The sequence below is a fragment of the Oreochromis aureus genome, linkage group 22 (assembly GCF_013358895.1).
Source record: "Oreochromis aureus strain Israel breed Guangdong linkage group 22, ZZ_aureus, whole genome shotgun sequence".
NCBI classification, from domain to species: domain Eukaryota; kingdom Metazoa; phylum Chordata; class Actinopteri; order Cichliformes; family Cichlidae; genus Oreochromis; species Oreochromis aureus.
The window spans coordinates 18729309-18977405 of record NC_052962.1 but is presented as its reverse complement, the minus strand read 5'-3'; the positions used below and the strand labels follow the sequence as shown (position 1 = coordinate 18977405).

The 248097-nt window shown below is 40.6% G+C and overlaps 6 protein-coding genes and 2 long non-coding RNA genes across 20 annotated transcripts; 4 read left to right on the top strand and 4 right to left on the bottom strand.

The window, feature by feature from the left end:
- Window positions 1-17543: 17543 nt before the first annotated feature.
- triqk (triple QxxK/R motif containing) lies at window positions 17544-43349 on the top strand. Its single transcript, XM_031729388.2, has 4 exons — window positions 17544-17700; window positions 23016-23090; window positions 34070-34155; window positions 41333-43349. Exons 2-4 carry the CDS (start codon window positions 23030-23032, stop codon window positions 41438-41440), a joined length of 255 nt encoding a protein of 84 aa, XP_031585248.1. The 5' UTR covers window positions 17544-17700; window positions 23016-23029; the 3' UTR covers window positions 41441-43349.
- Window positions 43350-127382: 84033 nt separating this feature from the next.
- On the bottom strand, window positions 127383-128822 carry LOC120435837. 2 transcript variants are annotated; one of them, XR_005609960.1, is made up of 3 exons: window positions 128733-128822; window positions 127828-127953; window positions 127383-127735 (listed from the first exon to the last, which is right to left on the bottom strand). It is a non-coding gene; the product is annotated as an uncharacterized LOC120435837 (long non-coding RNA). The 2 variants fall into 2 exon arrangements; XR_005609959.1 differs by having other exon boundaries at window positions 128713-128787.
- Window positions 128823-128875: 53 nt separating this feature from the next.
- runx1t1 (RUNX1 partner transcriptional co-repressor 1) lies at window positions 128876-185896 on the top strand. 5 transcript variants are annotated; one of them, XM_039605969.1, is made up of 11 exons: window positions 128876-129416; window positions 163149-163286; window positions 164839-165080; window positions 167955-168044; window positions 171942-172123; window positions 175388-175650; window positions 176232-176320; window positions 176618-176813; window positions 177697-177765; window positions 180501-180733; window positions 181546-185896. In XM_039605969.1, the coding sequence occupies exons 1-11, from the start codon at window positions 129389-129391 to the stop codon at window positions 181864-181866; spliced, it is 1851 nt and encodes a 616-aa protein (XP_039461903.1). In that variant the 5' UTR covers window positions 128876-129388; the 3' UTR covers window positions 181867-185896. The 5 variants fall into 5 exon arrangements, with proteins under 5 accessions (XP_039461903.1, XP_031585320.2, XP_039461902.1 ...); XM_031729460.2 differs by having other exon boundaries at window positions 128877-129416; window positions 180543-180733; XM_039605968.1 differs by having other exon boundaries at window positions 128877-129416; window positions 176232-176329.
- Window positions 185897-190444: 4548 nt separating this feature from the next.
- Window positions 190445-213219, bottom strand: LOC116311946. Of its 6 annotated transcripts, XR_005609823.1 has the most exons (7): window positions 213021-213219; window positions 212761-212887; window positions 212598-212670; window positions 212196-212414; window positions 211889-211953; window positions 211622-211804; window positions 210849-211454 (listed from the first exon to the last, which is right to left on the bottom strand). It is a non-coding gene; the product is annotated as an uncharacterized LOC116311946 (long non-coding RNA). The 6 variants fall into 6 exon arrangements; XR_005609821.1 differs by lacking the exon at window positions 210849-211454 and adding an exon at window positions 190445-190577 and having other exon boundaries at window positions 211889-212414; XR_005609822.1 differs by lacking the exon at window positions 210849-211454 and adding an exon at window positions 207798-207851 and having other exon boundaries at window positions 211889-212414.
- Window positions 213220-216075: 2856 nt separating this feature from the next.
- On the bottom strand, window positions 216076-220313 carry otud6b (OTU deubiquitinase 6B). The gene is made up of 8 exons (XM_031729387.2): window positions 220042-220313; window positions 218773-218921; window positions 218440-218541; window positions 217999-218199; window positions 217384-217504; window positions 217231-217292; window positions 217016-217122; window positions 216076-216708 (listed from the first exon to the last, which is right to left on the bottom strand). Exons 1-8 carry the CDS (start codon window positions 220109-220111, stop codon window positions 216624-216626), a joined length of 897 nt encoding a protein of 298 aa, XP_031585247.1. The 5' UTR covers window positions 220112-220313; the 3' UTR covers window positions 216076-216623.
- Window positions 220314-221230: 917 nt separating this feature from the next.
- On the top strand, window positions 221231-229145 carry rab5aa (RAB5A, member RAS oncogene family, a). Of its 2 annotated transcripts, none has more exons than XM_031729386.2 (6): window positions 221231-221412; window positions 224605-224822; window positions 225048-225199; window positions 225315-225437; window positions 225928-226021; window positions 226476-229145. In XM_031729386.2, the coding sequence occupies exons 2-6, from the start codon at window positions 224657-224659 to the stop codon at window positions 226589-226591; spliced, it is 651 nt and encodes a 216-aa protein (XP_031585246.1). In that variant the 5' UTR covers window positions 221231-221412; window positions 224605-224656; the 3' UTR covers window positions 226592-229145. The 2 variants fall into 2 exon arrangements, with proteins under 2 accessions (XP_031585246.1, XP_031585245.1); XM_031729385.2 differs by having other exon boundaries at window positions 221232-221412; window positions 224602-224822.
- A 137-nt stretch (window positions 229146-229282) lies between these two features.
- Window positions 229283-242563, top strand: kat2b (K(lysine) acetyltransferase 2B). Its single transcript, XM_031729383.2, has 18 exons — window positions 229283-229986; window positions 230838-230964; window positions 231059-231204; window positions 231296-231382; window positions 231484-231665; window positions 231757-231948; window positions 232116-232219; window positions 232344-232469; window positions 233308-233441; window positions 234379-234587; window positions 234680-234806; window positions 234906-235016; window positions 235129-235272; window positions 235377-235491; window positions 240401-240431; window positions 240637-240700; window positions 240792-240876; window positions 241103-242563. The coding sequence occupies exons 1-18, from the start codon at window positions 229786-229788 to the stop codon at window positions 241294-241296; spliced, it is 2379 nt and encodes a 792-aa protein (XP_031585243.1). The 5' UTR covers window positions 229283-229785; the 3' UTR covers window positions 241297-242563.
- An 85-nt stretch (window positions 242564-242648) lies between these two features.
- On the bottom strand, window positions 242649-247100 carry sgo1 (shugoshin 1). 2 transcript variants are annotated; one of them, XM_031729381.2, is made up of 10 exons: window positions 246940-247100; window positions 246606-246760; window positions 245847-246055; window positions 245652-245695; window positions 245497-245558; window positions 244403-245272; window positions 244143-244274; window positions 243797-243967; window positions 243385-243568; window positions 242649-243293 (listed from the first exon to the last, which is right to left on the bottom strand). In XM_031729381.2, exons 2-10 carry the CDS (start codon window positions 246748-246750, stop codon window positions 243134-243136), a joined length of 1977 nt encoding a protein of 658 aa, XP_031585241.1. In that variant the 5' UTR covers window positions 246751-246760; window positions 246940-247100; the 3' UTR covers window positions 242649-243133. The 2 variants fall into 2 exon arrangements, with proteins under 2 accessions (XP_031585241.1, XP_031585242.1); XM_031729382.2 differs by having other exon boundaries at window positions 243385-243499.
- Between the last annotated feature and the right edge of the window lie 997 nt (window positions 247101-248097).

The window sequence follows — 248097 nt, the reverse complement described above, 5'->3', positions numbered from 1 at the left end:
CATTTTTGAGGCAATCTTCAGCAACACAGCCTGTTTATTGATAAGGTATTTGCTCAGCAGTGAGTTTTTTTTTTTACAACAATACCACTGTCTTTTGTTTCTTTTACATATTATGTGTATTTTCAAGAGCTAGTTGCAAATCAGCAGGGGAGAAAAAATGCATTACTGGAAATTTAAAGTTTAACCAAATGGCTGTGAAGAAATTTGCCCAAACTGATGCCACAAACAGCACGAACTTGAAAATAGGAACTTGGACAGATGCTACATTTAAAAATCTTTGGTATTTATTTTTCAGGGAGCATTGACATAAAAGCATGAGATGAACTGCACCATCTTAAGACATATACACACGCACACACTGCATAATAACTGCAATGGCAAGTGATAGGATGACAAAGCAAATCCAGGACACAGATGGAAACTTTACCGATTCAACAATGAGACCATTGATAACCTCGCTAGCTGTCCATCAGGAAAAAAGGTCCCCTTCTTACAAGCACTCTTTTAGGTAAATATTGCATCAAAAAGCTGCACCCATCATAAATCAAACATCCCAGGAGTCATCATATTTTATACACAACTGCTCCCCCCCCTCCCCCCTGTCTCCCAGTGATGCATTAAAGACACGGGCCTCTCTGAGGGGAAACCTGTGATCTCAAAGAAATATTTATTTTCTCATGCTGCGAAGCAGTTCATCTGAGATGCTTCAGAAAATTGCTTCTATTCCCCCTCAGTGAAAAAGTCTAAAAGACTGCGTACTCTTTGCTGCACTTGAAAATTTATCCCCACTGGACTCTTTGGCCACTCCTAAATCCCTTAGTTACTTACATTGTTTGTGTTGTCGTTAATATTTTATAAAGATGTTTCAATATTTATTCATCTTTTTCTCCGCACAGATAACCGTCTCACTAGCTCCCTTGTATCATACATTTTAATGCACTGAGTGATCACGTCCCACAAGCGGTGTGCGCGAGTTTTTCTACCCCTCCTTCTTTAGTACATGCATCTATTAATAAAACATAATAGATGCCTCTGCCAAGAATCATTCTCTTTCAATAAATGTAGTGTAAAACGGGCTGGCAAAAATGCTCTTATCTTTTTAAATGAAAATGACATGCATCTTCTGATATTGTGATCAAGCCACCAAAAGCACTGAAATTTCATATGTTTAAAAAGAAAAATCATAAAGTACTTTTTTTGTTGTTGTTTTGAATAACTGATGAGTGCCTGATGGAAGTAAGTGTTTTGGGGGGAAAGCCCATTGCATTTGAATTTGAAAGTCACAATTTTGTGGAAAAAAATGATAATGATTTTACATAATGGCCATCTTTAAACATGAATAAAAAATGTGCTTGGACTAAGAATGCATCAAGAAGTGTTTTTGGCAAGACATATCTAAAGCATCAAAATTAGATATGATGAATTAAGAAAAGGCCCCTCTAGTCTTCATAGGTTTATTACATATTGCATATTATTAAGTTTTACGTTGCAAACTGAGAAATAGTTGGAAACGTTCTTCACAGATTTTGGTCCACAGTGACATGATAGCATCACACAGTTGCTGCAGATTTGTTGGAGGCACATCCAGGAGTCGAAGCTCCCATTCCACCACACCCAAAGGTTGGGTGCTCTATTGGACTGAGAACTGGGGACCTTAGCGGCCATTTGAGTACAGTGAACTCACTGTCACCTTCAAGAAACCAGCTTGAGATGATTTGGCTTTTGTGTGCCTGAAGCAGCCATCGGAAGATGTTAGGCTATGTCCATAAAGGCATGGACACGGTCAGCAACAATTCCCAGGTATGCCCTCATGTTTAAATAAAATGTGCCAAGAACATATCCCCCTCACGATTACACCACCAGCAGCTTGAACTGTTGAAACAAGAGAGGATGGATCCCCGCTTTCATGCTGTTCGCACTAAATTCTGACCTTACCATCCGAATGTTGCACCAGAAGACTCGAGACTCATCAGACCAAGTAATGCTTTTCCAGTCTTCTATTATCCAGTATTGATGAGTATATTTAACGTTCAGTGTGTTTTGTATTTAAAGATACTGTTCTGCATCCTTTGGTTGTAACCAGTGATTATACCTGTTACTCTTCACTTCCCATCAGCTAGAAGCAGTCTGGCCATTCTCCCCTGGCCAGACTGTCGCTTATGGGATATTTTCTCTTTTTGGGGCCATTCTCCTTAAACCCTAGAGATGGTTGTGTTTGAAAGTAAATGAGTAGTTTGTGAAACTACTGTCTGGTTCCAACAACCAAAACACATTCAAAGGCACTTAAGTGATGCTTCATCTCCATTGTGATGCTCGTCTTGACCGTATCTACTTTAAGTTCCCGCCATGTGACTGATATATTTGCAAGCAGTGAAACACATGTACCTAAAAAAAGTACACATTGCAACATTTTATCTGTACAATTGTTTTTTTTTTTTTTGCAAATGATGCTGATGAGATTGCTGAAAAAAGACACTAAAGTAATGAATGGAAATGCTATCAGGAAATAATCTTATTCGATTCAATCCAGGACTTTAAAACATGATAAAAGTTCCTCTTTGTTTTCTAAATTTGATTTGAGTTGTTTGTGGTTGGAGGTTAGCCAGGTGATGTAGGTACCCTGGGTGAGGAAGCTTGTCCAGATGCCAACCAGAGGAGACAAACAGGGAAAACAATTACTTGCACATTTTCACAACATGGAATCGTCTCAGTCTCTGTCTGTTTGCCACCATTGCTCTCTCTCTCCTTCTTTTCCTATTTGCCTATCCTAACATCAAAGTATTAAAGATGATAGATTTCTGTAAAACACACCTGGCGTTTCCCTATTACTACAATGCAACACAAGATAAAACAACACAAAACACCTGCACCGGAGCTTTGCTGTCTCTTCAATATTTAACATCTTGCCTTCTTACATGGCTTGTTGGAGTGAAATCTTTTATACATGCTCAAAAACTCATGCCACAACGCTTCACACAGGTTTACATCCATATATAATGAATCTGCAAGTCATGGGATGAATTAGTAAACCTCTTTACTCTGGAAAACTGAGGATACATCTTCGAGGTTCCCAAAGAAACAGTCTCAAATGCATTTGTTCTTGGCCTACTAAAGTGAACAGTGTAAGTTTAAATAATGGAATTCGGACAAATTTTAAATGAGATCTTAATAGGTAAGGAGGTCCGTACTAAATGAATGGTTGTCACCCTTCCCTAAGAACCCTTTTGATCGCCATGCTTATTAAATCTTTTTAAAAAATCCGGATCATAATGACAGGCTTATTGTTAAGAATTAATCCTTTTAATGCCTAAGCACTAATCATGCAGGAAACTTTTGACACAAATGGTCACTCTCTTGACACAATTGTTACCGGAGGAGTGAAAAGGAGCTGATTGTAAATTATCTGCAGCTACTTAAATCCAAATCGCCACGTCTATTTGCGCAGCGCCACCAACTTCTATTTCCACGGCTGTTAGACCATGAAATCTACCCTGACCTCCTCCACTCAGGAAGAAAAAAAACTTCAGGAAACTGAAGTGCGAACATTCAAGGTAAGGCCAGTTAGACAGTCTCAAGGAAGGACAGACCCTCAGGGGCTCCAGTTTCACTGTGCTGCTTCCTCCAAATAATCAGCTGGAGAGAGATTTTTTTGTGCTTGAGATGGGTTTTTGAACTGGTTGGGCAACTTCATATTCTTTTCAGATAAGTGAGCTTGGTATTTATTTATTTGTGTATTGCTATTTTTTATGTTATTAACCTTTCTTAACAAAAGATTTCCCCTTGATATTCAAAGCGTGCCGACAAATCTGGCACTGCATGTAACACAGAAGAGCAGAAAGAGACACAGAAAGGACCAGAAAAGAAAAACAGAAGAGTCACAGTCAGGATGTGTGTACCCCTTTATCACACAAACAAACAAATGATACACACAACTAAATGACAATCCATAAAACTCAAAATAATATTTTTGCATTGTCATTGACTGTTTTGTGTTTTCTGGTGTCATTTTTAATTAAAAGACGATTAGCGCATGGGCCTATTTGGATGTTGAATTTTGAGGGTATGTTAATTTGCAGCAATAAAACAAACTTTAATAAGAAATAGTCCACAATGTTTTTACTCTACGTGAGTCCATAATTAACCAAAGTTCAAACCAATCAAACTGAGACCCAGAGGAAAAAGAGGACATTAATATTTCAATTTTTCTCTTATTAATTTAATCACATTTCATATGCTGATTTGAATTGGCCACGCTCCACCACTCAGAGTTGACTCTAATCCCAATCTAATTACTAATTATACGGTTGGAGGTTGATTGGACCAATCCTCCCAGCCAAGGCCAATTTGACTCCCTCTGATGTCGAGCACCTTTCATGTGCGATGTCTCTCAGGTTTTGAGGACACAGTGGCGGTGCATTTATGTGTGTGCGCACATGTCTCTGTTTTAATCAAATCATTATTCAGCACCCTCAGTCATTAATGTTTTCCCATTGTTTCTGGCTGAGAAAAAATGCAAACAACAAAGTAAAAGATGTGACTCCTGGTTGCTCTTATTAAATAATCTGAAAACTGGTTTGTTCTGGTTTTACAGTGAGCCGTGCACAATCCACTAATAAATAAAATAATTTCCCCTCAAAACGAACTGTTGGTATATTTTTGATCCTCCTAGATAAAGACAGTAATCTTATCGGCACAGCGGTTATACACGTAATTGCGGGCATTTTGCTAGGGGAAAACTTGATAGCGAAGGACAACGACACTCCTATTAAGAACGATCAAGAAGACAAAAGCTTGAAGGAGGATGCTACAAGTCAGTCTGCTGCAGCTCTGGAAACCTTATTTTACAAAGTAAATGACTGTGGTTGTGAACTGTGTGTGTTAGTTAGCAGCTAAATTAATTGATGATAAGCCTAATTTAAAGTTAATTGACAGTATATGATAATGTGTGATAATATTTTCTCATGAGGACAAAATTATATCTCGGCCAGTGTTCCAGGGCATGGACTGCCATAGCACTGTGATCACCAGTGAAAAAAGACTGAGGACTTTTCCAGATCCAGAGTTTAGACTTTCCTGCAACATGTAAAAGCATCAGGCTGCAGCACAGATGGAAGTCTACTGGGTCTTCACATCACTGATGAATCCAACAACGTATGCGATTCAGGGTGTATATATTAATAATTCACCATCTGTGTGTGTGTGTGTGTGTGTGTAGGTGTGTGTGTTCAAGTGTTCAGGTATGCGCACAATATTTCATCCAAGATGTTTGGTACTGCTTGTGATTCTGTTGCTAATATTCATTTAAACTTGATTTGAACTTGAGATTGTCTTGTTGCTAATTCGAGCAGCGTGTTCACCAGTGAAACTTTCTCTAGTGGCTAATCGCACTTTTTTCCAAACTGTTGAACCTGTATATTAATAGGGACAGTATGATTCACTGTGGAACGCTTAAACACTGCTCTACAATGTCAGCTGGAGCTATGCTGGAAAATTAACTTCTATCGAAAGCTAAATACTAAGAAATGTTGACTCGGACATCTGAGGGCTGCGCTACAGAGCAGGTTTAACACAGCCTTGCTTTTTTCATGTTAGCTGGCTTTACAAAACCTAAAACCCCAGTCAGTTAACAGATACCCAGATTTTATGCTTCACACTCTGAGCATGTTCATGTTAAAAATTGTGTTCTGACATGTTATTTGATGCTTCTGTGAAAAGTGGACCAACTGAGCACTCTCTAGTCCAGTCAGACATGCTAACAAGGGGAAAGGTCATAAAAATCTCTAAAGATAATTTAAAAAGTAACAACAGCGAAATGCAACACTGGTTCTGAAAATAATGCTGCAGAAAAACGTCACCATCACAAGTGCACAGAATGGTAAAATGAATATATGAGCTTCAGTTAATTTGAGTTAAAATAATTGTATTGATTGGTATTCTTAGTCCAGTGATGCTGGATATTCTTAGTCATAAAAAGCATAAATAGACAGATACGTTTTCTAATCATGTATTTTCTTCACAAAATAAGTGAATCCAAATTTCACCGACAATAGAAAGCAGAGATTCTGCTGTTGTTAATGACATTCTGCATCAACAGATCAAGGTCTAAGAAAGGAAAGAAAAATGTTCATCTAAAATGTAAAGCCACATTATCCTGATGTAATTTTATTCATTCTTCAGGACTGACAAAATATGTTTGGGGTTTTTCTTTTTTACTTTTAATTTAAAAATATTACAATTAAAACCAGGCATGTTTTGTGCCCTGTTGTCTTTTCTCTTTCTGACCACACAAGCTAAGAACACTACAGCATGAACACAGAGTGTTTTGTGTCAGCTTGCAACCGTTACATTGTGGAGCAGGCGTACGGATACACTACTCAGTAGATACACTACTGTAAGCAGTGCTCACGGCAAAATAGGGAGGTGGACCTTGTGTATATATCCTGCTAGAAAAGAAATGTGAATTGTAAATGTTAGCAGCAGAGCAGGGAACATAAAATGTTTTCCCAACAAAATTCTGTCCAAAACATTTCTGTTAAAAAATATTGATTTATAAGAAAAACACTAAAACTTTACTTTTTGGTCAGTAATTTTTTCCAGTATAAATGAGTATTTAATTTGCTATTGATATAATTAGGATAAAATCAGACATCTAAGAAAGCATAAAATAAATACACACAACAGGAATATATGCTAACTATCAACAGATATTAGAATTCAAATGAGAAATTAAAGACATATGTAAAGGTTATGAGCAGGCAGACAACTAATAAAATGCAATAGTCCGAATAGATCCAGATTTCTACAAGTACAAAATCCATTGTTAAATTTTAATTTCTGGTGTATTATTCACAGTCTCACAGAGTAAATAATAAAACCAAAATAAATGATACAAATTCCTTGTTTTAAACTTTGAAGGTGTAGCTCGAGCTGTTGCATCACTAAAGAAAACACAGTTCTGACACAGTCCAGGGATTTCTCACGAAAACTCGTAATAATGGTGCAATTATTGGGGAAAAACAAATTAATCTTCTCCGTGTTTCACTCCTATTTCCTCATTTTCTACTTTTTAACCTTCATTTCAAATAAGGTCTGATTTTTTCTCAGCGCAGGATCAAAAGGGCACCTAAAATAAAGAGCCCTCAACCCCCACCAACACCACCCAAATTCCAAAAATAATGAAGAGAAAATAGTGGAAAATAATGTTGCTTCTGCACCAGGAGGTGACTTTTGTTGACATAACCTCTAATAAAGGTTTTATATCACCGTTGGAGTATATAGGGCTCCGTGTGTGGCTGTTACTGCTGGTGGCTCATAGCACTGAGTGTATTTGAAAATGTCATCTCAATTAGTTGTTGAGCCTCGAGTCGTGAGAGCTCTGACAGGGCAGTAATGAATGGCATCACACTGGGACTAAAACAACACCACAGCAACTGAGAGGAGCGACTAGAATATTCTATTGCTCCTTAACAACTTTTTACTATATTGATTGTGCGCAGGACAGAAAGATAACTGTGTGGGCGGATGCTGTGTATGCCATAGATAAATAAAGGAGAGCAGCTGTTGCTGTAGTAAAAATGTATGTTGCATCATCTTCATCAATTTTTTGCCCCGTCCTTCTGCCCAACACCAGTCGTCAAGCTTCGGCACTTTTGCTATTTTAAATTTCTACCAATGTTGTCACTGTTAGCGGCCTCACAGGCAACATTTGCCATCGCATTTCTAAGAAGCTCTGATATCTGCAATCAGACAAAGACTTCAAATTATGCTCATTCCCACTCAATGATGGTATAGATTCAAGGCTGCTGTAATAGAGGCTTTGCATGCACACAATTAGGGTCTAGTATAATTAAACTGTCTTTTATCTATCACAGTCATTACATATACCACATCTGAAGACAGAATGTGGACATTAGGCAAGTCACATTAAAATGTAATTGACTGGTAAATAAAGTAAACAAATAAACTATCTGCACAGCTGTGCAGCTCTAGTCATAGAAAAGCAAGAAAAAGGCTGTTGCCATGGTCTTGACTCCAGACGCAGCAGCATTCAGTTTCGATGCTTGTTTTGAAGTCGGTGGTTTACCATTAAAGCGTGTTTCTTCTGAGATTTCAAGTTCTTAAAGCAATGATTGCTACTTCGCCTGACTTAAATTTTTTCAGTCTGCCAGTAAGATGAGTGTTTGAGCCCATCGGTTAATTTAACCCTGCGCATCGCCTTGACCTGACTTCATCCCCTGCTGCTGTAACTCGCGGTGACGTCGATGTGTGAAGTATAGAAGCTGCCAGAGGAAACTGTCAGCAGTGACTTTTGACAGCCTGCGTGATGGAGGCTTCCAACAGAGCTGTGGTCTTGTTAATGACTACACCACACAATGGGCCTGATTTAAATGCACCAATCAACCCTTATCTAAATATCAAACCTGATTATTAAGTAGCTCGATATCAGTAACACTGATTGAAGACATTTTATTATTAATTTTTTTCCAGTAGCTTTAGTTTAAGGAGACACTGTGTTTCAAAGTGTCAACTTTTTTCATTGCCTTCTTGGTTGGAAGTTTGGTTCATTGCCTTTGTTGGATATTAAATGTAAACGGTTTATTTTTGTGGTTGCGAATGAGCTCAAGTGGAGACGGCTGTTTTATATTTGTTAAAATATTTACTTTGACAAATTAGGAGACATGTGAGAACTTGAAATTAAAAATAAACAATTTAGATGTACTGAAAAAAGTTACCGACAAAGGTGGAATATGGTCACATTTTCAGCTAGAATATTTTATGCTTCTCCAGTACTGTGCAAAGTTTTTGAGCCACCTCTTAAGTGTATATATTTTTACCTATACTGTGACCTATGAGTTACTTGAGTATATAAAAAGGTTTAAAGGACCAGTGAAACTAAGAAAAAAAACATGTTTTAATTGCATCTTTAGGCACTTTGTGGCTAGCAGAATGTCACAAAACATGTTATTTGTTTGCGTTAGTTTAGCTGAATCTAAGAAAGCGTCAAAGATAACACATTTAACTTTGACTGTGGGTTATGACTAGGATTAGGTTTTATCCGATACCGGTGCCAAACCGGTACTTTTGAAAAGGTGCCGGTGCTTAAATGGTGCTCGAACCGGTGCTTAAAGAATGGAGAACACAAACTTTGTCCAAAAACCTCTCATGTTTTTATTTTTAGCAGTCTCTTTTCTTCTGCAAAATGATAACCAAGTTAGCCTTTTCTGTTGATACAACATGCCTCCTTTGGTTGGAACCGGTGCTTAAACAATGGAAAACACAAACTTTGTCCTAAAACCTCTCATGTTTAGCTGTTTTTTTTGTAAAAAGATAACAATGTTAGCCTTTTCTGCTCTATCAAACAAGAAGACAGCCGCATGTAACTACGACGGTGTTTGCTAGTTCACCTTACATGCATTAATTTAATAACGTGGTTAGCCTACTCAATGTAAATGACACACGAACAACAATAAGCTACTCGCCCAGAGAAGAACGGCTGCTGCTGCCATCATCATCCGTCATCATTTCTGCTACACTGTCAGGGCTAGGGGTCAGGACTCTCCTCTTCGGGTTCTTGGGGGATGTTGCTAACTCCGGGTCCGATAACAAGCAACCCACCCGCAGTAGATGTGCTGCTCGGTGTGAGGTCTTGCAGCAAGCTATGAAATATGGCGCATTTCTCGGCTTTTAAAAAAAACGCTATGCGTCGCCAGGTGTTTCATCAGATTCGAGGTGTTACCTCCTTTGCACAGTATCACCTTAAAGCACTTGTTGCAGGCTGCTGAGTTTCCATCTTTTGCTGTGAAGTACAGCCAGACTTTTGACCGCTTTGCCTTGGGCATTTTTAATCTGTAGCTCTGCTCTAAAAGAACGTACGTACCTGGGCCCGCCTACTATCCTTGGAAAGGTAAAATGATTGGCTAGAATCCAAAGTGTATGACATCTCAAGAAAAAAAAAGCACCGAAATGTGAGCTGCTTTTCGGTCTGGTTACTACTGTTTATGTCAGAACCAATGCCGATACCGGTACCCATCCCTAGTTATGACACAAAAAATAAAAATATGTATTTTGATCCATCATGCAAAACCATCTGCAAGTGCTTGATTTGCAACATGTTTGATTAGCAACAATTTTTCAGCATGACCATGAACTCAAACACACTGCCGGTGCAGTAAAAGTGTCAGGCAAGTATCAGTCATCAGTCACGGACTGGCCTCCCCAGAGCCTGGACCTCAACATTATTGAAGATGTGTGGGATCATATTGACAGAGAACAGAACAAAAGGCGACATCTAAAGAAGAGCTTTGAATGCCCTTCATGAAGCCTGGAGAGCTCCTGAAGATTACTCTTTCCTAAGAGAGTTCAGGGTGTTTTGAAGAATAAAGGTGGTCATACCAAATATTGACTTTCAAGCTCATTTGAATTATGAAATTTATGTATGGTTGCACATTTTACTACGTTGCAGCACCTATTTCCCATTTTCCTAGAAAACTATAAAGACATGAAGGGCAGCTCAAGACTTATGAACAGAAATGTATATATTGAAAAATGAATGACGTTAAACCTAACCCCAACCTGTTGTTCTCCAGGACGCTATCACTATTTTGACCAAACACACCATGTGTCAATGAATTCTTTGAAACAACATCAACTAGAGAACATTTACATTAAAATGATTGACTTGCAACCGGATGCCTTTCTCAGATACCATATTTATTTACCCTTCACCGTGAGATATTGCAGGCTTTGTGCAGCCCATATAAAAGCATTGCTGTCTGTATATTACCCATTCCTCCTGTGGTTGTGCTTTGCTCCATCATACAACACTGGCCCCAGCAAAACTGATCTGACATCTCCAAATTGCATGGCGATGAAACCATATCACAGTGTTCAGATTTCAATTCTACTCCTTGGGGAAATATTGTTTCAAGCCATTACTCTTCATCAAGGGGACGTCATACCCACTCTATGGAGCTATTGTCCTCCATGGCCCGTGTTTTCAGCTGTGCCCCTGAGAGAATGGCATACGTGATGTACAAGCCGCTGAACTCCTGTCATGTAGTCACAAAGGACCACAGTGCAATGATCAAAATCCTTAAATGGCGCTTGCATAGAAATTTCATCATTATTTTTGAGAGTGAGATGCATCAAACCCAAATCGCTTGATGAGACGATCATATGCTGAAATGGTGCAGCTTACAAAGTATTTATTAAATAGCAGAGTGTTATGAATCACTCGGATACTGTGATCTTCCCCACTGTCTTTGTTAAATATGCTCAGTTGCAGTGCGACTGGCACAGCACCAATGATCCATGCCTGTTCCACATTCATCTTTGCTGCTCACTCTGTGTACAGAACGCTGCAAATTACAGCCCTGGTGGATTCACGCTGCTCTAATCCTCAGCAAAACTGCGAGGGGTTATGAGGGGAACCCTGCCAGTTACCTTGGGGGGCGAATGATCTCTCTGACCTACCCCTACTAACCCCAGTGGCCGTACCGCAATGGGAAAAGATCTATCTCTCCTTATTATTACTCGCACCTCCCACCAGTGGCACAGAAGATGAATCATACCTGTCAATCCTTATCCCTGGTGCAGGGAGGCCATGTTTGTTTATATTGATCGGCAGCATATGTGGCACAGCTGTTGCTGGAGGAGGCTGATGCTGGCAGAGGTTTGTTCACGCTTTCCCTTGGCAACAGTACAGTTGGCAGGCAAGAGAGCAAACAGTGCGCACTCGACTAATCAATACAAACAATGAAGCAGCAAATCAAGAATAATGTTGGAGCAGACAGAACTGAGGGAGCGAATATAGCTTTTAATTATTTGGTGCTCAGAAATTATTTTGTGTTGGGATCCGTTAAGATTTATTTTCCTAATGCGTAATGCCTTTGTGTTATTCTCCCTCTAGCATCGCCATTAAAGATAGGCCCTGGGGGCCAGTTCAAAAAGTTCACCGTGCCGTTCTCAGCTGAATCCTACTGATACACAACTACTACTAAAATTAAGTCATGCAGTTTGTTGATAATACAAGCTCAACACCGACACACCAGTAAATTACCGCAGGTCAAGCTGCGATCCTGGCAACTATGATATAAGTGAGGGCGGACGGCACTAATTTTTGAAGCACACAGGCTCCACCCCTGCAATTCTTTAGCCCAATCTAACTTGAAAACTGCAAAACGAAAAGAAATGAAAAGATATTTTGAGCTCCAAGATGTATCCTGTCTTCTTTTTCATGAAATAGCAAAATCCACTATTTTGCTTAAAGTGTCGCCGAGTTCACATGCTCTGGCATCAACCTTGTCCCTCTCTGCATGTAGGATTTTAACAATGCATGCATTTCAACATTACGTGTATTTGTACAGATGTTGCACATTGCAAGTTGGACCTGGCTTATGTTTATGTGCTTCCATTCTGAACAAACACTCCAGAATATATATAATATGACAATTGTGATGTTACTGAAAACATTTAAGCTTTATCATAATGGGATTTTATCCCTGTGTAGATTTGTATATATATAATAGTAAGCATGCAAGAAATAGTGGCGCACAAATCGTGGTTAATTGTCAGTGCAGAGGACATTCAGAATCATATGAATGTGTGAAATTGTAAGTGCAAGTGTAGGCAAATTACTCAAGGTGCAGCATCTGGCAATGATTAGTGACCATTAATTGGTGTTAACTGGTGCTACTAGTGTTTATAGAGTTGAAGGATAATTAGCTGGAGGTCAACTCACGGATGAAATTAACATGTCAGAACTCTGCAGCTGTCTTATGACAACTAGGCAAGGTAGTATTAGAGTCTACCACATTTTATTGAGAGGGCAGTGTAGGATTGTGAGGATGGCTGAGTTAGTGTTTTTCTTTTCCTTTTTTGCAGTTATTTTCTTAAGCGAATCATTTACTCTGTGTTTCTGGATGTGTGTGTTTTTGGATCGAATTGTTAAAAAAAAAAAAAAAAAAAAAACGAAAGAAAAAAACCAGCAAAGTATTTATGCATCTTTGCTGGTGGTGGAGCCAAAGTGACAAAAATTATGTACCTCAAGAATAGCTCTCAGCAGGACCTTGACTTGACTTGCCAGAGTAAACAGTGAAAAGAAACAAGCCGAGTCAGCCAGTCTGCAGTGTGACCACTGGGAGACCTCGCAGAGATCCAACTGCAGCACCTGTACAAACACCAGAGCTAAAACTCAGTGCAGGCAGTTACCACACACGCACAAGCATTGTATATTACACAACGCTCTCCAATCTGCATTTGTTGTGAATATTTGATGCCTCATCTGTACCCTAAAGAGCATTTGTTTACCATAACATTCACTACATCACATGCGTCGCCCTTGACAACCACTTGATTTGAAAATAAAAAATTGAATTTAAATTGTTGAATTCATGAATAAAGGTAATTGTCAATGTCAAAGTGATTTACTGAAATCCAGATACTACACTGGTACATAGAAATCATGGAGAAACCACCAAAGAGCACCTGCCAGACCAACCATCAGATCCATGCAGAACTACCCTCCCTCTTTCTAAGCTGAAGAAGAAACTCCTTTCATGAAAAAGGAGGTCACATTTTTGCTTTGTATAATGAAAAGCTAATCTCCCTTATACTAATGACCAATCTAAATTTCATAACTATCTTGCGTAATATAGTACATAGTGGATTTAGCCTGCTGTTTGATTCATTTATTTGTTAAGAAATGTTTAAACAATGGCCTATGATGAACTTGCGACCCCTCCATGTTTCATTCAGCCTCTGGCCCAGTGACAGGATAGGGTCAGGTTCTGGGAGAAAATGAACTGGTAATTGGATTAACATTGACTTTAGACTGTACTAAAACGTCTGATAACTGGAAGGAGAGTGTTCTTAGCATATATAGTTAGCGTAATTTCTTCTGTACCTCATCCAGTTCCTTATGGAAATCTTACTGATGATCCTTGAGTTTAATTTGGCAAAGATATTTTGCTGAATGCCCTTCCTGGTTGCAAAAGGAAAACAATGGCTCGTAGAGCAACGTGGCTGGGTTATCTAGTTAGCATAATAAACGCTACCTAAAGGAGCTAGCTATGAGCTATGTGTCATAAATGTTAATTTTATATTGATTGTCGCTGACACAGTTTAAAATGAGAATTCATTTGCGTGCATGTGTGCCCAGTCGTGACATACCCAGACCCTCCCCACACAAGTGGATAACTCCCAGTCATCAGACTCCGATACCGGATAATGACTGGAGCAAAACGGAGCTAAATCCACCGCACGATAACTTATCTTTCTAGGTCTGTTAGGTTTTTTTTTTCTTATACCAGGCCTTGCATTTCATAAACCCAAAATTCATTTTGCTCTGTATCTGTGCTGATACAGTTTTCCCATCAATGAGAGGGAACTCTGTGGCTGAGAGATAGAGAGGGGAGAGAATTCACCGCACACTGCAGACATTGCGGGAAACCTGAGATAAGAATATTAAACAGGGGAAAGAATTGTGTCTTCTCCAAACCAATAACATGACTGAAGATGGAAATGAAAGGCGAACACTAAACTTCAATCTATAAGAATTCATGCGACATATTTTAGAGCGCACCGTGTGTTTCTGAATATTTCTGGATTGAATTATTAAAACACTGTTTTGTGGAAATGCTGTTTCAGTTCAGTTTTGCATCCTCTTTAGTTAATCTGATAAAACAAAACCCTGAGCACTACATTGGTCTCATGTTGCAGTGAAAATATGACCAAATTCTGACAGCACGACTGTAGCTGCTGCCACCACCCACATCTATAAACTAGGAAAGCTCATTACAGCATTAAATGTTGCCAAATGCATTTTTTAAACATCTGAGAGACACTGATAAATAACAGGAATTGTTGGTGTGTCTGCAGATTCACAAGGAATTAATTTCTTAATCTCACATGCCTCAGAAATTATAGTGTACAGTGTGAAAGAGATTGTGGCTAATATTCAAAGAATCTGTCTCACACGGTGTGACATTTTTATTATTATACAGTGTGTAGGGGCCCTAAGCCCTTTTTGATAAGAGGTCTAATATCTCCAATTAACAGCATTTTACAGGTGGATTATTGTCCATGCCAATACGAATGCCTTTTTGTTGATGGTTAACCATTAAATTTGCTTTAAAACATTTAAAGTAAGACCTGAAAATACAGACAGACCACTCTACTGTTTACGACTGACAGTCAGAAATTAATCAGTCCCCCTGATGATGACTGCAAATTGCCTAAGATTATGTTGACACGTCTTCATTGCTGCATGTAAAGGAGGCGATGGCAGCAGATCTGCCATTTAGCCTGCCAGTAGCCCCAGGGGATTCTTCTTCTCTTGCATTCTTTTTAATGTCTGGCAATTAAAGGCCGTATAACTGCCGGAGAGGAGGAGAGATGAAGAGGGAGGAATCGAGGGAGGGGTGTAAAAGAGTGAGGTTCAAAGAGAGACAGGCAGCGAGAGGCAGAAAAGAGAAAAGAGAAACAGAGGCAGGCGCGCACATAAATAGATCTAAGTGCAAACAAACAAACTACAAAGCAGATGATCATATAAGGAAAACGGCCCAGGCTTAACTCTATTTCATGCCGCCTCTGCAGCGCGGTCACTTTGCAGCCATTTGTACAGCTGAAACTCAATTTCACTTAACAAGTCTTCAATCACTGGTGAAATATTTCACCTCTCTGTAACAGATCCTGAGGGAAATCCTCTCATCTCCTTTCAAGAGTTATCCATACATTTCCGTGTACAGGCCACACACTGAAGCTGTTCATCAGGCAAATCCATCCTGCCTAGTTTTCATTCTCAGTAGCAGTAGATGCTAATGCTTTCCATATCTATCAGTGTGACAGGCACAGCACGTTGGTTTGTTTCACTCAACGGGAGAAATTAATCACACACATTTAGAATAACAAGAGAACATTTGAGCTCTGCATTAACTGCACTCATGCTGCTTTTGATGGCCATATTAAGACAATAGTTTCAGGCTTCTTATTGAGGCTATTTGTTAACAGGTCTAACATAGCCGATTTTTGGCAAATATGCATGACTTTATGTATTTACAGCATATGGTCTGAAATCAAAGTACTCGCCTTAGATAGTTCACATAACTTCAGTTTTATTTTTAGAAAAGCATTTTCCATGAACATACATGGAAATATCCTGTTTCCTCTGCAATATTTCTCCTCATAAAAAAAATACCAGCACTGACAAATGCCATTCAAACGGTTGTTTCTCCATCAAGGGGCAGTGTTTAAGTGCTCCCTATGAATGGCAGCTTCATGTGAAGTAAAGCGTAATACAGACACATTATAGACAGATTACATCTATTAGTTACTGCTGTGCTGCATGCAAATGGCATGCCCATGGGAGAGCAGAAAATCATTTTAAACTTCAATAAGTTACAAGCGGTGGCAAGTCTACCCATAATCTGCACTAAGCCGCAGGCAGCAATGAGGCTGAATGCAATTAGGGGGAAATAAAATTCTACACAGTAAACAAGGAAAAAACTGTTAAAAACAAAGACTGATGAAAGAGAAATGAACATGGTGGAGTAAGATTGCCTCATCTTTGATGAGGTTGGCTGTTGCTTCCTTTAATTGTGACGGCACAGAGCTATTGTTTCCCACAATGATCACAATGGCATTAGTAATATTCTGCCAAGGCAAGAATAACTTAAGGCCAACAAATTAAATTAACATGACTATTTAATTAACACAGCACAAGTCTTTGTTACTTTAAATAACATTTAACTGTTTGGGAGAATCAAGGGTGAACGCATCCTTGCATGTGATGTGCAGACAGGTCTGTGTGATCATCTTATTTTGCAGTGATGGAAGATTTTGAACCCTGGCTCCCATTTCTCACTGTACGGCCTATCAAAACTGATTGGAGCACTATCAATGACCTTTTTGGCATCAAAGTCAAAGAAACAATATTGTGAAGTCATCCGGATTCCTTCTATATAATAATCTGAGTACTTTACACTTAGTGGTTCCATAGTGTAGTGGTTTACACACTTGTCTAACAAACCAAAGCTCCCCAGCTCTGCCCCATAAGGAGACATAAATCTCTTTGGAAGTATCATAAAAATCTGCTCCTTCTTCATTTAATGTACAACATTAAAAATCGTTTGCGGTCATATTTGTACATTTTTACTCATGTTTTAATTAGCAAATAGTAGTTTTTGCTATCTGATATTATTGACAGTTTAGTCCGTAATATGTAGCACTGTTATAAAGTCATATGCTTGGTATGTAAACCACTGGCAAATGCCTGATGGACTATTTTTGTGTTTTATGCATAGCACTAACATCTAAAACTGCTTTTTTCTGAAACACTGAAGAAATAAATACCATTTTGTTGACCCTGGTTAAAAAGTTTTGAGGAAAAAAGGATCTGCTTAGGAGTGTCCGACTATCAACCCGTCACATGCTACTCCAGTGTTTTTGTCTTAGCGTCCCACCCGGCGCCCCGCTATTGGTCAAAACGAATGATACTCTTGTTTCATTGGATGAAAAGGCTGCCTATCACCGACGTTGCCGAGCAAAACAGGAACTGTCCGCGGAAGAAGTGATGTGTTGGCATTTCGGGGAAATTTAGATCCAAGTCCAATAAATAAAAGGGGTGAAATCGGTCGTCCTGCGGGTTCACGTAAAGCAGCCGTGCATATCATAAACTTCTTCTCGACGACGCGCTCACACAGTGTAAGTATCGCCGTCAGTGCAATGAATGAACACTGCTTCTTGCACATCTCTACTTACTGCGGTGTTTTGGAGTCTTTACACACACATTAAAAAGCTTTCAGAAACATTAAATGGGTGTTCTGTTAATAGTCAAGACTTACTGGTGATTTTGACGATGCTGAGAAGTAGAAGGATGTAATAAATGTCAACAAGCATCAAGCATTGTTGCGCAAACTGCATATCATAAATCTGCCTTTTTACGTTTGACCTTATTTTTGTTTACGCTGTTGATGTCAGTGAGGGGAGAATAAACTGAAGAAACAAAGTTGGCCTATCAGTTCTAGCAAACATAAAAACATTACATTAAGTATTAATTATGGCTCATATCAGCGTGCAGAATAAATAACCATGGTTTTGCTTTGTCTGAATGGATACTGGTGGTAAAGACTTTCAGTGATACAGCTTAGAAAATAGCTGCTAATCTGTTAAAATATTTAACTTTGAAGTGCTGAATTTTTATCAACATTTATTTATATGTTTTTGTGAGGCACTGGGGCCCTATTAACATGACCCTTTGCTAACACTACATGTGCATTCACGTGCATTTAGGATGGTCACATTTTCCAGATTGGGAAGTTGTTCTTCTGACTTTGCTGTGTTCATGTGCTTGGGAGTCAGACTGTGGCACCAGCATGAATGGTACAAAGAAAAGATGTTATTTTCAGGTTTACTGAGAATACATAATTTTTCAGACTAATCTGGGTCACTTGGAGCAATGTGAGGTTGATATGCAGTGCTATACTCAGGTATGCCTTGATAGTATGAGGTTTTTCTTTTGCCTTCAGAGCTGCCTAAATCATCTGAAGCATACATTCAACAAGGTACTGAAAACATTCCTCAGAGGTTTTGTTATATTCCTGTTCCACCACATTGCAAAGGCACTTTTTTGAATTGAGATAATTTGAGCACAGTGAACTCATTATCATATTCAAGGAACCAGTTTGAGATGATGTGAGCTTTGTGACATGGTGTGTTATTCTGCTGGAAGCAGCCATCAGAAGACTGGTGCACTGTAGTCATAAAGGGATGGAGAGCAGCAACAACTTAGGAAAGTTTGTGGTGTTTAATCGAGGCTCAGTTGGTATTAAGGTGCCCAAAGTGTGGCAAGAAAATATCCTCCACAGCATTTCACCACCACTATCAAAGCCTGAGCAAATTGTAGCCTCACTTTCTTAGCTGACAGGAGGGGCACCTGGTGTGGTTTTCTGCTGCTGTTGCCCTTCTGCTTTCACTACAAGTTGTGTGTCTGGAGACGCTCTTCTGCATCTATTGCTTGCAATAAGTGGCTATTTGAATTACGTTGCCTTCCTGTCAGTTTGCTGGAGCCTAGCCATTCTCCTGTCACCAGAGAGCTGGATATTTCCTTTTTCAGACCTTTATCTGTAAACCCTACAGAAACCCTTTTTCTTCACATTGGCTGTATGTTTGCACGTGGAAACAATTTCTTCAGATTGACATCACCATATAATTACTCAATAAATCCTACAGCACATTGACATTAATGATTTTCTGGCTCTTTCAAAAATTCCTTCACCTGCTAAAGCCTACGGTTGTGAATCATCTTTGCATCTATTCTTAAATGCTAAATTTACAGACAGGCTGGTATACTTATTTAAACATTATGAGGGCAATATGAGCAAGATAAAAATACAAATCTTTTGTACAGATACTTAATACAATCGTTTGTTTCTTTTGGTTCAGCTCATATGTACTCATTTGTAAGTACTTTCATGGCAAGTAAAACCTTGACTTGTAGGTTTTACTCCACTGGGGTTGAAGACTGTCTTTCAGGGAGACGGCTGTTGCAAAATGCTTTCGTTTTAAAAAATAAATAAATTTTAAAAAATCCAGATTTACTTCAGGTTTCTAGTGAAGTGAGATTACGGTTAACACTGTTAATGACAGGAATGTATTATTTGCCTTGTCATCTATGACTATAAGGTGAAAAAATGGACAGGGATGTATTATAGTATCAACTCCAACAATGCACCTGTCACTAGCTGCAGCATGCTGCTTTGCTATGTTCCACTGATGCGGATGCAAAATATACTCAAATGTATCTGTTCAAACGTTGATGACTCCAATTTAGCTATATTATTGTGATGCTAATGAATAATACTGCATAGCAGTAGTTCTGAGAGCCTCCAACTGTTAACATTTTATTTTCATTTGGACAGGTTCCTCTCTTCCTTTTGTCTTTCTCTGACTTGCTTTTATTTGCTGACTCTGGTTTCCAGCTGGAGAACAATAGCTGTGCATACATCCTTGTTCTATGTTGCCACTAAGAGTGTTTGAAATGTAGCTGAAAACAGTGTTTTTAATGTAAGGTAAAATTCTGGTTTCCCAAGGCAGCTGCAGTCTCCCCTGAGAAGGTATCAGTCAGCACAGGCAGCCAGCCACGCTCCTTGAACATGCTAATTCAGTCTCTCTCCTCTATTCCCCAGCTGCAGCTCTAGATTCTCCACCACTCTTGTTCCTCTTGGATACACATAGATACTTTTTCCTATTCACCTAACTCCTTCCCCTTATGTGCACACCTGCATACAAATTTTTCTTTTTACCACACTTGAACATTTTCTTTCTTTTTTTTTTTATTATAATCATTTATTGTTAGACTAGCAGGATTTGGTAGCTGGTATTATGTGTCTAATGTGGGTAGTTGTAAATCTTTTCACCTCAAATCTTTTGCCCAGAGAACAGGACGGACATTTCTGTATCATCAGCAACCACACGTACGTGTCCCTAGACTCACTCTTACTTTTCCCACTATTTTAAACAAAGGGCTACAATATTGATTGATGCAGTGTGTTGTGAGAGAGTCTGTCTGGAATTTAGAGCAGGAGAAACAAGCGTTTTGGATTGATGCAACAAACAGGCAGTCTTAAGTTTTGTAAAGAAAAGCATTATGTGGGTTTAGATACTGGTGATGCATAGTTCTTATTCTGTGTATAAGGAAAAAGTTGTCACACATGCTTCATATTCATTTCTCTTATTTAGATGATCTCTTGGCCATAACGCATTTTTTTTAAATCAACAGTCACGGCAGGATAAAACCCCAGTAACACATCTAATGGCATCTGCAATCTTCCACCTTTATATAGGCAGTCAAATTAATAAAAAAAAATTGTCATGTCTCAGATTGTAGTTCTTGTCACTTGAATGTGTACCATTTAAAGTTACATGCCAGTGGTGTACTTTTTGTAATTGACACACATTTGTATTCATTTGATAATTTATTTATTATTTATTTGTGTTACACATAATAAAATCCTTCAAGTATTGTTTTGTTTTTATAATAGGTACACAGAAAAATAACCTTGCTGTCTCCAAATACCATATAATACTTCATATACTTAAACTAACTTCTATAATCACCTAAATTGGATTTAAAATTAATTAATCAAAATCAAGACTTTCAGGTTTAAACATTATGGGACAACCAAACATAATTATAAAGAGAATCCTTTGCAGTAAGTGTGGTACCCATGAGGGTCACCTGTCTTGAGAAGCTTTGCGAGGCAAGCCTTTACCCCAGCTGCTATTAGTTTCTGCTTCTTTGTGGGTCTTTCTGCCTTTAGTTTTGTCTTTATTAAGTACCTTAATCTGCTTCACAGGCTAAGCCTACTCAATTCAAGTCAGGTAACTTACTCTGCCGTTTAAAGCTCTGTTTCTTTTGTGATGCGTTTGAAGTCATTCTCCAGCTGGACTGTAAAATGCTATCCCACCAGGTCTGGAGTATTGAGGAAGGCAAGAAATCTCATATCATCCACTTTGAGTGTTTTCCTTTGGCCTCTGTGGATCTCAGATATCATGACTTCCATCAACGTTTCCTCATCCACGCCATTTTTCTTTCTGTTTTCAAGCTTATCTGGACTTTCTTCCTCCTGAGTTGTACCAATGGTCTTACATTCATTTACATTCATGAATGAGTCCCTTGATTGCAGACGCTGACAATGATACACTCCCCTCCATGAGAGTGCTCTTGACTTGGTTAGATGTTGTGAAGTGGTTCTTTTTCCACCAAAGAAAGAATCTCATATCATCATGTCTGGCCCTTTAGTGTTGCTGTGTTGTTGTGTTGATTTGCCTTGTCCTAAAGTTTCTAGTACCGCTGACACATTTGGTTTTCTGATCAATATTTTTGGACGTCATATTGAGACCTACAGCTACAGAATGCCTATTCAACACTTTCATTTGTCATGAAATAACATAACACACCTGACCATGAAACTGCTTATTGATTTGATTTTTTCATTTCACTGAAAAATAAAAGGGCTATGTTAAAAATGGCTGATTATACCTAAATGGTTAATGGGGATTTTTTTTGATTGGCAGCTGTGCTTCACTCACATCTTGTTTGCTTTATTTTAGTCCACTGAGGTGACGTACAGAACCGAAAGAGTCGCACGATAGTTCGGGAATTCTCTAGTGATGGCAGTGATATTTAGCCTTTTGTTCAGCACGCCACTTCCTGTATGAACGCCTCTTTACACAGGTGAAACGGAAAACGACTTACTTATTATGACTTGATATGTTTATAGGGATATCTTTTACTGTGTAATCTGCAAGTGCAATTATACTGACTACAACAGCCAACTGTCTAATCATTATCTGACATGTTACTGTTACCAGTGCCCTTGTTCTATTATATTTCTTAAACTTGAAGAAGGTTCATTTATTGAAACAATAACCAAATAGAAGAGAGAACCATATCAAATCAAACTGTGCAGCACTTTTTTTTCTTATTCATAAGTCTTCATCCTTTGACCAGTACTTCTATGCTACCACTGCTGTGCAGTGCTTTTATGTTCATATTTATTCCATACCCCAAGTGTAGTCACTCACTTGTACATCCTAAGGATACTATTTATATTATTCATAGCTCTTTGTCTTTATTTCTTACCTCTGAGCTGTCAGTGTAATCAAAGAGAACTCATGTTGTGAAGGAAAATGGTGCTAGGCTAAATGAGATGGGTAGGAAGTGCACATACTGAGAGCGTAACACACATGGTAGGTGGTGAGAATTAATTTAATTACGTGTAGCAGATGTATGTGAAAGATAAACCATCTGCCTGATCAAAACTGACTACTTTGTGCGCTATATGTGATTGTGTATTAACTTGAATCCTTCCTGCAGATTTCATAAATTATCCCCAGCTACAGAAGAAGGAGCGGAGCTGCAGTATAGTTGCATTTAATTAAACTAAACAATCGTGAGTAATGTGGAGACTTAACTGTGAAATTGTCTCAATGTTTTTATTCTCATTTTCTGTCAGGTTGAGGAAGGAGGATGGGGAAGAAAGATGCCAGTGCAACCAAATTACCGGTTGATCAATACAGAAAGCAGATTGGTGAGTCCTCTGTCCTGCTGCTCGGCAACAGCAAATCAATCAAATGTAATTAAATGAAATAACACACAAGGTGTATTTGGGAAAATAAAATCAGAAAAACTGGTCCATAAAAATCAAAAGGTTTATGTTCGAAGTTCGTCTCATCTCTTATTTCAAGGTAGTGTTCTCAGGCATTCGGGTTTTTTTTGGTTTTTTTTTCAACATTCATCAGATTGTGTGCTGTGAATTGGTCCCCTAGTGAGATAGTCAAACGGGCTTATATAGTAACAAAGAAATTTTAGAGGAACCAATCTTAAACAGCTTAAAGTCCATAAGTTTTAGGCTTGAACCCACGGGCATCAACACAACCTGCAACTTTGTCTGCTTCCTGAAAATTAAAATCTAGCCCGTTTGAGAAATGCATTCAACATTCCACTGATCACTGAAAACTATCCATAGTTGTACAAGAAGAGGACCTTGAGTGGTTTTTGAATTTTGTGGACCTGTTCTGAGAACTTTTAGTTATTGCTAGTTGACCTGACACGTTTGAACTGTGTGGAAATCATACACAGTGCAAAACATAGATCTAGCATCTAGGTCTAAAAAGAGAAGCCAATGCAACACTGCTTTATACATGTGCACTTTCTAATAGGGGCCAAAAATACTTCTAATCCAATAGAAATCTATTGGAAAACTGCTCTCAGACCTGATCTCATAAACATTTTACAGGTGATTTTATGCAGTTGTAATTGACAAGTTGTTAACGAGTACGAGAGTGTTTTGTAGCCCAATCCACCCTTTGGTCATCACATTTGTTTTTAAAATGCCAAGACTATGGCAGCTAAAAAGCTCAGTGATGTTATGGTCGCTGTATCTATCTTCATACTGTCTATGGTGAAAACTCATCCAACGAACTGTTTTTCTCCATTTCATGTCATAAATTCTCAGGGTATTTACTATAACAGCGTATATAACATATGGCTGATAGTTTCAGCAAAATTCTACCAATATAATAACTAATAATTAAAACAACAAGGTTACTGGTAATTATTTTATGATCCTTTTTTGGTAGTTTGTAATTATGTACTTGTGGTTGAATTCCATTTGAGACATAATCCTCACTGATTGGTTGATTGTGCCAGTGTAGGAATGCACAGTAATTAATGCCGCATTATAAAAAATCAAGCTGACATTCCACATTTAAGAAATCACATATGATGATGATAATAATAATAATGATAATAATAATATGTTACTGGGAAGTATTTGGTGGCCGTTCTCACATTTGTCAGTGTAGGATTGTGCATCATCTCTTTGCACAGCGTTGGAAGTGTTTCTGGTTTGCACTAGAGTAAAAAGAAAATTCAACTAAATTCACAGCCATTATGCAAACTGTGCAAATAATTACACTTGGTCATGAAAAAGCAGCATCTCAGGTGACAGTGAATACGTTGCTTAAAAACCTCCCTCTGTACCATCTTGTCAGAAGCTGTTTTGTCAGGTTTATTGGCTCTCTAAGCATGTAGTATTTACTTCCCCCTTCATTCCCCTTCCTTCACAAAGGGCCAACTAAAGCAATATGATTGGAATCAATCAAAGGCTCAGCCAACTTTAGCGTGCCAGCTGTGGTTTCTTAAAGATCAGTGCACCTATCATATCTTTTTGTTTTTGTTTTTCTCGTGTAGAGCAAAGCCAAAAGGTCGCCAGTGGCAGAGCTGGATAATTGTGGGCAGCTGACAGACTCGGATACAAAGGGAAGCTCTGTTGGCTTTGCAGGCTTAAAGGTTTTACTTTAAATCCCGGGACTCCCATTTTGTTAACATGAAATGTGACACAGTAGTCTTATAAGACACAAAAGTCATGCAAATCCTTAGGGAAAGAAATTTTATCAGCAAATTAACTTTTCATGAAAGATCTGGTTTTGGCCTTGATTCATTGACAACTAATGACTGATGATTCGTCCTTTTACAAGGTAGTAGAGTGATGGCACAGTGCAGTTACTAAACTAACATGATGTCTGAGATTTATTTGGATCTCCATGAATGTGGGAATCTAAAAATCTTATGCTACAGCACATTCAAGGAAAGAATTTAACTTGGGGACTTGAATCCCAGTCCAAGAGATGTGGCAACAACATCTGGCTACACAAATGTGCATGTCCTTTTCTTGCGTTCTTTTGTTTAGTTAGTAGTTAAATACGACTACTTCATTAGATACACATTGATAGTACCAGGTTGGACCCCTTTTGTCTTCAGATTTTGGCATGATTGTATCACACAATTACTGCGGATCTGTTACACAGTTGCTGTAGAGCTGCACATCCAAGATGGAAATCTGGGGTTCCCCCAGAACTCAAAGGTGCTCTGTTGGCTTGAGATCTGGTGACTACGGAGGCTGTTTGAGTACCATTTTGTCATCTCCTGAGCTTTGTCACATTGAGTGTTATACTGCTGGATGTAGCCATCAGAAGATAGGGGCCCTGTGGTCACAAAGGGATAAATGTGGTAAGCAACAGTCGGTAGGCTGTGCTGTTTAAATTCTCCTCAATTGGTGCTAAAGTGACCAAAAAGCCTAAACCAGGGGTCGGCAACCTGCGGCTCCGGAGCCGCATGTGGCTCTTTAGTCCTTTTAGTGCGGCTCCGCGTAGTTTGGGAAAATAAATTAGTTTTCTTTTTAAGTAATTAGCTGAAGTGTATTTTATTTATGTTAGTTCTTTTTTAACTTGTAGTTCTAAATTTGAAGATTATTGTGATATTGAAATATAAATATAAAATTATATTCTATTATTTTTTTGATCGCTCAAAATAAGCGTCACACTTGCGGAAGCCGGTATACCCGCCGAAACGCCGTGCATTTATCGAGACTTTCAACCCCAGGTAGGCCAATTATGGATCTTCGGATCCACATTATGTCAGCAACTGTTCTCCACCGTGAACTATGTTAAAAACAAACACCGCTCACGCCTCCCAGACGACAGCTTACAGTCCTGCGTAAAGATGAAAGTGACTTCATACAGCCCCGATTTCCAGACGCTGTGCGCAGAGGTTCAGGAGCAGAAGTCCCATTGTAAACATACCACGGCAGACCTGACGATGTTTCCATGAACATGCTTTTCAGCATCTCTTTATTGACCACTTTTCACACACGGTTGCTGTACGCATACAGCCGGCCATCACAACAGCATAGACAGCACAGACGTTTAGGCGGCGAGGTGTAATTGCGGGTGCCGGTCAGGCGCGTCCGACTCCTCACACATTAACCAGGTAAAATACATATTTAGGCAGAATTTTGCAAATATCTATTTTTCATTTTTCAGCAGCATAGTGCTTTTTTTCCAATTATTTTTTTTAAACGTCAGGTCAAGGCTCCAAAAGCGCAAAGGCGATATAAGGGTGACAGTTTTTGTTTGCTACATGGATCATTTTAGTTCAGCTGGGTGTCTTTCCTTTTGTTATATTTCTTTAAGAGTTCAAAATGTGTTAATTACATAAATAAAATATAATTTTCTCTGTAGCACTTCATGGATTTCATAAGCAACACACCTTAGTTGTTCACACAAAGCATAAAGGTAAAGAACAACATATACAGTGTTATCTTCATTATAGATGTCAAAAAGTATTTGCGGCTCCCAGTGTTTTCTTTTGCGTGGAAATCGCGTCCAAGTGGCTCTTTGGGTGTTAAAGGTTGCTGACCCCTGGCCTAAACCATTGATAGAAGCCAGGATAAATCTCTTTTCATGTTGTTTATACCAAATTTTGATCCTACCATTCAAAGTGGCAGCAGAAGTTGAGACTCTCAGACCAGGCAATGTTTTTCCAGTTTTTGTTGTTGTCCAATGTTTGTGAGCCTGTGTGAATAGTACTTTCCTGTTCTAAGCTGGGAGGATGCTGGAGCCCATCCCAGCCGTCTTAGGGCGAGACGCAGGTTACACCCTGGACAGATCGTCAGTCTGTCGCAGGGCTAACGCATAGACACAGACAACCATTCGCACCCGCATTCACACTTATGGGCAATTTAGAGTTTCCAGTGAACCTATCCCCACTAACTGCATGTCTTTGGACTGTGGGAGGAAGTCGGAGTCGGCGATGCTATATATTTATTTAAAAAGCTGTAAACTATAGTGACTTTACTGTGACAATAATGGCATTGTTCTAAACCCCTTCATTCCAGCTTTAAGTACATGTTATTTTTTTTCGCCTGTGGTGATTCACATCCTCACATTTTTCCACGTTTTGTATTTTCTGGTGTTAATTTTGTGTTAACAGGACTCGTGGTGCTCTCATGAGTTTTAAAGCAAAATGTTTGGTTGGTTCATATTTCCATTTCTAAAGTTATGTCACGTTCATCCTTCTTTCTTTTTGTTATTATTGTTAAAGAAAAAAGGATGGCACTGCAAGTCCAATTGTGTTTTTTTTAATTTTATTTTATTTTCCTCAGGCATGTGAAAGCTTTTTACACCACCAGCTTATAAAGGAGAGGGATTGCTGTTGTATATGTTTTCATACTGGGACAGAAGAATAGATTTATTTAGCCTGAAGATATCCCTTAACTGTCTGCCATTATGCAAAACCTGATAGGTTCAACAAATGAGAGACAGACATAACATAACAAGCTCATCTCCCACCGTCACATCCTCTCCCATGAGTCCAGTTTTTTTTTTTTCTCTCCTTTCCCCCATTTAGTGTTTTCTTTCTGAGCACATCTTATCACTTCAGAAATATGTAACACACTTTGGTCCCATCTCTCCCGCCGCCTTCCTCCAACCCCTCAATTTCTACCATTTTCCTTCTGTTTGAAAAGGACGGCCATCAGGCAATTTCACTGAACCACTGTTTAACAGCAAAGGTGAAAAACAGAGAGTGGGGGGAAAAGATGGAGAAAAATGAAGTCTTCAAATGTAGCATGGGGCTTGTTCTTCTCAGAGCTGGAATGGGCCACACATGGTAATTTGAAATCGTAATAGGTGGCTTATTCATGGCACATCGGTGGTAGTCCAGGCTGGTTGTTGAGCTGTACCATCATCTCTGCTGGAGTGCTTTTGTCATGGCAGATGGCCATCAAATGGCTACTGTTGACACTCTCTTTTTTAATAACATTATTAAACCTGTTGTAATTGAATCCCCTTAGGATAGATAAAGCTGTAGCATTCTTACATGTAAGTACAAGTGTTCAGTCACACCGATCCCCACTGCTTGTTGAAAACTAGGGGAAAATTGGCCACATAGATAAAGACACCCACAATTTTAAATACAAAATGTCAAGCTGGAAGCCAATAGCTTTACAAGTTACCATTTTACATGCAAATAAAAGATAACACCCATGATATATTGCTTCTTACAGGTGAAATACTTCACTCCTATCTGTAGATAGGACAGCGCAGTAGATCGGCAAGGTGTACCAGTTATCTCTTGGCGTTATATCATGGATAATCTCCCTTTATTATTTATTATTTCGCTTCCTTTCTCTTCCAGTAACCGAAAAAGGGCTCAGTATATCCCAAGAGTCTGGCATCAGTTCTCAGGTTCTACCACTCATCCTGGCAGATGTCAGCGATCCGCACCATGTGGTCACTGACTATATGGCTGCAATGCCAGATAGACGTGGAAGCAAAGCAAAGCATGAAAACTGTCAAACACGCTGTCGGTGTGTTTCCCGAATTGTCCCAGGGCACTCAGAAACTACTAGACAGGGCTGTCTGTCCAAATTACTCTGCCTGTGTTGGATGCAGTATGTAGGATGGTTAGTCCCCATAAACACAAACAGGCACCCACAGAAATCTTCAGGTATTTTAGTTTATTTATTTTTTCCTCTGAACATACTTATGTCCCTGTTTGTGATCATTTTGGCTTAGCGACAGCTGTGTGCTGTAGGCAGTAAATGATTTTACATGTATTGGCTTTAAAGCAACCTGGTTATATCATCTATCAGTTTAAATAATGAATTGGTGGTTATTCAGAGCTACCCTTGTTTTGGGTCATATAGCTATAATCCATTAAATTCATGCTCACATTCACACCAATGGCCAGTTTCAGAATTGAAAGTTGGACTGTGAGATGAAGCAGGATATGCTGAGACCTGAACACCCACACAAGCACAGGGAGAAGACGCAAAATCCTCAGAAAAAGAACCCAGCCAGTGCATTCAAACTCAGGACCTTTATGTTGTGAAGCAGCAACATTAACCACTGTACCACTGTGCTCAGTTTCCTGTTCTCAGCTGACAAGAGTGACTATTGCAGTCTGCTGCTATAGCCCATCTGCTTCGAGGTTTGGCATGTTGTCCAGTCAGAGATTCTCTTCTGCAAATCATTGTTTTAGTGAGTGGTAATTTAAATTAATGTTGCCCTCCTATCAGCTTAAAGCACTCTTTCCATTCTCCTCTCACCTCTGGCATCTACAGGGCATTTTCACCCAGAGAGCTGCTGCTCACTGGATATTTTCTCTTTTTCGGACCATTCTTTGTAATCCTTAGGGATGGTTGACTAGGAAAATCCCAGTAGATCAGCAGTTTCTGAAACACTCTGACCCGCCCATCTGGCACTAATGACCATGCCAAAGTCACTTACATCACCTTTCTTCCCCATTCTGATGCCCAGTTTGAACTTCAGCAGGTTATCTTGACCATGTCTACACGTCTAAACTTGTTGCCATGTTATTGACTGATGAGTAATTTGTGTTAACAAGTGGTTGAACAGGTGTACCTAGTCGTGCTTGCAATTAAACTGAATATTACTGCAGGTTCAGGTTTTTCTGTAGTCATCCTGATGCCTGTTTACTAAATGAGTACAGTGGTCCTATAAGTCCATATGTGTGCTCTGAACCATATTTTTATACTTTAAGTCTATTTTTTCCTTCGTGTTGGCTTTCTTGCTGTGCTCTGTCTGACACAGGCAGAAGTTTGGAGCTGCTGCCGCTTTGCTAATGTGCTTCTCGCTCATGGTTTATATGAAGACATGGCATTAGATGAACTGTGGGATTTTTGCAGAGTGGGGTATACTGGGTTGATAATGCAGATCGTTGCAATGGTATTGCACTTGATTTTTAATACTTTCTGACACTGGAATAAATTTACCAAGATATGATGGAGAATAATATATAATTTGTTTTTGTGTTTTGTTTTTATATATAGGAGGATGCATGACTCGAATAAAAGCAGCCGAACTATACTAATTCATGATAGGCTTTCATTTCTCAGTTGCGCAAAAGTAGGAAATAATTTATTCACAAAATGATCCCCATGTTTTTCATTCTATTCCATTTTTAAATAACAAAGAAAGAGGAAAGGGGAAGTTGAACAGAGCAAGAGACTTTTTTTTATAAAGGTTACATAGATAGTTAGTTAAATAGGCTTAGAATGTTCCCCATCACCCCAACACCCATATACAATATTTAACTAAGTACATACTCCATTTATTTAACTATATGAAAGATTAAGGTGGTCTCACCAGTTGTGAACAATTCACTCATGAACTTGCAACCAGAAATCTAAAAGTAGACATGGTTGTCTAAGGGTTTGTTGCATATAAAAGGAGATGAATTTAATCTACTCATTAGAGGCTTGACGTAAATGAACATCCTGCCGTTGCTCACCTGTTACAAATGTGGCTGTGCAGTTTCGATTTGGTTACTACTTTCATTGTGATAGTGGGGAAAAATGATCTCTTTGCTAAGAGAAAGTGTCAGCAATCAAATTGCTATTCTAAGCAAAGAGGGGTATTATTAGCATCACATCATGACTGGAGTGAAGGTTTCAAATGGCTCTCAAATGCTTTGCGAAAACTCAGTCAACCCTATTCCGAACATTACCGCGGAGACTGAAAGAAAAACCATATGATCACAAGGATCAGGGCATCAAGCTTTGTTAGAAACAGCTGCATTTTCTAAATAAAGAACACGTTATTTCAGTCTGTAGCAGGAAGACTGTCTCGTCAGAGGATAGGTAGTGTCTCCAAACCGCTTCACAGAAAATGAGAGCAAACACTTGGCATGGCTTAAGACATCAAAATGTTTGTGTGGACAACTGAAGAATTTAATGATGACTTAAACTTTAAGATTCACAGCAGTAACAGAAAGGTGTAAGAAGATAGAGAATGCCACTGCAGTGTGTCAACACAGTGTAATGGCGGATAGCTTGAACTAAACACCTGCACCAAAACAAGTAGCAACCCACTGTTCAGAGACGCGTAACATCCTTTGAGCTACATCCTTGTGATGATACTCGAAGACCAAGGAGTGCTGAATATCGCAGTAAACTATTTGGGACATTGTGTCTCCATTTTTGATAACATGTCTCATCTTTATGCAAACTTCTGGAGTCCAGCTTGAGTGCTGTTGTCATTAATGCAAACAGGAGATTACTGAATAAGATATTCATGAAATTAATTTACATTTTTATCACAACTAAAAATTTCACCAAAATTGTTACGATCATTTTGCCAGCTGTAACACAGGATGTTAGAACTGGATCTGTATTTGTTTTCTAAAATGAATGCAAAATAGAAGCATTTAGGAGGCTCAGGCTGTTGGATTCCATTGTATGCATTAGAAACTTAAAAAAAATAGTAAAGTTTCTCATCGTCACTCACCACTCTTCTATCTTCATTTTAATGGCCAATTTGTATGACACAAATCACATACCTCCCCTCTCTTTCCCTTGAGTGCACAATCACATGTGACTAATTTTAGCTAATACCCCCTACCTGTCTCATTATGCTAAACAGAATAATGGCTCAAGATAAAAACTAATTTCACAGCCGTCTTCATCAGACTCCATTTATAGGTAACCCGATGACAAACAAGCAAGAAGAATCTGAACTTTCCATTAAGCGGTGGGGGGAGAAGGCCACTTTCACTTTTCCTCTCTGTCTCTTCAGCGATGACTTCAGTGAAAGGCACGATCAGGGAAGCCATCCCAGCAGGTGCCCTAGGCCGTTTTACAGGGGTTAATGTTCCTCTGAGACGTGTCATTGTTGTTGCTGTACAGGAGAACAGTGATGGCTTTTCAGGGTGGCAGGCTGAGGCAGGGAGGGATGGGAGGATTGCTTGTAGCTCAATGCAGGTAGATAATTGGTGACAGAAAATGTCTCCGGCGCTGGTGAAGCAGTGGAAACGGTGATGACAAATAGGAGTACTCATAAGCCCAGTGCAATATCATCAGGCACGCGCGTGTAGATTGTGCAGGCTCCAAACCCACACAAACAAACCACAAGAGAAAGCTACCGTGTAGCTACAGGAGGTACAGCAGGGTAACACAGTAGCATTAGAATACCATATACACACACTGAGGTAATTCTCTAGCATATACACTACTCTGCATATTACCCTGCTTGGTGTAAGTATTCTGATTTGGCCTCAGTTAAGTACTAATTCTTACCAGATGGTTATGTCTTCAACCAATGTATACATCTACCATTGAAATTTAAACCCCATCCTTGCTCACATCACGCCATTTACAGTGTGAAAATCTTTGCAACGGTTATGTGAATAGTGAGCAACCTGAGGTGCCCTCCAATCAAATTTTCCCCTCTCCACTTTCTGACAAGTGGAGGAGACATTCAGTGCCCCCCGTAATGAATTCCCACTAGCTCGCTGTTTGCTCCTGGCAACACGCTCCCCATTTCTATTAGCCCTCCACAGAGTCAGTGGGAGGTGAACGAAGAGTTCAGGACCAGGAGGAATGGAGGGGGGGATAAAAGAGAGAGCGGAGAGATGGGAAGTGAATATCAGATCTTGGAAAAAAGATGCAGGGGGAGCAAGATTATTGAAAAGCAGGTGAAATGCTTAACATGAGGCTAATGGTCATTTCCTCTTTTCCTCTGTGCCTGGGCAGTGAGAGTGAAACCTTATTGAGTGGAATTCAGCTCTACACACACACGCACACCTACACCTGTTTTCCCACTAGCTCATTTCTGCTTTTCCCTCTCAAACCCTCTCCAAAATACATCTTCCAGTCTCTTTCCCTATTCCCCTCTTCCATTGTAAACAAGGATTAATTGGAAGAGGAAAAACCACCAGGCTGAGCTGGTCTCAGTCTATACTATGTAACATCCCTGTTTTTCCTAATGACGTACAATCGAGTTTAAATCATGAAAACTTCATAGTTAACTTCAAGCACCACACTCATCTTACCATTAATCAAATCTAGATTTAACCATAAGTTTGAAGAAAGAATAGTTCTCAAAAAAAAAGGAAATTACACATCTTGAGCACACACACACGCGCGCGCACACACACACACACACACACACACACACACACACACACACACACACACACACACACACACACACACACACACACACACACACACACACACACACACACACACACACACACACTGTTCAGCAAGCTGTTGCCTTTCCACCCTATTGTTAGCAAAGTTCCTTTTCCTGCAGTGGGTTGTTTCTAATTAGACCAAGACAACCAGCTGTCATATGCACACACACACTTTTTGCCGGGTGACCAGTTTGCCCACAGGACTCACCCTGAGAATTTAGCCTACTGGAAGTCAAGTAAGCACAGGTGAACCGTGCGGAGCTCAGGTCAAGAAAAGATTCATTGTGTTTTGTAGACTGCGTGAGGCGTGTGTATAGGTTTATTTGAGAAATTTCAGTGGTGCACAATTTATTTCTCACTTTCTCACCACCCATTTTTGAGCACATGACTACATAGACAGAAACTCACATTTAACTGTTATATTTCCATTCAGCAACCTCCCTATTTTGTAGAATAAAGACCAGAGTACAACCAGCATTTATAAATATAAAAACCTGAAGCTCTGGGCAACCATTTGGTCACTACAAATACATAATGGCGAGTTCAGTCACCTTAAGCCCGATTCCTCACAATATTCCCAGAGTACTATATTTCTACACAAAAACCTTCTGGTCTCTTTGGTTGTTTGGCAACGGTAAATGAAACCTATCACTCATTATCAGTCAATCTTGGTTGTTTATTTGTGTACTTCATTTAATTTCTTTTTGTCTATTTCATGTGTTTTAGGTAAGCAAGACTACAAAAAGACAAAGTCGGTTTTGAAAGCAACACGGCTGAAAGCTGAAGCGAAGAAGAATTCCTCTGGATTCAGGGTGAGACTTGGTTTCTGTTTAGGACTACTGCAGCCTTTAACTATATGTATTCTATGATTTGTATATGTATATCCACACTTAAATGTCTGTCCTGGTGCAATTGTGGTTCTGCTTATCTATGTAGAAGATCTGCTAGCCAACTTTTCCCATCCTCCTTTTTGTCTTAAGTTTTTATATTTATATTTTATATTCCAGACTCTTCACACTTTCTTATTGAAAGACATTACTCTAGGTCTTCAGGGAATGTAATAATCCATAGTAGATCTTCACATAATTATGTGCTGTGGGCCACAGTCTATTCTTTTAAGATCCCTACACGTGCTAAAGAAGATATGCTAGTGTCCTTCATAGATTGTGTGTAAAATAGTGCTTTTCTTTACCAAAAAGAGGACATAACTGCAGCTTTTCAACCCTTGGAGATGTAAAATTCAAAGGTGGTCTTATCCTTTCAATGGAAAAGGAGGGGCAATGGGAAGGTGGGTGAAAAGTGGAAAATACAATATGCAGATTAGACAATGAAATGGATAGAGCAGGTAATGCTAAAGTAAAAGGAGGTCGAGAGATTTGGAGCCGATGACGGGCAAGGCTGAGACATATAGAGAGGAGGGAACAGGAAGAAAAGAGGAAGACCTGAAAGAAGATTTTTGGATATGAGTGACCCTGCAGAGGGGACGCTAGCATCAGGGCGAGATGGAGGCAGATGATCTGCTGTGGTGCCCCCTAAAGGGAGCAGCCAAAAGAAGAAGACGATTGAAATCACAGATTCCATGAGAGGAACTTTTATAACTTTATTTTTTAGTGAAACTCACTTGAAAGACATCATTACAGTAACATTCAGTATTAGTTCTTGAGTACTTATTGTCCTTTGTTGACACTGACAAGTTCTGCTTACAGGACATTAAAAGCCAAAATGTTTCTTCCTGATTAAGCTTCAGTTGCTACGAAGTGAGCAGAGATGAACAAATCACAATGAGGATTAAACACTGGGTGAAATGGTCAGGTTTTAAAATATGCATCTCTTAGACATGCAGGGCCTCATTAAACACGTCCTTAATCCAATTAGATTAGTCCATATCTTGAAATATTGATATTGGTCATGAATAATTCATGTTTTTCATGCCCAAGATGAGTGGAATTTTCAGAGGTTGGATTAAAAATACCTCTGGGACGAGGATATTAAACTGTCTTAGACCTCTTGGCCCCGAGTTCGATTGAAATTCAGCCCAAATGTAATGGATATTTGGTCACGCTTGCTTTCCCATCAAGTCCTTTTAGCGTGATATGAAGTTGAAGAAGTGATTTTTACACAGCTCTCTGATGACAGTAGAAAGCCTCCCTCACTCCCTCTCTCTTTGAACCTTTGGTTGACAGCAAAGATTTGGCTGGAATTTTTAGGGCTGGTTTGGATGTTGGGGCATGTTGTCCTCTTCTCTTCTCTTCTCTTCTCTTCTCTTCTCTTCTCTTCTCTTCTCCATATTCCTGGTTGAGATGCTGCTCTCAGATGCAGCTGGCACCTCAGAAGGGCCAACAGACATGCGGGCACAGAGAATCTGACAGCTGCCAGGGCAGGCTGTCTCGGGGCTGTCCTGGTAACGGGGCAGTCTGGATGAGTTGGCAGAGAGAAAGGATGGAGACACTATGGAGGAGAAAGTGAGAGAAGGAGAACTTCTGTTCCCACTGTAGTGCTCAGTTGTCTGGGTTACTTAAAAAAAAAAAAGAAAAGCAACCCAAAAACCAGCCACCTGCTGTATCCATGCAGGTCCTTATACACAGGTTGAGTCACAGTGTGTTTACGGAAGTAACGACTTGTTGCCAGAACACAAGTCTTTGGCTCTTCCAAAGAGTGGATGGTATGTGGTAATGACAGCAGAGAGGGAGAAACTGGCAGGAAGTGCGGTCTGCAGCCTCTCCTCAGGTTGCCTAGAGAAGAAGCAGCGCCTTCAAAGTAGCTCCAGCACATTATCTTGCAGCAGAGGAAACGAGCCTGCTGCCTTGTCTAATTGGCACACTAGCCTTCTGTTCAGTTCTGCACTGTTTTCCCTCAGTCTTATTTAGCCGCTGAGCCTAGGAAGTTGGGGTAGAGTGGGTGGGGTGGGGTTTCTTATGGAATTGGCAGAGGATGGAGACGACAGATAATGACGGGTATCTTCCATCTGTCATTTGTGAATGTGTGCTGTGTGGCGAGCGAGATCCTATAGATCCACAAGTATTAGTTTTTTGGAAATTTTTGCCTCTTTGTGACAGGAGCAGGTGGGTAAGGACGCAGGTGAGGATTTGAACCATGGATACAGCTTCATATCTAGAGTTGTTTTAGAGTGTTTTTGAAATCACATCCTATTTTTCTATACAGTATTTGGCAGCAAATTTCTTATGTTCATACAACTATAACTCACATCAAGAAGCTCCAACTTTTGTTTTAAAGGGGCAGATTCGAGTAACTGAAGCAGTAATTACTGAAATGCCCGAAGTCAGTGCTGTTAGAGAAAAGCTCAAGGTTGTGTTGGGAGCTTTGTGGCCTTTTGTTCTATTTAATGGTGCTGCTGTTTATTTCTAACATGACAGTGACACATTCAAGCTTTTAAACTTTAAACTTCTTCCCATTTCAGCATGAGGATGTAATAGCAGAGATGTTGTAATTAATTTACTCTTTGGCCAAATTAAAGTGAAATTTAATCATAGTTGCCATATCTGCCTTTTTTTTTTTTTTTTTTTAAAGCAAATAAGCACCAAGTATAAAAACTCATTATTTTTCTGCATCGCTGAATTGAATGCATGTGATGTAGTCTGCTGCAACATCACTGCACGGCTTTGTTCAGTCATGTTAGCAACTTGTGGCTCAACATTTTACATAAATAAAACATATTCCCTCTGCTGAACATCTGCATCACACTCAGAGCACAGCGTCAGAAAAGGGATGGGTGAAAGTGTGCCGCTTGCAGCCCTTTTTTAAACCACAGCTCTGAACTAGATCCAGAGCAGCTTACGTGTGCAACACCGTGAGTTACCATGGCAATCTGGAAGAGAGAGCTACCTTTGTGACCTTTAAAACTGGCTTTAGGCTCAGCATCCTTCACTAACCTTAACTCTGTAGCTTTCCACCCCTCTGGACCCTTGGACGCTGTGGTAAGCAGTTTTTTTTTTTTTTATTTTGTTTTGTTTTTCCTCCAATAGATGACATGATTAAATTCAGCAAAATTATCAATAGATTTGAAGCTTTGCAAAAGAGTGAATGTGGTCTGAAGGCAGAAGAATCTATTCTGTCGGTGATGGAGAATTGCTCAACAAAGGAAACGAATATACCTACAAAAATTAACTAGAAATTTCAATTTAATCGGTCAGAAAATGTAATACTTTAATGGCTGATTGTTTGTTGCTGTGACTGGTATGGATGAGACCTGCTTACTAACTGTGCTCCAAATGCACCGACGGTTGTGTGGGTCTCACAAGCTGCCACCCACATACAGCCACAGACACACCGACTCTAACCTGCTTAGCACATGGGAACATACAGACAGACATACACACACGTATACGCGCACAAACAAACCCAGGAGGAGAATAAAAGTCGGACCAGATGAGGGGATGTCTGCTGAGCTATGGCTTGTCGCCAGGGTGACGGGGACTAGGCTCCCAGCATGCCGAGTGTGCTGCAGCTGCCGCCAGTGCTGAGAGAACCACACGATGAAGATGATGATGTGTTTGGGCCCCATCCAGAGGTCTCCATCAAAATGTGGGCAGAGAGGCTGTGTGTTAGTGTCTGAGTGTGTGTGTGTGTGTGTATGTGGAGGGGGGCACATAAATGTATTTGTGAGACAAGGCAAGAGTCAACGCAGTGGGCTACTCTTCTCGAAAACAATGATCTCAATCAAGTGCAGGTGCTTTCTACAACTCGAGTGTTTTCACCGAAACCCCTCCAGCTTGTTTTCATAGACAAGTCACTGTAACCAGCTGTTCTCTTTATCTCTGAAACCTGATGCAAAGAAGGGGGAGAAACCTGAATTGTAATTTTTTCAGCAATTCAATAAAATGCGTACCTATGTCAGAAACACAATGTTTTCTTTGTGATATTCTCGACAGAATTACAAACGCTTCTCTTTGTTGTGTTTCTTTTTCTTTTTTTCAAAGCTGCCACAGAACACACGAAAAAGCAGAAAACAATCAAGCCTCGGTGATTTGATAACAGTTCTCTTTTCTCCGAGGCCTAAGCAAAATAGAAAAGTAAATCAAGCGGTGGAAGCCTGGCGGTTAATATATGAAACTAAAGTGCATGAAATTTAAAAGTTTTCCAATTAAGCTAGGACTTTAAGCTGTTTGGAGGCTGCTGGGATGTAGATAAATGTGGGCTGAGGCTAATGAAGACCAATGCTGCTGATGACTAGGCACTACAACATGTACACAGATAGCTGTGGATGCTGTGACGCCTTTTAATTGTCACCCCCATCGCCTTCGTCAGAGAGGAATTATTATTAGCCCCCCACCACCCCTCATTTGTGCCGAGCTTTATCTCTCACTTGTTTTCTATTTCATTTTCACTCCCTCTTTTTATTATTTATTTATTTTTCTATCATTTTCTCTCTGCAGTTTGGCTCAATGGCTGATTTCGTAGTCTGCCGTGTGTACGTGCGGTATAAGGGAATCACTGAACTGATGTTTTATCAGATTGTCATATAGTTTTGTTGTTTCATTTTTCAAGTATCTTTTAGGGTGACTAGGCTTATCTTATTTTCTTTTTTAGTGCTTTTTGCCAGTTTCTAACCTTGTGTCAGCCTCTTTCATGATCCGGTGGATTTTGTTCAATTTAGTTTTTCCCTGAAGTCTTTTTATAAATCTATAAATGGAAAACTAAATTTATTAACATTTGCAAAGATTTAAGATTTTTTTTGTAACACTTGCCACGTCATCTTTGTTTTTGTGGCCCAGTTTGCAATTTAAAACTCATTTCCACGCTCAAATCAAATATTTCTTTTTGAATAACCTCCAATCAGACTGTACTCTGTGCTCTTTTAAAGCTCTCCAAGCTCTCCAGTGTTGATTAGAAAGTTTGCTGCTAATGAGTTCTCTTGATAAAGAATAACTGGCATTGTTCAATACTCTGAGTGCCCCTAATGAAACTCCAGCTGATGAAGATTGTAATCGTGTGAGCACCACATAATGAACAAGCGCTCCTAATTCCCATTTTCAAGTTGAATACCACTCCTTTGGAAAGCCTCAATTTGTTTGACAATTAACCAATAGAAAATCTAAAAAAAAAAAAAAAAAAATAGGCCATTTTGTAGAAGAAAGTTTAACTTATCAGTAAAAATGGAGGGAGGGAAAAAAAGTGAAAGTGGAGGCTGACTGCAAATAGATTTATTTATTAATTTATTTTTTTAATACTGCAGCTGCTCAGTACCTGGCTTCTGAAATGTGATGCTGCAATGTGGGTGTTTTTTTTTTTTTTTTCATAGATGTTGCTTCAGTTTTACCTACCAGCACCTAATTATTACATATTGTGCCTGGTGCTGTTTGCACCTCCGTGTGTTTGTGTGTGTGTGTGTGTGTGTGTGTGTGTGTGAGTGAGTGTGTGAGAGAGAGAGAGCATGGCAAAATGTGATCCTGGTGATCCTTGGTGGAAGTAGGACAGTAAGTAATTTCATTTGAGTTTATTTAACAGAAACAAATGTTGTGCTCATGAGTATATCCCATTAGTATGTTATTGGGTCTTTCATCAATTGATGCAATCTTGTAAATTTACAGTTAGTCAAAATTCATAGGAGTGGGTGGCACCATGTTGCCCAGTTATCTTGAATACAGTGGCTGAGATGGATGGACACTGCAGTTCTGCCTAATCATGTTTTATGTATGTGGCTAGAAACTGGCCACAAGCATAGTACACTTTACATGTTACTTTAAAAATCACATATAGGCTTTTTTTTTTTTCTTTTTAAACTGTATATGACCATTCAACTCTTTCTCATTATCTCTTTCTCTCCTCCCTCATTTCCAACTCCTCTCCTGAATTGAAGTCAGGTCTTTAATCCATGCAAAAGTGATTAAACGTGTATTTAGTCCTGATATTGACAGTTACTTACTGTCAGCAGATTAGACATGAGGCCCTCCAATCACAGGACAGCTGACGAGCTGTCAACGACAACAACAACTGATTACGAGCTAATAGTTTGATTAGTTGAGGTAAACGGTGGCCTGACAGTCTGCGCTCACTACAGATGAACGGCAGACAGAGTTTGTCCTAAATTTTTTTTTTTTTTTTTTTTTTTTCCATATTGTCCAGCCCTAATCACCAGTCCCATCAGTCCCCTAAACCAAATTTTGCTTTAAGTTGTGATCATATATAAAATAGTTACGTATTATTTTACAAATTATTATTTATTCTTAAGTTTTTCTTGCTTGATTACTTAAGTACTGGAGTAGACTGTACATTGTAATAAAAATACATAGTGGATTAGATTTTTTTTTTTTTTTTTTTTTATATATATAAAGTAAGTAGTGTTTCACATTAGTGGTATTACCTAATTAAGAGAAGTGATTTCTATTGGTACAGTTCTTTTACGATTTCAAATGTTTTTATAGAAATATTTTAGCATATTTTCTGAAGGGCTAGAGTGTACACGCCGTGTATAACAATATAAAATTCAAATTAAAAAATAAAAGAAAAAACTGTTTGACACTGTAAATGTGAAGCTGTGGAGGATTTTCAACTGCTTCCAGTTTACGTTTCTGGTTTAAATATGAAAACAGATACAAATTCATATATTATTATGACATCCACAGATGACGATAATAGCTTTGTTTGCTCCTCCGTAGCGATTTTTCCCCCCCAGTTTAATATCTGAAATTAAAGTGTAATTGCTATAGTTAGATTTGCCCTTTTATGCACACCAGTAGAACTGCGAGTGAGAGTTTAAATATTTATTTTGTGGTTTTCAAAACAAGCAAAGAAAACAACAAATCTTTATTCACATGCGGTGAATTTAGATGAAAAGAAAGGCATTAGAGACTTGGCAAATACAGACGTAACACAAATAAATAAGCACAACAATTACGAAACACTGCAATGACATTCAAACAAAGCAGACACTCATGAGTGTAAAGACAGACTCGGGATTTGGGCAGAAAAATAAAAAACAGCTCACAAGAACATTTTGAATATATTTTTAAACTTTTGCTTTCTCCTCAGGATGCGTTCCTGGTCATCGCAGCAATCCTGTTCTTCGTGCTCTGCGTGTACGCCTTCTTCTACCTTAACCTGAGCACCGAGATTAACCTGGACGTGGACGTGGATTAATAGGTGGAGAGTGGACCAAATACTTGGTTTCTCTGCTTTATGCACATGGGCCATTTAGTTAACGCAAACTACCGTTTAGTTTTGTAGTTTTTTGGGGCTTTTGTTCAGGTTTTTTCCCCACATTTTGTTGGTGACGTGCAGACTGTGAACACACTATGAAAAGACAAATTCCTGTATATCACACAATCAAGTTTCAGGGGTTTTTTTTAAGATAAAGGTTTTGGAATTGATCAAACACAGAAATATTTTTCTTGATCTTTCTTTGTGCAATGAATTTTTTCCATTAATTTTTTCAACCTTTTTTTTTTTATGTGGTGAATTTAAGCCAACTAAAGAAAAGTATTTGAGTGACCTGCTTGACATCTACCTTCTGTAAAGAAAGTTAGCATCCTTATACGCAACTGATCCGAGCCACAGTGGAGACTAAGCTTCGTTAGTCATATTCAGCAGAGTCACGTCCCACTGTTTTCACCGCTAATAGAAAAATGTAAATCTCCCGCTGAAGCTCTCGTCACATCGAGACAAACACTCGCCTCACATTCCAGTGCACAAACCTCTCCTCCTGGATATCTGGAGATCACAAAGTGTGAGATTAGAATCCACAAAGCCCTTGTCCTGATTGAACATGGAGGCAGACATCCTCAGGGTAAGCACGCAAATATGATTGGGTTCATCAGATTGAATGTAAATTGTGGCGATAATTGATGGCTGACGTGATACGAGTCTGCTTCTTTTTTCCTTATAAAAAAACAACAACACTATTTTCATTCCATCTCGTGTGCATTGTATTCTGTAAAATGTGATATGTCTGTATAGAAAGGAATATGAAGGACTGTCAATGCTTCTTTTTTTCTACTGCTTCACTCTTTGTGCCTGAGGCCTGCACGCTGCAATCATTTCAGTTCAAGTGCTTCCACTGTTTGAGAGATCATTTGTTAGCAGAAGCACAGAGTCAGTAGTTTTTTATTATCTTCATAGAAGTTTTATGGAATTTTTTTTGGTTTAAAATTGTATTTTTCTGATTTTACTTTTTTTTTTTTTTTTGCACAGAAAGAGCAATACTGTCATCTATAAGGTTTTTATAGAAAATGAAGTTTTGCGTAATGCATAAAAGACCAATACCAAATACATATCAGTGCTTTAAGTTTATTCCAGCATGTTTTTATTTCAGAAACCCTCTGGGGAGGGACGAGTCATGTCTGCTGCTGATATGATTCCTGAAATGTGAGATAGATATTGAGCTTTCAGTTTTTGCCTTTTCTCCCATGACCTTCTGACCTCTAGTAAAAGACCACATGTCAAAGAAACCATTATGATGAGCATGCACCCGCGCCCTCACTCGGAGGCTTTTATCTCGCCTTGATACGTCCGAGCTCCCTCCCCCAACACCATGAGCTGCTCACATGTGTAACAATAGATAGCCTGGTCTAATAGACCTTCATACATGACACCTGTTATCTGAAAGGTCACCATTACCAACTACAAGAGCCTTGACATCAGCACAATAGAAAGGATCTCGCTGCCCAACCTGTGTATTCAGACCTGTGTTTGGATCTTTTTTCATAACAGTGTGGTGGTTTGTTCTGTTGTCGAGTACGTCTGTTAAATAAACATCTTACAGTGTGCTTTTTTTAAATGAATCAATCGTGTAATTCTGTGTGACATGAATTTTCTTTCTGTTTTTGAGTTTCTCGTATGTAATTTTAGGGTGTAATATATGTCTATCGACGATATCTGTGATATATTAACCACAATCTTTAAAAAACAAATGATGAATATCATGTGGAAATACAAGAGAAGAATAATAACATAGCATGAATGATCACTATCCTTTGTTATCTTATTGTATGCATTTGTACATTTACGGTTACAGACTATTTCATAAATAAAATTTCACATTTCTACCTACCATCAATATCACCTCCTGCCTACGCAACAAAAAGCGGTGGTATATAAGGTTAAGTACAGACCACCCCAGAGGCTTTTATTGCTGTAAGACGGTGACTGTAATTGCATTTATTAATTTAAATAAGAGAAAGGTTTCCATTTAAACACAATCAAAATAACAGCTGATCATATGCATTAGAACCATTGATGTTTTATACTTCTTATCTCCAGAGGTTTATATTCAGCTGTTAAATGTATGTGTAGTCATTACTTTGAGTCTTAAAAGTTAATGAATAAAAAAATCCTAGTGTCGATTTACTTTTATGGGGTAAAAGCTGCCATTATTTCTTTTTAGATTGGTTTAATTCCCAGCTATAAACAACAGTGTTCTCTCCGTAATGGGTTATTAAATTGTATTGACTATGTGTGGAGTGCTCGTCTTGTCATGTCAAGGCTATTTGCATGCCACTGGCTTGAACCGCGGAGGCAGTGAGAGATGCTACAGTATAATGGCGAGAGAACAGCGGCAAAAGGACATGACTATGACCTCCGTGTCATGTGACATGCCACTCCTAATCGAGGGTGTTCACTGAGTTGTGCTTGCACAGGAAATTAATCAGGCATTAGCGCTTTATGAGCATTTAACATGACCTTTCCAGCTTTCCACGGGAGTTGAAACCACTGAAATTTTTACCTACCATCCTGTGACAAATGAGCTAGACGCTTCGTGCCCAAACTCTGCTCATTAGTCATGTACGGTATGTCACCAAGAGTAATTATACTTAGCCTGAAACTCACATTTGCACCAACACACAGTCACACATGCATACTTGCACATGTAATTTGCTGCGCTTTCCCACACTTGAGGCAATACAAACCTTATCATACATGCATGGCTGTTTACTGAGACATGAATCATAATTATGACTGCTGGTGAACCAGACACCCCACATTCGCAGCACGCTAGATTTGGCGTGCACGGTATTTGCTTTTGACATAAACAAACACGTGCATTTTGTCACATTTTCTGACGTCATGTGAACATAAATGCACCTTGACCTCCATGTATTTTCTGTTTAGTCTCTAAGATACCTTTGTTTTAATGCGTTTTGTGTGTGTGTGGATATGGTCATACAGAGAGCTTCTGCAGCTGCCTTTCCCCACAGTTTGTGTATGTGTGTGTAACATTTTCAGTATTCAGCACCCTGCCTGTGGCCATGCTCCAGTGGAGCGCTCAGTTTCTCTGACGGACCAGTGAGAAGTGAGAAGGGTCAGTCCCACCAGAAGCTCATTTAGTCCCTATCTCTTTCACACACAGACACACGGTCTCTCTACAAGTCACTCTGACAGAGAGGCTCATCACTCTCACTCTCTCTCTCACACATGCGTTTGCGCACAAACACACACACTGCTGCGCTCCCATTAGGGAGATGTAGTGAGAAGACAGGACTGATGATGCATGTCACAAAGTACTACTGCTAATCTTTCCCTTCTTTCTCTCTTCCCACTTTTCCCCTTTCCCTCCCCCCATCATTGTTTTGCTTTAATACTTCACATGTCCCTCTGCTTCTGCACTTTTGCTAAAAAGACAAATATTTGTAGGTCATGCAATGACAGAAACTTTACTGTGTGCATCCAAGGTCACTGTGACAGAATATATAAAAGTGTATACAGTGAATCTTTTCATTTTTGACTCATTTAGTAGCTTTCCTGCATTAGTCCTTGAGGAATGGTGTGATGCAATACATATTATATGTAAGTTTGTTATTCAGAGATATACATTGTTCTTCATGCAAGTATTTGTCCTATAAACCATCATCCTACATCGCTAACACCCAGCCGAAATGCAGGTGTCTGCCTCAGCTCAGACTTTAATGTAAAAACAAACATGCCCATGCTGAACTTGACAGTAATACTTTTGGTGTTTAATTCTCAGTCGACCTCAATTGTCTGCGTGTCTGATATGAATGCATTAGCAGGATTGTGCTGTGCGGTGGATTAGAACCTCCCCCGTGCTTTGTGAGGTGTGTGGTAATGCCAGACTTAGTGGATTCTGCTGCAAATCACATCCTCCCATCGTCCTCTTAATCCCTGATTCGCTGCCTAATGACACAGAGACTGAAGAACTCAGCGGGAGATCAGAGAAAGGCAGGGAGGGCAGGGAGAAAGTGAAAAGTTGCAAAGGCTCAAAAGTAGTTTGATGTCTGAGTGAGGCTGTGCACAGAGCACTGTGGTTGATTCTCACTGACTGATATGTGCGTGTACAAGTTTTGGCTTTTGGAGCGCATGTGTTTACAACTGCTCCATCTATAATCAGTGTGGCATAAGCAGATAGGACAGGTGCTCAACAGGTGTGCTCTCTGATACCAATCCCTCTCCATTTGCTTGTCGGTCCCTCCATGTTTGCACGCACTCATTGTGTTGTTCGTAGAGGAACACCTGGGCTCTGCTGCACCTGGGCTCGTTGCCCAGTCCTCTGTCTGACAGCACACACACACACACACACACACACTGGAACACAGCCAGTTCCTGTTACTGGCTTAAGCAGGAAGCAGCAGCTGACATCCTATCCTTCAGTTCCTAAGAGACTCAACACCCTGAGTAAACCATCCAACTCGGACCCACTTGAGACTGATTTACCTGAGAATCAGGCCTCTTGTACACACCAGTTAAAATGGGAAAGGAGCACACTGAGGACTCTGTTAGCACATTAAGCTAATAACTAGTGGGTACTTCTACTGAATTCTCTACAGCTGATTGCTTTGGGCATCTATTTGTTTTGCATTTCAAGTGTCGTTTATCTTTCCAACAAAAGCTGCAGTATGCATCACAGCTGCCTGAGCTTTCAGTGAATAAAAATTCACAGCCAAGTGCCACTTTTTGCTGTGGTTTGTCTGTTCAGATCACATGCATATATATATTTTTAATGAGCAAAGAACATGAGCTACCTGTTACTTAAAATCTGTTGTTTTCATTTTTTTTTTTTTTATCTTTTAGCCAGAGCAAAGTTACTATGTTTCGCACATTTGTGCAGTTGGCTATGCACTAGTGAGCGTTGAATTACCCGAGGGAATAATATCTACATGTTGTCTTTTGGATCGCTGTGTTGTTTACTGGAATAAGTAAGGCGATCTCAGCTCCCTCCTTCGCTCTCTGTGAATCACTGTTCCAGAAAGTAGACAGCAGTGATGGGCGCCTTTAAGGAGTAAAGTGGCTAACTTGATTGTTTCTGCACTACGAGGCTCTCCAGTCACTTCCTAGTTTACAAAACATTCAGCAATTTATTTGTTTTACTGATAGACTGATAGACAAAGAAAATGAAGTCTAGATCACCTAAATGCACTAGAAAAATTCACAGAACTAAGACGAGCACACATTAGCAGCATAACCAGCATGATTACTGTTAGCATTTTAATAGGCAGAAGCATCATCACCATGTTTTGGCAGTTGAAACAAGTGAACATGATCAATGCTCCAATAAAAAAGTGGCTATCAATCTTTCTGTTAGCTTCCCAAGCAAATCTAAACAGATATCATATTACACAGGGGTAAAAGGTCAGATCACAGGATCAGGGACCATATGCCCATTAGCTGTGTGTACCTTGCTGTCTTTATCTAATGGTGTTTTCTGTTTTCTGAGTGCTTGGGAAAGTCCACCTGCTCAAAACCTGCTTTTCATGGTACGTCTGTAGTCTCGTGAGTTACTTAGGGAATATTCACGTTTTTAAGCAACAAGCACTGAAAAGAGCGGTTTCAAGGTAGTGAAAGGATCCCCATTCTCTTTCAAAGGTTATGGCTGTGCCTTGTCTTTGATTTAGAAGGCACAGAGTCACAGGTCTCCTAACCCTGGGGCAAAAGGCAAGAAGGCACTCACACTCGTATTCCTTCTTTCCCGGTTTTCCCCTCTTTTCTCACTTTGTCCCACAAATGCATACACTGCTTTCTCTATTTGCCCACCACTGACCAGGCTCTCTATTTCTTGTCCCCTTGAGCCAGGGGGTCGTAGGAGGTTAGGGGAGATATCATTCAGTCATAGAAAACTTAGAGGAACAAAGACCACCATTCAGCAACAACTTTTATGTTGTTTCATTTTTTTTTAATCCCTGCATGTCAGCTCAGCTAGATGTTTTATACTAGAAAATTCTTTCCCTAAGAGTAGCTGCACAAAGGCCAGGGTTAAGTATGTTGTCATGAAAACCAAATGCTGTGTATAAAACAGTGTATAAAAAAACTGGGGTCTTTGTTCTGCCTCCATGAGTTGAATATTTACTCACTTCTATTTTCTTTTAAATAAGTTAGATTGATTATGTAGATGTTGGAGTTAAATCATGTTTTTACCATAGTAGATCTTGGCTTTGGGGATTAAAGCAGTGAGTTAATCCTAATTAAAATACATGCACTACTGGAGGATCACAAGATTTCCAAAGAAATTTCCTTTCCTTTTGGAATATCTTCTAGTGACTTTAGTGGTCTTCACCTTCCCCCACTGACCTGAACATTTGTGGATTTAACTAAAATGACGAATTGATGGCTTCCCTGGCAATTTAATAGAAACATTAAAAATAATTTCTTTACTTTACCTCTTTAAGCCATCATCAGGTAAAACTTTGTGCTTTATTGTCATGTAATTCATGTGTAACGCTGATTAGATAATGTTAGCACGCCATCACACTAAGCAGGTATAGACATGATAGAAATGACAGTGGATGTTACCAATGCAGAACTGCACAATGGGCCAGCAGGGCCCGGTATAGTGATCGATGAGAAAATGCCTAGAACTCTTGATTTATGAAATCAGTAAACATTGGACTAATTCATGGTCTCAAATACTAGTTTCATGTCTTATTCAATAAAGTATGATGTTCAGATTGTAAAATATGTTCCCCAAGATACAGCTTGCTAACCAGCGAGTGTTTGCTGATCATCTTCACCCTCTTCAAAGATTTCCAAAACTTACATGGGGTCAGACAAAACATGCAAAAGGATTCAATCTACAATGAAAACAAAAAAGGTTCCATGGACATGTTTTAAATTGACTTTTTAAAAAATGGCATGCCCTGCAGAGGAAAGGCCTGTTGATATGACACGATAAACTCGGGCCCATAGTTTGGTTACATCATACAAAACTGCTTTTATCATGAAGATTTGTCTTGAAGTCCTTGTGTATAAAAAGCTTAAAGTTATCACAGAATCAGCATCACCTGACAGGTAGCTGTCTGGGCTGTCTGCACACTTAGTGGCAGGTTGAGTGACATGGCAGTTTACACAGGCGTCCATGCTCCAAAGTGGGAAAAACTTTATCTGATATTTGCATTTGACTTCTAAATATCCTGTTGTAAAACACACACACTGTGGGTGAATGAGAGAGAAGGAGAGGCTGCAAACTAACAGGCCTTGGGGCTAAAGTGGCATTTACACAGACACTCCTCATATCAATACTTTACTGAAGGACAATTTTTACACCACAGAGGCATTCTGTCATAAGTTTAATACACATCAGAGGGACCTGTGAGGGTCTATGTGGATGACACCTATCTGTACCGGACCTGTTTTTAATGATGAGATTAGAGAGTGCACACCTGTGGCCCTCTCATTTTTAACACAACACTATGGCAGGCTGTTGAGCTGATTCTGTGTTTGTCTCCACTCTGTCAGTCTTCTTGTTTCAAGCCTGCACCCTGTGCAGTACTGGCCAAAGCCTTGAGCAACCCCCCTTTCTTTGTATTTTACTAGCAAAACGGGAAATAGGTACAGCATTTTATAGAAATATGTGCAAACATACATGAAAGTAGAGTATATGATGCAAAAATACAAAAGGAAATTGAAAGATTGTTTTTCGGATGTTGTTGGCTGCCCATCTCTCTCGAGATCATCCCTCAATGCTTCACTGTCTCTGAGGAGGCCAATCCAGGACTGAGAGTGTGTGGTTTTATATCCAGGTATCCTCTCATTGCATTGGCAGTGTGTTTGTCATGATGAAAAGTGAAGCTGTTGGCATTCTAATGCTTTCTAGAAAATATTGCATTGTGTGAAATCTGATGACACTTTTCTGTGTTGATAATTTCATGAAATTTGACAAGATCCCCAACACCACTGGCTGCTGTGCATCTCTGGCCCTTTAGTTAATCTTACAGGATCTCTAAGGGCCTGTCAGGTCCTTGCTGGATTTTTTTCCTACTCCTTAAGGACACAGCTTTCAGATTAGGTTCATCTGCTGTTGATTTGGTATTTTAGGCCTCACACTTGTCCACCACTTTTCCAGTTTCCGTAATGTTTTTAGGGAAACACTGTGCATCATGCTGAGATATGCCAGAATTTCAGCTAACAGTTGTTTGGGAATCACCAATCTTGTTCCTGTGTTATCTTTAGCATTTTTAGTACATTAAACTAAATAAAAGGGGGAAATGATATGTTTTGTAGCAGGTTGTTATTAATAAGGCACCTCAAGATCCAAATCAAAAATGGTTCTTCTATAAGTTCTCTGTTATGTGTCGCCACAATGCAGGTTCATCCCTTTAATTAGGCCCCTTTTTGATTAAATTATTTAATGAAACAAATAATGAATCTGAAAATGGTCAGGTACAAGGACTGGACTGAGTGAAAGGTGAGTTGAGTCTTTTGCACAGCAGTGTATTGCTTCAGTTTTTCTCTCTCCATAGATTTGTTGATCAAAATTGCACATGTAATATCATATACTCCATGTTTAGTTGTTTCCCTTTCATCAAGTACAATTTCACAAACTGCATGCCTTCTTACTCAGTTTAGTTTGCTTCCAGAAACTTTGTGTCATATTTGTATCAAGAACAAGGCAACTGGATTCCGTAACAAGCTGACAAAAGAACAATGTTGCCAGTAAGAGGCAAAAAACACAATGTGCTGTAAATATTGGTTCTTTCCAATAATTACTTGTTTCTTAAAGCCTCAGAGGAAAGTCTATACAGTTCACTGCAAATTATATTTGGCAGACATAACCCATAGTTTTGTGACAGCCAGTGATTTGTCGTATATGAAAATCCTCTGGGAGAAGACACTAAACTACCTTGAACAAAATAATAAATGTAAAAAGTCTTTTTTTGTTCATGCCAAATCCCTAAACAAGAAAATCAATTCCAGATGGCAAACAATAAACAGTGAATTTCAATAAGAGAAAAATGTGGTTTTGACAGCTCCCTAATAGAAAAAGAGATTTTTGTTTGACTATTATTGTTGGTTATTCTTAATATTGCATTAGGTGATACTGAACAAGATCAAGAAGAAGGGCAATCACAAAAGGGAATGACTCTTCAAATTTTAAAGAAATAAAAAGATGTACACAGTTTCTTGTCTCTTGTGTGCAGGTGGTTTATTTCAAAAGAGAACCTGATAGTGCTTAACCTTCTCATGACATGCTTCTTTAAATCAAAGAGCATTTTGCAGTCATGAATATATATGCAATTTTCCACTAATCTCTTGTTTTCACTTAAAAGTACAAAGTAAATAACTTACCACAGACTTCAACGAAATAACCGTGTATTGGCATTCTTTTTCAAATTAATGCGATAAAAGTTTTCATTGTGGGTTTGCAGGCTGGAGCTGAGAATTCATGTTTCCCTTCAGCCACCAAAAGGTTAGTTTCATTTTCACCTTCATGCTTTCCTTTTAAAAATAAACCAAGCTGCTCGGACTTTGATAAATAACCGTGCTCAAGGTAACACCGACCAGTGTTTTCTTAATCTTTAATGTGAAATGCAGCCCAAACTAAACTTGTACTAGCTATATTCTGTGACTCATCTTTCTTACCTTCACTTCATCATTTTACCACCTTGACCCAAGAGAGAAAAACGAGGGAAGAGGTCGCTGCAAATCATTTACAGTTTTCAAATAGTTGTAGTACTGGTAGCTACTCCTCTGTGTGTGCACATATATGTTTCTGCCTAATGTGACTTAATAATCAAGACTCTTATGGTGCTTTTCTTTCTGGATGTCTGTTGCTACCCCTTTCCTGTCCCTCTAACCCTAATGTGCACAGAAAGCATAAACTACAGTTTACTGCCTTTAAAAAAAATTCAATTTAACCTACCCCCACACTTTTTATGTCTGATACTAAAACTGCCCTAACATACACAAAGATACGCCGAACCTCCAACCACACACACCTAACCCTGACCCAACCTCTCCTCCTTCAACAGCAGATAGTGTAACATGGGGGGTGAGCCAGACGGATCCCAGACCTCGACACAAGACAGTACCAGGGTGAATCAGGGAGCATCCTCGGCATACTTGCCCCCTGACTCACCCACAAGCCTGGGGTGAGTGCATACAGCTCTCCCATCTCCCACGCACCATGTCCCTCCTCACTCACTCATCCGCCTCACCTTTGAGAACCTCAAATTTTATTTGGCTTTCATTTTGACTCTTTTTTGTCAGTTTATAACTACAATCTCTGTGTTTAACAGTTTTAATAAGCAGATTTGATACGACTTTTATTTGTTTTAGTGGCAATAAAATCTCTTCTTTTTTAAAATGTTGTCTATTAAACATATTTTGCTGTTGCAGTGTCATGATAATGAGACAGGAAGCTCCAAACACCTACAAATACCTGAAAAAACTGAGGAATAGTGTATTGACCATGCACTGCTGATTTGCAGGTTTTGCAGGCTTACTTAAACACAATATAAGTTATTTGCAGCTATTTTTAACTGTGATTTTTAAATGAAAATGAAAAATACGAATCTAAAGGTTAATATAGTGAGCATAATTATAGCAGATAATTAATGCACGTCTTAGTGACTGCCATTTTTCATCATCCATACAGCTTTTGCGCCTTGTACTTCCAAAAACTGAAAAAAGACAAGCTGCACATCAAAAAGCTATTTTTGCTTTTCCCTTACAGACACAATGCTCTTAAAACATATTTCTTATTTCTTTGCATATTTGTCACATTTCATGTTTCAGATCATCAAACAAATTCTAGTATTAGACAAAGATAACCTGACTAAACACATTTATCAAAGGAAAAAGTTTTCTAAACATACTGAGTGAAAAAGTAAATCCTCTCTGAACCTAATAACTGGTTGTGCCACCCTTGGCAGCAAGAACTGCAATCTAGTGTTTGTGATGACTGGTAATTAGTCTTTCACATGGCTGTGAAGGAATCTTGGCCCTGGATCAGTCGTCACTCTTCTAGTAATTTTGGTAGGCTGGCCACTCATGGGAAGATTCACCACTGATCCAAGTATTCTCCATTTGTGGATAATGGCTCATGCTGTGGTTCACTGGAGTCCAAAAGTCTTAGAAATAGCTTTGTAACCCTTTCCAGACTGACACATGTCAGTGACTTTGTTTCACAGCTGTTGGTGTCTTTGTCAGATGGGTTCTATTTAGGTGGTTTCTTGATTCACCAGATTAGATAGTAATCAGGCCTGGGTGTGGCTCGTGAAACTAAAGCCAGCTTTCCAAAAATTCAGAGTACACGATATTAAGGAGGACAATTACTTTTTCCACTGAGTCAGGTAGATTTGAATATGAAATAATCAATTGAAAAAATGCATTCTGTATTCTCTAATATTAAAATTCATTTGATGATCTCAAACATGAAAATGAGACAAATATGCAAAAATAAATCAGTCAGGAAAATAGTTTTTCCTGTACCCAGGCAATGCAAATCTGATCAACACTGGATATCAATTAGCTTTACCCTTTTTCTGGCTGAATAATGGAAACTGACTAACTTAGCAAGTGATAAAGGAAAAGCAAGCAAATAGTTGGCTGGCTGACTCAGTGAATTCAACCAATCATTACTGAAATCTGAACATTTTCATTGTTATTTATATCTCAGTCTAATACTCTCTATATAAGACAGTCCTGGTTATACAATTCATAATAGTTTCCATTTTTATCCATAAAGCACACTGTGGTAATGATGGCCACTTATACTTGCTTTTTTTTTTCCTGTGCCATGACCTGTTACAGAAATGCAGAAAGTGCAAGAAACAAATAAATTAAGCTGGCTTGTTCATGTTAACTCAGACTTTAGAGGAAGATGTTGCTATGATAACAAAATCTGAGAATCACTCACAGATAAATGGGTTTCCTGCGGTGCTCCAATAGTTTCTTGGCAGAGCTATGATCCAATTCATCCTCCACCCATCGGTATTGTGTTGTGAAAACATCAGCTGAATATGAAAGTATTCTCTGCATTTGTTGCCTCTACTATTTTACCTACCATGGTTTAACATTAACTATAGCGCCTTTGTTAAAAAATACAAGTGCAAACGAGGGAAAGCAAAATATAAAGGATGAATATAAAGTAGTTCTTCCCATGTGCAGTTGAGTACAATTTTCAGCTGGGGCTGTGTACTGCACTCTGTTGCAAATGTTCTGAGGCGCAAGTGATGGTCTATTCATCTCATTTAACGTTGTTACTCTGAAAGGCTGAATTGCAGTTGTGAAAGTAATGGATTATGGCGTATTCACACATGTTGCACAGACACAAAAAGCACTTAAAAGGACCCCTGGAACTGCTGCTGGAGGAACAGGCAAAATGATTTCACCCACTGTTCCCATTTTGCTGTGACCCTCATTTAAGAATCTGACACCCAAAGTACTTCTTCTTACAAATCAGTTTAATCTGCAGCCGCAGTAACATGGATTCAGTGGGAACACACAGGCCCAGCCGTCAATAGCCACATTATTGGTTGTAATAACTGTACTTACTTATACATTGTTGCCACCCAAAAATGATCAATTCTTAGGCGTAGTATGGAAAGAGCATCTTCAAATAAAGTAAAACTTTCTTTCCTGTGCTGAAATAATGTTACACTGCACAACAGCTGCAACATGTGGGCTAGAGATACGATAGAAGTGGACTGGAATTTACAGCTGACTGTGGACCGGGAGGCATGAGTGCAATTCTTAACATGCTGTATATTTAGAGTTGCACTTGTTTGGGTTAATTAAGGCAAAATCTTAGTGTAGGCTGGAATAATCATTTTTTATCAATTAAAACATGACGCTCTGTTTTCCTGGATGCCAGTTACCAATTTCCCTTCCATGAAAAGGATCCAATGTAATTCATAATCACTGTTTCACATGTAACAAATGTAATCAAATATGTATTTCACTTAAGTTTAACATTCACAAACTAACTCTCTGTAATTGGTTTTCGTTTGCTATGTGAAGCATATTGGTTTATACAAAGGAAACAAGCCAAATCAGGCAATACATATGCAGTCATCATACACTAAATGATCGTTCACTGTCCCCTCATGTCTGAGAGAGTCAGCCAAATGAGCCAGAGTACTTGTTAAACATATGTTTCAGGCAGAGAGGGAGGTGAGTTCAAGCGCCGCTCTAACTCTGCGGAGGTGTCTCAGGTCTTTTATGGATGCGCATGCTGGCTGTTCTATGAGGGCAGGAGTGGCGCTGTGTTTGCTGTGTCCCATATGTGTTGATGTGTATCTGCAGACAAGCACACACCATCTTGTTTTTTTGTTTTTTTTACAGGGCTCTTTATATAAGCACGAGTGATGACGTTTAAACACTTTTCTGTCTTCTTAGTGTGTGTGTGTGTGTGTGTGTGTGTGTGTATGTGTGTGAGCACGTGTGGTTCTGCACACATTGCCAAATATAATTATGACTTCCCAGGGCTACTTCCCACTGTCTGGGCTGGCTCTCCCAGCAGGGGTAGATTGGGAGAAAATAAGGGCTTATTCACTGGACTATAAAAAGAGCTGTAAACAATCCCACATTGTAGCTACTGGGAAAAAAACAGACAGCTGGCAGCATGAAGGAGACGCTCGGCTGCACTGGCTGGCTGACTGGCTGAGGTCGGTTACTTAACTGACTATCTGGTTAGTAAGGTTGTTGACTTACATTTTGGCACTCCACAACTCTCTGCTTGTTTCTGGCTGTCTCCACCAGGAATAAGAGTGCGGTCTGATCAGGCCATCGTAACCTCAAACCCACCAGTTCACCGCAGTGACAGCTTTTCCCAGCATGCCAGTGCTCTGACATACTGAAGTGACTGATAATCTCAGAGTGAGGCTCATTTCTAGTTGTTTTTGTTCTTCACAGACTTATAAGGTTGCTGCACAACACTGTTTGCAGCATTTGTTTGAATAATTCATTCAGTATACACAAGTTTACTCCTGTGATTAGTCCTTAAGGAGTTGATATTGTTTGTTGATGAGTGCAAGACATTGTTAAAGAAACAATAAGCTAAAGAAGTACTTATGAAACTGTATTTGACACTTAGACATGGAAGATAAGTTCATGCATACTGTAAGCAAGTAAGTCAACAATACAGTCTATTTACGTCTGCTGCAGGTGAGTAACCAAGGAGACTCATCTGAGTGGAGAGTCTGTCAAATAGGAAGTGCAAAGTGTGCAAAAGCTTGGTACTAAGATTTTACCATGGGCATATATGGTGATTACAAATATGAAAGGAGAGTTAAATGAGATAGTGAAAGGAAGTGGATAGCTGCAAGACAGATCAATTATCTGAAAGAAAGAAAAGAAGAAATTACATAATTTAATTCAAGTTCTTCTCTCTGACTCTACTGTAACGGCCATTTTGGCTAACTACATACTGCTATATTTACTGTATTTTACAAAAACTTATTTCAAAAACAGCATTGACTGTGACAACATTAGAATTGGGATATTTCCATATTTTGATTTAATAATGATTTTGTAAAGGCAACCATATCCAGTGACAGTTTTACAGAGTCCAGCTACTGTCAACAACAAAAGCTAGATAGATACCGAACTGAATGTTTATTTCATTTAAAAGGGCCAAAGCACATTAATCAACATGAGAACTTTTCATCTGTGGTCCCTCACAGGTTGATGGCATTTATAGACAATAATGGAAAACCAAAGATGCAGTGACATCTACACTTAGGGAAGAAACAATTTAAACAGCATTTAAACAAAATGAAAATGTGAAGCTCTCCTAGTTTATTAAACCTGGTTGCTTACAGTCCTTGTAACCATTCTCAATAATATTCATCTTGACATTTATTTTAGTTCTTGTTAGTTTTGTTTTGTGTTGTTTTGTTTTGATTTGTTAGTTTGGAGATATTTTTTTTAATTTACATTCCATACAACAGAAGTTGAGCCCATCTAAAATCGACAAAAAAAGGGAAGTACAGGGCTTGTTTGGAATAAACTCAATCCATTTATCCATTTCTATTCACTGCTGACACTCACCAACACTACCAAAAACAACCAATTAATGAAAAGTACTAATTCCTCAAATATACTTTTAAAAAAAAGGCTATATACTGTACATGCATGTGCCTGTATTTACTAGGCACAAACACGCACACACAAGGCACCCAAACAATAATAAGCAGCTCATTAAAACAGCCTGGGTTTTTTATTTCATTTTTTTGTTTTTTTTCCAAGTCTTCTCAGCTTTGGGGACATTATTCTGAGATACACACCTCTATCTGGGAGCAGGGGGATATCATTTACCGCTGCACAGCTCTGAGGAGCCACTTATGCGTGAAAGGCAGATGTGTTTGTGCTGTAAACAAGAGAGGGGAGTCGGAGAGTGCTGAAGAGCCATGCCAAGAGATCTTCCCTGGCTGCCAGGGGGCTGTAATGCTAGACTTCATGAAAAAATATGTCCAGTAACAATACCCGGCATGAAATCACAACAATACATGCATTTTTTGAGGTTTTTTGGCCAGTATTTTCCAGCAGCACAGGGGCGTTTGCAGTCAGAGACACTGAAACTGTAAGACATCGGCACGTTTCCTCTTGGAAAAAGCATGAAATCATTATCTGAGTATGTTCCACACTTTGTCTAGTCACAAATGATTTGAAAGAGGCAAACAGATGTTTTTATTTATTATTTTATTTATTTAATGTTGGATAAATATCATTCAGTTTTCTGAAGGAACTCAACATCCACGCAAAGTATTCACACCCTTGCACACAAAACAAATAATTTCAATCATAAATCATTTTAAAGGATCCGTGTTCCTGTGAGATCCTGTGAGATCACTGCAGAGATATTTCTGTCTGACACATGACCTTTGTCCTCTTCCTCATTGTATGGTTTTTTGGTGATATGCTGTTTATCAGACTCTCTAAATAGTGTAGACCTAGTTATTGCTTTCCACACTTCGAAATGTAGTTAATTACTACGCTTCTGTAGCTATTTCCCTCTGGCTTGGCCTATATTATTCCTAGTATTTCCACATCCATCTTTTTCCTTTTGGATAATTCGTTAAGCACTTTGCTTCTTCAGCATTACAGAGACAGCATGCATCTGGTGAGTCAGTCTATCCCTTTTTTTCCTGACATCTTTATTTTTTTTTCTTTAGAAATGAGTATCAGCTACACTACCCAATAATTTTCTTTAATGCAGAATATCCCCGCAGTTACTTCTGTAGTTGCTACTTGAAAGGATTTCAGTATAAGCGTAGGCTCTGTAGTGTTTTTGCTGGACAGCGCTGAAGCACCTGATGGCTGCGAAGAGGAGACAAAGTGCTGCTTACAAAGTGGGCGAATCACCTGAGAGTAACTCCACAAGGAACATGAACCATAATTATTGCCTGCTCTTTGTTTCACACACTCATAGAGAGAAAAGTCAGTCTCCGAAATATTTCAGATAAGGAGTGGACTCAATGGACCAATTATTCAGGAGCAAGAAAGCAGCTGTGCTTCATGAGATCTTCAGGCTCATACTTAGAAAAAATATACCAGAACCAAAGAATTTCCGAGTGAACTTAAGTTTGGAAGTCAATTTAGCGAAGTAGGAAGGAAGGAATCAGATGTTGTAGTTTTATTGTAGCTGTCAGATTAAAAGTGAACCTTAAATAGTACTTTTAAATACCAATCATGAAGCTAAAACAACCAAAGAAGCTCAAGTGTATCTATAGTAAATTACCTGGTTGTTGTCATGACATAACCCAGGGATTTAATTTGAAATACATGAGTGCCAAAACTTTTTTAGAATATATATGTATGTGTATATGTATATGTGTGTATTTATACACACACACAGTCGTGTTTTCATGTCTTTGTGGGGACCTAATGCTTTCCTTAGCCACTTCCCCTAACCCTAACCATCAGAAATGAATGCCTAACCCGAACCCTTAGTCTAACCCTTGTACCCCTGACGCTAAAACCAAATTTTGAGTCTCAAACTCGTGGGAGTGGGGATTTTGTCCTCAGAAGGGCTGTTGGTCCCCACAAGTTTAGTAAACTTCCAATGTTTGGTCCCCACAAAGATATGTAAACGTGGTACACACACACACACACACCTGTTTCTCAGTCTAGACTGAAACTTAAATCTTCTGTGCACAGTCTTTATATTTTCTACATCTGTCAAGTCAGATAATTGTTTTGTGTAACAGTCAGCACGGTTTTCATCTGCTTGTTCTAAGAGGATGTGCAGTCGTGTTCACTGTGAACACCTAACTGCCAGTGTGAGATATATGCCTTCCTCAAATGACAAATATGTTATCACATTTCATATCTGTGTTTAGATTTGCATCATATTTGAAATAATATCCACGCTCTGAAGAAAATTCTATGAATGGAAGTTGCCGCAGATTTGATTAGGCCTTTGAAATCATCATAAAATATTTGGATTAAGCAGGGTGCTTATGCATTAGGTCCAATGCCAATTTCTTGGCAGGGTTTCAATTTTGCTTTCTTTATTAATAAAGCAATCATTTCCCTTTTTGTAATGAAGTGTTTGAAATACCCATAAATTTTAATTAAAAAGTGCTGCTCAGTAGCCATGAACGTCACAGCGTGGTTCTGACAGGTAGTTGTTGTCATTATGGATAATTTGGTTTGATATCTGACCCCACAAATCTGCTCGGCAATATTGTGTGCTTGCGTTTGTCCTAATTGCTCTAACTTGGCACAAAAGCCCCTGTAATTAATGAAAAGCTCAAATTTACTTTTTTAGAGTCTCTTTAATCCTTGTTGGATGTAACTCCATTGTTTTCTTCACTTTTCTAATTGAATACCCCACTGGTCTTTCTAAAGGAGGCTCGTATTCTATAATAGAGATGGATAACTTGGCTCAGTAGGTGCAAACTTAATTGATGGTATCATCATAATGTTCCGATGCGTTCTCTGTGATTCTGATACTGTTTGTTTACGTGTACGCTGTGTGTGTTTGTGTGTGTGCTTTTTTGTGGGGCACTGCATGATCATGAGGTGTGTGTTTGTGTGAGGGGGGAATGTATAAATGGCTGGCAACATGCATTAAGAGAGAAGCGTGGTGTGAATAGTGATTGTGTGTGTGTATGTACACAAGAATGTGTGTGTGGGAGTAAGCACAGTGCGTGCATGTAGTGTTAATGAGGCTGCATGCTTGCTTGTGTTTGTATGTGTGTGTCTGTATACGTGTATACGTGTGTGTACACACATCTCATCTGCATGGCGCCATGCCCCATCGCTTCCATTGGGGTGTGTGAGAACAAAGACTTTCCATTTCCAGCGCTGCTGTGCCTGCAGGGAAAAGCCTGATCATAATTAGCTGAATGATGAGTCTCCGCCATGCACCACACAGCAGGCCTGTGGCTGCCTCTCTGCAGCACCCCTCTCTCTCTTTCTCGCTCTTCGTTCCATTTTCTCTACTTCTTCCTCTTCTGCTATTTCTGGAAATTTTCTTTCTATTCATTATCTTTCACATGCGCCGCACGCTGCTTATCATCCATCTTCTGCTCTGCTCCCTCCGTCCGACTCTGACTCCCCCTCTCTCACTTTGCCTTTATCATTCTTTCACTTCATTTAACTCAAAGGAATTAAATGAAGATATTCACTCTGTTTTTCTCTCTTTTCCACTCTCTGCTACTCTGACACAATCACTTTTTAAAAAATTTTATCTCCCGTTCCCTCTTTAGTTGTGAAAAGTGGGAATGGCAAACAACTGAATTCAAATGGTTTCAGATTAAAACAAGTATCAGTCACCATATAGCATCGGCTAATAATATGTGCTGCACGTAATAAAGAGAGTAGTATTATGAAGAGGCATGTGTGAGTAAAGTTAATGTCGAGAATTTGTAAAATCTAATCTCTAAGTTACATTTTATGTCATTTTATTTTAGCCCAGTAATATTTTAGATATTCATTTTGGTTATACTTTATAATAACTATATGCTTTCAGGCATTACTGAGGTATTAGGGAATACGTCACACATCATTTATAAAGCACTGCGGCTACATTAGTATACATTAGTATTTGACTTATAAACAGAGTTGTAAATGCTTTGTTCTCAATTAATAAGTTTTCATACTTAATAAATGAGACTTTAACCATTTCTGAATAAAGTATTACATCATTATTTAGGAGCTGTTAATGGTTCATCTAAGTAAATTGTTTCTAAAATATATAGATATATAGATTTGTATGTAGTATAATGACTTATGCATATTAGGTATGCACTAATTATCAGTTGTGTATTATTATAGTGATTACTCTTGGTTTTATAAATAGTTGTTCCATCCATCCATTTTTTTCTGAGAATCCAGTTCAGGGTTGCAGGGCGTGGGGTTGGTTGCAGGGTGTGGGCTGGCTGGTGCCTGTCACAGGTCACACGTCTGTCACAGTGGTTAAGACAGGAAACTCACAATCACATCCACATCTATGGGTGATTTAGAATCACCAGTTAACCTAACCCCACTAACTACATGTCTTTGGACTGTGGAAGGAAGCTGGAGTACCGGGAGGGAACTCAGGACCTTCTTGCTGTGAGGCAACGGCACTAACCAATGTGCTGCCCTAAACACTTGTTAATTATTGTGACCACATCTAAAATGTGGACAAGTTGTGCCTTACAAAGCATTTATAATTGAAACTGGAAGGCTGGCAGTACCTCAAGACTCAAAAATTAAAGTCTCCTCTATCCATACAGCAGAAAAAGGAAACAGACAAAGCACAACGTGACACAAACATACAAATATTTATTGCAAGACGCAAACACAACCTATGTGAGGTTTACAGAATACAGGAATGTAAGTAGGACCAGAGTCTCGAGGCATTGATGAGAGAAAGAGACGCAGTGAGAACGCAATTTTAATATTCTGATATTTCGCTGAAATATCGAAATCAATTAAAATAACACGAACAAGGTTATCACAAAACAATAGCTATTGTTTCACAGGGATTCACAAACAGTTGTTAACACCATAAACAGCATTTGCAATGTCTTTAGTTCATTCTTTAAGTTTAACCTTCCTCTGGTGTGTTTAAAAGTTCTCAAGAATTAAATTAATGACTTGCAGACTTGCTTTTTAATAGTGCTCCTCCAGCACAATGAAAACTCAGAGCTGCTCTTGGTGGTGATCGGGTTCAGGGTGTGCTCCTTCGTCACGGAGAATCCCAAAACAAACGGCACTTCCATGGAATCTGAAAAACTTCTGCCTATAATAAACTCGAGTCTTTCATACTGCTTGATAGAGTTCTTCATTTTCTATATTTTTATTTTCAACATTTTAATACACATTATCTTTCAACCACAGGAAAAGCAAGCCCCTATCATGTCATGTGAAAAAAAAAACCCTTACCCCACAACTTAAGATAAAGACACGTTCAAACCTCTTCTCCAAACTTTCAAAGATCTTATCAGTTCACTCAGTCTGGCTATAATACCCAACATTGTAATTTGACTGTTCCTGGCATGTGTGATCCGAGGGACGTGGTTCTTCTGCTCACCTCCTCAGTGACTGTCACTATGTTTGTTGACTGTATCATGACTTAGGGGTCAGCTGGGTTTCATTATGCTCAGGATTATCAATGACATCTGTTCTGAGCCACACAGCTCTGCCCTTCCTTCATGACAGAGAGAACTGAAAAGCAATATGTCTGTTAGCAAACAGATGAAAGAGGATACTGTAAATAATCAGAGTTGCCTTTGGATCAAGTAGAAATCGTTGCATCTGGTGAGCATCTGTGCAAGGTGTTGACGTTTGATAGAACACCCCGCTACGTCTTTATTAGGACGCAGTTTAAACTGTTCACATTTAGTCAGGAAACTGCTTTGTGTGTCAGCATGTGCGATCTTGATTAAACATAAGCATTAGTAAGCACTGAGTAAGCAGGATTTTATGAACGCACTCTAACTCTGTGATTTTATATATATATATGTATATATGTGTGTGTGGGTCTGCTGATGGACCACCAGAACAGTATCCTGTGAGGTGGCTCCTGGGCAGCTCAGTCATCCAGTGTGCCACCGCAACTCTCACACAAACAGACACACTTCCACTCTCTCTCCTCCTCTCATTTCCTCTCACTCTCTCTCTTTCGCGCTCTCTCTCTCTCTCTCCACACCACAACAGGCCAGGCAGATGGCAGCCCCTCAGCCCACCGTGCCAGGAAAAGCATGTGAATTAAAGGTTATACCCAGCAGGTCTGAAGAGCTGCCAGCATCATCGCGGTGCGGCAGAGGGGGGGGGCCCAGCCCACCTGCCTTCCAGGCTCTGGGACATCTGGCTGGGGTTTTGTGGAATGATGAGCGTGCTGCCGCCAACCCCTGCTACTGCCACCACGGCCGGCACCGTGCCGAAAGGAGAAGCCGGCGTCTGTTCAGTTTTTCTGCTCTCAAATGAAACAAATGAGCGGGTGTTCGTCTGTCTGGTGGACTGCGCGGCTTTGCCCGTGTGCATTTGTGTGCTATTTCGAAGCGAGAGGACTGGGTAGTGGTGATGCCTTGTATTTATATCACTGAATGTGGTGGTTGGTGTGAGCCACACTTGCTGTAGGCAAAGTAAGTTAACTCTCATCGGAGCACGATTTTTCAAAATGTCGCTTTGTAGTTTTATTTAAAATTTCAATAATTTCTATTTTTAAAAAAACTTCCTGTATTAGTTTTCTGGACAAAAGTTTCCATTTTAAATGTGCATAACCTCGCAAATCCATACTTCACAAATGTTGGCTGAGACTGTGAAGTTCATAAAGCCGTTGCCAGGTCAGGCAGTCTGTAGACGTTGACCGAAACAGACATGTCACTGTTGAAGGCTTAACAATACAGCCTGTCTCAAATCTGTCCCTAATTCCTTCCCAATATGTTTCCCCTTGTTTGCTTTAGCTGGGAGCGGAGTGAAACACTAGGACCTCGAGTAGCTTCACAGATGTTGCGGCGTATTTCTAGACGTGCCAGCGTATAGAAGCTTTATCAGCCAGTGAGACACATTACATTCACCTCAGGGAGTCTCTGACAATGATGATTAGAGGTAGTTTGATTGGAATAGGCTTTAATTTTTGAGGTTACAGAACATTCTCCTTAGCTTTTCTTTTTTCTTTTTTAATAAAGTCGGTGTTAATTGGACCAGCTGTTCTCTGCAAATTGGTTTACAATGAAAATAGTTGTGCAATACAGTTTTATCCCTTTTTAAAAGTATTTACAACAATACTCATCTCAGCAACACAGCCACCCTATACTGTATGGTAAAGAAGCCATGATATTATAGCTAGAAACTCAGTGATCCAACAATCCCCTGAGACTAAGCACTTGGCAAAAGTAAGGAGAGAAAAAACACAGTCTCCCTTTTAACAGGAAGAAACCTCAAGCCAAATCAGGCTCTGAGAGGGTGGCTGTTTGCCACGACCGGTTGGAGCTGTGGTTTGCTTTCACAGCTTTGACAAACTGTTTCTTACTAAGCGTCGGGTCCTTAATGGGATAGTTAAATTCCAAGTTGTTCCAGCTTGTATTCACAACTTGTATTCACAGTGTTAGCCATTACTCTTATCTGTAATGATAATATTTTACTAATCAAAATCTTTGCAGAGACCTGGAAACATCTGTACGAGCAGACTCGAACAAGAAAAACACAAGCGGTGAGAAAATGAGTCTTTATTTGAAACCTTTTTTTAAAAAAATGCAGATAAGAAAAAGAAACTACCAAAGTTTACCCACATTTATAACCAAACTTGGAAATACTTTTAACAGTTTTCCTGGTTCCTGCGTGCCTTTTCACTAGAAGCAAAAAAGTTACAAAACAGGGCCTAGTATTTCTGGCTACACAGCTGAATTGAATTGCTCAGACACTCGTCTCTTGTGTGCACGTCTGCTAACATGGAAGCTTACGACTGGTTGATCATCACTGCATCACTGATTTGCTGAACATGGCATAGATTTTCAGAAATGTCAGATATGACTCTATTTTGGTGCACTTTCTTTCAGTTATAACAATAAATTCTTTATTTTTGGTGCTTCTGTGACTGTTCATTTTACCATAGCCAAAAACTACATGAATGAATGAATGAATGAATACATCACATCAGAATCGCTTAGTCTGATATTCCTCTGTGAGTTGCGGTGATGTTATATGGTCCCTGGAAGCAACGCACGTGACTTTTGTGTGACCTCTCCACTCCAGAGGTCAAAACCATCAGCGGTGTCAGAGGAAAACCAGACACCCAGCGAAGGTGTTAATGACTCCCTTAGCCGCAAACTCAGCACAGTGTGTGCATGCTGGGTGTCTGCACTGACTCTGGAGGACAACCCTCAACAGAGAGGGTTTCTTATGAGGTGGCAGTGTGTGTGTGTGTGTGTGTGTGTTTTCCTCGGTGTTAATGTGTTAACGCGCTTATCTGATTTAATAAAAACTTGCACCGCCACGGCCGCGCTCATTTTCATGCTAAAACTTTTTTCTGACACACACATATATATACACACACACAACTCTGAGCAGTGTGTAGTGCAGCTCCTAATGTCTGGGCCTCTAGGCACAGCACCGGACTCCCTTCCTCCCTGCCAGCTGCCAGCTCCTGACCCCCTGATACATCCTCCTCCACATGGCCCACACAGCTGGTGCAGAGCCTACACAATGTAGGCTGCTCCCTTGCTTTCCCACATACACACAAGCATGCGCGTGGGCAGAAACAAACACATATGTTGGTATATTCAGATAGACACAAACACACGTTCAAACGCACAAAAATGCACTCACAGATTGAAAGAAACAACATTTAAACATGATTTTTTCTCAACCCCAAATCCACTAGCTTTCTCTCCCACCCACCCACACACACACACACACACACACACACACAGACAAAGATATATGCGCTTTTTACGATTTACCAAGCACATCTTAAACCACTTACTGTCTCCCTCTCTATTTTGCGTTTGCCAAGTAAAGGTGTAGAGGGTAGAGAGCGGTGCGCTGGACGCCACGCTATTGTTCCATCAGCTCTGTTTAAATACTCACACAACTCTCCTGTGTATGTCCCCCTGTCTTCTACTCAGTTCTGTCTGTCGTGTTATAAGGTGTAGGGTTTTCCATGAGAGAATGACAAATAGTTGGCCTCGAAGCTGATGGGAAAAACATTGGAGGGTGATTTGAGGCAGATGATTGATTTTAAAGAGAGGCTCGGTTTTGGAAAGTGCTTTGAGTGTATTATGCTGTCAGTGGCTTTTTGAGGTTTGTTCATCACTACTGCAGAATTCAAGTAGAGTGACAACATAAAGAAGAACAAAAAGATGTGGGAAAATTCAACATTATACGTTATATGGACAAAACACATTCTGCCTACAGGACCATTGAAACCCGGGCTGTGAAGCTCCCGCCGCACAGTTTTTGTGTTGATGTTAATGCCAGAGGAGCTTTGGAGCTCTGCAGTTATTGAGCCAGCAGAGCGATGACAGCTTTTACCCACCGTGCACCTCAGCACTCGAAGACTGTAACTTTACGTGGCCTGAAAATTCATGGCTGAGTTGCTGTGGTTCCTAAATGCTTCCACTTTGCAATAATCCCATAAACAGCTGATTTTGGACTATCGTGGAGGGAAGATATTTCACAAGCTGACTTCTTACAACTGTGCCATCCTGTTACAGTAAGATGATTGAATACAGTGAGCTTATTAGAACAATCTATTATTTCAAAAATGTCTGTAAAGGGTGGACTGCATGCCTAGTTGTTTGATTTTAAACTTCTTTGGCAATGAGACTGAAAACACCTGAATTCAAAGATTAAATGGTGTGTCCCATTTAATGTGTGCCTTTATTTAAAGACACATTTTACTGTTGTCATTTTGTTATTTGCAGCATCAGTCATCAGTCTGTGGCCAGTTTAAAGCAAATGCTTTAGGTCTGAATTTCATTCTCAGAAGGGCTATTTTTCTTCGTGCAAATACACACACACCTACACACACACACACACACACACACATGCAATCCATTCCTGCCTCTTCTCTTGACACTATACAGAGTGGAAATTGGACTATCTGTTGGCTTCATCAGCGGTACTTGTCTCTTTGTCTCACTTGGTCTCCAGGCTGAGCACTGAACAGGTACAATTTTGGATGAAACTTGAATGATAACAGCTAAAAAAGAAACTTATTCCAGTAAGAAACTGCTGTAGTGCCACTTCACTGAGGCTTTTTTTATCATACTGTGTCCTTCCCTCAAACCAGCTGTGGCACAGTACCTTCTCTATTATAGAGCAGGTAGGATTCAGATTTCTAAACAAAGGACATTTGCTGGTCTTGACCTCATTTTATTTGAGTTGAGGGAAATGCTGCTACTCTTTCTCACTTTAAGCATAAAACTAAATATGTGTCTGTGTTTCGAAGCAATTTTTATGTTTCATTTAAAAAAAAATTCATTCACAGAAATGTTATTTGTGCACTGCAGCACAGTCTAGTCTGTTCTTTTCAGTCGGGGCTAAAAGTAAGGGATGTTTGCTTATGGAACAGGGCGGCCTCAGGGCAGGTTATCACAGTCCTGACTTGCAGCACGCCTGGTGGGCGTCAAAATGGTACCAGCAGGCTGAGCTGATGAAAACCAGACAGTCTGGACCTGAAAAGTACAGCGCTAGTGGAATGAAGGGATGGAGAGAAAAGATATACAATGCAGTGCATCACAGAAAGGAGTGTTGGAATAGATAAGACCAATGGGTTTGGTAAAAGGAAATATGAGAAGCTGTGTGATAAGCACGTGGTGACTCGGAGTGAGGTAGACGAGTTGAATGGTGTTGGGAAGCAAGGCACAGTAGATCTAACAGGAAAAGAGTGTATATTTCACGGATTACCTCCGAGCTTTTAAAACGTCATAACAATTTACACACAAATTAAACAGAAAGAGTCATCAAACTTTTTTTTATTTCTTACTTATTTGAACTCCAAATGAAGAAAAGCAGCTTGAGCTTTAAAAAAAAATGCATGCAAATTCAGTACAATCATTTTCCTGTTTCCCTCATCACAATCAAGTATCAGCAAGAAGTGCGAGACATGCAGCTATGCTTAATTGTCCAATTTGTTGCTGCAGTATGCTGCTATTTGCGCAAACACTCTTAGCTAATGACTGGCTATGTTTACATCTCGATTCATTTGAGTGAAGCAATGTTTTCTGGGGAAAAAAATAAATCTTGCGATTAGACTTTGGAGCCACAGCATCCTTCTCTACTAGTTTCAGTGAATAGATTTCATGCACAATGAGCCGTAATGTTTATAAAGTTTAGAAAATTCTGACAGGTAAATTAAATACAGCAGAACTCCTCCCTAAGAAGTCTTTCAGCAGTGTATGCAAATATGAACAAAAATGCACATGGTTATCGTTGGTCCTGAAACAAGGGTGTGCTTCATCTGTGAGCAAAGGGGGAAGCAGCTGCAGTGTGATAAAATGCAGGTGTATTTGGGCGGCTGCTGGCTATCAGGCAGAGAGGTGGTGCAGACACACAGCACTGACAGGAAGGCAGGGACGACAAAGTGCTGTTGATAAGGAATGGAGACAGAGGATCATATGAGGGGTGTCTGGATTCAAGCCTGCTTGACTCTGTAAATACACTCTTGAAACACATGCAGATATACTGTATATACACATGGAGGTGTTTCCATCACTTCAAAGGACGTTGAACTGATTTACATTCATATCCTGGAGACCAAACACTTACCTAAATCTAACTTTAAACCAACCATGAACTTAGACTGCACCACAAAATTCAATTATTTCTTCTCTACAGGCTTGCTTTTTGTGTAAAACACTCATGAAAATATATTTTGTCCCCACAACATTACATTGTTTTTAAAAAATGCATGTCTTCTTTTCTTACAGACACGGTGCATTCAGAAAGCTTCACTTGTTCCACAATTTTTCAGCCTGTTACAGCCTTAATCCAAAATGTGTTTAATCCTTTTTTCACCTTGGAATTCTCCACATAATTCCTTATAATGACAAAATGAAAAAAAGTTTGCTTGAAATTTTTTTAAATTTATTATTAAATATATATATATATATATATATATATATATATATATATATATATATATATATATATATATATATATATATATATATATATATATATATATCAAGCTACCAGGCCTCTATATATATATATATATATATATATATATATATATATATATATATATATATATATATATATATATATATATATATATATATATATATATATATATATGAAGAGACTTTGTATGTGATATATATATATATATATATATATATATATATATATATATATATATATATATATATCACATACAAAGTCTTCACAGCCTTTGTTCAATACTTGGTTGAAGCACCTTTTGCAGCCTCAAGTATTTTTTTTTGAGTTTGACACTGCAAGCAACCTTTGCCCCACTCCAGAGCACACTGCAGCAGGTTATCATCAAGGATGTCTCTGTACAGACATACATTCATCTTTTCCTAAATTCTGACTAGTCTCCCAGTTCCTGCTACTGAAAAACATTCCCACAGCCTGATGCCATCACCACCATGCTTCACTGTAGGAACGGCACTGTCCAGGTGCATTCCTTCAGATATGACGCTTGGCATTCAGGCGGATGTCTTCAGTCATTGTTTCATTAGAGTATTTTGTTTCTCAAGGTCTAAGAGTCCGTCAGATGCCTTTTGGCAAACTCCATGTGGGCCCTCATTTGACTTTAACTTTGAGGAGTTTTCCATCTGGCCACTCTACCATACAGGCCTGATTGGCAGAGAGCTGCAGAAAATGTTGTCCTTCTGAAAGGTTCGGGTTCTTGGTCACCTCTCTTAGTAAAGCCCTTATGAATGATGGAACCCACTGTTCTCACTGGCACCTTCAATACTGCAGAAATGTTTCTATACCTTTCCCCAACTCGGTGTGTTGTTACAATCATTTCTTGGAGTATTACAAACAATTCCTTGGACTTCATGGCTTGGTTTGTGCTCAGATATGCACTGTCAGCTATGAAAACCTTTATAGACAGGTGTGTGCCTTTCTAAATCATGCCCAATCAACCAAATTTACCACAGGTGGACTCCAATCAAGTTGTAGAAACATCTGACAGATGATCAGCGGAAGCAGGATGCACCTGAGCTCAATTTTGAGTGCCTTGAGTTTGCGAACTTATGTACATCTTACATATTTTTGCTTTTTTATTAAATAAATTTGCATGAATTTCAAGCAAACTTTTTTCACTCTGTCATTATGGAGTGTGTAGAATTTTGAGGTGAAAAATCTGTTTAATCTATTTTGGAATAAGGCTGTAACATGGAACAAGTGAAGCACTGTGAATACTTTCCGGATGTACTGTAAATGGTCATCCACACAAAAAAAGGGCCACATTAAAAAAAAAACATAGTGGTAACATAACAAAGTCTTCAGTCTGGGTGTTTTAGATCTTTACCAGATGAATTATGTCTTGTAATGTGACACAAAATGAACTAATAACTCAGGTGTCTTTCTACTTAATACATTATATGGTATGTCCATCAGAGAGCGAAAGAAGTGCAAGAAAATAAAAGTAACCTGAGAGTGGAGGTACTACCAGGAAAAATGGTTTTCAGTGGGTGGTCAGACTGTCATGGCTAGAATGTAAAATCAAATATACTGGAAGTAGCAGAGCTTTTGTGTCTGTACATATAGCATCTAAATACTGTTTATTCTTTGACTCTCAGATTAGGTGTGTGCAACAGTCAGTATTACCCTCATAGCTACTAAGGTGGGAAACTCGAGCTTTCAGCTGCAGTTTGTTACAAATCACAGAGAGTTGTGTGATGTAGAGTTGAACTTGAAATCCACACAACCGCAGCAGAATACGAGTTTGTTTAAACTGTTGATAATATTTGCAGATATATTACATATTAATGGTTTTCGTATATATTTACATTTCAGGTTTTCACTGTGAAGTACAATTGCAGTTAACAAAATTACTTTTGTTCAAATCAGCAAGCTCCCACAGAAAAAAGCACCCATGAACGTGTGAGCAGTTATCTATAATAAATATATAGAATTTCCTGGCTGAAAAGCAATGGTTTCCTTATTCAGTGCATAACAGTGGCACTGAATACGACTGGCAGGAAATATTTTTCCCACTTTAATTCACTTTCACAAACCACTAAAGTGCATATCACATATTTTTTTCTTTTTTTTTTAACATTTTGTATCGCCTGCCGGGCCATAATACAAACTGATGCAACAGATGGCTGTTAAATGAGTTTCCTACATTAATGAAGCATCCTATTGTTAAAGTTGTGTACATGCACAGAATTTCTCTGATGTGAAGCAAACACACCCACGTGAGCTTTCATTCCTTTACTACTTATTCTGGCTATACATGGGGAGCATTCCAGTCGTATCGTGGCCTATGCGAGCTGTGAAGCAACCCAGCTCGCCTGCTCTCCATCACGTCTCTGTCACAAGTGCAGTCGGCAGCTCCCAGCTCCTAATTTGCTGCCTGGAGTTGGCGAGTTGAGGTCTGGCTAGTGTTAAACCACTGAATGATAAGATCCAGGTCCTCTCCTCTTTAAGTCCTTGTTTTTCCATATGAACCAATGCTCCCATGTTTGAAACATGGGGATGACTGTTTGCTGACATATATAGACATCTATTTACATACACATTAAGCAGGGAAAACGTGTCTGAGCAAGCATACGTGTACATACAAACACCGACACAGGAGCACACATTCTCTCCATTGCCCCAATGCTTCCTCAAAGCAAAACAGAAGACGTTTGACTTGTCTGCAGCTTAACGCCTGCTGTTGCCTCATTTGACAATTCCTCGTTGTGCAACAGATGATTTATATATTGTGACAGAGAGAACACACTTGGTACGGCTCACGGCTGTGGGTTGCTAGGGGTTACCTAGATCAGACAGACGCTTCTCCAAAAAAGATCAAGTTGGTTTGCATTGTAACTACTTTTCAGCCAACCTGTGATAGCAATGCAGCATCCAAGGCCATATCTGCATCTCTAGATTTACGTGTTCTGCTCTAGCGTTGCATTAAAATCTTTTCAGCGTGGACCTTTCACAGTTCCGCTGTGTTTTGATTTGTGTAAATTAAATTCAATTTGATCAGACAAATCAAAGATTCATCTTAGAGTCTGACGATTTGCACATCCCCTAAGACTGTTGTAACCTTTCTGGCCTCTGCTGATAGATACTGTAACCTCATACAATGATTTTAAATTGCACTAACATATTGATTTACTGCTCACAAGGGGAAAAAGCTCGGGCTAAAGCCAATCAGCTGTGCATTTGCTAATCAGTACCCAGAGGGGGAAAAAAAAAATCATGTTAGAAAAGTGAGATGGAGATGTGGAGAAAGTTGCCTGCGGCAGCACCGCCACTCGCTCACCATCTACTGACTGCATAATGCTAGGCTATAGATCTGTTTTTGCTGGCTCTGACTGACAGCTTACCAACGTTGTCAGCAACCTTGCAGGAGCTCACCACTCCTACATCTTTCACAGACCTATCAATGACCTTCAATTTCACACGCCAGACAAAACTATCAACTCAAAACTTCCTTTTATTAGGTGCCAGTCTCAGAGTGTTTCCCCTTGCAAAAGGATAATGCAGAAAGCATAACAGGTCAGGCTAGTCACTCGCTCCCATGACTCATTCTCTGCAGAGAGGCCCATCTTTCAACCCTTGCGTTGTTTCTGATGAAGTAGTCAAATCCTGTTAAGCGTGGGATCTTGCCTAGCTTGGCCGAGTCTCCCTGACCTCGAGAATTCATGACTGCCACATGTAAAACTTACTCCAAATCCACACAGAGCCATCATTTGTGCCATATTCTCTTCACGCTAGAGCATAGAAGAGAAAAAATAATAAACATATAGTGTTTTGCTCTTGATTTTGCTTTGGTTTTTGAATGATGAAGAAACAGTTGCATAAAAAGAAATCTTAGTTAAAAGGATTAAAGTCTATCTTATCGCTGAATGAGAAGTCCAGGTCCTCAGAGGAGTTTCTTCACCGATGGATGTCAAAGCAGATGAATGAAGGTCATCATTGTGCATCTAGAAAATATAGAGCTCAGAAAGTCTGTCTCAAAATGCATAAAAATGACTCCATCACTGTCCGCTTGCATGTCGTTTTGTCCACATACTTTGTCTAATCATATCTGTCACTTTTCCTCATCACTGTTCAGATCCACCTATTGTGCTTTTTATAAACCGGATACCTCTTTCACTCTCTTTGTCTGCCCTCTACCTGACTTTTCTCCCATCTTCTTCTCCTCTCCTCTCCTCTCCTCTCCTCTCCTCTCCTCTCCTCTCCTCTCTTCCCGATCCAAATAAGTCCGTCCTCCTCAATAAGTGTCCAGAGGTCTCCAATGAGGGAACACTCCCATTGTCTGTTTCATCTCCAAGCATGTCTCAGCTTGCTTGAAATCACATGAATGGCCTTAAAATTGCTCCAAAATAAAAGCAGCTACAAAAGTACAGATTGTAGTAATATCAACGATTCAAACAGGGCTCACACATCCAAGGCTGCCAGAGAATTTATTTTAGTAATGAGATGGAGAGATGCCCTGCGCATATCACAGCTTGGGCTTTGATTTATGCCGCTGAATGAGGTGATGCCGTAATTTGTGCACGAGGGGAAAACACACACAGCCATTTAGTGATGGGATCCAGCACTGTTCAGTGGCACTCTCCCAGCCCATCTGGCTTCATTTACAATCCAGTTGGAGTCACACACGAACATTATACTTGGCTGTCTTCGTTTTTATTGGTCAGCCTTGATTTATGACCATCAAAGTCCAACATAATTGGCTGACACTAGATGTCTTTTATAAGTCTTGTTCAAGGGGCAAAGCTTTGGCGGCAAAAAAAAAAATGCTGGAAAATGAGTGAAAACAGAAGGAATGCATGACGTGATGCCTTGAGAAGGAGCAGCAGAGTCTCTGCAGCCGAGGTTCCACTTGTGTATTTTTATAACAGGCGCCTCCTTGCCCAGCTATGTATGGCTGTGCCAAGCACTTGTGTACACAGCAATGGCCAAGTCATGTAACTTGTAGATGAAAAACATCTTTGTAGGATAGGTTCAGTAAGTAGGGAAAACACAGAATATATGTACAGGAAATATGAACACTGGGAAAAAACATATTACCTAATGTCTAATTTATTAGTTTAACAGCAATTTGAAATCACCTTATAACCTCTTGTTTATGTAAGGCAACATAAGTTATGACACCACAGATAGTATTAATATTGTAGATAGATAGATAGATAGATAGATAGATAGATAGATAGATAGATAGATAGATAGATAGATAGATAGATAGATAGATATTGATTGATTGATTGATTGATTGATTGATTGATTGATTGATTGATTGATTGATTGATTGATTGATTGATTGATTGATTGATTGATTGATTGATTGATTGATTGATTGATTGATTGATTGATTGGTGTTTAAAAAAGAGGATGACTTCAAACCGTGAAGAAATGCCCCAAATGGGTTATTTGCTAGGCAATATGATGATGTCATAATATGTACAGGAATGAACCTTCAGAGGCCAAAGATGTACCTGTGTGATAAGTTTGGCTGATCAGCTCATGATAGTCCAAGAGGAGTTCAAAGAAAGAAACAAACACACAAACAGAACTTTTGTGTATTATGATAAGATTGTAAGAAGTATTTCATTTCCGGTGGATATTTGATTTCATGGCACAAATTACCACTAGACTTTAGTCTCAGTCATGGTATTTTACCACAGGACCAGTGCAGGTCTGTCGCACATTATTCAAAGAATGGATAAAGCAACTATTAGCTGTGTTTCACCTATGATCCTGTAGTACTGATGGCAAATGCTCAAAACTGAAAGATAGCGCTCCAGCTATAGCACTTCTAAGGAAATTAATATAATCGTACAGTATAACATACCTACTACCACTGAAAATATAAAGTGTTTACCATTGCATGCAGTATCCATATATCTGTGATGTAATCTTAGGCCTCTAAACTAAAAACAAAATAACACTTGGTCTATTAATATGTGGATGTTCAGGATTTTGCCCCACATTTTTACTTTCAGTTTTACTCTTACTTGTTTACTTCATCGTTGTTGAGACATGACTGTGCATGGATACTAGAGTGCAGTCCACAGTTAAACCCAAATATCTACAACACAACTCAAAGCTTCTTACAGAGACCCACAAGGATTCATCACAGAGACTGATTGCTTGTAGCATAAATCAGCTGTGAAGTGACCCTACAATAGTTGACGGTTATATTGAGTGTGACCAATGCCCGTCACATTCAAAAGAATTAAAGGTGGCTTTCAGTGCATGCTTAACTTGTGATTGCAGTTTTATGGGATGGCACATTCTTCTGGTAAACTCGCCGAGGGAGGAAGTGAGATGTTGTGTTTCTGAACTTGTTTTTCAAAGTCTTTCTGTTTTTCTAGTGACATGATGCAAAGTCAAGACTATCCACATGGGTGTTCCTTCTGCAAATCACAACTAAATGAAAAGCTGCATTATGTCTCTTTCAGGAGTAGCAGAAGAGATTAAATGACAGAAGGAAAAAAAATATACAGAAAAAAAGTAATAAGACAGCAGAATGAGAGCAGGCGAGTTCAGCCAAGCAGAGATTTTGTTTTCTTTCTTTTGCCTCCGTCTTTTTTTAGTTTTTGGAAGGCAGCCTAAAAATGTGCCTGTCGCAGATGTTTGGACAGAAGGTGTTTGCATGCTGTTCGTTTATACGCTGCCATACGGGACACAGTATGACCACCACAATAACCAGTAAGTAACACTCTCCATGTGCACAATTCCTCGCCAACTTCTACCTTCTGTTTTTGGAGGAATCACATACCCCCATGGATTGAGATGTACCTTGAAGCTCCTGACTTGCCCCATAACCACAGTTAATGATGCTGCACCCAGTAAATGATTTTTTGTGTTATCTTGGCTTCGGGAAGGAAAACAAACTGTTTCATTGAGATTTCACTGAATCGCTTCGTGTGAATATGCGCACAGGTGTAAACTTCAGTGCGAGCACAGATTGCTGTAGATTGGGGCTTGTCAGAACTCCCACTCATGTAAACTTCTTCTTCATGACGTGGTAGCTTTGCTCAGCTATGCTCTACTGCAGAAAGCTATCCGGGCCATCTGTCATTCTGCCCGTGAAGGTGAACAGACTGTGTGCCTGAACCAGTTCCAAGTTTCTCATGCTACCACTCCCACTACATATTGCAGGGGTACAGTATCACTGTCACCAGCTTTGTGCTGCATATTCATCAGTTTCAGCACTTTGTCAAAGTTCTAGCGTCAACACCGCTGACTTCCTCTCAAAAAGACACCCCAAAATACAATCCTGTTATAAAAGGAAGAAAACTGAAGGATCCCGATATGCTTTGTGAAAATGTGTTGATTAATGATGCAGACAAGTATCAGAAATTTACAATGTGGGGAAACTACTTAATGAGAGTAGCAGCGTGTAAAGTGACAACTGTGCCGTACAAATCAGCTCGTATGTGTCCAGCTATCAGAACCATTTGTCTTGTGTTTGTTTAAATCATCTCCGCCATCACATGCGAGGAGAAAAAAAAACTTCACTTCATTAATGCAGCTCACTGGTACGATGGAGATGAGGCAGACTGATGCAGCTCCAACCATATGCTGTTCATTTTTTATCCTTGAGCCACAGCTTCCTGCTTTTTTTTTTTTTTTTAGCAGAGAGGGGAAGAGAGCTGGTTTAGTCATAAATGTGTTATTAAATCTATACAGTCGCCAACAAATTCTGCATGTGGGTCCCACAATTCCCTGGACACATAGCCTCATTTTGAGGCTGAGAAAACACACAAGTCTGCTAGCAAACATTTAAAAAGTAATTTTTCTTTGCTTGCCACCAGTTATTTGCTCTCACTGCTCTGCCCGACCGCTTTCAACGAGCTGAAACGTTAGCGATTTGCACAGCTCTCAAGTCTTACCCTGGCATTACTGAGTTGTGGATTCCTGGCTCAGTTGTTACTCTAACGGTTAGAAATACGAAGACGTGAGATGGTTAAAGCAGCTGCTTCTGCTAGCACAAAAGTTCAGAGTACTGCTCCATTGCACGTGTCCTACTTCATCTATTCATCCTGAAATATGGCTACATCTCTAAATCTTGTACAAACATAGAGAGTGGATATGAGCTACAGTAACAACCAGCCGGCTGGAGTTTCATATTCACAGAAAAACCCAAGATCATAGCACAGATCATCTCATCTTACTGTCTAAAAATTGCATTATGATATTATTGTTCTTTTAAAAAACTGTTCCTTTAACTTTAACTTGGATTTAAGTAATGGGAGATGAAATTTACTGGGAGTCTTTGGACATTTGCCAAGAGATACAAATTTGCTGTACAGCACAAGATGCACTACTTCCTAAAAATGAAAAATCTACTGTATAATTCATATTACCAATATTTTTATCATCTACAAATACTGTTAGGACATATTCCCATTGAATGAAAAAGTAAATTAAAGAAGTAAATTAAACTTTTTTCTCTCGTCTTAATCAGATGGGTAATTTTTCTCATTTGTTGGTTGGCTTTCAAATCACTCAAGGCCAACTTGCAACACAAAATTTGGAACAACATTAAAAGGGATTTAAAACCCAGGAATAATATGAATATTAGCTGGTTGAAACAGATGAGTTTTGATTTGTGTCAAAGAGCCGATTGGATGAAGGTGAAGTGGTAATAAGTTCCAAAGATGAGATAAAGCACAACTAAAGGCTCTGGCCTCCGTGGTGTTACATCTGAAGAGAGGGGCTGTCAGGAGAGCAGCTGAAGCTGAGCAGGGATGAAGGAGGTCTGAAAGATAGATATGGAGGTACCAAATCATTGAGGGCTTTGGACGTGAGAAGTAAAATCTTGTATTGGATATGGGGTGATGATTCTTGCTGCAGAGTTCGGTGCTATTTGCTACAGAAAAGGCTTGCCTACCCATCCTGCACGACCTCAAAGAAACAACAACCAGATCTGGTTTTTAAAAAATAAGCACTGACTCGGAGAAAACGGAAATCTTCAAGATTTTTTCAGTTTCTTCCATTCATGTATGAAAAACAAACAAACAAACAAACAAAGCTTTGTTTTAACAGATATTGAAAGATGGCTTTAAGGTAACTTTACTGGATGATTTAATATCACTGCAGTTTTTCTTTCTTTGCAGTCTTACTGAGCTCAGCATTTAAAGAGAAAAACCTATTATATGTAACTGAATAGACTCTGCCCTTGAACAACCACTGTGTCAGAATAGCATAATTCATAATAACGTAGGTCTCTGAATATGCATGGCTCTGTTTTTGGTAGGAGCAAATAGGAGAGACAGTGACTAACACCCTTTGTCGAAGGAGCGAAAACCTCTCACAAAAACTTGTTTTCTGAATCGAATGAAACACTTTGACTGAAAGAGTTAGCAAGTCAACATTAGGTAAGAGGCGATTTTTCAGCCGTTTAAGCAATTTCAATGTGAATCTATTTTATTAAGTATTCTGGGATTAAACATAAAAGCATCATAAAGTAACATTTAGGTTTGAGCTCTGTGAATAATAACAGATGTATATGACCACTGGGCTACAACACCAGTGTCATCATTTACCCGCTTTTCCATAGGAGGAGAAGAAAAACAACCATCAGGACTGGACACATTGCTTATTTGTTTACCCCCACATATTTCATTGACATGCAAATGTGTCTCTCTACCCCCACTCGTCACAAAAAAAAGAAGAGAGAGAGGAAAATCAGTTATTAAAATTCAGGTAATGTATTCCTGTTTCTGAATTCTATTTGAGAAACGTTATTAATTTCATATATCAAGTTTGGAGCGGCCATCTGTTCGCTGCGCACCGCTGCACCTCCTTCCATCTGCCCCTGAGTTCCCCACGCGCCGTTCTGCCGCCGCCAGCTCCAAGTTTTTATGCACTCTGGCTTTTTGATTTGTCACTTATCGCCACCAAGGCCCATGTGACCACCTGAGTGCACTCGCTCCAGGATGGCAGCGGCCTGGCGGGGGCATTCAAAAGGATCAGCGATGGTGACTGCTGAGGTTTAATAAGTGACTTTGCTGAGCCACAGCCATGGCTGCTACCTCCTGATGCTGCTAAAGCCAACTATGGCTTTTCTATTCTCCTTCTATTTATTCTCTGGACCCACAGCCCCATACCCTCCTCTCTGCCTGCTATGTTTTTTGGAGTTTTAATCACGCTTCTTCTCCTTTTCTTCTCTTCTTTGTTTAACTCTCTCTCTCCTCCTCAGTGTTCTCTCCTCCAGCTACAACACCCCTTTCCTCCCTCCCTCCCTCCTTTCTGTAAGTGGAGGAAGCAGATTGTGCAGTCGGCACAGTGCGACGTGTCCCTGCCACAGTTAATTTAGCATCTGTGCCTTCATGAATATGAATACATTTACACGTCCAGGATATAATTAGGTGGTGGAGTGTGGAGAGGGTTCATGACACTCCAGGTGGGGAGAGAGAGAGCAAAGGAGAGAGAGGGAAAGAAACAGAAACGAGAAGTTAAAAAAAATAAATAAAGAGGAGCAGGTAAGGCTACAAAAATCTCCCAGGCAGTGTGACCTCTGTTGCCCAGCTAAGCACTCACATCAATCACACAGAAATGGCTACAACTGATGACTGAGGCAGTTTACATGCCTGGCACAGAAAGGTAGATGCAGATGCAGATGCAGGCTGTGGGGCCAGTTGTGATATAAGCTGATGATTACCATCAGTCTCCACGTCTTTGTGTCACCACACTCGTATGTTTATGTGTACCTTCAGAAGCCTAATGACATATTTTAGGGTTTAGGTGCAGCAATCAGACTTAATGTTAGCACTACTGTGACATGTAAATACCCACGAGGACTCAGGGATGCTCCTTTGGTTTTTGAAGATGATATAGTCCTTTCTTTGTCCGACTGTGGCAGTCGGAATGCACTGGCATGGGCCACATTGTTAAATGGTTGTAATGAAGTCTGAAGCCAAAGGCAATTTGTTCTCACTGGACTGAAAAAGAAATTATCAGAGTGTAAAATAGCTCCATCAAGTGCATGCTGGTAGGGTTATATTGTTGTTTTCCTAGGCTGTTATGGTAAAGAAAATGCTGAGGCTGAATGTATAAAACTTTGGATTTTGCAGTGCTCAAAGGTGTTCACACGTTTTGAGCAATGACCAAGAGGAAGAAAGAAAGAATTTGCAGGGGGACAAGTCAGGGCTTGGAGGAGGGCTCTGGCTACCACTCGATAAAGCAGTGTACAAAGAGGAGAAAACAGTAGAGATGGAATTGTTGTATGTTTCTGAAATTGCCATATAATTTTTCGATTCATTTCTAAATATTGGGAAATAACTGCAGACTGCACAGGTGCTTACTCTCGAATCTCAGCAACCACCAATGGAAGCGCAGGATAATGGTAACTGACATATAGTGGGATGGGAAATAACACTGCTTGTTACTTTTCTTAAAAGTAATTTGGAAAATGACCTAATTATTCGCTGGAGAAAGCAATTTGTTAAACTACTTTTTACATTACTTCTGCGTTACTTTGCAAAATGACCTGAAACCCACCATATGTCACTCAGGGTTCTTTGCTAGCTTTGTGTTAGCATGCTACATGAGGAGATGCTCGCAAAGAGCTGATGTTGTGTTAGCAGCATGATGCAGCAGTTTCTGTCCTGCAGGGACTTTAACATTGTGCTCGTGTTGTTTAGTGCAATAAAAATAAAATAGTCACTGAAGGTGCAAAATGATCAAGAATCAATGTCAGAATTGAGCCAAGTTGAAAAACCACTGAACTGCTGTTGGTCATCGGTCGGGGTTTCGATGTTAGCTGACGGTGCAAAAGTGAGTAAAAATCCATTTCAGACTTCAACACTGATTCAGTGAAATTTCATAATTGAGATTCCATTGAAGTTCAGTTCATTTTTACTCATCATTCCAACATTATTTCAATATACATCATGGGTGCAAAACTGATGAGGCTGACAGTACAACTTAGATTTAACAGTTTGAATCAATTTTTAAATAATCTGGAAAATCAGCTAGCTGTAGCGCGAGTGTGCAGGAAGAAAAAAGTGTGTTTGATGTTGTTTTCCACTTTTGATTGACCCGTCATGTATAAGTGAAGATCCTGAAGAATCCAAGCAAAGATATGATTGGAATTGTAATGCGATTACTGAGTTTATACGAGTAACACGTTACTTCGGAACATATTATACCAACACAGCAAGGCGGTTACCTAGACAACCAAAGCCTAGAATGGAAATTAGCAATATACTGTAATCTACAAAGCAATAAGGGGAACTCTTTCTATATGGAAGAGTCTTAAGAAGACAACTGAGCAGACCTCTGAGATAAGATTTTCTTATACTTTATCCTGAAGAATTTCTCTAAAAACAAAAGCGAAGCGAGAATGAATTTTGGATGATTCACACATATGCATTCATAAATGCAAAGTTTATGTAAATCTGAACATGTGCATTTGCTGTAATTATATATTGTCGAAATATTTTTATATTAAGTTTACTCACATGTGGCATGTGTATACATTTGCATGAGTTTATAATGCAGATTGCTCTCATTTTATGTGTCGCTTTGTTTGTCTCAGTAAAATGAAGCTCAGCTTGGCATGCGAGTCCATAAGTCATTCACACTGCGTAATGGTTTATTTGCCAAAGCGCTGTGCTATTTAGGCATCAGGGAGGCACAGTCTCCAAAATGTTTAATGTTGTGTAGTTTAGCCATATGCCACTGTTTTACAGCAAGCATCGCCTGTGTCATTACACTCCGGTGCATTGGGCGCTTTCCATAATGGATCCATAACGAGAAGTTGCTGCAAATGAATAGCCAAACATCTTTGGGGATGTTTGTTTAACACAGGTGTTACCCTCATGCACTTAGAAATGATTTTGAGATTCTGCTAGCCTGTCAGGCAGCGGCTGGCGTTGGCGTGTGTGGAAAAGAGACTGCTTTTTTTTCACCCTGCTGTTCTTTTGTGGAGTCAGTAAGCAAGGATAGCAACTTGTGGCTTTAGAAGTCAAATTTTGCATTCATCCGTTGTCTCTGTTCCAAGCTGACTGACATGACAATCAGTTCTTCTAACCAGCTTTCAAATGAGGGGATGTTTGAATTGATAAAAGAGTCTCCTCATCCATAAAACACTACATCGCTCCATTATCAGAGATGTCCTTCAAAGCAAGAAAACAACATTGTCTTTAAGGTTAGAAGTTTGTGATAGAGGCTGCACACTGTGCCACTCTGTTCCTCGCCAAATGCTCGCTAGGAGACCATGCAAGGTAATTGATTTTGGATGCAGTCATGCAGTGGTAGTCCCACCAACTGTAGATAAGAAAGAATTTCAAATCAAAATTATGTCTGCACTATGCATATGAATCAGATCAGACCTAATAAAATAAAGGTATTAGCAGCGAGGGAGGGAGAGAAGTAATTAAAGCAGCTCACCAGGCACGTCTTTCGTTTCGCTCTGGAGGTCTCGGTACCTCGGGGTAAGTTAGAGAACTTGAAGCTTTTAGCAGGAGGCACAGAGGTCATCTGACTTTGACTTCATGCCAACTTTTCAACAAGGGTTCATACTGTGGTTCACTGGTGTGCAACCTATATTATGTTTTATTAAATATGTTATTCCCCTTCACATCAAATGCTGTGGTACAAAATGTATAAAAAGACTTTCATCTCGGGAGTAAATAGAATAAGTGAAAAACAGTTCTACCAAAAAAAATGCTGCCTGTCATTTCTCTATATTTCACTTCCAAGCAGTCAGACTTGTAATTTTTTAAAGCGGTCTTGAGCAATAGTTCTCCATTCTTTCAGAGGGTCTGTCAAATCTACTCTTTGGACATTGGCTGCTTTTTCACTCATTTTCAGCCCAGTCCTTGTACCTGACCACTTTCAGAGGAATCCTTTTTGGTTCGTGTGTTTGTTAAGGCTCTTAATAAACACATTTAGTGTCTAGACATAGGAGATAACTGAATAAGGAACCATGTGGGACATTATTACTAGCAGTCTGTCACAAAAACACGGACTTTGTCCCCATTTCTTTAGTTACATGTGCAGTATGTCCTTAAAAATGTTGAGGAAACTGGAAACATGGATGATGCAAGAAGACATGACAAGCTTAAAAACATCTATAGTAGATGGACAGTATTTGAAAGTCATGTCCTTAAGAAGCAAAAAAAATAAAAAATCCAGCAAAGACCTGACACCATCTGATTTTGATCCACCACGCAGTACCATCTGGAAAGTGTCTGGTTGGCAGCTTCATTTTTCAGCATGATAATGAGCATGACAATGATCCCAAACATGGTGCCAATGCAGAAAAAACACACAGTAGAAAACTATCCATCATGGATTGGCATCTTCAGAGCCCAGAGCTCAACACTGTTGAAGCAGTGTGGGATCATCTTGACAGAGAACAGAACAAAAAGTTACCCAACACCCAAACAACAGCTTTGAATGTCCTTCAAGAGGCCTGGAGAACTATTCCTAAGGCTACTTAAACAAATTACAAGAAAGTTGCCTAAAAGAGTTCAGGCTGTGTTGAAGAATAAAAGTGGTCACACCAAACATTGATTTCAAGCTCATTAGAATTGTACAAACTCTGTTTTCACCTTAGACGCTGTATTTCCACTTCAATAAACTCCTGCACATATTTTCCAAACAAAGAAACAAGTAGAAGCTCAAGACCTTTTCACAGCACTGTACATATCATATCTAGAATATTGCATGCAATGCACACTCAAGGTTTTTATGCATTTAATAAAAAAAAGAAAAAAGAAAAAAAAACCACCTGGGCCTCAGCTGTATAAATTTATTTCATGCATGTTGAATAGACTTGAAATGAATGTAGACGGGAGTAATTAGACTCTTTGTAAAATGTTGACTCTAACAGACACAAGAACACAAACATTTCCCACAGCATGATATGCCACAAATTGACAAGCAACAGTGGCTGAAATGCCTGTGTCATTTTTCACAGTTCACACTCACTGTCACACACATTGTTCTCAGCAATCTTTTGTGCACACTACATTACCAGAGCTACTTAATCCATTTGGAACCAACTCAGGCCTGATCTCAGTTACCAGAAAGCAAGCGAAGTAATGAAGAAAACTAACAGACATATTGTTAAATGGATGCTGGGGGGAAAAACATGCTGTGTTTCTTCATTTACATAAGAAGGATTTTGTCCATCCTCTACAGAAACACCAGGGTTCAAACTATAACAGCAACCTTTGACCTAGAAGAAGTTAAAAGTTCAAGCGCTCTTGATAAAAACAGTAGCTACTTGATCTATGCTTCTTTAAGTCTGTGCCACCAGCCACCTCTTTGTAAAACACACTCCGCACACCCTGCACTCTCTCTTCCTTTACTCTCTCCTATCAGAAGTTTAATTGAACAGCCCTTTGGCTGCATGGGTTGGAGTAAATCTATCTGTCTCTGCTATGAGTTGTGGGTTCTCTGGGGGGGAAAGGATTAACCCCGGCAAAAACTCTGTACCCTCACACACCTAAGGGCTTCCCTTTGAGTTTGTCCCTGGATGCTCTTTCAATATCTTCCTTGATCTGTACCTCTCTGGGGTGCTTTCTCGTTCTCATTTTATGTAGGTGTGTGTGGGGGGGATTGTCCTTTCTTCCCACCGATGTATCAGTTTCTTGTAGTTTCTGCTATCCAGCTTTCAGTTTAAGTTTTTGGTTCCTCCTTTTCTAGAAAGGGGCACACACACAGAGACATAAGATTTAATTTAGTTACTGAAACAGGTGCAGTTGAAACATAGCTTAAGACTCAGTCCTTCCAGCTGGAGGAACTAGTAGGGCAGCCAGAGTCGCAGAAATGGCAACATACCTATTTTTTAAAAACTTTTATTTAAACAGGAAGCAAAACTCTTTAAGATTTAGGATCACTTTGGGGAGAGTCAGGAGACCAAGACAAGCAGCATTAACATAGCATGTTTTTTATGGCAGGAGAAACTGGAGCTCGCAGTGAAAAACTGCACAGCACACGTACGATAAAACTAAGGATCCTTTTCCTGTGAAGAAGCAGTGCTAAGCGTCCACTGCATCCATCCAGTGATTTTCATCTGCTTTTCTTCTGCTATCCCAGCTGCCATGTTGAGAGGTGTGGTACACCTTGGTTCTGTGACAGAATCCTGCTCAGCTTACATGCACAACTTCCCGACTTCCAACCTCCTAACAGAAAAATAACTTGAAAATATTACAACAAAGAAAGATCAGCAGCATGCCAAGATGTTAGGGAATTCTTGTATTTGCATAGGTATGCACATATGTCTGTGGATGCAAAAGGCTGCAAGTTCAATTCATTTTATTTACATTCAGCTCAGGGTTTTTTCTCACTTTCTTTTCTCTCACTCATTAAATTGCAACATTATATTATGAGTGAGGAAAAAGGAAAAGTATATATACACACACAAAAACATGCACATCTTATTCTATGTGACTCTCCTTTTATCCCTGCTGGATTTTATCTGCTGGCTCCAGAATCAGTCCAATCCAATTTATTCTGTCCTTCACCCTCACAGAGTCATTTACGCCTACTCTAATTTCCGTATCATTTAATTCTCCTCCCTATCTTCATCTCTCCAATCTTCATCTCTCTCCATTTTCTCATGACACCACATTTGGAGATAAAAACAACTCTGCTAACAACCCCCAAAAAACAACCAAAGACTCAATGAAGACTGCGTGGTTTATAGCTTTCAAGACAAGTGACCACTAAGAGGCACATGGGTGTCACAAGAGGTTTTACTGCTGATTTGATACTAAAAACTTCTTATTTACCTTAATTCACTTGAAAGCTATCAATTTAGCAATCAGCTAGCATGCTTGAGCATATGGAATCTATTTGCAGTTAAGTATAGCTCGAAGAGGGATTTTCACTTCTTTCCTTTCATAATTCTGCACAGCAGCTATCACGAAGGCACATTTGGGAAATCAGTTATTTTGTTTCATCTCTGTGACTCTAGGTAATTTAATTATCTCATTATTTATCATGACTACAACTTAAATAAATCTCAAAGAAAGCAAGTTTCTACTACTAATTCTTTTTTTATAGAGGAAAAATTGTTCCTATAGATTCATTATTTGCCTTTTATCCAAATATAATACACACAGTTTCCATCTGTATTTCACTTGTACTGCTGTAATAACTAATACAATAAATTGTCTTCTTTTAGTGTCTCAAGATGCCGCTGATTGTGCCTTCACAATGTTTAATGGTATATGACTGTAAGCTTATTGTTTTATAAAGTACAAGTTTTTAAATGCTCCTAGTCTTGCCAGATCTTTGAAACTGGCATGCAAACTCTCAGTTTGGTACAAGTACAGCTGGTCCAAGAACATTCAGATGACCTCCAAAAGTTGCGCCTTTGTCCTGAGAGAAAATGATGTGCCAAGTCCCCTGTCTGCATGCCCTGCAAGCAAACGCAGACCTGGCAGCGATGCCAGTCCAGATATGGGTAGGAGTTCTGCAAGCCATCTGGGAAAGCTCCAGGAGGATCCTGGGAGGGCCTGGCACTCATGAATGGGTTCTGGGACCTGAAAGTGCACCATAACCATAAACACAACTGCTTGAAGAATAATGGAGCACAGACACACGCCTTCAAGTTCACTTGTTTTACTTAAGCAATGTTAAGATTTATTTTTCTTATTCAAAATATAGAAAACTCTCAAATAAAGCTTAAAAATACTAATAGAGTGAAATATTTTTTTATATTAAAAGAAATCTGAGGCTGATTCACTTTGAAAATACATCACTGAACAAAACTTACACCCCTGATCTACTTTGGCTTCCCAGTGCACTGTGGTTGGTTTTGCTTCATAGATTTTTTTCCCCCCACAAAGCCTTGCCTCAATAGATTGATCACATGAAAATGATTCAAGGGATGAAAGAGAATTTTCAAGATGCCAAACTAATTTTTTTTTCTCTTAATGGTCAATTTACGCAGTACTTACGACTTTATACCGCTTTGAAGTCTTTGAAATTTTAATGATGACCTTGATTCTGGTGTGGATCAAATGCTTTAACGAGTGTAGAGTGCACATCAATGCTTCACGCCCTGCACATAAACCAACGTTGGTTGTCCAACAATGTCTCCAAGGACTCCAGAGTGTGGTGAATATACTAATTAATCAGTGAAGATGTAAACATTCTTTTAGAAGTCATGTTTTAAGCAAAGCAGGCGTTTGTGTTTGTTTCGCCTCGATGGTTGCAGCTCATTCGGTTTATCTGACCTCTGGATTCAAAGGAGGCACTTTTCATTTTTAAAAAGGACTCTGTAGAAATTGAGAGCACACCTTTACTTTCCCAAGTGTACATGCATGACAGTCCCCTAGATGTTTTCGCTCATAGTTACAGTCTGTTTATCTGTTCCATTAAGATGCCAAAGTTAAACTATTGGTGCATTAAATCTTAGGTTTACTCTTTCATCTCCTTCTCTCCCTCAAAGGGTATATTGATCATGGAGCTCTGTGGTCAATGTTACAACCACCCCACACCACCCCGCCCCCTCCCACTTCTTTGCTTAATGTAGTCAATAATCGTAATGGTGTGATCAGTGCGGCCCCCGTGAAATGGCTCCGCAGCTGTGACTGCTTCATTTGACTAGTGGGAGAGCTGGAGGAGGGGAAGAGGAGAAGATCGGAGATTCAGAAGAGGGCAAAAGGCAGCAAAATTAGATTACGGATGGCTGGATGGCTGGATGGCTGGATGGATGGATGGATGGATGGATGGATGGCCGGATGGATGGATGGATGGATGGATGGATGGCCGGATGGATGGATGGATGGATGGATGGATGGATGGATGGATGGATGGCCGGATGGATGGATGGATGGATGGATGGCCGGATGGATGGATGGATGGATGGATGGATGGATGGATGGCCGGATGGATGGATGGATGGATGGATGGATGGATGGCCGGATGGATGGATGGATGGCCGGATGGATGGATGGATGGATGGATGGATGGATGGATGGATGGATGGATGGCGGATGGATGGATGGATGGATGGATGGATGGATGGATGCTGAAGTGAATGAATATTTGCACATGTGGAAGCTTTTTAATTTTGAAAAGTGTGAAGTAATAGAAAAGTTGCCGGTTTACAGCATAACAGATGGGAGGATTGATGGAGTGATGGGAGCGTGGAGGCAATAAGGAAAGAAGGGTGGGGTGGGGGGGGGGGGGATGGAGGACTCTTAAAGTATAGCAGCATTCAAGGCATCCCAGTGGAAGGAGATTAATGGCGTGTGGCTCACTGTTGTGTGGCACATTGTGCTGAGTGCCCCCTCGTAAAGCACACCCCACACATCTGGCACTGTTGTGGCATGGGGCTCCCATCCCCACTGTGTCGCCCTTTCTCTGGAGAAACTGAGTTCCTCATAGTACTGGTATACTGCATGTTTATGCTGCCATTGGAAAACTCGATACTGGAAGAAAATTGGTTATATAGCCTCTCAGTTTTCAGTGTTTTATCTTCCTTTTATAATATTTCCATGTGAAGAGGACCCTCTTTGTGAGGTTTTTCAGCGGATGTACCTTTGTCAATTAAAGCACTTAGTAACCAACCATTTGGGAATGGCATTTCAGGTTACCCTTATAAAGACAGTAATACAATTATCTTGTTAGTCACTGATAGGATTACTCTCATACTGAATACAAATGAATACAATAACATGATTGGGTACAGCTGTATCTTCAATCATCAGAAAGGATTCTATCTCGTATTTTTATACTCCTTATTTACTTTATCACAGACACCTAGTATTTTATTTTCTTTCAGAGTTGAATGGACAACATACCACAACTAAATCACACCTTTACAGAGTGGCAAGATTACATCACAAGTCTACCTTAGTTACAATGCTGTTAGAGGTTCAAGATCACAGGTGGTAAATGTTTAAAAAGCCATTGCATGATGTCTCCTGCTTCAAGAACTATTCAGGAAGGTAGTTTCTGAGAGGATGAAGTCACTTCTCAAGTTCAGACACACAATTCTGTTTATAGTTGCTCACAAGCTCAACGTGTTGACTCTGAACAAAGGTTGTGTGACAAAATGTATAACGTCTGGTTTAACGTCTGATAAATATGCCCACTTTAAATCTATGTCTAGCTCAGGAGAAGAATTTTTAAGATATGATGGATTCATAGAACCTTTTTTTGCGTTCAGAAGAAGAAATGAAGCATAGTGTTTAGACATATCCTCAGATCACATCAGCTGATCTTAGGGTCAGTCTGGATCAGCTAGCATGTCAGCTGAGATGCTTCCACACATCCAGCTTGTAAATCTTACTGGGGGCACTAGTGAAACTGCTTTGATGTCGCTAAAATTCCTATGCACATGCAAGCTGCTTTGCAACCTATCTCACACCCAGCCCTTAAATTACTCTCATATATTCATTGTTGTCACTGATGCTTGATTTTGTTTTGTCTTACGACTGCTCTCCTCAGCTCTAGCTTTCCAGCTATTTTCTCATGGAAGACTGCAGAGATTTCAGAACAGCTCTTTGCTACAAAATATGAATTAATGGAGATGAGAATAGCAATTTTCTTTTGACTATGGTGGTCTTGACTAAAATACAACTGAGACAAGCTAAAAGAGAAACACTAAATGCAGCAGTAAATTATTACTTTAAACCAGTTGGTAGTAAGACACTATCTCAGTCAGAATAACTGGAGAATAGAGAGGCAAAAAGCCTAGTGGGGTGACACATTTAACAATATGTTCCTGAGCGAGCACACTGGCCATGACTTCAAAAGAGTTCTCTGCAGCAGGTAAAGTTCTGTGAAACAAGTATATTTTTTGCAATTAAAAAAAAATGTGTAAAGTCACAATAAAAATGACTGAAGTTACTTCTTGATGATTTGCAGTTTGCACACTGAAGGCAAATATACATTTATGTATAAGTATTTGTAGGTACAATCATTACACAATATTTCATTATTTTGACTTTATCGTCATCAAAAGTGTGAAACAGCACAATTTGAACAAAATATATTTGCAAATGTTAATTAGTTGTTCTGTATTTTATTTGTATAGCATAATATCACATAAAGAGGTTCAAAGGTCCTCAAAAACATAAAAACATATTATTAAACATTCATCTGAAAAATTGAATTCAATTGAATTAAGAGACTTTCTATTTTCTTTCATTAACTTATAAAAAGTTTGAAGTCATCTATATGTTAATTTCAATTAAACACAGTATCATCTGTCTCTACAGAAACATATAGCTGTATATCACCTGCGTATCTATTTTGAATGAATGTTATGCTGTTTGATAAGGTTGTCAAAGGGCAGCAGGTATAATAAGAAAAGTAACAGGCCCAGAAAACCACCTTGTGGAACACCACAAGAGATGTCATGGACCACATTTTGCCATGATAAGTAGTTTCACAAGGTGAAAATATTAACCTCCATTCTATTTCTGAAAATTATTTTCTCTATTAACATTTTAGTTTTTTAAGTTTTCTTTTTTATTGTAAATGCATAGCTGTTGCTGTTGGTACTGTTTCACCAGTATCCGACTAAGCCAAGTGATACTTAACGATCTGAACTCTCTACAGTAGCCAAATGGCAACTTGTCATTTGAGATTTGAGTTAAATTCTGTACAAGAGGTGCTGAAATGAGTGTGATTGGTGGTGAGAGGTGAGCAAAGGGTTGCCTGTATACACACGTATCAGTGTTTGCATGTGTGAGATGGGTTTGAGGTTTTACAATACTAAAACACTTTGGATACTGAGCACAGAATGTGTGTGCCCTCGTGGCCATGTGTGCGTAACCTATCTGAGAGTTGGAGGCAATCAGTCTCTGGTGAATTCCTGTCGGCGCTGGAGAGCTGGAGCATTTGACGGATCGGCCTCCCCCACACTCAGGACGCTGCGTTCCTACACAGATGGCGTAATTAACGGGAGGCGAGCCAGGGAGGGAAATTTATCTTTGATCAGCACCTTCGCGCCAGATTGTCATCTATGTTAATATGATGATAGCATCAGTGCGCACGCGCGTACACACACTCACGCACACACAGAGGTAGAGATGGATGGTGAGAGAGTAGAGGCTAGGCAGCAGTCAGCCCTGAGGATATAGGGTTATGTGTGCAGTCACACATACACCCACACATGCGCGTGCACACACACACACATACACACACACAAATACAGTCTTCTTCTAGTCCTTTGTTCACAGCATGAGGCTGCGCTACCCTGCTGTGAGGAGAGCTGTGGTGATCTTTGGAGGGTGCCTCAGACAGAATCAAACGTACACACATACCACACTTCAGACATAAAATTATAAATGTGACTTCAACTTTCAAGAGAATTTCATTTGAAAATGCAACTTCAGAGCATCAACAAATCATGGCAAAAAAATAACTCGATCCACTGCAAAAACAGAAATAATATCCATCAATTTTAAAAACGTTGCCTTGATATTAAGAATTTGAAAGTGGCGACCAGCTGAAGATTGGATCACACCAACACAGACACATAGAATCACGAGGTGAGGTGATACCAGCAATGTTGTCATGACTGGTAAACATTAAGGTGAAAGCAACACCTTAGTATTTCCACTCTGCGTTTCTACGTGTGTGTGAGAGTGTGTGTGCCTGTTACCATTTGAAAAGAGCTGTCACAGAAGAGCTTTGCCATGAGCGTGCTTTTGCCCCAGTGAGATATTAGGACTAATGGCGTGTAGGTGTAATGGCATGTGCTGTAACATCTGGGCTATCGGCAGAGAGAAAAGGGAGAGAGAAACACGTGAAAAAGCTGGAGAGATGTGCGATATACAAGTTCCCCGGGGACTTTAAGTGCTGTGGAGGTATAGGAGGAGGATGAAGCAAGACAAGGAGAAAATTAGAAAGGTAATTGTGAGGTCAAAGCAGGAGAGGACAAGTTTAATAAGAAGAAAGGAAATTAATGAAAACTGGTATAAAAGGAAAAGGAGAATAGTCAGATGAGATGAGAGAGATGAGAACCAAGGACATGGAAACAGAGATGTAACAAGAAGAGACAGGAAGAGAGGAAGCGATGGAGTTTGGAAGTAGCAGTAAACGAATAAAGGGACATGAGTATAAAAGAATATTGCTGGTGAGAGTTAAAACATTTCTAAATCAACCAACCAGCAGGGAGACAGACAGCAAGGTAGGGAAACAGTAAGACAAAAAAGACCGACATTAGGGAGAACAAAGGCTGTGTTCCTCCGCCTCGCTCTGCTGCTCCCCAGTCCATCTGCTGCTTCTGCACACAGCCTCCGATCTGTTTCACACTCATTTTCAGCTATCTCGCTCCCCTCCATCCTTCCCTTCCTCCGTCTTACACCTGATCTCTCCTTCTCTTGCTATACACACATTACAGTTTGCTCATTTTCATCTCAAGCTTGTGCCATCTCTCTTGCCTTTTCCTTCATAGTTATGTGTCTCTTCTTTTTCACGCCCGTGTGTTATTTATTTTAGAGTTTCTCACATCAAACGGCCATTACCTGTAGAAGACGAAGGCAATCATGAGTCATCCGCGGAGGAAGTCAGTTTGTAGTGTTTCCAATGCTGCTAACCAAATATTTCACAACATGATGAAAAAACAGCAGATGAGCTTGTGAAATGCATTGATTTATAGTTTTAGGGCTTATCAAAAAGATGATCTTTGTTTACAAAAGCACAGAGACACAACTTGCTTTTTTGTCAATATTCTTGGTTGAGTCTAAACATATATAACTTGGGTGTTTTTTTTCATGTAGAATTTTTATATCTTAGTTTAATAGTTATATGTGATCAAACCATCACTCAGTCCTGATAAAGCTGATAAGCTGAACTGTGCAGTCAGTAAACAATTCAGACGGTTTTAAAAATGATAGAATTTTTTCAGAAAATCTGGGCATACTTGAGAGGTTAAGCCAAATTTCCGGGGATTTAAATAGAACTTCTTAAAATCTTGAATTTCCAGATGAATTTCACAAGTAAGTTATCACGTTTCATATTAACAAGACAGCACAGAAGTTGAAAAGTTCCCATCTAACCTAACTTTTCACTATAAACTCTAAAGCATCAAGACATTTTTTTCTACTGTATAGTTTTATGTCCCCATTAGATGTATTTTTTCAACCTTGTAGACCCTTTAAGAAGACTTTTCTCTCTTTAATTGCTATGTCGTTCCAATCTTTTTGTGTGTGTGCGTAGTGAATGTGAAGTTATTCCAATTATATCTCAAAGATAAAAAAAAATATGTCGCACTGAGAAATGTCATAATTGCTTCTTTTTAAAGCTTCGCTAGGCATTCGGATGGGAAAAAAGACAATAAATCACTGGTCAAAGAGAAAGAAGAAGAGAAAAAGAAAAAATCCAGCTAACTGTAACAGGAGCAAATGCACATCAGTACCTTAAAATCCTTCTGATAAACACTTTAAACCATTTGCTTGTCGGGATACATTTGTTAGGTAATTTTCTGATGTGTTCAGAAAAGCCTTAAGTAAGATAAAGATTACATGTAAAAGTTAAACCAATAGAATAATCCCTGATTGATGTTTTAATCACAAACATGCCTCCTACAAAAAAAAAATGTATATAACAATATTTTGACAGGAAATGGTTTTTATTGAACTCCTGCATTTCAGGACTGCTGTATCACCAAACATCACAGTTTTCCAGTGCAACATCTGTTCTCCTAGTATAATATTGCAGTGACTACATTGGAGAGAATGAATGCCAAGTACTCACCTAACACCTTACCAAGCACCCTTAGCAGGTGTAAATCTGTGCTCTTGATTTATAAAGCGCGTTCTTGGATTTGTAATACACTTGTACAGTCCTGCTAGATTTGCAGCTCATCCCCACAGATTTTCTAAATCATGTGCACAGGTCTGAGGTGGCTTCAGGAAACAAGGAGTCTCCTGCTAGACTAAATGGAAAAAGCTGTATTGGGGGTGAAAATCACAAGAAATAGAATATTCAACAATGAAAGCTTTAACACAACTATTGCAAAACACAAGGATGCATTAAAACTATTCTTTAAACAGAGTCAGTGTAACGTACTTGGCAACTGAAATGCTCCATATCATGTTGTCTTGAGATACATACACATACATTCAGGAGCACCGAAATCTTGATTCAAATCATGACTCTTTTTGTCAGATAAATGTAGCTTATCAACTTGAGATGGTGTTTGCTAACAAACCTTTAGTCACACAGCTGATAGCATCATCCTTTGTAAGGAGCCCCAGCTTCACTTACATCAGTGCAAATGTTTGCATGGTTTGCATTGCAATATGGAGAGATCATAAAAAGCTGTGCACAATTCAGACTCAAATGTGCGTCCATTTTCATCTTTGTATATATTTGCATGCTTTTGCATCATTTTATTTAACTCCACTTATATTTATATGAAACCATTTTACAACAGTTATTTGTTATCACTTTACATTTTAAGTTAGAGATATTACAACATTACATAGCAAAACCCAGTGATTCCCTCTGAGCAGGCACTTTAGCATTTAGTTATTGGTCACTCTCCAAACAGGGCTGCCCCAGCCTATAATACAGTGTATAATAATGGAAGATTTGCTTTCATGAGCTAAGCTCTGGGAATGTTTGGACCTCCCATTAAGACTCAACAGGAGCTTGGCACCAACTCTGCACAGGTGCAGACTGAGAGGGAGAGGGGGAGAGAGAGAGAGAAAGAGGGAGAGTGAAAGGGGGAGCGACAATTGGGTCCTGTGAACAACATTCAACATCTGTGTCAATGGCTGTTGCACAAATTTTCACCAATAAAACAGAGAGCAAGGGGAAAGAAGAGAGTCAAACAGAGAGAGAGGGGGATAAGGAGTAAAGCGGGGATTCAACATCTGTCAGTGTCTGTTATACTTTCCACTAAATTGAGAGAGAAACAGAGAGAAAAGGAGGCAGGAGCTTAAAATAGCAGAGGGAGAAAGTTGGTGGCTGGCCAAGTCTGGATGAAGCATTCCACTTCCAGCTGTTGTAGTATTTGTGTATCAGAGAGAGCGCAGGAGGGGAGGCAGAGAGGACGGGGAAATAAGATGCTATTGAAGGTGGAGAATTAGAGAGTGATGAAGAAAGAGCAGAGATAAAGTAATCACACAAGAGGTAGCAAGGACACTGTGGTCCTATAGGTTAGATGTACTGGTAGGAATAAGCAAGGAAACTACACGTTACATACAGTCATCTCACTCCACCCGTGTATGTGCCTAGAATATTATGCATTCTTTCATTTTTAGAGTGATGTCCTTTCCAGATCTATGGATTCACACCTATAAGCGTTTAGCTATTTAGCTACTGTGATCAGAATTTGTTACTTAAATTGAACAAGCCAAAGCCTTCCAAGCTGAAACCTAAATCAAAGTCTAGTTTGACCCTCCAGGCAACAAAAGAGTTTCAGCAGCTTTGCCTTTGTTGGATTCCAGTCTGATCTGCTCTTTATGAATGCACCTGACCAAAACTTCCAGAAACCTAATACTGTGCACTGCAGCTCAGAAAAGATAATGAGCTTTCACGCAAACATGTGCAAGAAAAGAAATGTAGGCGTGTAAGTGTGTGACAGGCAGAAGGCGTAAAAGGTGTTTGTGAATAGATGAACGTCTAAAAGCATTCAGAGTGCTCGGTAAGAGCAGCGCTATATAAATGCCAGTCCAGTGATTATATAGTCTCATGGTTTATTTACAACTCTAGACTAATGCAAGACAACAAGCAACAGATTGGTGTTGACTATTGATTCAATAATGAAAAATAAAATGGTGAACTCAGCATGTGCATTGTGTATGCACATCTCTCCATAAATAACATCATCATTAAATGTTTAGTCAGGCTATAGTGTAAACAGTAAGCATCAATGCCTGTCTTTTAGACTCAATAGAAGAAAATCTTTGAACTCTACATTAATTCCATGACTTTACATTTAATTAGTACTTACTGAAAACTTCAGCCCCGAGAATATAAAGTGATTCATCTAAGCAAATTGTTATTAGTTATTTTTATTGTATCAATCAACACACAATCTGTATAAATACACATGATTCTACCTTTTTTTTACATCACATCCTTTATCATTTCCTTTAACACCTACGACTGGATATTTCCCTTATACAGGCGTTATCTGTGACTGATGTATTTGTAGATGTATGTATGGAATTTTCTTTTCAGCTGTAGGTGTGGAGGTGGAGATGGGGTGGTGTTGCTTATGCTGAAATCAACAGGCTTTTGAAATTTGCCAAATTGACAAGCCTGACTGTGGACCGAACAGGTGGGAAGTAGTGCACTCTTAATGTGATTGCATGCGTCAGAATCAAAACCAAGCCTTTTACATGAAGAGGCAATTTATTTGAGATGTTGCATTTTGCAGTCAAAAGGCTCAAACGAAGCAATTTTCAAGCTGCGTTGAGGGTGTGGGAAGGGGGGTGCGAGGGTGAGTGGGTAGCCACTGCAAAGAACAAATTCCCCCCATAAAATGCAAAAAGGCATAACCAACAATTTGCACGTTTTTATTGAAGTTGCAACTTTTTAACTGGGCCACACCAACAAGTCAGAAAATACCAGAAATAATGTCTGTTTGGAGTTCTCAGTTTTTTGTTTGTTTGTTTGTTTCCCCAGACCTGAAGTTGCTGTTGCTGCTCGGAGTCCAAACTTATTTTCCACACTCAGCCGTGATGTTGTCATTTGGTCTCAGCTCAGTCTGAACAATTTTCTTAGCTTGGAGCGCCATGCATCCACAATAAAGATTGCTTCCTGGCTGTTACCCATGCATAGCAAATGCTGCCGCAATGCTGTGGATCGCACCCAATGCATAGAAAGTAGATATGAATATTTTTTTTAGCATGTTTTGAAATCTGTCAATACCGATAATGATGCCAGCCTTTTGTAGTCAGAGAAAAGTGTGTTTGTGCCTTTTTCAGGGAAACATAGAAAACATTTCATTTCCACCCAGAGCAGACCGATATTTGTCTGTGTAGTTTGTGTTTTTGCTTATATTTAAAGAACAATAAAACTGTAAAGATGAAAGAATTTTTTTTAACCAATTCCAATACGGCGGGGAAAAAAGTTTTATTTCCAATAACTCTTAAGAAAAAATTCAAGCAAATAAATGGATGAATAGAGAGAAATTGATTGAGCAGTTGTTGATGGGCCAAATAAAGGATTTTTGCACTGTGTTGATGGTGGAGGACGATAAAAGTTTCTGTGTTGTTTAAAAAGCCAAAAGAAAAAAAATTGGCCTCATAACAACCACAAGTTCTACAAGTGTAGGAAAATGGATGGGCTGATAGTCCAGAGCCATACAGCTACATTGTATTACTTTGGGGGCATTTATGCAAGCACACAGACAGACCCGAACATGTCTCAAGTCTCATGTCTTACTACTACTGCCTTCTTTTAAAATACATCTTCATTTGTTTTCATTTTTTCTCTGTATCAGTGTTTTATTAGGATTTATTTTCCATTTAAGATGCACATGGAGCAAATGGTAAATGAGCCCCGCCTCACACTTCATCAGTTTAATACACGGCTTCTCTCAGTAAGCGCCTCGCTTTAAATGGAAAGAATTGGCTGAGTTCATTTTATTTAAAAAAAGAAAATCTTATGTGTTATTTTACTGTTTTTTTCTTTTGCCAAATGTACATCCATAATATGTTACTTTGCCATTTCATGCACATGCTGATCTGTGCATGCATGTTCTTTTCTAGTACACACTTCCTCCGGTCTTCTACTCAGGCTATTAACCTGTCTGCTTTCTGCAGAATATCTATAATTTGGCCGTCAGCAGCTAAAATTCTACCTGCTGGCACGTGGAGAAAGAAAGGTCCCGAGCATTCATTCTGGACACCGAAAGGACTGACTGCTAACACAGAGACTAATGTGAATGTGACGTCCTGGGTACTGGAGATTTGACACTGGGCTTAGCACACTGAGTGGATAATTGTATATGTGATGAGAGGGGTGGGTGAAATGGAAGGGTCGGTGTTTTTGCTTAACAGCACGAATGATGTAATCGTAGGCCAATAAAACAGCGACCAGTTGTGTTACTGTAAATGGGTACAGTCAGCCATTTTAATCTACACTATACACATTTTGCACCTTAATTAAGTTTGAATATCTAAACGAAGGCAAAGTTATTGATAAAATAGATGTATGAGAAATTATATTTTCTAATAGTAGAGCTGTTCTTTCTAGTCTAAGGAAATTAAGAGCCGTATAAATATTCACTTTACCTGCAGGTGGCACGAGTACTAAAATTACAGCAGCCATCACTGTCTTTGCCTATAGAGGAAGCATCGACATGGGCACATGTGCATATTACTTTCTTTTCTTAAGGCTTGACACGACCAAAGAGATCCCCCACCATTAGGTGCTTTGAATGTAATAAAAGTATTAATTATGAGCGACTTACAGACACAAAGAAGGGCAGAAACCTAAAGGAATACAGTACTTTAACATTACAGAAAAATGCTGTGACGCCCCAGCGTTTCTGCAGCATATCATTTTAAAAAGTTTGCTTTTGGTACAGCTCAAACAATGATATATAATCACCCGTCCATTCGTTCCATAAAGCTTATCAACGTCTAAGTCACAGGGGTAGCAGTCCAAGCAGAGCTGCCCAGGCCTCCCTCTCACCAGCCACTGCCTCCAGCTCTTCCAGGGAGAATACTGAGGCTTTCCCAAACTAGCCAACAGACATGATCATGTACTGGGTTTGCCTAGACTTCTCTCAAAACACCTCACCTTCAAGGTGTCCATAAGCATTCTCATCGAATGTTTAAATCACCTGAAATCATCAGCCTTCTGCAATTTAACCTAACAGCTTTAGGTCTAAATCTACAGTAGTGATGACCCCAACCCTTATTCTAACCCTTGGCAATCACCTTGTTTCATCTGTGTTTTCATTCAGTTCCCCTCGTGTTGTGGCAATCAGGGAACAAACAAAAATCATCAGTCTGACTGACGTGCATCAAAAATATATTCACAGTTCTTCCAAATAATCTTGTCCAAAGGGTTACCGCTGCAGCAGCTCTACTTTGAGTTCCTCCCAAATAACTAAGCTCTTCACTCTATCGCCAAGGATAAACCGACACCCTTCAGAGGGAGCTCATATTTGAATTATCTTATTCTATCACTACCGACACTATCATTCCTGCCCTGATCTACCAGCCAGTCTCCATATGTCCAATACTCACAAACAAAACTGAGAGGTACTTCAGCTCCTCCACTCATCCCCTCATCTCATAAACATGAGATATTTATGCAAAGTAATAGTCAGTTCGTTGCTAAGTTTGTGCTAAGCTGGACACCTGCTGGCTTTAACCACAAAAAGCTAGAATGATAAGATTTATGTCACACTTGTTAGTTTATTCATGAGGTCTAAAAGCACAAAGAGAAGAAACATAGCTCACGTGTTTTGAGCCAAAAAAAAGTACATTTGGAAAAATAGGGTGTACATTTTGTTTTGTGATAGGAAAAAGGTTGGAATTCTTTTTCTGACTGCCAACACTTGGAAATACAGTTTTAATGCTTAAAAATCACATATTCTGACAGCATAGGTTTAGGACTTTGCAGTGCAGGACCTCTAAGAATGAGATTACATGTTACCTGACTTTCCCGAGCTTTTCAAGTTTGTCTGATTTTGTGCATATGTGAGTTTATTGTTTATTGATATGTTTGAATCTGCGTTCATCATTCTCTACTCTGAAGTAGTGTGGCCATTTTAACTTTTCAGTCCATTTTTATATATTTACCAAGCTGAAATTTTCCCCAGCACCTTAAACAGCAGCAGGGAGTCTATTGTGCTTTTGCCTTTGAATGGCAGAAAGAAGTTGCACAAGTACATGCGCCGAAGGAAAAGAAACGCAAGAAAAACATAATCTAGGCGAAACCTTAAATTGCTGAGGTTAGTGTGCATCCTGTCAATATGTGTAGGACTGCGTGGTTTTTGTGATTATTGTGTTTCTATGTCTCCAAGATTATGTCAAAAAAAAAAAGAAAAAGAAAAACAGTACACAAACCCATTTTGAAAAGGATGAACGTTTCCCTCCTTCCTTTCAGGCTAATATGAACCATACACTCACCCACCACAGCTCGCCAAGAACAAAATGGTAATGGTGGAACATTGAGGGGGTGCTCTTGATTATTTATTTGTGTTTCAACAGGGGTAACCGGAGCTCCGTCACCACTATGAGGCTATGAGTCATAAAAGCCTGTTTATTTAGAAACCAGAACTTGCTGCTCGACAGCGCGTTACATCTGGTGGCAATTATATCATTCAGCTCTCCGATCCAAGCGCTGAATTTAAGTCATATGTGGGAGAATGTGTAGCACTGTATGTGTGTGTTCATGGGTTATACATGACTCACGACACGGTTTTACTTGTGATACAAAAGCTAAACACATTTTGACTCGGTAGTTGCAAAGTCAAAAACTTCGTATTTTAGGTGTTTCTGCCCCTGAAACATGACTCTTTGAGGACGTCTTGTCTGAGTGAAGAATATTTCCAGTGGGTTTTGTCACCAAACTAACAAAGCCGAGCTGGTTTTCAGGGAAAAGAAATGCTGAACTTTCTATTGTGACTCCTTTTTTTATGGGGGCTCCAGTTCAACAGCTGCTTCCCACCTTCACTAAAACACCATTTTGGCTCTGAGAGGGAAAACATCTTGTTTCATTTTAGCCGCACTGTTGTTGGGAGGACTTGGAGCACTCGCGCTCTCATCTTCTCTCCGCTCATTCAGCCTCCTCCCCTCTCTCGCCTTTTCCTCACCTCAGGTCCTGTCAAACCTCTCGCTGGGGGAGAAATGGAAGGTGTGTGGCTTCTCGACGCCGTGTGTGCTTTTATGCGTGCTCGTGAACGCCTGTGCATCCGCACACCTTGGAGTGCGTTCGTGTCTATTCGGTCAAGTGTGTGCATGCGTCTCAGTGTGACTCAGTATGTGCCGTGTTTAAACCCACTGTCTCCAAAGCCTTACAAGACTCCCCATGTATAATTGGTGACCTATTACTTTCTGCCCATTGCATTTGACAGTTATGAATTGGAGACTGCCATGCAGACATGCTGATTAATGACAACCACAACTGGTATCTTTTAATTGCCAAAGATGAGGAGTCAGGCACTGCAGTGAGAAAAAGAGTCAGAATCACAAGCAAATGCATACTTTTTGCACACATCTATGGCTGAAGGGGTGTGTCTGAGTCTCATCTCTGAGTCTTTACACACAGGTCATTTATCCCTTCAATTGACCAACGGTAGTGTACGATTGAGGCAGCTGTTTGCATCCATGTGTCTGTGGGCTTTTTTTTATGTATGTGAACCTAGAGGTTTAGGTCTGAAGGGGGGTGGCAGTAGTAATGTGTCTGATTTAGCACACATCTGGTCAAATGCACTCTGCATCAGAGGGGAGACTTATATTAGCACACAGCGCACACACTGGAACAGATCTCCACACCACCAATTAACCTGGTGTTTCTCAGAGCCTCTGGGCCCGACTTTGCTCCTGCCAAGACAGACGTGGGTGGCTTCTCGACCTAAATCAACCTACACTAATTGCTGGTCTACGTTCCCCTGTGTCTTTACCTTGCTGCCTATCAGCATCCTATCCACATGCCTGATTTGACAAGTAGCTCCCACATATTCCTCTTCTTTAACTCAAATGTTTCGGTGTTTCATTCTGTATTGTCAGCATGCTGCAGAACTGGCTGCATGCTTATCTAGGATCTCTTGCAGCCGTGTAGTATTTGAGTGAGGTGAAGTCATATGTTGCTGTGTGGATGGCAAGATTAGGACCCAATATGGAGTAATCGGAAGCGACACTGGGCTTAAAATACAGCTTTATTGCTAGACTCACAGGGATCAAAAATACAAAAGGACTTTAACTGGGTAGATACTAAGAATTTGCTAACTAGGAAACTAAATGTGGAGACGCTTAAGTACACAAGCTGAACTAAATCAGGGGAAACAAAACAGAGGGAAGCAAAGCACGTTAACAGGTGACAGACTCACAAATACGAAAACATAGACATAAAAACAGAAAGGTAAACAAACACAGAGACAGGACAGATGCAGGGACATTACTCGGGAGACAGAGAGGGATGACAAACAGGATGACAACTGCATATTACAAAATAAGATGAACCAAAACATAAACAGACTACTGTATGAACAAAGAATATATTAATTGCCAAACTTAAACATAAAAAATCCTTAAAACTAAAAGGAATCCCAAACTCACTAAAAACTTAAAATACTGGGTCAGAGACCAGGACCATGACAAGTAATGGATGGATTCATGCCTCCTTTCAACTTGCAGTTGCTGAACTTTTCCTCTTCCTTTTCTTCTTCTTCTTCTTTATTTTTTACTGTATGCCTTTAGCGTATAGTAATTTCTGCCAGGGGTTCATGGTAAGGTTGCTAAAACTATTCATCATATTAAGAGCGACAAAAAGCCTCTTTTTTAAGTAGCACATTGATTGAGTGGTGGAGCTGTTCACTTAGATTTAGAGCGCAGGTTTGGAGAAGAATAAGCTTTAGGATTTATGGGTAGGTGAGTCTCCACTCACAGTTTTCTGCCTCTTTTACAGCTACTTTGGCGAGCTAACTTATTCTTGTCATAGATGTCTGTGATCACTTACAGTCACTCCATCCACCGCTTGCAACTAGGAATGGTTTTGTCATCAATAAGCATGTTGCCAGGAACCTCGGGACCTAGAATAGAGGTGGAGCCAGCTGAATTTATATGTAGCTGAGCTACTCCTAGATACCAGAACCTTAAAAGGAAATGTGGATTAAGTAACTGTGCTGTGTCATTTCCACAAAAGCAGCCATCTGTCTTCTTTTAGCATTTCTCTCCATGCTGACAGAGGTCGTGAGTTTATGTTGTGTAAGCATGAAGTTAACAGTGATTCTGTCGAACTTAGTGCAATGACATGAATATGACAAGAGCACATGCAACATTGAGCTTTTTTATTGTTTTTTTATTGTCCACAGAAAGCCCTTCGTGCCTTTTCACCAATAGTATGATATATTTCATATAAGAACCATAAAAGGAAGGCCAAAAGATGAATGATAAAATTATACAGTATCATTTACCTGCTGGGAGCATAATTATTCACATGTGTGTGATAGGAACAGTCTCCCTGCCATTGGTATTTAACCCCAACCCTCGGTTGAAGTTGCACTTTAAACAGCTGTAGGAGGGTGAAAGAAGGAATACTGGCAGGTGGGAGTGTGGGCACCAAAGCAGAGGGAGCGAACTGTGTGAGCTGCAAATCCATCAACAATATTTCACTGAGGCTGGCAGCACTAATAGACGCATCTAATTAAAATTTTATTAAGTGTATGATTTGTGGCTCAGCTCAGGGACAAAGACAAGGGGTACTGTGATAGTCATACCAGGCAGTTAAACGTGGTTTGCAGTTCTGAGAGAAAGTGTAAAGTGGCAAAAGACGCTATGTTTTCTGTATTGCTGGTGCTGCAATGAAGGAGTCACTGCAAATAATGACTTGAACAATTTAGGGCCAGATTTATCCAACTGTAAAAATGCACCAGTTAGAGGTGAAATTTCTGCAACTGAACTAAAAAATGCAAATTTTATGGACACAGCATGCAGCAAGCTCATTTCAGTGACGGCCAACACAATTGACCAAGAGCAGCCCAAATTAACGGGTCAAAACCTGATGAAATAACACAGAGTCAGCCACGCATATCTCTCCAGACACATGATGGTAATTCAGATCATGTGAGTCAATGTTCTAATATGAAGGCAAAGTCTATTGATGGAGACTGTGTGACCATGTAAGAAGCTGTTCTCTAGATAAATCAGAGAGCTTAGATGGAGTGCTGGATTCATAGAGAGTAAAACAGATTTATTACAAACTATTCTACTGTAGAAACCTGAGATCTGTGTATAAGAGCTTATCTGTAGGATGCATAGAAGAATAGAAAATACTTTATACTGTCATTTACTGATCCTGACCAAGTAGGTTGTAGTTGAAGTTACTGCATCTGTGCCACATGCATGTTGTTGCGTTTTGACAGACATTTCAAATGTTTAAAGAGATGCAGGTATTTTTGTGCCCTCTGCAGATTTCCTTATGGACACTTTTTTTGTGAAGAAGAGTGTCTGAATTGTCTTGCTGATGCTCCTTATTAAGTTCACCACTCTTTGCTCTGTTTCATCAAAATACAGTCGTGGATCAGGGCTCAGCTGAAAACATTTACAGCGACACGACAAATCCAAAACCTCGACACTTCACTCACAGTATGGTGCTAGTACATTGAATCATAGGCAGTGAATAAAAGATGGACATAGCCACTGTGATTCAGATTCAAATATCTTTATTGTCATTTAGTCAACACATCATTGGTGAATGAAATTACGTGCACAGAGAAAAACAAGAAAATCACCCAGCGGTTCAAGAACGTTTGAAGCCTCGACCTTTGAAACCAGAGATGAGCAGTAGGTGGGTCTGACAGGGACACTGAGGATAATGCATATGTAGTATCAGCTCATCAGTCAGAAGGTAGGCCTCTCCTAAAGTATATCCTTCTTTATGTCTCTGATGTCAACCATAATTTATGATTTATGATCATCACATTATATTATTGTATTAAGTAGATCCCGACTAGAGTTGCCACTATAGCTCACCATTTACCGTGTGGCATTCCCAACCACTTGCTCCCTGCTTTCCTGTCTAATCTCTACACTGTGCTTTACAGTCAGACTAGATTCTAACAATCAGATGAGTCACCACCAGCTGGATAACAATCCAGCACTTCCAGATTGGTTTCGAACTCAGATGCGACATCCGTCTTTTAAATACAGTCTATGTGATGGATATAGTAAAATTGCCTGGAGTCTTTCATGTATGAAGAAAATATCTCTCACCCTGTGTGTGTGTGAGTGTGCGTGTGTGCGTGTGTGTGTGTGTGTGTGTGTGTGTGTGTGTGTGTACTCCCACATGGATAACATTGCCATTCTGGGCTTTTTCTGCCTCATAGACTCACAGCTGCTTTCTCCCATTTGAGGAGATTTGCCAGGTCTAATACATAATACAATCCATTTTGATGTTAATTCACAGTCCAGAAAGCCACACAAATAAGAAGGCAGATGACATCACAGGTGCATACATAATCACACAGCTATATCTCACATGAACGCAATCAGATTCACTTGTTTATGTAAAATTATTTGCAGAAACACAACCGTGCCATCATCTGTATGACAAGGGTGATGATAATATGGTAATACTCATAGTCACATTACAAAGAGTATAATATGGGGACATATATGGTTTATGATTAGAAAACTTTATAAAGCAGTCCCCTTGTCCACATCATTGCCTAATGTATTGCCATTAGCGGCGTATAATGAAACTGACCAGCATGGAGCGAGGTTATCCTCCATCAAACCACCTTGAGGCTGTCACAGTCCCAGAAACCCTTCTAAGTCAAGGGGACTGTGAACAGCTCGCATCAGGGGGGTCATGGATGGATGTATATTGACTCCAGAGGATGACTGGAAGGCAGAGAAAGACAGACGGGCTTTGATATGGACTCTGAACTGGTCCCTTGTCATCTACTAGATGGAGGCCAGAGAGAAATACAGGAGGGGGGTAAAACAGAAGGAGAAGGGAAGGGGAAAGAAGGCCTGGGGAGTTTTTTTAAGTGAATATAGTTGTATTATGATGAAAGAAAGGAGGAAAAAAAGAAGGGAAATGAAAGCACCAGATTTTTCTTTTCTTTCTTTTTTTAAACACATTCGAAGTTATGAGATATTGCTAAATGTTTATACCCGACTTGCATTTTTTCAAGCCTGAAAAACAATATATAAAAATTAGCAAATCATATTGTTATATTTAGGCACTTTGTTGCTAGTAGCATGTCCCCAAAAATTTCCCAGTTCTTTAACTGAATCTACAAAAACAGCAAAAATAATGCAGTTTCACAGGCATAAAATGGTGTTTTTGTGCCAACATGGTGATTCTCAAATGGCTGTTAGTATGGTGTGCAGTGTCTCCTTAAACTGAGGAAACTGGACATGTGAAGGACAAAAGAAAAAGTGGCAAGCTGAAAAAAAATATCTACAGTTGAGGAACAGTACCTGAAAGTCATGTCCTCAGGAAATAGAAAAAACATCCAGCAAAGACCACACACTGGACCTTCAGGTGAGCCACCTACTGTTTGCTGAAGCCTCATCAGAAATGGCCTCACTGGCAGGGAAGCTGTCAAGAAGCCATTCTTAAGGAAAGGAAACAGGGCGAAAAGGCTGAGGTATGGCTGAGGTATTACATAATAACTTTTCTGAAAAGCAGTGGCAGCAGGTCTTATCAAGCAGTTCATCCAAATTTGAATTTATTTGGTTCAAATAAGGTCAGAAGAGAGTTAAAACAGTCAGTAATGTTGTAATGTAAAACACAGCGAAGGCGCTGTCATCACTGAACTACTAACACAGAAAAGTACCATCAAATGTTGAGTCACCATGCAATACCATCTGGAAAGTGTCTGATTGGCAAAGGCTTCATTTTTTTTTTAAGCATAACAATGATCCCAAACACACTGCCAATGCCGTAAAAGCAAACCTGGATAAAAAAGCACATACTATTACGCTCAGTCATGGATTGGCCTCATCAGAGTCCGGACCTCAACCTTATTGAAGCAGTGTGGGATTTATTACTCTTTATATTTGCATGTTTCAATAATTCAGTAGTTGCAATTATTTTTCCATCTAGATATATAGAAATAAGTGTTGGCTCAAGACTTTGAGCCAACAGATAATTTGCAGTCGTGTAAGGAACACCTTCGACTTTATGTTTAAACAAACCATTTTCACTTCGTCAGTAGTGTTTGTGTGTGTGTGTGTGTGTGTGTGTGTGTGTGTGTGTGTGTGTGTGTGTGTGTGTGTGTGTGTGTGTGTGTGTGTGTGTGATGGAGAGATCTATCACTGGTGTTCTGACATCTGTTTTGGGTGAGAGAGCTAAATGGGCCTTAGATGCGATCTGTGACCAACTGTCTGTCCCAAAGCACAGACAGCTTGACTCTGTGACCAGTAAGTCAGCTCCACTGAAAATATGTCATCTAGACTAGCCTGTGCATGTGTGTTTGTGTATCTTTGAGCGTGCTCTTTGTATTCTTTTATATACCCTTAGGACTCAAATCTGTCCATGTCACAATGGGTTAATGAGAGCCTTTGTTCCTATCTAGGGAAACGAGAGCGAGAAACTAAACAATTAACAAAAAATGCAAAGCTAACGATAGCGTGCCCCTATTTGACTTTACATAATATGAAATAAAGATGTTAATGGTAACAACAATAAATGTATATAAAGCAAAGAAAAGGCTTAAAATGAGAGAGTATTCCTTAAATGCTTCCTTTTCTCTTGCCCCCTCTCTCATTTTCTCTCCTGTGCACTCATTTTCAGTGCGAGCAGTGGTGGTGGGAGAAAATGTGAGATCCAGATGTTAAACCCTCAGTGCAGATGTTCTCACTTGGATGCCAAGAAATGCTGATCCGCGTTGCCGTGCACGTGCACACACAGTGGCATCAAAGCGAACCTAAAGATTTAACATAGACCCATATTTTTATGAAGAAAATCAGATATACACTCGTGCAGACAGGAGTGTTTGTGAAATTAAACCCAAACAGAAAACAAATAAATAAATAAATAAAATGAAAAGCGCATGTCAGATCAATGTAAAACTCCAAAGCAGACCAGCATAGAAAGAAAGAGGCCTAAAGGCACAGCGCTCCCTGTACATCAATGATTTTGGTACAATAACTCCCTGCTCTGTTTTATTCACTTAACAGTCACTAAGCTCTCAGTACTTACCAGAATGAAACACACATGCGTGCGCACAAACAAGCCTTAATGGTTTTCAAAATAGCTCCAAATATTAATGTTTCCTCTGTTCACTACTTACATGCCTTGTAGCCCATTATTGTAAAAACAAGCTGCATTTGAAGGACCTTGACTATTCTTGTCCAAGGACTTGATGCTAATGAAATGAGAGGAGAATGCCAGCATTGACCTGCTTGCATTAAGACCATTAGAGAGAAATAAAATATGGGAACAACCCGGCAGAGGAATCCAATTTCCAATTAAAAAAGAAATTATAGTATTAGTGCTTCAGAGATTACAAAATACTATGTTTGGGGTTTTTTTACATTTAACTTTTTCCTTCATCAAAATTATTCAGGAAATGTTACAGACTTTTTTACAATTGATGGTGTTGTTTTTTCTGTCTACGTTCATGTAAACCAAACAAAAAAAGAGGACATCTTTCTCTCCCTCTCTCTGTGTTTCTTTCCCTCTAATGTGTATAGCACATCCATTTATATGTGGATTCAGAAAACAACATATTGACATCATGTTCGTGTGTGTGTGCGGCATGAACACTGTTTGCTCATTATTTGTCCTTGTGTCCTCCTGGCCAATCGGTATTGATCGGACCATATTAAGTATGGAGAAGGCTGCTTATGGCGGCAGCCTGACTGAGTGTCAAGGGAGGCACATGGATGGAGGGGGGAGGACTGGTGTGGGGATGCATGTGAATATTGGTGAAAATGTTAGAGGGTCAGCTTAGCGTGTGAAGATGCCGAGTGGAAGAAATTAAACTGTACATGTGTTAGAAGGTTTGGACATTGGACTTTCTGTGTGTGTCTGTTACAGACATTCATCAGACCGTGTACCCTCCTGTGCAAAGAAACACACCTGAAGGAGCTCCAATGCAAGATTTAAGAAAACCCACTTTACTAGCAATATAATGCAATACATCCAGATACCTAAAGAACAGAATAGGTCGATTGCCGATGATTAACAGAAAGAACAAATATCATAATTTTTCATATTCTAACACTTTTAGTGAGGCAGGGTGAAGGTCAAACATTGCATTATGTGGTAGAGGGTGTGGTGGTGGCAGGAACCAAACAAGCAGTGGCTGAATTACATATGACTCATAAATCAAGCAAACTGTCCTTTATATTGCTCTAAACATTAGTTTACCTCAAAACTATCCAGTTTCACAGGCAACAAAAATAAATGACTTCTGGGGCTCTCAGGAAGAAAAAAATGTGTTGATATTTCATACAATAAAATAAATGCATGTCTAAAAAAACTTTTAACTAGAAACAAAATGAACAAGAAGGAATGCTTCAGAGCAAAAATATAACTATGCCTAAATAACTGATGTGCAATCAAATATGTGCTTTTTTATTTCCAAAAGGACAACCTCGGCGTAGAAATTCAACTTATTTTCTCTCAAGATATGTTAAAACACTAATAGTGAAATACAATATCCACAAATGTAAACTGGAAACATATTTTATTTCAACACTGCTGTAATTATGGACATTATTGACTTGCAGAAACTAATATTTTATTCTTGTGATCGAGTAATTTGCAGCACTGTTTTGGGTAATGAGCAGCTAATGCTAAAACTATTGTCAAGTGTCTTCACTATATTTTTGTCATGGTGGGTTTTTTTAATGTTTTTAGTCAGCAACACTATTTCCAAGACAAATTTCCCCTTAGGTTAAAGGTTACTTTAGATTAATGCATTTAAGATTTATTTTATTCATTTAAAAAAAATTTATATATAAGATATTTTTCTGTTATTTTTCTGGTACCACAGCTACCAGAATATTGCAATTATTAACATTCAACTTTTGTTCTTTAAACTTTCATTGAACTTATAATAATTTTTATTCTTACCGTTGTTTTGTTTTGTCTTTGTTTCTGAAGTACTAGCAGTCAGGCTATAGTTGGTGCACAAAAACACCATCCATGATAAATTTCTCTCGGGTTAAGTTGCTCCTTTTAGCATTTGGCTACATGCTAAAAGCAAATAAATGCGGATTGCTGTATAGTGTGAGAGGGAGGTCTGATGCATGGTTGAAGGTGAAAATTAGTCTTGAAGCACTGTTGTCAACATTGCTATTTGTACACTTGAACATGAGCTTGTCTTTGAAGAAAATGAGTCTCAGTATAAAGCAATTTATTTTTCTTGCTGCGGAGAATCTCTTTTAACTTGAAAACCTAAGCGCAAGATCTCTTTTGAATTGTTTATGTCTAAGAAAAAGCTGAATCTATTTATTGCATCTATTGAATCCATTTATCTCTCTCATTGTGGTTGGATTGCTACAGATAACAGCCCAGTATTCGTTCTGTTGGTTCAGGATTTGGAGTGCTGCCTGTTGGCTTGCATCAGTGCCCTCCTGTTTGTTTTCTCCACAAGAGTAGATGAGTCAACTGATTGGCAGTCAGACTACACGCTAGACGATAGTGCTAAACCTTGGCTGGGGTTGGCTGTTCAATTATTCACAGAAAGAGCAAAAGAAAGAAAGAAAGAAAGAAAGAAAGAAAGAAAGAAAGAAAGAAAGAAAGAAAGAAAGAAAGACAGAAAGACAGAAAGAAAGGAGGAGTGTGTGTTTCATGTGCATGAGTAAAAGGAAATAAATGAATGACAGAGCCAGGAAAATAGAATAAAAGAAGATGAACAGGTGAAAATTCAAATGCTTAAAATCAGCTAATATTACCAGTCGAAAGTGTCCACTTCTTTTTATCACCCACCTTCAGTGGTGCAAGCTCTGCCTAATGCCTTAATCATGCTGCTAGCCACTGTCACCCACCACACTGTAGAGACACACATACAATAAAGCAGCGCTAGCTCTGCCAACACTACACACAAATGCACCAACACACACTCCAAGCACTCCAGCATATGGGTCAGATCTAATCGCAATAATTTCATTTCCCCCCTCATCAGCTCCAAGCCAGATAGACTAAGTCCCATTTGTAACCACTGCAGCGCTACTGGAAGGAAATATGACAGATAAGAGGACTCTTGTAATAAGCCGGCTGCGTGGATCTGATAAATGAAGAGAGCTTTTGCCAGTTAGCTGGAGAAATATATTGTAGAATGGTGAAAACCCGAGTGTGGTAGCTTGAGGATTCATAAAAATAAATGAAGAAACAAATTAACTTTGTTGATTAGCGGCAAGACGGAGGAAGCCGCTTGGAAACAGCTCAGCGCCACTTGGGATATCTGATATCACGGAGAAAGCAAAAACATAGATGTTTAAGATACAGTAAATCCTCGTAGGCATCTTTTCAACAACAGTCGCTCCTCGTTAACACATGCACAAATACACACTTTCTGTCAAAAAAAAAAATCAACCTTTTCAGCTGTTCCTAGTTAAAACAGATGTGCAAGTCTAATTCTGATGAGAAATTTTAATATTTGTTTCAAGCTCGGGCCTCCATCACGCACATATGGTTTTCAGGGGTAGAGGTGGAGTCGCTCAAGCGGAATTTGAAACATAAATAGAACAAAGGATTGTGGGAGGTGGTTAATTTCAGCTGTTTCCATGGCAGGTAAGCTCCGTCGGCAAGGCTCTGATGTTTATTTGTGTGCTAATGTTTCTCTTCACAGCATGTAAAATTATGTTTGACATGCTTTGCACAGTTCAAAAATATGCATGAAAAAGGGGGGTTTAAAAAAGAATCGGCACTAAAGGAAAGTCGCACTTTGAGAAAATTGCAGTATCACACAAAGATTTTAATGGCTGGATTGTTTAAACGGGAGGAATTAGGGTGAAATGTGGAGCAGATTGAATGTTATTTGTGCAATACTGTTCAACATCTGATCCGTTTCTGTCGTGACTGAGAATTTCAAACCTTTTCTGAAAGGCATATTCCAGTGAAATTAGGTCAAAAGCAAAGTGAAGGAGGTTATCCACGAGCCGGAGAAATGCTTCAGTGCATCTAAGAAAATCACCCATGCGAGACCCAGCACATAAACAGCCACCTTGTCAATCACCTTGTCAATCAGTCGGACACTAGGTCATCAACTCGGTAGGCCAGTTCTGCATTCACCCCGCGACCCAGTCATCCATCTTTGTATTGTTCTCTCATCTTCCCTTCCAACCTTCCTTTATCCTCTCACCACAACTAAGCTCCACAGACCTGTAATGATCCACTGTCTCCTTCACTTACTAATGCTTGGTCGAGTCAAGCCAAGACCTCTTCCCTCCACCTCCTACTTATTTCAAGATTTGTTGTTTATCAAGGATTTTTTTGTTGTTGTTTTTATCTTTGCTTTTGTGAAATTAGTTTGTCTTCTGAAATTACAATAAGTTTTAGCTTTATTTGAGTTTGAGATTCTTAAGATTTTCTTTCATTAACTACTGATGTCTGTCAAACTTGCCGATTCAACGGTACATTGTCTTACACGTTAAGGTGCAAAATTCTCACTACTACAAATGAATAAAACCCTACCAAGCATCACCCGAACAGCAGATGTGTTCCAGGTTTTATACAATAAAGTACACATTTTTACTATTTAAGGCGCCTTCCCCTCGCTGCATATTGATTCATCATCAAAAAGGAAAAAGGAGAAATTGTTTCTGTCTCTTTTCAGCTCTTTTTCAGAAAAAAAAATTAGTGTGCTTGTGAGGCCACTGAATTGGTATAATTACATGGGTTTAAATGCAAATTTACAATGTGCTTATTAATTCTATTCTGCTCATTTCAAATGACTGACTGCACTTAATTAAATCAGATTGATTAGACCTTTTCTAGACTTTCCTTTTACAACCACATAATTATGACAAATAGAGCCACTTGACACCAAATCTACAGCAGAGGAGTGAGCTTTCTTTTCTCTGCCATTCAGCGTCTTTCAAGTCCTGCGTGGGGATCTATGGGCGGGTCACAAGACGGTTGAAATGGGCCCGCCACGTAATCCTGAGGGAATAGTGTTTATTTATACAGCGATTTAAGGCCACTGACCTGTTGTTCACATTTTACCAAACCATTCATGAAAACATTACATCACCCATTACCTCTTCCCACACACCACATTTCAAACACCCCCATTTCAGCCTCAGTTCTCTGGACAGACTTTTCCACTTTATTAGTTCCTCATCAGCACACCCACATGACCCGAAGAAACGGGAGACCACACTAGTCAAAATATATTAGTTATATGATGCTTAATCTTCCTATGAGCTCCTAAATTGAAACCAGGCTGTCAAAATAATACAGACGATGGCAGAAATACGTATTTCCTTTAATTTGATACACTTTCCCAGTCTATGCAGCTACAGTGGCTCCTTTGGCTCTGTCTTTAATGACACAGGCTGTCTGGACTGGTTGCATTTTGTTCCACTCGCGCTTCCTGAAGTCTAATGAGCACACAAGATTAGTTGTTTTTCACAGTGTCACAAATCTAGGTGTGAGACAGCAATAAGAAAATGGCCAAACTTGCAGTCGCTCTGTAAATATCGTTCTTTGTCTAAGAACATGCAAGAACTGGAAGAAAGGTGATTATGTGCATAAACTTTCTAGTATTCTTTTGTCAATGCGTTTACTCAGCTTGAATATTAATAATTACAAAAAAACAGTGCTAATGGTGCGTTGAGCACAAGGGGAAAAAGGATTAATAATTAAGAGTGGGGGGAAAAAAACAATATGCAAAAAACATATTCAAAGAAATGTAATATTTAAAAAGCAGCACCCCAGGACCTGGCGAGTTAATGGCTGAAAGAGCTCCTGCTCCTCAAGTGTTTTTCTGAGCTTTGATTGCAATTTGGAGAAAGAATTATCTCATCGGGGTGCGTGGGTGGAGGGAGGTCGGATCTGACTGTGAAGTGCTTGTCATTACCAAGATCTCTCCCCTTCTATTTTCACTTGTTCCCTTTGTCTAACTCTTTCCCCTTCTCCCCTTTGTCTCGGTCGTCGAGGTTGCTCTGCAACTGTAGCTTGGCAGAGTCAAAATATTAGCGAGTTTTACAGCACAAGACACAGAATATTTATATAGCATTGTATGATCCATGCAAAGAAGACATATTTAGATAAATGTGCAAATTTACTAAACATATTTGGAAAAACAAAACTTCAAAACTCAGACTGTAAACCTGACGGTCTATAGCTGTTGGATTCAAATTTATAATCAGTGCATCGACACATCTGCGAGTCCATTTGCAGATGCACGCTGAAGCTACTTCTCTCATCACTCATGCACCCCATCAAGACAGGTTCATTTTCCACATTCCTTCTCCCTCCCTCTTCTCCATTGATTTGACAATCACTGTGTAATCTCGAGCTTAAATGACTCTTTTTAAAAATGCCGTGGGCACTAGGGTCATGATATTTCCCCTTAATTACTGTGCCACATTATCACCGTAAAGCACTTTCCACCTCTCTTGCACTTCTAATTACATTGCTCCGATTGCCATGACACATCCTTTCATTTGCCGATGCACTTTGCGAGCTTATGTGTGCGTGAGCGAGAAAGAAGTAGTGAAAGAGCAAGGGCAAAAGAGGGAGAGACAAGCAGCAGCGTGTCTTCATTGAAGAAATATTTTAAATCCTTTTTTCACACTCACAATTCTGTTTGGAAGCCTTGACATTTAAAACAGATTAATACAATTTATCTGAACCATCGGAGATGAATACACAGAAAAAAGTTTCAAGCAAAACAAGTCAAAGAATAAGACCGAGAGCAAATACATACTGAGAACACAGCGGCGGTAAGCCTGTGTGGTTGAATTTGTGCAAATATCAGTTGTGTATTATTCTCAGAAGCAGCAATTAATCTTTTTTCCGAGACATTTCCAACTGTCAAATGAGTCTTTTTGCTTAAATATAGTTTCCTGGTATTTGTGCTTCATCCGTCTGTAGAGGGGAGACGGAAAGGATAAATTACTAAAGATTTGATATTAACTCGTTGTAATGGAATCACCTATATACATTCATAAAATAAACTGCATTATATATATATATATATATATATATATATATATATATATATATATATATATATATATATATATATATATATATATATATACATACAAAAAGCATGAGAGCATCAGTATTCATTAAGCAGCTGAATGCAGCCATGCTTTCTGTGAAGTAATGCATAAAATTTTGCATTAGATGTAAAAAAAACCGAACAAAAGGTATACATAGTCAGTGTCTTGTTACCTTCTGATGGATACAGAGAGTTAATGAATTGAAAGAGAAGTTATGCACACAGCAGCTGGGGCCAGTAGGTATACTGTAACAGTCACTTATACTAAATGGATGGACTGTACTTATATAATATTCCACTTAAAGCACTTTCTTAATATAAGCCCAGTGTTGGGGAGTAACGGAATACATGTACCGCCGTTACGTATTCAGAATACAAAATATGAGTAACTGTATTGCGTTACAGTTACCGTTTAAAAAGGTGGTATTCAGAATACAGTTACTTTGTTGAAATAAATGGAATACACAGCGGTACTTCCCTGTTTCATATTGTCATGGTCAGGACTGTTTGGGTTTGTTTGACAGCTACGTTCTGTTGTTCCAGGCGGCAGCGTTACGGTTGCCATGGTTACAGGGTGACGCTCTCTCTGCGTGTTTCCTGGGTGAGAGGCGCTTTTTGTTGTTGTTGTTGTGCTAAGCTAAAGGCAGAATGCTACAGGCATGGCCCTAAAGCATGTAGCCTGATGGGCAGTGTAGTCCGTGCTGCAGGGAGAATGGACTACCATACCCGTTATGTGTCTGTGAGCGAGGGAGGAGAGAAAGGAAAAGTCCGAGCTGTCACGGAGCAAAACGGGAGCTGGAAGCATGTAAATATAATAATAACCACAGCAGCCAAGAAGAGTGCCTGACGAGCCCAGCTGTAAGTAAGCTATTAAGACTCAACTGTACACTGTGTTCGTGTTTTCCTCCGGAAAAAATAAGTTCCGTTGGAGAAGCCTTTCAACGCCTCTCTCTGTCTCCCGCAAGCAAAGTTGACCCAGACAACAAAGTAAAGCTAGTTTTCGCTACCAGCCCGACACGAACCCGACGTATTAGCCAGAGGTCCCTTTACTACGTTTGAGCCGCGGACCTTCAGTAACAGTAATAAATCACAGCAATAGGACATTCATGTAGTTGTAAACAGCATGATAATATATTAAGTATTCCAAAGTATTCAGAATACGTTACTCTCATTGAGTAACGTAACGGAATACGTTACAGAATACATTTTGGGGCATGTATTCAGTATTCTGTAGTGGAATACATTTTAAAAGTAACCTTCCCAACACTGTATAAGCGTCATATAACACTTCATACCAGTTCTTTGTTCTTATGCCTAAACACTGGGGAGAAACGCAGGGCTCAGTTTTTTGCCCAAGAATTCAAAGATGCAAATGCAGGAGACTGGGATTCAACCACTGACCTTCCAATGGAGTTTTTCCGATGGAAAAACTGAAAATAGCAATAATGATAATGCATTGACTATATTTGATATAGTGTGAAAAAATTTTTAAAAAAACAACTATTTTCATAATAATTTAATGTTTATATCTAAAATGTGTCTATAAGGCTGCTGGAGATATATATCTAAATGCATTTATTTCCCAGATAAACAGTAGTAGATGTTAATTTCTAGTTTGATCTTAATGTTCCATTTTCTTATTCTTGCAATGTCTAGAAAAGACACATGATACACAGTATTTGTTTTATTGTAACAATAATATAATCGTGCTACAGTGGGATTTAGGTGATTGCTATTTAGCTTAGCATTGAAGGGTTTTGTTAAGAGCATCTCTAACATGTAGTGTACCAAAGGACAATGAGCGATGAGAAATTTATCTGTTACTCATATTTTTTAAGAGCAGAAACAAAGCATGAACATGAAACATCAATTCAGAGTACATATTTAGCACAGCCAGTGGCTGAAATGTCCCAGCCTTCAGCTGAGCTCCTAAGTGTAGTTTCCAATGCCAAATTTACAAAGCCAAAGGCGTGCACCCTCCAAAAAATGATCACTTTTTAACTCCTGTAGTCACAATTAGAGAATCTGCTTCAGCTTTTGGTTCACACACAACTGCAAAGCTGTTATACCTTACACAATAACCACATTGTAATGATCAAAAGCATTTGATTGTAATCAGAGATTCCTGCGCCAGCTAATTCAGACCTGTTAAATGTCACCATAAAAAGTTACGACACAATGTGTGCAAGATAACACAGTGTAACTACACTGATTCAATATTTGGCTGGGTTTTCCCATTTTAAACACCCCAACTCCTACCAAAGACCCATTTTACTTGTCACTGTGTTCACAAACCATTATGAGGTCTTTTCCACTGGTTTCAGAGTGGGATGGGGGAGGGGCACGGGGGATGCAGTTTCACCAGGTGGGCTCTCTGCTAAATAGCCGCTGCTCACTTAAGCACTTATTAAATCTAGCTACACAGACAGTGTTACATCTATGTCCATTTTTGAGAGCAGGGCTCCGTGGTGTAAATAAGCCTTTTTACATTTAGTGTTTCATTTCCACTTTAAAACTGATTTTATTTTATTTCGTCCAGAACTGGTCACAATATGATCAACTCACTTCCAATGTCATACACTTTTACTGGGATCAATTCTGATCTTTTAGACACTTATGATTAAGAGGTTAACGCATAGATTTAAATAAGTCTTTTACATTATTTTATATCATTTGACATCATATTTTGAATAATTCAAGGAAAAACTCACTGGTGGTTGAACTGATGATGATACAAAGTGTATAATCTTTGTGCATAATCTGTAAGCAAAGGATGACTCTAGGCACTTTTGTTTTTGCTTTCATTTATTTGAAATTTGTGTTTTCTCGAGTCTATTTTCTGTAAGATGAGTTCTGAAGGACCTTCTTGATGGCACAGTGGGTGTTGGTCAGAAACACTTCATTTCCCTTCTTGCTGAGGTGAACTCCATCCGGTGCAAACATGGTGTCGTCGTAATATCTCAGGGAGGGATGTTCAATGATGAAACCTCCAAAGGAATGAACTGCCTTTCTCATGACTGAGTTTACAGTTTTCCTTGATGTACTTTGGATTTCCGTACCTCACACTTGGCGTTCGTTGATGCAGGAATATATGATTGTCATGGAGGGGAACTTTGCATGCAGTTCAATCAGTTCTTTTTTCATTGCAAAGGAAAGTTCCAGGGCGGATATGAGTCCCAAGTCGTTGCCGCCGGCATGAATGACCAAAATATCAGGTGGACTCTGTGACAAATATTTGCAGAAATCTGTTTTCTTTTTGTTTATTTTAATGAAATACACAACTTTTAAAACATTGACTTTAATGTGCCCATTAAAGGCAGTGAAGTGGTGATATTGTTGGACAACCCTTTCCTGTGTGAACACTATTTGAACCCTGGTGTGTTTCCATTGGTGGTCTCCATTTCTCTTACTCTCTTTCAAGTCAAACCTATTATACCCTGAGTCCTGCAATGTGATACATAACTCTTCAACACTTTTGCCAGTGTGTTTGAAGTGCCATTACACAGTAAACTGATGTTGGTTTATGTTGTAGAGGGCAGAGACAAACGAGACACGCATGATCATTTATCAAATAAAAACAAATTGTGGAACTTTGGATTTTAATGAACTGTATATTTTATATATTGTGGCACCTACACAGATATACACAGATGAGAAATAAATTAATGTAAAAACCAAAGTAAAGCACTTTAGTGTTGAGCCGTTTACACGGTGCCTGAAGAGTGTCACTGAGCCTTCACAATGATTCTAAAGTGGAGTGATGGATCACCATTTCTCCTAAAGAAAGAAAGGTGGAAAAGAGTGTTGTTTCCTTCGGTGTTGATTTAACAGAAATATGATAATATAAATAATAGAAAGTAACACAAATACTCTGACAATTGTACAGTAGCTGGAAGTGTGGGTGATGTTCAGGCGGAGAAGTGCAGTGAATGTTTTTGTGGAGAGGTTTGTATGTGAATAAGATCAGAGAGGTGGTGATCGACTTCAGAAGAACAAGGGGAACTGCAGGGTGCATGGCTATCCTGGGACAGGATGTTGTCTTGGTGGAAGAGTACAAGTTGTGAACTGATGGACCAACACAGATGATGTATGCATAAAGTGAAGAAAGTTGAGATCTTTCAGCACGTGCACCAAAATGATGGAGTTTTCTGTTGCTCAGCTACGGCGAGCCTAGTGTGCATTGCTGTGGTCTGCTGGAGGAAGCAGCCTCAGAGCTGGTGATACTCTGACAGAATGAATAAAGGAAGGCTGGCTCTGTAAACAGCTGCAAACTTGAAGCTGTAATGGAGAGGAGGTCACTGACAACACTGTTAGCCATCATGGATAATCCTGACCACCCTGTGCACCACTTACAGGACAGACACCGGAGGGCCTTCTCTAACAGACTGGTACAGATACAGGAAACCTTTCATACTGTTAAATCTTTATAACACAATACATCTGTTTGACAGATCTGGCAGAGATTTTATTGTCATTTATAATTCAGTCTGACTTTGTTTATTTAGAAATATTTCATTTGTTTAGTCTTGACTTATTGGCTAACTTAATAGCTTAACCTGCCTTCACTTAACTTGTCTTTCATTGCATTGCCAACATTCATTTCAACGACTAAATAAAAAATGCAGAATCTGGATATATCTCCACTATCTCTCCTGTGAAAGTCACAACATATGTGACTATTCCCATGTTGTGGTTTGGTGGATGTCGAATAAATATATATTTAAAATATAACATGACTAATATAAAACTGGATGTATTCTTCTACTGACTGTTTCATTTCTACACTGTGCAGAAGAGTGTAGAAATTACCTGTAACATTTACCTGTAACATAAGTGCATGCCATGTTGAATTAAAAAGAGGCAATCATCGCTCTGTTATTGTTAATGTGCTTCAGGTTAAGTAATTGACCCAAATATGGAGACAGTCCCCTGAACGTTGACCAATCATACTTAACCTGAAGATAAACAGATTAAAGCTCATTATTTTTGCACAAGGCTATTTCTTAACAACCATTAAGCAGCTTAATTAATGAGAAATAGAGCTCCTAACATGCTCTAATATTCCAAAATTCCAAGATCCTCTACTCTTACTTTAAATCAAAAAAGTGTTATACAACAGATTCCTTTAATTCCTTGGTCAGAGTGTCGTGTATCATCACTGGCGGTCTCATCCATACTGTATATCTGTATATACTGCATATACTTTTTATAGTAACCAGTTATCCATCAATTATAATAATTTATTCCAACATGTTAGCACTCTGCATAATTGCATCATTGCACATATGAATATGCTATACATGTTGTTATTGTCATGTTACTATTGTCTGTACTGTCTGTTTGTCTATTCTGTTTACAGTGAGAGGAAAGAAAAAACTCGCTGCCCAATTCCTTGTATGTGAACACATCCTTGGCCAATAACGCTGATTCTCATTTTGATTCTGAATATGTATTTATTAAGTATAATCTCATGCCATGGGTGCTGATTGTATGCACGATCCCTTCTTCATATGATACAATCCTCCACTCACCGGTTTTCAATGTAAAGTGTGCATTTTGGCAGAAAGGAATCAAGATGTCTGTGTTTGGGACTGCGTGTGCTTCTGCATCTGTGTCAGTGAATTTGAGTTGGTTGTGTGTCGCTTTCAGCCTCTGATGACCTTTGCGTGTTGCTGCTGTGAGCAGAGTGACCCGGCTGTACTCATTAAAACCAATGGAACGGATCATTCCCCGCTAATTGTTTTCCACTGACAAATGGCTCCTCTGACTCCCGAAGACTGCTGCAGGGACCCTGCCTGCCTAAAGCATACTCACTTCACTAATGAGAAATGCCTGTCTGCAAGTATTTGTGTGTAAGTGTGCGTGTGTGCGACGGGAAGAGAGAGAGAGAGAGAGTGAGTGAGAGGCAATGTAAACGTATGTCTGTAAATGCACAAAAGTGTGCATTTGTGTATACGATATTCGTCGTGCCTGTCTCCCTCGCTGTGCACTGCCATGTGTAAAGTCGGAAACACTGCTACATTAGGCTCAACATAAGCCATTAAGGCATTTTTCTCTTGTCAGTCACCCTAACACCGAGATATTATTAACAAGTAAAGTCTTGTATCTAACTGCTTAAAAAGTCAAGATTTACAGTCAGACATGTTTCATGCAAGGTGTGGATGGCAATCATTTTAGTACAGCAAAGGTAATTTTTCCCTTATTTACACCGTAGGTAAAATATTTTCACCATGGCAGCTTTAACAAAACCAGCCAGTCTTTCTGGTATTTTTAATTTGTTTCAGTAAATATACAAAGCAACACATTCACCTAAACTAAAGGTAAACTCAAGGACAAAGGGTAACTGGCACTTAGAATACAGGAATTTGTTTTTATTTCTAATCTTAATGGCAGGACCAAAATTAGTGCAAAGTACTATTTCGAAAGAAAAAATTATTTCCTGACAAGGTTTGTTTAGCTACAGCGCTGTGCCACAAAATGACAGTGTTAAGGTTTAAAAAAAGGGCGCGGGGGGGTTCCATAAGGCCACACCTGGTGCTGCTATTACAGCACACACACACACCTTTATTTCTCTCTGTTGTCCCTTTCTCTGCTTCCACCTGTTCCATGGTCCACTGGATGACTGTGAATCCTATTAGGGGACACCCTTCAGCACCCCAGCCCCTCCCCAGCTTCACTACCTGGCACTAATCCATCAGAGGGGCAGTCAGGCTGTGCGCCACCCCTCCACCACCCATCCCTGATTCCCGCCAGTGCCCAGTGCTGCAGCAGAAGCCCCAGCTGGGGGACCGCCAAAGCTTGGTCGTTATCAGATGACGGATAGCTTCATATCAGGTGGGTAAAGTGCGCAAGCATTGGAGAGGGCCATCTGGCTGATGATTTGGGGGAAGTTGGGAAGTCGAGTCTGCAAGTGAGGTATAGCAAGGCAGGTGATGATGATAGATGGGGCTGAGAGCATAACCGCCAATCACGGTGTTCTTTGGTAGCTATACATGTGTAGATGAAACAGTTTTACTACTAACACCATGCAGGCATGCACAATAGCACTGTAGTACTATTTATATTGTGTACAAATTTCTGCTTTCTTCTCTCCTTTCACTGCACTGACTGCTGCTGTCATGCAGTGTCAACATTTAAGAAGTTTGATGAATGTAAGCACAGCAGAAGTGTTATTTAGTAAGACAGTACAAGAATAGGAAGCGTGATGAGGACACTGACACATCAGCTGCTGATGAAGGCGTTATTGCTTCAGCTTTAGCATCAGTCTTGGATAGTGATGCTTTTCGTAGTGCACCGTACTACGACTGTTATTTTGTTAATTTTCTATGATGATTAAAAATACATTAAGAAGTCCCTGAGCAGTTCTGAATGAAAAAATTAATTACAAGGGAACCAAAGATATTTATTCACAAATATCTTAGTTGGCTCTGTTCTGACTGCAAGCAAGTCAGAGATATTTCTCAAAATGCATCTTAGCAGTTGTCCACACTGGTATCTGCAAAATGGATTTGCGTCTCCAGATGCAACCAGTTTGTGTCTGTGTGGGTTGCTGTATTAATGATATAGACATCAGTGAAAACAGCTATAGTAGTGAAGCAGTTTTCCAGAGGTCCTTCCATCGTTTCCTGTACAGAAGCTGTTGTTCTCTGTGCTGACCTCCACACTGCTGCCACACTGAGTGGCTGCAGATTTGTGATGTTGTCACTGCTGGTGTATCCAACAGCCAATGAGGTAACCATAAATGCAGCTTAAGAATTACAGGGGTCAGTGTTCATAAATGCATGTATTGCATTTTTAGAAATGAGTGACTTTTATGTAACTGAAAACTATGAGTACGTTGTTATCTTTTGTATAATTTAGGTCTGCATGTCCGTGAACTATTAATGCATAGTTTTTTGAGTTATGGTGCCCATAAAATTTTAAGGATAGGTATCTAGGTTTTTTTGACTATACAAGAGAACTTTTCATATGAGATGTGTTGTAAAGTTGTCATTGAGCACATTTGCAGTTGTTAAAACATGGTCCTGTCCTGCCAAATTAATTCACTCCATCATCCCAAGAGTAAAATCCAGTCTAAACTTTCAGAGGTTTTGCTCGCTTAAAAAAAAAGCAGACATTCTGTCAGACCCACTGATGAGGAAAGCAACAGAACATTTCTCGCATCTTGTCTCTAGTCTTAGCTGTCAAGTCTTCTTTTTTCTTTCCACAACCAGAGGGAACACAGAAGTGACAAGAAAAGGAGGAGATAGATGCAAAGACAGAGAACGTGTGGTGGCAAACAAGCAGGGAGATGTAATCTTTTCACATGCTCAGATCAAGTGCACTTGGAAAACAAAGGATTGTTGGCCTAGGCAGAAGTATGTATCTACCATTTTGGGGATTGATGCACACAAAGACAATATACAATGATGCTAGCAGGATAACTAAAGAGAATCTAAAGTCCAATAGGCACTCACCAATTAAGACTTAAAAACTGAGCATACACATACACAAAATTTCAACCAATTATCACTTCGGAACAAAGCAGGCTTCAGCCTACTCAGTGTGATCTGTGTCAACCATGAAACAAATTCCAGAAGGGGGAAAAATATCAACTGACACGGGAGCAGGAGAGGCACTCTTCATGCTTCCTTCTTGTGCAGTCTATTGTGTCTATGTGCACTGTTTGAAGGTAGACTCCAAGGGATTAAGGGCTAGGAGGCTAATAGGCTGGTGGCAAGCAGCTTGGAGGCATCTGGAGTTCTGGTTAGAGGGTAGTTGGCTCAGAACATGGATGAGGCTTGTAGACTTGATGACAGTCTGCTGATGTGATGACTCAGTAGTTAGACCAGGCAGAAGACTAGTCAACCGCAATAAAGTGCTTTTTAAGAATCTCTCATTTCCAGCCTTTACCACAGCTGACTAGTGTCCTGCCTGCCCTAACTCCTGAGTCATCGCATCAGATTGTGACCAAGTCTGCAAGGCTCACATAGATTCTCAGACAAGCCTTAAAGGATGTTTCCCTGCAAGGTACTGTGGGAGCAGTTTCTTTGTACTCCATCCTAGAGGCCCCTTTACAATCACCATAAATAAACCCAAGGGCACATGACAACTCAAAAAAGTCTTTAAATAATGATTCTGCTCAATCCACAACTGGCCACAATATACTGATACACTGTCACACACTGTGTGAGATGTCCCTGCTTTTTTATCTTTTCGCTACTATCCATTTCTTCCTTAGAGATAAAGATTGTCCTTTAATATACCATAACACAATGAGGTGTCAGTATCTGCTGTGTGATTTGAAAGTTACTGCCTTGAATGTCTGCATGCTGTCAGGATATTTAAACAGTCTCCCACAGAAGTTAGAGGCACTCATTTACAGTCTCATGAAAGAAAGTGGGGTTGTCAGTTTTCGCCTACTTAATTCTTCTCCTTGCTATGAGCCAGAAGGCGGGTAGAATTCCATAATACCCAAGTGAGTGTGTAAGATGCCTCTCTAGACAGCGTACCTGCATAAGATGCTGCACTGCAGCTGATATCCCATTATGCAGCTCTCTCTTTATTCCTCCCTCTCACAATGCACTTCCATCTCTATCAAAGGAGAGATCGGAATTTTGTTTGTTGCTTAAATTTAATTTAGCGTTTTCCAGTTACATTTTCAATTGCAAAATAATGTGCATGCCGTGTCATATCTAAGTATTTGATTGTTTTACTAAAGAAAAAATAACTGTGTGTGTGTGTTGATATAAAATTGAGCAGCATCTAAATGATGGAATGAAGGAGTCATGCAATATGTCAGTAATATTTCAGGTTAAGCCAAATATCCCAAAATATTTCAGATATTAAATTTGAGGCAGTTAACAAAACGCCTGACTCGTTTAATGTGCACATTCCAACCAATTAAACTCACGAGGGCATTCAACAAAAGCCATGTTCTTTTTTTTCCCTTGACAAGTTTGCACTCCCTGCCTCCATCAATGCCACAAATTCATCAAATATTCACACGATGCTGAATCACTTGAGGACAACTCTAAAAGTTACTGTTACCTTGGACATGACTCTACAACAGAATTTACTTGCTCGCGAACCCATTATTTCTCTTGTAAAAGAATTGTTCACGACAATCCAATCTGCAGAGGAATTTTGCTATTTATAAAAGAACACAAATTAAATCTCTCCTAGTCTCCCAGTCTGATCGATGTTGTGTGAGTGATTACAGTACAAGTATTGTGCAAAACTGGACTGGAGTCCGTTTGCATGTGTTGTTACCAACACAAGAAACTATAGTGATCATTTCACTTATGTTGGATTACATTTGATGAACACATATATTTGTAGGTTTAAAGTTAAGGACTGTAGTTTATGTTATATAAACCATGGCTACAGTACGCTTTTAAATACACACAGGGCGTGCTGCTTCCTCCATTAGCATCAACTCTTGTCACTGTTGCCAGGGGTCCCCAATCCCAGTCCGCGAGGGCCGGTGTCCCAGCAGGTTTTAGATCTCACCCTGGGTCAACATACCTGAATGACATGATTAGTTCATTACCAGGCCTCTGGAGAACTTCAAGACATGTTGAGAAAGTAATTTATCCATTTAAATCAGCTGTGATGGATCAAGGACACATCTAAAACCTGCAGGGACACCGGCCCTCGTGGACTGGGATTGGGGACCCCTGCTCTATACTCTAATTCACTCTCCCCAGACACCTCCTCCAGCTTTTCTAGTGGGACACTGAGGTTTTTCCAACCTAATATTATCTCTCCTGAGCTTCCTGGGTAACCCCAGGGCATCCTTCATCCTTCTACTCCAAGCGCTTCCCAGATGATGCTATAAGAGACAGCCCAGATATTCTTCAGAGAAAGCTCATTCCTCATTTGTCCATCTGTACTGACAGTACATGGCCATAGCTAAGGTCTCTCTTGACCACAACAGACTAGTACAGGTGCTACACCAATCCATTTGTCAGTCTACTGCTCTGTAGTTCTCCCTCCATCAGCCCCGAAATACTTCAACTCCCTCTCAACCTGGAGCAGCAACTCATTCTCAACCAGCGGGTACACCATCCTTTCTCAATTGAATTATCATCCTAAAATGGCTCAGATTCCTATAAAAAATGTAATAGATAGATAGATAGAAATCTAGAAACAAGCTTATAATCATCAAAACTGTTACCTTGGACTCCTTTGAGTCTTTCAGCTGACAGACAGCCTTAATGCTGACCTACCCTACCTGCCAGACTGAGTTCGTCCTGTTATTTAAATGGGAAATGAAGCTGAAAGAAAACTGTTTTGACTCAGTAGAGAATCGTGCAGGGTGCATCATAGAGGCGAAACATGACGCAACAGAATCAAATAAAACATCCAGAGAGTGCTCTGGAATAGCAGCCCCACTGGAAACTACCCAGACATGCATGTGAAGATGCCCTTGATGGGGAGATTGTTGAATTTTAAAGGGCCCCTTTGCCCGAACCTTTGGTTACCACAACTTGATTGGATGTTTTGTGTTTTATGCGTATTATTGATATATATATATATCTGTGTGTGTGTGTGTGTGTGTGTGTGTGTGTGTGTGTGTGTGTGTGTGTGCGGTTCTGCGTTTATTAAGCAAAGCCGTGTTCTCAGGAGAATTCTTGCTTTTCACATAATTTAAGCACATCCTTAACAAGCAATCCCATTATATAACCTTATGGTATAAAAGGCTCTCACCCTCGACCTGTTTATGTTAATGATCCAAATAAGTCTAAATAAGTCAGCTACTTTCTGTTAATTGGTTGTCTTCCTTTTATCCTCTTGCTTTTGTCAGCGGCTATGTTAATGATGTTGACGGTGGCCTGCTTGGCTTCAGGCGTTGTTGATCAAATGCCAGTTAATAAATGGGATTTGAATAGCACTTGTTTACTGTCAACTCTCAGCTTATATCTGCTTCATTCTTCTTTGTCCCCATCTATATGTGTGTGAGTGTGTTTGTTTGTAAGAGTTTGTGGGTGTGTGTGTGACTGTGTTACAGGTGGCCGCCTAGTAGGTGGGAAAATGCAGGAAGTCTGCTTGTCTGTGTCCACATGTATCAGACGCAGCATGTTTTTCCCTTTCAAAGGCGAGGTATCCTGTGTGTGTATGTGTGTGCGTGCATGTGTGTTTATGTATGTCGCCGATCACGCTGGGCGGCTGACTTCCAGGAACCCCTGCAGCAAAAACAGGCACTGTGTGTTTCCTGCTCTCGCACACCATTATCACAGGACACACACACACACGCATACACGGATCATTGCCCTATTCTCTTTTCCCTTGCAGGTTTCCTCAACGCCTATCCTTGTGCCTCCGGCTGTCAAGATGTTTCACTGTGATTGTCATGAGAGAACTTGCTCTCTGGGAGCAAACTAGAGAACACAAATAGGCGAGGAGTGACAGCATCCTCACAGCTTTGCCGCTTTTTCTGACCACATTAGGTTGCTCACTTTGAGTGGGCACCTTTCTTCTGCACCTATTCTGACCTTCGGTGCATCCTATTCAGCTATGCGCTCACAACAGAACCTCCTTCCGTCATTTCATCGTGACTCACGTCTCATTTTCTTTTCCTGTCTCATTATCATTCAATATCACTTCCTTACCTTTCCATTCCTCGCCTTCAGCATATCTATTCGCACATCCTATCACTCGTCTTGGCCCATTGCCTTTGTCAGAAGCTTGCAAAAGGACCTAGACGGGAAAATGTAAGTACAGTACAAGTGCTAGTGACACTATCTATCGATATTGCCTTTGAGAACACAACCCACTCCTGAGACAGTGCAGATGACAAGTGAGAGATGAGAGTAAGAAGAGAGAAAAAAGCGAGAAAGAGAAAAACTCACAAAAATACTATTGCAAACGATTGCCATTAATGGCATCATTTTTCCCACATGGTGATTGCATTGAGGAATCCACGAGCTTCACATTAACAATTCGCTAAATGCTTTACATTCAGCACACAACTGACAAATGTAGTAAGTTATGATGATGCTCCAAAATCCAGATGTTTGCCATTAAAAACACACAGACTGAGATTTTGTTATTCAAGTGTAACTTTTGGCCCATGATTTAAACCCAAATCAGCATGTGACACAACACAGCATTACACTGCACGTCATAGCACACCGTCTTCCAATTAAGTGATGCATAGACGAGGACTACAAGTGTACAAAAACTGCAGAATAAAATAAAATACAATGGAAATGATTACAACAGAATGCTTTATGAGATGTTGTGAACAGGCAATGGTGCATGAATTGTTCAACCATGCAGTTCAAGTCGGCCGGTTGTTATCACCGAGTTGTAAACGTAGCTTCTGCTCTGTACTTTCGCTGGCTCTGCGGGCGAGATGATTTCCAGATGGTCCCGGGAAAGTGTTTGCCTTAGGTTACTGCAGGCCAGCCAGCTTGTGCCTTTTTCAGCTGAGAGAAAGATAGAGGTGCAGTGTGTGTGAGAGAGAGAGAGAGAAAAATAGAGTGTACATAGAGTGGAGACATGGCTCACACAGCCCTACTTTTTTTTTGGGCTTCAGACATCCACACAATAGTAAACCAGGTCCTCGAGCACCCAGCTGGCTGGATTCGGTCCATGACACTCAACTGTGTGTGCAAGTGGTTCAGTGGTCAAAGGGCTCCCCAGACTACAAAACAAAAAACTAGATCATTTATTTAGAAGATAAGAAGAATTAATGCATGTTTCCATCCCCTACTGTTAATTGAATTTTGATTCCTTGCTGTGTGCCCTTTCAGCAGAAGAGGGCTCAGTGATGACTCAGTTAAAGGAGCACCTGCCAAACCTCCAACAAGCAAATACAATGCAGAAACCCTGATGGAAATATGGTATTTACTTTGTGCATAAAATCATGAGAGCTCTCCTCATTGGTCGAAACATTTTAATGTGGAAGTTTCTGTCACTGTTTAAGTAAAAAATCCTTTTCCCTGTCAACTCTATTTATTAGCATTACAGAACATTTTCCACGTCAGTATAACAAGATTTTTGTTTTGGTTTTTGGTTTTTGAGATTCTGACATTTTCACTTGGGCTACATGCAAATTGAAAATACAAATTCAAAGTATTTTCAGCATGGTATCCTAACAAAAACTCGCAATTTTAAGCACTTGGATGACGCCTCAGGGATATATTTTTAAAAGAGTAGCCTACACTGGACCGACTTACCCTTTAACTGAAGTATGAAAGAAGCTAATCGTGACTGCAATGGCTAATGATGCTGCTGAATATACATGTACGGGCATGTGAATTACGACAGACTTTGAAAATCACCTACCTATCCACTAATTTTTCAGTAATGACTAAAGGACTTTAGAAAAGGGTTTGGGGGGCTTCCTCGCTTCAAGTGAAAATCCTTTAATGCCACAGACACTAAAGAAAACACTTCTGACCTGAAACTGCTTTTTCCAACCTGTTTAGGGCACACAGATGCTGGCTGCTGCCCAGTCGCCTCCTCCTCCTCCTCCTCCTGCTCCCCTCCTCAGCAGCGCTTCAGTCCCGCCCATCGCCACCTGGCTCTGCTGCGCACCGCCGACTGGAGGCAGAGTGTCGCTACTCCTCTTCCCCACGCCAACGGAGAAGCAGAACACAAGGAGCCCGAGTCCGAGGGTGTGTGGATGATTGTTTTCTCACATATAAAAACTGATTTTTTTTCCGGAAGCGAAACTAACGCTTAAGGGATTTCGGAGGAAAGTAAGAAGACGGGTTTAAAAAAAGAAGAAGAAGAAGAACTCAGACAGGGTGCCCCTGCGCAGTACAGCATCCTCCCTCTGCATCTGTTTCTCATCTCTCCTCCTTTGCCTCTGCGCTTTTTACAAGATTCCCGATTCTCCCACACTGCATATCCCCAGTGACTGATCACTTATTGCAAGCCGAGAGGTGCTCTTTTTCTTTCTTTTGTCGGAGTTTGAACCACATTTCTGAGCTGCTGGGAGTATACCACCAGAGCCCCTGAGAGCTGGCTGGACTGTAGTTTTCGTCTTCCCGATACAGGCGGATCATCGAGGGGACCTTGCGCGGAGTCAAAAGGACTGGAAATTATTTAGCCCTCTCACATCGACGTGCCGCATGGTGGGAATTTCTGCCTCTTTTCAGTGTAAGTGTTCTCTCTATTAATAATAATGTTTATATTTCCCAATTCACGCCTTATTGGAGTGTTTTGTGACTTCGTATGCACACGTGTGCGCCCGAATTACGAATGATAGCACAAAATACCCAACACACCTAACTGAGAATTTGTTTTATTTCCACTTTGATATATATTTATATATTAATGTAAATTAAGCAGACTGCGCTGCAGTCCAAACCCCTCTAAAATTAAAAATAATAATACGATAAATACATAATAGCCAGGGACTGCATTTTTTTTGTTAGAGAAATATTTTTGTTGTTGTCCGAGATTATGTGCAGATCTGTTTCACATAGAAACAGTGCGTTTGTTTTGTTCATAATCGTGTCGTTTGTTTCATTCTAATGGGAGAAAAAGACAGAGCAATCAGCTCTGATGTGTCTCATAATACATTTATCGCTCAAAAAATTAGAGAAAGTGAAAATACTCCGGCTATTGCCTGCTAATTAATCTAGTAATGTAATTAATGAAGACAGTTGGCTTTCTAGTTTGTTTAACCAGCGTGCTGCTGTCTTAATAAAAATCAGCTCCCGGTTCACGAGCTTGTGCCCAAGATGCGCAGCTCTTCTGGGGCAACAGGCAACTTAAGTTTACGGACCAAGTCTAGTGATCACCTTCGTTTCAGGTGGAGCAACCTTCACATTAAGGGGTGATCTTCGAAAGATATTACACGGCGTCTTGGGAGTTTAAAAAATAAAAAGTCACAATTTTTATTATTCTCACTGCAGAAACGGAGAGAAATATTACAAATAATTCCTGCAAGTAGTCAGTATTAGGATTACTACTGACTACTTTATGTTTTTTTGTTTTGTTTTGTTTTTGCGTGGGGATTTTGAACTCAATCTGAGCCTCTCACTTCTGTTCTGTGTAGAGCTGCTTCTTCTAATCTTTGCCTGGGAGTCCTGGAAAGCATTTCTAGAGACTTTGCATTTCAGAGTTTGAATTTGGGGTTAAAAAAAGAAAAGAAAAAAAGGAAACATCATCCGGAGCGCTGACACAACTGTCAAACGCATCTTTCTCAAACCCATGTGAAGTTTCCTTCTCCACCCGCTGCGACTTTGTCATCATCACATAACCGAAAATCTCCAAAAACGGAAAACGGATTCCTTTTTTTTCCCCCCCTTTCTTTTAATGGAGTGGCATAGGGTTGAAATTAAAGGCTTTGGGCTATATTTACTCCAGTGGGAATCTTTTCCCCCGACTGGGAAAAGAACAGACATGCGGGTTAGGGAGGGAGGCTGCTATGGCACAACATGCTGTCGATGCCCGACTGTTCTCACGGCTCAGATTAGAGAGAGAGGAAAATATCTTCTGGAAAACCATAGGGCTTTGGACATTTTTTTAGGCATACCAAATGCTCCCACACAGCATCATACACATTTGTAGATGTCCAAGAGAGCGCTTGTTAAGTCCTGTCAAAGGCATGAAACAGAGCAGAGGTGGCTTTAGATGGGCTAAATAAGGGCGACCAGGTACAGAATGTGCAAGAGGCATTGATATATACTGATCAACAAGAAAGCAAAGTATGGCAGCATTTTAAAAATGCTCCTCTCAAAGAGACATTTTATTGGGATATCATGATGCAGGTGTATCCTGTGTCTGTGATTCTTTTAAGTCACTGAAATGAAGATTCAGGATTATTTTTTATTCTGTCTTTCTTTCTTTTAAATCCTGATTTAGTCTAATAATTTACTGCAGTGGCCATGCCAGGTGACGTGGTTGTTGTGGCTGTCATTTATTATGTCATCAGTTGTTTGTTTCCCATCCTTTTAACACTGGGACTTCCATTAAAGTAGTGACTTGACTGAAAAGACCATTACCTGGAGTGTGTGTGTTTACAGAGATAAAGAGAGAGGGGGGGAGAAGGAGTAAATGAAAGGTAAACAAAGCTGCTGATGAGGGGAGAGTAAATGATAAGTGCTGTTTGCAGGTTATCTCTGCGTTTGTGTGTGTGCGCACGTGATTGGACATGTGTGAGTGCGTGCTGCATGTGTGTGCACTGTATAAACAGGCTTGTATTAACGATAGCTGCTAAGTCTCTGCGGTCCATGCTCTGCAGCATAGCACTTCCAGGGGCCATCTGCCCAGCCACCAGCCTGCCTCACACCTGTTCTCCCTCCTCCTCCTTCCTTCCTCCTCCTCCTTCTCCTCCTCCCAGCTCTCAGGCTATAGGGTCAAATGCATCAGACCGCTGCTCACACACGTGGACGGCCTTGCAAAAAATGATGGCAGCCATTTTATTCTCGCCTTCACACGCAGCCAGAGAATCACACGTAGACGTACCTCTGGTTGGCAGATTGAACAAGTGATGCTGAGAAAGGCTGTGTGTGTCACATGCACACTTTCGAAAATGCGGCATGAATATCATACACACACACACACATATGCACACACACTCTTTGGTTTCACTGTTTTTTTATGTTAAGCACTGGTAATAGCTTCCTAGCAATTTATACTGCATCTTTAAATCACAGCAACAAACAAAAAATTACTGCTTTTAAAAAAAGAGAGAGAGAGATTTTTTTCCTGTCTCGCACAGAGTTACATTGAGACTCCAGCGCTGTGATGTAGTTACAAAGCACTTCTTTTAAGTGTGTCACACAGACGTTTGGATGCAGTCCAGGTTTGCTATACGGTGAATAAGTGATGATGACTCAACACAGTTCATATGCTGACTGTCTCTAGTTTAATACAATCCACTTCAAAAGCAGTGCAACCCGGATCACCTGTAATTTTTTCAGCGTTCTCAATTGGCTCTATCAGAGCCAGATTCTAGTATACAGAACTTAACACAAGCTCCCTCATTTGTGTACAGCCTACAGTATATGCTCTAAGTTATGTATGCGCTCAAAGATTTTTGGTTGTTTGTTTATTGTATAATTCAGTGCTTAGAATAAGTGGGCTTTCCTGGCGCTACTACTACTACTTGGGATTTTCACAGAACTTCTGTGTCAATCTAGAAGGTCTGTTCTTATCTAACTCCACAAACAACATGAAAACTTTACAATATTCTTCATTCTTTTCACTGGGTTTTAGTGCACATTTACCTCAGCTGCTGTTACTGCAGAAATGTGTATAAAGATCGAGATGGTGGAGCCTTGGATACAGATTGGAACTGAAGCAATGCAGTCAGGGGGCAACTATCAGCTGCCGAACCGGATACTAAAATCAGTGTTGCATGCACTCCTTTAAGATGTATAGATCTCTTCTGATTATTCAGAGCTGTCTGTTATCAAGTCCCAGAGTGAATTATAGTGTGTGTGTGTGCGTGCGTGTGCACGTGCATGGGCATGCACGTACGCATGAATGCTTTTGGAGATCGATAACCCCATCGATGGTTATCAGTGAGAGGGCAGTTCTCCTCACTGCTTATTGAATTTCATCGCCCATGAAAGAGCAGCGGTGGTATAAAAAGGACTTGCAGGTAGGTGTGTGTGCGCGTGCGTGCGTGTCCGTTTGCATTGTATACGCGGCGCTTGTGTGTCCACACTCTCTTGTGCTTACAGAAGCAAGAGGTCTTTGTTTTATTGTCGCTGTGAGTTGGCCTTTACAGGGCCTGATTTAATGTCAAAGTGAACGGTGAGCGCCACAAACTGATTTTATTGGCCTTGTTCGTGTTTTTACTCGGGATAACATAAGACTTATAGGTCAAGTGAAGAAGAGGCCGACAGGGAAGGGCCTTACAGTTCATAAGGTTTCATGGAGGATTTTACCTTTCTAGCATTTTTTTTATTATTATTTTTACTTAGTTTTTCACTTAGCCAGAACTCAGATTGATAATAGATTGGTTCCAGAGCAAATCTAAAAACAGCCGTGTCATGGGAGATGTAGTTTTTTCATATGTTTAGGGTAAACGGTTAGCTGTATCTATTGCACTCTGGTTTCTTGGGCTTAAAGTACACACTCAAAATAGACACGTCCAGGACAATATAAACCCACACACTGTCACACACGCACAGCGCTTCCTCAGTCCTCTGTATACAGATGCGGATTGAGTTGCTAATTAACTCTACTTTCTCTAACTGTATCGCTCACAGACAGACCTCCGCACAAACAAATGCACACATATAGAACCTCTCTCTTAGGCTTCTTGTCATGATGTCTGTCCCCTTGCTCTCGCTCTCTCTCTCGCTCTCTTTCTCTTCCACTGTTTATTTTCCTGCCTCCATCTGGAGTCGGCTGATATTGTAATCGCCCTAATGCACATTGCCTTCCCTTCTCTCTCTCTCTCTCAGTCACACACACACTTACTCAACACACATGCATACAATGTGCCATCCTGACAAGCCCCTTTTCTTATTTCAAAAGATAAGCAACTGGATGTGATTGTGTGTGTGTATGTGTGTGTGTGTGTGTGTGTGTGTGTGTGTGTGTGTGTGTGTGTGTATGCAGGTGTCTATGCAGTATGTCCAATGAATACAAAAGGACATACCCACGACTGTGTTTCCCCCTACACTCTGCTAAAGGTAATGATATTGAATAGGCGCTTCTTAGCGATGTGGAGCAGCGATAAAGCGGCCAAGTGAAGATGTTACCCTTTATCGCTCACCTTCTCAATATTCACCTGTCGCCCAATTTACATTTAAAGATTACACAGAGGGCCTGAGGGGCTGGGGGTGGTTTATGTCTTCTGTGAAGATTCATCTGAAAAGGAACAGAGTGTACTGTATGTAAGAGAGTCTGAACTGCCATCTCTAAGCTTTTCTTTGTGATTCAGCAGAGGTTTGAGATGCTATACGGTGGGAATGTCTACACGCACAACCAGACACACACGCACGAACGCTCACACAAATCCCGAGGACACACAGACAGGTTTGATTGATGGGAAGTATGAGCTGTGAAACTGTGCGATTAGGAGCCTTTTTTCTCCCCAGTTCACGAGAGGACAATTGCTGAAGAATGGACCAGTTTGCTTTGCTACCAGTCCATAAAACCTGACCATAAAAGTCGTTTTTGTGTGTTTGTGTGTGTGTGCATTAGAGAAAAGAGAGAGAGAGGCGGTGGAGTGGGCACAGACAGACAGCGCTTAAAACAAACAAACAGGCAGGCAGAAAATCAGACAAATTGACAAAGAGAGACACAAAGAAAGAGGAAGTAGATAACAAAGAGAGTGAGAAACATCACCTCACCCTGTCACGCTTTAGCGGTTTTAATCACCTAAACTGAGGTTGCTTCCTCTGTAAAAACTTCACATTGTTAACGCTGACCTAAATGAACCCGTGAGAATAATTTCTCTCTTTTCTCTTTTCTTTTTTTTTGTTTTACGAAAAAGGACTTATGTAATTTACGATCACCACCTCGGCTTATCAGCTTGGATATTTGATTTACAGCTCGGTTCACTCTCATTAATTTTGATGTATGGATTTGGACAGTACATTTTATGAAAAGGGCAGCCGCTAGAGTGGAGCCCTGGCTTGGTAAAAAGAAGTGTAATTAAGATCAGCAGACAGGGAGAGAGAGAGAAAGAGAGAAGTGTAGATCAATAGATGCAGACAGTGGACCCTCTGTTTTTTTCCCTCCGAGTATTGACGTGCTCAGTCAATTACATCTAGAGAGTAGAAGAGAGAAGAAGAGATGGGGATGTGGGAGGCTGTGTGTTCAAAAATGCATGTTAGCAGACAGGAGCGTACACGTTATATATTGCGGTGGTCTACTCCGGTATTTGTACACAAGTGGAGGTGCAAACAGCTAGCACCAATCTGCACTGTGTTTCTTTAATGTTCACAATGAAATACAATCGGCACCGGCAGAGCAATCACGTGCACGGCTGTTTTTTTGGACGTCCAGTCGCTGCCAGCCTTTTATGTCCCATGGGCAGACACAACTAAATCATTGTTTCCTCCCCTTGCTGGTTAAAATCACACCACTACAGCCAAATAATGAGGCCCTTTTCTTTTGTGCTTGAATTTGACTTGCATGATGGGTATTGTAGGAAGAGAGGGCTTCCAGCTGTTGTCAGTTAGTGTCACAGACAAACAGGGAGATGGGACAATGGGACGACGGCCGGTCGCTCCATCTGATTGTCTTGTTGTCAAACCAACAGCAGGTGCCTCAAATGATAAACGCAGAGTGTCAATTATTTCAAGGGAGGGCCATTTTAGAAATTGGTTGAAAGAGAAAGCGGGAGAGTGGCAGAAGGGACAGTGGGGGTTACATAAAAAAAATGGAAGGAGCTGGTCCATTTTCTCCAAATGGGGCCAAGTAAAAAGCCCCATTTTGGTTAACTTCTAGTGCGTCCTGTCCATGAAATTTCGGTCCCTATACATGACCGCTCACTGCAGTCTAACCTTAAATGGCCCGAATCATTGCTTCATTGCTAGCTCCCCTGCTAAGTGTTTGTTTGTACAAAAACAGAACAAAACCACAGTCGGTTTAATCTTTTAAAAAAAAAGTATATTTAATGGCAGTTGTATATACCCCAAAATTGAGAATTATACTTAGAGGCTTCTACCTCACTGCTGTTTCTCTCAAAAGGGATAAAATGTCCAGACTTTCTCTCTGTAAATGGAGAAAGCTCTCGCAGTTCAGTCAGACTGGGAGATTAGTTGTGAGGCTGTAGCTGTGTATCGATGAACAGATAGAGATCTGTAGAGCTCCCTCTCCTTACAAGTGTCCATGTGAATGTGTGTGTGTGTTTTTATATCTGCCTACAGTATAAAAACATATATCTTTTTGTCTGGCTTGCTCGCTATCTGTAGTGTCATCTGATATACATCCATGACCCCAGCTGCTCTTATGGATTTGCGATCGACAGCCCTTTAATCAAGGCATCTGTTCCTCCCCTCTGTCGTACTCTAACCATATGGACGTGCCATCCTCAGCTGCGCATTTCATACTAGCAATAGACGACGGGTCTCCATGGTAACCGAACTCCACTTTTAGAAATGGGATATGAATTATATGTTTTTGGGCCTCACATGTGCAGGGATGTACACACACGCGTCTATATTGCAATGTACCTTGACATTTATAGTGTTTCATATCGAGTTAGTCTGCATGATTGTGGACCCCATCCCGCGGCACTCTCTGAAGTTTTATGGCTCCAACAGTGTGCAGACGTGTTTGCCTTCTCTACATGATAAAGCCATTTGTGGAAGAATCCAAGCTTTTTTTTCTCCAAGACTTAAACAGCTCCAGATTGCGGCAAAACTTTTTAGTCCTGGTAACACTGAGAGCAGCGCTGCACAGGAGGGAGAAAGGCTCTCACGGAGCAATGAAAATCCAAGATAGAGGGAGAGCATAAATCCATCTCCTTTTGTAAGGTACCTTTTTTTCTTTTTTCTTTTTTTTTTGCAGATGTTTCAAGATGTTTGGCTCAAGTGATGGTAATTTTTTGCCCATCTGTCTTCTCTCCTCCCCCTATGTCTCTTTATCAACATCTGGTTTTCGGTGAGGCAGGGAAACAAGTATCCTTTATAAGCCAAGGGTTCCCAGTTCCCCCTCTGCTTGTGCTATTAACTTAACCTCAACTACTGCTCTCTCTCTCTGTGCACACATATTCACATATGCTAACCATTAGAAAGTCATACCATTCAGAAAATGTAATAACTTTCAGTTAGAGGCGGAGATAAAGTATTTTAGCTTTTTTTTGTTCGCTCTTCACTTTTTCCATAGCTGCAAAGAATTCGAGGCTCTGGTTTTTTTTTTTTATGCCTCCCCTGAGGGAGGACAAATTACTGCCTAGATGTTAGTTTGAGGATGCTTTAGTGAGTGGAAAGCCCCTTCCCCTTAAGCATTTGGGTTGCACCCCTGGGTCTCCATCTGCACCTCTTCTACACATTTAGAAGTGACGAGCATAAAGCCGCTACTCAGGGTGATAGAATCAGAGATGCACTGCGTCGTTTCACTTTGTAGGAATTTTATTTGAGCATGGATGCACACAAACATTTTGCCAGACACTTTAGCAGTGCAGCAAAAGTACGATCTTAATTTCCTGTTTCCTCTTTGGCAGCATTAAATTGTCCACATAATAATTCACAGCTGTGCAGGGATCATGTACTGGAGTGCAACTGCAACTTTATGTTTGCTAATGTAGCTATCTCACACATAGGACTGAACTACACATATGTAAAAAAAATAAATAAATAAATAAAAAATACACAGGTGTGCACTTGCTAAATTGGTCTCTCATAAACTCAGACAGTAAGTGGCTGAATATGCAAACAAAGACAAAGCTCAGCACCATATGGCAGGCTTGTCAATCTAAAGTGAAGGCATGCAGAGCTCTCTTTATGTGTGTTAGGTGGTCTACAAGTTTCTTGGTGTGCGTTTGATGTGATGAGTGATATTTTTAGCATTATGTGGCATGCCATATTAACAGGCAGCCAGACACGCACACACACAAACACAGTCTTTCGCTGCCATTCCTCGTCAGAATGAACACAACATACACGCACTATCCTTTCCCACCACATACCCTTGTCCTATTTCTCGTCATTTAGTCACTTAACAAAAGCATGCTGAGCTCATTGTTACTGCCAATTATGTTCTATTAAATCAGTGTTGTTCTTGTAACACAACACCGTCTCATAAAATTTCATGAAGTGAACATTTATACTAAAATACGGCATCAAATGCATTTTAAGACCACAGCATGCAACATTTTTACCACTTCGTCAAAATGAAAGGCGTCTCAAACTGTTAAGAAAGTAGAGCTTTGGTTATTGCCAGCTATATGTAACAAAAGAGTGTAGACAATGAAGACAAGCAACCAAGTAGGGGAGTTAAAAACTACGCGCAGCAGAACCGGAGACAATCTGCATCTGTTTCTATATTTAGATAAAACACGACTCTTTGTATTTGCCACTTTGCCCCAGGCTACATGATGCAGCCACACAAAAGCATGTACATACACATGACAGATGCCCCGAACTGCTAAAGACACTAATGCATTAGTCGTGCACTGCCCCGGGCTTTTGCCTGGCAGGGCAATGACAAACCCAAGTCACCAGCTGATCAAGGGTAAGGGACACACACACACAGCACGCATGTACGTTGATCCTGATCCCATCATGTAAAAAGGATTACATTTCTACCTAAATGTAGCCAACATGTTTTAAAAATTCAGTGCAATTCCTTAACACTTATTCCGTTGCTTTCTGTCTTCGACGATCTGTCCTGTATTTCAGCTTGATATGGTGTTAATTTACGTGGTTTTGATTCGAATGAACGAAGATGTTCGCAGTCTGTCTGATCCAACCAACGTGTAACAAAACATAATAATAGTGTGTTGAAATGATTGTTGATCCTGGTTTTGGTTGCTTTTGTGTCTTGCAGACATCTGTTTGCTTGGCGCACTGAGTGTGTGTGTTTGTGTGTGTTTGCCTGTATGTGTGTGTTATTTGGGTCGGGTGGTATCTTCGTGGGGAATTGATTGCAAAGGATTAGAGTGTGATTACAAAGGGGTGGGGAGCAGAAGCAGATACTGGGGTGCAAGAAAGGTGAACAGTGACAAGTGCAGCAAGGTGAAATGGGGAGAGGCGCTAGGGGAAAAAGTAGATATCCATCATGTGAGGATATAAGGTGCAGACAGTGGAAGTGTCTTTTCTAGAATAAAAATATCTACTATTTTGCTTTCTTTTGTCTAAAATAGAGACAGATATATTCAAGAAATAATCATTTGAGATGAAATATTCAAAACACAGGGCTAATTATTGTAGACTAAATGCATTTGTTTAGGGCACGTTTCATCAGATTTGAGGTATCAGGGTTAGAATAGCTGTGTTTTAGATTTTTAAAGAACACGTTATTAGACGGGGAGAGTGAGGTTTTTGTGTTTGTAGATCTGATGTCACCCTGTTTGCCTGTGCCAGCTCGAGAACAAGAGTCTGAAAACAGAGAAAGTGGGAAACAGAGACGAGCTAGTGGGACATAGCTGTGAGTTACTTTAAACTGCTAAAGGGCCAAAGCCAGAAGCCACAGAGTCAAGCAACCAAGAGAGACGCAGGCTGTGAGAGACAACAGACAGAGAGAAATGACTCATATACAGTGTTAAATAACATTTATGAGTTTCAAATTGCTGAGCTCGGATACAAGCTTCTGCTTTTAGACCTTGAGCTGCTGTCTCGTTTTTTTCTTCTTCTTTTAGACAGCCAGTAATGCTAAACTGCATTTGGGGAAAAATAACACATGAAATCATTCAAGCTATATTTAACCAGCCCCTGTCAAGGAGTTCACACAGCAAGCGTTTACCACAGCTGCATGTGAGCACCAGTATATACTACACACACATATATATATATATATATATGTCTGCCCTACTGTAATTGAGAATTATAGTGCAAGTGGGGATTGTGAGGTTAGGCGAAAATACTGCATGGTATTTGGATGAAAGCTTGTAAAATGTGACATTCCCTGCAGCTAAGAGTACTTAGCTGAGACTGCTTTATTTCACGATAAAGAATAGTTGGTTGTGTGTGTGTGTGTTTTTTTTATATAACAAGAACAAAGACAAAACTGCTCTTGTGTGTGTGTGCGTGCGTGTACGCCTCGTGAGGAAAGCAATTTTGAATTTATTGCTTCGTCTCATTTGAAATGTGTGCTTTCATTCCCACGCGGCAAATTAAATCAGAATCTGGAATACGAATGTGACAGCGTAAGAAAATTCATGAATCCACCAATACCATAAAATAGCCCCTGCACTAAAGGAAAATTGATATCGTATTAATTTCCCCCTGAAAGGATACGCTGGTGTATACGTGACACACAGACCTGAAACAGAAGCGATCTATTTCCTTTCACCACATATTACACGGGGAATGCATGCACGGCACAGACGGATTTAGAAGCAGAAATACGTGTAGGTTATACATTCACGTAACGCCGTGTGACGCTGACATCTCTCTACCCCCTAAAAACCATCAATTCAGATGACGCTGAGAGGTTTAGATTTAGGACAGTCTGTCTTTGTCTCTATCTCTCTCTAGTGTCTGAGAACAGAAGTTATGGCACACTTGTGCTAGAGGAAGCAGCAAGGACACCGTGTTTTATTTTACCAGCCAAGCCCGGTGACTCTAGTTCACAAGTTACGGAGGTAAAAAAAAAAAAGATTTCATACTTATTTTCAATTTTTTTTCAATTCAGCTTTAGCAGAATTGCTTTTGGTGTCTGTAATCATTATTGGCAATAAAGCAGCCCCTCCTAAGAACGACTTGCAGAGCCAAAATGTGCAAAAATATATTCAGCATATTTTTTTTTAAGTTCAGCAGCAGCTGTATCTATCCTGCATTCCTGGCCTGTTTCTTTTTTCTCTGTTTCCTTTTTGGTTCCTGCCATTGTCTCTTTATTCTTCAGTCTTCTTTCTTCTGTCACTCCGGCGATGACAGCCACCTATGAAATGCTAAAAAAACACTTTAGTACAAACCTTTCTTTTTCTTTTCACCGCACGTGTATATATGTGTGTGCGCGTGTCCTTTGACAGTTGAGAGAGCATATCTGCTCCACTTGTTGTCATGGAAACAGTGGGCGCCATGTGCATGTGTCTGTGTTTTATTGAAGAGCACCCCCACCCCACCACCTCTATCACCCCCCCTCCCAAAACAGAACTGGGAGCAGGGTCACATCACGACCTGCTTCTCACTCTTATGTAATTTACTTCTTCCAGTTTGTCCCCAGGGTTAATTCCCATCATTAGGTTCAGAGACCAATGCTCCTCTGGACTAACTCACTGTTTGGGGCTCCAGGCGGTGTAAGAAAGCCCGATAGGACAGTTCACTTACCAGGGTGGGTGCCAGGTCCAAAAGCCACTGGTCCCACTGCCATTCTCCAATCCTGCTTCCCTCTTATATCAACCACTCCCCCATGCACCTTGTATCCCACCATTGCTGTCCCAGCTTTAATTACCTGTAAACAAGCTTTAACTTCCTTAGAGAGAAGAGTAGCAGTATGCATGTGTATGTGTGTGCGTTTGTGTTATTTTTGCATGGGAGCAAGGCATTTATCTGAACAGCTCTACTTTCTTTCACACAGACACAAACATTGTCCCCTTTACACACATCCTGACCCCGACCAACCATCCCCACCCTTCTTTCCCTGGCTGCTTGGGTTTGCATCCTTAAGGCTTACACACACACACACACACACACACACACTCACTCACTCACTCACTCACACACACACACACACCTCCTCTTCCCCCTCCCAGGTTTCTTCTGGTTCCTGACCAGCAGGGCTATCTCTGGATGGCCGGAGGTTCCTCTCATTCTGCTGGCCCATTGTGTGGCGAGCTGGGCTGGGCCCTGGGCCCCAGAGGCCGGGAGGGGAGCCAGGAATGGCCTGGTTCCTGTTTCTGTACTAGTTAAAGGAACTGTGGCACCATTTCCATTAGTCCCACATAACGGCTATGAAGCTGATTTTAGGGCTATTTTTGTAGAAACAGTCACATCCATGCAAGTTGTTTTCCTCGTTTTGGGAGAACTGTGGCTTTGATAAGGGGAATTGGGTAGCTTAATTGGATGCCTTGGGTGTTAAAATGACTTAATAACACAATTTGTTCCACAGCTGTTGCAGGACAAATCTGTGTTTTACATGTGCAAAATGCAGCCCCCAAAATGGATGGTTTTCCTCTTGAGCAGGATTTAGTGGGAGAGACACAAATAGGCAGCGATGATATATAAATCTTGCACTGGCAGATATTTTTGTTGTTTTTAAAAAGACACCACCTTTGAAATATTTTTTTATGATTTTTTTTGTTTGTTTTGTATAATTAAATCAGCATACTTCTAAGTCGATGCCTTAAAAATTTTAATTCCTTACAACAATAACAGACACAGAGAGTTGTATTTTAATGGATAATTTGTTACCTTTGGCCCGATGCTGATTTAATCAGCAATGTCTGACCTCACTGGAGGCAGTGATCCTCGAAGAAGCCTGAAAAGGTCTTTCTCCTTTCCCCACCTGTGTATGTAGCTTAGTTGACTGCACACTGTCACTACACACACTATTAATCACACACACACACAGAGGCATGCACACACAAACATGACCATCATGCCTGGTGGCAGCTCTCACTATGAGCAGTCCTCTCTGTGCTTGGCTCACTGTGGTGTGTTGCATGGAGTGCTACACTAGCTAGTGCACTCGGTTAATTATGACTGCCAAGCCGGGCTGTCACAATGATTCACTATGGAAAGACGTAAAGGGGGAGGAAGAGGGGGAGGAAAGGGTTGGCAGGTGTACAGATGTATCGTTAGCGCCACCTAGTGATGCAGGGCGAATGAAAAGCAGCTCTTGCTGAAGAAAGACTCGAAGGAGGCTCGGTTTTGACAAACTGTTTGTCATTCTGTCTGTATTGCTATGCATTTTTCTTTCCCCTTGTTTTCTCGCTATCATCTATTCTTTTCAAACGTCCCCTTTTTCGCTTTCCTCTCCTCTTCCCTTCCCATCTTCTGTATTGCTCCTCAATCTTTCAGCACCCTGGCACTCCCTTTTCTTGCCTGCTTGTTTCTTATTTTTTCTCCCTGTCACCACTCCTCTTGCCGATGTCAGTTGTGGTGTCTTGTGTTCTGTTGCGACAAATCAAGTGCTCCATTCATCTCCTGTCATCTGTACTACAGAGAACTGTAAATGTGCGCTCTCTCCCCTCCTCTGTCTCCTCTCCACTTTATCATCGCCGAGCAGATCAGATTGGAACTGGGCCAAGTCACTCAGTGGAGGATAAATAGAAGGTGGCTGGGTGTGAGGATATATAGGACTGCTGGAGGTTACCCCAGCTGGAATTAAATGCCATTGTGTTTATATGGTTTGTTTGCTATAGGTCCTTGAGACACAGTGGTAAATGCATTAAGACTGCAGATTCCTGAGCCTATGTTTGCGGTGCTCTAGAAATCAAGCATCGGTGCAAAGCAACATCAGATCAGGTGTCAGTAATCTGGAGCTATTTTGTGCCTTCAGGTGAGAAAACAAAATTGGTTTCTGCACAACCATTAACAACTCTTTCGACAGTTAAGCAAGTGGTTTGGAAACGAGCAGTCGAGATTGGAAGAATTCAGCAACCCATCCACCCACACACACACACATGCACACAGGGCCGCACACATGCATGCACCCACTGAAAAAAAGTCATTTGTTCTACCTCATTAGCATGTATTGTGGTGAGCGGGCGTAACACACTGAAAGGTGAAATGGGTCCGCCATGAATAGCACACCAGTCGGCAGAGGAGAGGGGAGGAAAAGGAGGGTGGAGGAGAATGGTGGAGGGCGGGGTGGGTTGGGGGGGGAGTGTCCAGATGGCTGGGGACCTGCCGCACACACAGGGAGCCTCTTGCTCGCTTTTTTTTTTTTTTCCGCCCCTCTGCTGATTGCACCTTTTCGACTACACTCACTTTCACTCGCTCTCTTTTTGCAGTTCGCTCGCCTTTTTCTCACTTCCATCAGCACACACACACACACACACGCACAGACACACAAAGGCCAAGCCCATATGTAACCTCCCTTCCTCCAAAGTTGTTGCTCAGATGCAGCCGTTGTGCTTGCGCGCGCACGCGGACGCACACATCAAATATTCTCAGAGGTAATGTGTGTCCAGGAGGCAGAGAGCAGTTGAGTGCAGCCCAGTGGAGCGCCTGTTGTGGCCAACTGCACCTCTATACAAGCTGGTCACCTTCTTTCCTTTCCTCCTCCTTCGTGTCTCTTTTAACCACCTCCTCCTGCATCCTCTACATCCATTTTTCTGGCTTCCACCTTGTCATTTGACCTTTGTTTTTCTTCAGGCGTCTCTTTATTCCTTCTTTTCTCTTCTCCTCTCAAATGGGGTGACGCGTGTTTGCCGATATACGCTTAATTAAAGATATACACTCGAGTTTGTTAGATAACACTAAGTGTTCACCTTAAAGTGTGACACATTTTGGAGAGATTTCACATATCCTCTCTCTTCAGTCTGATGACTGGGGTATGACTATGTTTGATGTGCAGCATTGAAACTGTTTCTGGCGAGTTACATCAGATTGCACTAAAGCTGAGGCCATCTTTGGTCGGTTTGCGAGAGGAAGAGAACTGACGTTTGCCCTGATGTTCCCTTTCCCTTTCTTTCTGTATTATGTAGCACTGCCAGAATATCTGTTCATTTATCTTCCCATCTGTGTGTGTCTGTGTATCAGTGTGCCAGTCTGTCACTGTCTCTTTCTCTCATCCTTCTTCTCTTGATTCTCCCCCCGCAGCCACCCCACCCTCCCTCTCCCCTTCTCTCCTCTACACTTTTGACTCTTTGCCTGTGTCTCTCTCAGACTATGTGTTCCCTCTGTGTCTGGTAGAGAATCACTAATAGTCTCCACTGGGGTGTAAACTGTGTGAGGTTCTGTGTATTCTGTAGCCTGTGCAGACACACACACACACAGGCACTCCTCACATGGAGACAGCACACAAGCAGGGGTTAGTGTGCAGGGTGTAGCAGAATGTAGGCAGAACTGTCTAGCTTATTGTATAATTTTGCCTTCTGCGACTAGCTAACTCTGTTCTCTCACGCACATATCACCCTGTGCCATTAAACATGCACACGCTGAGTGGCCAGAAGCTGTCCCGTGGGACTTTGCTGTGTGTGTGTCTGTGCGTGAGAGAGAAAGAGATTATTTTCTGTGTGTCTCACTCCATCAACTCCGCTATTCAAGTGCACCTCATTGACTTATCATTGAGTTGGCCCTCCAAAGCCCCATTGAGTTTACCAAGTCTTCCACAAAAAAAGTCACTTCAGTTCCTTCCAATAGAACCCCTCATCACACACACATACACACACCCTTCACCCACAAGATGATATACACAGGATGGCTCCACCCCACACAAAACAGCTTTGACGCTCCATTGAAATCTCCTTAGCAAAACGGTTTCTCCTCATCAGTATTGTGCGACTATTCAGTGCGTTAATGCGCTCGTATTAAGAAAGCCTTTTATTTGCCTGTTTTGAATTTAAGCACATATATTAACCCATATATAGAGAATGAGTCCTTATTAGCGTGCGTGGGGGAGGTGTCAGGAGGTTGCAGGAGGACACAGAAAGAAGGCTCTACAGTACAGTGTATGCAAGCTCACTTAAAGCCACAGCATTGACTTGTTTAATTCTTGAATGAAATAAGCCCCTGATGCTCATTCACAGACACACACACACAGAGAGAGTAATTTAACTCAGCACGGTTTGTATCCCAGTTTGCGGTGCTGGTGCCACTTGTCTTTATTTTATTTTATTTTTTTTACAAAAGTGTTCAAATGGCAGGGGATGCCATTATAACAAACTGGTCAGATTATGGGTATTACAAACATAGACCAATGCAAACAATCATCAGTGTCTGTCTGCAGGGTTTTGCAAAGCTTTTGTTGCAGTCAGCTGGATTATGCGTTTTGGCAAGCCTCTCGACAAAGTAGTTGTTTGGTTGCCTACGTCGGTTGCTGTTATTACCTGCTTTTGTTGCAGATGAGACCGTGAAAGTGGGCCTGATTCCAGGCAGTTTTGGACAGAGGAGAACAGATGATTTGAAAAGAGGCTTTAGCATCCTGCAACACGTATGAGATGATTTCATTGACGCTTTAAGCCAGTAAAACCTCTCCAGGTAAAAAAATCTGATCATGTAGCTTGACTGGTATGGGCTGGTGATAGTTAGGATGACATGTCTTCCTGTTACTACTGCCAAAGCTAATCAGTACGAGTTCTCTGATTGCAATAACTGGAAGTGGCATTTGAAGTTAAGCTCCCAACTGTTTATTAAATAAACTCAAATGCATTCTATCAATTCCTGTTTCTGAAATGAAACGTGAGCTTAGAGAGAGACTGGGTTTGCTAGTGCTTTTAGGGGCCACGTGTCTCCGGAGAGCTGGAGCAGCTATTGCTTTTGTTTATACGCTCCCATACTCACATCTTCTCTGTCATCTCCTCTTTCTCTCTGTCCTAATATAATTCCTTTTCTCTCCTCCCTTACTGGCATTTTTAGCAGCTCACTTGGGGAACATTAGTGCTTGTTGTCTTGCACTAACATTAAGACGCTTTGTCTCTGATCCTCACTGTTGTGGGCACGCACACGTTCACGCTCAGGCGGAGTGGGACGTAAATGTAGCTAAAAGGAGGATCGTGAAAATCTGCTGCCATTTTTGTCCTTTACACTCTTGAACCTGATACACGGTTTACGAGGCTGCGTGAATGCGAGCGCCTCTGTTAGCTCGCATGTGTGCAGATGCCTGCAAGCTGACAGGGAGTGAAAGCCCAGACATATGTTAATCAGATGTTGCGATGATGGCAGAGCAGAAGGAGAGAGCGAGAGAGGGAGAAAGAGCACTGGAGGGAGGAATGAGGGGTAAAAAGAAAGGAAAAGCTCTTAAAGACGGAGTGAGAGAGGGGAGAGAAATGAGAGGCTGCTGAAGAAGAGGGATGGGGAGAGAAGATTTCAGGAGTAGTCTGGAGAAAATGACAGGAAGTGCTCCAGTGATTAATTTTCTTACTGCTAAACCACTGCTGAGAATCGATTAGTTTAGCTGAAGGGACCCACACAATAAGTTTCAGGTCACTAAACAAAAGTGATTAATGTTTCCTGTAGGCACATGAGATATACATACTAACACACACAGTGCACAACGAGGTGTTTTTTGTTTCTTTAGATTTTTAGTATCACATTGCTGCCCAGTTTAAACCCAGTAGCACCATTTAATTGCCCGCCTTAAGGATCAGACAAATGAAGCTTAATGAAGGGCTGAACGGTCAATATTAAAGCTGCTGAAATCATTTCTTTGTATTAAAAATGTGTGAGGTAACTATAACTATATCTTCAAGTGAGCCTCCAGATATACAGCTTCCCTTTGCACCATGGAAATGCTCCTAACTGTTTGTTTCTCTCTCATGAGCTGAAAACTTTATCAGTTTTAAATTTTTTAAAACTGTGATAACCTCAGTTACCAAAAGCAATAATTCAAAGCGATAAAATTAAGTAAAGGGGATAAGTTTTCTAGGTGGGATGAGTCTTATTTAACTGACAGCACTGACACGAGATGGAAAAAAAAAAAACGTATGTGATTCTTAATTGCAGTTAATCGCAAATCCCAGCTGTCGTTTCGCTGCAGGTGTGTTCTGTGTACTGTGGTGAGTTGGTTGCTTTATTTTGTTTGAATTCAGAAGAATTCTGCACACTACCCAGCTTGACGTCTCTTCTCAGATGTCATGAATCCAGTGTCCGCTGTTCATCCTAACAATGGGGCTCTAACACCTGGTTATGATTCACCCGTAAGCACGAGCGTCGTCGGCAGCTCCGACAGTTGTTTTTGACATAGCTCGTGTATTCTGTGATGACTCTTGAGTCATGAAGGCAACTCGTGAGTTGAGTCATTGGACACAGTTTAAACTTTCTTTGTCCTTTTTTATGTTCCTGGCTATCCACGTAGTGCATTTAGTAACGGCTATCATTTATTTGCTGGAGGTCCGCCGTTTCCTTCAAATACTGTCGTCTGTTGCTAATTACCAACTAACCCTGCTGATTTTCTCCTTCATGTTTATAGCAGCTGTCAACCAATGTTTCGGTTGAAGTAATGCCACCATTTGAAAATGTGTGTGCATGATCCAGGTATAAGGAATACTTGGTTTAGTGTCTAGATTGTGTGAATGGATTATTACTTTATCATGGCCTGTCCTAGTAACTGAAAATCAATTAAAAAACTGAATAACTTCATCTAATTTTGCATCTATTTTACACTTAAACGCATAAATTGGTATTTAAATTCTACTCTGTATTGCAATATTGACACCTTACCTGGTTGTGTGAGAACACAGGGACCACAGTGGCGAGAGAGTGAGTTGCTTAGGAAACAGAAAAGGCAGAGAAACAGGGAGAAATAATTAGAGAGAAAGAGGGGGAATCCACGATGGAGAGGAGGCAAGAGCAGAGATGTGGGCCATTTTTACTCAAGAGAGTTCAGAGGGGGTCGGAGAAGCCTCAGACGCCTGCTCCAAATGGATTTTCCTTGTTTGTAATGAGGCTACTTCTTCCAGTGCATGTGGCGCTTTTGGAGGAGTTGGACGGAAAGAAGGACAGCGAGGCGAGCAGATAGAGGAGTAAGAGGGTGAAAATGGTTGGAAGTTGTAAAGAGAGGGCAGGGAGTAGGAAGCACAAGGAGGAGGGATTGCAACTGAAGGAGAAAGAGGCTGCAGAGAGAAAGAATAATAGGAGTGCAATAGTGTTCGGTCATAGATCTTTCTGATGGTGTTATGCAGTTGCCAAAGGGTGGGGGGAGGGAGAGAATGGGGAGAAAAGGAGGTAGGAAAGGATAGATGGTGGGAGAAACAATCAGTTACTGCAGGTAGTGGTGGCCAGTGAGAGGGAAAGAAATAAATGGAACATGGAATAGAAAGAGAGGGGAGATTTGTGACTGAAAATATTACAGCTGTTGTGCTGCAGAGGAGGAAAGGAATAGCTTGGTGGTATTCCAAATGTGAAGCTGTTAAACTGCGATGTAGAAATGTTAAGATGAATGGAACGGCATCTGGAAAAGTACAGTTATTTTTCAACAAATGAGCTAATTGTCTAAATCCCTTGTGAATATACTCCGGCAGAAAAAAAGGGACACGAGCTGCATGTAGAGCACTTGTGTCTTTCTTTGGCCTTCATTTTCAAACAGTGGTTCAGAGGCTTTAAATGAGAAACATATGAGAGAGGTTCACCCAAGGAAAAACTCTGGTAAAGACAGTGACCTGCTTTAGCTTCTCTTTGAAGTGAATTCCACAGTCCTGTGCTCATATTACCTTCCTACTTCTGTTCTCCTCCTCTTCTTTATTTCCTCTCCTCTCCCCTTTACTCTTATCAATTTAAACTGCTCTTGTCATTTCATTTCTTTCTCCACATTGGTTTTCACTCTTTTGCTCTCGTATTCATTCACTCTCCTCTGAAGAACACTGTGTAACAGGACTGAGATTGATATATTTTTTTCTCTTGTTCTCACTTTTTTTGGTATCTTTCTTTGGTTTTACATGACTTATGTGGTGTACTGTGTGATGGTTTGTGTCCTCAATGAAAGACTAATCCTGATTTTACTGCATTTATACTTTTTTCAGTATTAATGAATCACTTAAGGATATCTTATAGCCCCTCATCTATATATCTGATTGGCCCAGACTGCCCAACTCAAGTAAAAAACAGAGAGACTGGGTAGACTCTCTGTCTTGCTCAGTTCAACCTGAAAACAACCTCCCAAAAAATGACACTTCCTAATCCTATATGTCAGGAGAAATCTAAAGAAAATACATGTTAAGTGTCAGTGCACAGGTGGCAATGACATAACGTAGGGATCTCTGGCCTGAAAAACTCATCTGATAAGATGGGGAACGATGAGAGAAAGTGTGGAAAGGAGGAAAGGGACCGCGCGTTTATGAAAGCAAAAACAAGGGCAGAGAAAGAAGCAGAGGGAGAAGTCAGAGGCAGCGCACAGATGGTGAGCTGTCAGCGGCCGGCTGTGCCTGTGTGTGTGCGTGTGTGTGCCTTTATATGTGTGTGCGGTGTTCATACCATGCATATTTGTGGATGCTACATAAATGTGGAGTGCATGTCTGCCCTTGCTTTCTTGTGTGCATCCATGCATGTGTGTGTGTGTGTGTGTGTGTGTGCGTGTCTGTGCCCTCTGAGCTGAGGAGAGGTACTGTATGTGCGCAGAGCTGTTCTTCCCAGATGGCACTGGCAAACAGACACTGCAAGGCTGGCGGAGCTGGCACGCCCACCTAGTGCACAGTTGGCACTGCCCGCCACCATGCTTTCCCCTATGTACCGGGGGCGAGAGTACCTGCTGCCAGCCGCCTAAGCTCATTGACTGGCAGGCTGTCTAACTACTGACTTTTTTTCATTGGTAAAGTTTCTCTGGCTTTGTTGGATCCCAAGAGAGCGTTCCTTTGACCCTAAACGAATGTAAAACCTCCTGTTTTTTAAGAATCCGCCGTTCAGGAACAGCATTTCATGAGTGTGTTACAACAGAAGCTGCGGCCAATGGAGATACACAAAGTCAAGACATGAGGCAATATCAGACAACCTGTCACAAGAGTTCACGTCACAATTTAGGCATTTTAAACGGTTTCAGTTGCACGCTGCTGCATTCTAGTAAAGTCAGCTGTGGCAGGCAGAGCTTTCATTCATGTCATGTCTTAACTTTATTGTGCGCTGACTAAACAGCGATGTGTCTTGACACACTGCTATGATCATGCTGATCTATAGGTCTCTGCTGGCAGGTTTCCAGTACTGGAGGCTTTCCAGCTGAACGCCTTGATGTTTTCGCTGTGCGCGCGAAGAAAACAAGCAGAAACATACAACGCTGAATAGATACCAACATAAGAGACCATGTTAGTGTGAATGCTTGTGTGTGTCTCTGTGTTGCAGATGCATTTGAATATATTTATCTGTCTATGTGTGTGGGCTTGGGTGATGCGGGAGTGATGGTGGATTTTATATTTCGCATGCCATAAACAGGACGTGTAAAGTAAGTACAGATGTATGCAAGCGTGTGTAACTGTGATCCTCTGCTGTGTGTACTATGTGTGTGTGTGTGTGTGCGGGTGTGTGAATGAGGAAGCAGCTGTGTGCGCCAGGTCGACAACACTTAAAGCAGAACCAAGGCACATGTGTGTGTGTGCTTGCGTCTGCATGTGTGTCTCGATTCTGGAGCATATGTGTGTGCGCGTGTCACAGTGCGCATGTGTTTGTATTCTTGTGTGTATGCGGGAGGGGTGGGGAATTTGGCCACCCATCTGTGCTAGGCTATTTCGCTACTGTTTCTGCAGGCATACACACACAGACACTGTCACACACACATACACACACTGTGGAGCACTGTGCCAGGCAAGCTGTTCACTAGCTGGCGCTGGCAACGCTCCAGAGAGAGTGGTGGCATCCATCTGTAGCACTGGAGAGCGGTTAGGCTGTGTCTGAGTCTATGTGTGTGTGTGTGTGTGTGTGTGTTTGTGTTGATGCCACAGAAAAGCAAAACAATGGGACTGTCTTGATGATGCTATTAGTAGTATCAGTCGTGGGTGTGGGGACAGAGTTCAGAGATGTGCTGGTTGAAAAACTGAGGCTGTTTGATGGACACGGGGGGGTGGATGTGGCGAGGATAGTGATCTGAGGCGCCTCCTGTGAAACAAAGGCGACAACATGTGATGCTAATACCCAGAAATTCTAGAAAACTAATGGACTGTCACAAATAATATCTCACATTTGTGTATGGAAAATTAAAAATAATGTATCAAACCTAAAATTTATGGCCAGTTTATGATTATTTTTTAACTAAATTCCACTGAACTAAAGATTAAGATTAAGATCTCACATTAACACACGATTATTTAAATAAAATGCAGATTGTAGAGACTGAACTGTACAGTGCTGTCAATGATGCTTCAGAGCTCTGTGTGTGTGAAAGTGTTGCTGTAAAATGGTATTCTGGGTCATGTTTAGCTCCTTTCTTCTCGCCTGTCAGTGGACTCAGATGGCTGCGTGCTGACAGGGATGCGAGACAGTGAAAGGTGAAAGAGCCCAGTAGAAAGGATGTAACAGTTAGATGAAAGGAGACAAAGACACATCGCTGACCTGAAATGGGCTGTGGTGACACTGGGCATGTGTGTGTTTGCGCGCAAGCAGAGGCCATCCCTCTGCCACCTTCGCCTCCAGCCATACTTTACTCACAGCCACTCAGAGCCATTAGCAAACCACAGTCACTATATCACCCACAACAACACAGGTACACACCCACACACACACACACACACATGCGATGTAAGCTTAGAAATGCCCCGATCCAAGGTCTCACCAACCACCGCTCCCTGCTCACCAGATGTGACTAAGACCCTGTTTTTAAACATCTTCCCCTGCAGGGCAGAGGAGGCAGCAGTGGGGGTAGAAGGGGAAGGAGAGTAAGAAGGCAAAGGAGTAGTGGTTTTCAGAGAAGAGGTGGTAAGGGCTAAAGGGTTTTTTTCCCTCTGTTTTGCAAATCTGGTTCTATTTAGCACAGCCCTGGAACACATTTCATAAATTGCAGACATATTTTTTCAGAGTGGTTTTGGGGAAGATAGTTAACCGGCAGTAATTTCCAACACATGGCAGCCGTCATGTGATATTTTGAAAACACCAGGCAGACAAGCTTGTTCCCTCTCCTACTGGCCCCCCAGGAACCCCCACTCTCTTACTGTTAGCCTCTGCCCTCTTTGTTTTCTGTGCTTGTCCTCTGCCTCCTGCATTTGATTTCCCATCTGTCTCTCATATGCCCTAAATGTTACCTCTTGTTTTCAGGCTCAGCATCCTTACCTCTCTTTTCTTAGCTCTTTCTTCATCTGTTTCCCACATCTGTTTTCAACCCTCACCCTTTCATCCTTGTCTGTTTTCCTACATGTCACACTAAATAACTGTACTCTCACTTAGCCTCCATTGTATATCACTCCACTCATGCGCCCCCTTTATCCATCCTTCCTCTAACTGGGTGTCTCCGTCTCTCTCCACGTGGTAAGAGATAACTGTCATGTAAAACACGACGGCCTTTACTGTCTGTTGAAAATTGATCTTGCTGCTGCTGAGGCCTGGAATATGATTCCTTTCAGCATGGACACACACACAGATACAAATTGGGTTCCATCTGGCTTACGGCTCCAACACACTGTAAGATTTCAGCAATCTTATATATTTTATTGAAATCCGCACTGTGGATCTAATAAATCTGGGTAGGACATCAAGTTAGATGTAGACTGTGTGATGATAATACCAACTGAATCGTGGGCTGCAGTGCCCAGCTGTGCTCCAGTATTGCTACTTCCTTCTTGCTGCAGTCACGATAACAACTGGGACACACATCATACAAACAAACAAACGTAATGCCGCCACTGTTGGTTGGTTTGTTGGTTAGCAGACGTAGGTCACGGCAGCAGTCAAACTGTGAGATGTCAGTACCCTCTGGCCCAGGCCATGCAGTGTCCAGCTTTGAAAGGCCTCATTCACCCTGATACCTTTAAAGGAGGTTGGCAAGCAGAGAAAAAAGGGGCGCAAGAGTGGCTCATGGAAACAAAAGCAAATATGCGTTATTTATAGTGTCTGAGGTGAGGTCCAGCTCCTGAAATTGAGATGTATTATCTCCAATTGAGCGAACATAAAAGGGAAATAATAAAAATTGCGTGTGAGCCTGTGAATGAGTGTGTTTAGAGATGGAGTGGCTATATGAGTGATTTTAAGCTGTACTTGAGCTACAGACCTGAACAGCTCTTATAAGGGGTTTGTGTATCAATGTGCAGCCTGTTCATAGCGGTTATTGTGGCGCTGACATATATGCATGTCAAAACGCACAACCTATATCGAGGTTCAAAAAGCAATTTCGCTGCTCTACACTGTAGACTAAAGAGGTTACAGACTGGCTGTGTGGGAAGCTTTAGAAAATAAAGCCATGTGTCATCGGCATTAGGATGTGTGCTGAGAGTTTTGTGTGAGTCCTTTGCTGGCGTAGAGTCTTGCCTGGGAAAACGCCCAGACCCATTTGGGCTCACTTTGCTCTGTGTCAGCATGGCATCAGAAATGAACCAAACTGTATACAGAAAGCAATTTCCAATAGGCTGGCTTCCATCAAGTGACCAAACATGGCTCACCGAGGCTTACATCTGATTTACATCATTCTATTTTTTCCCCCCCAAAACGCACCATTTATATCATTATTTAGACATCATGTTGTTAATGAAAATGACAAGCCAGCTTTATATAAATAAACGATGTCTTTGATGGAGTATTCTAAATATGTTGAGCCCCGTTTGGCCCCGCTGTGGAAAAATGTCAGATGGAATTAACATTTCTAGTTCCACCAGCACTTTAATAATGGTAAACTCTGTTCATAATGGCGGTAAATCTCCCGAAGTCGCTGTTTGTCACTCTGCAGCTCGTGTTGTCTTTACTTTTACCTCTCGCTGACCCTATTCTTCTGTCACACACATCCATTGCTCATCTTTACTTTTAAAAGAGCTCGTAGTTCAGCTTTGCCTGGCAACAAGATGTGGCAGGAGTACTTTCGATTTGAGAGGATGCATAACGGGCACTGTGAATCATTTTTATTGTTCCTTAACACTTGCTTCCCCTCTCTGTGCAAGTGAGACTTTTTCTTTTCAACAGATGGGTAAAACAGACATTACTATAAATCTGACTTTTCTTTTAAAAAAAAGAGCTTCTGATGCTATACACCACATATGTTTTATTGACCGCTGTGTGTGTATGTGTGCAAAGGTGAGCGTGGGTCTGAAAGATCAACGTGTTTTTGTATGCATATATGCACGTATATGTGTTAAAGTTTGTGTGGTGGAACAGATGGTGTTCAGACCTCTGTGTGCAGTTGAGAAATCTCCGTATGTTGCACTGAGAGAAAAATACAGATATGGTGGGAGATGAAAAAGACTGTCAGCATTGATCCAGAGCCAGTCTGTTTGCAAAGTTTTAGTGCTTTATTGTACCACATTTTCACTGTTACACTCATCAACGGGGAAAGATTACGGATGGGAATCGAGCACCGGGTCCATATTGTTCAATTTCCTGAGAAGATGATCTTTTCCTTTAAACAGTGTTTTTCTTTTTCAGACAGCTGTACAAATGCTGTCAATGTACTTCCTTCGCATAGAAAGTTAACCAGAAATTGATAAGTATGATACAGGACCAAGCAATAATCTAAGCGATATGGCATCGGTATCCATAAAATGATAACCAAACCAACCCCTCCAGGCAGCACAAGCACACAAGAAACTGATAATTAATGTAATCACAAAGGGTGGGAATGATAAATATGATTCACTTCAGTTCCCCTATTCTCATCATTCAAATCTATTGCAAGTAAACACAACCTTTAACCCAAAGTATTAGTTGGTCGCTAGTAAAAACTTCCAGAATCACCAGTGAGCCATATTTCAGTGAAGCAAACACCCAGGTGTAACATACATCAACAGTAAGATGATGGACTCTTAAACTACTTCACCAGCTGGCCAGTCAGGACAACACTGGAAGTTATTAGTTCAGTTTTTTTTCTTCACTGTGTTAAATTACTCGACTATCAGTCCATGTCTTAACCCCATCTCCGATTACACCGAAATATAAATGATGCATGTTTAACACGAGGGAAACCAACATCACTTTCTTCATTTGTGATAAATGTTAAACGAACACGTAAAGCAATCGTTTAAAGCAATTAAACACATAATTTCTATTGACAGTTTGCTGACTTTAACATGCAGAAACTACACTGTGTGCACTGGACATGCATAATTTAAGACAACGTTGCTGATATTAAGCGTTAAGCAAAAACCAACAGTGAACTTTCAGGAACAATACGTGATCACCAGTGAGTGTTTGCAGAGGGATTCACTGAAGACAGGAAGAAAAGTGGGAGGAGAAAAGCACGAAGGTAACGAAGGAGAGAGAAGGAGGAGGGAAAAAAAGGAGGTGAGGAGCGAGAACAAGGTGGCGAGAATAAAGTCAAAACTGATGCGCTGATGGTGGTACTGCTTTCCTCTGCATTTGCATCCGCTGCATCTGCTGTGGAGGGAAATAAATAAGACAATGGAGATCAGATGTGTGTGTGCGTGTGTGTGTCTGTGTGAGAAGGACTGAGAATTGTGTTGTTTTGCTATCAGTGTGTACATGCATCCCTGCAGCTGTGTGTCTGTGTACGTATTTGTGTTTTTGTGGGCTTGTGGTAGGGCGTTGCATCCATACATCTTCTTGACAAGCGGGTGGAGTTTGATGGGACATGCTCTGCATACTGCTCCATCTGGCTGTGCGTGCATGTATGTGTGTGTGTGTGTCTGTGTGTGCGTGATATTCCACTTGCATACAGATAAGATTCCTCTTGTTTCTCTTCGTACTCTGTCTGAATCTCAATCATCCTACCTGTCGCCCAGCACTGTTCTTTAACACATCTGCCCTTTCGTTCTCTCCATTTTTACCTCTCTTTGGTCCCCACTCCCCACATCTGTACCCAGCACACAGAGCAATCACCGCACACCACTATCACACCGACTCAGTATCGTTTCATCTCTTTCATTACTACACAATTACCTATCCGCCATGCTCCCTCTCTTCACACATCAATGTGCACTATGTGCTGGAATAACCCACCTTGGAGGCTCCATCGTGCACAGCCGTGGGCACGTTGTGGAGACTAGTGCTCAAGCCACAGGCGTCCTGTGGCTTCAGCGCCTCATGGTTTTCACTTCAGCACCTACACATCGGTGTGCCCGGTGAGGGTATTACACATCAAGATTGCATGGTTGCCGGTGTGTTCAAGGCACAAGTGGGCCAGTGTGCATGCACTTTTCCATGTAATGATGGTATCTTACAGTATGTCTGACTAATACAATTGTGCGCTCACGCAGGCGCCAGCGCACGGTAAATTGTTTATGCCACAGCCGCCAACTCTCGAAAATTCACCCAGCATGATTGAAATCCATTGTCGTTTTGAAGAATGGGATTTGCCTGTGTGAAGTAGTCTCGAGTGGCATATTACTGCCACTGTTATCACATCATTTTCTGGGTCTCCACTGGTACTCTCGGCGCGCACACATACACATACGCAGAACCACACGCACACACGGAGGCAATTCTAGCTTATGAAGTGTGTAATGGAGATTGTTTGACTCTATCGCCTGATGATAGACTTTGAAGTCATTGTAGCCTCGATGAGTAATCTAAAATATCAAGGTTAGGCAATGTTGCTCTCATTTCACAAGGTGATTTGAATACGAAATGACCTCCCAGTTTTGCGTGCGATGATGAAATGTGCGAGGTTTTGATATCACATTGTTTTTTTTGCCTTGAGTTATGGGTTAGCAAAGTCCTCCCTGTAACATATTGAACCGTTTCTCAGGGACCACGTTCCTCCTAGATATCGTTCATTGCAACAACCTTGTTTTAAGCGAGTGATGTAACTTGCGTGTAACCTTAGAAAAGGCATGTATCACAAGTCAGCGGGGGGATAAAATCTCCTTTCTTTGAGCTCGGCTGTAAGAGGGTACGGGCGAGAGGGAGAGAAAGACGAAGAAAGGAAGAAAAAAAAACGAGAAAGAGGGAGCGATTTTTGCAAACACTGAGGATCACGTAATCACGGACGATGCAAACGGGTGATGTAAGTGTGAAGACATCCCTGTGAGTGGCAGGTAGTTGTCCGGGGCTCTGCCTCATTTCTAGGATTGATTAAAGTTACAAACCAGAGCAGATCCAGCTTTGCTTTGTTATTTTAACGGGGGGGATGTTTGGCATGATTTGAAGAACACAGCATATTCAGTCACTGTTGTCTTAGTCTGCAGTTGTTGTTTTTTCAAATTTTTGTGTGCCTTTATGACAATGAACGACAATCCAAGTAAGCAGTGCTCAGCTATAAAGAGCTACAAGCAGAATAATGGTGGCTTAAACTCCAAGATGACTCACTACACAGCAGACCGTGCAAATATAAGGCTACTTCTTATGCAAAATCCTAATTCAGTCAGATATCAGTGAAATTACCTTCGACACTTTCAATATAATAGCATGGTAGCAATATGCATTTGTGCACATATTCCCATCGGGTTTTAACTTTCTTTTTTTCAGGCCGCCTATATTACAAATATTTGCGCTAAGAGTTCCTTTAGGGTGCTTTAGATAAAACTGCGCAGGAAGTGGCTGTTGTGCGAGACATTAATCACCGTCATCTAGCGTGATCGATAAGCTCAGCACCTCGGCATGCATAAAGTGTGCTAGTGAAACAACACACATTGGAGAGACTCTTGTGTGCCTTCATAGCTAATTGGTGCCTCTTCAACAACTGTTCTCATCCTCTTCAATCCATTAATTCCTAGACAACAGCACTTCTGAGAAGCCGTAAAGTGAGTTAGCCAAAGTCAAAGCACTCATCACCCCCCTTTCCATTAAAGCTCCGCACATCAATACCTGTCCACTCCTGGAGTACCGTCGTCTGGCCACAGATCTGATGCTATCCCTACATGATGTAACTGGCGGTTCACTAACAGGCCTAATAAATGGACAATGCATGTGCTTTCGTCCATTAACTTCTAACATGGTGTATTACACTTGAGAAGCCCAACTTTTTCAAGGTTGTTTAAGGGTGCTTTTTGGATTGAATTATGCATGAGGGAGGGAGTACTTCCTATCGTTCAGCTATGTAATAAAATGAGCCTGTCTGATTGTCCTTCAGCGCCGATATATATTTTTTTAAATTTAAAAGTATACGTGACATATTGGCTCATGAAAATGGATAGCACACAGGTGTAGGGTTTGCTTTGACTTGTTTTCAGGAACGTGCTAGAGTTTTAAGATGTATCTGTATTTTGTCCCAAAACTGGGTAAATTACCTTGTGTAGGGAGAATTGCCATTGATTCAAGTGGCATAGCAATTGTAGAGTGAATAGCTGGATGCAGCCTTTGTTGGTTAGTATGAAGCCATTGATTTTATTCTGGTTATGTACTGTGCAGGGCTCTCAATCAAACCAGAAACAGACGATGCTGTTTGTAAGTCACATACCTGTAAGTTTGTGTGGGGGTTTGTGTGTGCAAGAAACTATTATTGCCTGGATACACACGTGTGTGTACGCATGTGTGTGTGTGTGTGCAAAGGTTTCACACTAATTCATTCTTCATCCTTCATCTTCTTTACCTGAGGGACAGCAGATGAGTTTTGAATGCTTTCAGGGTTTGTTTCCCTCATCTCCAGCTGACGACTACCATCCAATCATGACACTGACCCAGGTGTTATTCTCCAATTACAAGCCTGTAACCAAACTCATCTTTTCATACCACCGCAGGGCCCACAGTTCCATGCAGGAGTCCACGTGGATTTGAAGTTATGTATTACATATTGTGTATCAAATGGACATTTTTTAGGCTTGTAATGTGAAAATTGTATCTTTTTTTAAGTCATGATGCTAGAGCTGTAAAAATGCTCCAATTCTAGTTGTTCTATTTGGTGGAAAAACTGTGCATGCCATTATATCATAATATTATAATATGGATTTTGTTTAATAGGGCTTTACTAAAAGTCTATTTCAGATAGCGTTGTGCTGATGCGAGCCATTTTGCGTATCCATTTTCCTAACTAATCACAAAGATTCCTGATTTGCAGCCCTTCTATACAGAACTTATAGATGAAGTGAACTGAGCCAGAAATTATCACACAATTATAGGAAAAAAAGCACCATACGGACTTTTGGAAAGCACGAGCTCAGAAGAGCCATTGAAATAGAATAAGCACAACCATGTGTGATATAGTGGCTTTATTTAATTTATGCTTGTTAAGTATATACATGCAGGGCCTTTTTGTTTGACTGGAAAATGATGAATTACCTTGGGCCCTGTCACCGAGCCATCTTTTTTAATGACCTTGTATTTTCATAGATCATATTTTAGGAAACTATAGAGGATATGATAACTGGCAGCCAGAGGTAAGACTATATGTTTCCACTAGCTATGTCTTGAGTTTATAAAATAAATAGTCCAGATTTTTTATATTATGGTGAAATTGGAGCAGTAAAGCTTTCACAGTCTGGGCAGAATGAAGAGAAAGGTTGTTTGTGTGGGTGCGCAAGGAAAGAGGTAGAAAGAGAGTCAATGTAAAGGACAGTAAGTAGAAAGGGTTCAATAGACTCTCTGCTCGCTATACTTTTCTTTTCATATTGACTTTTCTTTAACCTCCCTTCCTCTGTTCTCTGCTTAGCTAATCACATTTTTCCCACTAATATGCACTTTGTATCCATTCATAGTGCTCTGCTGTGCATTGTGCAACCTTTTCCTCTAAATTCCAATCAGCCCTCCATCACCAAGTTACAGCTAAGTCAGTAATAATCTTACATCTCTGTGTTCTGCATTGATGGTGTAACTGAATGTGACCCTAAAAGCATTTTAGGCTCAAGGTCATCTGGCCTTTAGTTGACTTTCTGCATCCATAAGAGTCACACGGTCTCTAATATGTGCCAGTGTGGTGTGAGACAAATTTATTCAATCTTCCCAGTTATTTTTCAGTTGACAGGGATAGGACAGTTAGCAGGCAGTAGTTGTCTGATGAGAAGACGTGCTGTCTTTATCCCTCCTTTCCTCTTTTTTTGACAATATCTGAGTGTAAGAATCCGAATCTTAGGGATTACTGGGAAATCCTTTACAGTTTTGAATATCCCCATTTTTTTCTTCAGCAATTAAAATAAATTTAATTGAAATTAAAATAATTTCTGTGTGATGACACACAATTCCCCTAGCAGCTACAGCTTAATTAAATTAAAATAAACCTTTGTTTCTTTGTATGTGAAAGCCTGGAGAAGCTAACCGTTGTTTTCGAACAGGCTGCTGGTCATGATGATTCGTGCCGACATGTTGTATGTCTTGTTACAGCATTGATTCTTTTATCGAGCTACCTGAAATTCCTTCAGCTTACTTTCCAAACATGTTGAATAAATAAAGAAGCCCTAAACGTTCAATCGCAGGCAGAGATTTGGAGTACTTTTTAGAATTTTGGTGACATCTCCATCTCTCACTCGCCTGTCGTCTAAAGTCAAGCTGGCGTGACTAAAATACTTCACACATACTTCGTCACAGTGCACTTTGGCTGCAGTGCTTTTGAGATTCGGGCCTGGCTAACAGGCTTAGGCTCCTCTGTCTCTCTCGCGTCAGTATTTCTCCTTCTTTTTACCTAAACGTAACACTACGGCACTGTGGATCCAAGCAATCAGAAAGCATCAAGGCCACCATTTACTATTTGTGTTCTGCGGTGTATGTAGTATATGCTTTACTCAGTTGAATGCACAAATGCTTTGAAAAATCCAGAGGAACAGAAGTGAAAATATAAGATGATGTAGCAACATACGCATTAAAAACATCCTCACAAACACATTTTGGGGTCCTGGTAAAAATGAATGATGGGAAACACCCTGTGCCTGAAACATGCACTTTGCACCTTTACCACACTGTTGTGCATTTTGGAGTCAAATCAGATCCATTCACACTGTGGTTACAGCAAAGTTCCCGATGTCATAGATAGTACTTTACTTTCTCTTGCAGCTCCTCCTTCCTCCTTTTCACACTGTGCCACAGGTACATTTGATAAGGGTCTGTTGACTTTGTGATAGGCTTGTTACTGCTGTTGCAGAGAGAAGTTGTATATCTCGTCTTGCACATTTTATATGGTCATTTAACTGGTGAGCACAAAGCAAATTAATTAAGTGAAAACGGTCGTGTCCGAGAAAATGTTTTGCTTAAAAAAAACGGTTTTGTTTGACTGTTTTATTTAATGTCTAATTAGTTTATAGGCTATCTGGTTGTCTGCTGTGATGCTGTCTCAAACAGATGTGAATATACTATCCAGAGATTCAAGCATTAAGGCAGTGTGAGAGTGAGTATGTGTATTAGTTTGAGTGTAATGAGCACTGCAGTCATTAGCTGGGACGGGGAAGGGGTGTGGGCTGCAGGATGGCACAGATGGTGGTGGAATGAGACCCGGACTCACTGCAGATTTATGCTTCTTTCTCAGGTGTCTGTCTGTGTGTCTGTGAGTCTCTGCTTGCTCACTCTCATTTCTCATTTCAAAGTCAGACACCGTGTGCCAAATGCGTAAGATGAGGGGAGCCATCTCTTTCCACATCTAGTCTCTCTGGGCCTCCTCACAAACATTTTGTCATCAAAATAAATACTGCTGCCCTTTGTACTGTACGTGCATTTGTGTCGTTTTTGTAGGCATACATTTGCACGATTTCCATTAATCAACGAGAATAATTCAGCCCCTTTTTTTCTTATTGTGAATAGCAACAGCTTATCAAGAGCATATGTTGTAACTGTGAAGATTTGGAAAAATAAATGCTCATTTTATATTTGATGTCAGACGCATGTTAAAAAAAATGATAGGGTCCTGTTTACCACTGTGTTGCATCACCTCTTCTTTTGACAACACGATAAGCGCTCAGGAACTGCCATAGTTTGGAAATCAAAATATTTTCCCATTTCTCGCTTGGTGTACGATTTCATCTGCTTATAACTTTGAGAGCTTATTTGTTGTATGTTTACATATTGCGCCAAATCTTTTTATCTGGTGACACGTCTGAACTGCAAGAAGGCAAACCTATGCTGTTGTAATAATCACATCATCTGGACGGCAGCATAAATTGCTCCAAAAACCTGTTCAGCATTAATGGCGCCTTCACAAATGTATCTGTCTTAAATGAGCTTGGGCCCAGAAAAAGTTGGTGGCTTTTTTGGCTCTTAAATAAATACCTTTTATGATCCATCCATCCAAGCAGCCAAAGCAGAGGCGCACAGATCTCCATCCCTCCTGCCATCTTCACCAGCTCTTCATGGATTGAAGTGGTTAGACACCAAGTCGTTCCCAAGCCAGCCGAGAGATTTAATCTCTCCAGTGTGTCCTTGATCTGCCCCAGGGACTGTTCGATAGCACACACCAGGAAAAGCAAATTTAGGAGGTGCTCAGGAGGCATCCTAGTTACATGCTCAAACCACGTCAAGTGACTCTCTTCAATGTGTCAGAGTAGCAGCTCTACTCTGAGCCTCTCCCAAACGACTGAACTCGTCATCCTATCTTTGAGAGAGAACCCAGATACCCTACTGAGGAAGCCACTTTTGCCGCTTGTATCCGCACTGTCATTAGAGTAGAAAAGCTGAGTGTATCCCACCTGGCACAGGGTGAGAGACATCATAAATGCTGCTCTTTTCTACTTAAAGGTATTTTGCTTTAATATTTTCTGTCTTCTTTGTCTTTGCTCAGATCGCACTGGGAAGCGCTCCATCATGCCCGACTCACCTGCGGACGTCAAGACACAGTCCAGGTTGACCCCCCCTACCATGCCACCCCCACCCAGTACACAAGGAGCACCCCGTAACAGCTCCTACACACCAACCACATGTGAGTAAGCAAAGAGGACGTGTTTATTGCTGGTGGAGACGTCCAGCGATATAAGAAAACCTACTTTTATTGCAAACCATGACCATGCTGCAAATATGGTCCAGTGTTACAGTGAGAGAAATAATGTGACTACTTTTGCTATTAATGGCCACACAGCAACAGCCTGCTGATGAGTAGGAAGGAAGTCAGAAAATTACCTTCCTATAAATGTTCCCAGCATTGCTCAAAGATCACAAAGAAAAAAAAAAAAAACAAATAATCTTAACACAGTTAATATTTTACACTAATGTCACAGCTCAGTCATGTCACGGCTGGGTGTATGGTTGGGGGTATAACAATCATATAAAAATTGCACTCTAAAAATGGTTGTTAACAGTAGATTTGCAGAAGCTCATACAGGACATCGCAGTTCCAGCATGCGAGTTATTAAGGTGGACGTGTGGGACTCGTGAGACCCTCTTATCAAGTTGCATTGAACCTTTTCAAATCTTTCCCAACAAGTTCATTAACACCCATGCTTACAAACTGTTGGAGCAATGCCATGACGCGCACATAGCTTGTGACGAGCAAATTACACCCTAGTATTCACTCAGAAGAGCATACTTAACCACTTGCATGAAGAGCACTAGAATCAAAGAATCAGAGGCCCTGTGTGCTCAGAGCACTTGAGTCTGCATTGGTACTGCTGGTACTTTGCAACGGCTGAATTATTTTGTTCATTTTTAATCACATACCCCCTTTTTTTTCATTTATGTTATTTACTTTCTCTCTCTCCCTTTGCATCTGTCTGTCTGTTTCGCTCTCTCTCTGCTGCAAACGCTCACACACCACAATTAACATTGGGGCTTCCGTGCAATGAGGGAGGAAAGGCCCAACTCTCTCATTACACATGCCAAAGGTTTTAACAAAGCAGTATGCTTTGATTTCCATCCGACGTAATTGTTACCAGATGCAGTTTGAGCATCTCGTCTCTCTCCTCTCTTTACAGTGGTGGGTTTGGACGGCGGCCAGAGGGGGAGTGAGTGGATCGCTAGTCACAACCTAATCTCATTAGAGAGAGAGCTTTATGCTGCCTTGTATCTCTTTGTACAGCAACTCCCCCAACACACACACAGACACATATAGCTTCCGCGCTGTGGAGCACAGGGGGGGGTCTCACTGTCACCGGCATGTTTAGAGCGTCAGGAAGAACAGAAAAGGGAGACGGAGGTAGAGAGAGGCAACGTGTCTCCAAATACAGAAATATGTTTTTATGGGAGGATGCCGTGAAGGTTCAAAGGAGGTGCACTAATTGGAAACAAATGCGGACGCTTGCGGATGATTTTAGGGGAATGCGCATCGTTTGAAATCATTGGTCTCCACAAAGCTGTTGTTTCCTCCATGATTTGTACGTAGCAGGAGGAAATCCTGTGTTACTTTAACAGTAATGTGATTTTATCAGAAATAAAATTTACAAAAATAATAAGAAATGACGTCACGAAAATGCAATTAGCAAATGCCGTGCTTTCCTGTCTGCTGCTGACATTATTCTCTATGTTCTTATCTCACACAGTAACCAATGGCAGTAGCCACTCCCCAACGGCGCTCAACGGCGCTCCATCTCCTCCAAATGGTTACAGCAATGGTCCTAGCTCATCCTCCTCATCGTCTCTGGCCAACCAACAGCTGCCACCAGCCTGTGGTGCCCGACAGCTCAGCAAGCTCAAGCGCTTCCTCACTACTCTACAGCAGTTTGGGAACGACATCTCACCTGAAATTGGCGAAAGAGTCCGCACATTGGTGCTGGGATTAGTGGTAAGAACCTATGGTGTCTGTGAGCTGGAACAGTGCTCTTAGAGAGGAAGTAACTGCTTGGTGCTGTTAAAAAAAATGTGTTAATATGTGTAAATACAGTACTGTGTGAATCTTTATTTCCTTATATTTTGATTCCAAGAAGTCAGACTTTCTTGTAATTTCGGTGGTCTTGGGCAGTCTCCAGGCTTTCTGAAGCTCTTTCATTTTTTAGGGCGGGAGGGAACAAAAAACATGTTACTTTTTCACTCAGTAACACTGACCTGTAAATCATTCAATCAAAAAAAAGACACCTATCTCAAGGAATTAACCAGCATTGTGTCTACACATAAACAACTTAGTGAAGAACACATTTTAAATTATATCTTTAGGCACTTTGTTACTAGCATCCTTTCAAGAAAATCTTAAATCTATGAAAAAGGCCAATGATAACACAGTTTACAGGTTTAAATAGTATGTTTTCACCAATAAGATGACTCTGAGAGGCATATTAGCATATCCTGGAAGATTTTGGACAAGTAAAAGGACAAAAGAAAAAGTGGCAGGCCTTAAAAAAAATATCTCCAGCAGACAAGGGTTGGTGCAAAACCTTTGTAGAGTTTCTGACATCGATCGGTAACGTGAAACTCATTCTTGAGGATCCCACAATGCCTGGCAAACAGGGAAAATACAGCAGTGGCATGAGGCTGGCAGCATCCATCTTTATGCAGCTGATCTACAATGAATTTAACTACACTGCTGTGATTTCAACTGAAATGTAACAACATGGAAACGACAGCGATATGGATTAGACTTCCCATTCTAGCATCAAACTAATGTTGTCACTAAGGGTGTGCAGGTGTCTGACAACCTAACATAACTCACCCAGTTGCATATTAAAACTGTTATTTATGTAGCTAATGAATAGATGTAATTGCAATCAAGTGATGACTGTGGCTTTAAGAGGATGCTCAAATTAAAGCATTACTGCTAATCACACTTCTAACCCTAATTAAGATCCAGCAAATAGAGGGAATAAAACAGCGTTTGATATTCAACATGTAAATCAGAATTTGTCAAAGTTCGTCAATTATGAGTAAAATGTAGGAAAAGATTGAAAAATATGAACACAATTGAAGGTATGAAGGTTTTAAATACAGCATGTTCTGCACTAGAAATTCACATTGGTACCATGAATGTAAATATTGGCATTTCTACAAAATATACATCGAGTACATTTGATAAGACAGATGTGTTTCCCAGTTTAGCTGACACGGTTATGCTAAGGATATATCAGGGAAAGGATTTGGTGTAAAATACAATGTGCAAAGCTGAAGATTTACCACACGTCTGTGTGATCTGAGAAATTTTGAGCTTAATGAGCAGGGGAATACAGAAATAATGATTGAATGTTGTGCAGAAAAGAGGAGGAGGCGGAGGAGATGGAGGGAGGAATTTTTTTAATTAGCCACATAGAGCATAACCTCCTTTTGGCTTCACTATGTTTATTTTTCTCACCGTCTGCATACGCACATGCCTCTCCTGTGTCCTTTTGGTTTGCATACCTCCCCGCCATATCCTCCCCCCAGTCTTCCTCTCTCGCTCACTGTCTCTCTGTCCCTCCCCCTGCCTTGCCGAGAAGAGTGACACCGTTAATTAGCTGGTTGTGTGCTGGGGAGAGGGAGAGAGGGAGACTCGGGAGGTTTCACTAGCTGTCAAGAACAGCCCCTACGCAATCTGGGCGAACAGATGTAAGACTGAATGTAACAAAATTCAGGTCTGGGAAATAACGCTGAGAGTGTTGGGAGGAAAAATAATATCTGCAGCTTTTTTTTAATGTTCTCTGTGTTGCTTGATCTCCCCCCCCCGTTTGTTTTTAGTTTTTTATAGAAGATTCCTCTCCCATGTGCAAGCACACCTTTTTCCATCTCTGCTTTTTTTTACCTCTTCCTTTGTATTTTGGGAATACCTCATGCTGAAAATTAAAAATAGTGCCACTGTCTTGTCAGACACTGATGTAGCTTTCAGCAACTAGACTTTATTTGGGTGCCGAAGTTGACAAATTGCAATGGTTAACCCACTTTTTGACCAACCCCCCCACTGCTTCGGACGCTTAAACCATCTCCACATTTGCACTATTACAGAAAAAAAAGACATGCTCAATGCACACTGTGTTTTTCTTGACAATCTCCTGCTGCTGAAAAGTATTTTGGTTACTCTGCTCTGCGATCAGTTAAAAAAAAGAGAGAGTAGTACATAAATAAGGAGCATTACGGCACCAGTGTGATAGACTCGTGCACTGCATTGATCCAGAAAAGGATGCTTGCTATGCATGCATATACAACAAGTATACCAATTGTGTGAATACCCCATGATTAGTTTGTTTAGCATAAATTATTAAATGCAGTGCATTATTATCCATGTCCCCGATGTCTTCCAGATATAGAAAATCCTCATTGTGTTTCAGCTTCTGATTATAATTCACGAGCAGACATGCGGTAATGTGAAAATAGAGTGGAAAGCCACAAGCAACTGTACTTAAATGATTAAATAAATACAAAGATAACTGTTTTTAAATGAGCCTGTATCTCACGTATGATAAACTCCATCAGCGTTCGTACAAAAGTCCTTTTTAATCAGACGCATTTGTCCTTCATGCAGGATGTGTTTGGATGATGTGACTCCTGTATGTGCGTTTGTTTCTTTGATTGAAGGAGATGTGTGCCTTTGTTTTCTGTGGCTCTTTTTCGCTATGGCCTGCCCATGTGCTTCCTATTACAAAACCCAAACTGCTCAGTCCAGGCCAGGATATAGCTTAGCTTCCAATAAGTAATATTATCACTTAATGCCTTCCACATGGATTCATGTGTTTGTTTTTTGTGTCTCTCTCTTCTCCAGAATTCCACTCTGACCATCGAAGAATTTCACTCCAAGCTGCAAGAAGCCACCAACTTCCCTCTGCGACCTTTTGTCATACCCTTTCTGAAGGTAGAGGCATTTCAGTACACGTTTACAACAAGAAGGCTGCCCGCCTGTTTGTTTGATCAATGAAATCTGGAAAGCATTTAGCCGGCACAGATTCCAGATGTGCATACTTATGTTCACGATATTTATCCCTGTTGTTGCTCTTTTTTTCTTTCTTTCTTTTTTGAGTCTCTCTTCTTTTTTGCACTTTCATCCCGTCTTTCATCCATCCCTCACTTGTTTATTTCTTCCTTCTTACTCACTTTCTCTACTGTTGACGAGAAGCTTTCAGGGTTTTCTTCTTTTCTTTTGCTCAGTCTGTCTATATAGTGCAAAGCGCTGACACTAAGGCAGATTTTTTTCTTATAAGAGTGTTTGGAAGGAAGGAATTTGTTGTTTTTTAAAGAGAAACACAGTGAATATACTGAAACAGAATGACTGTGGTTTTATCCCCAAGGACAACATATCTGTTTATGTCCTCCTTATCTTCGTATTGGTCTTTGGCTTGTTTTTGTCATTATTTCCCTTATTCCCACTAAGCTGCATTTCAACCATTAGCATGGTATATTACTAGAGGAAAGAGCACTTTCTTAAGCATCTGTGCCTTTCCCTCAGTCACAACAGCATATCTCCCATATCTATCACACTGTGGAAGAAAAAAGTGAACGAGATGAAATTATTTCTATTTGTGTCCACAAAGGGAATAATGTTTATTTAATGTGTGGTTTGTGTGAGATAGGTGCATGTAGTGCTTTTTGGTGCATATTCTGAAGTCTAAACTAGTCTGAAGCTGAGCTTCACTCATTTTTTGTTCTTTTGCACACCTCTGTAAAGGTAAAATGCTTTCTCATTTTTTTAAAGCTCCATTTTTTTCTTGTTTTCTTCTCCAGTCTTCTTCTTGATTTGCATCAGTCTTTCTTCGCCTTTTACGGACTTTCTGCTATTTGTAACTGAGCAATCTGGGAACCCATCCGCTATTGTTTGATGACTAATCTCTGGGGACAATGGTGAATATTTCAGTGCTTCCAATGTAGCCAGCGGATATCCGGATCAAAACTTCCTGTCTGGGTATTGTTTATGAATGCAAATCAGGCTTTTTTATTCTGTTTTTTTTTAAAAAGCAAATAAAAAACTAAATCATCATCAGACCATAAGTTCCGGTACCAAAAATCCTGTTCCTTCTCTACAGATTCTGCAGGAATCGGCTTATAAAGGTTAGAATTGTCTAAAAAAAAAACTAGAATTAATAGAGATTCTGAGTGACAGATGGGTAAATGTTACTTTTGAAAACACAAGCGGCATCTTTTCCCAACACAATATCCTCTCACTTTACATGGTGCACTCACATCTGCATTTGCAGATGTGTGCATGTGTCAACTGACATTCACAAGTTTATGTTATCCACCAAGGGCCAGCGTGGTTATGGGCAGCAGAAATTGGTCCCACTAGAACTGCCATTACTCTTTGTTAACGATACAAACAGGAGCTTTGTATCCACCCCCTCTCTTTCCTACATCACTCCCTTGTCCTTAAGTTTTCTTCATTTTCTTTCGCTTCTTGTGAAAGGTTTTTTTCTCTCCCTCTGCCTCCTTCTGTCCTTATCCCTTTCGTTTCTCTGTTTATCTACTGTTCTCCATCCATCCATCCTCCAGTCCCTCCTTCCCTTTTCCTCTCCTCACCAGATGGTTATTGTATCACTGGGATGGCTGCGGAATCAAAGATGCAACTCTCTTTTTTTTTTTCCTCCATCGCTCCTTCTCAGCCCCTCTCTTTCTCCCCAGTCTAATTTTAGTGTCTTCCCACTGCGGGGCCTTTAATGCCAGCTACCATATGGTAGCAGAGAGCAACTGGAGGTGTGGGGGAGCTTTTATAGGTGCGTCGAAGCACAGCTGCAACAATGCATGTCAGGGCTCAGGGTTTTTCATTACGCTAATGTTATACCGAGTCAATCCCACCAACTACCCACCCCCTCTCAAATTCACTCAACTCCTTTTTCCTTTTCTCTTAATGCTAAACCGCAAATTGGTTGGGATTCTTTACTGGAAGGAGGCAATCATAAACCACACAATGGCTGTGACGTGATGTGCTGGCGAGATGCGGGCCACACGATTCTTACGCGATCTGAATGCGTCTCAGCCTTCGACTTAAAGTTGTGCCATTTTTTAAAGTTCGCTCTTTGTTGTTTTAGTTTTTCTTGCGTCAGATTCAAGTGTGAGTAGTGCTGCGAGACGGGGGAATAAACACATACAGCTGTGTGTGTGTGTGTGTGTGTGAGAGAGAAGGAGAAGGAGAGAGTCTGTTGCGATAGGAAATAATTGAAATAGGGCAAAATAGACATGCAAAAAACGAAGTCACCTTTCTCTTCCAACTGCAAATTATACAGAGAGAACAGAAAGTTGATGAAGTGCAGCACATCCTAAATGTGGCATATTCTGAATTGTTTTTTGGCACCGTTTGACAAAATGACAAAAGCAGTATTTGAACAATAAATCACCCCAAGTAGAATTTAGCTGTGGCTGCTGAACATTACTTGAAATGTGCCTTTTTTCCCCCCTTTTTTTTGGTACAAGTGCAGATGTTGGTTAACGTAAGTATGCGGAAGCAAATCACCGCACTTTATCATATGAAAAATGATCCAGTCTCTTCAGTGGTCTGCATTTCTTGACTCAGTCTTTTTGTTAATGTATCCCACATCTCCTCTGGCAATTAGGATGACCTCTAATTAATATAAGATGAGTTCACCAGGGTCAAAGCAATTTATTTTATGCTCTCTCTTTTTTTTTTTCCTTTTTCCAGAGGGTAATTATGATCATAAACTATTAACGGACCATTAACTCGGGCAGGTAAAGCGAAGGCCAGCGGCTGGCATTTCTCTTACTGCAGCCAATTACTAGAGAGAGATTTTCATGTGATTACAACATTAATACTACTAAACAAAACATGGCCCAGTTCAGGTAGTGTTACTTCTGTGTGCAGCTGCAGGAAACAGAAGAACAAAGGAGTGAAGACTGTGAGGAAGATTACAACACAAAAAAACCAAAAAGGAAAGGAACCACAAAAGAAGCAGGAGACTTGCGAGAGAGATTATGATTGTGAGGACAAAGCAAAGATTAACGGACCTAAAACTTGCAAAGATGGCCTCTCCAAAGGCTCTTGTGATGTGCCTCGCCAAAATAGCCCCCACTCTCATTCTAAGCCTGCTTGACGCAACACTTTCATCTTCTTGCCTCATAATGCACGCCATCAGATGTCTTTGAAGTCGACGTTCGCATACCTGCATGGCCCCGTAACTCCACACAAGAAAGTAGACCCCCTTGTTACAGTACGCCAAAGAGTTTGAAAATAGCTGCTGTGTTTTTTAAAATTTTATGCCACAGAGAGACTTTATGGCCGCTAATGCACTCTGGGTCCCAGAAAGCTGCGGTGGTTCAGGAATAATGAGCAAAGAGGGGTGAGATGGTATGGGAGAAATGGATCTCTTCTTACAATAAAGTGGTTTTTGGAATAAAAATCTTATAAGACATTGGCTTTTATGTGTGATTCAGTTCTTTCTGTAGGATGGTAACATGTCGGGTGTTAGGGCTGTGTGTTGTCTACATTTCCAGAGCATTAATATGATTAAATTTACCTTTGTTACAATGCAAAGCACCCTGAGCAGAGCATAGTTTTACCGTAAGTCATAAGTGCCACTTTTATCACTTTTTGAACCTCCAAAGTTTCAATATTGTGTTTCAGAGATAAGAAGTTTTAGTAAACAGTAACTAGCTCATAATCTGAAAGATTATTCACCAAAGGAGACTAAACTGAAATATGTTGTGAGGCAGAAAGGCATGCACTGCCCACATTCTTGAGCACTCAGGAAACAGTCATCAGCATTCTTGTGAATTTCCCGTAATAATCGAGTGTTGTTTCCTCCTGCAGGCCAACCTGCCGCTCCTTCAGAGGGAGCTGCTGCACTGTGCCAGGCTGGCCAAGCAGAACCCGGCTCAGTACCTGGCCCAGCACGAGCAGCTACTCCTGGACACCAGCACCACCTCCCCAGTAGACTCCTCAGAGCTCTTGCTGGATGTGAATGAGAACGGCAAAAGGAGGACACCAGACAGGTGGGTGACTCATAAAACCAGATCATTACTCTCAAATATTACTGTTTCATCATTTTAAGTGTTTAATAAATCTTGTTTGGGTTGGAATTGTTAGAGGATAGCTGGAATCAGTGGGTAGAGCTTATACATTTACCAGCTCCTGGGATGAAACTTTTTTTTTTTACCCTCTATTGTTTGAGCTCATGCATAAATCCCTTTGAGGCTGCCTGCATCCCCATGAGCCCCTGCATTACTCCACAGACACAAGCTGAGCCAACGCAAGGCAATAGTGTCATGTGCAAATGTATGTATGGGAAGCGTCTGCCAGTGCGCCACCGGGCCTCATGATGTGCTCCGTTGGACAGCTCAGCTCCTGGCTTCTGCTCTTAATGGGCCAGAACTGAGGAGAACATGAGATGGGAAAAGTAGACCTGGCTACACCCAGGCACACATACGCAGGGAAAAAAGACGGAAGACAGCTGTGCCGTAATGAAAAGCATGAATAGATGTGTCACTGAATGTGTATGGAGCCCTCCGATTTGTGTGTTTTTGATTCCAAACTTATAAAGTTATTTCCACGCTTGCTCGGGTGTGTAAGTACAAAGTGTGCGCCTGTGTGTTTGTACGAGTCTCTCTCCACATCAGTTCAACTCCCCCCACCCCAGCCAAATCATTACATCCGTTTGCTGTCACGGACTTTGGTAATGACTCAATGTTCCTTGCTCTAATGGACAAGCACTGAGACGTTCCATCCAGAAACACACAGCGCCGTAAAAAAAAAAAGGAAAAGAAAGCTATCTTCCTCTCTGTCTGGCACAGAAAAAATCTATCCAGACCAATGGTGTGTGTAAGTGCATGTTCAAGAATGTAGCTCATTTGCTGCCCCAGTAAAACAAATTTGAGGTGATAGAGCTGCGATATGAACGAACCATAAGATCAGACTATAAATCTAGAGTTTGGCTTTACTCTAGAGGCTCTTCTCTAATCAGATCATAACAGAGGCTAACAAGCCTGCAGCAAAGTCTATTAGACATGCACAGACCCATACAGAACTGTTTTTTTTTGCACTGGAGTTTGTGAACATATCTGATCTGTTGTGGGAGCTGTGCAGTACAATGTATGTATTGTTTTGTGAAATAAAGTCCCCGGGGGTCAGAATTTTTAATACAGGCAGGGGAGACGAAAATGTACATTTTATATTTGCTGAGGGACAAAAATGCTGAATGTGATATTAATAATTCTCACCTCTCTTTTCCCCAAACACTCAGATAGGCAGACTTTTTCTGTAATACCTGCACATTTGCAGGGCGTCTGGTGCATAGGGGAGCGAGCTTAGTAGAAAAGGTGCACGTGTAAATGTGAGAGGGAATATGCGGGAAAGGGGGGGGGAGGGGGGAGGGGTGAGTAGGCATCTGTATTCAGTGTGAAAACGCAGTCTTTGTGTGAATGCGTGTGTCTGTGTTTGTGCATGATTCTGGATCCTGTGTGAACGTGTGAGCGTGCTTTGTTGTACGTGTGTGTAGTGTATATGTGTGTGTGTGTGTGCCTAGGGAGATGGGCTGATAACACATACAGATGAGGCTCCAGCACCAATATGGCTGGCTAAGCACCTCTGGTTTCTGCTTACCCCTGCTCTGCATTCCCACTTATTGGAGCCTGTGTCAGAATATTGGAATTTGAATGAGAATCCTTAATTACAGACAACAATACACTATCAATGCATTCTGATTAATACCATCGCCTGCAGAAAACAGACCAGGAAAATTACAGTATAGCCTTAGATACTGTGTATGCTCAAAAAGCCAATATTTAAATATCATCTGAGAGTACAGTATTACTGATGATCGTACTATAATAGCAATGCCTTTTTAGAAAACTGTGCGAATTACATTTTAGTGCATTTCCAGAATATTAATTCCATCCGTGGCATACAGCATAATCATACACAACATGCTATTTCTTCCTTCCAAAAGAAATCTAGTCAGTAAATAATATTCCTGCGTTGTTTCAAATTTAAAGTTAAATGCACATATTAAAAATATAAAGTCGTGCCTTTTAATCGCATCACTGTAAAGAAAATCTGAACTGTATTCAAAAATAAGCGCGCAAATTACCACGTGTGTATCGTTTAACAGGGCGTGCACACCGGGGTTTTGCACAGGTGACTGTAAATGTGTTCACACGCGTATACTTTAGTGCCTGAAGATATAAATATTGTTGCAGCAGCAAGGCTAGGCAGACAAGAGTGGGGGGGTGGGGGTGGATGGATGAGTCGAGGGAGACGGAGAGATGGACGAATGGAAGGGAAAGAGCATATGGAGAGCTGTGGATGAGCATTAGGAGCCCATAAAAACAGCTCATTAAGAAGTTCAATCTGTTCATCGGAGAGAGAGAGAGAGAGAGAGAGAGAGGGAGATGGGAAAGGAGCGGAGAGAGGCAGACAGAGAGAGAGAGAGGAAACTGGTGGACTGCAGATAGCGGGGGAGGTTGGCAAGTTGTAACTCTGAAGTGACAAAAGTGAGAACACACACACAAACGCATACAGAGCACACATGTGCGAGCGTGCTCACACAATAACACACCTGGCCACATTAATCTTTGGAAGCAGGCTAACAAAAATCCACCTGATCCCCTGAAAACTACTTGTGTGAGTATGTATGTAAGCATGCGAGCACAGACATTCAGGCTTATTTGTGTATGTGTGTGTGTGTCTGTGTGTGTGTGTGAATAGACATGTTTTCAATGAAAAGATTCCAAAAGGAATCCAGGAAAAGTAGCCTTTCATTGCAAGTGCTTTGTCTGGTAGGTTGGACTCAAATATTTCCAACAGCACAAGGGGGCGGACCAGTTGTTGTACTGATATGCTTCGGGTCTGGCTCTTGTATGAAATAACTGTAACAAACACATTTTGTATCACTTATTTTTACAAAATAGGTGTGATGTAAATATCACACTGATTTGTTCCTGTGTCGTCCGCTCTCCTCTCTTTTATTTCCTTTTCTCCCAATCCAATGCACCTCAGGAAGCCTTTTGTTATCTGCAGAGCTGTCACTAGAAATTGTTCGAGCTTGGTAATAACGGCAAAGATTTATGCCGGCTTTGGCCCCGTATTCTGTCTTCAAATATTAAAACGAGTGAAAAATTTTGCCGTTACTTTGGTCACTTAAAAAAAAAAGAAACTAAGAAAAAAATTACGACCTTATTAAAATTATCCCACGTCACTGTTTGAAAGAGTCTAAACAACGACGACAGCCACATTAATCATCTGTCTGTGTCTCCACTCAGAACCAAAGAGAACGGCTTTGAACGAGACAGCGCTCTGCATCCGGACGTTCACCCCAGCAAACGACCCTGCACCATAAGCCCTGCCCAGCGTTTCAGCCCATCCAATGGACTCTCCTACCAACCCAACGGTCTGCCTCACCCAGGCCCGCTCCCTCCACAGCACTACAGGCTAGACGACATGGCCATTGCCCATCACTACCGCGACACCTACAGACACCCAGCGTCTAATCATCGAGAGATCCGGGAGAGAGCAAGGCCCATTGGTGAGGATACTGAGGATTACATTTGTGTACACGACTGTATATCTCAGAGTAAAAGATCCCTTTACATACATTTCACCGGTTTCTCATATCTTTATAATCCACTGAGATGAATAACTATTACGATAATCAGTCAGATTATCATTATAATCAGTCAGACTCAGAAGCCACAGACGTTATAAAAAGTGAGATACATTAACACTCCGCGGAGGCACATTTAGATGTGAGATCATCATATTAGATCTTTTTTTTTTGCATAAAGCTGGCCTTGATGAAGCTGTAATAATGACTTGGGCTCTGTTTTAAAAATAGGAGACACATTTAGCATGTCTCACCTTGTGATGGATGTTTACTGGAGGAGAAGCTCAGTCATCTGAGTCCTGCCCTTGGGGTGGGAGAGCGATATGGAGACAGCAGAGAAAAGGGGGAGTGTGGGAGCAGGGAAAAGAAATGAATAGAGAAAGAGTGCCAAACTGAATTCAAATGAAAAGGGGAGCAAGGGCTTGATGGAGTAATTGATTGTGTCATGCTGAGTTGCTGTTTGTTTATCTGTCCATCTATTTGTCTATCTTTCGTTCTGGCAGGTATGCACGCAGGCACCAGGCAGGAGGAAGTGATTGACCACAGGCTGACAGACAGAGAATGGGCTGAGGAGTGGAAGCACCTTGACCATGTAAGAAAAGTAATAACAATTTTATTACTATACTCTACAGTTTTGTCTTTGTAGGTTTTCTAAGTATAAGTTCATATGAAATTGTTATCTAGCACATCTTGTGGCGAGTCTTTGTTAAAGTTTAGATGCTTTTAAGAGAAATGTTCTGTTTCTTTATGAGCTCAGTCAAAACGATGTTTGAAACTACATGTATGTGAAGAACCCTACCCTTGAAAACGACACCTTTGAATTCAAGTCAGCCCATTCATCCTGTCTATGTGTAAACTCAGCGCTGTGTCTGCTCGCTGTCACCTCCAGCTGCTCAACTGCATCATGGACATGGTGGAGAAAACAAGGCGCTCACTGACGGTACTGCGGCGGTGCCAGGAGGCTGACCGTGAGGAGCTCAACTACTGGATCCGACGATACAGCGATGCCGAGGAGCTGAAGAAAGGCGCTGTTAGCGGGCAATCGAGGCAGCAGAGCCCCGCAGCACAAGAAAACACAACTTCAGGTATGGATTCGCTTACATGCTAGAAGTATTATTGTTAAATTATAATTAATATCTATGTCTGCCGGTTTTCAGCTTGTTGTTCATCTTTTAAGACTACTGATTTTCAGTTTTTCGTTGTAATCTGTGCAACTTTTGTTTGTTGTTTAAAGGTTTTTATATTAAAAACAGAATCTAAAGGTGTCAGCTGATGTGCATTACCTTGCAGTTTGTTAGGTCTCTTAAAGCAAGGATTATACTCTGCAACCCTCTGAGAGGGTTTGTGCAGACGTCCGTGTGCCTGCCTGTTTTTGTGACCACACAGACTCATCCGTGGAGAATTTATGTGACAATGTGCCAACTAGGCCTGTGTCCAGCCAGGAGACTTCAAAGAAGTAAAACACGAATGACTGTTGGGTCTCCAGCTGTCCCTCTGCAATGGAATATATCCAAGGCTTAAGGCTCGGAAGTTTTTAAACCACTATTAAAGAATTTTAATAGTGGTTAAAATTCTTCAAGTGACTGAAGAAGTCACTTGGATGAGTGACGAAACGTTTCTCCCACAAAACGCTACGTCCAGATGAACAGATTCAACTTTTGGACACTATTAAAGAACCTCAAATCTGAAATTAGTCCAAAATTAATTATTATTAGCTGTAAAATCTTTGTTGTGTTTTATGAATTAATAATATTAAGTGTGGAGTCCCCCAGAGTTCAAATCTAGGCCCCCTATTTTTACGTTAAACGTGTGAATACTGGCTGATAATAATTCAATTTCATTGCATTGGTCTCAAAAAGTCCTTTGGAACATCAAAAAAAAAGCCAAAAGGTTACATATTTCACAGTCTTGTGTACTATGCCATTGATAGATCTCTGGTTACCACAGCTGTATGTTGGTGTCTTCCAGAAATTCACCGGGAGCTCCTGCACCGGCCTGTCTCTGGCTACGTCCCTGAAGAGATCTGGAAAAAAGCTGGTGAGCAGCACTTCCATGCCTCTGATCAGTGCACGTAAACACAGTTCCTCTCTTTTTCCGCTAATCTGAAGGTTTTTAAGACTTTATGAGGCCATGTTTAGGTAGATGAACGAGAGAGGCTGCTCTCTCCCCTTTTCATCCCAGTGTAGTCTATTGTCTGCAACACAAAACCTTGCTAGATTTGATTTAAGGCAGGTTATCTATATCTGAATCTGTAGGAAGTTTCATCACTACGCTCTGCACACTCCGAATATGATGTCGGGTCTTACAAGGGTTTTATTGCAGCAGTCAAATAAGGGACATAAGGAGCTTTTACAGCTGGCCCAGTGGTCTCCCATTAGAAGTGGCAAGATTTGGTTTCAATTTGCTTTTGGCACTTTTTTCATTCCCTTAATGAGAGACACTGCAGCTATTCTACTTAACAAAATTGTAGAGGAAAATGCGTAGAGTTTAGAAACTCCTTAATGTTTTAATAACCCGATTAAAATCAGCACTTGCATTCATTTTTTATAGCATATACAAACAGCATTGTGTCACTGTTGTCACTCTGAAAACCTGAGGGTTCACTCTTTGAGGACTCCGTTTTGTATTCTCCACCAGTGATACAGTATATCTGCCTTTTAAACCCCCTGGAGAAAAGAAATTGTCCCCTTGCTTGACCAAGCATGATGTGTGAGATACTCAGAACAAGTAATATGCATTTAAATTGAATTGAGTATCACCATCAGGACTCTGCCTCCTCTCCAGTACTCTCTTTCCCCTCACCAGCTTTGATCGATCTTCCATCTAAGGCATTTGGTGTGTAATCACAATTCCATGCACAAGGCATATATCACAAGGCACCGGGGCAATTTCCATGACTTCAGGCAGCATAGTAGGTTAAAGACAAAAGCACCCTGGTTTAAAAATTCGGCTCAATCACAGTGGAGAGAAAATGTTTCTGTCTTTATAAAAGCATGCAGTCGGTCTGATATCGAAAACAGATTTTACATTTTTAACGCCAGTGTAATATGTACTAAGAAAGTGAAGCATATTTGTCAGGCATAAAGCTGTATTTTATCTTTTGTCTGTCGGATAAAAGGGGCCTCTTACTTTTCACTCTATTTGCCTTATCCTCAGTATTTTCCGTTATCCATTTCATTCATATTCTGGCTTAGGAGAGACTGATTTAAATGTGACCCGGGGAGGATTGCAAAATAGGATTTTTAACACAATGGAGTGCAGCGGCGAATACATCTGTTTGAAATGGGCAAAATGTTTACAGTTGGTGATAAATATTCAAGCACCTTGCACGGTGTCCTACCGGTTTCCCACTTCCCCTCACCACATGGGCCTCTGGGATCACAATGGAAATGCATAATTTAAATATAAATTGCCTGATTTGCATACACAATTAGTCAAGTTACAGGCTTGATGGGAGCAAACAAAAAAGCCCTCCTTTTGCTTTGACGTTCTGTAGGAATTCCACCGCTTAACACCCACGCGGAAGGTTATTCATTCCTCAAAACAAGGATAAAATAACATATTGCGCCGGCTGAAAAGCACGTTTTGTGAGTGATTACCTGCGATTAATCAGCTCATGTTCTTGTGAGAATATCCTCGGGATATTCTTTTCCAAATTAAAATCTATAAGATCAAGATCTTCCAGGAACATTGAACTTTACATTAATATGTCACACAGATGTAAATATGCCTATTTAGACATTTAAAAAGTTCTTAAAAAGGAATTAATCAGTGTTTGAACTAAATCATAATAGTTTAATTAAATCAGCTGACGAGTGTCCCCGTTATCCTGTCAGTCTACAACATTTAGACTTGATGTGAAATCTTGTCAGATATTAAATAAATGATAAAATACTAATATTAAATATTCTAAGCTGAAAGTTGGCCTTGAAATATAAAATAAACATGAATAGTTAAAGTAGTTTTCTTTGCCGTGTGAAATAATCCATTGCAGATTTTGTTTTCTGGTTTGCATCTTCTAGATGTGTTAAAACAGTGATGCAAGTTTAGATATAGTGTGCATTTAAAACATGCATGTTTGGACTGATGGAGTAATTGAATTCATTTGTAGCAGGAGAAATATATTTTTTTGTTGTAATTTGTTGCTTGGTTTGATATTCCCATAAATAAATACAGACAGCAGGAGAGCCGAGTAGCGAAAACATTCGTGTGCAGTTGAGTTTAGCAGGCGCTGCAGACTTAAACACACATCAAGACGAGCTCAGCCAGCAGCTCGTTGAACGCGCTTTAGCTAGGAGAGGGCACGAGAGAGGTTTTCTACTGAGATGTTTTTGCAGACTCCCATTGGTTGTTAAAGTGGGAGTGAGTTGCAGTCTCTGCTGTTGCCACATTTTGAGATATTGCTGTGGAGTCAGCCCTTATAGGTCTCTTGCAGTTGCCTGTCTTGCTGCCTCAGAAGCTGAGCATCTGACTGAAAGCATAACAGGAAAAAAAAAGCTTCTAGCCAGAATATGAAAACTGCTCCTCCACGCAACTTCAGACTCAGCACTGCTCTCTCCTGAAGTAGACGGGATGAACAACCGGAGAGCAGAACAAAAACCTAACAGAGACACAAACAAGCACAATGAGACTGTGAATATGCTAAAGGGTTGTTTACAATGGCATATTAGGATTAGCAATTTTAGCAGCGAATATGTTATTCCTGTTTAAAAAGCGATGGTGTACTCATACTGAAAATACAGTCCAGTGAAAATGCACGCGCTACATTGCAGGTACGGGAGGCTTGACTTCCTCTGTCTCCACACTCTTTCCAGAAGAGGCTGTGAATGAGGTGAAGCGGCAGGCCATGTCAGAGCTGCAGAAAGCCGTGTCAGAGGCTGAGCGCAAGGCTCACGAAATGATCAGCAGCGAGCGGGCCAAGATGGAGCGAACAGTGGCCGAAGCCAAGCGCCAGGCAGCCGAAGAGGCGCTCTCCATAATCAACCAGCAGGAGGACTCCAGCGAGGTAGAAGCGAATGTACACATTCTCAGTCTTTCATCATCAGTGTCGTTATCGTCTTTTTGTGTTTTACTTTTGATGCAAGCTGTGGTAGATTATACAGATGCTCGGGTTTTTTATTACTATTTTAGAAAAAATATTACATAGCACATATTTTATAGAAACTAATTCTGATTATCTACCCCTTATGTGTTGGTACAAAATGAAGTAAAGCGAGGATAATGAAGCACCTATTACCCCCGAGTAGCTACTTTACAATGCTTGGAAGGGTGTTACCATTTGAGCTGAGAGGAAATAAGTAAAGTAGCTCTCATTTGGTAATCACCATTAGAGACCTTAAAGTTTAATCATTTAACTGAGAGGGAACTCTGCCGCTCATCTGACGTTAATTGCAGGAGCGATGTTTGTAACAGAGAAGCGCCCCAGAGGAGAACTTTCAGAGGCTGTTTATGACTTTCTTCTCGTCTTTCCTCTGGCTATGCAGGCGCCCTGACATGCTCTTCTTGCGGTTTCCAAGATATATAAGTGGCCCTAAGTGTAATAAGAGATTTTTTTTATCTGTCTGTGGTTTGGGTCAGGCTTAAGTGCCAAGCATAGAAGTAGAGGCTTGTTTGGTATCCTGTGTGGTGCACCACTTTCTGCTGCTAATCTTCACGTTGTATTTGCTAGTTCCCAGTTTAATGTGGAATTTTCTTTACTTTTGGTCACAACGTGTGATTAGATTTTCATGTGAAAAGAGCATTAAACCAATACAAATTGGTTTTTGTCTGACTGCTACTTTTTTGGGTTATTTGACTTTGTCTCTTTCTGTCCGTCAGAGCTGCTGGAACTGCGGACGCAAGGCCAGTGAGACATGCAGCGGCTGCAACACGGCACGCTACTGCGGCTCCTTCTGCCAGCATAAAGACTGGGAGAAGCATCACCATGTGTGCGGTCAGACCCTGCAGGCTCAGCAGCAGCAGGCCAGCCAGCAGCAGGGAGGGGCTCCGGGTTCAGAGACCCCCGCTCCCATCAGCTCCTCCGCTTGCACCCCAAGCAGTGGGACCGGGAGTCCGGCTGCTACCCCCCCTGCTGCTACCCCTCGCTCATCCACCCCTAGCACCCCGTCCTCCTCTGCCCTTGATAGCACACCGCGCTAAGAAACTCACACAGAGGTAGGAGGCAAAGGCTTCCCAGGTGTAACAGCCAGCCCTCAACCCGACAACTATCGTGGCTGTCTACATTGCACTGCAAAGATGCTTAGATACTAGAATGAGACGGCAATACTTCTGTCTATCTTGCAGCGTAGTCATAGAAGGAGGAAGAGGAAGTCCATAATCAGGTCATATTGACTTGCCATGACTTTAAAGAAACACAAAGATATTCTTTGTTTTGAATGAATGAATTTAAAAGTTGACATTCTTTTACTGTTACACTTGCTATTCTTGTTGACTGTTTGTCCTTGTACCTGTTGTTGTTAAAGTTGTCGTCATTGTAGCTTATCTTATTTTCCCCTGTAAATATGAAGAGACTGATCAGAGATAGCCGTGAACTCAAGACAAGTATATCTGACCTCCCCTTTTCAAATGTTTTTATTTTTCATCCTGGAGTCAGTGGTTATTCCCTTCCTGTACACGAGATGGGACACGAGACTAGTCAACCTCAGACATTTATCAAACAGCATATCACGGGGAACGTAACTGTCTCGGAGAACACTTTGGGATAAGAGAGATATTAGATTTAAGAATCCTGAAAGACACGCAGAAGGATGAATAAGCATGTTCGCTGCCTGGAGAGGGGAGAGGGGATGGACTGAATCTCTGGCCCACAGACCGCCACGAAACGGGCAGATGTGAAGCAGATTGCCAGCTGTTCAACCAATGTTATTTCCCTCTCACTTGTAATAATATCCAGGTCAGTGGGCTGGGAAATACAAATCCATTTCTCTGATGTAAAAGGAAGAATTCTTGGATAAGATACAAAAACCTTGCCCACTGCACACGTGGAGGACGGACCAAATACAACTCGATCGCTCGGTGGGTCACAGACGCTCTCAAACAGGAAGTGAAGTCATCAACCCACTGGCGAGACTGTCAAATAACCTCGACAGCAGGCTCGGGAAACATAGACTCGCCCCAGAAAACCTCCCCTCCTATCTCGACTCTGACAACATTTTTCATCTTTCTTCACATTCTTACTCGTTTTCTGTAGATGTCATGGTGTTTAAGACTTCTGTCCTGTGGTGTCACCAATGGTTATTTATTGTATATGTGTTGGACAATTGTGACAATGCATAGTACTTCAACCAGTCACAACTCTAAGTCCTTCATAACTCTTTCTCTCTAGCTGGTGCAAAAAGAGATAAAAAAAAAAGAAGTGTTATCTTTTCTTTTTTTTCTTCCCCAAGCTGCTTCTTTTCTATTCTGTGTATAAGTGGTAGATTCCTTGTAGTTCTATAAGTTTTCCTTCCCTACGTCCTCAAGAAAAGACACAAGCTATATCTCAGAGCTGCTACTTGAGTCCGACCCAGATCTTTTCTGAGAACTAGCATGTTGCGCGGAATGCTAACCTAAATGTTTTATACAAGGGACATACATAAATGTATTTGCACTGTCACAGAGGTTATCTCGGCATGCTTCTTTTCAGCATACTTGTGTTGTCGGTATAGAGCCATAACTGATCAAGTCATTTTGTATGTAGTATTAGCATCTTCTGTTTTCACTTTCTCTGGATGGGAGGAGATGGAAAAATGTAAAACACCAAACCCATTCCGTTTTTCTTTTTCTTTTTTCAGTTTTGTTTTTTTTTTTTTACTTAGCGTGCTAAGAAGAGCAGCCATAACGTCTTTTTTTTTTCCGTTGTTGTTGTTTAAATAGTTACAACAGTGCATGCACATTACTGAACGTTTGTTAAATATTTGTTATTTTTTAGAAAAAACTGAAAAAAACAACCAAAAAAATTATAATAATAATTTAAAAAAAAGAAAAACAATACAAAAAAAAAATATTCTAACAAACTAACTTTCCAAATGCAGAGGTGTAGACTCCGATTGACAGCTTTAACACTGCAAAGCACCAGGTAACACGCAGTATTAACACAAGAGTTAAACATAAAAACACCAAAAACAGCCAAAGACTGACACCAAGGACCAAAATCCTGATTTAAATGATTTTTGAAAAGAGGTTTGTCCACTCAGACATTCGGGCATTCGTTTCTGCAGCTTTTGTTCACATTTCCATGAACAAAAAGAAAACGACGTCCAGCATCAGAAGATTCATTTATCTTTACCATATTCGGGAAACCACGAGCACTCGTCTCACATTGTGGAATGAGAAGGTGTGAATTGACCCCGATAAGCGTGCAGAGCAAAGATCACTTTAACTGCAGCAATAATAGCTAATGTGACACAAACTTCTGAAACCATTTTTGAAGCGATTCTCGAGATTTCTTTTCTTTTTTTTTTACACATTTTCTCATTACACAACTGTCAGATTCAGTGCCCATTTCAGCTTTAAGCAGTTAAGTTTTTGATTCGCAGAGGTAAATGTGAGACTGGGCTTTCACACCAACGCCATTATACTGTATTTATTTATTTATATCATTTGGGTTAATCCGTCGCAGTTTTGTCTTAAACCTTTAGCGTAAATCAGACAAACCTCTCAATCGCAGTACGAGAGCACTTACCCCGACACTCACCCCAAACACCTTGGTGCTACACAGAAGCGCGTTACAAATTCTGACCTCAAGGAACAAGTGGAGGCCCACAAAGGTTTCGGGGCAGTTTGCTCCCTCTGTACTTCCTCATCTCTCCCTCCTTGTCTAACTACAACATACACTTGCATTCTTGACTTTAAAGGGTTAAACAATCCAAAAAGGTGTCTGACACCCTACTAGCGACTTCTCAGAAGCTGTGAAGAAACAGCCAAGCTGTTTTAACACTAGTGTATTTAAAGGTATACAACAAATAATGTATGTGTTCATAATTATCAGGGCAAAATCTGGGTTTAAAAAGGAAAAAAAAAGAGAAAAAAAAGCTAGGAAACACGATCATTCAGTGATGCTTTGAGAAGCTGTATTGTTTTTTTTTTTCTTTCTTTCTTCCCTCTTCTATGTGTGTTTTGCTACAAATTCCTCGGTGGCAAACAAGTCTCACTCTACCTCTTACAGCACGATAAGAGCATCAGTCGCGGCGCTGATACTGGTCTAGTCGAAACCAAATGGGCACAAGAGAACAGGAAAATATAAAACCCAAAGTCAAAGCTCATACAGCTGCAAAACCATATCACTACTTGGTAACAATGCAGACCTCATAAATAAATGAAACCTAAATAGAAATGAGAAAAAAAAACAGAAAAAAAACTTTTGTTATGTTCCTTTATGCCTGTGGCATTTCTAGAGTACATCAAGAGTTTGAATTGTTTGAACAGATTTGAGAAAATTGTGCTAATTTTAAAGAAAAGTGTTGTCGATTCCTATCTCGACGGCACGAGCTAAGGTCACAGATAAGAAATGTTTCTCTTGCTCTTTTTTCTTCCCTGTTTCCCCACCGCCTTTTCTCCTCTTTTTTTGTTGGTTTTTTCTCTGTTGTTAAGACATGCGGAAGTGCTTGTCGATTTGTCAGCTGGGGGAATATACAAAAGGTCAATCTTGGAAAAAAAAAAAAAAATTTGAGGCTATGAGTTTAGGCATGCCTGTTTTTCACAATGGGGGAAACGTTATTAAAATTTCCTACTTAACATGAAACAATAGGGAAATGGAGGGGCCGGCAGCGAACAGCAAGGCCGTAGCATTAATTTGGGGGGGAAGGAGTTGAACTTCAGGGGTGGGAGGGTTTTTCTGTTCTCTTGAGAAAATTTATTGTGAAAAAAAAAAAAAAACAGAGCTCAAATAATTTGAAGTTGTTGTGCAATACTTAATTGAGACATGAAAACCACAGGTTAGTGGTAGGCTGACGCTAAGCGGTCTTTCCATCGCTTACTGTCAGTGTCCTCTAGAGAGCTTTCCAGTCTACTATGTCAGAACTGTGGTTTCTTGTTGATTTTATTTCTTTTTTTTTTTGTTTCTTAATTTTAATTCTTTTCTTTTTTTGGGCTGTAAACTATGGTCTGTCAGTCTGTGAAACTTTGCAGTATAATTCTGGTATTGTTGTTCTTTACGGTGTAATAAATATGTTAATTCCTGCCCAGAGAATTCAGAGTTGTGTTATTTCATTACAGCGGCAAGCCTAAAGGGGCGTCCACGCAGGAAGCTGTATTTTCAGTGGCGTGGCGGCCACAGACAAAAAGTCAACGACATTAGGCGACTTTAACAGGTGAACTCACAGGTGCCGGTGTGAAGTTAAACTTTTCTCTGAAGCAGCTACCAGTGAGCGTGAAGGATGCCACTGCCCGACACATTGCAAGGTGATAACTGCATCAGAGGGTTACCTAGACGATCAGAGCCCAGAGTATCCGTTAGCAACTGATTGTCAGCATCAGAAAGAGAAAATCGTTTCCTTTGTGGACATCTCCTTAAAGCCAGCTTTAACAAGCTTTTTTTTTATTGAAACAGCTGGTCTCCATAATGATGACCTTATCTTGGACTAAGAAGTAGACCTTTGACATTTGAAAGAAGCAGACATTTAGATCCATTGTATTCCTGTTGTGTAGTGCCTAACAAACGGCACCATACAACGAAGTTGACGTCAAATTAAATTCCTGTCCACTGCTGTTTCCACAGGTCGTGCACTTCTTGATTTCTGTAACCCAGCTAGGTTGTCGCCACAACAGGGTTGAAGACAGAAGTGTACGATCATGTCGGAGTACATAAGTTCAAAGATTCACCGATTATACAGAGGGAGATGTTGCACCAGTCTGAAAAGATTACATTAGTGGAAAGAAAAGCTTGGACGTGGCTGTGTGATGATGTTATGAGCGGTGCACGAGTATGCTGGGGTCTTTAGGAGGGCGACTGGCTCTACGGGAAGACACTGTTGCACTGCTGCACTGCTGCAACAGATGAGAAGGATACCGTTAGGTCATATTCAGCATATCTTGAGTCATATTAGAAACTATAAGGCAGCCGTTCCTACCCTATTATAACATTGCGTCTAAAGTTCATACACAGCCAACTTTAGCTCAAGGTGTGCTTCACATGCTGCTAAAATGTGGAGTGGAGGTCTAGAAGTAATACACCTGCCAGTGTATATCTTCTGTTCAGTACATTCAGTCTGCCCAAGTCACATCTTGTGTCTTGAGTTTTCTTAGTTTATTGCGTGTTTTGCATCACTGACAAGCTGAAACATGAACAGATTTGAGTGTCAGGGCTTGTATTACTTAAAATATAAGCAATTAATTGCAGTTTAAAACCTATTTTGCTATTTTGTTAACTTTTAATTTGTTCAGCTGTCGTTGTTAAAGTGGAAATCCCAGGAGTGCAAAGTAAATAAAATAGTTATTTCTAAGTTCTCTGTAGCGAAACCCCAAAAGTGACTTCTTCATTTCTCCACACAGATGGTTTTTCGGTGGTTAATAAGGGGCACATTTCTTTTACTGTGTCTTTAAAATGTACATAGAAAACAACAGCTTGTTCCTACTTAATTGTGACATGATATAAATCTGCAAATATTTTTTGTTATGATCTTTAATTTGGTAGCTTGCAATTATAACATTTCACACGTTGGTTCATTTTATTTACTAGACGCTACAGTCACAACTTAACAGCGCCCTTTGCTGATTGCACCCACTCAAGACAATGCCACCACATACTCTCAAGTGCATTTCTGAGGCATCCACAATAAGGTCAGTGGTCACTTAAAATAGCTTCAGTGTTCATTTTTACACACTCAACCTCAATTTGCACAGTGCAAATGAGGAGAACAGGAAGTCGGGCAAAGTAGAAGCCATCCAATTTTCAAAATAAAAGACATCACCCAGCCTAAACATGCTACACAGAGAAATACAGCAAATCAGGCATTTCTTATAAATTGTGGTCCAACAGAATCTTTTTTTTTTTTGTAAACTAAGGAAAATGGCGTGAAAAAAATGACGGTTCTCCTAGAAAAGATGGAATTTATTTCAGTGACCATTGCGGTTTTTTCTTACTTTAACGGAGAGTAACCATCCTGAAGAGTTTCTACAGTAAATGTTGATACTGAAACAGCATACTGTTTTACTTCTTGATCATAAATACAATAAATATTATCAAAAACCTTTCTTATAATGTGTGTGATGGTGATGTCCGTGTCATTAAAAAGCTATTTGTTAGAGTTTATCTGTCTGTATAACATCCATGACTCGTGGCATTGTGTTTTTAGGTACACCTTCTTTGCATTCTTGCGTTAACACCTTATTTCAGGAATTTCTTCAAAATAGGAACAAATGTTTACATGGACTTAAGGATAAAATGATCAGAGAGTTCGTGGGGATCTTAAAGAAGATGATTAAGACTTTAACCCGATTCATGAATGAGATATGGCAGCAACACCTCAAGGACATGTCTTAAAATGTGGTAAATATGTCCACTTAAAGGTGGGCTGATTAGATTTTGGTGGTAAAAGGTCAAGGTTAGTGGGAAAAATCATACAAATAAAAAACTTTTTATATTCAAAAAGTGAACTTTGTAGGACATCACAGTGATTTATTTTATAAAGCACCACTGTGACCATATTTACAGTTGGTCTGACACTGAATAGGTGACCTGCAGATTCAGGACATTCTGGTAAGATTGTTCTCCTGGTTTGCTTGAGATTGCTCAAAAGCAAAAGTAGAAACTGCAGTCAATAATTTAGTTTCATAAGTATGTAAATCCAAAGGTTTTGTTATTAGAAGCTGCAGGCTAAAAAAAATAACATCTTAAGCATTTGCAATGTAATGAATCTTTTTTAAAATCAGTCTACATGCACTAGTTTAAATTAGAGATGGACCGATCCGATATTACGTATCGGTATCGGTCCGATACTGACCTAAATTACTGGATCGGATATCGGCGAAAAATAAAAAATGCACTCCGATCCATTAAATATCAAAAAAAGCATCTCACAAAACTTGCAACACGGCGTAACTCGGCTCATAACCGTAGCACGTTGCAGCAGTATGCCTCATGTGATAGAGCGGCTGTGTGTATTTGTAGCCTTGCTACCAAACCAGCATTTCATCTCCGAGGAAGTTATCCCAGAGAGAAGTAAAGCAAGTGTGTAAGTTCATCTCTGAATGTTTGTAAAGCGTTCCCATGTTAAGCTTAACAACCGATATATGGAGCGACTGCCTCTCTCTCTCTCTCTCTCTCTCCTGCGCTACTTCAATCGTGAAACTGCTTAATGATCAGCTGATCATTTCTGTCGTGAGTCCGTCTCTCTTCTTTGTTTTTGGCCCACTTCACGCCAGAAAGAGGAAACCAGCGGCTGAACAACAGCAGCACGTTTAAGCTTGATAAGCTGTTGTTAGAATGTATTTAATATTACTTTCTACACCAGGATCCTTTTCTACCTAGCTGACGCTGGTAACTGTGCAGGGGCGGATCTAGCAAAGTTTAGCCAGGGGGGCCGATAGGGCATGAACAGGGAAAAGGGGGCACAAAGACATACTTTTCTTTCTTATTCTCATTTAAAATATGTAGCTTTTAATAAATAATTATCTGAATCTTACACCCAAAGTTTTAATCTGATGTAAAATGTATAGAAGTTCATTACTATATATTCTAACTCTTAAGTCTATATACCCTAGTAAGCTATAGTACTTTTTCCTTTGGGAAGGTACCGTCTGTGAATTCTGCAATTCTGTTGAAGAAAGATGTTGAATCTATTTAATTATTCTTGAAAATAATTTGTTTCTGTGCATTTTTTTCACCCTGCATCAAATTAAAGTTGATTACATCGATTAAGCATCATGAGGTGGAGGGTGGGGGTGGTTCCCTATTTTTTTTTTTTTTTTTGCTGGGAGTTTGCAACCCTATTAGTTAGGTTGCTTAATATTTCTGCTAAGTACTCTTTAAAATACCAGAATAGGGAGGATGGTGTAGGTTTAAGTTAGGTTTTAAGTTAGGTAAGGTTTATTAGATTGATCAGTGTTGCTGAACTATGAAATATTTTGGGTGCAGTGTATTTTTTACACACAGATATAACAGAATAGCTTTAGTGTTGTTGTTTATTTAAACTTGAGTATGAACTTATACAAAATGCAGCAAGATATTAAAAAAAACAGTTTTATTGATTAAAAAACACAATATCGGATTCATATCGGTATCGGCAGATATCCAAATTTATGATATCGGTATCGGTATCGGACATAAAAAAGTGGTATCGTGCCATCTCTAGTTTAAATATAACATTCTTGCTTTAATGAAGGCAAAAGTTATGTGTAAACATACCTGGGTACTGATTTTGCTTTTTCTCCGCTCTCCCTCTCTCATTTATTAACACTGTTGCCGACAGAAATGTGTGTTATATCTTTCAGCACGGGTTCCTCCCAGTTCAGCTCCAGAGCAAGAAAAGCAACAAGATTTTAAAAGCAAACCTTTGGATTCTCAGTTTAACCACAAACGTATTTTTATTTTTAGAATAAAGCCTAAAAAGACACAAAACAGAATAAAGTCAAGGCAGTAATTCTAGCCCTATCTTAAATGACATACTCTGACTGATGTGAGAAATCACATTGTGCTGTGTTTAACAAGTATGAAACACAAAAAGCTTCAACAATTTTGTGTTTTTAAGTTTGATTTATTGGAGCTGGCAACTGATGATTCGTAGGTGTGGATGTGAACATGAGTGGTTGCTGGGCTGTCCGTGTCGGCCCTGTGATGGACTGGCCGGCTAGCGTGGGCTCCTGCTCCCTTGATACTCCCGTTGAATAAGCAGTTAAGAAAATGGATGGGAGGAGTGAGGTGCTGATGTGACCTGGTCAGAAACAGGTGCAATAAGTAAATCTGCCATTAGCCAGTAAGACATATGGTAAAAATTTTACTGACTCTAAACTAAACATATTATCTCCGCCTGCATCAGACTCTTGAAAGAACAAAGAGCAGCTGCAAATGAAAAATGAGCACAAGTAGGTAAGAAAACGAAATGATTAATTTTCAGGGCGCCACGCAGCCTCGGGTGGCCAAGTGTTGGGGCTCACTGTGATGTTTAAAAGAGGACAAACAGTAATCAAAACCAGCTGGAGCCAATTTGTGGCCTTGTAAGCATTGATTATCATCCCATTAATATGTGACCTGTATATCTATGTGCTTATTAATACAGTGTAAGAAACGAGCTGCAGTGATTATCCAGTGTGGGAGACAGCATCTCATCTTCTTGAAAGACTAATCAAACAGCTGGTGTAACAGCCCCCTCTGCTATGCATTAAAATGTCACCAAACATAGTGACAGGGCTCAGTGAAGTGTTAAAATTAAAGTAGAAGGATATACATTACAACAAAGCAGTTACCATATGAGCCTTTGGTGGAGTTTTTTTTATGTGCTGCTCTAACACCAGTGCAATTAACCCTGAGCTAACCTCAGGTTTTCGCACGACAAGATACTGCTGGACGTCAAAGAGCTGGAATCAGCTCCCATTCAAAACAAATGACAGTGAAGCCACAAAGCAGCTCGTCAGCTCTGGAAGCTCTTCCTTTTTTACAACCTCGTCCCCTATCCTTATCTCTGTGTTCAACCACTTTGGAGTTGATAAAGCTCAGGGATGAGTTGGACTGCTGTGATATTCCTGCCACATTCTTCTACATAAAGTTCATTGTGACCAGAGCTCTTTTCTTCTTCCCCCCAACACCCACCCACCCTCATCTTCCTCTGGCTCTTTCCCTGTCTTTTCCCACTCTCTCTTATCAAGCCAGGCAGAAGCAGTCAGCAACTTGAATTAAGTGCTAGTTGGGGGGGAGCTGCTTGGAGCCGATAACAATACAAAATGGATTTTCTCAAACAGAGAAAAACAGCTGTCTCCATTATTTGAATGCTTCACCTTTCCCCGCTCCATTAATTGGCTCTTTGATCACAGGCAGAGGTGCACAGTGACTGATAAGAAGTAGGTTATTAGTAAAGTAGCCTGGAGGACCGGGAGGCGACCGGCCGTGGCGGGCTGCAGGAGATGAGATAAAGGTGTGGTAATGCCGGTGTGAGAGAGTGCCGGTGAGTGATAGGGCTGTGCCGTCTGGCCCTCTCGCCCCTGCTTGGCTCACGGGCGGAGGGAGAAAGACTAGCAGCAGGACGAAGTGTGATATAGCCGCTAATGCAGGATTGTGAATCAGCTCGTGGGGGATAGAGCGTGGGATTTGATTCTGGAACGGCTCGTTCCTTTAAGTGGTAGATCTCTCCCCTCCTGTGTGTCCCTGCACTCACCCACTCCTCACAAAATCAAACTGTGCGACAGGAAATTTCCTCTGCGCTTTTCATATTGGCCTGATATGTGGTAAATATTACATCTATGATTGGCCAGGAGGAAAAAAAATTAAGAGGGGGGGGGGGGTGACATTACCCCCATCTGGGGCCTTTAAAAAAATGGGCGGCTCCTTTGATGTTGTGCTGAGCTAAATTCACTGCATTAAATCTGATGGAATTTTCACTATAAGCCTGTTTATGTATTTTCTCACACCCATGGACAAGGGGCGATTTGACACACTTCTCAGTTGAGGAAAGGAATCTTCAAGAAGTCACTATCGTGTAATCCCCCCCCACACACACACACACCTTACTCCCTCCCTCCCTCTCTGTTCAAGAAATAGGACCGGAGGGGACAAGCAGGGTATTTGTGTGTTGTAAAGCGTGGTAAGAAAAGAGGGGAAGTGTTGATATTAAATTACCGAACACAAGGTTATCTAGTTCCTGCACATGGCTAGGCTGCCCTGGGCCAAGGGTAATCTGCTAATAGCGTTCACAACGAATGACATTATTAAGGAACTGGGCCCATGTGTCAGGCCTCTCTCTGTCTGTCTCTCTCTGTGTCTGTCTGTCGCTCTCTCTCTCTCAAACACACACACAAAGCAAAACAGCGGCGAGGAAAATAAAAATCGCAAAAGAGACAGGGGCCAGAGATAGATGAGCAGAGCTGGTGGAAGAGATAGGAGCTGAGGAATCAGAGACGCAGAGAGAGGACGAGAAGCGCGGGGAAGTCTAGGGGTAAAGGATATGACGCTGAAATGCTCTCCTTTTATCAGCAGGGTTTGGTAATAATGCCCAAATCGCAAAGTTCAAAATGATTTATGACTCAGTGAAAGCAAATAACTCCAAACCTGTGAGTATTGTGTTGAGCACTGTGAGCTGCAAACCACTTTGGTTAAGCAAAGCCTGCATTATGTTTAGGTGATCCAGCAGAATGGGATGGAGAAAGTCCTTGCAGTAAAAGACAAAATCAAACACCAGTTCCACAGACACTCTGTATCTTGCTGTGCGCAGGGAACGCACAGCCTTACATCTCCTCAACGCTACAGTGTATTCAGCTGTGGAGGACAAAAGCTATTGCAGCTATCAATGTTAAGTAATGGCCTCCATACACTGCCCAGCAGGTGAAGTAGAAAAAATACACAAAGCCTCTTATGTCCGCGGGGAACAGTGAAAACTCAACACAAGAAGTCAATGAAAAAAAAACTCTTTCCTTTTCATTTCTTTACACTCCATCCCACCTCCTGCAATCTCACCCTTAACCGTGATAGCATCCTGTAATCCACCATGTGGTTGTTCTGGTTCAAACAAACACAGCTGTTTCACACAGATGTAGATGCACATTCAGTTCATACACACATGCTGATTCAGTGCACAGGTAGACAGCTTGGACAGATCATACAGTAAACATACAGTAACTGCTTTTAGCCCATTTTCAGTTATACAAATGCTAAAAACAAAGTTCTGGTGAGTTAAAAAAAACATTTTTTCTAAGGAATATAGAGAGTCTAAGATATGTAAACAATGAAATTTGGACATACATTCCTGTACAACACACTACGCAGGAGATGGCCTCACATCTCACCTGACTCTGGTGAAAATAGGATACCCAAGATTCACAAGCAAGCCAATAGACCTAATCTCTTGGCTTGATTGGGCCTGTGCTAAATTCTTCTCCCAGTTTTACATGCCCTGAGAATCACCTATTTGGTGTCCACCGAGCATCCTTGTCAGATACCTGAACCACTTTAATGAGCTCTTCTTTGGCTCAACTTTGAGATACATCCAAATAACCAAGCTCTTCACCTGATCTCCAAGAATAAACCCAGATGCTCTAGATCTCTCAATATTCTTCATCACTCTACCTCCACATATGAACAAGAACTTAGCTTTTCTAATTGAAGCATTAACTTATCTCTAACCCAGCAGGCAGGCCACCCTTTGTCAAAGCTTTGACCTTGTTTGTTTATTCTTATTCCCAAAACTTCACACTTGGCTGAAAACCAACCCAAGAACAAGCTTGAGCTCACTGCTCCTCAGACCAAAAACAAAAACCTTATTATTTAATTATTAGGGTTTTTATACCAAAGGTTTTCCACAAACTACAATTTTCAAAAGAAGAAAAATTCTAGAAACCGAGCAAATTCACTGGGAACAGGGACATCAAACCCACGCTGGATCCTGGATTATGGAGGACATGCTCATCGGTGAGCAAATGGCGGCCTGCCCAATGTACCTAGCTGGGCTTAGCCCAAACAAGCCACACAAGCTCCACCTCCTGTGGGAAGTAGAAGCCATGCTTTGTAAATAAAGTGGCAGTCAAAGGAGGCCTTGGTAGTTGCTCAAACTGGCTTCATGTTCAAAATTAGCTTGAAATAATTTTAAAAAGGAAGGATCTTAACCTTTTGCAGAGTTTATAGTATCCATGGACTTCCCGTGACATTTCCAAAAGATAAACAGGACAAACAAGCTATTTAACTTTAAGAACATGCAGACCTTCCACCTGCTCTCAGTAAGCAACCATTTCTCTGAAACTCTTTGACATTGTCTTCTTGAGGATGAGCGAGTATGTGTTTTTACTGTTTGCACGTGTGGCTGTGTGTGTGTGTGGGCGGGTGTTTTAAGTGCCAAACTGAAGATCTTGCTAGGATGTGAAGTCAGGAGGTCTCTTCCCATGCAGGCAGCCAGTAGAGAGGAGGTGATTGATGGCTAATGAGGGCTGAACGAGGAGTCGAGGCCAAACACACAGTATACTGCCTACTGTGGCTTTACCACATGATGGATAGCATGCTGGGATACAGTACCCACACATACACATGATTCAGTTCCAAGTGTATGTGGAAAGGCTTCTTTGTGTGGTCTTAGTGGATGTGTCAGCATCAGACATGCATACTGATATCGAAAGTTGTTTTTTTCATTTGTGTTTTTTCAGTTCGGGTATTCTTGGGCACATGCCCTTTATTTCACTGTTCCATGAACCAGCAAAAAAAAAAAAAAAATTACATCTGGAAGTTAAAACAAATCTTGTGGTACCTCTGGAGCATTTCTGCTATGTTGTATCTTGTCTTCAGCCCATTTGGTTACAATCTAAGCCCACTGAGCCAAATCACATCCAGAAAGTTCACCGCGACACTCAGTGGGACATCACAGCCCATCAGTCATCTCGAACCCCACTGTTTCCTGCTCAGTGAATCCATCCCATACCATTCAAATATTCCACAGACTTCACCTATATACACAGTGTGAAGCCTTGTATAAACCCTGCAACATATGGAGAGCTAGGAAACCGTGTTTTATCCTCCAGGTTGGCTCGGTGATTAATTGTTCTGTGTGGAGTCCTGACCTTGACAGAGTTCCCTGCATATCTAAGAAAATACACAGACCCTGACAAGAGTAGTGTTCCTACTAATTATTAGTTTCATCATTGTTTGTGGTGTTTTTTTTAATTGTCCAACAGCTGAATCTATCAAAGGTATTATAAACCATAAGATAGCTTACATTGTTTTTCCCAGCGACATGGCATTTAAAGAATTGTGTTCCTAAGAGATAAATATATATATGTATATAGATTTGTTAAAATGCCTCAAATTAATAAAAATGGTTAACACTATTTGTTTTTAAGTGGCTAGAAAATAATCAACAAATGTCATAATAACGAATCAATCGTGGCTGACTGCAACCTCAAGCTGAAGAAACTTGACATTATTCAAGTTACATCAACTCTTGACATTATTCAGCGTATTTAAACTTTCTTTTTTTGAATTGCGAACAGCAGTAGGGAGCCGTATCCATTACTGTGATTTAAAGGTGATGGCAGTATATTTCCCTGAAAGGTGCCTGCTGCTAGAACAAGTGCGATCAACCTTTTTCTGCCTGGCACTTGAGGCACAGAGAATTTGTGGTTAAACATTGGTTGCATACTTCTGAGCCTTTTACCGCATTGTGAAAGTGACTGACAGTTGGTCCGATTGAACAGTAAGCCACCGTGCCTTTGAGTGCCTGCGATGTATCTCTCTCAAGCCTAAATGAAACACCGCTTATGCAACACGTTTCTTTTGAGCTTTACCGCTTCTTTTTTGTTGTCTTTCTTTTGTGCGGATCGCCATGCTGCTTTCTCCTTTCAACTCTTGTCCGTCAACGGAGACGGCAGAGAGCACAGAGCAAAGTTTACGCTCGGAGGGGGAAGCAGCTGTGACCAAGAGGGTGTGATGAAATTGAGCTCACCACCACAGCAACAGTGAAGATTAGTAGTTCTGTTGCAATGGACAGGAAGAAGCCATAAGCACCCTGAGAACCTCTGAGAAAGTTATAGCTTATTCCTGAGCGTCCTTTACATCTCCTGGCCCCACTTCCATCCACCCATCCCTGGTCTACTGAGTCCCCAACTCTCCTTTCCCAGCACACTCTCCATGGCTTCCCCAGCTGTTATGCACCTGGATGCTAGCCTAGAAGAGAGGCAGCAATGCATGCCATCCATCTCTGTAAGGGGGCACATGTGGTGTGTGCGCACATGTGTGAGTGTGTGTTCACTTCCAGAAAGCCAAAGGACATGATGGGCGATGGTTTGTCCGTAAAACTGAATGACAAAGATGTAGTTTTGTGTTGTTCGATTCCCCCTGTAATCAGTGTTATTTAATCCTAAATAAAAATCATAACTATGACTACCAAAGGAAGCTTAAGAACACCATGTTACTGCATTAAAAAATGTCTGTATTTATTTCGAGCCTGAAAGCGGGAGGTAAGATGTAAAAATAATAAAACCCAAGAGTGAGATGTGGTTTGGCATCAACCAGCATACATGCAAAGGTTAGGGAAAAGAAGAAATGTAATTTATTGATTTGTATGAACCTCTGAGATACCACAGATGAAAGAAACGTTTTAAAAAAAATATGAACTCCTAGAACTTTTAAATTCGAGTGAAGGTCTCAAGGTTTATAAGCCCGAGAATCGTGGCAACACGGGTTGCTACAATAATGGATGCAGAAGACATTCAGTCTAAAAACTATGAATGTTTACTCTATTGAAACACTTTTTAAGGTCAGTTGGGGAACTTTTAAGCATCACAAAACAAAAGTAGCTCCTCTCAAAGTCTGCTGAGTGCATTGATTCAGATGCACAGTGAAACAAAGCAGCAGTCTAAATAGGCTGTTAAAAAAGTTCAAATATAGGTTTGAAAAAAAACCGAAAAAAAAATATGTTCTTGTGTTTTTGAGAATTAGCGAGAAAAACATCTTGGAAATTAAAAATACAAGAAAACCAATAGTTGGAGACAGTGGCAAGACATAAATTATTACAAGTGTTCCTTTGAACATGGGGACCAGTGCTGCTACTACTTGCTGTAAGTTGCCATCTTCAAAGCAACTTCATCAAGATGGTGATAAAATGGCAATAAGACAATCAGTCTGCTATCGGTCTCGAGTTGGCATGCAATCAGTTTGTGATAATACAGCGATTAACTGTGATAAACCTGTGAAAATCACAAATCTGTTGTTGTCTACATGCACAGAAAATCACATTAACCACTCACACTCAAAGTCCACATTCAAAGTAATTGCTGCAGGCTGGCAATTTATAGCAGAATGACATGGGTGCTAAGCAACCCTGCTTTTATGCAGGAATATAAACAGCTGGCAACCAGTTCAGTAGAGACCCCTATTGCAAATACATCACAGACGACTTGGAGTCATCAGCGCACACTGACTCTGAGTGTAACATGTTGGCAATTTGTCTGCGTTTATAAATTAGGCAGCAATTATTTGCAACCCTTCACTACTTTTTCTGAGAGCGACTGTAGTTGGTTTACATGAGACCACAATTTTTGGAGGCAAGTTGCTTCTTGTGAGGTAACGTGTGCAATTGCCTTGTAATTAAAAGTGGTTGCCCCAGCTATTTATAGCAAATGCACAAAAACCACCTGTTCATTACAGTTTGCTACATATTGCACATAATTCTCCAAGAACAACTGAGCAGACAAGGCTTCAGGCTATCAAACAATGCATCTGAAATGCAGTCAGGCCGACTTTGCTGTGACTCAACAGAGAATGTTTCAAACCTGAACCAAAAGAAAACTAAAAAAGGAAGACATTGTTGATTAAATAAAATTTAAAGTTGATAGAGGCTCTTTTAAGATTTTAGGATATCATAAAAATGTTCCAAAGTTGACAAAAAGTTGAAAAACCATAACAGAGCCAATAGAATATTAATAGTGGAATACTTAATGAGGCTGTCTCTGTGGACAATACAAAATTAATTATTTCCAATGCCATGTATTAATAAAAATATTAAAATGTGATAGCGGCACTGCAGGCGTGTCAAGCCAACATCTTGATTAAAAGCAATTTATTCGTGAACGGCTTGTTTGCGAAATCAATTTTTCATTCTAAATGTCACATTCCTCCAAGTTTTGCAATGCAGATTGGCTGAGATATTTTGTTGAAATGTACATGGGACTTCTTTGCTCTCCCATGGCACACAAATTTGATTGGTTTGAGACGGAAGGAAGATGGATGAAGATTGTCCGTGGTTTGTTGTCAAGGGACCCGGAGAGGTTGAAACGTTGCTCTATATCTGCGTGAAATGTCTCCGATCAGAAATGGCAGCTCCCATATGGATTTGAATCCAGACACAACCGGCATACTGATAAATAAACTGCACACGGGCAGGGACGTATTTAGAGGCTTGCACAAGCAACAACTGGAGGAGAAACACAGTCGGCTGAAAGAAACTAAACAATATCTTCTAATGGGGTTTTAAATTTGTGGCATGGTCAGTTTGAATCTATGCTAACAAGAGATGTTAGGCTTAAAAATATTGCATATTTAGTTTTATGGAAAAAGCACCCCTTTTTTCCTTCAAATTGTGAATTAAACCGTTTATAAACCTGTACTGAGGTTATACATTATTATGCCAGTAAATGGTGCTTTTGACGTGCTGTGGATCTACTAGAAAGACTATAGCTAAAAGCTGAGCCCATGTGCAGGAAAACCCAAATTTTGATTTCATCTCTATTAATCTACAGGTCCTCAAAGCTTACATTAATATTGCTAAATTGTTTATAAAACTAATTTTCATAGATCTGGCTTACAGTGCTCCCTAGTCTGTGTGTGCTGTTTGCACCAGATTCCCCACAGGTCTGCGGTTGGTAGTACAGAATAAACCAAATGATACTAAACTGTATTACCCAGGGTCCTCCTATGATTTTTTAATGCTATATGAAATACTCGTTCTTTATTTTAGATATCAATTTTTAATCAGTTGACTTCCAGTTGTACTGAGAGTGAACAAGCAACACTCAGTAATGAAGAACATCACTTAAAAAAACAGGAACATCACTCCTACGTACACCAAAGAGTCTTTATTCATATTTTTTTCTCAGGAGATGTGAAGTCAAACCAGAGCTGGCCTTGTATTTGATAGAAAGCAAGCAAAAGGACTCCTGTGGCTTGTGTCACTCTTTTTTTGTTGAATGAGTAAGCAATGTAAGGCGTTTGCAGCTTAACAGGTCCATGTCTGTTAAGCTGCGGAGACTGTTTTTTTAATACTTAGCTCAGTGAGAAATCGAGTTAAGGGGATTTAATGAGCTACTTGAAGCTGTTTTCACACGTGCCTTACAGCCCTGAACTTTGGACATCATGCAGTAGAGGTGTGTGTGTGTGAGAATGCGAATGTCTGTGCGATTTAATCAGACGCTAAGCAGTTTAGTGATGCTATAGTCGACGTGATGTCTGATTGTACCCATGTAAGGATACCTGAGAGCTGTCTGGTGAATTAAAAGCGCTTAAGTGGTGGAGCATGTGTGCTACCTCCTACATGCTCTATCCAGCAGCACCCTCACCTTAACCTCCAGTATTTCCACTACTGAAAGCACAGCTGAAGGTGACTGTCTCCTGCTCACGTGACCAAGGACAAGTTCCTCTTTTACTCTCACTGGGTTCTGAGCACTGTTTGCATTTTAGAGGAGGACACAGCTTTTACACAAATGTCTCTGTGGGAATATTAAATTTAAGGATCTGCTAATGTCTAAAATCATCATTGCCTGTTGCTAAGCTTTGGGCTTTTTACCAAAAGTCACCAAAAAGAAATAAAAATATCTTTAAAAACATTAAAGGTAACATAAGTCCTTTCACCTGACCATTTTTAGCAGAATGTCTTTTTGTTTGTTAGACCACTTAACACTCACCTGTAAATCATTCCAGCATAAAAAAAGCATCTAACTCAAAGGATGAACCAGTGCTATGTTACACATAACAGATACCTTAATAAGGTCCAGATACTGGACCTTTAGGCACTTTGTTGCTAGCAGGCATTCACAAAAACACATCACATATCCCAATTATTTTAGTCCAATCTGTGAAAAATGCCAAAGACACACTGTGGCAGATGCAAAATAGTGTTTTTGCACCAACAATGTGATTCCCAAAGAGGTATTAGCCAAAAACATGGTAAATGTGTGCAATGATTCCATAAAAAATGTGAGGAAACTGGACAAGTGGAGGCCAAAAGAAAATGTGGCAGCCCTAAAAAGGTTTCTCCAGCATGTGAACAGTATCTGAAAGTCTTGTCTTGAAGAAGTAAGAGAAAAAAATCCAGTAACAACCTGACACACGATCTGAGAGATGGATCTGACCCTTCAGTTGATCTACTGTTCACAGAAGCTTCATCAGAAATGGTCTCAGTGGAAGGGTGGCTGTCAAGAGACTATTTCTGATGAACGGAAAGTGGGAGAAAAGGCTGAAGTATGCCAAATTACACAAGACCTGGACTTAAAATCGGTGGCAACAGATCTGATGGAGTGATGAATCCAAAATGTTGGTTCAAATAGCTTGAACAGCTACTGTCAGACCACTGTGAGCTTATTTCCTTGACCTCCCCACTCTGCCTGTCTGTCTTCCTCCTCTGACATCTTTTTTTTGCTACCATCCAGCTATTCTCCACTGTAACATCTTGTATCTATGACTTCATCTGTTTATTTTCTTTCCACTATCACACCACAAATGTCATCTTGCATTCATCAATCAACTATTCACTAGTCTAATACGTTGGACGCATCTATTCTTCGTCACTTCATCACTCAGCCCGTCTCAGTCTCGCTGTCTCTCTCTTGGATCTACAACAAATGTTTGACCAAGCTGTTCCCCACTGTATTATTCAGCACTGTGTGTGTGCCGGTATCATCAGACATGTATGCCTGACATGATGCATTGGCTCTGTTTAATTATAGAGATGCTGAATAAATATTTACAGATGGCCGATTCGTCTTGTCCAGCACAGGCCCAAAAGTGCAGCTTATGAACCGTCAGCTAATGCGGAAGAAACCACTGTCATTGTTTCTATACAGAGGCTGAGCATTAACATGCATGTTTTAAAACCAACCGTATTCAGGTCTCAGGCGCTGCTGTGTTAACACATGCAAGTAGAAGCTGTTATGAGGATGAAATCTGTCGTTTAAACAGGTTCTTGAGGCTCTATTAACCTATAGAAGCATTGCTGTGTTATTAGCTTCAAAAGCTGGCAGGTCTTGTCAGATACGGAGGACCTACTGGCAAGGTGAAAGAGTAAATGGAATATATTAAAGTTTTAAACTCTGCACTGGAAATGATCTGACTCAACCTGGTGTGAAATCTGTTTTAACTTGACCTTTACTGCAATAACATGTCACTTTAACCCTGACTTACTATTTAAATTGTTGTAAAATTACCTTTGTAAGAGCCCTTTGTTAACTGTAGATTCTGAATTGCACCTCAACAGGCGGATAACAGGAAATCACTGGGTATTAACATCAAAAGTTAAAAAAAAAAAAGGAAAAATAAGACGAGAAACCTTGTTACATTCAAAATATTCTATTCTTCTATCAAATATTAAAACAATACAGTTTGAGAGGAGAAATTAGGAATTAAAATAAGGCTGGATCTGGAAGTCAAACAACCCCTGAACCCAAAGCAAGATTATATATGATGAAGTATACAAATATAAACAGTGTCAATCAGGTTAAATAATAAAGAAGAAGGAAAAAACTCAATATGAAATTGTTAACTTTTAAATTAAGAAACAAATGTGCCTGCATAGTGTCTCTAATTCTTTAGGAACTATCGCTTGATCAAAGGGCAGGTATCGTGGTAGCTAAAGTGATCAAGTGGCTCTGTAGAAGGATGTAAGTGAAAGTACAATGTGGAAATATAATCCTCAAGAAGCTTGGAAAGACTCGTTTTTGCAAAGAATTTTGTGGGTACAGCAGATCAAAGAAAAAAAGCAAACCTCAACCCATGTTCGATCATTATTCACACAGTGTAGCGTACTATATACAAACATGTGAATGCTTAGCAGACCCGTATTTAGAAAATATGATACCGCTTTAAAGTGCAGCAAAAGTTTCCATTAGTAGCTTGAGTCGCACGCCAAAAAATCTTTATACACCACAACCGGAGCCTCGTAAACTTGAAAATTCTTCCTGATGTAGTCCAGCTTTAGACTTTGTGAGTGACATTTATGTGAGCTCCGAGGTGCAGAGAGTTGTATATCGCCTTGTTGTGCATGAGTTCCACCTTGGCCGCTGGGAGAGAACTACAGTAAAAGCACATTAAGCATTTCACATCCAAACTCACTGGAGGGCTGCAGTGTTTCCTAATGCTCGACTTTTTATAGCACACATCAGAGCGCCTGTGTGCGCGCGTATGTAAAATGTGTGCGAGAAGGTCCGCTTGCATGAGCGCCTATGCATGCTCTTGTGTGTGTGCATATCGTTGTACTTGCCAGCTTGCTGGTGCTCCAAAGCCATCTGGTATCTGGTCAGTCTAGTGAGCTTCTGGAGGGCACCTGGCCAGCAGCTTGCTCACCTGGCTCTGCTAGCCCCTGCCAACCACCACACCTGGTCTGGCCAGCGCACAAGGAAAGGGAACAGCTTGCACAGTGCAGTTAAAAGTACTCCAACACTAAAGCATGAAATAATGGATATGTTTGCTATTTGATGTATAGTGTAGGATTTATAAAGAATACGTCTCTCTCTGTGAGCTGTTAAATATCAGCGACCTCAGTGATTTCAGAAGACGCTGCACACACTCCTATAAGATTCCATAATGACAAATGTTCACTTCTATCACATCTGTCCCAACAGTTCGTGCCAGACTGTGCCTACCCATCCATTTAGCATATGATGGCACTTCCTTCCTGCAGGTTGTCCTCTGCTATCAATTACACACTCCTCTCCCAGCAAGAAAGATGCTCTTTGTCCCCTGATGTACGCACACAAACAAACGCGCGCGCGCACCGCGGACACAGAGGGACAGACACCTGCAGAGTGTTTGTCACCTCTTCTGTTGACATCTGCGACCGCATGGCATTGTGGGAGAGACGGCCATCTGTTGTCGGCAAGGCTGGATTAGAAGGGGACAAGGGGGCGAGATGCTTCACGCTGCTCTTTTCTGTTGGTCTGAGCTGTGTGAAGTGTTGTGCCGTAACGGCACATGGCGTTTGTTGTTTTCGCTCCTATTGGTGCTACTCAAGTGAAATAATACAGCAACAGACAAATTTCCTTTTTAAATTATTATCATTTTTGTTATTATTATTAAATAGGCTACAACTGCCCCTGCATAGTTGTTGCTGAAATTTAAAAGTAACTGGAGCTTCTCTTGTGGGCATTACCACCTTTTTTTCCAGGAATTCAACATGCGTGCTAATTACACAAAAGCAGTGTCCTGTAAAGAATGTTTTGGATTCATTAAAACCACATTTAATGGTTGCTTTTTGTCAAATTGTACTCCCTCCTAATTATCTTGGAAATGTTTAGCCCGCTTCACAGGGAGACAGCACATGAATGCTTGATTGACATGATAGTGACTGCAAAGTTTCTTCAATTATCCTGGCAAGGTTACGATGCCTGCCTCTTGTTTCACAGCAGGTCCTATTCTGAGCACAGAAGTACTAAACTCTACACTTCAGTAACCTATGAATTTCAAGCCCATTGAGATTGTATATAAAAGACAAACGTGGAGTTAGAACCATTTAAAAAGAGATTTTGATATTTAAAACATGTGGCTGATATTTGTCAGTCAGTTGGAGACTATTCAGTCCACTTTTGCCCATATTAAGTACATCAATAACTACTGGATTGACTTTTTACAGCTGTGATCCTTGGAAGAGGAATCCTATACTGACTCAGATGATCAGTTATCTCACCATTTAGAGGCATCATCAGGTCAAAATCTTAATTTGTTATGATTCTTAATAAAAATGGCATCCCTTTTAGCTGTGGTTTATGGAATGAGTAAAAAAAAGGAAATGTAAGGATGCTAATCATGAGCATGTACTAAGTCACACGGGAATAAAAATAGAACAGGTCCCTGTGACTGGGAAATTCCATGGTTAAATTGTTGAATTGCTTTGTTAGGAGAGTAGTTGCAACGACCAGTTGTTTGCGCAGAAGGTTAAGAGTGTTGCACGCTCAAATCTCTGTGCAACCACTTTGGACTGCAAGGCAAACAGATTTGCCGGCAGTAACTCTCAGAGAGATTAGCAAATGACTGGTTGTTGAACTCTGGATGTAACAGATTAAAAGTAACTGCTATCTTAACCCCATTCAACTGCAAACTGAGAGCAAACTAACTCCACCTTGTTACAGTTTTATCACCATCTTGACTCACCAAAGTTGCTTCGAAGATGGCAAGATCCTGCGAGTGGCTGCAGACCTGGTCCTCATTGTTGAATGGACCATTTCAAAGCCTACGAGATCTCAAGTTCATTGCACACAGTTACAGTCATTTAGGTCTTGTTGAGTCTCCCAACTGTTTTCCCTTTTGTTACTGTAGCATTAGCGTTCTGATATTAGCATTTAGCTCAAAAGCAGCATCATGCCTAATGTGCTTGAAGGACTGTAGGCTTGTTCAATATGATATTGTGCAGAGTTTTAGCCATCTTCAGTGCTGTATGGATATTTTAAAAGCAGACATAGACATAATTACAAAGAGTTTAAATTCAAGGAATCATTTAGCCCAGACCTCAAAAACACTGAATCAGTCTAGGATAGTATAAACTGTGAGAAGCTCCCTAAGAACCTGCTTATCTTAAAAACACGAGTTATTTAAAGTTAGTTTGAGTTTTTACTGCAATTTGTATGAATAACTATTAACGGTAGGGCTATATCTTTTGAACAAATGCGGACTTTACTTTGATGCCTAAACCTTTTGCACATCACAGTACAATCCCCAGAATGTATTCGCGCAGAGAGTCAGGACCCATTCGCTGTGCTGAGAAAATTCATTCATGTAATACCCGTATTTACAACATCAGGTTTGCTGGAAATAGAAAACATATTGTTCAGAGGGTTAGAAAATACAAACTGAGCAACCATTTTCATGACTGTGTAAAATTCTTCAATGTTAAGAATATACATGGCATCTTACTGTTAAAACAAAGGCAAATATTTGGTTTAAATAGGCACGGATAGAGTTCACTGGCAGCAACGGTACTCTGAGCCATGTGCTGTTGGGAGAATAAATTTGCTTCACAAGAAACGAAGCGTTAACAAACAAGCAACTTCAGAGGATGTGGTCTTTATCTTCAGGGATCGCTGCAGAACGAAAAACAAACACCGACAGCAGCTTTGGAAAAAGTGATACCCCGACAGGAACGAGTAAAGTACGGCTGAGATAACGAAGACATTAACCCACATATTCCTGAAGGACGTTCATGTGTGCAGGACGTTCATTTGGCTGGCTGGGTTGTGGGTCTGCTCATCCAGCCGGCCTGCACACCGCAGACAGATGTTTGGCCAGCCAAGCCTGCAGCGCCACAGGCAGTGTGTGTTCTAGAAAAACCCAGAGCAGATGCTTCTACCTGGTGTCCCACCCGCTTGCCGCTCCGCTCTTGTGGGTATGCTTCAGTGGTCATCACATGACCTCAAAACCGGGTTTTCAGATTGTGCGCTGTCAGTCACACTGGTGACAAAGTGGAGCGGCTCTGGAACTGATAGATGTCCTCGGGTCGACTCAGCATGCTCGTCAAGGTGTATCTGACAGGCTGAATTCATTTGTTTTGAATAATGAAATCCGCTAGTGACAATACATTAGAAAGTATAAGATGATTATTCTTGGAAAATTGCATCAAAATATACATAAAAACACATCACATAGATGCTACTTCTGATAGCTATTGAGTAAGTAAGATCAAAAGATACAATGCAGCATCGACATCTCTTTCAGCCTCATTTTCCCATGTTGTTTGCTCCCCAAACATAAAAACAGTCACCATCCCAAACAAACAGAAACACACAATCTTTGTCCCTCTCCACGCTCCGTGTTATTACCAAACCCGAGGAAACTTTTGAAGAGATTCAAAGACACTCAAGATTAAAGATTTATTTGTTCTTTTGATGTTGCTGCAGCATTTTTGTCTTATTTCTGCAGCAAATGCAGTCTGGTAATGGTGGTTGTTTTTTTGTTTTTTTTTTGCAGTGTTGGTGGTGGTGACCCAGAACTGCCAGAGACAGGGAGCTGGCCTGATGGCTGGGCTCTTGTCTTAGACCCCCTCTAATGAGGAACCGGTTCAGTAATGGTATCACTTCCTTGTAACCTCAAAGGACAGACAGTTTACTTGCTTCTCTTCATTTACAATATTCTATGGTGAGAAAAAGAAGAGAAAAAACAAAAGAGTAGTAAGAAGCCAGGCATCTAGATGGCTTTGCTTTGCAGCATTTCTTGACAGTCGGGTGCACTTCCAAGTCTAGCTCGTCTACATTATTACTTTTTACTTTCTCGTCTGTATGAGGCAACTTCTTTTGTTGCATTGTGTCGATTTTGATAAAGAGATTGTACAGTTATTGTCTTGTACATCTGGTGTCTTTGCCATTTTTTTTCCTATTGCTATGCAACAATGAATGCAATGAAACTTTCTCCCTTTTCACCAAGGAATCTTTCGCCGCACTGATAAGTTTTAAAAGTCAAACATGTCTTTGAATGTTTTGATTTGATGCGTAGATTTCAATTAAGCTTTGAATTCCAATAACAGCTCATTGTTCTTGCTTTTATTAACTGCTCTATCTCTTAGATTCGTCAGGCATATCTCAGTGTGCTGTGTGCATCAGTGCATCTCTCTCCCATCTGGTCGAGAGCCAGCAGAGAATCACACTGCCCCCTAGTGCCCGTAGTCATTAGTAACACAACAGGATTGTTGGGGCAGCTGTCAACCAGACAATGCTCTGGTACTCTGCCAGTGGCTCGATACCAAGATCTGTCATGGGCAGCAATGCACAACAATAGAATCTACTGATTGGAGTGGTGCACACTCCTGGCTATGACACTGGTCCACCGCTCGCTATCGAATGCCTGTTGTTCCCCTCTCTCCATTCACAAGACCCCTACTTCAGCAATCAGTGCTACACATTTCAATAGACCCTGTGCTGCTGCCCCAAGGAGAGAAGATGAGGAATCCAGGTGAGCTATTGTCAAATAATTCTGGTGAAGACCATAATCGTGGCTTTGCTGGATCTCTGAAAATGACCGAATGTGCAGCAGTTGGCGTATCACATCATGGTGTTTGTTTCTGGAGTGAGCTGGAAACGCTTGCTTTAAAGGGAGCTATTACGGTCATTTCCAGTTCCACGTTTTGAATTTTGGACACTGTCAAAGTAGCTTTGCATGACTCACAGTTAAGTCTTATTTAAATTTCATTGGACCTCGATGCATCCCCTCAATTAATCCTCTGAATAAAAAGCATCACACTTTAGCATCATTTAAAACCAACTTTATTCTGATTGGCTGCCCCTAGCAAACAGAAGGCTTAAACAGCAGGTGGGAGGGGCTTCTGTGCCTGAGAAGATAAGATTAAGGATATCAACTCTGATGTCAGACAGAGCCGAGAGAAGAAAAAAGCAAATCTGAAACTGAGCATTTAAAGGAGTCTGATTACTGGTACAAACACTTATTATTGGCTATGTTTAATATGAGCACCCACCATTGTAACAATATGATAGAAACTAAGCGAAAGCATAATATGTCCAGTTTAAGCATAATAAATTTAATATAATAAAAGGTGGGGATTCATATACAGAATGGATAATAGTAGTGATGTATTGAGCTTTAACACCAAATAAACTATGAGCAGATAAAATTAACATGACATCTTCAGCAGCAACAACAGTTTAAATATCACTTGTCTTTCTGGCCCCAAGATACAATGTAAGCTCAAACATCCAAAGTAAATGCTCCAAGTGACAAGACAGACTAAATACCTCCAAACAAACGATGCAAGACTACAGAAGGCGCTTTAACAAAGGAAGTATGTAATGAACCCAAGGTGCCTTCTCCCCAATATATCATCCTGAGTGAATTTGCCAACATCACTCTCTTTACCTCCAAGCATGGTAAATGAGAATTTATGCCCCCGCTACTTTATCATTCTTTACTTTTTTTTCACCCCCATGAGGTAGCCATGCCATGCGAGACGGATATTTTCACCAAAGGCAATATCCCCTCGCAGTAATTATATCAGAGTGAGAGAATGGCTCATTAACATATGTTAGGCATGTCAGGAATTTACAAGCGCCTTTTGTAGATGCCTCTCGTCAGTGTGCTGCTCCCATCCGTATGGTATCTCCTTTGAGGATGTAACCTCCTCATTTCCATACACGTCAATCATGCTGCGCGTGATGTTAAGAAACACGCAGCACACTCTGTATGTGGCAATCATAAGGAAGAGCTCAGTGATATGGAAAAGGAATGCATGTGCACACATGTGGGGGGGTGTGACTATGCGTTTTGTGAAACAACATGATGAAAACAACGCTATGTGGGGAAAAAATATTGTGATGATGTGCCATCAGTGCAGAGCGAGTGAAGTGAGCGTGTCTGCTCCTCTGTAGTGCGTTAAAGGGATGTGTGTGTGTGCGTTTGTACGTGCAAAGACACGCGTAAAGCTTGACACCAGAGACCAGACACCAGACCCACTAACAGACAAGTCCTGAGGCCACTGAGCGAGTGCGGCTGCTGCTGCACTGCTGCAGGACCCAACATCTGCTGCCCGCAAGAAGGCACATACTGTTGCCCTTTCACCCATTAGTACGATGCCAGCTGCAATGACCTATTTATCAGTTGTGGTCTTATAAAGTACTCAAATATATACATAGATTTTTGCCCATTGTGAAGATGTAAATAATGATATAAAGCTGGTCAATAGTTTTAGTTTCGTAGCCCTAGCCTAATACTGGCTGCATAGTGTAGTGGTTTACACGTTTGCTTAACAAGTGAAAGATGCCTGGTTTGATCCCAGGAAGATGCACAAATCCATTTGGTGTTATGTCAGGAAAGGCATGTAGTTTAAAAAAAAAAAAAACCTGCCATATCAAACATGTGGAGCTATTTTAGGTTTAAGAATGTGCACACAACTTTGTTTGATCGTCTACACAGAATAGTTTGGCATTTTCAGAACCGTGATTACTGTTAGCTTTGATCCTGTATGCTCAGAGACTTGTTGTTGCCATCAAATCTTGAATATTGAAACAATACAGGTCTGCACCCAAAAATTCCAGATATTTGGGTATTCATTTATTGCGTCAGCTTTAAATATCAGCACTCATATGTTTGTCTTTTTGGGGAGTTTTGTGGAGGGAAATTTTAACCACATCAACTCGTTCACCTCACGGCTGCTAACTCAGCAACTTTTTCACTAGTTTTAGCCACAGCCAAAATGATCAGTACCCTACTGCTCTGCAGCAGTGTCTCCTTTCTCTCTCTGTTGCGCCCACTGGTCGAGCGGCCAGCAAGGCTTCAGAGAGCGACAGAGAGCAGCAGTGCGCTGTGGGAGAGAAAAAGTAAAAGACCTTCTGCTGCAACTAACTTTCTCTCTGAGTGATCATTTTACATAAGTGTAGCTGAGATCACAGCACCCGTGTTCAGTAATATAGTCACAGTTATAAAATCACGAGTCGTTGTGGCCTTACACGATAGTTCAAGACTGACTTGCGTGGTGTTCGGTTCTGTGACCTGGCCCTCGTACTCTCCCAATAAACTAATTAGGTTGACTGAAAAAAGAAATAAAAGCATGTCCACTCGAGCAACTTCACATTTCTTTCTTTCTTTTTAAAATGGATGTGGTACGTGAAAATGACTCAAGAATACGGATCCATTAGCTGAGTTTTTTTTTAAAAGCAACCCAACTACAGCAAAGCAGGGGTCTGACAGATAAACCTATAAAGAGAGAGGAAGAGAGATAAAAGCGTTTGGTCCAGTCCTGCCTTTTTGCTCCAGCAAATGTCGTAACAATGACTGAAGACACAAGTCCATTTCCATCACCGTCCGCGCTCTCCATCTCTCCCTTTCATTCTCATTCATTGTCATTGCTTTTTTCCTTTAAGTGCACTTTCGCCCACACCACTTGGAAATTGATTGAAACAAAATGTCACAATTATGCCCTGTAGCTCGCCGCTTCAATTATTCATCAATTAGGGGCTAGGCTCCTTTTTTTCTCTCCTCTGAGCTGATTTTTCATTCAGTTTGCTCGAGATGTATGGCTCCCCTGCTGTTAACCAGTCCAAAGTCATTAGTTTCTGGGTTTGCAATTAAACCTGATGCATTATGCATGAGGCTCCGACTCAGCAGACACACGCAGCAGCGGCCGCAGCAGCTAGCGAACGAGCTAGTAAGCTCTGGAGGCGTGGATGGGAAATTAATTTGCTAGAAATGAAGTTCTCTCTAGCCCTCCCTCCCTCTCTCTATCTTTCTCTTGTCTGGCAGGTTGGAACAGATGCCACTTTCTGTAGAAGCCGATAGAGACAGGGCAGCTATAGCTGTGGAGTTTGATCAGCGCTGACATGGGAAAAGGATGTGCCAGGGTGGACACAGACAGAAAAATAAAATATTCCATTGCTAAATGTAAATGGGTCTTCATATAGATTTTGTGCGGGTTAAACCCAGTGAAGGTCTCCACAGAATTATCTCTTTACTGAGAAAAAACAGGTGTAACAGGTATTCTCTTACAAAGGTTTTATGTTCAAGTATTTGTAAATAAAGTTTTTTTAATTGTGTTGTTTTATCTGTTTTCAAGGATTTTACATCGTTGTAGCTGGCATAAAGCCTGCATTTTAGAGCCCCGTTGAAACGAGGGTCCTATCAACGTTCATTTGCTGCCATCTAGTGGCTACAGAGTGAAATGCCAAATAAATTTGAAGGACAAAATCACTGAGGAATGAATCCATGTATATGCTTCCAGACCTACACTGTCACTGTGATATTTATTGAAACATTTTGTGCCTTCAGATTAAGTTAAATGAGATGAAAAAGAAGACTGTATCTTTAAATAAACTTGTATTTATCTTGTAGCAACACCAAAGTAGGCGTGTCCTTCTGTGTTAAAGCACCTGTATGAACAGAGAAGGGCACACACTGGAATAGTAAGCATACTCCTCATTTTCAAGTCCTGTAAGACAAAGGCAACAGAGCTCATTTACCTACTTCAGTCATTGTGTATGTAGCATTTTTCGGCGCTGTATTGCATACTAATGTAGTCATGTCTGCTTTAGCAGGTGTCACAGAATTATGTTGTTTAAATTATGCAACTAGAATAGGAAAAAGCAATGGATTCACCTTCTTTAGATTTACAAAATGCACACAATGCAGCCAGGTGGTGAGGAAGGGGCTGCAGCAGACCGCACAAGAGCTAGCGGTGTCCAGCAGCGTCTTTAGATTTGGACAGTGGAGAAGCATCACATGGATTGGAGAGAACCTGTTCCTGTCCTCCCACAATAGAAACCTAACAACCAGTTCCTACTGGTACAAAAGGAAACAATGATATGGGAACAAAGCCAGGATTAAAGGAGCAAAATATCTATGTTTTTAAAGACTGACATTTACCTTTAATGTAAGTACTTCAGCATACTGCACCAAAGTCATCAGCTCACACTGCACAAACCTGTTCCCTTCACAGTGCAGTTCCGTTACGGCCAAATTATTTCACAGTACAAAAGTAGAATCAGAGATACAGCTTGACACAAATATCTTAAAAGCTACCTTGTCAATATAGGAACACTATATTCAGTCAAAAATTAACTTCAGGGAAATTTAGGTGGTGTGAGTGGCCAATCAAATTAGTGATTTTCCTGAAACTCTTGATTTGCTGACTAAAACCAGAAAAGAAAAGAAAAAACATGAAAAACTCAACAGGTAACTGGTGTGGGATTTTATAAGAACCCTCCTCTGGTAGGCTGGTCAAGTAGTTTCTGGCTGCATACAGCTTTGTCAGCTCTTTGCACTAGTACAGCTGCCGAGGAAGCCAGGACAGCCAGTTGAAGTTTAGGTTTATCTAAAGAGATGGCCAAGCTCTGCGGAAACTTCCTCCAGCTTATTGTCCAGCACGCTGAGGTGTTCATGCATACTCAAGCTAAAAAGAAGAAACAGGCCTGAACTTGAGGGGGTTGGTGTTTTTTTTACATGCAGCATTTTCACACTGTGTGCAAATGTGTATCAGAATTAAACTGTCACATATTAAATGATTTGTTGACTTCAGAACCTATAATTGCAGGTATAGGGAGCCATTTTGCACACTGAGGCGCCATTAATGCACCTTTTAATCCCTGGAGGAAGTCTTTGAATCTGGTTGTGGTTCAGATTGAGGACAACAAGGTTCTTGAAGCCACCTGTAAAACATGCATATTGCACAGACACACACACACAAACGCAGATGACTCGAGCTTTGTGTTAATCATACAAAACCAGTAAGAGCCTACCTATCACATCAGGTGGCACTACAGTAATTTGGTTTCTGAACAGGTACAGCTTTTTCAAGGACTCCAGATGGCCCAGAACAGCGGGAAACTCCTTCAAGGCATTATTTCCTAAATTCAGCTCAGCCAGCTTTCGGGCGTTGCAGGAGGAAAAGTATTTAATCACAAATCTGCGTGATGTGTAAAACATTTCAAGTGGCACCTTGGCAATTTTCCAGCAAATAGATAAGCTGCGAGCAAACAAACGAAGCGAGAAGACTCACTTGATGTAAGGAGAGCAGCTCAGCGGGGAGGCCCGTGATGGAGTTGTTGTTCGACAGGAGGACTGACAGGTTTGTGAGTCTGGAAACGCACTTGGGAACTTCCTTTATGTGCGTCGAGCTTAATTTAAAGAGGTTGCTCCGGCATATAAAACCCTTATCACCCACTTTCTAGCCGCCGACTCCCTTCTAGCCATTTACGCCTATCGTAACGTTCTGTGGAGTTACCGTGGCAACGGCACGCTCTTTGACAAGTCAAAGATCTGATCGGGAGCAGCTGCGACCTCTGGTGGACACAGCTGGATATTAAACTGTTAACACTGTTAACCTGCGAAAATTTGCGTAACTTCCCTCAACCCAACACCTAGAATTACTGGCTTTTTTATTTTTTGGTGCAAGTCCCGAGGTGTTAATCACCCCTGCTGAGATTTTCACAGGTCGTCAGCTCGTTTCTCCTCCAGCTTTTGTTGTGCAAAGCACCCATTTTCCTTGAGGCCTGGCACATTTGCATTTGCTCACTCAGAGTTGCTCAGATCCAAGCCAGGCCAAAGCTCTGTGTTACAACTTTCAGAAATGCCTGCCGTATCTATACAAAATATCCCACACATTGACTGACCTGCAAATATAAAAGACACACATTCACACCTTCCTTGACTCTCAGCACAGATCTTCCATTGTTCCATTGTCACTGTGTATGTGGTGGTATTGCTTGACTACAGCACAGTGCTGTGCATAAAAGCAGACCGACCCAGGTGGGAGAATCATTTCTTGTTCGCATTTCTGAGAACGCACATCAGGATGGCCTCCGTATCACTGCCACGCAGGAAGAACCTCTCCGCGCAACAGGCTTTGGCCTTGCTTCAGGAAATGGACGAAGCAGATTCTGATGGAGGAGAGGTTTCATTTGTCCAACAGGCCACTGATACCTTCTCAGAAGAATCTGAAAAGGAGACGGAACAAGAACCCAACATGCCTCCACGGAAGAGGCACCGTGGTACTGGAAAGCCCAGCCAGAGCCACACGGCAAAAGATGGCACTGTGTGGGCAGAGGAGGACATTGGAATGCCCAGTGCAGTAGCAAATCGCTCGTGCTTCACTGCGCAAGCTGGACCCACAGAGTCTGCTAAGGTTTGTCACTGCCATGTTACATATAATATTTATATAAACCCATTTAGAGTGAGGTTCATGTAAATTTACCATTCTCTATTTGTTTATCTTCCGACAGCGTAAGATTACAAGTGTGCTCCAAAGCTTCCTTTGCCTGTTAGAGCCTGGGAATGCTTCTGGCCATCGGGGAGTGTACGGTCCATCAAGTCCGCAGAACAGAGCGGGACTAGAATTTGTCAGTTCATGAACTGATGGCATTCATTTCAATTCTGTTTGTAAGAGCAATCATGTGTCATTCTAGATTGCTGGTCAGAAAGATTTCTGGTGCCAGTAATCAAAGAGACAATGTGCCGAGATAGATTCATTTCAATTATGCAACACCTTCGATTTGATGACAAGGACACGCGGGCAGAACGGGTGAAAACAGACAAATTTGCGGTGATCTCCGACATCTGGACATGCTCAACAAGAACTGTGCTAAGAGTTTCACTCCAGGAGAACACATGACCATAGATAAACAGCTGTTCCCTACCAAGGTTCGTTGTCCATTCACACAGTATATCGCAACCAAGCCAGACAAATTTGGGATCAAGTTCTGGATGGCCACGGACTTGGACACCAAATATGTCTGCAGTGCATCTCCTTACTTGGGAAAGGACCCCAGTCGTCAGAAGGGAGAGAGGCTGGCAGAGAACGTGGTCATGAAACTGATGGAGCCGTTTTTGGATGATGGGAGAAACGTCACAACGGACAATTTCTTTACTTCACTGTCACTGACGCACAGACTGCTGCAGGGCAAAACAACATTACTGGGCACGGTGAATAAAGTCCTGCTTGAACTTCCTCAACTTGCAAAAGAAACTGCACAGCGAGAGGTACTCTCCACTTCAGTGCTTAGAAGTGGAATGTTTACCTGTGCAACATGTCACAAATTCACCTGGGCCAAATGCAGGGATGATGGACACTGGGTCTGCAAACGCTGTAAAGTTTGAAACACTTTGAAATAAAACAGACTTGTGTACCCATATATTGTGAATGTGTGTCTTTTGTATCGATACAGCAGGAATTTCTGAAGGTTGTAAGACAGAGGTTTGGCCTGCCTTGGATCTGAGTAAACAAATGCCAATGTTGCACACACAGCAAATCTGCATTTATTAGTCCCACAAGTGGAAAATCTGCATTGTCATTGCAGAAAAGTGGACAGTGCAAGACAAAAGCAGCAAAAATACAAACTGTACACAGAGTACAGTATTGAAAGTGCACTATACAAACAATCTGGAAACATAAATATGGACACGTGTATTGAAAAATATTGGTGTGTATATGTATATATCTATATATATATATGTATGTATAACTAGACTTTATGTATATTATGTAAGGTGTGGATATATAAATATATGTACAACTCTGTGTATATATGTTTATGGACAGGCATGCAATGTAGTGACAAGGATTGACAAGAACTAATATTGCATATGAGAAATACTGCACATAAAAACTAGCATGGTGTATTGTAGGCTGCAGGTACTTTGTTGTTGAGTCTGACAACGATTGGAAGGAAAGACCTTCTCCTGGTTCTCTCCTGTCTCCTGAATCTCTCCTGGTTGGGGGTTGGGGGAGGGTATGTTTGCACAACAAAAGCAGGAGAACAATGGAGCTGAAGGCCTCTCAATGGGGTGCTAGGAGGTGTTAGGTTCAGGGGAATTTACGCATATTTGCGCAGGGCTAGTAAATCTAGTAGTAGGGACTTGCACCAGGAAAAAAAAGGCTCAGTAATTCTAGTGTTAAATGTGAGTGGATTGATTATAATGGCCAGTTTTACCATGACACACCCACGACAGTGAGGGTTTTTCATTTTTAATGCATGGTATATACATTGTGGTGCCTATAAGATGCTCATTAGATGCTCATTAGAAACATTCAAAATAAAGCTGTGACACACACACACTCATGGTATTGTATGCATTTATGTAACTTGGTATGATTTACACGTTTAACAGCTCATTTCAGCCAAACAACACTGAAAACAACCACTCGTTGTCCACATTTGGTTGGTAGTTACACACTATAAGCAGCTACTGAATCCTCAACTGCATGAGTGGAATTGTATTTTTTTTCTTAAAAAAAAGATGCAATTCAGCGATGCCTCTAAAAATGAGCTAAAAGGTAACCCTATAATCATTAAGATTAGCCAGGGGTGACCCATGTAAAATCTTTTCACACATCAACTTCTGTTCAATTGTGTTTTTTTATTATTATCATCATTAACACAACGTTATTGTTTTAAAAGTTATGTATTCATTTAGGTTTCACTCTCCTCATCTGACTTCAACACAGACATTTAACTGATGTGAAAACAGAAGCATTCTCTGTTGAGCTCAGCAATGTCTCGCTTGACCAGGGGTCTCCCTTCAAATATGTCATATTTTAGGGTGCTTCGTGTTAGAAGTTTGAACACTCTCTGCATTACGCCAACAGGCTTATGTTAACTCTCTCTCAGCTGTCCTCAGCGTTGACTGGGTCCTTTAGCTGCTCCACAGAATTGTAGTGCTCTCCTAGACCATAAGCATGCCGCATATAGCTACAAGCAAAGAGACAGAGGAAAGGTTATTGTATAGGGGGAAAAAAAATAACGCAATATATCAGTTTCCTAGCTTTGACATGCAGTTACATGTAAATCCAAACAGTCACATGTGAATGACTATAACATGTATTTGGAATATTATTTATTGGATATTACAGATTGGATTTAGACTGGCAGTAGTCAAAAGTGTGTTTGTAAATTTGTGATTGTGAATTTAAAATGTTTACTACAACTACATTAATTTGCACATTTTTACTGATAGTGTTGTACTCTGAGCAAAAAACATATTTGGAAACATTCTTACACAACTGTGATGGGTTCACCGTCATATTCCTCCCCAATTTTTATGGTAGGAGAGTCCGCCTGGATCACCTCGATCGGCAAATGAAGAACTTGCGTCAAAGCTCGAAGCTGCAAAATTTGAAAAATTAAAAAAAAAATTATTAAAATGAATTGAAGACTACAACAAAATACTTCACTATGTATAGTACAGTATATGACAGTTAAGGAGGAACTCACTTCCAGTTGTCCACCCCAAGCTGATGTGTGCTCCACATCACTGCAGTATTTCTCAAACTCGTCTGGAAGCAAAAGACAAACATGTCAATTGAATATTAAGAAATATAGCAGTGGAAGTTTGACTTTCATTACCAAAAACACAGATGGTCTCACCTGTTGTGTACATGTCACCTGTGCTTGGGTTGGTGAGGAAAGGCAGGAAGTCGTCAGGATGGCCTCTCATGTGCTCGGCAGTGCGGGATCGAAGTTCCTTCACACTTGTGGGTAATTGGAGCTAAAATAGAACAGAATGCACTAGAAAATGTGTCCTGTGTGTCTAAACTCGACAGTTTCTCATCGAGTCATTTTCTGTATGACAAGCTGTAGAGACTCCAAACACAGAAGGTGTCAAAGATTGTCAGCAATGCTCAATTTCTTATGTAATTCCTGACTCAGTATTTAAACTACAGCTACAGTTATTATTCAACTCAATTCGATTTTATTTATACAGGACCAAATCACAACAATGGTCGCCTCAAGGGAATTGATATTGTGAGGTGGACCCTACAATAATACATACAGAGAAGAACCCAACAATCATATGACTCCCTATGAGCAAGCACTTTGGCGACAGTGGGAAGGAAAAACTCCCTTTTAACAAGAAGAAACCTCCAGGCTTTAGAGGGTCAGGGCTCAGGAAGGGCGGCCATCTGCCATGACCAGTTGGGTGAGAGAAAGAAGACAGGACAAAAGTCATGCTGTGGAAGATGCCTCTATAACAACATGTACCTTTGATCGCCGTGTCAGCTGATCTTCAATGGCACGGTACATGCAGTGGCCATCAGAGGAGATCTCCTTGATCTGAAGCTTTTGCTGGGCGAGTTTTTGGGCCAGCTTTAAACCCTCCTGGTGCCTCACACCCTGCAGGTTCTGCACCTCAGCCTCTGCTATCCTGATCTCCCTCTCCTTCTCCTGTGCAGCCTTTTTGTCCTATACAAAATCATTTAAAAGTCAAAAGCAGGTAAATGCGGGTGATTTATTAGACTCCAACTTATATCTAGCAGGCAGAACTGATTATCAGAGACCTCTCTAAAGCGGAGACATCATGAATGTGAACTGTGGTAAACAAGGAAGACTGACTATGAGTTCTAAGTGTTCTTCTTCATGAGAACCTTAAATGTAAATGCATAAAAGTTTCACAACACACAAGTCTTTAAAACTGCACCTCACCCTTCTCTTCTGGGCTTTGGTTACTCGCGGCTGTTTCGCCTCCTCTTGTTCTCCATCTTCCACCTTTACATTCTCCACTCCATTTATGACCTCTTCCACCTTCTAATATTGAGTAAAGAGAGAAATGGTTATGTTGTAAACTGCAGCTGATACAGCACAAAGACTAGACTCATTTACATACTGAATGTATACTGAACACATACAAAAACCTTTTAACAACTGTTCTTTCCCTTTCCGTCTCACAGTTGTTACCCCATTATGAAAGAGAGCTTCTACATTAATTACTAATCAAACTCTACCCGATTTGTCGACCATCTAAACATAATAAGTCACCTTTGTGTCAGTTGTTGCTTTGAGCTGCCTGAATTCCTCCTCGTGTTTCTGATTGAGGTCAGCCTCAAGTTTGGAGATCTCCTCTGTCAGCTGTTTCCTCCTTTTCTTGTCATTTTTGGGGACTGCATTTTTCATGCCCTGGATTTTAGCTGAAAATGATGCAAAGCAGACCATCAAACAAAACAGTACAACACAACAATACAGATGATGCTGCATACTGGTTAGAAAAGTTATACATGCACAAAACCGCCAACATAGTGAAGGATACATGTCATAGATAGCACTAATGCACCTAAAAAAAGATTAAAATGTTTCTGCACCTGTCTACACAAACTGCACAAACAGCTGATTTTACATTATCAGACATTATTATTTTGCCACATGTGGCATGTGAAAGAAATGTTTTGATATCAGTGGTCAACTAAAGCAGCTACTCATTTTACATCATGAGCTACATACAGCCAACTTTCATAGTAAGTGAGCCAGACCAGTGAATCACCTTCTTTCAGCCAGTGTAAAGCACAGTAAAGCAGTTAAACCACAAATTTAATCCTTGAGATATCTAAAAATAAGATAAAGAAGTGCGATTTCAAAAAATATCTCAGTTTTTCTACAAGAAATACTGCAGTAGCAAATGAAAGAAATCTGTCAGAATGACTCTTTGGGTTTAAACCCTAAGAAACAAAGGTGTAAAATTACAGAAGCATTTCTGGTGGCTAACTTGCAAGACTGCACTGTAATTATAAAACAGAAAGCTTTGTTAATTGACAAAATTCTCTTTTTATTTCTTTTCTGTTGTTTAATTACTTATCTATTACCTAATTACTCGGGTGTAGTATGAAATGCCATGGTGAAGATCTTTTTCATTCGGAAAAACTATAAAGTTTATTAAAATACAGTTCACATTTTCCAAAGCCGTCCAGTGGGTCCTGATTGGTGTCTTTGTCAGACCGAATCTGGCCCTCGTGCCTTATGTTGGACAACCCCTGGGCTAAAGTCATCAAATCCCTAAAAGTTTCTCCCAACACTGATCTGTGTATTATAGGTTTATTACTCTAAAAGCAAAACAAACTACGCGATAAGGCTGGCAGTAGTAACCACAGAAACGTCTGCGGTGACCATTATTTATTTACTTGCTGGTCACTTAATAGCGGCTAAAGTGAGACTAAACACTCCGACACATAAACAACATGGGGTACGCTAACTAGCTACCAGCAAGGGCTGAAATGTTAGCCCACCAAACAAAAGAGCACAGTTAAAAGTAGCTACCCTGCAGATCCTTCTTCTCTTTGCGGTGCTGCTTTGCCAGGAGCTCCTCTGGTGTCTCCACCTCCTCCATGACTGGATGCTGCTGTTAAGATCAACCACCGACAGTGCTTACGAGGTACATGAACCTGACTACCATATGTGTTATTAATGACTTGTTATAAAATGTAGCTCATCGTTAGCACAAGATAAAAGCACACAAATACAGTGAACAATAAATAAAACGTGCTGATATGGCCTTATCCGGAAGAGAGGGTGGGGCTTCTTCTTCTTCGCCAAAGATAAACTCCGAGATTTTCTCTATACCGCCACCTCTCGGTATGTTGTGTGCTACAGTTCCAGGCTGTCTCGGCACTAGATTTTTTATTTTAATACATTTTTATTAAATATATTTTATATAAATATATTTTCTCGACACGTCTCGTTCTTTATCTAAGAGTGAACAGGAAAAAGTGTTTCCTCTTTCTTCGTATCTTGTTTTTAGATCTTTATCACTGGTTTGCAACTTGGGGAATAACGATAACCCTGTGATACATGAGAAAGAAAACAAAAATTTTGAATATGAGGGTTAGTGGTTATACTGAACAAAGGATGTTGAAGGTGGACCTACCGGGAGGGAGGAGAAGAGGAAGACCTCAGAGGAGATTTGTGGATGCAGTGAAGGAGTGAATACAGAGGGCTTTTGTGACAGAGGAGGATGCTAGAAGTAGGGTGAGATGGAGGCAGATGATCTACTAAAGGGAGCAGATGAAAGAAGAAGAAACGCCAAGAAGATCCAGTGGGTTTAAAATAGATTACATGCTTCTTTTCAAAAGGGTATAACAATACTTGTCTGTAAATATTAATTTCAAATTAAAGGAACAACAATCTATGTGACTATTAAAATGCCTTTGTCCTCGTGACAAGGTCACTTTTAACCCAAGATTCCTATAGAAAAAGGTATCTATATTGTACCGAGTCTATCTAAATATCAGCTGTGCCTGATTCCCTTTTGTTAAATTACCCAGTATGATCAAATACACATGAAAATATTATTTGTAATTTTTATTACTATTAATGTCTGATTTTATTTGTATCTCATTAAAAACAGATACCGAGATCTGATCCTGGAGGGCAGATCATAGTCAAACTTTATATACACCATCTGCCTGTTAGCGGGCGTGTCGTGTGACGTGGCACGGGGAGCGGAAGAGCTTGTTTGTGTTTTGGTTCTAAGGGGAAGTTGCGAGAAGAAAGAAAGGAGGAGACGTGACAGGATTGTTGAAATTATTTTCTCGGTCCCCCCTCCCCTGACACCAGCTCATCACAGTGTCCCAGGTTCTGTGTGCGAACTGCAGCGGTGCTATTTAAAGTTGTACATCGCCTGGCTCTCAGGTAACGTACTTGTCACGAATCGACGAGTTGTGGTTTGCAGCTGGCTCGGTGACATGACGCCGCCGTTTGTTTAGTTGTCATCGGTGACTTCGTTAGTTAGCTGTGTCGCTAGCTAAGTGCAGCTGATGTCGATGGTGTTTGGTGGCACAGGGGATGCAGAAATGCGGGCCTTTGTCCTGTCGAGTCCGCTTGTTTTCTTGTATACCAGTAGCAAATGGCTAATAATGTCTGGTATAGCAGGTAGCATGGCAGGCTTACAGTGACTTTGCTAATAGGTGGACTGGGTTCAGTGGGTCTAATGCTAACAGTGACAGCAAGCTAACGTTGGTGTTTGTTAATTGAGGGGCTCAGCTATTCCCCTTGAATCAACATTAGCTAAACGGCACAGGCAATCAGGGTTTCAATTCGAAAGAAAAAAAAACTATGGCGTTAGTTTTGTGCAGATAGCTGTCGTGTTGTTTTTATGTCCTTACAGCAGTTCGGAGACTAATGACACCAGACAGCTAGGAATGCTAAGCTTTGCTAACAGCATAAACGCTAACAAGCTAGAGAACAAAAACACTTTGGGGAAAATGGCGGCCCCCTCTAACATCAAAACAGACCGATAGCCACTGCTAACACCGAGCGAGTGTGTTTATAGTCAACTAACGAGGGTTAAAGCCAAATATGCGCGTCGCAGTCATGCAGTGCGCAGCGTTTGCTGACAGTCCGTGTCATGAGTGTGGGTAAATACGGTCACTGTTCTCATTCCAGTTCCTGGAGCATGTTTGTTTTCTTGCTGCGCGTCTTCAAGACTTCGTCTCAAGAATGAGTCGATTGAGATAAGGTTGAAATGTTTTGGCATGACCTCGCCGGTCAATTTATTGACTCGTTTCCACAAAGCTATTTATTTGAAATACACCCAGAAATCTGGTGGCTAAGGTAAAGGAAATCTTTACCTTATATGAATGCCTTCAGACTTTAGTGTTGCGACACAAGTAAGAACGGTTTGCCACAGATGTGGGTTAGTGACGCACAGGTTCATAATGTGTGTGAAAAAAAAAAGTAAATGTTATTTATAGAGCTCATTTTGAAATGACTGGAGTTGTCCACAAGTGCTGTACAGGCACACTCATTTTGTAATCCAAGTCTCAAGAACAATTACAAACATGGAGCTTGCATAAACAGGGAACATAATAAAATGTAATATTTAAGAAAAGAAATCAGAAAACAACTATGTTCTACCAATGCTAAACAGTCAAGTAAAACAGTAGTAGAAAACATTTACAGTGTGTTTGACCAAACCCTGGGGGACCTGAGGCTAGACTAAAAGCAGCTAAAACAGATATGTCATTAGAGCTCATCTAAAATGATCAGTTGTTGAACCAGTCCCCATGAGCTTAGGGGCAATAACCGCAAAGTCCTAGCTGACTGTAGTTTTTAGGCAAGAAGGGGACACTGAAAGAAGAAGTTAGGATGATGATGTCAGGGATTTGGAGGCAAAAATATGGTTACTTTATAGACTGACTTGCCTGTTTTTGCAATTTTGTTCAGAGTACATTTATAGCTGTATCCCCTCAGTTATCTTGCAGTTTATAAGAACATTATAAGCACGTGTTAACTCTTAACTTATATAATTAAGTAGCACTTTTCTACTTGGAGCAGTCTCAGCTACTACTACTCGTTCATCCAATCACACATAAATGCATACAAGTGCTTTTTTTCTTTACCTAAGCACCTTTTCTATCATTTGCACACACTCTAATTCACAATGGAGACATTGCAGGCAACTCAGGGTTCAGTGCTTTCCCCAAGGATACTTCAGCATGAATACTGGAGTATCCGGGGAATCTGTCCCACAACCTTTCAAGCCACAGCCACTGAAATGTGTCGTATGCTATTATGTACAGCTACCTTATAGTATAATATAATTCAGTACAACATCTTCATAAACTGCCATTGAGCCTTCAGCCACCACAGATTAATGCCTCTCCTCAACAGAGTGTGACTTGTGTGGTTAACAAAGGTTGCTTTGTGCTTTATTGCACTGCACCATATATGTGAGTTTGATGCGAGGCGAAAGGCCAGTTTTTGGTCAGGCACAAGATTCCACTACATTCACCCTGTAAGGTCAGACATAAGCCGTGATTATGTCCTTACAACAGCCGTCTGTGTTTTTTAGAAATTCTGAGCTGTTCATTCCCAAATAAGTTAGTAAGCACTGCATGCACGCATGGTATACATGCATGCATGCAATGGTTCTCCCAGTTGTACCACACTTGAGTAATGTGGGTGGGTCTTTCCCCGGCTCTCTTTCGAGTTTGCCACGAATCACTGTTGTAGTTCATGACAAGGCTTCCTTTTCCTGGTGTTACTGTAAGTTACATTCATGAAGAAGTGTCCTAAATTTGGCCTGTCGAAAGTCGCACATGCATTCAGAACAGGCTTTTGTATGTTTGAAATGCTTACAAGTTATTTTTACTGACTTGAAATGTTCACAGAATAATTCATTTATTAGCCTTATAAAATTACATTTACAGCCATAATTTGCAGATAAAAAAGATAGCTAATTGATACAGGCTATCATTTTCTATGCACTGTGTATGAATTATATTTGAATATATTTGAATTTATTGATCACATAAATATCTTCATGTTGCCTAAACTGCAGTGTGAAAACCATCTGTTTCTTTGAAACACTCTGTGTGGGAAATCCTTCTTAATTCACAACAAATTGAAGTGATACCAGTGGGTGAATGCTTGACTTTGATGTGTGAAAGTATGAGTGAGAGATCTATCAGTTTTTTTTATGTAGTCTGCTCTGATGAACTTTCATTGGCCTTTATATCCCAGTCAAAATGTCAAAAGATTACCAAATTTAGTTACTTTTTTCTAGTAGCCTATTCATTAGTCTGATTCTAGTTTTCATAAGAGTTGTAATTTTAATAATGATTTTCAGAGGAAGCTGATCTTGTATTTATACATTTGTTGCATGATTTCAATATATGAGTAATGCTCATTTGTCTTAAATGTCCGACTGTCATCGATACAAAAGTAACTGTTCCATTCTTGTTATGACTTGTTAAACTGCATTGGAAGGGAAAAGCATATTAGCAGATGTTTTGTTACATTTGTTTGAAATTACAAATCTCTTAGAGTTTAATATCTTTTTTTACTCTGTGAACATGTTTGCTCTCGTGCTTCCTGCAGCAGAAGTCCCGACAGTGAGGTTCGGCACACAGGATACCTGGGATCTGACTAGGTCATGGCCAATCGAGGAGGAGCTACGAGACCCAATGGACCAAATGCAGGGAATAAGATCTGTCAGTTTAAGCTGGTGCTGTTGGGGGAATCGGCTGTGGGGAAGTCCAGCTTAGTGCTTCGCTTCGTCAAGGGCCAGTTCCATGAATTCCAGGAAAGCACAATAGGAGGTAAGGTCATGTCATCAAATCAGGATGTTTCTGACAACCTGACAGTTCTGTTTTTTTTGTTTTGTTTGTTTGTTTTCCTGAGAAGTCCCCATTCAGAATTTAGAAGACTGATGCTTTTGTGTTGACACATTCACAGCTCTTTTGTTTATATGACCTCGTAAAGATATAGTTTTGGTGTCGTTAATGATCACGCATAAAATGACTCATCTCTTCCTGTCTCCACAGCGGCTTTCCTAACCCAAACAGTGTGTCTTGATGACACAACAGTGAAATTTGAAATCTGGGACACTGCAGGCCAGGAGCGTTACCACAGTTTGGCACCAATGTATTACAGAGGAGCACAAGCTGCCATTGTGGTCTACGACATCACAAACGAGGCACGTTCATCCTTGACTAAGACCCAGGCCTTCCAGAGCACTTGTAAAGCAAGTTAAAACATGAAAGTAGCATTAGATGTTGACAAGTGGTACCGTGTCTTCATTTGTTTTTCAGGAGTCCTTTGCACGGGCCAAGAACTGGGTGAAGGAGCTACAACGACAAGCTAGCCCTAATATAGTCATCGCTCTGTCAGGAAACAAAGCTGATCTGGCCAACAAAAGAGCTGTGGACTTCCAGGTCAGTCTAGACAAACCTTAGACTGTGTCTTAGGCTTTGACTATTTTACAATTTTTATTTATTAATTAATTTATTTTTAATCTAATATCTCTGTGACCTTTCTGTGTGGAGTTTGTATGTTCTTCCTGTGTCTGCGTGGTTTATCTCCGGGTACTCCAGCCTCCTCCCACAGTCCAAGCACATGTAGTTAGTACAGTTATTTAATTGGTGATTCTAAATCGCTCATGGGTGTGAATATGAGTGTGAATGGCTGTCTGTACCTCTCTGTTAGCCCTGCGACAGGCTGGCGACCCGTCTCCAGCCCCACCACAAAGCTGAGTTGGATGAGGGGAGGAAAATAGGTGGATGGATGGATGATCACTTTCGAAGTGGACGCTGCATTCTAGAGCCACGACTTCCATTTTTAATTATCCTCTAATTGTGTTTCTCCTATGCCTGAAGAAATGTGTGTTGGAGAATGTATTGAAAATTGTTTACATTGTGTCAACAGGACGCCCAGTCCTACGCAGATGACAACAGCTTACTTTTCATGGAGACATCGGCCAAAACGTCTATGAATGTGAATGAGATATTTATGGCCATTGGTGGGTAACTTTTAGGATTCAATTTGTAGATATTTGTTTTTCTGCACATTTCTGTTATTCAGAGTTAGAACTGTTGCCTCATAGCAAGAAGGTCATGGCTTCAAGCCCAGTTTAGGGCTCCTTCTGTGTGGAATTTGCATGTTCTCTGCTTGCCTGAGCTTTCTACTGTAGCTCCAGTTTTCTTCTACTGAGAAACACACAAGGTTTACGACGCCGCTGTCAGGCTTGGACAATCACAAATTCCTAAAGGGTTTCAGTTCCTGCTTTAAATACAAGTTAAAAATTAACTGGAGGACAAGGTCAAACTAGTATGATTAATGTTTTTTTGGTTTTTTTTTTTTTTTTTTTTTTTTTTTTTTTTAAATGTATTTATTATTTTTTTATCATTTGTAGCTTCTCTTTCCTGAAAATTGTTTTATTATATGTTTGTTTTTTTGTTTTTGATTTCTTCCAGCAAAGAGATTGCCAAAAAATGAGCCTCAGCCTGCAGGAGCAAACACTGGGCGCAGCCGGGGAGTGGACCTGACAGAAGCTGCCCAGCCAGCCAAGGCTCCATGCTGCAGTAACTAACATGAAGAACACCCTCCTCCTTACCAACCTGTATGGCAGTAACTAATGTGGTCAATGCCCCAAATGCCACTGCAGTTACTAATGCAATGTGTCACCTACTCTCTGAAACAAGAAAATATGCCCTGCGCTCGCCACCCCACCCATCCACTTTTAACGAATTCATTGCCATCACACTGATCTTTCTTTGCGGCTCTGCCTCTTTTCCTCCACTATGGTTCTGCTGCTACCCGGGGAAGCCTCCTAACCACTTTGTCTTACTTTCTGCCATCGAGCTTGTTACATCTATCGTATTATTGATAGATCAGTGATAGCAGATATTAGAAACATTAGAGCACCCTTCCTCGCATTGTCATCATCTTTACAGCGTGTAGACACGAGTTTCATCTGGAGGAAGTGATCACTTCTCTTTTCTGGGATAGCTTAAGTCTTTAATATTGCATTTCTAATACCAGTCTTCTGTTTTTGTTCAATTTTTTATAACTTTGTTGATTATTGTTTACTATAATTTTGTCAAACTTGTGGATGCAAATGCTAGCATATTTAGACGGCCTAAAAGTTAAAAAGAGTTACACATTTAATCTGCAGTAGAGCAGAAAAAGTTGGTTGGAGGAGTGTGTTCTTGTTAGTCTCAGAAAGAGGAAAGGTGGAGGGCGCAGAGAGAAACTGTAGATTCTGTCTCTCTTGTTGTTTCTAGGGCCCTTTATCTCGTACCTGGGGGGAAAAAAAGAAGAGTTGGTCCTTATAACCCCACTCCCTCCATTAAACCCAACGTAGCACTAGTGCATAGCTTCTCACACCACCTTGTCTCCATTCTGGGCCCGTGCCTGCTCATAGCTGTCCTTCGTGGCATTGTGCAATGTTTCACAGTATTTACTCTGTGAGTTGAGTTGTCTGCAAGGGCCAGTGCTGCGCAGCAAATCCCCTTGTGTCTACAAACACAGCGCAGAGGCCTCTACGGTACACGTCAGTGTCACCACCTGCCCACCTCATGATGTGTCCGTCCATAAACCTTGTGTAGACCACCCTTTTGTTGTCATACTGCGGTCTCTTGGGTTTCTGCTTTTCAACGATTTATTCTTGTGCGAATACTTTTTCCATTGTGTCAATGTTGCTCGACTGCTGGGTTTGCACTGGGGGGTAAATCGAAGGTGATAGCAGTGAGTGGGGAGTTGCAATATGTAAAGTTGCTTCTTAATTAATATCGGAATCATAAATGTTTGACATCTTCTCTCGATTAGAAAGTGCTTTAGACACGGCGGTGTGTCATTCTTTACAAAGCCCGGCCCGGGTTTGCTGTCTGGTGACAGATCACATCCTTCGACTTATTCACACGCATTTATCCGTGTGTTTTGTTGTTTTGGGGGGTTTTTTTGAACATACATTTGCACAATTAAACACACACACACCACTGACTTGTCGTCCCCCTCCCAACCTTCCCCTATTCCCTGTGAGACCTAAACATCACTGTACATGAACACACACACTGTCTGTTACACATCATCCACACCTTTGTCAAGCACACACTCTGTCCCACCGACACACAACCCCCCTTATTGTTACACACACGCGCACACACACACACGCACGCACGCACATAGAGTACTTTTAGTAAATAACTCTTTTTACAGGTCTGTCTTACTCATGCCTTGCACTAATGATGCTCATGAATATATCTTGTCATGATTTCAGCCAGTGTGATATATAAATATATATATATAAATATATAAATATAAATATATAAATAATATACTGTAAATAAGGTGTTGCAGTGTAGTCTACCTTTTTTCAATTTACCAGTGACAGGACTAATGCTTGCTAGGGAGTTGTCTAGATAATCATAAAAAAGTGTACAGTTAGCAGGAAGGAGAAAAAAAACAGCTACAATCTGGGTTTGGAGTTTTGTTGCTGTTGCTTTTTTTTCTTTGTCTTTTTTTTTTTTTTTTTTTTTTTTTACACATATAAATGGTTAAATTATAATCAGTGGTGGTCTTTATAAATGTATCTAGTGTTTATTAACAACAACAAAAAAATGAAATTGCATTTATTTAGCCATCTGTCTTGTACATTTATGTCATAAAAAATATATCCAAATGTTTTTTTTTTGTTTTGTTTGTTTGTTTTTAAGATTATCTCTTTACTTTACACTTCTCCATTTTTTTTTTCTTGTCTATGCCTTGTCCAGAACTATTCCTCCTCCTACTCCTCCCTGTAAGTAGACGTGAGCTTTCAGAGGCACAGGTTGTAAAACTCCAGAGGAGTCGGACACCACGCTGCACAGTTTTTGAGCTTTCCTCCGTCTGTCCTCCTACATCTCGGTAACATTGTGACGATAATTGTAGGAACAGTAAAACAACTATCAGCTGGCACGATGGCGGTTTATCAATAGATGATTTAACACATAATAGGGATGCAAATTGTAATTTTTTTTGTTTTGTTTTGTTTTTGCAGTGAACACTTATTTGCAGCCGGAAACATTTAAATGCAAGCATTTTACAGTACTGTTATGTAATGACCAAATAAATACTGAAATAAATTTGATCATTTATTATTGTAATCAGGCGGTGTGTATGTGTGCGTGCCTTTATTTCCTCTGGACCTCAATAGGTTTTTTTTTTATTTTTTTATTTTTACTTTTTATGTCTACCACTCTATATATCTGTTTGTTTTGTCCTCTGGAGGTTATGACCTACACTTTTACTTGCCTCATACTCATCATGAAACTGATGAAAGCTTCTAATCATCATCAATCCTGAACTTTAACCTTTTTTTGTTGTTGTTGTTTGGGTGAGCATCCTTAAGACATTTCCATATGTTTACTGATATAATGTGAAAATATTTTTAAGGGTCTATAAATATATTTCTAAATTATGTTGCTATTCATTTCAGTAATTTTTCAGTATAGTCTTGAAAGTCGCCTGTGCCTGACTGAAGGTATGCATCCACTTTTTTTTCCCTCCCACCATGTTTGACCTTGAAATTTTGCTATAAATGGTTGCATTTTGTGACCTCTCCTCTTTGAATTGTTGTGGAGTTGGCCTATCCCATGAAGGTCCCCTAGCGGAGGAAAATGGGCCTACAGCGAGAAATTGAAAATAAGGATGAGCGCCATGTCTGATCCTCCGTTTGTGGAATAGAGCGGACGGCGCAGCGAATATTCCCCGGGCTGGCGGTCCCTTCGGGTTTCGGTGGGAATCATGGCCGACAGCGCTGGGATTCAGCAAGGTTCGCCGGCCATCGGAGCCGCGGGCCTGGTTCCGGCCGCTCCTGGAGCCGGAGGCACGGAGGGCTCCGGCGCCGCTAGAGGATCCGCACGTATCGCCGTGAAGAAGGCACAACTACGCTCCTCGCCTCGGCCCAAGAAACTGGAAAAACTCGGAGTATATTCATCCTGCAAAGTATGCCACATCTGCAAAAGCAGGGCTTTGAAGCGGGGTAGTTTTCGGGGCTCATACTTAAAGTGTGTTGCATTTCCTGGGCTTGGTTGCAATAGTTTTCAAAATGCAAGCGCAGCAAAGGAAGCCATTGCCGCACTTGAGTTTCTTTTTTTTCTTTTGCATGCATGAACCAGTTACTGAAGAGGTAATACTAAAAAAAAATAAAATCTTGACACATTAAGTGTTTTGGAGGGGTTTTTTTACATCTGGACTTTTCAGCAGGGGCCTTGCAGCTGCAGCCTGTTACAGTGTTACTGTTTCTGTCAAGGTGGGGGGTTGGTGAACGTAAACATTGGCTTGACGCTGGTTTTGGGAGTAGCTGGCTGTGTGCACAAGGTCTGGATACGCGTGTGTGTGGTCGTGCACGGTCTCGTGTTTCCACTGGAAATTTCACAGAGTCCCCGTGCCGTCCGTCATAGCAGGGGGGGTAAACGGAGAGGAGTTTATTGGGCTTATGCAGCGTATGATCCGCAGAGAGGGACGGGGTCTTTGTTTTGACAGGGTGACAGCTGCTGGCGGGGGCGGAGTTTGTTGTTGTTTCAGGGCGCATGCTCAGAACAGCACCTTCAGCTGATCGTGTCCCCGCCCCCTGTTACTGTAGAAAGTCTCTTGTTTGACCTGAGAGAGCCTGGAAAAGCTGCAGTTTGCTTTTAAGATATTTACGGAATAAAAAAGCAAAGCTTAACAAGTTGAATGGTTCTCCTTAATTGTTCAGTATAATCTGCCCCCATTTATTGCTCACTTGCTGCTTTTAATGTAAATACTGTCGTGTTTGTGCCTGCTTGTACTAATTTAACCTCTATTTATCGCAGGCTGAAGGAGCCTGTAAGTGTAATGGCTGGAAAAGTCAGAACCCCCCTCCTACACCTCCTCAAACAGAGCAGCAGTCCAACGCAGTCAACCTCCAGGAGCCCTGTCGGAGCTGCTCTCACACTTTGGGTAAGTGGGCATGCCCACCAGAGAAGCTGCATCAGAAAATAATACCAAGAAGGGTAAGCTAGATGAATTTCATTGGCTTATTTCTTCTTTCCAGGTGATCATGTGACCCATCTAGAAAATGTTTCAGAGGAGGAAATGAACAGGCTTCTTGGTATTGTTCTGGATGTGGAGTATCTGTACACGTGCATTCACAAAGAGGAGGATGCTGACACTAAACAAGTCTACTTTTCCCTCTTCAAAGTAATTTTACTGCTTTACACTCCATTTGAAGCAAGGTACAGTTTTCAGATCTCGCTCACTTTAAACAAACGCCATCTTTTTCCATTGTCAGCTGCTGAGGAAATCCATCCTGCAGATGGGTAAACCAATGTTAGAAGCACAGGAGAGTCCGCCGTTTGAAAAGCCCAGCATCGAGCAGGTAGAGAAACAAGTCTCCACTGCACAGACTCTTTCATCCTCTGATCTTTATCTTAATTTTGATGTATTTGTTCTTTCTTTTACTCCACGTTTTCAAAATAGGGGGTGAACAATTTTGTCCAGTACAAATTCAGCCACCTGCCATCTAAAGAACGCCAAACCATTATGGAGCTGGCTAAGATGTTTCTCAACCAGATCAACTACTGGCAGTTGGAAACGCCCTCTCAAAGACGCCAAAGGGTGCCCAACGATGACGCAGCTGGATACAAAGTCAACTACACTAGGTAGCAGAGTAGACAGATAATCTTGTGCCTGCCTTTCCTGCACCAGTACAGTTACAAGCTGTAAGATAATTATGGGATATGCTTGTTCCAGATGGCTCTGCTACTGCAATGTGCCTCAGTTCTGTGACAGCCTGCCCCGCTACGAGACCACTCAGATCTTCGGGCGGACGCTTTTGCGTTCTGTCTTCACTGTGATGAGGAAACAGCTGCTGGAGCAGGCCAGACAGGAGAAGGACAAGCTCCCTCCTGAGAAACGCACACTCATTCTTACACACTTTCCCAAGTAAGAGATACAGAAGGCTCACATGCAGTTAGCCACACAGGCCTTCAAGTAGCTACACTCTGGGATGTGCTTCACATCCTCAGTATGAAACCAGACTGTAGCCACTTATGTAAAGTTGACTGCTTGTTTTAATATAGTTAAGTAGTTGTTGTGATTTCTCTGCTCAGGTTCTTGTCAATGCTGGAGGAGGAGGTTTACAGTCATAACTCTCCAATATGGAGCCAAGACTTCTTGGCAGGGGCAGCGGGAGGGCAGATTCCTATCCACACAGGTGACACGCCCTCCCACACACCTTCGCCGAAACGCCTCTCAAGATGACACTTGTTTTGTTTTTTTTAAGAAAAGGTTAAAGCCTATGACTGAATAAATTCAATTCCCTCTGTGTCTTTTTGTAGTTATAAGTGCTGCTTCAGTGGCCAGGCCGCTGTACTACAGCACCAGTCCCGTGTCAGTAGACCCGTCCACCTGCGGCAGTGTCAGTCCTGCCAGGAAGGCAGCTTCTGTACTGGAACCAAACCCAGGTATTGCTGACAAACCTGTTATTACTCATGAGGTTTCAGTTAAGCCAACTTATTGCGTAACAGTGCAACAACAAAAAGTGTGGACCTGAGTAAAGTCAGCCTTGTTTTCCACATTTAAAAGTAGAATAGAATAGAATAGAATAGAATAGAATAGAACAATCCTTTAATTGTCCCACAAGGGGAAATTTGGTTGTAACAGCAGCCAGAAAGTGCAACGGTTCCTACTTTACAGCGAGATTACTCAAGTCAGCCGTCCTTTAAGATAGTTTCTAGTTTTGGAGATTCTTATGCTTTTAATGTAACGCTGTTTTAAGTGCTGCCTCTAAGATCTGTCATCACATGAAGGTGAAGTAAACCCCAGAGCTGCTTCTAACAAACAAGTACATATAGGTTCAAAATGAAGACTGAGGATAGGAGACTTCAAATGTCCGTCACTTGTTTACCAACCATACCAACAGTACCATATCACCCCAACAGAGCACTTTGCTCTCAGACTGCAGGTTAACTTGTGGTTCCTAGGATATGTAAAAGTAGAATGGGAGGCAGAGGCTTCAGCTTTCACACATCTCATTCTGTAGAACCAGTTTCCAGGATTTCTGTCTCCTGCTTTCTTCTTTTTCCCTCTAACACCAGTCACAACAGATGGCTGCCTCTCCCACAGCCTGGTTCTGTTGGAGCTTTCTTCCTGTTAAAAGGGAGTTTTTCTATCCCACTGTTGCCAAGTGCTTGCTCAGAGGGGGTCATCTGATTGTTGGGGTTTTTTCTCTAATATTGTTTTTACCTTACAACATAAAGCACCTTGAGTAATGAGAACTTTCCTCTGTGTACACTCCCCCAGCTGGAGAAAAGCGTAAACCCTCTGAGCCCCTTTCCCATGAGGAAAACAAGAGACCCAGGGTGGTTGGTGACATCCCCATGGACCTTATCAATGAAGTCATGGCGACTATCACTGATCCTGCTGCCATTCCAGAGGTAACCCATTATTGTTTAGTCACAGCATGGAGTCCAATTAGTTGGAAGTGAATTTAATCTTCATATGAAAAGTAGTAATTTGGGCTAAAATTCTATAATTTCTATAATTATAGCCCACCTATAAGCTGTTTGTCAGAAACTGTATCAGAGTGCTCGTGAGGCCTTCCTCTTCATGTATAACGCTCCCTGTTATGTTATCTTTGCCATGTTGAAAACTTAATCGCGAGCTTCATATGATTTCTGAAGCAATCACTACGGCGCGGTGTCATGTATGAGTGGGATAATATAACGGCCCTTTTTACAGCTTCTCCTGCTGTTGCTGTATGTGACAAAAAGTAAAAGTGCTAAGACACCTTCAGGGTAAACCAGTGCATATCGCTCCAGCTTCTGATACACAGCCGTTTTCTTGAAACCTTTCTGTCAGTCAAGATGCCTCACATCTGTAAATCAAATGAAGACAAACTAAAATGGCCCGTGCTCTCTTCTTCAGTTGTTTTGGGGGTTACTCCTAGTATATTTTGAAACTGGCATCACCTGCGATGCTTTTTATTTTGATTCAAGTCTTGGATTTTTAAGAGAAATAAGAAGGCACTGCAGATTTGCAAAGGGCAGTTATGTAATCTTCACAGATACCATCCAGACCCGAAGCCTCTATCAGATTTTCCAGGCTGACACTTTATAACAAGAGTAAAAAGAATTAAAGTCATTAGATAATTGTAAATCATCTCATCCTTCCAGCCTAATCATTTTCCTGTCAGTGTCAGATCTCATGGTAATTGGTCTTGATCTCCTTCCAAGCTGCCATAATGTGTCTTTATAGCACTTCATTTATTTTTTTAGTCGTAGGTTAATTGTCCCTGCACAAAATGTTCAAGTCCTCTGCACATCACAGCAAATTTTGGACCGTGATTTATTTGATACCTTCCTGTCTGTGCAGACCAGCCTGCTATCAGCTCACTCTGCACGTGACGAAGCCGCCCGCCTGGAGGAGCGCAGGGGCGTGATTGAATTCCACGTCATTGGGAACTCCTTAAACCAGAAGCCCAACAAGAGGATTTTGATGTGGCTCGTCGGCCTTCAGAACGTGTTCTCCCATCAGCTTCCCCGCATGCCCAAGGAGTACATCACGCGGCTGGTGTTCGATCCGTGAGTGTAACTCTGCCTCATCGTCACACCTTAAGTTCAGAAGTGCTATAGAAGCAGATTCCCTCTGTAAAATTCATCTTTTCTTCTGGCAGGAAACACAAAACGCTGTCCCTGATCAAGGACGGGAGAGTGATCGGAGGGATCTGCTTCCGGATGTTTCCATCGCAAGGCTTCACAGAGATTGTCTTCTGTGCCGTCACCTCCAACGAACAGGTCAAGGTGAGAGCGCGCCCAGCTTTATTTCTCAGCTTGGTGGGTATTCAGTGATATCTGGATGGCTGGCTCTAACCCTTTCCTGGCCTGACTGTGTGGTTGCAGGGTTATGGAACACATTTGATGAACCACCTGAAAGAATATCACATAAAGCATGAAATCCTCAATTTTCTCACTTATGCTGATGAATACGCCATTGGGTACTTTAAGAAACAGGTAACATGGTTCTTCTTGGACTGTGATAGATATTTACAATAATATAATAAATAGAGGCAGAACTGCTAGCGCGTGGCAGCTCCAGGATAAATTATTACTTCCTCCTTATCAGGGTTTCTCAAAAGACATAAAGGTTCCCAAGTCCAAGTATGTGGGCTACATCAAGGATTATGAAGGAGCCACACTCATGGGCTGTGAGCTCAACCCCAGCATCCCCTACACCGAGTTCTCTGTCATCATCAAGAAGCAGAAAGAGGTGTGTGGGTGACTTTTAAATGAACTCTTTAACATTTTATTGGTCTAAATGCTTCTTTCTGTCCCCTCAACTAAGATTTTTTTTTTCTCATTTGTTGCCTTCAGATAATCAAGAAGCTGATTGAGAGGAAACAGGCTCAGATCAGAAAAGTCTATCCAGGGCTGTCCTGTTTTAAGGATGGAGTCCGGCAGATTCCCATTGAGAGCATTCCTGGCATACGTATGTTATTCTTTTTCAGTGTTGGGTAACCTTGGCCTTTAAAAGTAGCTTGTTACATTACAAGATTATTGCCATTAAAAAGTAATGATTGCCATTACAGCATTAAATGCTGATGAAAGTAGGCCACTTACCACATACATCCTGTGCAATTAAGCTGTCCAACTTTTTGGTTATATTATCTACTGGGTTTTTATGGGCTTTGTCGTACATCTACCTCTATAATCACCACCAACCTTGTTAATTTCCTCGGAGCGACAGGTTAAGCAGAACTGAAAGCTAATTAACCCTCATAATGTCCTCCCGATTTCCATACAGCTGTTGTCCTCAGGGGTCAAAAATGTCCCCACTTCATTTGAGTGTTTTTTAAAGTATAAAGTATAAATTGTCAATCAATTCAGTGTTACATCTTAGTTTTACTTAAGACCAACACATTAACACAAAATTTACCCAACATTACACATTTTAGGGCCACCAGACCTTGTTTTACAAAAAAAATACACCCTGTTTTTTAAGCGGAAATAAAACAAGAAAATAAAATATTTAATTGTTTAGATAATTTTGACTATCTGACTAACTACAGAGTGCTCTATGTTGAACTTTAGTGAAAATTTGTTTTTGAACCATTTAACATTTTTAAATGGCAGCACATAATCACACCTGTGGTCCTCAGGGGTCAAAAATGTCCCCACTTCATTTGACTGTTTTTAAAATATAAATTATAAATTGTCAATCAATTCAGTGTTACACCTTAGTTTTACTTAAGACCAACACATTAACACAAAATTTACCCAACATTTTACATTTTAGGGCCACCAGACCTTGTTTACATAAAGTACACTGTGTTTTTGAGCAAAATAAAATGAGACAATGTAATATTTAATTTTTAGATAATTTTGACTATCTGACTAACTACAGAGTGCTGTATGTTGAACTTTAGTGAGAAAGTTTTTTTGAAGTGTTTATAATTTTAAATGGCAGCACATAATCACACCTGTGGTCCTCAGGGGTCAAAAATGTCCCCACTTCATTTGAGTGTTTTTAAAGTATAAATTATAAATTGTCAATCAATTCAGTGTTACACCTTAGTTTTACTTAAGACCAACACATTAACACAAAATTTACCCAACATTACACATTTAAGGGCCACCAGACCTTGTTTACATAGAGTACACTGTGTTTTTGAGCGAAAATAAAATCAGACAATGAAATATTTAATTGTTTAGATAATTTTGACTATCTGACTAACTAAAGAATGCTGTATGTTGAACTTTAGTGAAAAATTTTTTTTTGAACCATTTACATTTTTTAATGGCAGCACATAATCACACCTGTGGTCCTCAGGGTCAAAAATGTCCCCACTTCATTTGACTGTTTTTAAAATATAAAGTATACTTTGTCAATCAATTCAATGTTACGTCTTAGTTTTACTTAAGACCAACACATTAACACAAAATTTACCCAACATTTTACATTTTAGGGCCACCAGACCTTGTTTACATAAAATACACTGTGTTTTCGAGTGGAAACAAAACAAGAAAATAAAATATTTAAAAGTTCAGATAATTTTGACTATCTGACTAACTACAGAGTGCTCTATGTTGAACTTTAGTGAAAAGTTTTTTTTGAACCATTTATAATTTTTAAATGGCAGCACATAATCACACCTGTGGTCCTCAGGGGTCAAAAATGTCCCCATCTGGTTTGATTGATACTTAATTACTATGAAGTGGATTTTTCCCCACTTTTAATTAAAACTTAATTCAAACATTCTGACACTTTTTTTATTCCATTTCAAATTTAAGTCTGTTAAAAACCTCATAAAATGAATTTTTCTTTGTTTTCGGGTAAAAATAAATCAAATCATCAGTTATTGTGATTATCGTTTCACAACCAGAGTCAGTTGCTTTAGCAGATGATCACAGACGGGTATATGTCAAAGTTAATTTAGAAAGCTGTTTTAAACTACAAGTTTTTACTGGCAGCAAATAATCACATCTGTTGTCCTCTGCGCTCAAAAATGACCCTGTTTGCTTTGACTGTTTATAAAGCCATAAGTATAAAATATCATCCATCTCTGTGTTTCAAGGTTTTATTCAACTTTATTCCAACTCATTACCTGACATTTTTCTATATTTTGGCATGGTAGGAACACCAGGGCATGGGTCTGAGTGAAGGCAAACTTTCATGTCCATATTTGACACAAGTGCAGGAGGAAGCTCAGGTTTATTCCTCTGCACTGGTCCCATCATGGACAGCTTTCTTTTCTGCAGTTGCAGGCAAGGGTCATATACAGTAAACAAGTTGTTACAGATGATTGTTTTCTTTTGGAAACCTGCAATGTTAGGGACAACTCGCGTGTCCTGACTGCAGGCCAGACGTTTGCCATCAGTACACTAGCATGTTCCATGTACAGCTGGACCTGGCATGACATACTGCCATGTTTTTATCTCATAGGTTTACTTGGGATGTTCTGTTGGAATGGACAGAGTCCTCTGAACGGGACTTTGTGCTCATACAGTCACATCAGTATCAGGATCTTACATCACAGCAGGAGAAACACCCACTTGTTCCATACACCTCAAATGGGGGCGTTTGTGTCATGAACGACAGGGCTCGCAAAATCGCTAGCCCAACGTCGCGGAGCTAGTGATATCTCCAGTCGGGCGATCATATAGCCCGACGGGCGGGCCCTGCACGATGATCATCTATTGTGTCTTTATCAAGAAATTATATCCTTTTTGCGCTTCTATGATTAATCTTGTGTCACCTTTAAAACTGCTCTACCAGACTCAGGATGCCATAAACTGTCCGTAGCGACTCCACCGCATGTAGAATCAACATACCCACATAAGACTACAGCTGCATTCGATCCATTTTTTCCCTCTTGTTGTCCCTCCTTGTTCGTCATAGAGTTAGCTGTAGAGCAGCTCATCTGCTAATTGGATGGTTGTTGGTTCAGTCTCTGTGTGCTCTAGTCTGGAGTTCTTACCAAGGTGTCCTTGGGCAAGTTACTGAACCCCAACTTGGTCTCTGATGCATCCATTGGCATGTGAACGTTAAAAAGCAGAATACAAGCAGAACACTGTGTATAATGCGTTCAGTGCTCGAGTAGAAAAGCCAATGAAGGAGTATGGGACCTGGCATATGTGCTTGGACTGTGATAGATTATCTTTCTCTGTGGCACATGAGAGAGTCATGCATCGCCTGTCATTGGGATGTTAGAAGACCAGATCAATGTTTCCTCACATTACTGCAAATATTCCTCCGTCTCAGCTGACTCCTCTTTCCTGCTTGATTCTTTGTCTTCATCATAATTGAAATGGATGATGTGTAGTCCTCTGACACATCTTCTATTCCAGTTTCACATTCTGAAAACTCAAGAAACTTCAAGAAGCCCAGTCACTTTCTTTCCAAGTTCCTCAGACTACAATGCCCTGGATGCCCAAGAACCTACTTGAACATAGTTCAGATTCTTCATCACTTTTCTTCACTTCATAGCCTTCTTCCACTTCTGCAGGTGGGTGATGTGCTTTTTCAGAGAAAGGGTAGCATGTGCTCTAAATATTGACAATATTTTCTATATCTTCTAACCCTGGATCTTCCTGAACATTGATTCTTCCTCCTCATTATACTAGAGGACAATATGTGCTTTGTCCTACTGGTCATTGCTTTGCACAACATGGTGAAAAAAAAAAAGTATGCTCATCAAAGTATGCAAATCTCTAGTGCAATGGAGGCTTGTGAGCATACTTTCTGTGTATGTATTATTGTAGGGTCGACCTTACAATACGAAGCACTTTGATGCGACTGTTGTTTTGATTTGGCGCAGTATAAATAACATTTTATTGAATATAGAGCACCTGCCTCCTCATTGTGCTGCCTGTTGTTGTTGTTGTTGTGGTTGTTATGACCAGTGCTTGACCCCAAACATCAGTGATCCAAGATCAAAGATGTTTGATAGCAGTATGTTGTGAAAATACTGACCTTTTGCAACACTTTGTACTTTGGGGTCATTTTTGTCCACGAGGACAACAGGTGTTATAAAATCGAATAAAACCCCATAAATAAATCAAATTACTTAAAACTTATTCCAATCATGCATAGTATAGTAATGAATAACTTCTGTTATTTTCAGACCATTTGATGAATAAAAAACATATTTTTGATAGCAAAAGATTTCTGTAGAGGACAAAAATGACCCGTGGACAACACAAGGGTTAATCAAATACTTTTGGGATTTAAAGGCTGTTCTCTACGAAATCTGAATGGGTGGTTATTTTCTGTATGTACGGCTACCAGCCAAGGACTAGAGCAGGTTGCACGTGAATGCAAGAATTATGATGAATTTTTTGAATTTGTTTTGTGGCAACAAGACAAGCAGTAATTGCAATGTCACTACTTTATATCCACGTCCATCTTTTAAGCTATTGTCATACAAGAAAAACAGTGGTTGGAGCCTGCAGGGCAACCAAAATTATTGCACTCAGCTCGCTATGTGCCTGCCTTTGAAGTGGTTGCTTTGAAGAAAGGAACCAGATATTAAACCACTTCCAGTCAGCTGCCATCTCTATAGAAACATTGGTGTGTCAGGACAGTGAGAAATCAGCAATAAGACTGAGTCAGCATCATGTCTGCTATTGCAGAGACTGACTGCAAGTTGTTTAGAGTCTGTTTTTTAAAATTAGATGTGAATTCATTGCAGATGTTTGCCAGGTTTAGAGTGCCACACGCTCAACCTCTGCGCAACTATTTAGTTGTCCAACTACTTACAAAAACATTCTGCGCAATCATTCACCCAGCAGCATTTTTTGTGGTTACACAGAAGTTGCTGACCTATTTTTCCTCTAGTGACTAGAGAATGACTCCATTGTGGTGTATGAGTTTAATATTAGTTTATTTATATCAACAGGTGAAACTGGCTGGAAGCCTGTGGGCAAAGGGTAAGTTGCTCCGCTAATGATTTGGCTAATGTATTCACATCATATATTAGATCATTTTTGTCAACAATGATCCAGTCAGACATTGTCTCTGGTCTTCATTTATGATAAAAATTTGCAGGCGATAATAACACGCATGCGCATCTGGAAATAGCACTTAGCTAGCCTCAGTTTTATATCGATCTTTCTACCATTTTTCACTCTTCAGGAAAGAACTGAAAGACCCCGATCAACTGTACAGCACTCTGAAAACCATCCTCCAACATGTGAAGGTGAGGGATAGACACGTGTAATGTGGTCTACATCTGACACACACGTACACAGACAAACAGTTTTCTTAAAGCACTGCTTTATGTGTTTTAGAGTCACCAGAATGCCTGGCCTTTCATGGAGCCTGTGAAAAAAACAGAAGCACCTGGGTACTACCAAGTCATACGCTTCCCCATGGGTACGTGTGTTAACAAGTTGTGTATTACTAATTGTCTGCACTAGTCATTGCATAGTTGTACATTGTTTTGCAGTACGACAGCAGATCATTTCTAATTAAAGTCCACATCTTTTACTGTTGTTATTCAGCTGGCATTAAAGCATGAACTAAGTGGGGTTTATTTGTTAAATGCCACGCTCATTCAGCCACTGAGAGGTATCATAATTGAAATTTCACATTTTTACAGACCTCAAGACAATGAGCGAGCGTCTAAAGAGCCGGTACTACACGACACGGAAGCTTTTTATGGCCGACATGCAGCGAATTTTCACAAACTGTCGTGAATACAACCCTCCAGAGAGCGAGTACTACAAGTGTGCCAACCTACTGGAGAAGTTCTTCTACACTAAGATCAAAGAGGCGGGCCTAATCGAGAAGTAAACGAGAGGAAGAGATTTGTCTTCACCTCAACAAGGATGAGGGTGTCCTGGGACAATGAACTGTTGTTTTAGGCAATGCAAAAGACAAGCAAAGCAAAGGACACGACTACTGATTCTGGAGTAGATAGGTTTCAGAAACATATCTTAATGTAAAAGGTGCAAACGGGTCTTGGATGAACACTTTTGTAATGTTTGATGCTTGCTGGCCTACACCATAAATCAGTAGCTTAGACTACCCTGAAAGATGGGTCATGAGGGGAAGGCCTCATTTAAGAACTGCAAGACTGTTTCCGTTTCCAGACAAAAGCATTGTAGTTTTTGTATTTGACCATGTGTCTCAGAGGCCCATGGAAAGAAAAGAAGAGCAGTAGTAAAACATTAAACAGGGCAGGTGTTGTTTGTGTGCTGAAAGCACTGTATTATGACAGCTGATCAGAGATTAACCACCCATCTTACTTAATCTTTGTTTTCATACTGCCTTTTCTGTGTCTGCCTCCTCCTCTCAGTTGACTCAGGTAGAGATGTCATGAGGAATTGCCGCATGCGCGGTGGATTAGTGTTACCTGTGAGGAAAGGGACTGAGAGTCCACGTTTTCCTGTCTGTAAAACTCTACTCTTGTGAGCACGCATGATGTTAATGAAGTCAAAGTTTGTCTGTGAAGAGTTCATCCTGCCAAAAGAGGAATACATACTTTAAATTTGTACAGATTTTAATGCACTTATACCCCACTGTACATTTTAAATGTGTATATAACATATATTTTCTTTCCCAGAACTGAAAAAGGACAAAAAAACCCCCAATCTTTTGCTTTTATCATGCCACATAGGGCAATTTGACTATCGAAATGCACTTTTATTTTTCCAAGTATTAGTTAACATGAATGAGAGAATCTCCTTTCCTTCAGAATTTGTTTTACATAGAAATTACACTGCTGACTAAGGACTAATTTAATTATCTAGAGTATATTCTTATTTATGTGCTGTAATTTAGAAGAATGATACTTAAGGCAAGTTATTAATTTATTATTTCTTATTTTTGTCCGGCAGATGGAGATTGATAACTTTATACTTTGGAGATAAACGAAAAGATTGTGCAATACTATGTACTTTTACTGTTTTGTAAAAAAGGTGTTTGTACTTTTCAAGCTTTAGAAAAAAAATACCTTTTGTAATGTCTGGAGAGATAATTTCATGCTCTTTCTACAGTTGGTTTTAATGACATAGCATTAGCCTATTTTATAGACTGAATAAAACAGAAGTGAGGCTAATTGCGTGTGTGCACTTTTTCCAACACAGACCTTGCTAGCCTTAATTGGGTTCAGCTGCAAACACAGCTGAGCTTCTCAGGCCCAACAAAATGAAACAGGGCTTTGATGAGAACCAGACTATAAGTGGTTTGCGTGGCCAGTGTTCATTTGCAACTACACAACACTGAAATTAATGTCCAAACCTGATCGAGTTGAGCCCAAACTTGGTGTGTTCAGATATTAACCTGTCATAATGATGTGTAAACGCTTATATGAAGTTTATTATCATACAGTAGAAGAAAATTAAGCAGAATTACAAACATAAACATCTTAAAGAATTCATAATAAACAATTTAAAATGTTAAAATGCAAAATTTAAACAATTTAAAATTGGCAAATGGCAAAATTAGCAAATCTGAGAAGGCTAATACTACATTCACCTAAAGACAGATAACAGAAATGAAAGCTTAAAAGATACATAAACATAAACAAATATATAAAAATTATCACAGTAGTTCTTTATCACAAAGAAATCTCACTGACAGTAATGGGAAAAAAAAACCCAACAACTTCAAAGTCGGGCAACAACTTTCAGCGACACCCAACAAAAGACTCATTGTACTTTTCAAATGGCTGATGCCCACTTCTTGAATTCCTTGGTTTCTGCACAGACCTCCTGCCAGACTTCTGCTTGAAAATTGGAGAGCGGAGGAACTGCACGTCTGTGAACTTGTCTCCCCGCCGAAGTTTCCTATTGAGGAGAAATGTTGAGTTTTCTTGCAATAACAAAGAAAATAAAAACGCAGTGAACCACGTGCAGTAGAGAGCGATTGTGAGCTTACGCGTGCAACGAGGGCTCCTTGTAGTTGACCGCCATGGTGCAGCGCCGCTTGCGGATAGGAACGGGGGTGGAGCATCGAGAATCAGACGAGCCTCCACAGGAAAATTTGCGATAGGCTGCAGGGGACAGATTGGTCACATCACATAGACTCAAGCCCCGCCCTGCTGGCCTTACACCAAGCCCACCTGCAGGAATGTGAAGGAAGACGTGAACCGTGAGAAAGAGGAAAAGAAAAAGGAAACAGGAGTTGTGTGAATTCACACGCATACACCAGTGCAACACAACAAAAAGGTGATTCAGCCAGCCCCTTGTGCTCAAAGATGTTGGCAACAAAAGGTTATTTATCAGAAACATTTTAACAGTGATATGCAAACTGGACATGCAGTTTTGGATTGAATCCTGTAACAGCTTACGTTTCTTGCATGATTTGAGCCTCTTTGGAGTTTGGTGGGGTAAAAGCAGTGGAGCTTCACCGGAGGAATCTCCAAAATTGGACAGGACATTGTCTATTCTCATCATCTCAGCTTCAATCAGAGGGCTGACAGGAAGCAAACAATCATTCTCCATTCCCTCCCCACGAGCCTCTGAAGCAGCAGAACACACACACACACACACACACACACACACACACACACACACACACACACACACACACACACACACACACACACACACACACACACACAACTGTTTAATAACTGTTTCATACTTTTGTTTTTTGTTTAATTATTATTTTAATGACACAAATTAAACACCTACCTTGATAATTATCCTGTTCCATCTTTACAGGGTCAGGACTGTTAGAACAGCTAAAATCAGGTGACTGATCGAGGCAACCTGCTGCCTCTTCAGAGCCTGTAGTCTTGGGACTTGCCTCTTCATCTCTGAAGACTACAAAAAACAAAATTCAATAAAATACCAGAAAGTCTTTAATTATCAATTGTAAAAGAAAAATAGAGACCAACAACAAATAAAAGATTAAACAAAAGCTGAGATTAAAAACAAATCTAAATGCTTACCAGTGATCTCTGGTTTAGGAGGGATGTTTTCCATCTTTCTGACTGCACTGGAGAGCCGGCCTCTACGAGTGGTGATGCCCTTGGTCTTGTTAGGAGAACCTGGTCTCTGTCTGGTCTTGTGAGGAACATAAAGGCTGTCTTCTGATTCAGAAGATGGAGATGAAGAGCTGGATTCACTGTGCTTGGAAATCACAGGTGAAGCTTCAGCCTGGGCCTGTCCTGTTTCTTGAGCCTCCTCACTCAAGGGTGTGATTCGCTGATTGTCCTCAGCCTTGGCCCTGAACGGCGTGACGTGGACGGTCTCTTCACAGTCAAAGTCAAATGTGTCATTAAATCCCAGTGAAGTGTTGAGTTTATTGCCCTGTGCTGGAGGTGCCGTTTTGGCCCGTGTGGCTGATCGGTCCCGACTCTTTGACCTGGTTCTGGGTTTGGTATTCTCCCATGGTTTCTTTAATGGGGCACGCTCTGGTTTGCGACCTCTCTCGGGTTTTCGCGAAACCTGTTCTGGTTTGGAGGACAGCTGCTGCTGTTGCTGGGTCTGCTTCCTGGCGACCTGTTGTCTGCTTTTTTTGGGTGGCACTGGTTCAGGAGTAGAGTGCTGTAACTCCTCAGTGAAACCTGGATCTGCCATCTCTGGTTCTTCTAATTTTTGCATTTGATTGAGATTTTCACTGTCACTGCGAATAGGACTTGGGATCCAAGACCCAAAGCCAGCAACTGGACCTTCCTCACCCAGAATCCTCTGTTCTTGCAAACGTTCAGACCTCCTCCTGTTTTTATCTGTACGCTGACGCCGCACTCCTACTGTAGATGGCAAGGTCGTCTGTTTTTCACACTGAAGATTCCCATTCTTGTTAGAGAGCTGAGGATCTATGAAGAAACAAACGAACATGCACACACACATTAAATAATTTCAATGTCTTGACTGTAAGATTAAGATGGATGCAAATGTCAGAAGAATAAGAATGAGACAATGTCCAAAGTTACTATATTAAAAGAAAGACCTCTAATAAATAATATATTTGGTTAATACGTTAACAGTCAAGGATAATACCTAACAATAATCTGGGATATTGAAGTATTTTTATGCATACCTGCACAAGCTGGTGAAGATTCACAGATGATGTGGTCCAGTTTCTGGCTGGCCCGCTTTCTCCTGTAATTTAACAGGAAGCAAATCTCAATATTTCACTCAGTTTAAGGCATGTAACATTTTTAATGTAAGTCATTATGAGTTTTAAAACCTTACCTAACTGAATGCATGTTTTGCTTGGCATCAGTAGAAGGTTTAGTCTAAACAAAGCAAATAAAGAATTTATACAATTTATTTTACATTCAAAGTGCAGTGTCTCAAAATAATTCATATGGTCTACTAATAACTTAGGACATTCCTAATTAAAAAAATAAAATAAAATAAAAAAATCTGACAGCTGACAGTGCGTACCTCTGAAGCGCTCGCTGCCAGAGCCTCCTGCTCTTTCAACTTTCTCTTGAGCAGAAGCAGGTGAAGGAAGAGTGCCTGCTGCTCTCTTTTCAGCTGCAGGATCACTGCATTAGCCTGCCTCACTTTCTCCTTTTCAGCCTGCAAGGCCACAGCCAGCGCCTTGTTGTTCATCTGCACACCTATCAGGATGGTGTGCGTGGAGGCACTTCCTGAGAAAAGAAAAATGAAATCCACATTCATACTAATATTGCCAGTAAATGTCAGCGTCATTATCAGAATATCAACACACTGCGGTATGTTGGCTGCTCAGCTGCTGACAAAAAAGCTCTACTGAAGGCCATTAGCACAGCTGTAAACGACATCTTTCAGCCTGGCCACAATCTGTTTGAGTTGCAGCCCTCAGGCAGACACTCATTAAAAACTTGGGTTTAACAGATTCTATTTCCATTACCACAATCAATTTAGATTTGCATTCTGTTTATTTATTATACTTATCTCTCATGCCAGAAAACTTCACCTGCAGATTGGAAATCAGCTGACCCAGGAGCTTTATGTTCCAGCTCCCCTTTTTAAAACAATCTTATAGTGTGTTTCAGTAACTTCATGGATTAGCAAATGCAAGAATGTGGGTTTAACATGGATGCACCAAACCGGAGAGGCATTCCCAATCTCGTTATTTCAATAACAACAAATGTTCTCTATTCAATTAGGTAACTTTGTTGGGGGGTGGGCAGAATTGACAAAAGATTATTTCCTTACCACTTGTTTTGTTTATCATCCTCGACCGGCCCCCGCTGGGGGCTGAGGCACTGGCCAGACGTTTGTTCCTCTTCTCCTTCATTTTCACCTTGATGTCCTCCAGACTTTGCTGGAAGGACTTCTTCTGGGTCCGTTCTCTCACCATGACTCGGGATCTGTTATTACGGCGAAGTTTAGTGTGCAGTTCAAGAGCTTAACGCAGTAGCAAAACGGTATATCGGAGCAAAACAAACGAGGAAGCTAATGTGCGAGCTAGCCGTTAACGTTTGTTAACGCACTTTTTACTAACTGCAGTCTGGCATTGTATTCGAAAGCAGCACCAAATGAAACCTACCGGAATAAATATTTAAATCACCAACACAATCCGTTTATATGATACCACTCGAGCAAAAAACGCATTTAGCGCTTAAAATGAGGAAACAAAATAATCAATTTTTATCGCAGCCTCCGTCCTCCGAGAGTTGCCGTTCGAATTGAGAGCCTCGATTGCTGATTGGTAAGAATTTCAGACGACGTCACTTCCTCTGCATGAAACGGACGTCCGCTAGATGGCGCTGATGTATAATAGAAAACAAACCGCGTTTCCTCGCAGAGGAGACGTAATTTATTTAGTATTCATTATTCGTCTGCATATTCTGCTCCATTGAGACCAAACAAGAGACTACCGCACACAAGTACAATTATCTAATTATAATCCCTGCCGCTTCAAGCTGTCCCTTTTCACCCATATCATCCCTGTCAGCTGGAAACAAAGCAAAGAAAAAAATCATCCACAACTGGGAAATAGAGCCATAGTAAACTTCTGTTTTTTCACAAGTAGGAATTAGATTAAGAGCCATTAAGGATCAGGCTCATTAAGCCAAACTGAGCATTTATAGCCTAATTGACTGCTGAAGATAAGAGCATTCAGAGCTCAGTAGAGTGCTCAGCTGCATGTGGATGGAGCTGATAACTGTTCATCCAAACCCTTCTGGCAAGTAGTGTTTGAGTCATATTCTTTTGAGTTTTTCCTGAAATTGCCGTGGCTTTTTCAGTGTACGATTGTACAGCAGCTAAGAAAGACAGTCAATGATTAGATCAATGTATTTTTTTTTTTAATTGAGCTAGTAGGTCTTTTGACATTCTGTTCCAGTATACAGACTCCTGTCTTTTTCTCTGTGACATGAGGCCTATAATGAGCCTATACCTTTATGCACGCTGTGGCTCTCTCACACACACATAGAGATCTGCCTCTCTCACAGTCACTCTGCACTCATAAGTACCCATCATTAACCTTCCCAGGTTTTGCTCAATAAATGTTCCATAAGTAGTGGATTACTTGGTATTACATAGTCATGAGCTGATTTAATTTTCCAAGCCACACAGGGGATGTCTTGCTTGGCATGGGATGGGGAGGAAACCTGGACCTTTCTGGCATTGCACTGCAGCTAATTCATTTGGACCTTCTGCGAGTGAGGAGGATGCCAGCCAAGCAAACCGAGACTACAGAGAA

Excerpts from the sequence above, each read along its gene's own strand:
- triqk (XM_031729388.2), top strand. The coding sequence starts at position 23,030 with ATGGGGAAGAAAGATGCCAGTGCAACCAAATTACCGGTTGATCAATAC. Across the intron at positions 23,091-34,069 it reads TCAATACAGAAAGCAGATTG|GTAAGCAAGACTACAAAAAG; the intron begins GTGAGTCCTCTG and ends CATGTGTTTTAG. Across the intron at positions 34,156-41,332 it reads AGAATTCCTCTGGATTCAGG|GATGCGTTCCTGGTCATCGC; the intron begins GTGAGACTTGGT and ends CTTTCTCCTCAG.
- runx1t1 (XM_039605968.1), top strand. The coding sequence starts at position 129,389 with ATGGTGGGAATTTCTGCCTCTTTTCAGT. Across the intron at positions 176,814-177,696 it reads ACAAGAAAACACAACTTCAG|AAATTCACCGGGAGCTCCTG; the intron begins GTATGGATTCGC and ends GGTGTCTTCCAG. Across the intron at positions 177,766-180,500 it reads AGAGATCTGGAAAAAAGCTG|GTACGGGAGGCTTGACTTCC; the intron begins GTGAGCAGCACT and ends GCTACATTGCAG.
- otud6b (XM_031729387.2), bottom strand. The coding sequence starts at position 220,111 with ATGGAGGAGGTGGAGACACCAGAGGAGCTCCTGGCAAAGCAGCACCGC. Across the intron at positions 218,542-218,772 it reads AAGCAACAACTGACACAAAG|AAGGTGGAAGAGGTCATAAA; the intron begins GTGACTTATTAT and ends ACTCAATATTAG. Across the intron at positions 218,200-218,439 it reads CCAAAGCCCAGAAGAGAAGG|GACAAAAAGGCTGCACAGGA; the intron begins GTGAGGTGCAGT and ends GATTTTGTATAG.
- rab5aa (XM_031729386.2), top strand. The coding sequence starts at position 224,657 with ATGGCCAATCGAGGAGGAGCTACGAGACCCAATGGACCAAATGCAGGG. Across the intron at positions 225,200-225,314 it reads TCTACGACATCACAAACGAG|GAGTCCTTTGCACGGGCCAA; the intron begins GCACGTTCATCC and ends TTTGTTTTTCAG. Across the intron at positions 226,022-226,475 it reads TGAGATATTTATGGCCATTG|CAAAGAGATTGCCAAAAAAT; the intron begins GTGGGTAACTTT and ends GATTTCTTCCAG.
- kat2b (XM_031729383.2), top strand. The coding sequence starts at position 229,786 with ATGGCCGACAGCGCTGGGATTCAGCAAGGTTCGCCGGCCATCGGAGCC. Across the intron at positions 233,442-234,378 it reads ATCCTGCTGCCATTCCAGAG|ACCAGCCTGCTATCAGCTCA; the intron begins GTAACCCATTAT and ends CTGTCTGTGCAG. Across the intron at positions 240,877-241,102 it reads AGTCATACGCTTCCCCATGG|ACCTCAAGACAATGAGCGAG; the intron begins GTACGTGTGTTA and ends ACATTTTTACAG.
- sgo1 (XM_031729381.2), bottom strand. The coding sequence starts at position 246,750 with ATGGTGAGAGAACGGACCCAGAAGAAGTCCTTCCAGCAAAGTCTGGAG. Across the intron at positions 245,559-245,651 it reads CAAAACATGCATTCAGTTAG|GAGAAAGCGGGCCAGCCAGA; the intron begins GTAAGGTTTTAA and ends GTTAAATTACAG. Across the intron at positions 243,569-243,796 it reads GCTCAAATCATGCAAGAAAC|GTGGGCTTGGTGTAAGGCCA; the intron begins GTAAGCTGTTAC and ends ACATTCCTGCAG.